This window comes from Malania oleifera, chromosome 2, assembly GCF_029873635.1.
Source record: "Malania oleifera isolate guangnan ecotype guangnan chromosome 2, ASM2987363v1, whole genome shotgun sequence".
NCBI lineage: Eukaryota > Viridiplantae > Streptophyta > Magnoliopsida > Santalales > Ximeniaceae > Malania > Malania oleifera.
In genome coordinates, this window is record NC_080418.1 from 64,434,873 (window position 1) to 64,723,230 (window position 288,358).

Here is a 288,358-nt window from a genome sequence, read left to right on the forward strand (position 1 = left end):
GATGGTGGAATCCTTGAGTGGTTTGCCCAAGGCGAGGACATAGGTGAGAGTCGTCAAATCTCATTAAAAACTTTGTGTTTGCACTCTCTCTTCCCTACTCTATTTAATTTCCGTACTTTACTTTCCACACTTGTATGCTTATGTTCAATTTGTGCTGAATGTTATAATTATTTTAAATATTTGCATACATTATTATTTGTGGGATTCATGCTTGCTTAGAAAAATCTTAGGTTGTGTTATACTGATTGTGGAAGTAAAATAAGGATAAATTGACCTAGAAAGAATTTTTAAATACCCAATTCACCCTCCTCTTGGGAATACACCATAACTCTCACACGTGTTCCTATAAAACTATCAGACACATAACTCAGTAAAAATCACATTTCAGTATTTAACACAATTTCACCGTACATATAGCATCTCCAGACTTTCAATGCCAAACCACTGCTGCTAATTCCAAATCACACGTTAGATAATTCTTCTCATTCTCCTTGTGTAACGTCCTCAAAATTCTCACCATTTTTTTTTTTTATTATAGATATAACCATATCTACGCAGCGGATATACAAGTCATACAACCATGTATACTAAATAATATCAAAATTTAGTACATTCAGATCATAGCCATATACAATAACTCCCTCCAGTATCATTTACCTCAAAAATACAAAAATCCTGTCATAAACTTACCCTACAAACAAGGTAACCAAGTCAACTCACTATTCGCGAGCTTGATCTGCTTGCCTAGCTGGCTCACCTGAAAAGTGGTAAAATAAAGGGGTGAGAAGACGCTCAGTAAGTGGAAATATGCTATTACTAGTGTGTGGCGACCAAGTCGTAAAACTATAATAATAGTATGTAAAACTGCATGATTTGGAAAATCTGTAAAACACGTGTATAGTAGCTTAAAACATCTGTACATCTGAACTTTCTATCATTCATACTGCCATATCATACAATATACAACAAAAGCTGTAAAAATGTATACATATACATATACATATACATATACATAACTGTGCTCTTTCCTTGGGACTCTATATGTCATGATTTGACCCCTCATGACAAGGTTGTGCGGCCCGTAGACGGGACTTAACTCTGGTTGGCCCTTTAGGTAAGTCATCATACTCTACACTACCTCAACCCGGCCAAACTGCATCCACTCCTAAGCTTGAGATTGACTGCTACCTCATCAAACTGGCCCCCTCAACCCAGTGAACTGGGGAGCTGCATCCTCTTTGAGCACAGTTTGACAGTATCGACACACTATCTGAGATATGTGATTGTACTTTATTCTGTATATAGCAGCAATACCGTGCTTTGTAACTGTATCTGTCTATAATCTTTCCACCAAGATCTGATACTATATACATATATATTATACTATTTTTACTGTTTTCATTATGTTTCCAAAATAACCATAACATAATTAATCTGAATTGTAAATACTATAATATCTGTAGCATCTTGATGCAATAACTGTATAATCTGTTTGCACTTTCTATCCGTGTAATCTGTCTATATACTTTGAGTGTTATAGCATTTAGGAAAACATAACATTCTATAAATACTATGTATACTGATATGAATAAATATCCATGTACATATATATATATATATTTGTGAAGCTATCTGAATAAAAACTGTATATGTACTTGTATCTCTCTGTATAATATCAGTGAATATTCGGCTATATCTGTATATTCTGTATAACTTCATATACTGAAAAAATTATATAAAATTTTACATTAAATAATATCTACTCAGGCCACACATACTTTAAAATCTCATATTCTATAAAAGCTACATAATAACTGGTATATATGCACACATGTAAAATTCTTGTTAATATAATCAAATCTCCTAATATAGCATATTTTCCTTACCTAATTTCTGAAAAGCCCTCACTGAACTCTAGCCCTACACCTGCATGGTTTTCCACTCAACACCCTGAAAATGACATCCCCCAAAACAAAACATCAGTATTTTCCTGCATACAACATTTCTTATAACTGCAAGGAAAGCATATTCTGAATAAAACACCTTACCCTGAATTTAGGATGAATTTCAAACCACTTCCACCGACGATCAGCTCCAGCAGTCTTGCAGAGAACTTCACTAGGAGCGTCGTGGTGGCCTCGAATTTTCGATCCGATGAGAAACGGGGCTGAAATCGAAGAGAGAAGGAGGGAGAGGCATTTAGAGAGAGAGAGAGAGAGAGAGAGAGAGAGAGAGAGAGGAATATTTACGCCATTTTTTCACAAATTAACCTGAATTTTTATTATTCATAGGCCCAGATTCGTTGACGAGACACGTCATCTCGTCAACGAGTTCTTAAGTGATTTCGTTGACGAACCTTACTTCCTCGTCGACGAATTTCAGACTGCCCAAAATCCCTTTCAGTATCTTCTCATCGGCGAGACATGGTTTCATCGACGAGGTCTCCTTATGCACTCATCGACGAACTCCCTATGTTCGTCGACGAGGCCCTGTGTAAATCTTCTGGTTATTACATCCAAAGTGCAACGTCATCGACGAACGCTTGGCGTTCGTCAATGAAGCCTGTTTTCTCCTTCTGTTTCTTTTTCCATTTCCCTTCCTCTTCATTATTTAAATACCATTATTCTTTGGGTCATTACATTCTCCCCTCCTTATAAAATTTCGTTCTCGAAATTTACTATTTATATAACTCATCATTCTTTGAAGGCAAAACAGTCTACTTATTTTATTACCTGTCCTCACTTATGGCGGAGGAATACCGTGGTTGCATGGGTAGTTTTGGGAGATTACAACTAGAAAAGAAAATTTTTCCAAAACTAAAATACTACCTATCCTATATATTACATTATAATTCCACTATGCTAACAAAATAAAATTACTATTACCTATCTACTTATACTTTACATGTTTACCACTAAACCTCTTGAAATAATCGTGGATATTTCCGTTTGATTTCATCCTCGAGTTCCTATGAAGCTTCTTCTACAGCATGGTTCCTCCACAAAACTTTCACTAACTGGATCTCTTTCGTGCACAGTTCCTGTGTCTTTCTATCTAAAATCTATACTAGCGTTTCTTCATAAGCTAGTGAATCTTTAAGCTTTATCTCTGCATAAATGATTATGTGGGATGGGGCAGGAACGTATTTCCTTAACATAGCAACATGAAATACGTCATGTATTCTAGACAAATTTGGCGGCAAAGTTAGCTTGTAGGCAACTGGTCCTACTTTCTCTAGTATCTCAAAAGGACCAATATACCTAGGGCTCAACTTGCCATTTTTTCCAAATCTCATGATTCCTTTCAGGGGAGCTATCCTTAAGAATACCTGATTCCCCACATCAAATTCTAGTTTCCGGCGGTGAGTATCTGCATAACTTTTATGCCAACTCTACGCTGTACTGATTCTTTCTTTAATTAGTTGGACCTTGTCGAACGCCTGTTGTATTATTTCTGGACCTAAAACTTGCCTTTCGCCTAATTCATTTTAGAAAAGAGGAGATCGACATCTCCTACCATATAGTGTTTCGTAAGGTGCCATGCCTATAGTAGCCTGATAGCTATTATTATAAGAAAATTCGACTAATGGCATAAATTGAATCCAACTGTCTCCAAAATCAAGCACACAAGCACGAAGCATATCGTCTTGTGTTTGAATTGTCCTTTCAATCTGTCCATCTTTCTGGGGATGGAAAACAATGCTGAATGCTAATTGTGTACCCATAGCCTCCTAAAAACTTGTCCAAAATCATGAAGTCAACTGAGGATCTCGGTTGGAAACTATGGATACAGGCACACCATGAATATGAACTATCTCCTGAATATATATTTCTACCAATCTATCCATGGAATAATAGACTTTAATTGGAATGAAATGAGAGGTCTTTGTCAAACTATCAACAACCACCCAAATTGCATTCAACCCTTGTCGTGCTGGTGGTAATCCCGTAACAAAATCCATCGTAACGTGATCCCATTTCCACTCAGGAATAAATAATGGCTGCAACTGCCCTTTTGGTCTCTGGTACTCAGCTTTAACCTAATGGCACGTCAAGCACTGCTGTACAAATTCAGCTATCTCTCTCTTCATTCCACTCCACCAGAAGTACTTCCACAGATCTCGATACATTTTAGACCTACCTAGATGTATGATGTATAGGGATCTGTGAGCCTCCTCTAATATAGTTCTCTTGATCTCAGTATCTACAAGAACACAGAGCCTAGTACAGAACCATAGGGCTTCATCATTTGAGATGATGAATTCCTCACCTTGACCATCTCGCACCCTAGCCATTACCTTTACCAACTTTGCATCATCACCCTGAGTTGCTTTAATCCTCTCGTATAGCGTAGGCTGAACCACCAGACTGGTAATGACTGCCTGAGGACTCTTCTCTATCAATTCTATGCTGAGCCTCTCCAAATCCATCAAAATTGAGTGCTGAATCTCTATAACTTCCAGTACGGGTCCCCCTGATTTCCTGCTCAGAGCATCTACCACTACATTTTCCTTCCCTAGATGGTAACTAATCATGCAATCATAGTCTTTAATAAGCTTTAACCACCTTCTTTGCCTCATATTCAGCTCTTTCTAGGTGAAGAAATATTTCAGGCTCTCGTGATCTGTAAAAATATCGCACTTTCCACCATATAGGTAATGCCTCCAGATCTTGAGAGCGTACACCACTGCAGCTAGTTCTAAATCATGGATAAGATAATTTTTCTCATACTCTTTAAGCTGCCTAGAAGCATATGCAATAACCCTGCCATGCTGCATCAATACACATCCTAGACCTTTCAATGATGCATCACTATATATTGCAAATTCATCCTCCCCTGATGTAATAGAAAATATCGAAGCTGAAACTAACCATCGCTTTAATTCTTAAAAACTTTACTTGCAATCAGTCCAATCAAACTTTACATTTTTTCTCGTAAGTCGTGTTAATGAACTTGATAGCTTGGAGAAACCATCTACAAAGCGCCGGTAATAGCCTGCTAATCTTAGAAAACTCTTGACTTCCTGAACATTTCCCAGCCTTTCCTAATTTAGTACTGCTTTTATTTTACTTGGATCAATTGATATACTCATCTTAGAGATCACATGACTGAGAAAGGTAACCCGTCTCAAGCAGAATTCACACTTCTTGAACTTCTCATATAACTTTATTTCTCTTAATGTTTGCAATACCAGCTGCAAATGATGCTCGTGCTCCTCAAGACTCCTCGAGTAGACCAGTATGTCATCAATAAATATAACCACAAACTGGTCCAAATACGGATGGAATACTCAATTCATTAAATCCATGAATACCGCTGGTGTGTTAGTCAACTCACATGGCATCACCAAGAACTCGTAATGCCCATATCGGGTTCGAAATGCGGTCTTCGAAATATCCTCTGCTATAACTTTCACCTGATGGTAACCTGACCGCAGGTCAATTTTAGAGTAAACCTGGGTCCACTGAAGTTGATTAAATAAATCATCAATCCTAGGGAGAGGATATTTATTCTTAACTGTTAGTTTGTTTATCTCCCTATAATCGATGCACAATCTTATGGTTCCATCTTTCTTTTTTACAAACAAAACTGGCGCTCCCCAAGGCGACACACTGGGCCTGATAAACCCTTTCTCCAGCAATTCCTGTAATTGATCTTTCAATTCTTTCAACTCTACTGGAGCCATATGGTACGGTACTTTAGAAACCAGTGCAGATCTCGACAATAGATCTACAGTAAACTCAATTTCATAGTCAGGCGGCAAACTAGGAAATTCTTCTGTAAAGACATCTAGGAATTCCCTCACTACTAGTATGTCAGCTTGTCTCAATTCTTCTTTTGAAAATTCTTTTATGTATGCAACATACCCCTGGCAACCACCCTGTAGCAATCTCCTCACCTGAATAGCCGACACCAGCTGTGGTGAGGCATGTACATGTGAACTCATGAATCTGTATTCTTACTTATTCGGGGGGTCTGAAAATCACTTCTTTCTGGTGGAAATCTATGCTAGCATAATGAGTAGCTAGCCAGTCCATGCCCAGTATCACATCAAACCCTTGCATATCTAGGACCACAAGATCGGCTGACAACACTCTCTCTTGAATACTTATTGGAAAATTCTGAAGCACTTTCTTGCATTTTACCATGGATCCCATCGGTGTACCCATAGATAATTCTACATGTAATAGTTGTGTCTCTACCCCAATTATTCTGACATGCCCCACCGATATTAAAGAGTGGGTGACACCTGTACAAACAAAACAATAATTTTATATGGTAAAGTAGTAAGGGTACCTATGACCATGTCTCCCGACGTCAACGCATAAACCCTCACCAGCGTGATATTTCTTTACTGACCTATGTGGGGTGTCTGGTATCCTCCCCGAAATAGCCTACAAGCCGGTACATAACCTGGTGGCATCTGATAGGATCGAGCTACATGACTGGGCCTCCCACAGCGACAATAGACATTCTCTCCCAACTGGCACTCACCAGGGTGTCTCCATCCACATCTAGGACATATGGCAGGAAATTGTCCACTCTGAAATCCCCCGTGCTCTACCATATGTCTATGACCTCCGCTAGATCTACCTCCTCTCCAAGGGCCTCGACTAGGACCCGCCTGAAAACTCAAGGGCGCAGTCCTCTTCTTCTGACTCTGTGTCTCAGTCTCCCTGGGTAGACTCTCCTCTGCTATAATAGCCCTGTCAACCAACTCTAAAAAATCCTGAATCCTTAGTACCGCCTCCTGCCTATAAATATCTCACCTCAAGTTTCTTTCGAACATTCTAGCCTTCTTCCCTTCATGGGGACAATATATGGGTAGAAATGTGAGAGCTCGATAAATCTCGCCGCATACTGCTGGACTGTCATTGAGCCCTAGGATAGACTCAGAAACTCCTATACTCGAGCCTATCTGATTGAGGCAGGATAGTATCTATCAAAGAACATGTCCCTGAATCAAATCTAGGTCATTAGCACTGGTATAGTCCTCTGCTTCTCCAATAGCTTGATAGCTTTCCACCATCTCTCGGCCTCCCTCACCAGTCTATATGTAGCATACAAGACCCTCTACTCATCAGTGCAGTGAAGTACTTTCAGGATCTTCCCTACCTCCTGCACCCAGTTCTCAGCAACTTTAGGGTCAGCCGCTCCAGAAAAGGCTGGCGGATTCATTTTCATAAATTTCTTTACAGTACATCCCTGAACTGGAGATGGACCTCCCTGCTCTCTAAAGCTCTGTGCTATCTCAGCCATAACTTGCTGAGCCAAACTACATAGCACAACATCTGAATCTCCACCTCTCACACTAGAAGGATCCACTCCATCATCCCCACTGGTGACAACCTCCTATGTCCATCCTGTAATTATATAGAATTTCATTTCAGAATCCTAGTTCCTATACAGACCTAACTTATTCAACTAAAACTTCAAATCTTTTATTAACCATCCCTCTTGATTCTAATCCCAAAATCCAATCCTGCAACCCAAACACACGACTCGTTGATAGTTTACTATGGCTTTCCTGAAATTGTCACTCCAGGAAAAACATAGAACCTACCACAAAATCATGTATCCAAATCATAGAACAAAACTTCAAATTCTTTTTTCTATATTTTGATATTGTTTCCCGCTGCATTCTAGAGTCTACAGAACCTAACAACTTAGGCTCTGATACCAAAATGTAACGTCCTCAAAATTCTCACCATTTTTTTTATTATATATATAACCATATCTACGCAGCGGATATACAAGTCATACAACCATATATACTAAACAATATCAGAATTCAGTACATTCAGACCATAGCCATATACAATAACTCCCTCAAGTATCATCTACCTCAAAAATATAAAAACCCTGTCACAAACTTACCCTACAACAAGGGTAACTAAGTCAACTCACTATTAAACTTTCTATCATTCATACTGCTGTATCATACTATATACGACAAAAGCTGTAAAATTGTATACATATGCATATATATATATATATATATATATATATATATATAACTGTGCTCTTTCCCTAAGACTCTGTATGTCATGATTTGACCCCTCATGACAGGGTTATGCGGCCCGTAGGCGGGACTTAACTCTAGTCGGCCCTCTAGGTAAGTCATCATACTCTACACTACCTTAGCCCGGCCAAACTGCATCCACTCCTAAGCTTGGGATTGGCTGCTACCTCGTCAAACTGGCCCCCTTAACCCAGTAAACTAGGGAGCTGCATCCTCTCCAAGCACAGTTTGATGGTACCGACACACTATCTGAGATATGTGGTTGCACTTTATTCTGTATATAGCAACGGTACCATGCTTTGTAACTGTATCTGTCTATAATATTTCCACAAGGTTTTGATACTATATACATATATACTATACTCTTTTTACTGTTTTCATTATGTTTCCAAAATAACCATAACATAATTAATCTGAGCTGTAAATACTGTAATATCTGTAGCATCTTGATGCTATAACTGTATAATATGTCTGTACTTTCTATCTGTGTAATTTGTCTATATACTTTGAGTGCTATGACATTTAGGTAAACATAACATTCTGTAAATACTATGTATACTGATTTGAATAAATATCTGTGTATATATATATATATATATATATATATATATCTATGAAGCTATCTGAATAAAAACTGCATATATACTTATATCTGTCTGTATAATATCGGTGAATATCCGGCTATATCTGTATATTTTGTATAACATCATATACTGAAAAAACTGTATAGAATTTTACATTAAATAATATCTACTCAGGCCACACATACTTTAGAATCTCATATTCTGTAAAACCTACATAATAACTGGTATACATGCACATATGTAAAATTCCTGTTAATATGATCAAATCTCCTAGCATAGCATATTTTCCTTACCTAGTTTCTGAAAAGCCTTCACTAAACTCTGTCCCTACACTCGTAGGGTTCTCCACTCAACACCCTGAAAATGACATCCCCTAGAACAAAACATCAGTATTTTCCTGCATACAACATTTCTTATAATTGTAGGGAAAGCATATTCTGAATAAAACACCTTACGCTGAATTTAAGATGAATTTCAAACCACTTCCACCAATGATCAGCTCTAGCAGTTTTGCAAAGAACTTCACCAGGAGCGTCGTGGTGGCCTCGGATTTTCGATTCAGCGAGAAACAGGGTCGAAATCTAAGAGAGAAGGAGGGAGAGCCGTTTAGAGAGAGAGAGAGAAGAAGAAGATTTACGCCATTTTTTTGCAAATTAACCTGAATTTTTGCTATTTATAGGCTCAGATTCATCGATGAGACAATTCATCTCGTTGACAAGTTCTTAAGTGATTTCATTGATGAACCTTACTTCCTCATCGACAAATTTCAAACTGCTTAAAACCCCTCTCGGTATCTTCTCGTCTACGAGACATGGTTTGTCAATGAGGTCTCCTTATGCACTCGTCAACGAACTCCCTGTGTTCATCGACGAGGCCCTGTGTAAATCTTCTAGGTTATTACATCCAAAGTGCAACATCGTCGACGAACGCTTTGCGTTCATCAACGAAGCCTGCTGCCTCCTTTTGTTTTTGTTTCTATTTTCCTCACTCTTTATTATTTAAATACCATTATTCTTTGGGTCATTACACCTTGAGTTGCTGAGAAGCATATGAAATAACTTTTTGTCATAACATTAGACCACATTCAAGCCCTTATCTAAGCTGAATCACTGATAATTACAAAACTCCTTTCTCCTAGAGGAATTGTTAGTACTAGTGCAGTGTTGAGCTACTGCTTTTAAGTTCTAGAAGATTTATTTGCATTCCTCTATCCACTCATATCTTACATTATTTTTTATCAACTTGTCAAAGGACCTAATAACCTAGAAAACCTTCCACGAATGAGCGGTAATATCTTGCCAATCCCAAGAAACTCTTGATCTCGTGGACATTCTTCAGCTTGCCCAGTTTACTACTACCTTTACCCTACTCGAGTCCACAGAAATAACATCTCTGGATATCGTGTGCCTGAGAAGTACAACTTGTTCCAACCAGAACTCACATTTCCTAAATTCAACATGCAACCTCCTTTCCCTCTATACCTAAAATATCATCCTCAAATGCTTTCATGCTTCTCAGGACTATTTGGATACACTAGATTATCATCAATGAATATTACCATAACAAAATGATCCAAATATTCATGGAATACTCTATTCATGAGGTCCATGGATGTAGCAGGAGCATTAGTCAATCCAAAAGGCATAACCAAAATTCAAAAGGGCCATACCGAGTTTGGAACGTAGTCTTCGGAACATCTCCTGCCTTGACCCTCACCTAATGGTACCCGGATCAAAGATCAATCTTAGAGAAAATCCATCTTCCCTGAAGTTGGTCAAACATATTGTCTATACAAGGAAGTGGGTACTTGTTTTTAATTGTTACTTGGTTTATTTCCTAGTAGTCAATACACATTCTCATCGACCCGTCTTTCTTTTTAACAAACAACACCAGTGCGCCCCATGTTGATACACTTAGCCTGATAAACCTTTTGTACAACAACTCCTGTAACTATTTTTTTAATTCTTTCAACTTTGATGGAGCCATTTTGTACGGACCCTTAGAAATTGGCGCTGTTGCCAAAGGTAGGTCAATAGCAAACTCCACCTCACGTTCGAGAGGTAACCCCAGCAAATCCTTCAAAAAGACATCCGAAAATTCCCTTACTATCAGAATATTCTCTAGTTTTAATTCTCCCTCGGGCGCTTCCTTCACACAAGCTAGGTACCCCTGATATCCATCCAAAAGTAGCTTTTTAACTTGAATGACTGATAGGATTGGTGGCGAAGCGCGCTAAAATTTAGGATAGCAACTAAGAGGGGGGGGGGTGAATTGGTTTATTTAGTTTAAACTTTTTATTTTTCTTTTTATTCTTACTTGTTGTAATTCAAGACTCTAAAAGTGAATTAAAAAATTTGCAATTTAAACCAAATCACACCACAAACTTAAAACATAATACAATCCAATCAAATATAAAACTCAACCAATCATTCAAGAATAATTTTTCCTTTTGATAGAAGTCCTGCGGCTGTTTTGCAAAGCCTGTTTTGAATGAATTTTTATTGCTTTATCTCTTAACCAAGATTTCCGCAAATTAACCAGTGTACTCCCCTTTTGGGTTTCTTCAAATGGTTAATAAAAACGTACTTTCTAAAATCAAGAGACTTTCTTGAATACGATGTATAAGCCCTGCAACCTGCACTTGATATAAACAGTATATAATGCAGAAAGTAAAGAGAGTAGGAGAAGAAGAACACCAAGATTTATGAGATTCGGCTTATTCCCAGCCTATGTCCTCAGCTCTGGTCAATTCCACCAAAGGATTCCACTAAGTATGCTCTTTACCAAGCTGACCAAGCCTTTACAAAAATTCCTCTTTTAGGTAGAGAAACCTCTCCGAGTGAACATTCCTCACTCAGTACAACGATCCAAACAAGCCTTGAATCGTTGATAATACAAAGAGATTTCTAAAATGATCTATGTACAAAATAGACTCTTGAAATAGAGTAGAGTTGCACAAGTTAGAGCACAATCAATACTTCAATCAAATAAACAATAAAGAAACTATGAAGCTCAAGTGTTTAGAGATCACCAAGAGTTTGTTTTGAATAATCAAACTCAGAGTATGTATCTTGGCTTTGATATTTCAGCAGAGTTTCAAAACTTTTCTCCCAGATGGAGTGTAAGCAATAGAAAGCTTTAAGAGATTAAATGCTTTAATTTCAAGAGAGCTGAGTAATTTCTTGGACAAAGATTCTTGAGTTTAAAGGAGTATTTATAGGCATTTTTGGCTTAGTTTCCTTGTTCCCCGAGTATCTTTGAGTGGTCTTCAAGTTTTTACAATGTTCATATTTTGAAAAGCCAATTTTTGAAATTTGCCCGTTGGAGTTTAAAAAAAATAAAACCCATGGAGTCAGTTGGCTGGATAGGCGACTGGGTAGTTCAAAAATCACAGGGTCAGTCAGCTGGACAGGCGACTGGCACCATTCTGTCTCCCAAAAATTATTTTAAGAAATTTTTAGTCAGCTGGCAAAACACAGTTCATTTTGAGTCAGTTGGTTGACTGTTAGTCGATTGAGAAATTTTTCCTTGGTTAAGTCAGTCGGCTGGGCAGACAAAATACTGGTTTTTCTTTTTTATTTTTCCATTTTAGCTTTACACTTATAATTTGATTTTTCATAAAATATTTTAGGGATTTAAAAATGAGTTTCCTAAGTTCATATTGGTCCTCTAAAGAGCTTCATATTTTCTAAATTGTCACTTGATACGAAGTACTTACAACAAACTTTTCTTTTAACATGATGCTTGAAGTCGTCGATAAGCCTCTTGACTTCAAGTCCCCTTTTTATCTTTAAGCTTTTAAGTACTGAGGCTTCAAGTCTTTTTTTTTTTTACAACTTTAGTTGAAGCTTTCTCTTGATATTCACAACTTGTTCTCTTGATGATGCTTTAATTCTTAGCTTCTTTCTCTTGTGTTAAGATATATATTCCTGAAATAAAAACACTCAACAAGCAAGTTATACTAGCATAATTTGTCATCATCAAAATAATATTGAAAAGCCTCGTTTGGCCAACAATCTCCCCCTTTTTTATGATGACAAATGAGAAGCAAAGATAAGGATAAAAATAAACTCCTTACTATATGCTGCCCTTTACTATATGCATATGTATCCAATATCAAAACTCATAGTTTTCATGCACATACACTTCCATAGATATACATCCACATAAGTAGAGTCATAACATTAAGTACTCATGTACTTCTATCTTTGCTTGTCACAAAAACTCTCCCTCTTTGGACATCAATCAAAAAGTAGGGGAAATAAGGAAGCAAAGCTACCATCCAAAATTATAGTAGTATCAAAATAAATAAAATTTTTCAAGGAAAATAGAACATCAATTAACATCAGCTTCATCTTCGTCTTCTTCTTCTTTTCCTGATTCATTAGCTTTACTTTCATCTTCTTCTTCTTCTTCTTCTTCTTCTTCTTCTTCTTCTTCTTCTTCTTCATTAGCTTCACCTACCTCATTTTCTTCTTCTGTGTTTGCCTCATCATCACCGTTGCCATCTTGAGAGTCCTCTTCATCACTACCATCAGTACTCGCAGGAGTTGAACTAATATCCATAGGATTTGAATGACGAGATGAACTAACAAGGTGTTTTTCAATGCGACCAACACGTTTATCAAGTGAGGAATAATTTGCTTGAAAAGCGGAGAAGTTGGTTTGAAGAGAGTGAAGTCTGGTTTGCATGTTTTGACTAAACCTAGTAAATTGTTGAAAAAATGGATTGAACCAAGCAGGAGGTCCAGCAATAGGAGGAGGAGGGAGTGCTTGACCTCCACTTCCTTTAAGAGTCCATTCATCATTGCATTTTTCATATCCCATTAGTATAAGAGTAGTGGATTTAAAAATATCATAATGGGTACGTTTGACAAAAAGATTAGAAGATGAGGAGATATGAAGTTTAGCAAAAAGCATATTTAGGGTTCCTCCATAAGGAAGAGTAACTCGTTGTGCCTCTACTCATGTGATTATCCATTGAAGCATAATACTTGGTAAATCCAGCTTCTTTCCCTTGAGCAGGCACCGAAGAATGAAGCAATCAACATAAGAAATATAAGCATGAGATCCTACTTGAGGAAGGATGTTGTATGTGATAATTTTCTGCAGAATTTTTGCCTAAAGATTTAGGTGTTTATATAAGGGAGGTCCTTCAAATGAAATAGGTGCATGGTCCAATACCAAAGGAATAAATTCTTCTGGGGTGAATTCTTGCTCACAGATCCAAGATGTGCCAAAAATAGGACACCTAAACTCACCATTAGGAATACAAAATATTTTTGCAAGAGATTCTGGAGTAAGAGATATGGACTTTCCCATGACATTTGTCGAAAAACCATTTTCTTCTCGAACAAGATTTGCATAAAATTTTTTTATAAGGTTTGGAAAGTGATCTTGGGCTTGAAATAGTATGAAGTTTTTCCATCCTAGGGTTTCGAAAAACGAGAGGATATGTGGAAAATCAGATGAAAAGAAAGATGTGTCAAGAATTTTACCAAGAAGAGGTTCCGTCTTGTTGAGTTGATTCTGGTAGAAGGTTTTGGCATGAGGAGCCACGAGCCATTGTTCAACGGCTTGGTCTTCGGTGTGCTGCTGCGAAGAGGTGGAAGCCTTCTTGTTCCCAACTGATTTGGTTCTCGGCATTGTGATATAGGAATGAAAGGGATTGACAACTTTATGGATTTGGAGGATGATCTATTATGATATTTAGAAGAAGGAGAACAGATGAGAGTTAGAGATGGAGAAAAAGTGGAGAGAAAACCCTAGGTCAGTTGACTGACTACTCAAATGACTTGTATTTTTATAACTAAAGTTAAGGTTTTTCCGTCAGTCAGTTGACTGGGTCAAGAGCTAGTCGACTGACTACATTATGTTTCAAGAATTAAAATTTAGCCAGTCGGCTGGGTTGGGAGCCAGTCGGCTGACTGCATTTTGCCTTGTTAGTTCCTTGTTTAGTCAGTTGGTTGACCCTGTAGTCAGTCGACTGACATTGATCTTGTTCTCGATTTTGTAACTTTTTACACAATTTCTCTATTGTGCAATAGACCAAGCTCTCTCCTTATGTTTACAAACCTATCTTCCGAGAGAGGTTTAGTAAAGATATCAGCCCATTGATCATGTGTATTTATAAATTCAAGAATTATATCTTCTTTCTGAACATGATCTCTTAAAAAATGATGCCTAATGTCTATATGCTTTGTCCTTGAGTGTGAAATAGGATTTTTTGATATATTAATAGCACTTGTACTATCACATTTTATAGGTATTTTTTTTGTAATCTAGATTGAAGTCTTTCAATTGTTGTTTCATATATAGTATTTGTGCACAACAACTTCCGGCTGCTACATATTCAGCTTTGGTGGTTGATAAAGCTATGGAGTTTTGTTTCTTTGAAAACCATGACACTAAGGATTGCCCTAGAAAGTGACATATGCCATTTGTACTTTTTCTATCAACTTTACATCCAGCATAATCAGCATCAGAATAACTTATCATTTTGAAATTAGTGTCTTTTGGATACCATAAACCTAGAGTGTTCCTAATAAGTGCCTTCTTTTAACTGCTGTTAGATGTGATTCTTTAGGTGCTGATTGAAATCTTGCACACATACATTCACTAAACATAATATCGGGTCTACTAGCGGTTAAATATAGTAAACTGCCAATGATTCCCCTATAGTGTTTTGTATCTACTTGTTTTCCCTTTTCATCTCTATCAAGGCTAGTTGAAGTACTCATTGGGGTTCCTGTTGGTTTACTTTGTTCCATATCAAAATTTTTAAGCATATCTTTAATGTATTTAGTTTGATTTATAAACGTTCCATTTTTTGCTTGTTTAATTTGAAGTCCTAAGAAATAATTTAACTCCAACTCCCCCATCATACTCATTTCAATTCTTTTTGTATACATGTGGCAAAGTCTTTACATAGAACTTCATTTGTAGCCACGAATATGATATCATCCACATATATTTGACAATCAACATGTCTTTATTTTTGTTTTTAATGAATAGGGTGCTATCAATCTTTCCTCTTGAGAATTCATTTTTAAGTAAGAATTTACTAAGTCTTTCATACCAAGCTCTAGGAGCTTTTCAAATCGTACAATGCTTTTGTCAATTTAAAAACATGATTTAAATTTTGTGTATCTTCAAAACCTGGAGGTTGTTTGACATATACTTCTTCATTTATATAACCATTTAAGAATGCACTTTTTACATCCATTTGATATAGTTTGAAATCTTTATGAGCTGTATAAGCTAAGAGCATCCTGATTGCTTCCATTCTAGTTACAGGAGCAAAGGTTTCATCATAATCAATTCCTTCTTCTTGATCATATCCTTGTGCTACTAGCCTAATTTTATTCCTTACTACTACCCCATTTTCATTTTTTTATTCCTGAATACCCATTTAGTTCCTATAATTGATTTATCTTTGGGTTTAGGTATAAGTTCCTATACTTGACTTCCTTCAAATTGATTTAGTTCCTCCTGCATAGCTATAATCCAAGAATAATCTTTTAAGGCTTCTTCAATGTTTTTGGGTTCATCTTGAGATAAGAAGGCATAATGGTTACAAATATTTTTCGATGAAGCTCTAGTGGTTATACCTTTTGATGTCTCACCAATAATTTGATCTTTTGGGTGACTTTTAGAATATTTCCTTTCTTTAGGTAATTTTTCTATGATATTTTCATTTGGAGCTTCATTATTGTTTTCTTCTTTTATTTCAAGTTCTTCTTCTTTTTGTGAAGTATCTTCTTTTTCATCAGCCTTGACTTTATCATTATTATTTGATTCATCAAAACTTATGTGTATTGATTCAATAATAGTAAGAGTTCTTTTATTGTAGATCCTATTAGCTTTACTATTTGTAGAATAACCTATGAAAATTCCTTCATCAGATTTTGCATCGAATTTTCCTAAATCGTCTTTGGTATTAAGAATAAAGCATTTGCATCTGAATACATGAAAGTAAGAAATATTAGGTTTCCTACCTTTGCAAAGTTCATATGGTGTCTTGTCTATTCTTGATCTTATAGATACCCTATTTACAATGTAGCATGCTGTATTAACAACTTCTACCCAAAAATATTTAGGTAGATTATTTTCATCTTCGTTTGCTAAAAATAATACCCAAGTAAATCTTGAATAGTAATCTACTATTACGAAGGCATACTACTTACCTCCTAGGCTTAAGGTTCTAGTTGGACCGAATAAGTCTAGGTGTAAAAGTTCTAGGGGTCTTTTAGTGGATATGAATTTTTTCTTTTTGAAACTTGTTTTGACTTGCTTTCCCTTTTAACATGCATCACACATCTTGTCTTTTATGAATTTGGTATTTGGTAATCCCTTTACAAGATTTTTCTTTGATAATTTAGATAGTAGGTCCATGCTAGCATGTCCCAATTTTCTATGCCATAACCAACTTATTTCAATCATTGCTGCCAAGCAAGTCACATTTTGATTCACTAGATTTTCAAGGTTTATACAATAAACATTATTTATCCTATGAGCTATAAACAAGGTTTTATTTTAGTTAGGATTTTGGATAACACATTTTTCTTTCTTAAAGATTATTTCAAACCCTTTGTCACTTAATTAGCTAATGCTCAAAAGGTTGTGTTTTAATCCGTCTACTAATAATACATTATCAATGGTAAGAGAAGGTTCTTTACCTATTTTCCCGATGCCAATAATTTTTCCTTTGGCATTGTCGCCGAAGGTGACATATCCTCCATCCTTTTGTCTTAGAGAGGAAAACTTGGTCTTATCACCAGTCATGTATCCTAAAACAAACCTACAATGGAGGATTCATTGTGTTAGTCTTTGGAACCCAAATTCTTCTAACTTTCTTTGTTTTGTTGTTAGTTCCATTATTAACTTTCCATTCTCCTTGTGCTTTAACATACTTTCTTTTTAGTGGGCAATTGAACATTACATGACCTTTAGTTTTGCACATATAGCAAGTGGTATGTTCATGTTTGTTATTTGAGGAAGTGCTAGCATAGTGCTTGGCTTCCTTGACGAAGTATCCCATGTATAATTTCTTATTCTTTTTATTTGTTTTACCATTATATCTTATTCCTTCTTGATTTTCGTGAAGCCTTTGGTGTCCAATCATTTTTTCAAAATTATCTTTACCTTTGGTAAATTTATATATAATTTTCTCCTTATCATCTACTAATTTCTTAAGTTCATTTACTTCTAAATCCTTTTTATTCAAATTTTCTTTATGAGTTTTGCCTAATTCTTGAGTTATTTATTTACTTCCTCTTCTAACTTTCAATACAAGAGTCTTTTTATTTTTCAATGATTTTGAATGATTCAAGTTGCTTTAATAGTTCTTTATTTTGATCTTTCGAAGTTATATTTCTCTTGGAAAATTTTATGAATCTCTTATGCAAAAAAAATAACTCAGCTTGCAATTCCTTATAGGAAGGCATGCTATCACATGACTCATCACACGACTCATTGTAAGATTCTATAGAGGAATAGTAGGAGTTTACCTCTTCTTTATTTGCCATGAAGCATATATTTACCGTCTCTTGTCTGCTTGATTCGTTTTCTATTTCGCTTGAGCTTGAATCATCCCAAGTAGCCTTCAAAGCTTCCTTCTTTTTCTTCTTTTCTTTCTTGAGCAACGGACAATCCGGTTTGATATGCCCTGGTTTCTTGCAATGATAGCATATTGGAGGTTCATTCTTGCTTTTATTTTCTTTCCTACTTATCTCTCCTTTTTCAGGTTTCTTTTTATTAAAATTTTTAGGAAATCTTTTATTCTTTCTATAGAACTTACCTAGTCTCTTAGTGATGAATGCTAATTCATCTTGATCTAAGTCACTTGTTTCACTTTCCTCTTCACTAGAGTTGTGGCTAGACGCTTTTAGTGCAAAGGATTATTTATGCTTTGGTTCAGGATTCCTTTCTCTTAAGGCCATTTCCTAGGTAAGAAGTGAACCTATGAGTTCATCTAAAGAGGTGGTCTTAAGGTTTCTACCTTCTGTGATAGCTATAGCTTTTGGTTCTCATATAGAGGGAAGGCCTCTTAGAATTTTTCTAATCATTTCGTGGGTAGTATAAGTTTTCCCTAAGGCACTTAATGAATTTATTATGTGGGTAAATCTGGTGTACATACTTGATATTATTTCATTAGAATTCATCTTGAATGCTTCATATTCGCTTGTCAACATGTCTATTCTATTGTCTCTAACATCAATTGTTCCTTCATATGTTACTTCTAGTTTGTCCCAAATTTCTTTGGCCGTTTTGCAGGCCATGACCCTATTAAATTTGTTAGCATCTAAAGCACAGTATAGAGCATTTATAGCACTTGAGTTGATTTGAAGCATCTTATAGTTTGAATCAGTCATATCCTTTTTCTCTTTTGGAATATATTTTCCATCTACTATCTTAGTGGGAATAAGGTCTCCATCCATAATTACTTCTCATGCTTTCCAATCCATGTGTTGGAGATAAATTTGCATTCTATTTTTCCAAAAGGTGTAATTGTGTCTATAGAAGATTGGTGGACGGATTAAGGATTGGCCCTCACCAAAGGGCGCTACTCCTATATTTGCCATTTGATCTTTTTATAGTTTCTTGTTAAGAGTTACTATAATTAGGCTCTGATACCAACTGAAATTTAGGATAACAACCAAGAGAGGGGGGGGGGGTGAATTGGTTTATTTAGTTTAAACTTATTATTTTTCTTTTTATTCTTACTTGTTGTAATTCAAGACTCTAAAAGTGAATTAATCAATTTGAAATTTAAACCAAATCACACCACAAACTTAAAAAAAAATACAATCCAATCAAATATAAAACTGAACCAATCATTCAAGAATAATTTTTCCCTTTGATAGAAGTCCTGCAGCTGTTTTGCAAAGCTTGTTTTAAATGAATTTTTATTGCTTTATCTCTTAACCAAGATTTCTACAAATTAACCAACATACTCCCTTTTTGGGTTTCCGCAAACGGTTAATAAAAACGTACTTTCTAAATCAAGAGACTTTATTGAATATGATGTATAAGCCCTGCAACCTGCACTTGATATAAACAGTATATAATGCAGAAAGTAAAGAGAGTAAGGACAAGAAGAACACCGAGATTTACGAGGTTCGGCTTATTCCCAGCCTACGTCCTCACCTTTGGTTAATTCCACCAAAGGATTCCACTAAGTATGCTCTTTACTGGGCAGAGCAAGCCTTTACACTCTTTTAGGTAGAGAAATCTCTCCAAGTGAACAATCCTCACTCGGTACAACGATCTAAACAAGCCTTGAATCGTCAATAATACAAAGAGATTGCTAGAATGATCTGTGTACAAAATAGACTCTCAAAACAGAGTAGAGTTGCATAAGTTAGAGCACAATCAATACTTCAATCAAATAAACAATAGAGAAACTATGAAGCTCAAGTGTTTAGAGATCACCAAGAGTTTTTTTGAATAATCAAACTTAGAGTATGTATCTTGGCTTCGATATTTCAGCAGAGTTTCAGAACTTTTCTCCCAGATGGAGTGTGAGCAATAGAAAGCTTTAAGAGATTGAATGCTTTAATTTCAAGAGAACTGAGTAATTGCTTGGATGATGATTCTTGACTTTAAAGGAGTATTTATAGGCATTCTTGGCTTAGTTTCCTTGTTCCCCAAGTATCTTTGAGTGGTCTTCAAGTTTTTACAACGTTCATATTTTGAAAAGCCAATTTTTGAAATTTGCCCGTTGGAGTTTAAAAAAAATAAAACCAGTGGAGTCAGTCAGTTGGACAGGCGACTGGATAGTTCAAAAATCACAGGGTCAGTCGGTTGGACAGTCGACTGGCACCATTCTGTCACCCAAAAAATATTTCAAGAAATTGTCAATCAGTTGGCAAAACACAGTTCATTTTGAGTCAATCGGCTGACTATTTGTCGACTGGGAAATTTTTCCTTGGTTAAGTCAGTCGGTTGGGCAGATAAAATACTTGTTTTTCTTTTTGATTTTTCCATTTCTGCTTTACACTTATAATTTGATTTTTCATAAAATATTTCAGGGATTTAAAAATGAGTTTCCTAAGTTCATATTGGTCCTTTAAAGAGCTTCATATTTTCTAAATTGTCACTTGATACGAAGTACTTACAACAAGCTTTTCTTTAAACATGATGCTTCAAGTCTTCAATAAGCCTCTTGACTTCAAGTCCCCTTTTTATCTTTAAGCTTTTAAGTATTGAGGCTTCAAGTCTTTTTCTTTACTGCTTTAGTTGAAGCTTTCTCTTGATATTCATAACTTGTTCTCTTGATGATGCTTTAATTCATAGCTTCTTTCTGTTGTGTTGAGATATATATTCCTGAAACAAAAATACTCAACAAGCAAGTTATACCAGCATCATTTTTTATCATCAAGATGAAATACATTATTATTAGTGTGTGGCAGATGAGTTTTATTGTATAATTTTATGTACATTTCTTATATTATCTCTGAATAAATATGACGTCGGTATAAATAAATCACATATATAAAATTCATTACACCAATATCATTGTAGTTCTTAATAAACCAATCAACGTATATTTTATAGCAAATCACAAATGATATGATGCAGTTCCTAATAAATCTACACATTACATGATCCATTCATAACTAACAACCATTAAGATTGAGGCGCCCTGTACTGCCCTCCCCCAATCCAGCCATTCATATCGGGCACTCATTGGGAGGCATCTCGTTTCACTGTCCCTCACATCAGTAAGCCCTCGGACTAAGGTCTTGATGATCGGGGCGTTTCTCCTTATTGTACCCCTTTGCCTTTCCTTACTTTTATCGGGGCGTTTTGTGTCGTCATCTCCCATTTCCTTTCTTTACGTTTAACGAGCCATTTCGTGTCACCATCCCCCGCTTCGTTTTATTTTACCATAAGTACTAAAACAAATATCAGTATTTTCACTATTTCCAATCAAGCATATGTCCATGTCAATTATCATTTCTGTAACTCGGTTTCAACCATCACTACCTTAACTTGGTATAAAAGTCACATTTCTATAGATACTTACATCACAGTACAAATTCACAATTCTGCACATATTCGTAACTCAATATACTCACATCTCACAAATCAACGCAAAGTATATCATACAATGAAACGAAATTAAACCATCATTTTCACATATTCATATCAAACTTATCATTTCATAATTTCACAGTAATCCCGATATATATCCATAAATCAGCATAGCAACATGTACTCGCAGTATAATATCGTAACAGTTCAACAAATCCATTTAAATACCTATTATTAATTTATCTTATGCCACACGCTTTATTTAATAATTATAATTTCATAAAATGCCTGCGAAACTTTCACAAACATATATCCAGTAAATTTAAATAAAAACATGGGTATGATTAATTTCACCTATTCAATTTAATTCCATTATATCCCAAAAATTCAATATAATCAAATTCTTGCAGTTTAATTTAACCCCAAAAATATTCCCAAAAACCCAATCTGATAAAATCCATGCAGTTTAATTTAATCCTAACAATATTCCCAAAATCATATACTCAAATTTAATTTTTAAAATTTTTAAAAATAAAAACCTAACATCATCTATTCCCCTTACCTTATCCCGAGAGTGGTGCCTATGACGCCCAAACCATGAGATCTCTCCAATTAAAACGTTGGTGGTTGAAATTGGAATTCAGGGATATTTTCCGTTCTTTAATCGGCGAACGTTTGCTAAAAAAATTGAAGAGAGAGAAAGAGATGGACGGAGGACAGAGAGAGAGACTAGTGAGAGAGAGAGAGAGAGAGTTCGCAGGTTAGGGGGGTTTCTTTGCAATTGCAATTCAATTTGAAGTATCCTTCAGGTAACTTATATATATAATAATAATAATAATAATAATAATAATAATAATAATAATATTATTATTATTATTATAATATTATATTAATGTATTATTATGTTATATTATATTATTTAATTAATTATTATTATTTTTGGAATCACTACATACACAAAACTTGAAAAGCTCATATCCTTTTGTTGCAATCATAGGGATTGGAAAATCAAGAAAATATCTTATAAAAGTAAGCAATATGAAATAAAAATGCTTAAAGAAGATAAATACTGCAATTATGAAGAACACATACCATGATATGTAATAATAGCACATAACTTAAATATATGTACATAACGTAATAGTAGTAATAACACGTACGTTGGCATATGTATACCTACACAAAAATATACGTACTAGGATATACAATACTAACACAGATCTAAAAATATATGTATATATATATATATATATAATGATAAAGATAATAATTATAACAATAATAATATTAATAATAATAGGCATATTTTAATAATACAATGCCTGCCTTAATATTATCATACAATTAATGATAACATGTACAATATGGAAATAATTAATGAAATTAAAGACACGAATCAATCCTACAATTAACATGTAAACTATACAATATGGAAACAAATCGATTCTAATATTAGTATGTAATTACATGATTATGAGTATGACAACAAAATAATGAAATTATGGAAACAATCAATTCTAAAATCAATATGTAGATATGCAAGGATAAATATGACAACGAATTAACTTTAACATTAATATGCAATACTATACAATGATAAATATGGGAGCAACATTAAATAATACAATAATGATTAAAAATACCCTAAATAATTATGCAAGCAAATAAAATGAGTACATTACACATTAAATAATATAATAATAATAAAAAAAACCTAAATAATTATACAAGTAAATAGAACAAATATTACATATTAAATATTACAAAATCAACAAAAAAAAATCATGAATAAATATACAAGCCAGCTAAATACGTTACACTTAAAATATTACAATATCAACACAACAAAACCATAAATAAATATTCAAGACAATAAACATGTTGCACTTCAAATATTAACAGTAAAACATAAATAAATATACTAGCCTATGAATAAATGTATTACAACATTAAAACACATAAATAATATTGCAACATAAAAAAAACATACTATAATAATAATAATAATAAATTACGTGTGTGCTTTGCATGCACAGTGTGAGGGTGACGAGTGAACAGTGATGGTAAGAAGGAGATGAGAGAGAGAGAGAGAGAGAGGCGAGAATGGAGGTTGTGCGGTCGTTCTTGGGTTGTCGCTGGTGGGGGAGGAAGCTCACGACCGTGTTCTGGTGAGAAAGAAAGAGAGAGGCTAGAGTTGGAAGCCCTAGCAGCCGTGTCCCCACGGAGTGTGCTTGCTGCTGGTTTTATAGGAGAGGAAACGAGAGAAAACCCTAAAGCAATCCTAAGTTGCCGCCCCCTCTTATTTTGAACCCACACACGCGCGTGTATGGTCCTTTACTTGCAATGGCCTATGTATTTAAATGCCCAATAGCTTAGATGCCCGGTAAATAGAAAGTGAACTTTAATTTCTTGGAAACAAACGGATATGGACTCGATTTAATAAAAAAACGACTCAATAAAATACTTAATTGAAAGAACTCAATTTTAAAATTAAAAGACTCAATTTAAAATTAAAAGAGTCATTTCAAAAATTGAAAGACTCAATCTACAAATTAAAATTAAAGATTAAAAGATTCAATTTTAAAAATTGAAAGAATCAATTTAAAAATTAAAAGGACTTTAATTAAAAATTCAATTTCCAAATTAAAAGAATCGATTTAAGAAATAAAAGGACTCTATTCTGAAAACATCCACAACTCAGTTTAAAATGTCGGGAGTCAAATTGAAAATATCGGGACTCAATTTAAAATAGTGGGACTCATTTTTTTTTTTTAAAATGGGACTCAATTTTAAAAATAAATGGGACTCAATAAATGTGACTCAATTTGAAATAAAAGGAGCTCAAATGTAATAGGGATTCAATTAAAAAAAACTAGGACTCAGTTTAAAATATTCAGCACTCAATTTTTAAAATACTAAGACTCATTTTAAAAATATCCATAACTCATTTTAAAATTATCGGGACTCATTTTTGAAAATAACATGATTCAATTTTAAAATAAAATGACTCAATTTTGAAGACTCGGGACTCTATCAAATTTTTCAAAAAGGGTTCTCCCATTTCTGGGATATAAAGTTGACTTCTTATTACGCAGGGTCTTCTCATAAAGGTCTGGTTAAAATTGGGGTATTTTCAAAAGCTTGCCTAATTGTGAAAAGAGAAGTATCGGAGCTTGAGTTGACAAAGCCAAGTGATTGAAAGTGTTCATGCAGGCGGTGGTACCAGGCCCGTGGGGCTTGTTTCAAGCCGTAGAGTTCTTTGTGCAGTCAACATACATGATTTGGAAAATTGGGGTGAACATATCCAAGAGGTTGATGCATACACCTCTTCCGATAGATTCCTATGAAGAAATGCATTTTTTATGTCAATTTGATGGATTGGCCAGCATTTGGAGATTGCAATGCTTAGAGCAAGCCAGATGGTTGTGGGCTTGACCACTTGACTAAATGTGTCGTCGAAGTCAATTCTAGGCTATTGATGGTAGCCCTTGGCAACCAGTTGTGCTTTACGATGTTCAAGAGTGTCGTTGGCTTTGTGTTGGATTTTAAAATCCATTTGGAGCCGACGATGTTCAAGTTTGATTTTGATGGCACTAGAGACCAGGTGCCATTCTTCATAAGAGCTGTGAACTCCTCATCCATTGCATTGAGCCACTTAGTGTATTTTCTTGCTTCTATATAATTCATGGGGGAGTCAGGAACACCACCTACAACAAAGAAAGACTATGGAAGTGGGTAGCAGACTGTACCATCAGTGAAGGTCTTTGGCTTCACGATGTGGTTCTGGGACCGTGTGGTCATTTGGTGGGAATGTAGTACCAGGGGTTCTACAGTAGTGGTAGGATCTAATGATGGTTGGGTGGTGAAATTCTTTGAGGGAAGAGCAGGGGAAGGTGGCGACCAACCAGAAGTAGGGGAGTCATTTGAGGTAGGAGACGACATGTGATTGGATGGATTGGAGTGGGATGATGTCCTTGCATTAAGATGTGAGGCAATGGAGGACATTTCATTGGCATAAGGATATGATTAATGGGAGGATGAGTGAGTGTCATTGATGTTGAGATGAAATGGTAGAGCAACAGTTGGGTTGTACGTGGGCTGGGTGGTAGTGGGCTTGTGTGATGTGCTGGCAAATGGGAAGATGGTCTCATTAAATATAACATGCCGAGATATGAATATTTTGCCACTTGAAATGTCTAGGAACTTGTATCCAGATGCATATTGCTGATACCAATGAAAACACATCTCTTTAAGAGAAAATCAAGTTTGTGCTGATTGAAGGGACATAGGTATAAATAAGCACACCCAAAAATTTTAAGTATTGAAAAATCAGGGGCCTGTTTATAGAGTTTTTCAAATGGTGAAATACCAAGTGGAGTTGTGGGGAGACGATTTATGAGATACGTTGCCATTAAAAAGGCATGATCCCAATAGGCATAGGGAACACTACCATGCGATAAAAGAGAGAGTCCCATTTCAACGATGTGATGGTGTTTCCTCTCAACAGACCTGTTTTGTTGTCATGCGTGAGGACAAGTTACACAATGTTGAATGCCAATTTTGTCAAAGTATTTGTGGAGTGAGCGGTATTCTCCTCCCCAATCTATTTGTATTGTTTTTATTTTGCTTTCAAATTGGCGTTCAACAAGTTTTTGGAAGGAACGAAATATTTGCATCACATATGATTTGTTGGGTATGGGAAAGGACCATGTGAATTTACTAAAATGATCAACAAATGAGACATAATATTTATTTCCATTGGTTGACATAATTTGGGATGGACCCCAAACATCGGAGAAAATTAATTCAAGAGGAGAATGTGAAATAGACTTTGAATCAGAAAATGGAAAACGATGACTCTTTCCTTGTTGACAAGCGGAACACACGCCTGCTATTTGATGAGGGTGGTAAAGAGAACTTGGAGATGAGTTGTTGAATGGTTTGATAAGATGGATGGCCCATCTGACAATTTCAGACATCAAGAGGAGCGCATTGAGAGAGGAACGATTGGTGAGATGTTGTTGGTGGGAAAGAGTAGAGGCCGTCTTTAGTTTTGTTGCGAATTAGAAGTCTCCTCGTGGTTTCGTCCTTTACCAAAAAGAAAATGGGTGAAACTCAATATAGACATTATTTTCACTCATAAATTGACTCACAGATATCAAATTCTTTTTAATCTGTGGTATATGTAATAATTGAGATAAAGTGAAAGAGTGAGTTGGAGTTGATATAATGGTAGAGCCAATATTTATTATAGGCAAACTTGCCCCATCGACGACTTGGATTTGATCACCTCCATGGTATGGCTTTGAGTGTAAGTTGAGGTTCTGTAAATCTTTTATGAGATGATTTGTGGAGCCAGTATTAGGGTACCAGTTTGTGTCCAGAGCTGATGAGGGCAAGGTCACGTATGTTGTCATGGTTGGAGGGGCACCTTGGTACGCATGATCAAAGTGATAGTAACACTGTATGGTAGTGTGACCAGTTTTGTAGAGACCCGAATAATTATGGTGTTAACTAATAAAATAAAAGAGAGAAATAGGAAAATTTTAAAGGAAATTTATAGGGTCTCGTCGATGAACATGGGGCACTCGTCGACGAGAATCCTTCTTGGGCTCGTCGATGGGGACATTCATCTCATTGATGAGAAATTACCGAAAGGGAGATTTTAGGGCTTGAATCTCATTGACGAGAAGTAGGCGTTTGTTGACGAGACTACAACTTGAACTCGTTGACGAGGTGACGTGGCTCGTCGACGAGGCCACGTGGACAACATTTTATATATAGCCTAAAATGGATTTTTGACGGGAAATTCATTTCATAATTCTTATTTTTCTCTCTCTAAAACAGTTTCTCTAACTTCTCTCTAAGATTTCAGCCCCATCTCTTCCCGGTTCGACGATCAGAAGCTACCATGATGATCTTGGGGTGATTCTCTACAACCTAGCTGGAGCGAAAATTCAATTTGAGCAGTTTGGGAACCATCCTAAATTTTGGGTAAGTGAATTTTTAGGTATTTCCAGTATTACCAGTATTATTTAGGGCCAGATTTTGTATACTATGAGAATATACTGGTGTTTTGTGGAATAAATTTTGGGTATCATATTTTCAGGAATAAGGTGTTTTGGGCCCCTATAGTCATGGTTTGATGACACCAACAAGTATCTGTTCGGGAACCCAGGTAAATTATAGTTTAAGAAATTTATGAATAGGCAATTTCAGGAATTATGGGTATATTGATTTACTAAGGAATTTGTATATGTAAATGTAGGTTTTTGGGGTTGGTACACAGAGGGTGCGAGAGTTGAGTGGAGGCCAGCCTCCTAGTCAGATAGGTAAGGGAGATATGCTATGCTAGGAATTTCTAGAAAGTTTATCTGAAAATTATATATATATATATATATATATATATATATTAGTTTATTATTCAGTTTTTCTAGAATATTATTATTATATTAGGAGATGCAAATTTTAGAGCATGATATTTAATTACTCAATTGCGTGGCATGAGTTCATTACAGTTTAGTATGATATTTATATAGTTTTACAGATATAATGTTATACAGAATATTAGAAAATATCAATATGCAGTTTTCAAAAAATATGATTTATAGTATTTTTCAGAATGCCATGACTTCAGAACCATAACACTTAGTTATTTAGTTATACAGTTGTTCAGCCAGATACTTAGATTATGCAGATCAGTTTATAAATGTTATGGTTATTTCAAAATCATGGTAAAAATAATAAGATAATTATAAATATTAGTACTAAATAGTATCGGACCCTGAGGAAACATTCAGTCAGACTCAGACAGCAGAGCACGGTACCGTTGCTATTCAGATAAGAGTGCAACCACATATCTCAGATAGTGTGTGGATTCTGCCTACCATGCCAGGAGAGATTGCAGTCTTCTCAGAGAGCTAGGTTGAGGTGGCCGGTTTGACGAGGTAAAGATTAGTATCATGCCCGAAAAGACTGTAGTGGGTCGGATTGTTGATTAGTAGAGTTTCAGATTGACTTACTTGGTAGGCCAACTAGAATTAAGTCCCGCCTATGGGCCACACAACCCTATCATAAGGGGTTAAATCATGACATTCAGTTCCCAGGGTATTATCACAATTATTTCTACATATACATTTTTACAGTACAGTAGCATATTTATTATAATACTAGAATTATGTGTAACCAGAAAACTTAGATATACTGTTGTATTCTAAACTATAATAAATGTAATTTGTATAGTATACTAGACTAACAGTTTTACAATTTCAATATTATGTCAGTATATTAAATGTGTAACTCAGTTGCCACACACTAGTGATAGCATATTTTCTCTTATTGAGTGTCGTCTCATCTTAGTGACTTAACATTTTTCAGGTGATCCAGCTAGGCGAGCAGATCAAGCTCGAAGGTAGAGAGGTTTTTGCGCTGCCCTTTTTGAAGGGTGAGTGTTTTCTGGGTTTTGGTTGTTTGGGTAGATCCCAAGGTTTTGATGGATGTCACTGGGAGTTTTGTAATGTGTATTTTGGGACTTTTTAGATTTCTGGTATTGTAAATACAGTTTACAGTTTTATGTTTACCGCCGCTTAGAAATGTAATGTGAACAGATTTTCCTCAGTGCTCCCTTGGGGTCTAAGATGTTTTTAGCAGATAATAGAGATAGAATTGCTATATATGTTTAAGTGAAAAAAAAATATGGCATGAAAAAAAAAATCAGGTTGTTACAAGTTTTGCCACAGACTTGGCAAGATGGTTTGGCGTTGGGTGGGTTACTCTGATGTCTGGCTATTATTGTCATTGTTTCTCTTGTTAGGAGCCAGGTGATAAAGGAATATTTTTGGGACCCATTAAAAAGAGCCAAAGTGTAGTTGCCAAGGGACAATGCTACACTAATGAGGTTCTAAACAGATGAAGAGGTAAATTCTCCCATAGAGGTTAAAGCCTAAAATATGGATTTCAAGAGTGAGGTTGAAGTTTAGTTATTTTTTAAGTTGAAAAATTTATGTGTTTTTTTCTAGGCTACAACCATTTAATGCAATTGATGATTTCAGAGGCTCTAGAATAGTTATAGGCGTCAATATCGGACAAGAGTTGGCGCTCCCCATATGTGTCGTTTCAGCGGCTATGGAGGTGCTAGTTGTAAAAAAGTAAGAAGGTGTCCCTATTGTCAACACTAAATGCTATCGGGGCTAACATTAGAAACTATGTTGAAAACATGAACAAGAAAAATCTTATTTGCTCCCTCTCTCCACACAATTATTCTATTTCATGGGGTTTTCATCCTTTTTTTCCATTTTAGTGGGTCTCAATTGACGAATGTGGTTAAAATGGTTTGGAATAAACCAGTAAGGTTCTAGAATTTCCATATGTAATTTGAGAAAATTCCCCAACTTTTCTTTTAGGCTTTTTCTTTTTTTAATGCTATTTTTAACCACTTTGGACTTCCCTAGAATTTTTATGTAATATATAGGGTCAAGAAAAATGTTGTTTTGGCCCTTTTCTTATTGCATTTGGTCACTGTTAGGGCTAGATTTTTGGTAGTCCCCCCCCCCCCCAATGAAAGGTGGCTAGGCTATCCCCCTTGTGTGCATGACCTTATTTACTCATTCCCTTTGGTGCCAAGATCCTTTCCCCACCTTTTCCTCTTTCTTAAACCTCCTAAAACCATGAAAGACCTTATCCATACAACCTTGCTCAAGACCATTAGTTGCCAGTAACAGCTTGTTGACTTTATTATAATCCTAAGAGGGGCGGGGGGGGGGGGGTGAATTGGATATTTAAGAAATTTCTTTCCTAGGTTGACTAACCAGCAGCAGTATTTCACAAACCTAGAGTCAATGTAGAATGTAAAAGAAGTCAATAAATACAACTGTAATTAATTTGCTCCAAATAAATTAAACAAACATGCACAGTATAGTAAAGTGAATAGAGTAAAGATGACACCAGATGTGTTATCGAGGTTCAGAAAAAAGTGCCTACATCCCGCCTCTACCTTGTAAGCCCGATGATTCCACTAAAGCTCACTTAACGGGTGGAGCGGCACCATATACAACACTAGGTCAAATTACCAAGACTGACCTCAACCTTTACAACCTCTCCTTAAAGGGGTGGAGAAGACCCATCACAGGCCATGCCTGGAATACAACATATAATGAAACACAAATTTTGTGTACAATATACGTGCTTCTCCAATAAGCAGATATGTACTAATATAACCAATGCACTTCAATATGATAGGATATTACAAGCTCAATGAAGATTATATAACTACTCTCAAGATAATGCAAATGTAGCAATCACAATGTGAGAGTGTATGCGTAGAGATCTTTGAATCAAAATAGCAATATCAATCACAATGTTCAATATCAAAGATCTGAAACACACAAGAAAAAATCTCGTAAATGTTTTTCAAAAGGTAAGCAAATGAGATATTTTGAAAACAAACTTGCCAAAAATATTTTCCTTAAAACACAAGACAAGCTCTTGAGTCTTGCAACAAGAATGCAAAGACTCACTTGCTTAAGAAAGTTTTCTCAAAATAAATTTATGGATTAAATCACAAGGGAAAACTTTTTGGTTTACTCTCACTAAAAATGAAAATCAATCCAAGTATATGAGAGTGTAAGCTTGTAGTAACAGTGTAGGTTATCTCAAGATACTCTCACCAAAGATGTTTTTGCAAAAGGAATGAGTAAAGGTGGAGTATGTAAACTTGTATATGAAAGAATGGCTCAAGTATTTTTAGAGAGTATTTTTGTTAATGAAAGTCTTAATCACTCTCTAATTTTTCCAAATGAAGGTATATATATAGCCTTTAATAAAAATATAGCTGTTGGGACACAAAGGGAATTTTTAGAAAAGTTTAATCAGTCTTTTTATCCTGGTTACCACGGTTAAATTAAGGCAACCTGAGAGTTTTGGTTGCCCAATCTTTAGGGCTGGTCGGTTGAACAGACAAACAGAGAAAAGGTTAATTTTTGAGTTCGGGTGCCCGAGGGTGAGTTTGGTTGGCTGGGCCAAGGTGATTTTCAAAACGTACGTAGTTTGGTCACCCAGTGAGTTGTTCAGTTTTCCGAACCTCACAATTTGATTGCTTGGGGAAGGTAAAAAGTGTCAGCTTTTACGTTCGGTTGACCGTGAACAATATGTTCATTTTGGACTGGTCGCCCGAGCCAAGTCAACTTATTGACTTTTTACCTATTCGGTTGACCGAGACATTTTTAACGTGCTAAGTTCAGTCAGCTGAAGCCGTTTCAAAATTAAAGGTAGGTCCTGTTTTTCATTAAATTTCACCCCTATTTGCATGGATATGACTTGTGAGTTAAAAGGGATTTTTCAAGTGATGTTAAGGGACCAAAGGTCGATCTATGGTCATTGAGCTCATATTAGCCTATCATGCATGCAATGCATTAATTATTACAAACAATGATTATCACTGACCCAAAATTAATTTAAACATTAAATACAAATGAAAACATATGCCACCATATGATGTAAGACTTTGCCATTTCATACAAGAATGAACTTGCACACAAACTTAGAGCCTAGGTAAGATAAAAAGATATTTGTCATTATCAAAACGGGATATGACCTATAAGATCAACATTCTTCCCCTTTTTGATGATGACAAATACTTCATGTAAAAGCGGGTATAGCTATGAAAGGCTCTCCTTGAGAATATGTATAAAGGAATTTTAAATCTCAAGCATTTAAGGAAAGGAAGACATACATGATTAATTATGCAATGCAATCAAATTGTTTACCCAATTTTGCCTATTTTCCCCCTTTTGGCATCAGCAAAAGTGCTAAGGTAGAAAGGATAGAAGCATATAGGCATGCAGTGGGTAATAGTCATTCAATTACAAGACATAGTTTTAAGAAAATTTTTAGAAATTTCGGTAGCATGCCATTTGAAAGTGGAGCATTTCCCAAAAAAATACCTGTATATCGAAGACCTGATTAATTTCAACAAATAGTTTACAATAATTCACATCAATTAACTCAAGAAGTCCAGTAGGGAGTAAAATAATTTATATAGTAAGTATTACTTTCAACATCTATAAGATAGTATAGTCATGCAGTACAAAATGAATAGCAAAATTAATCTCACAAAGTATAAAGTATGATAATGATTGAGTGGCTCCCCCTTAGTTTATGCACTCAATCATACTTCTAGGTGGCATATCTACTGTGCATTAGACCTAATTCATGTCTAATCTTTATAAATCTATCCTCCTAAAGAGGTTTTGTGAATATATCAGCCCACTGTTCAGTTGTGCACACAAACTCAAGTGCCACATCCCTTTTTTGCACATGATCACGAATAAAATGATGTCTAATTTCAATGTGTGTGGTTCGTGAATGTGAGATGAGATTCTCTGATATTTTGATTGCACTAGTGTTATCACATTTGATTGGAACTGTGTCATACTGCAAACCAAAATCCATAAGTTTTTGCTTCATATAAAGCATTTGAGCACAACAACTTCCAGCCGCAATATATTTAGCTTTGGGTGTGGATAAGGCAACTACGTTCTGCTTCTTGGAGAGCCAAGAAACCAGAGATTGTCCTAAGTAATGACAAGTGCCACTAGTGCTTTTTCAATGTACTTTACTATTGGCAAAGTCAGCATCTGTGTAACTAACAATCTCAAATAAAGTATGCTTAGTGTACCACAATCCTAACTTAATAGTCCCAACAAGGTACCTAAGTATCCTCTTAACTGCTAACAAGTGACACTCCTTAGGTGCAGCCTGAAATTTAGCACACACACAAACACTAAACATAGTTTCAGGCTCGCTAGCTATAAGATACAAGAGACTACCAGTCATGCCATGATAAAGTTTGACATCAACAGGGATACCTTGCTCATATTTGTCAAGTTTAGTGGAAGAGCTCATAGGAGTTCCTAGAATTTTACCATCTTCCATATTAAATTTCTTGAGCAAGTCCCTAACGTATTTTGATTGGCATATGAAAGTCCCATGTTTGGCTTGTTTAATCTAGAGTCCTAGGAAGAAGCTTAGTTCACCCATCATGCTTATTTCAAATTCATTTTGCATGCATTTGGAAAACTCATTACACAATTCATCATTTGTAGCTCCAAAGATAATATCATCAACATATGCTTGTACAAGGAGCATATGATCATATTTAGATTTGATGAAAAGTGTAGTATCAATCTTGCCTCCGGTAAATCAATTTTCTAGAAGAAAACCACTAAACCTCTTATACCAAGCTCTAGGAGCTTGTTTCAATCCATACAAGGCTTTAGACAACCGATATACATGATTAGGATATTTATGGTTTTCAAATCCTAGTGGTTGTTCTATCTAGACTTCCTCATTTATATAGTCATCCAAAAAGGTGCTTTCGACATCCATTTGATATTATTTAAAATTCTTAAAAGCGGCATATGCAAGCAACATGCGAATGGCTTCCATCCTAGCCACGGGAGCATATGTTTCCTCAAAGTCTATTCCTTCCTCCTAATTATACCCCTAGGCCACTAACCTAACTTTGTTTCTAGTCATTACACCATTTTCATCTTTTTTGTTTCTATAAACCCATTTGGTTCCAATAATAGTGTGATCATCAGGTCTAGGAAGTAGGGTCCAAACTTTACTTCTTTTAAATTGATTTAGCTTTTCCTGCATAGACATTACCTATGATTCATCCTATATGACTTTCTTAATATTTTTAGGTTCTTCCTAAGATAAGAATGCAAAAGGACTAACCTGGTTTCTTAAGGAAGAACGTGTGGCAACGCCACATGAGGGTTCACTTATGATTTGATCTAAGGGATGGTTCTTAATAAATTTCCAGTCCGTAGGAAGTTCCTGAACCTCATTTTCAACTTTATTATCTTCAATTGATTTATCATTAATCTTTGAATTTTAATCTACATTATTTTCAATGGGGAGCTTCTCTAATCCTTTTCTAATTTTAATATTATCTTCATCATCTCTTTTGGAAAAAGGATTAGACTCATCAAAGACAACATGGATGGATTCAATAATAGTTAATGTTCTTTTATCAAATACTCTGTAAGCCTCACCGTTAAGAGAATAATCTAGAAAAAATTCCTTCATTAGATTTTAAGTCAAACTTTCCAAGGTACTCATTATCCCTAAGTAAAAAGCATTTACAGCCAAAGACATGAAAATAAGAAATGTTTAGTCTATGGCCATTCCATAATTCATAGGGAGTTTTATTAAGAGAGGGCCTGATTAATACTTAGTTCATTACATAACAAGTAGTGTTCACTGCTTCGACTTAGAAATATTTGGGTAATTGATATTCATTAAGCATTGTTCTACCCATTTCTTGCAAGGACCTATTCTTTCTTTCAACAACACCATTTTGCTGTGGGGTCCTAGGTGCAGAGAAATTATGACATATACCCTCTAGGTCACAGTAATTCTTTATTGCCATCATTTTTGAATACAGTTCCCTTATCACTTCTGATATGTGTAATTTTATAGCCCTTTTCATTTTGAATTCTGCTACAAAGTCTAGTAAATTGTTCACATGATTCATCTTTATGTGAAAGAAATAGTACCTATGTTAACCTGGAATAGTCATCTACAATTAAAAATGCATATAAATTTTCTCCTAGACTCTGAACTTGATTAGGATCGAATAAGTCTAAGTGCAGTATTTCAAGTGGTCTAGTAGTGGATATGATTTTCTTTTTCTTGAAACTAGACCTCATTTTCTTACCCATTTGACATGGATCACAAATTTTATTTTTCACAAAAGGTGTTTTTGGTAAGCCTTTAACTAAGTCATTTTTCACAAGTTTTGACAGAAGATCCATACTGGCATGCCCTAGACGTCTATGCCACAACTAGCTTGCTTCATTTATAGTAGAAAAACATGTTACATGTTGTGAAGCTAAGTTATCAAAACTAGTGGTGCAAACATTTTTATGATGATCAGCAGTAAAAAGAATTTTGTTATCAGATTTATTCTCAACAATGCATTTGTCATTTTCAAAGGACACTTTATAACCTTTATCAGACAATTGACTTATACTTAGTAGGTTATGTTTTAATCCATCAACTAGTACAACATTATCAATAATGAGGGAAGGTTCCTTACCAACCTAACGTACTCCGATGATTCTGCCCTTTGCGTTGTCCCCAAATGTCACGAACCCTCCTTCCTTGGGAGCAATGGGAGTGAACTTGGCCTTACCACCAGTCATATGTCGTGAATAGCTGCTATCCATATACCACTTGTCCTTAGATGAGGACGACCTTAAGCACACCTACAAAAATATTTAAGTAACTGATGCTGGTCCGCAATGCTTGATTCACCTTTGACTCTCCATACTTTCTTAATTTTCACATTTTTATTTCTAAATGGACAACCAAATTGAATATGACCTATCTGTTTGCATTTATAACATGTCATTTGCTTGAGTGATTCTTTAGGTGGAATGTGGGATTTTGATTTACGAGTAAAATGTCCCAAATAAAGATCATTTCGTCTTACATTTTCAATTCCATTAAAGCCGAGACCTTCTTTACTAATCAAATTTATTTGGGTCCCAAGAAGTTTTCCAAAATTGTTTTGGCCCTCTATAAATTCGAAGGTAATTTTAGAGGTATCCTCCAATTTTCTTTCAAGCTCATCCATTTTCAAATTATTTTCTTCTTGCCAAGTAGAGTGAACAAATTTTCCTATTTAAAAAAGCTTTAACCAATTTTTGCATTTATTTTCTAAATCAATATTTTTCTTTTATCATTTTTTCAAGCAATTTGCAAACGCGATTATATTCCTGTTGCAGTTCTTTATATGTAGGCATGTTATCAGATTCATAATCATCATCAAAATAAAAAGAAGATAAAGAGCAGGATGATAATACCTCATCACCGTGTGCCATCAGGCACAAGTTAGCAACCTCAGAGTCAGGACAGTCCGTGTCTAAATCAATGCTATTTTGTTTGTCCCACGATGTGCCAACTTTCATTGCTTTCTTCTTTTTCTTTGATTCCTTTTTCAGTAACGGGCAGTCTGGTTTGATATGCCCAACTTTGTTACAGTTGTAGCATGTGGGAGCATTTGATTTTTCTTTTCTTTTTCTTGATTCTCCCTTTTCACATACTGAATCTCTGAACCTTCTATATGGTCTGCTTTTCTTTCTGAAGAACCTACTAAATTTTTTGGTAAGCATAGCCATGTCATCTCCTGATTCTGGTTCACTACATTTACTAAAGTTGTTAGTAGATATTTTCAAAGTAGCCACTTTCTTTATTCTATTTTGCTCAGTTTGTAAGGACTTGCTTCATTTCCATATATATATATATATATATATATATATATATATATATATATTTTCATAATAACATACATAATATCCAGCTAAAACTGTCATAGTCACGGTCAACCTGGACCCATGTGAACCAGTGATATATCTATCACAAAACTCTGATACCTAAGTAATAGGAAACATAACATCATATACATGCCATAAATACCATAAACCATACTAGAGTTCTATTAAATTTGACATATACATATATATACAGTTATCCAAAAAAGACCAAAAAGTGTTTCTAGGGTTTCAACACCAAAGTCTATCTAACCCTAACTCAATCCACTTACCCTATAGATAAGATAGTCCAATCCTCTTCTACTATTGTGGGGCTCTATCCACCCTCTTACCTGGATTTCCTGAAATGTTTGTAATGCCAGGGTGAGACACCTCTCAGTAAGGGAGACCAATTAATATTAGTGTGTGGCAACATGAGTATTTGTCATGATATACTTATAAATAGTACATAATTCGTAACTCATATAACATTTGTATCATATTTGAATATATCATGGTTTATCATAGCATAGCGTATCATACTAAATTTATGTACTGAGAAAATCATCTTATATAAAATCATATCATACTTGAATTATTACGTAGGATAGATAGTTAGTTAGTTGTCATTATGTCTTTCCCCTCACATGACAAGGTTATGTGGCCCGAAGGCGGGACTTAACAATGGCTGGCCGATCATGCTAAGTCAAACATAGGTATGTGTAAGTACGATGGGCCTGTTCCACCTGTGCCAAACTACCAGGGGAACTACAACACTCCTACAAAGCCACATTGACTGCCATCTCCCACACTCTACATAAGATGTGTGGTAGCACTAACATATTCATAATCATAAACATATAGCTATGGTACCGTGCTTCATAAAACTAAACTAAACTATATGGGTTCTGATAACATATAATACATTTTATATTAAAACATAGTAGTTTCATATTTCAGGGTAAAACATGACATGATATTATTTCTTGAATCTTGACATAACTTGCATAATCACAACATTTACGCCGTCTTATCATAACATACTTGTTCATGAAATTCTTGCATATCGTAACTTGTAAATCATGGCATTTACGTTGGCTTATCATAGCATGCTTGTACATGAAATTCTTGTATATCATAACTTGTAAATCACTACATTTACACAGATTTATCATAACATACTTGTACATGAAATTCTTGCACTATTCAACATAATATTTATAAAACCATAGCTCATGTACTATTTTTATGGTTTACCTAAAAACTGATATAACATACTTATTTGGGAAAACTCATAATGTTTCAATATTGCATAATTTCATGAAAATATTGTACTTATGCCACATAAATATATATAACCTTATAAACTCATAATTAATTCTAAAATCATATTTCAATGTAAAACATGTTTAAATAATTTTTCTATTCAATAGCAGTATTCCCAAAACATGGTTCTAAATCATACATATTTTCCTAAAAATAAATGTTATATAATAATAAATAATTTCATGAAAATACTGACTTAATTTATCCCCTTGCCCGACTTGCTAAGAAGCCCACAAAATATTCCAAAATTACACCTGTGGTGTTTCCAACTCAACACCCTAAAATTTACATTTCTCTAAATACAACTTCATTATATTCCTTCTACTGCACTTTCCTCAGTCCAAAAATACCAAATACCTTATAAAATATTAAAATAACAAACTTACACAGATTTTGAGATGGTGCCCAAGTTGGCCTAATCAACGATTTACTCTAGTAGACTTAAAGAGAATCTAAGTAAGGTGGCGGCTTCAAATTGTCGATCTGGTGAATAATGAAGCTGGAATTCTAGAGAGAAGGAGAAGGAGAAGGAGATGAAGTTAGAGAGAGAGAGAGAGAGAGAGAGAGAGAGAGAGAGAGAGAGAGAGAGAGGTTCCGCATGAAATTCTTTTACAAAAAATTGATTTTTGGCCTTACATAGAGTGCTTGTTGACGTGGCCTCATAGATGAGTCATGACACCTCGTCAACGAGTTCATGAAGAAGGTTTGTTGATGAGCACTTGACCCTTGTCAATGAATTTCAGATCCAGGAAATAGCCCTCTCGGTAAGTTCTCAAGAAGCCTGTTTGTAAACGAGAACTCTACACTCATCGACGAGACCCTATTGAATCCCTTTTTGAAATTGCTTTTTCTCTGCTTTCTCTTATTATTTAATTACCATAATCCTTTGGGTCTCTATATTCTTATCTCTTTATAAAATTTCATCCTTGAAATTTAATATCTGTATTGAATACCATCTTTTGAGGAAAATGAGCTACTTATTTTATTACTTACTCTCACTTATGGCGGAGGAATATCGTGGTTACATTTAGGGTTCTGGGAGATTACATGATATACATTAAAAAAAGTTCTCCCAAAATCAAAGCACTACCTATCCTATAACCTACAATATCACTTATACATACATTATTCTGCTTAACATAAAATAAATCAAACTTTATCTACTGAGCATAAAATTCTCCCTCTGTCTACTACTAGTCCCCACTAAAGAGATGTGGGTATTTCTATGGTACTTCTTTCTCAAGCTCCCATGAAGCTTCTTCCACTGCATAAATCCTGCACAGAACTTATACTAATGGAATTTTCTTATTACACAATTCCTGTTCTTTCTTGTCTAAGATTTGCATTGGTATCTCCTCATAAGCCAGTGATTCTCTGAGCTCAATCTCTACATAACTTACCATGTGGGAGGGATCTGGGATGTATTTCTTCAGTATAGAAACATGAAACATGTTATGTATTTTGGATAAAACTAGTGGTAAAGCTAGCTGATAGGCAACTGACCCCACTCTCTCAAGTATCTCGAAAGAGCCAATAAACCTAGGGCTTAGCTTACCCTTCCTCTCAAACCTCATAGCACCTTTTAATGGCACTATTTTCAAAAATACATGGCATCCTACCTTGAATTCTAGTTTCCGGCAGTGATTATCTGCATAGCTTTTCTACCGATTCTGAGTTGCACTAATTCTTTCTCTAATAAGTCAGACTTTGTTGTATGTATGTTGCACTATTTTTGGTCCCAAAACTTACCTCTCACCAACCTCATCCAAATATAGAAGAAAACAACATCTCCTACCATATAACGCCTCATAAGGTGCCATGCCGATACTGGTTTGATAGCTATTATAGTATGCAAACCCAAAATCCAGCACACATGCCCATAACATATCTTCTAATTTTTGAATCATCCTCTTTGACTACCCATCTATCTGAGGATGAAATGTCGTGCTGAATGGCAACTGAGACTCCAGAGCCTCCTGCAAGCTCCTCCAAAATCATGACGTGAAATATGGGTCCCAATTTGATACTATAGACATTGGCACACCATGTGATCATACTATTTCTTGAATATATATTTCTGCTAGTCTATCCATGGAGTAGTTGATTTTACTAGGAATAAAGTGAGAAGTCTTCATCAGTCTATCAATGACCACCCAAATAGCATTTTGCCCTTGTCGTATTGGCGGTAAACCCATCACAAAGTTCATAGAAATGTTATCCCATTTCCACTCCAAGATGTAAACTGGCTGTAACTAGCCCACTAGCCTCTAGTGCTCAGCTTTTACCTGTTGGCACATCAAGCACTACTGCAGAAATTCTGAAATCTCTCTCTTCATACCGCTCCACTAGAAATACTCTCGTAGATCCCTACACATTTTAGTGCTACCATATAAGGATATGTGAGCCTCTTATAGGATCGTTCTTCTAATATCCTCATCTGTAGGCACACATAGCTTGGTATGGAACCATAGAGCTCCATCATCAGATATACTAAACTCCTCCCCTTGTCCATCCTGTACTTTCTCTATTAACTCCAACAACTCTACTTCATTCTTCTGGGCTACTTTAGTCTTTTCTTGTAGTGTAGGCTGCACCACCAGGTTGGCAATAAATGTCTAGTGATCACTCTCTACTAATTCCATGCCAAGCCTCTCCAAGTCCATCTGGATTGGGCGCAAAAATACTATTGTTAATTGTGTTGTTTCCCCTAACTTTTGGCTAAAAGCATCAGCCACCACATTAGCTTTACCTGGATGGTAGCTGATAGTACAACCATAGTCCTTGATGAGTTCTAACCATATTCTCTATTGCATGTTCAACTCCTTATATGTGAAGAAGTACTTTAAATTTTTATGATCTGAAAATATTTCACATCTTTCACCATACAGATAAAGCCTCCAAATCTTCAGTGCATGAACCACTACAGCCAATTCTAGATCATGAGTAGGATAATTCCCTTCATATTCTTTCAATTGTCTAGAGGCATATGCTATTACTTTACCCTGTTGCTTTAATACACATCCAAGCCCCCTCAAAGACGCGTCATAGTAGATCACGTAACCATCACCTCCTGATGGAATAGTCAATACTGGCGCTGTGACAAGCCTCTGTTTCAATTCTTAGAAGCTCTGCTCACAAATGTCATCTTATTCAAACCTTGCATTCCTTCTGGTTAGTCGTGTCAATGACCCCGATAATGCTAAGAATCCCTCTACAAATCATCGGTAATAACTTACCAGTCCTAAGAAATTCATGACTTCTTTTACGTTCCTCAGCCTGACCCAATCCACTACTGTCTCTATTTTGCTGGGATCTACCGAAATTCCATCCCCTGATATAACATGCCCCAGAAACGCAACTTTCTCCATCCAAAATTCACATTTTCTAAACTTGGCATATAATTTGTTTTTCCTAAGCATCTGTAGAACTAGCCTTAAGAGCATCTCATGCTCCTCAAAACTCCTCGAGTAGATTAGTATGTCATAAATGAAAACTACAATAAATTGGTCTAAATATTAGTGAAAAACTCTCTTCATCAAATCCATGAATATAGCAGGAGCATTCATTAGAACAAATGGCATAACTAGAAATTCATAATGCCCATACCTGGTCCTGAAAGTTGTCTTTGAAATATCCTCAGTTTTAACTTTCACCTGGTGATAACCTGACCTAAGGTCGATCTTGGAATAGACCCGTGTACCTTGAAGCTGATCAAATAAGTCGTCTATACGGGGTAGAAGATACTTGTTCTTAATTGTTACTTTATTTATTTCCCTATAATATATGCACATCCTCATAGACTCGTCCTTTTTTTTTCACAAATAAAACTGAGGCTCCCTAGGGCGAAACATTAGGTCTGATAAACCCTTTATTCAATAAATGCTACAACTGATCCTTTAATTCTCCCAATTTTGCTGGAGCCATTCGGTAAGGAGCTTTAGAAATCATCACCGTCCCTGGAAGTAAGTCGATAGTAAAATCTATCCCATGATACGGAGGCAACCTAAGTAATTCCTCTGGAAAAACGTTTGGAAACTCCTTAACCACTAGTGTACTGACATGTTTCAATTCACTTCCTGCCACCTCTTTTACATAAGCCATAAACCCCTAACATTTGTCCTGAAGTAGTCTTCTCGGCTGCATGGTTGACACTAACTAAGGTGGGGATTGCACCCACGATCCCACAAATCTGAATTCTGGCTTTCCTAGTTATATGAAAATCACCTCTTTCAGATGACAGTTGATATTTGCATGGTGAGTAGCTAGCCAGTCCATACCCAGTATTACACCAAATCTATGTAAATCTAGCACAATTAGGTCAGCTGGTAATACTCTCTCCTAAATTTCTACTGGATAACCCCTCAGCACCCTATGACATCTCACCACTAACCCAATCGGTGTTGCAATTGAAAATTCAACGTCTAATAACTGTGTCTCAACACCAACCAATTTAACATACCCCGTAGACAAAAAAGAGTGGGTTGCACCTGTATCAAATAAAACAATAGCTTGGTATGATAAAGTAGTAAAGGTACCTATCACAACGTTGTCTGTGGCCTCCGCATCTCTCATCATCAAAGCATATACCCTCGTTGGGGCTACATTCCTTTTCTGGCCTTCATGAGGCACTTGATAACCTCCCCGCTGCGGTCTAGAAGCTGGTGCGATACCCGGTGGTGTAGGACAATCTCACACCAAATGTCTCAATCTACCACAGCGATAACAGATGCCTCTCCCTGCTCGACACTCTCCAAAGTGTCTCTTTCCATATGTCTGACATAAATCGTAGGTCTACACTCCCTAAACCTCATGGCCCCCAGTCTCCTACCTCTGTCCTCTGCCATAATTTGCTCTCCTTCACTAGCCTCGACTAGATCCCTGCTGAAAGCCCGAAGACATGGACCTCTTCTTCTGTACCTGCTCCTCTGCATCCATCCTTTCACCAGCCTTAGCCATAACTGTTATATTTACCAACTCAGAAAAGTCCTACATTTTCAACACAGCAACCTTCTTATAAATTTTTTACCTTAGACCTCTTTCAAACTATCTCGCTTTCTTTGCCTCATCGGGTATGCTGTACAGGGCGAAGCGGGACAACTTTATGAATCTCATCGCATACTGCTAGACTGTCTATTGTCCCTGCTTCAAATTCAAGAACTCCTCCACTTTGGCTTCCTTGATAGTGGCTGGAAAGTATCCATTGAAGAACAAAACTTTAAACTGCCACAAAATCATAGCTATAGGCACCGTCTTCTATTCCTCCAATAGTTTTACTGTAGTCCACCACCTTTCAGCCTTCCCTGTCAATTTATAGGTGGCAAATAAGACCCTCTGTTCCTCTATGCACTGCAGTACCGACAATACTTTCTCTATTATCTGCATCCAGTTTTCAGTGACTGCAGGATCTGCTCCTCCTAGAAATGTCGGAGGATTCATCTTGGTAAATTTCTCTAACCAAAACTCATATTATCCCTTATATCTTAACATCCTTATCTTAATTCAAGATCCAGTCCTACACTTAAAAAACACAACTTGACAATAGTTTACTATGACTTTCCTGAAATCGTCACCCCAGGGAAGATACAGAAACCACCATGGAAGTCTTGCCTTTAAATTGCAAAAGAAAACCCCAAATCCTTTCTAGTATTGTTTTTGCTGCACTCTAGAGTTTATAGAACCTAGCAACCTAGACTCTAATACCAAACTGTAACGACCTACTTCATTTCCATACATATATATATATATATATTATTTTTCTCTCATAATAACATACATAATATCCAGCTAAAACTGTCATAGTCATGGTTAACATGGACCCATGGGTACTAGGGACATATCTATCATAAAACTCTGATACCTAAGGAGCAGGAAACATCAAATCATATACATGCCATAAATACCAGAAACCATACCAGAGTTCTATTAAATTTGTCATATACATATACATACAGTCATCCAAAAAAGACCAAAAAGTGCTCCTAAGGTTTCAACCCCAAAGTCTATCTAACCCTAACTTAACCCACTTACCCTACAGATAGGGTAGTCAAATCCTCTTTTACTGTTACGGGGCTCTATCCGCCCTCCTACCTGGATTTTATGAAATATTTGTAATTCCAGGGTGAGACACCTCTCAGTAAGGGAGATAAATTAATATTAGTGTGCTGCAACATGAGTATTTTTCATGATATACTTATAAACAACACATAATTCATAACTCGTATAATATTTGTATCATATTTGAATATATCATGGTTTATCATAACATAGCGTATCATACTAAATTTTTGTACTAAGAAAATCATCTTATATAATCATATCGTACTTGAATTATTACCCAAGATAGATAGTTAGTTAGCTGTCGTCATATCTTGCCCCCCACATGACAGGGTTGTGCGGCCCAACAATGGGACCTAGCAGTGGCTGGTTGACCATCCTAAGTCAAGCATAGGTATGTGTAAATATGATGAGCCTGTTCCACCTGTGCTGGACTACCAGGGGACTACGATACTCCCATAAAGCCACATCGACTGCCATCTCCCACACTCTAAATAAGATGTGTGGTAGCACTAACATATTCATAATCATAAACATATAGCTACGGTACCGTGCTTCATAAAATTGAACTAAACAATCTGGGTTTTGATAGCATATAATATATTCCATATTAAAACATAGCAGTCTCATATTTCAAGGTAAAACATGACATGATATTATTTCTTGAATCTTGACATAACTTGCATAATTATGACATTTACGCCGACTTATCATAACATACTTGTTCATGAAATTCTTGCATGTCGTAACTTGTAAATCACGACATTTACATCGGCTTATCATAACATACTTGTACATGAAATTCTTGCACTATTCAACATAAAATTCATAAAACCATAGCTTCTGTACTGTTTTTATGGTTTACCTAAAAACTGTTATAACATACTTATCTGGGAAAACTCATAATATTTCAATATAGCATAATTTCATGAAAATATTGTACTCATGCCATAAAAATATATATAACCTTATAAACTCATAATTAATTTTGAAATCATGTTTCCATATAAAACATGCTTAAATAATTTCCCTGTTCAACAACAATATTCCCCAAACATGGTTCTAAATCATACATATTTTTTGGAAAATAAATGGTGTATAATAATAAATAATCTTATGAAAATACTAACTTAATTTATCCGCTTACCTGACTTAGTGAGAAGCCCACAAAATATTCCAAAATTACACCCATGGTGTTCCCTACTCAACACCCTGAAATTTACATTTCCCCAAATACAACTTCAGTATATTCCTTCTACTACACTTTCCTCAGTCCAAAAATACCAAATACCTTATAAAATATTAAAATAACCAACTTACCCAGATTTTGGGATGGTGCCCAAGTTGGCCTAACCAACGATTTACTTCAGCAGACTTGAAGAGAATCTTCCCAGAAGTTACGTGGCAGCTTCAGATCGTTGATCCGGCGATTAACGAAGATGGAATTCTAGAGAGAAGGAGAGGGAGACGAAGTTAGAGAGAGAGAGAGGGGTTCTACATGAAATTCTTTCACAAAAAAGTGATTTTTGGCCTTATATAGAGTGCTTGTCCATGTGGCCTCGTTGACAAGCCACGACACCTCATCGATGAATTCGTGAAGAAGGTTCATCGACGAGCACTTGATCCTTGTCGACAAATTTCAGATCCAAGAAATAGCCCTCTTGGTAAGTTCTCATGGACGAGACACGCGTCCACGTCGACGAGCCCAAGAAGCCTATTCGTCAATGAGAACTCTACACTCGTCGACGAGACCCTGTTGAATCCCTTTTCGAAATTCCTTCTTCTCTCCTTTCTCTTATTATTTAATTACCATAATCTTTTGGGTCTCTACACATTTAACCTCTCATCAATATCCAACTCGTATGTGATGAGTGACCCTATTAGTTCATCTAGGGACATTGCTTTTAAGTCTCTACCCTCAACTATAGTAGTAGCCTTTGCTTCCCAAACAGGTGGCAATTCCCTAAGAATTTTCCTGATCATTTCATATGAGGGATATGTCTTGCCTAATGCATATAGAGAGTTAATGACATAAGTGAAATGAGTGTACATGCTCTATATGGATTCACTAGTGTTCATCCTGAATACTTCATATTCACTAGTCAAGATGTCAATCCTTCTATCCTTAACATCTCTAGTGCCCGCATAAGTAACCTCTAATTCATCCCAAATTTCCTTAGCAGTTATGCATTCCATAACCCTATTGAATTCATTTACATCAAGTCCACAATATAAATTATTCATTGCAGTTGCATTTATACTTACAACTTTCATATCATCATTAGTGTATTCATCCTCAGTCTTAGGTACTCTAACTTCATCTTCGATTTTCATGGGAACATAATTTCCTTTAGAGACAACTCTCCACACCTTCCAATCAATATTTTGAAGGAAAATGCACATCCTTTGTTTCCAGAAAGTGTATTTCACATCGCCGAAAATAGGAGGACGTGTGGACGAGGGTCCCTCGGGAAAAAGGGTTATAGTATTATGAGCCATTTTGATCTTTTTTCAAAAAAATGGTTAAGTCTAAGCAACTAGACTTTGATACCAATTTTTGACTTTATTGTAATCCCAACAGGGAGAGGGGTGAATTGGATACTTAAGAAATTTCTTTCCTAGGTCGACTAACCAAAAACAGTATTTCACAAACCTAGGGTTAATCTAAAATGTATAAGAAGTAAGCCAATAAATATAGCTATAATTAATTTTCTCCAAATAGATTAAACAAACATGCATAGTATAGTAAAGAGAATAAAATAAAGATGACACCAGATGTGTTATCGAGGTTCGACAAAAGGGCCTACTTCCCCGCCTCTAGCTGGCAAGTCCAAGAATTCCACTAAAGCTCAGTTAACGGGTGGAGCGACACCGTATATAACACCAAGACAAATTAATAGGGCTGACCTCAACCTTTACAATCTCTTCTTAAAGGGGTGGAGAAGACCCATCACAGGCCACACCTGGAATACAAAAGATAATGAAACACAAATTTTGTGTACAATATACATGCTTCTCCAATATGCAAATATGTACTAGTATAACCAATGCACTTCAATATGATAGGATATTATAAGCTCAATGAAGATTATATAACTACTCTCAAGATAATGCAAATATAGCAATCACAGTGTGAGAGTGTATGTGTAGGGATATTTGATTCAAAATAACAATATCAATCACAATGTTCAATATCAAAGATATGAAACAGACAAGCAAAAATCTCGTAAATGTTTTTCAAAAGGTAAGCACACGAGATATTTTGAAAACCAGCTTGTCAAAAATATTTTCTTCAAAACACAAGACAAGCTCTTGAGTCTTGCAATAAGAATGCAAAGACTCACTAGCTTAAGAAAGTTTTCCCAAAATAAATTTATGGATTAAATCACAAGGGAAAACTTTTTGGCTAACTCTCACAAAAAAACGAAAATCAATCCAAGTAAATGAGAGCGTAACTTGTAGTAATAGTGCAGGTTATCTTAAGATACTCTCACCAAAGATGTTTTTGCAAAAGGGATGAGTAAGGGTGGAGTATGTAGACTTGTGTATGAAAGAATGGCTCAAGGAATTTTAGACAGTATTTTTGTTAATCAAAGTCTTAACCACTCTATAATTTTTCCAAATGAAGGTATATATATAGCCTTTGATAAAAATATAACCGTTAGGACACAAAAGGAATTTTTAGAAAAGTTTAATCAGCCCTTTTACCCTAATTACTGCAGTTAAATTAAGGCAACTCAAGAGTTTCGATCATCCGGTCCTTGGGGCCGGTCGCCAGAAAAGAAAGACAGAGAAAAGGTTAATTTTTTAGTTCGAGTGCCCGAGGGTGAGTCTAGTTGGCTGGGCCAAGACGATTTTCCAAACGTTCCAAGTTTGGTCATTCGGTGAGTTGTTTGGTTTGCCAAACCTCACAATTCGGTCACCCGATGTATTTTTGAACTAAAACATCGAGCGGCCGAGGAAAGTAAAAAGTGTCAGCTTTTACGTTCGGTCAATCGTGAATAGTAAGTTCGTTTTGGACCGGTTGACTGAGGCGTTTTTAATGCACTAAGTTCGGTTGGCCAAAGTCCTTTCATAATTAAAGGTAGGTCCTGTTTTTGCTTAAATTTGACCCTTATTTGCATATATATGACTTGTGAGTTAAAGGAGATTTTTCAAGTGATGTTAACATACCTAAGGTCGATCTATGGTCATTGAGCTCATATTAGCCTATCATGCAGGCAATGCATTAATTATTACAACCCATGATTATTACAAACCCAAAATTAATTTAAACATTAAATATAAATAAAAAAAAATTTGGTCTTCATTTCCCTAACTTGTATCTCCATATGCCACCATATGATGTAAGACTTTGCCATTTCATGCAAGAATGAACCTCCACACAAACTTAGGACATAGGTAAGATACAAAGATATTTATCATTATCAAAATGGAATATGACCTATAAGGTCAACGCAGCTCCTTCTGGCCTTGCCCACCTACCTTCTCTTGTTATCTCCCCCCACCAACCTATCTATGACCCTTCCTTTTCTTATTATTATTATTATTGTTATTACTATTCTCTCTATAAAACTCGAACCACTCTCTTAGGGGGTGTTGGGAAAAACAATAATATTCAAACTCCCGCTTTGTGTGAATCTGCAGGAAACCATAAAATAGAGCAATATATATATATATATATATATATATATATATATATATGGAAAATATATATCAAAACACCACAAGCACATGACACACGATTTTTATGTGGAAAACCTTATTGATGTAAGAAGGAAAATGTTGACTTTTGTGCAATCCCAAGAGGGGGGGGGTGAATTGGAGATTTAAAAATTACCTAGGTTGAATGATCAACAGTTCAGTATATCTCAACTTAGGGGCAGTCTAAACACGTATGATGTTAGAGCAAAGATAAATCAGTAATAACTCAGCACATGCAACAAAGTTCTAGTATCGCTCAACTAGTTGCAATTACATGTCAATCAGATATGCAATATATTCAGTAGAGAAATTACATCAAGCAATAAGAAGAATATAAAGCAACAAAAATAAAAGTGGCACCGAATATGTTTTTGGGGTTCGGCAAACGTGCCTACGTCAATGCCTTAGCTCACAAGCCTGAGGATTCCACTAATGCTCTCTTAATGGGTGGAGTAGCACCATTTACAACCAAGTCAATTTCATAAGGTAGACCTCAACCTTTACACACTCTCCTTGTGGGGTGGAGAAGGCCCTAACAACTGATCCTTATGTGCTAGATCAAACCCCCCCAAGTCACACCTAGAATACAATCAATGAATATGAAATTTTGTGTACAATTTAAACACTTCTACACAAGCATATATGTACCACAATACAGTCCACATAAATGCACTCACGTATGAATAGAATATATGCTCAGGTAAGATCTTGAAAAACTTAGTTCAAAATAGTGTAATCAACAAGTGAATATCCTATAATACCTCAAAGCCCTAATCAAGTATCAATTAGATAATTTATCAAATACAATCATAACAGATACTTTAGGGTTTAAGCTTGATGTAGATTTATCAAATGGTGTACGCTAGCTTCCAAGTCTTGCAATATGAATGCCAAGACTAGCAAGCTAAAATCAGGATATTTCCAATCAAATATTTATCTATTAAATACTATGGGAAAGATCAAACAAGAAAAACTCTCAAAAATAGTTTTTCAAAACATTTGAGTGTTTGAGAGTAGTTGCCAAGAGAATGATGTGAAAATATGTATACAATGACTACCCACAACTCCCTTCAATCTTGCAATTGGTGTGCAAGAGAGGGAAACAACTAATACTAGCTCTTTATATCAAAAGAATGATTTCTAGTGAATATCAAAGAGAGTATCAAAATGTATGAGCTTGGAATATGAAAGATATTGCAAAAAGGGTATGAAAAATTGAGAGAAAATTTCTTAATCACTTTTTGCTAATCATCACTTATTGAGTTAAATGAAGTGGTATATATAGGTGAGATTCAAAAAGTAACCATTGGGACACAATGAGGAATATTAAAAATGTTTAATTTGAGTTTTAACCCCAATTTCCCTTAATTACTATAGTAAAAATAAAGCAACTTGAGAGTTTCGGTCGCTCAAGCCATAGGTTTGGTTGCCCAAACACTCTCATGCAAAAAAGGTACTTTTGAGGTTCAGGTGCCTAATGAAACATTTGGTTTGCTAAGATCAGGGCAGTTTTCCAAAATTTACGAGGTTTGGTCGCCCAAACTTAAGTTTGGTCTACCGAACTTGCACATTCGGTCACCTGGGGGTATTTTGAACGTGAAGTTTGGGCGCCCGAGTTATTGGAAAAGTTAGGTTTAAATAGTCGGTCGACTGAGAACATTATGTTTTTTTTAGTTCGATCACCCAAAATCAAGTTAACACTCTGACTTTCCTATGTTCAGTCAACCGATGCATTTTACCTTGCCTGATTCGGTGACTTGAAGCCTTTACAATTTTAAGATTAAGTACTGTTTAAGATTTAAAGTTCACCCTTGATTACATAGCTGATAGTGGGGATTATTCTAAATGTTTGTGCAAGGACCTAGGGTCTATCTAAGGCCACCTGAGCTTATAAGCCTATCATGCATACTGCAGTTATTACATACCATATTATATTACAGTCTAGAATGAAGAATATATACAAATTATAATTACAAATGAACACAATATTCTTCATTCTTCCTTGGGGTCACCACATGCCATGATGAGATAGGATTCTTTTCAATTATATGTGTAAAGTGAACTTGCATACAAGCTTAGGACAAACATCAATACCAAGGTATTTGTCATTATCAAAACGGGATATGACCAATGAGGTCAACAATCTCTCCATTTTTTATGATGACAAATACTTTATGCAAAAGTGGGTACAGCTAAGAAAGGCTCCCCCTGAAAATATGCATAAAGAGATTTAAAGCTCAAACATTTGAAAAAGATTACAAAAGTACTAAATTTTGCCTAACTCTCCCCCTTTTGGAAAAAGCAAAAAGGGTCAAGATAAAAGAATTGAAGCATGTAGGCAAGCAATGAGTAATAATCATTTAGATACAAGATATAGTTTTGGAAGATTTTTAGAAAATTCTACAGCAAGTCATTTAAAAATGGACCATTTCCCCAAAAAAAAAAAAACTGTATCTAAGTTACCTATTTGAGTTCAAAAAATGATTTACAGTAATTTACATCAATCAACTCAAACAGTCCAGTATTGATCAATTCAAATAGTCAAGTCAAAGAGATAATATACTCATGCAGCACACAATGAATGCAAGATATTCTCACAAGGTATAAAGTATAGTAAGGATTAATGTGAGAGAATGTTTAAATTCACAGAGCCGTATTTTTCTAAGTGAAGTGGCTCCCTCTCAATTTATGCACTTAATCAATTCTTACACTCTGAGCACAAGTCACAAATGGGTTGAAGTTTATAACGCTGCAGCAAGAGGTAAATATTTATCATTTAAGAACATTTCTTGCATAATGGACTTTAAAAGATATCCCCCTTTGGAAATAATCAACAGGTGTTTGAGGATATTATTTGCCACAATAGATTTGACTGATCCTAAGAATATAGAATTTTAAAATAGGAGCTCCCCCTTTTTAATTTGAGAGCCAGGCCAGGTTTCAATATGATTGCAATTAACTAGAACAAACCATACTAAATATAGTCAAGATGCACACAAAGCAATGTTCTAGGAACGCAAACACATCTTTGGACTTGACGACAAAACAATGAAACAAGTCCACAACATTTAATTTTACAAACCATAGGATGTGTGCAATGAATTTTAGAAAATTTTAGCAACATTTTGTCTAAAAATGTAGCTTTTCACATGAAAACCTACTATCAAAAGCTAATTATATCATATAATTTCTTCAATGATTTTGCATCAACCAGATGCCATTTAAGTTCAAAACTTTAAATTACATGATCAGTAAGGAGTTCAAAGACATACACAAGATTCAAATATTTCAAGTTAATTCGAGCAAGGTGTACAATCATGCAAGCAATTCGGATTCAAACTAAATTATTCATGCTCATGCATCAATCTTTTAGCTAAAGATTTGATTATTTTGGGAAATGTTAGATGAAATTTTGGTAGCATGTCATTTGTAAATAGGACATTTCCCATAAAACTCTACACTAAAAGGATTCAAGCAAGCAATATAATATTCAGGTTGAGAATGCGAGAACCTAAAATCTCTACCAACATGTAATACACATCAACTGTATCCGCCATACAAGAGGCATTAATCGATCAAATAGAATATTCAGAGAAATTTAAAACATGCATGCCATCATTTGATAACTCAAGTCAACCACCACAAAAAAAAAAAAAAAAAAAAAAGCAGTAATCATCAATATGTGAGTGTGGTGTGTAAAAATGTATTGCAATAAGTATTACAGACCTAAGTATCTGATCCTCAATGTTTCCTTTAGGCCTCTCCATCATCAGGCCTGTCTTCATCATCTTCAGTCATGTCCATGTGCTCCTCCCCTTCATCATCCTCATTCATATCCCTTAGACGCTCACCAAGGACATGGAAATTTGCCTTTACAACTGACTGAAGCTCTGTGAATTCAGTGTAAAGCTCAGCGTGCCTCGCTTGAGATGTGGAAGCCAACTCCCTTATCTCGCTCTGTATAGATACCTTAAACTCATTAAAGGAGGCCGTCAGACTCATGATGACAGCCCTGATTTTTGCATTAGATGGCATGTGAGGCTGATCTTGAGGAACTTCCTATGGGCCTTCTCCTATTTTTGGTATAGTTGGCAACCACATGTTTCTTATTAGTTCACATTCCACCAGCTTCAATGTCATCGAGGAGAAAACATCCATGTTCTTTATCTTTTTAAACACAACAAATCTAGCTTCTTCCTCATAAAGAGGCACCACATAATGAACAATCCAGGTAGGATACGTGATCCCTAGACCCAGACTTCGGCAGAATATTATATGACATCAAGTGGTGCACGACCTTTGCCTCAAGTGTCAAAGACCTGTAGCTAGGAGTATGACTCAGATCAACTACAGGGTTAGTGATAACTAGATTAACAAATGTACCCACAGTAAACTCCTACTTGTTCATACATGTAGAAACAGAATATGGGCAATCAAATTCTCCTCTTTGAATATCAAAGGTCTCAGCTAGATATTCATCATCAAAGCGGATATCGGTCTCAAAGACTCGGGAGTAGTATCCCTGGTCATCTTGTCCTTGATTTGCATAAAATAGTCTAATAGGAATAGGATACATTCCTTTGGGCTGAAAACTGATAAATGCATACTACCCCTGATACTTGAACATATCTAACACATTATTGAAATGATTTGCATGAATTCGATATCAAGTACCTTACTCAAGATAGGCTCCTTAAGCTTGAAGACCTTTTCGTACTTTATCCTTCTCTCCGCTGAGATGAACCATTGCTCAAGGGTGATACTGAATTTAGCTCATCTCTGATCCCTAGACTTGTTTAGGAAACTATTTTCTGAGGTAAACAAGGGCTTAAAGTGAGAATAGGGGGCAGCAGGAAGAGAAGAATACTTGGGTGCTCTGAAGGAAGTTGAAAAAATGAAACTCTTTCTCACAGCCAAAATATATATAGATTGCGGTTTGGTCGTTTGATCAAGTTTTTGGTCGCTCGAACCATATTAAATGCACCAGAAGTTGAGTTTGTTCGGTTGGCTGAACAAGTGTTCTATTGGATGAAACTTTGATGACTTTTCAAATTCCTAACCTCGGTAGCCCGAATGTAATAGTCTAATTTGAGTTCGGTTGATCGAACACCTTTGATGACACAAACCCTAAGCTTTGGTTGCCCAAAGTTCAACTTGGTCCGCTAAACCTCAAGTTCGGTAGCCCGAACTGCTTTTTAACTGGAATGGTCGAACACCTGAATTGGTTAACATTTTGGTCAACTTGCTTGTTCGGTATACTGAATGATTTAGGCTGAAATGGGTTTAGCTGACCGAACCTAGTAAACCTTTCTCCTTTTGAATTTTTATTAGAGAAGATAAGCCATATGAACTAGATGCTTGACCTACAAATTATTGAATGCACTAATTTTAACTTTAGTTCATTTTTGGGTCAAGAAGAGGTGGATTTGGGGTTTTCCTTGACTCTCCATACTTGCTTCATTTTCACACCTTTTCATTTAAATGGACAATCAAACTTTGTGTGTCCCTTCCTTTTACATAAGATACATGTGGTGTGAGAGTAAGTACTAGTGGACATACTAGCATAATTTTTTGATGCTCTTACAAAATACCCCAAGTATAGGTTCTTTCTTTTCTTATTTCCAATCCCATTATAACCTATACCTTCCTTATCTAAGGTCATATTTTGTGAACCTAACAACTTATTAAAGTTGTATTTGCCTCTAGTAAACGTGTAGATGATCTTAGCTTGATCTTCTATTTTCTTTTCTAGATATTGAATTTTTAAGTTCTCTAGTCCTTTGCAAACATCCTGTAATTTTACAAATTCTTTAGACAATGTGTTTTCTTTACATTCAAGTTTTGAAATGAGAAGATCCATCATATTATCACTTGAAGTTTGAGATCTTAATACATTCAACTCTCCTTCCAACTTTTCATTCTTTGTTAGCTTTACTGTGATCCCAAGATGGGGGGTGAAGTGGAATTTTTAAAGTTTAACCCCTAAGTATTCCTCCTAACAGCAGCATGTTCACAACCCTATAGTCAATCTAGTGCAAGTAATATCAGAAATTAAATAAAGTAGTTTAATTAATCACATAAGCGCCAGAAAGCAGTAAAGAGGGGGTGACATGCAGATATGTTATCGAGGTTCGGCCAACTCCCTACGTCCTCACCTTGGCTAACCAGCACAAGGATTATCACAATAACTTGCTCACTTAAACGGGTGGAGCGGCACCTATACAAACCAGGTCAATTAGCACAGGGCTGACCTCAACCTTTACACCAATCCTTACTGGGCTAGATTACCGCCCCCTCAGGCCATGCCTGGAATCACTCAGATATACAATCAAATGGTACAATATAAAAGTGCTTTCACGTAAAGCTGATTTGTACTCAAATGCGTTCAATCACATACACCACAGATGATTTAAAATGTAAACTCAGTGTGGTTTAGATAGTTCAACTCTCAAAGGTATTTTCTATTAGTGTAATGCGTACGTGAGAGTGTCAACAAGCAATCTTTGTATTTCAATATGTTCTCAATCGAGATGCTCAAACAAAGATATCATGCAAGTTTCAAGTATTTCAAATAGTAGAATATGTCAATCACTCCAACTAGTGTGTATGCTTGGTTGCAAAAGCTAAACAATCTTTGTATTCAGCAAATGATATAAACTTGAATAAATATTGCCACAAAGATTAGTATATCAAACACAAATATCTTTTCAAAAAAATGTCAATATGAATACCACAAGATATTTGAGTAAATTTGAAAATATTTTTGCAAGCCAAAAAACAAATACAAACTTCCTAAGATATTGCAATGAGAATGCAACACTCGGAAGTTCAGCACAAGTCTTCTTAGGGTAGGCTTATCAGAAAAGCCTCCTAAGAATACTTAGATTGTGCTCTTGTAAAAAATAGATTCAAGCACTCACGAAATGAGAGAGCAAACCTCTAAATAAAAACACTCAATACACTTACAAATGAAACAAAGAAGTGAAGAAGGTAAGTTTGAGTGGATCTAGAAAGAGTATGAGCAATGGGAAATATTTAGCTTGAGAGAGAAATTTGGATTTTTGTTTTTGCTAATCAACACCTATTAGCTTTACTGTGATCCTAAGAGGGGGTGTGAATTGGTATTTTTAAAATTTAACCCCTAGGCATTCCTCTTAACAGCAGTATGTTCACAATCCTATGGTCAATCTAATGCGAGTAATATAAATATATCAGAAATTAAATGAAGCAGTTTAATTAATTGCACAAGCACCAGAAAGCAGTAAATAAAAGGTGACACGCAGATATGTTATCGAGGTTCGACCAACTACCTACGTCCCCGCCTTGGCTAACCAGTACAAGGATTATCACACTAACTTGCTCACTTGAACGGGTGGAGCGGCACCTATACAAACCAGGTCAAATTATCACAGGGCTGACCTCAACCTTTACACCAATCCTTACCGGGCTGGATTACCGCCCCCTCGGGCCACTCCTGGAATCTCTCAAATATACAATCAAAAGGTACAATGTATGGGTGCTTTCATGTAAAGAAAATTTGTATCACAAATGCATACAATCACAACACCATAGATGATTTAAAATGTAAGCTCAGTGTGGTCTAAGTCGTTCAACTCTCAAATATATTTTCTATCAGTGTTATATGTACGTGAGAGTGTCAACAAGCAATCTTTGTATTTCTAGATGTTCTCAATCAAGAAGTTCATACAAAGACATCATGCAATATTCAAATATCCTAAATAGTAGAATATGTCAATCACGTGAATATTGTATATGCTTGGTTTGCAAGATATATGTAATCTTTGTATTTCAATAAAGGATGTAGACTTGAATGGATATTGCCACAAAGATTAATATAACACACACAAATATCTTTTCACAAATGTATCAATATGAATACCACAGGATATTTAAGTATGTTTGAAAATATTTTTGCAAGCCAAAAACAAATACAAACTTCCTAAGATATTGCAATGAGAATGCAACACTTAGAAGTTCAGTAAAGTCTTTTTAGGATAGGCTTATGAGAAAAGCCCCCTAAGAATACTTAGGTAATGCTCTTGAGAAAAACGATTCAAACAATCAAAGAATGAGAGAGCAAAACCTCAAACCAATAACACTCAAATACACTTACAAATGATACTGAGATGAAGTAGGTAAGTTTGAGTGGATTTTGGAAGTAGTATAATCAATAGGAAGTATTTAGCTTGAGAGAGAAATTTGATTTTTTGGTTTTGGCTAATCACACTTAATTCTCCCAAATGAAACAGTATATATAGACATACCAAAATATTTGACCGTTGGGGACCTATTAAGGATTGTTAAAAAAGTTTAATGACACTTAAACCATTTTAACCCTGTTTAAAAATTATTTATCTGCGGTAAAAATTATGGCAACCCGAGAGGTCCGGTCGACCAGATCAGTTTTGGTCGACCAGGACTCATATGGTTCGGTCGACCAGGGAGTTTTTGAATTGAGGGCTCGGTCGACCGGAAGTGGGCGATTTTCCAAATTTTTGAGGTTCGGTCGACCGGGCCATTTTGAACTGCCTGGTTCGATCGACCAGACCGTTGGGAATTCTCCTGAGGACCCTCTGGTTAACCAGGTAGTTGGAGAATAAAAGTTCTCGGTTGACTGGGAGGTCAAAATGTTGACTCCCAGGTGGTTCGGTCGATCGGGGTCAAATGAACTGTAAGGTCTCGGTCGACCGGGCTGTGGTCAACATGTTGACTCGGACCAATTTCGATCGACCATGAGAAAATGACCTGTGTGGGTCGGTCGACCGAAAGTACTAGACTTGTACATTTTTATCTTTTTCAAGCATGCAATTTCCTAAGTCAAATATTCAAACATACGTATGCATAAGTGAGTGTCCTAGGGTTATTTGTGTCCAAAATTAAGACACCGAAAAAGTCTGGTGTCGGTCGACCGAAGGGTACACCCTAAGGTCATGCTAAGGTCATTTTACATTATGATTTGGTTTGAGCTTACAAGATAAATCATGCAGGTAATGTGTGTGCTTATTACAAACCGAATACCTTAATTACTATTATAGACAAATTTCACTAAAAATATTACAATTAAGAGCATGAATTTGCCTTCAAGCTTTGAGCTTTCACGTGCCATTAATGCTCTACTAATATGGACTTGCACATAAATTAGATATTTATTAAATACCGGAGTATTTGTCATTATCAAAATCGGGCGTGACCTATAAGGTTAACATTCTAATTTTCTCAAATGAAGGGGTATATATAGACATCCCATGATTTTTTTCCTTTGGGGACCTATTAGGAATTGTTAGAAAAGTTTAATGATATTTTAAACATTTTAACCCTATTTAAAAATATTAACTGCTGTAAAAATGAAGGGCAACCTGAGAGGTCCAGTCGACCAGAAAGGTTTTGGTTGACCAGATCTCATATGGTTCGGTCGACCAGGGCATTTTTGAACTAAATGGTCAGTCGACTGAAAGTGCTTTTCAAAAGGTGATTTTCCATTTTACCGAGGTTTGGTGGATCCGGCCATTTTGAACTGGCTAGTTCGGTCGAGCAGACCATTGGGATTTTTCTTGAGGACCTCGGTCGACCAGGTAGTTAGAGTACAAAATTGGCTCGATTGACCAGATGGTCAAATTATTAACCAGAGAGGGTTTCAGTCGACCAGGGGATTTGAACTACTAGGGTTCGGTCGACCAGGGCCTTGGTTAACTGTTGACCCAGGCCTATTTTGGTCGACCAAGGTAGAATAAACTACCTTAGTCGGTCGATCGAAAGTGCACAAAGTGTGCATTTCGGTCTCGTTTCAATACACATTCACCCTATTCAAGTGCCTAATACATGAAAGTGCAAAGGTAAGTGTCCTAGGGTCATTCATGTCCAAAATCAAGACACCGAAAGAATGTGGTGTTGGTCGACTGAATCCTAAGGTCATTCTAAGGCGTATTTTGGTTTGAGGTTTGTTTGAACTTATGTAATAAATCATGCGTGTGATGTGTGTGAGCTAATTACAAACCAGAGCCCTAATTACTATTACAGGACAATTTTTAAAATGAAATACATATTACAACACAAATGGGATTTTGTCTTCACTTGCTTTGTGCCCATCTCGATCTTGACAATTTTAGTTCTTGCACAAAACCTCAAACACCCATTAGTTGCAATGAGTATTTGCCATAATCAAAATCAGGCGTGACCTATAAGGTCAACATTCTTGTTACTAAATTTTTTATTTTGAAGTTATTTTCCCTTTCAAAAAGAATTTTTGACTCAAGTTCTTTTAAAGATGCCTCATACTTATTTTTTAATGCAGTATATCTTTTGTTAGTTCTGACAAGAGACTTATGAATTCTAATATATTCAACTTGCAATTCCTTATAAGTAGCCATGGTTTCACTACATCACATGATTCAATATTATGCATTATTAGAATAATTACATGAATCATTACTAGGATTATTTGATAAAGTAGAAGGAGACGAATTTACCTCTTCGTTAGTTAAAGCTATAAAGCACCATTTTTCTCCTTTAATATCCTTTGAGCTTGAGTCATAAGGAGTGCTCTCCTTTTCTTTCTTAGTTACTCCATATCTCTTTTTGAGTTCCTCCCATATCTCTTTAGCACTATGAGATGTCATAACTTCATGAAGAATGTTAGAATCTAAAGCATGCAGAAAAGTGTTCATGGCATCAAAATTTATATGTATTGAGTTCATGTCATTATCATTCAGCTAATTTTATGATTTGGAAACTTTAACACAATCAATGATGTTTATAGGCACAATATTTCGCTGGGCAATAACTTTCCTGAACCTCCAATTCAAAGCTTTAACAAATATAGTCATTCTAAATTTTCATTTGACGAAAATTTCACCGCAAAATACTAGAGGGTTCGTAGATAACCTTCCCTCACAATATGGGGATGCACCAACACGAGCCATCATGATCTTTTTATAAAATAACATTTAAGTCTAGGTAACACGGCTTTGATACCAATTGTTGAGTTTAGTGCAATCCCAAGAGGGGAGGGGGGTGAATTGGAGATTTAAAAACTTCCTAGGTTGAATGATCAACAGTTTAGTATATCTCAACCTAGGGGAAATCTAAACACATATGATGTTGCAAAAAAGATAAATCAATCAATTCTGAGCACATGCAACATAGTTCCAGTATCGCTTAACTAATTGCAATTTAGCAGATAAATTAAATCAAGCAATAAGCAGAATATAAAGTAATAAAAATAAAGGTGGCACCGACTATGTTATCGGGGTTTGGAAAACGTGCCTGCATCCACGCCTCAGCTCGCAAGCCTGAGGATTCCTCTAATGTTCACTTCACGGGTGTAGCGGCACCATTTACAACCAGGTCAAATTCACAGGGCTAACCTCAACCTTTACACACTCCCTTTGCGAGGCGGAGAAGGCCCTAACAACTGATCCTTACGGGCTAGATACCCCCCCCCCCCCCCGCGGCCACGCCTAGAATACAATCAATGAATATGAAATGTTGCGTACAATTTAAGCACTTCTACATAAGTATATATGTACCACAATATAGTCCAAATAAATGCACTCACGTATGAATAGAATATATGCTTAGGTGAGATCTTGAAAAACTTAGTTCAAGATAGTGTATTCAACAAGTGAATATCCAAGAATACCTCAAAGTCCTAATCAAGTATCAACTAGATAATTTATCAAATACAATCACAACAGATACTTTAGGGTTTAAGCTTGATGCAGATTTATATAAAAATTACAATTACAAATGAACACACTATTCTTAATTCTTCCTTAGGGTTACCACACACCATCATGAGATAGGATTCTTTTCAATTTCATGTGTAGAGTGAACCTGCATACAAGTTCAAGACAAACATCAATACCAAGACATTTGTCATTATCAAAACGGGATATGACCTGTTAGGTCAACATAAAAACCACGGGACCGTAGTCCACTCAAACAATTTCACTATCAAAAATTACGGGAATACATAAGTTTTCTATAGTCTTAACAAATGGCATACAATCAGCAACTATCTTCAAGAAATAGATTCGTTAGCATAAATCAACTTCTGCAAGAATTAAAGAAAGATCTCACCAAAACAGAGGCTACTATTTACGGGATGAAGAAAACAACAAAGAATGCTCAGAGTCCAATCTCTAGCATTCACAATGAAGATTCACGCATCATGAACATGCCTATAAATTTTCAACCCAATCAGACCACGAATGCTTATTGATTGGAGCAGTTGATCATGACTAGACAACTTTCTCTCTTTGTGGCAGCGGAAAAAATCGAGGCTACTGTTCATGGGCTGAAAAATCGACATTGAATGCTTAAAATCCAATCTCCACTATTTACAATGAATCTTCATGTGTCATGAACATCCTTGTAAATTTTGAGCTCAATCGGACAACAAATGCTCATTTGTAAGAGCAGTTGATCAAGACTGGACATCTCTCTCTCTTTGTAGTGGTCGCGACTCTCTTTCTTTTTTCTTTCTTATTTTCTGATTGTGCACCACTCTTTGTAGTAGCAAAGGATAGGGTTTAACCCTATTCTCCAAAATGGACCTCTCCACACATGGGCCTATATTGGCCAAGTTTGGGCCATCCTCACTTAGGAGGGAAACCCAACCCAACAAATCTCCTCTTTCTTGACTGGGCTGGGGGATTCGCCATCCTAATGATCGAATGACAAATATCAAGCTTCTCTCTTGCTAGATCCTTCGTTAACACATTAGAGCTATTATCATTGGTGTGAATTTTCTCAAGAGCTATCAACTTGTCATTAACAGTATCTCCGATCCCTAGCTTTGATAATGACAAACCGCAAAATACTTATGTGTGTATTCAATGCTTGAGTAGGCTTAAAATTTTAGGGCATGCATAAGGAAGAGATGGAAGCTAAAAGCACTTAAAGATCACATACTACTGGTGCATTCCAGAAAGACAGAAGAGTAAAGAGGAAAAGAAGACATATATATATATATATATAAATATATATATATATATATATATTTATATATATATTTATATATATTTCCATTTGGTCTGTAATAATGCATTGCATGCATGATGTGGATGGAAGCTCAGTAATAATCGTAGATAGACCCTAGGACCAACATCTTTCATAGAAAAGCCTTTTCTTATTAACTAATTGATTAGGATCAAAAGTTAGGGCCAAAATGAACTTTACAATGACTTGGTCGACTGACGTTGGGATTTTAGGCTTAATTAAAAAGCCTCAGCTGACCGACACTTTGCAGTTTAAATCACCCTTGTCGATTGAACTAACCCTGGGGGAAAAAATGGAATTGCAATCAATCTTAGGCGACTGGCCCCTAAAAATGTAATTGCGATCAATCTTAGGCGACCGGCCCCTAAAAATGAACTTATTGCTTGGCCGATTGACCAAACCTGCAAAGGTTGGGAATTGCATTTGGCTCAGACGATTGGCCATCGCCCACAGCTGACATAACCTGTTCAAAAATCAAATTTGTTGTGTGTTCCGTTGACCGACGCTGAAGGTCAGCCAACCGAACCTCTCAGGTTGGCTTATTTTAAATCGCTAATCATCATTAATTTTTCACTTAATCTTTTCTAAAATGAAGAGAGTATCCCCAACGGTCATAAGTTTCCCAAATTCTATATATACCCCCTCATAACTCAATTTTTAACAAGAGATTAGATCAGAACATCGTCCCTAAACAATTTTTGTTCTTTATTCATATTTACTCTCCTTTTATTATTATTATTTTTATAAATCTTTGTTAAAAGATAGCTTTTATTTTCACTCACTCTCTTCACTTGCATTTTTGTTGCTTTTGAAAATTATTGGAGGATTATTCTCTTAGGCATATATTTTCATTACTCAAAGCATTTACTCTCATATTTACACTTCATTTTTCAAATCATTTTTGAGAGTAAAATCTAGGGTTTCTCCACAATGTTTTATTGATAAAATTCTTTAGAGAAATTTTATTTACTTGACTGTGAATCTTTGCACATGCATTGCAAAGATTCAAAAGCTCACTTGTGTTTATGTGCAAAGTCATTTTGAGCACCAGTCCTAGCTTCCCTTGAACTTCATTTGAAAAATTATTTTTGGGAAAAATCTTGGATTATTGAAAAGAGCCTTGAGCATATTTCAACTATAATATCCCTTGTTTGAAAGGTATCTTCATTTTGAGAAAAAATATTTTCACACTCTCCCTCACTTTTATTGGGAAAATCATTTTTGAGAGAAAAACTTGTATATTCACATTGAGCTTTAATTCATATTATCTGTGAGTGCATTTGTGTTTCATATTGTACATCATCTTCTTGTAGTAGAAGCATCCTATTTGTACACAAATTATTTGATATCTATTGTATTCCCGATGTGTGGTCGGAGGAGGGAGACTTGCCCTGTGAAGAGTCCCAAATTGCTTAGACTCGATTAGGAGAGCACCAAATTTGCTCAAACCCAGTTAGGAGAGTATCAGATAGACTTAGATCTGGTTAAGAAAGTCCCGGACTGGTTCATACTCGGTTAGGAGAACTAGGTGCACCATACTGTAAGGTGTTGTAATTGGTGTCGCTCCACCTGTTAAGTGAGCATTTAGTGAAATCCTTGAGTTGTGGCTCAAGGCGGGGATGTAGGCAGTATTAGCCAAATCCCGATTACATATTGTCTATCTTCGCTTTATTTTTTACACTTTTAATTCTACACATGTATGTTATGATTTATCATCTTGACTGTTTTACATACATGATTTTAATGATTAAGAAATAGTGAGACTGCTATATCTGCTCAGTTGAATTGTGTTGGGTAATTGGCATTTGCTTAGAAAGACCCTAGGTTGCTGATATACTGCTTGTGAACTTGAACGTAACCTAGGAGAATTTTTAAAATCTCCAATTCACCCCCCTTTAGGGAATACACCTATTCCAACAGAAAGTGCAATACATTTTTGTAACCCCGACTACCAAGAAACAGCCCCTCCTGAGAAAGTGATCAAATAACTCGATGTAGACTTACAAGTATAGCCAACCAACATTGGTTTGCCACTCCCAAAGCTGAGACTCAACTTGGAAATGCCTCGCACATATCTCATAATCCACTTTACCGCATTCCAATGTTCTCTTCCTGGACCCAAGAGAAACCGGCTAACAACACCAACTGCATGGGTTTTGTCTAGCTTCATACAAACCATTGCACACATCAAGCTTCCTACTGCTGAGGCATATGGAATTCTCTTATCTTCATTTGTTGAAGGGTTTTGCTTTGTGCTCAACTTAAAGTGTGTAGCAAGAACTGAGCTAACCACTTTAGCCTTGTTCGCATTGAACCTCTCAAGCACTTTCTCAATGTATTGATCCTGTGATATAAACAACTTCTTGTCTTTTCTAAATCTATGAATAGGAACCCCAAGAATATGCTTTGCTGGCCCCAATTCCTTCATTGCAAATGACTGACTCAACGCTTCTTCGACCTATCAATTCTAGAAGATATCATGCCAACAATCAACATATAATCAACATAAAGCAATAGAATAATATAATCACCACCATAAAATTTCTACACAAAAAACATAAAGGTCAGAAGTAGTCTTCTTGTAGCCTTTGTTGGCTTTTTGAGCCCAATCCCTATTTTGATGCTAACAAACCACTAGTATCTTATGTGTGCATTTAGTGTGTGAACAAGTTTTCATTTTAACACAAACATAAGATACCGAAAAATGGATGCCAGCTAGAACTTAAAGCTCACACTCTCCTGGCGTTTTACATGAAGATTAAAGAGCAAAAAAAAAAAAAAGGGAAGACATTTTGTTTGTATAATGCATTTAAGTTTTTATATGTTGGCTTGTAATAACTGCATACATCCTGCATGATATGTCTTTATGCTCAAACAAAACCGTAGACAAACCTTAGAGTTGACTTCAGTCGACCGACGCCAAGTTTTTTAGGGTAATTTAAAATGCCTAGACCTTAGAGTGATCCTAGGTCCTTGCACTTGCACTTAGGAAAATCCACATTTTCACATATGCTATCAAGTGAAATTTATTTTCAAAAGTAGGACTTAATTACACAACCTTAGTGTGTTTCGGCCGACCGAACCTAAACACACATAGACCTTCGGCCGATCGAACCTCCCCAAGGTTAAAGGTTTGACCATCTGGTCGACCATCCTTAAAATGAACATCAACGCCTTGGTCGACTAAATTGGCATGTAAGAAATCCTAATGCCTTGGTCAACCTAACTTGAAGTTGAAAAATGGCCTGGTCAATCGAACATCCAAATTCGATCAACCAAACTTAGGCTGGTCGACCGAACCTTGGAGGTTCAAAAATCGCCTCAAGTTTGGTCGACTATCACCTTAGTTCAAAAACACCTTGGTCGACCAAACCAAGTAACCTGGTTGACCGAACCTTAAAACTAGTCAATCGTACCTCTCGGGTTGCTCAATTTTTACTGAGGTTAAATTGGGTTATTTTTAATTAAACTCACTTAATCTTTTTTCCAAATTACCAAGCGTGTCCCCAACGGCTATAATCTTTCTTAACTCTATTTTTACCACCTCATTTGCTTTGATTAGCAGCTTTGATTAGTCTAAATTTTCTATTAAATCCTTTGTTAATCAAAGTTCCCTTAAATCATTTTTTATTGCAAAAATCATTTCTTTGGGGGCAAATGTTTTAAACAAAACTCTCCAACTCTCTTTCCATTCACTTATTTCAAAATCATTTTGGAAGAGAGTATATTCATTTTGAGCATTTATTTTTTATATATACATGCTTACACTCTCACATATTATTCATCTTTGAAAATCATTTTCTTGAGAGTATAACTTTGGTTTCTCCCTGTTATCTCTTTGATAAACATTTTTGGAAGAAAGTTATTTATTGCACAAATAGTTTCTTGAGCTTAAACTCTAGATTCTCCAAATATTTTTCACTAGCAAATATATTTTTAAAAGAACAATAATACTCATTTTTCATACACATTTTATTTGTGCAAAATTATTTGATAGCACCCTTACTTCATAGAGCATATTTCATATCATATTAGAGTTCCTGTATTTAGAGCCTAAATGTGTACATCTTTTCTTGTATTTTCAAAAGCATATTATATGTACAAAAATATTTTTTAATGTATCGGTTGGGTTCAGCCCAAAATTGAACTGGGGAGTCTCAGTCCGGTAAATGAGACCGGTTCAGTTCAGCCCAAAATTGAACTGGGGAGTCTCTGCCCATAAGTAAGACCAGTTCGGTTCAACCCAAAAATTGAATTGGGGTTTTTTGCCCCGTAAGGAGAGGATGTAACGGCTTCTGCTCTGCCCTTTTAAGTGAGCAGGTTTAGTGTAATCCTTGGGGGGTAAGCCCAAGGCGAGGATGTAGGCTGGTTTGGCCGAACCTCGATAACAAATATTGTGTGTTTCTCTCTCTCTACCTCTTTTAAATTTCTGCACTTTAAATTCAGTTTGTGTATGCATGTTCATTCATGATTATAACTATTTTGCATGCTTACATAGTTAATTTACATGAGAGTTGCACCACTCGTGTACGTATAAATTCATTTTTAAATTGATTTTCATACATGTGTATATTTTATGATTTATAGCGAATTAGTGAAATGTTTAAATTTAGCCAAAAAGCTTTTCAAACCCAATTCCCCCCCCCCCCCCCCCCTCTTGGGATCACACCAATTCCAACAACCTTGCTAGTCCATAATAGACTCAAACTTCCTATACCACTATCTAGGTGTCTGCTTCAAACCATAAAGACTTTTCTTAAGCCAACACACATAGTCATCTTTTCCTTTCACCTTGAAACCCTTTATATGTTCCATATATATATATATCCTCCTCCAAGTCACCATGAAGAAAGGAAGTTTTCACATCCATACATTCAATCTCTAAGTCTAGGCTAGCGGCTAAACCAAGAACCACACAAATGGATGACATCTTCACAACAGGGGAAAAAATATCATCAAATTCAATACCTTTTCTCTATCTGAATCCCTTAACAAGCAGTCTAGCTTTGTACCGTGGTTGTGAAGTGTGTTCTTATTGCTTCACCTTGTAAATCCACATATTCATTAAAGCTCTGTTGCCCTTAGGCAACTTCACCAACTCAAAAGTGTGATTGTTATGCAATTATTGCATCTCATCCTGCATAGCATCAACCCACTTTGACTTATGCTCATCTTCCATGGCTTCTGCATAACACTCGGGCTCTTCCCTATCAGTTAGTAACACAAACTCATCTATAGAATACTGAGTGGAAGGATGTCGGTCTCTGGTAAACATCTTGAGTGGAACATCTGGTGGTATCTCTTGTACTGGCAACTGATCATGAGTCTCATCCTGTAAGGGAACATCAGTATCACTTGGATCTTGCGAGTCACTGTGAACATCATGTTCAACCTGTGTTGGCAACTTTGTCAAAAGAGCAGGATCCAAGTTAATCAAACCATCATTTTATTGAGACACTACTTTTTCTGTCTTCTCAATATTATGTATGATTTGATCTTCCATAAACATAACATCTCGGTTTCTCGCAAGTTTCTTCTTTATTGGATCATATAACCTGTAGCCAAACTGATCTAGGTTATAGCCTAGGAAGATACGCTATCGAGTCTTCACATCCAACTTAGACCTCTTATCTTTTGGAATATGCACAAATGCCTTACATCCAAAGACATGCAAATGATCATAAGAAACATCTTTGCTAGTCCAAACCTTGTCTAGTACATCAAACTGAAGAGGAACACATGGTGTGAGATTAAGAACATGTAATAAAGTTGCCCTTAGGCAACTTCACCAACTCAAAAGTGTGATTGTCATGCAATTATTGCATCTCATCCTGCATAACATCAACCCACTTTGACTTATGCTCATATTCCATGGTTACTACATAACACTCGGGCTCTTCCCCATCATTTAGTAACACGAACTCATCTATAGAATACTGAGTGGAAGGATGCAGGTCTCTAGTAAACATCTTGAGTGGAACATCTGGTGGTATCTATTGTATTGGCAATTGATCATGAGTCTCATCCTATAAGGGAACATCAGTATCACTTGGATCTTGTGGGTCACTGTGAACATCATGTTCAACCTGTGTTGGCAACTTTGTCAAAGGAGCAAGATCCAAGTTAATCAAACCATCATTTTATTGAGACACTACTTTTTCTGTCTTCTCAATATTATGTATGATTTGATCTTCCATAAACATAACATCTCAGCTTCTCACAAGTTTCTTCTTTATTGGATCATATAACCTGTAGCCAAAATGATCTAGGTTATAGCATAGGAAGTCGAGTCTTCACATCCAACTTAGACCTCTTATCTTTTGGAATATGCACAAATGCCTTACATGCAAAGACATGCAAATGATCATAAGAAACATCTTTGCTAGTCCAAACCTTGTCTAGTACATCAAACTGAAGAGGAACACATAGTGTGAGATTAAGAACATGTACTGATGTACTCAAAGCCTCCCCCCAAAAGGAGTTTGGAAATTTTGATTGTGAAAGCAAGCACCTTACTCTTTCAGCCAGTGTTATGTTTATCCTTTCAACTAAACCATTCAATTTAGGAGTCTTCGGAGGTGTCATTTGATTCCGAATACCCTATTGCTTGCAATATTCATCAAAAGGAACCAAATACTCTCCCCTCATTATCTTTTCTGATGCACCTCAACTTCTTCCCAATTTATCTCTCAATTGAAGCCTAAAATTGCTTAAACACATCCAAACCCGATCTTTTATTTTCAACGTATATACCCATAACTTCCTTAAATGATCATCTATGAAGGTCACAAAGTAAAGGCAGCTAGCAAGTGTTATAGTCTTCATAAGGCCATAGACATCTGAATATACAAGATCAAGTATACTTGACTTTCTTGTGGAGGGGGAACTCTTGAAAGAGACTATGTTTTGCTTCCCTACCGAACAATGTGGGCACTTTTTCAAAGGTGCACTCTTCATTTCAGATGGAAGATTCTTCTTAGCCAATATTGCCAAGCCTTTCTCACTCATGTGGGCAAGTCTCTTATGTCATAACTCTACTCAAACCTCATCATCCATTGCATTAATAATATCTTTGGAGAGTTTTTCCTGCAACATGTACTAGGTAGAAAACTTATATGCTTAAGCAACAACCATAACACCTCTAGTGAGCTTCCATGGTCCATTGGAAAAGGTGTTGCAATACCCATTATCCACAAGTTTACCTACAGAAATCAAGTTCAAACGGATGTCAGGAATTTTTTTCACATCTCTAAAAACTAACTTTACGCCATTACTCATCTCCACCATTGCCCCTCTTCACTGTCCCAAAGTTACCGGCTATATAGGATGTGAAGAAATCACATTGAGATGTAACATGAGTTGAGGCACCACTATCAATCACCCAGCTGGTCTCATAGCATGAAAAGTTAATGACATCATCATCATAAACAGCGAAGATGTCTCCGGAAGTAGTGATGGTAACTTGATCATCATTCTTGCCATTGCCATTCTTCATATCCTTCCTTTTTTCTTTGTTTTCTTTTTTCAACTATTTGCAATATTTTATTTTGTGCCCTTTCATGCCACAATGATGACACTCAACATTAGCAAACCTATTGGACTTGTTTATGCTTTTTTATCTATTCTTCGAACCTCTGCTCTTACTCCTCCGCCTTTCTTTCTGTAACCAAAACTTCTAACTGTGAAAAGGATTCATGTGATTTTCTTCTCATCTCTTCATTTAATACACTACTTTTAGCCAGATCCATATTGATTACATCATTTAAAGTTGAGCTAAATAATGAAATTCTAAATGTCTCCCAAGAGTTCGACAATGTTGATACCCATCTCGGCCAGCTGATTAATAATTCCTTGGAAAGTGTTCAAGTGATCTGTTAAGGGAGTTGCATCTTGGTATCTCAAATACATCAACTTCTTCATCAGAAACATTTTATTATTTCTAGTATTGTGAGCATACAACACCTCAAGTTTTTGTCAAAGTGTGCATCGCATGTGTCTCACTATCAATATGATTCCAAACATTATCATCTACTCGCTACCTAAGATATCCACAAACTTTTTTATGCAACAAAATCCATTCTTCATTAGATTTATTTTCTAGCTTCTCAGAAGCAAACACAGGTAAATGGAATTATTTCACATAAAGTAGGTCTTCCATTTTTCCTTTCGATATATGATAATTTGAACCATTCAAAGACACTACTCTACTTAGATTAGCCTCCATAATTTGACATAAGATATTTAACAGAATAATAACCACTTAGTGGCACTCGATCGAACCTTGCTCTGACACCACTTTATTGGGAGAAACAACAATACTCAAACTCTTTCTTTGTTTGAATCTAAAAGAAACTATAAAATAGACTAATATATATATGCAGAAAATATATATCCAAACACCATAAGCACAAGACAAACAATTTTTATGTGGAAAACCTTCTCGATGTGAGAAGGAAAAACCACGAGATCGTAGTCCACTCAAACAATTCCACTATCAACAATTATGGGAATACATGAGTCTTCTCTAGTCTCAACTAGAGGCATACAATCAACGACTATCTTCAAGAAATAGATTCCAGGGCATAAATCAACTCCCACAAGAATTAAAGAAAGATCTCACCAAAATAGAGGCTACTATTCACGAGCTGGAAAAAAACAACAAAGAATGCTCAAAATCCAATCTCCACCGTTCACACTGAATTTTCATGTGTCATGAACATCCTTGTAAATTTTCAGCTCAATTGGACCACAGATGCTCATTGATCGTAATTGATCAAGACTGGACAAATCTCTCTCTCTCTCTCTCTCTCTCTCTCTCTCTCTCTCTCTCTCTCTCTCTCTCTCTCTCTCTCTCTCTCTCTCTCTCTCGCTGTGGCGGTCACGACTCTCTCTCCTTTTTCTTTCTTATTTCCTGATTGTGCACCACTCTTTGCAGTAGCAAAGGATAGGGTTTAGCCCTATTCTCCTAAATGGGCCTCTCCACACATGGGCCCATATTGGGTAAGTGTGGGCCATCCTCACTTAGGAGGGAAACCCAACCCAACAAGGGAGGGATCAATCCCATTCAACCAAGACACCCACTCTCTCTCTCTCTCTCTCTCTCTCTCTCTCTCTCTCTCTCTCTCTCTCTCTCTCTCTCTATCTCTCTCTCTCTCTCTCTCTCTCTCTCTCCAACTCGTTCTCCTTTTCCTTTTTTCCACTTTGCATTTGGGCGTACTAGGCTTTGAGAATCGATAGTTATTGACCTAGACCCCCTACAAATCATCTCTCTCTCTCTCTCTCTCTCTCTCTCTCTCTCTCTCTCTCTCTCTCTCTCTCTCTTACTCATGACTATGAGTGTGAGGATGTGAGTTATGAATTGTAATTAGTCATTTTTTGACCAAACGTTTCATAACCTAGTTGAACAATTTTATAATTAAGCTTAAACAAAGAGGAAAATAATTGTATAGGGCAGTCGATCGACCACTTAAAGGCGATTGACCACTCCATATCTTTCCTTCATTTCTTTCTTTTGGGGGTGCATAAGCAAATTGTTTTGGCGCCAACTTTGATGGTAGTTGACCGGTCCTAAAGAGTGGTCGACTAGTTCACTTAATTTTCAAATTTTGACTCCTTTTGATTTGATTGACTGATGATTTTGAGGGCGCCAAGTGTCTTGGTCATGGCATGCGTTAAGCATTGAACTAGGTCATTATTGGATGGTAGTTGGTGGTTATGGTGGTTGGGATTTAAAATTTAAAATTTAAAACTTTGAACTCCCATTTCCCTACACCACGCATGGTCTATAAGTAGACCATGCATGGCCTATTTTGTGCACTTCCTAGTAGGGGATAAGATGGCTTTTCTATAGAGAACTTATGCTTTTGGGGTTGTTTTGTGAAAGGGTCACATTATGCATTTGATAGGTTTCCACTTCTCTCAATCTTTCATCTAATATTTGGGTTCCGTATGCGTATTCTGAGTGCATCTCATAACTAAAATTACAAACTCAAATTTAGGCCAGTCCTATCACATTCTTTTTTCTTTTTTTTTAATTTATAAGTTTGCATTGTGATTATGTATGCTTGTGTTCATGTTATTGTGTTTTCTATATGCGGTATGATATTTGAGTGTGTTTTTGTGCATTAATATTGCTTTAGTGTTTTCTCGAATGGTCTGCATGCATGTTGCAAAACCACATTTGGTTTTGATCTTATTTAGAAAATTCATCCATGAGAAAATTATTTTTCAAATTTATGTTTGCTCATTAGTTTTTTAAATTGACATGTCCTCTACGATAGTCCATACAGATCATAAAAATTGCCTTCAACAGAAGAGGATTGTGGAATCTCTTCTTTCTCTCCTTTAATAAAAAGAACTCTTCATAAACTATGAATATGCCTTAAAATCCTCACTTTATCCTCACTTGGACATGCCTTAAAGTCTCATGTTGGAGGTCTTTTTATAGACCTTTAATGGAAGGGAGGGAAAATATTTTTTGAATTTGAATTTTGAAAATTCAAATTTCAAAAAATAACTACCAATGACCACCAACCATCAACTACCAATGTCGAAAGTTGACATGTGACATCAATGGGACATGTGACAAGCCTAAAGTCTCCAACCAATTGCATGTAAACTAGTCAAAATGTCAAACTTTGGGGAGATCGGTCAGCCGCATTTAGAGGCCAATCGACTGCCTTATGGGATAGTTCAGAGGGCAGGTTGGTCGATTGCCTTAAGGGACTGGTTGATCGCCTAGTTAAAAAATTATTCATTTCCCTTTATTTTTCCTTAATTTTTTACATCTATTGGGTTAAAAGTTGTTTGGTCAAAAATTGACTATCGACATGGGCCAAAGCTCATATCACTAGAATATCATCCAACTAACCTACCCTCACATCAATTTCTTCAGTTGCTGGACAAAGAAAGGTAGTTGACCTATGACATGATCACAATTAGTAAAAATAATATTGATGGATTTAGTGGAATATTTGACCTTGAATGTAGGATTGGGAGATGTAGTTGCCATAATAAAAGTAAGAGGCCAAAAGTCAAAGGATATAAAAGATCTTGGAAGATCAAGTTTAAAGTATAAATTATTAGAAGAGGAGGAGAAGAGAAGGCTCTTTCATCAACATTTCAACTATAGACCATCTATCTATCTTTCATATATCTTTAATTTCTAATACCTTTAATTTCTAGCCCATGTTTGAGTTCCACAATCCTAAGGTCTAATTTATTAGTTTTAGATTTTCTAATACACTCCATTGTCACCTTATTTCAAGGTGAAATTATTTTTCAAATCTTTAGTTGTTTAGTTTTTGTCCCATATTTGTTTTGAACAAGGACAACATACTCAAAAAGTCCATTTTAATTCCTTTCTCACCTAAAAATCCCCAACTCCCACATTGGGAATCAACAAATGAAAGTAAGTGGAGAAAATTTTGAATACTTTACCTTTTCAATCTTTAAATTTTTATTTTTAATTTCATTTTTGTTTTTAGAAGTTTGACTCTTGAACATAACTATCATTTATTATTCTTTTAGTTAATACCAATTGAAACTATACACTTTATAGTATAAAAACTTTTTGGATGTCTTGCCAAATCTATAAATATCTCACCTTATAAATAGGAAGATGCTAAATGTCTCAGGTCACTGCCAGCAGACGCTACTTTTTCAGATAGGGATATCAACATTTGAAAATTCCTATAATTAAAAATGGATAAAATTTGTCATGTAATTATGTTTATTTTCATTTCTTTTAATTCTAAGGGGGTCTTTCAGTATCATTTATGTGTTTTTTTTTTTTTTTTTTGTTGCAAATAGTTAAAAAAAAAAAAAAAAAACATCTTTTGACAGCATGTTTGTTTAGTTTAATAGTTTTCTAATTTTGTTATCATTTTTCAAATGTCTTGATAAAAAAACTAGAAATTAGATTTTATGAAATTTCAATTATTTTGGAAACTTGTGATCGTAATATTTTGATAATATTTTTCATTGCATTATTTTATAATTTTTATTCTTTTGAATTTTGTTTATTTTAATCATATTTTTAATTTTTAATTTGAATGAGGATAAAAATGAGCACGGATTCAATGGGGTTTCAATTTATTTTAGATTTAAAAATATTAGCCAAAAAAATATTTATTTATTTATTTATTTAAGTTTCCATTTCCAATTTCGTTTCAATGGGTTTTTTTTTTTTTTTTACAATGATAACCCTACGTTTCTAATTCTGGCTAACAATTTTTTTTTTTTGGAAAAAGGTTTGTTTGGATTAAGAATTTTGGTTAAGAAAATGAAAGGAAATAAAAATAAGAAGGAAGCTCTTTTCGACTATATTTTCCCTCTATACCAAATACTACTAAAAATAAAGATTTGTTTTAAAATGATTAAAAATTAAGAAAAATCAAATGTAAATGATTCGTAAAAGGGTGATAATCATGTGAATAGGGTGACTTCAAATGAAATTAGGACTTGAATGCACAAAGTTAGTGTGTTCGATCGACCGAAACCAAACATACAGAACAACTATGGTCGACTGAACTTCCGCAAGTCAATAGTTGACTATTTGGTTGACCGAACCAAAACATACTAAGACCTTCGGTCGATCGAACCTCCCCAAGTCTACAGTTAACCATTTGGTCAACCGAACCAAAACATACTAAGACCATCGGTCGACCGAACCTCCTTAGGGTCAAAAGATTGACCATTTGGTCAACCGTTCTTAAAATGTACATCAACGCCCTGGTTGACCGAACTGGCACGTGAGAAAATTTCAACGCCCTGGTCAACCAAACTTGAAATAGAAAAATGGCTCAGTCAACCGAACATCCAAATTTGGTCAACCGAACTTACCCAGGTCGACCGAACCTTAGAGGTTCAAAATCACCTCAAGTCTGGTCGACCAACACCTCAGTTCAATAACACCCTGGTCGATCGAACTGAGTAACCTGGTTGATCGAACCTTAAAAATGGTCGACTGAACCTTTTGGGTTGGTCAATTTTTACAAAGGTTAAACTAGGTTATTTTTAATTAAACTCAATTAATCTTTTTTCAAAATACCCAGCGTGTCCCCAACGACTATATTTTCGGTCAAGTCTATAAATACAAGTTCATTTGCTCAATTAAGTGGGATTTAGGACTTTGACTAGAAAAAAACATTCTCTATATTTTTTAGAGAGCTTTTTCCAAATACCAAGCCTATATCCTCACATATTATTATTCCTTTGCTAAATCAATCCTTTTGAGAGTTCTTTGAGTGGTTATACATTGTTCTCATTTGTTCGGAAACTCTCATTGTGTTGTATGTTTAATTTTTGGATTGAGAGTTGAGCATAAGGTTTTTCCTCTAATTTTATTTAATAAATCTATGTGTGGGAAAAATCTTGTAGCTAGCGAGTTTTTGCATCATTATTGCAAGACGCATTGAGTTTGTATTTTTAGGTGTGCAAAAATATTTTCACAGGCTAATTTTTTTTTTTTAATATCTCTTGTACTTGAATATTGAGAAAATGTTTTTAGAGGTATTTTGATTACTCTTAGTAGAAATCTTTGAAACCTTAAACTGTGATTGATATTTACATCTATACATAGTTTCAAAGATTAGCTTGTTGATACACTCATTGCACTTGATTGAACATAAAAATTATATTGAGTATTGATTGCACACATATAACACTGAGCTTATAGTTCTTACATTATTGGTGTGCATTGATTATACTGTACTGAATCGGTACATAGATTGCTTAGTTGAGAAGCACTTAAATTGTACGCAAAAATTGAACTTACTAATTGTATTCCACGCGTGGCCTAAGGGGGCATTGATCTAACCCGTAAGGATCGGTAGGGCCTTCTCCACCCCGCAAGGGGAATTTGTAAAGGTTGAGGTCAGCCCTGATAATTTGACCTAATTGTAATTGGTGCCCTAGTTGTTGCCAATTCGAGACTCGCCCCATTACTCCCCTCGATGGCTAACACCTGGCCCTGACCTGGCCTTAGATCAGTTGACCTCCCCATTGATTGGTTATTCCTCAAACCAGTTTCGAACTGGTTTGTCTGATTTTGTTTATTATATTATTTAATGATTTAATAATTCAACAAAAACTCAAGAAAAATCATAAAAAAGTAGAAAACAAAAATATAGAAAATTCAGAGAAAATTCTAAAAAATATTTTAACCTAATTTCTACAAATTTTTTAATTGTCTTTTTGTTATTTCAAAATTTGAAAAAAAAAATGAAAAATAATTTTTAAAAAATTCTAAATTTTTTTTTGAGGTTTGAAATTTGTCTTTGCAAAATTTTCCATTCCAAAATGAGCTCCCAAACCTCCCAAAATAGTATTTTTCATGCTAAGAAAAAAAATCCTATAAGATTTCAAAATTTTGGGAGTATATTTTGTAAAATATTTTCTCGATTTTTATATTGCGATGATTTTGAAAAAAAGGTACGAACTTTTAAGTCTTACGTGCCTTGGTTATGAGGGAATATATATATATATATATATATATATATATATATATATTATTATAATATTTGTTTATTTGTTTGCATTTTGTAAATTCACCACGGGAGTAAACTTAAAAGACTTTTAAAATTTAACATGAGGGATACTTTTCAATTAAATAGGTATCATTCGTAGAACGGGAGTGTAGGGGGGTGCTAATACCTCCCCCTCAAGTAACTGAACTCCTAATCCCTGCTTTGGTAACGCAGACCGATTCTACCTTTAAATTGGGTAGTAATCAAGTGTTTTAACCACACTTTAAAATATTAGTGGCGATTCCATCATACCAGTTTTCCACGAAAATATTTAAAACCACCTTTCTTAGTTCGCACCATCCCGGGGCACCATTCTACTCCGCGGGAACGTCGCTACAGAATGTATAAGATAAATCGTTCCACATGCAAGTACTTGCATGCTCTAGTTGAATGTACCATCTCATGACTACTCCACTCAAGCTATCGTGTAAATATTGGGTAAGCAATTTATCATAAGTTGAATATGCAACCATTTTTTGATGATACATCTTCAAATGGGTAACTAAACACTTGGACCCATTTAAAAATTCAAAATCTATGACTCTAAACTCAAATCTCAAAGAAATTCAAAATCAATATCAGTCTTATGTTGCATATATTATGAAGTTACTCTTTTCAAATCATTTTTTAAAAGTAAGACTTTATGATGATATAATTTACTCCTTCTGTCCCAAATCACATTATTTATTGACACTGATTTGGGTGATAAAAGGAGATAATCTCATTCATTTTCAAATATCTACCATTCGGGCTGACAAGGAAGGTCTTTGGACCACCCTCTTTTGATCCAAAGCCACATTATAAGTGATGTTAGGTTTGGGCACGAAAGCGAAATATTCCATCTATGCTCACCTCTTAAAGATCCTCCTTTTATATTTAATTCCAATCTTATTTTATCACAATCTCCAAACTCAAATCTTAAAGAACTTCAAAATTAAAAGATATATTATCTTGCTGGGAATTTGAGGCCATCTTCTTTATTCAAATCATTTCTTAAAAAAAATATATTTTATGAAGATTGGAGTTGATTCTTTCATTCCAAACCACATCATTTATCGATGTTGATTTGGGTTATCAATGGAGACAAACTCATTCAATTTTGAATAACTGTCTTTTTTTAAGCCTTAAGGCTAATAGGGAAGGTCTTTAGACTATCCTCTTCCATCCTAAAGTCACATCATTTGTGATGTTAGGTTTGGGGGCACGAGGGAGATGTTCCACTTATTTACTTCCATCTTTCCTTATTTTAGAAACATAAGACAAGAATTTGAACAGCAATGACAATATTCCAAGAATGGATGTTGTAGGATGCCTAATACCTTCCTTACACATAATTAGACTCCCAAACCCGTCTCTCCATACGTAGATCATAGGAGTCTTGTTTGAAGAACACTAGGGTTTCCTCACTTTATCCCTTCATCAAAAGGTGATGTGGCGATTTCATCTTTATCCCTCCAACTCACTTTCACCAAGTCACACGTCGAATGCAATTTGGTGTTGTCAAAGTTGAAGATTTAAAGAGAAAATTTGAAAATTTTATTTGCTTTATTTGTACTTGTTTCACTTTAAAAAAATATGATGTGTTTAATCTTGTATATCTCCAAGAATTTGAAAGTTATGACACTAAGGCACTTCAACATGGAAAAATATACAAAATGAAGAAGTTGTTCTGAGCTACCCTACTAGGGGGACGGTTAGTTGACTGGTCCAAAAGGGTGGTCGATCGTCAATTGATCGCAGGTTGACTAGCTTAGGTGGAAGCTTAGAGCAATCGACTGACCTAAGGGTCGGTTGATTGGTGACTTTTCAAAGGCTTCAACGATTGATTTTTCTATCTAATGGTTTGTTCTTGGTCAACTAGCCTATGACCCAGTCAACCAATTTGTACAAAAAATTGATTCTAATGAGCAAAAAGTGGTTAGGTTTTCTATAAATTCTATATATATGCCCTCTAAAGCGCAGGGCAAATAAGAAAACACATCTGTATTGAATTTTCAAGTGCCCAAACTCTCTATTCTCTCCTAATCTCTCTTATGCCTTAAATTGCTTACTTTTAAGAGAAACATCAAATCTTTTGTGTCATAATCTTGCATATCCTTTGAGATTTACATGTTGTGTTTCAATTTATAATCATTCCCTTTGAGGAAATTTGTTTTGTAAGCATTATTATATTTGGTTGTTTTATCTTAGTAGGAAAACAAGGGGTGTAAATGGTTTCCTTGACCTCTGAAAAATAAGAGGTTAGTGAAACCTCAAGGTGATTTTCCTTCAAAAGAATATTCGTAGGCCAGTTAACAAACCACTATAAAATGAGTTTGCAATATCTCTTCCCTTCACTCCTTTGATTTTATAAATTGCTTGATATTTGTGTGTTTGCTTGGTTTGTTAAAATTTCTTTAAATTTGGTAATGAAACACTTTAATTATTATCCAACCGAATTTACCCCCCTTGGGTTGCCACTCGGGCCAATGCTACGTTCTTTTATCAAGACTCTATTTGAATGAAGGATAATTTTAACAATGTGCAAAGTTAAATTTTTATTTATTGAGTCATTGTATATTTTATTATCATTTTTAGTTTCCATGAGATCTAAGCATAAAGAAGAAATGAATCTCCTTTGTAATTTTTTTATTTCCTTTGTATATATATATTATGTCGCAAATGAGGCTTAAAGTTTATAATACTTATTAAAAGTAAAAAGGAGAGAGGGAGAGAAGAAAAAAGGGTTCCAACTCTCTTCATTTAAAAGAGCCCTACATCCCTTGAATAATCTAAATATCTTGGCATTATAAATGCAACAAAATCTTAAGTAAAGCATTTTATGCATTTATGCATAGTGGACGAGTCATAAAAGTTATTTGGTTTGGATGTCACAAACTGTGCAACATTTTACATAATCAAGATTCATATCTTTAGATTTTAAATGATTTTCAGTTGCTAATAATCATTTTATGTCAAAATTTTGAAAATAACTCAAAATATAATAATATAATTGATTATTTAAATTTTGATGCGATTGTATAGCCTAGCCTAATAATTTTTAGAAAGTTTAAATAAAAAGGGTGCTCAAAAGGATGTAGTAATTATACAATGTTTTGTATTTTATTTTCTAATTGCATTAAAATGGGTATTGACAAAAATTGCATACATTGCTATTATTATTATTATTATTATTATTATTATTATTATTATTATTATTATTATTATTTTGTTATGGGTTTGGAGATGTTGTGATGATTGTTGAATACTAATTTTATTTTTTTAAGCTATTGCAGTGATCTCTTGTCCAAATACTTTAAAATCTAGAATTCACATTGTGGATCAAACCATTGTGTACAAAACTATGTGTTTAAATATTTTTTAAAAAATTACTACATAAATTGAATATAAAATTCCAACCTAAAATTTAGAAAATTCTTAAAAGAAATAAAAAAAATTTTGAATAATTTTTTAAAAAGTATTTCCAACCTTCATATATTATTATTAAAGTAGCAAAAAATTAATTAATATAATAGTAAAAATTTAACTTTTTAATTTTTATTTTTAGCTTTTTAATTTTTTGCATAACTTTCAACAATTTATCAAACATCACTTAACATTTTTTTTATTGTTTTAATTTTTTCTATATAAATCTTATAAAGTTGAATAATCTACTTTAAGAATTCAGTGAAAAGCTAGCAAAAAAAATTTTAAAACTAATTTTGTGGAGTTCCTATATCTTTGAAATTCACCTTAAGCTTTAATTTATCTTAATTAGTTTTCTTAAGACAATATAATATTAATTTTTCCTTTAACTACCTCAAATCTAATTAGCATTATAGTTTCCACATCGGTGCCATTTACACAAATCTCCAAAAGTTCTCTACCCCTACGAAATATCGTATTGGAATGGACGTGCTTCTCTAGAAAAAATTGGATTTTACAGTCATCTTTCTTTTAATGAAAATGTTCTTTTTAGAGCATGAATAGAAACAATATATTCTTAAGCTCTATAAGGATGAATTAAGTTTTAATGAACAAAAAATGAAATTGTAGAGACTCAATTTTAATCGACCCTTAATATAACAAAATTTTATTAAATCAAAATACATCAAGATACAGGGAAATATATCAAAATATAGGCAAATACATCTGAATATAGGGAAATATAGCAAAATAAATGGAAATACATCAAAATACAGGAGAAAAATAGATATACAACGGAGCAAACAAAAAAGTAAGAAGTTGCAAAGAATATCCCAAAGATCTTCGCGGGCACCTGTACAAAAATTCAGCAAGAAATCAAGCACTCAAAGGAGAATATATGAATGATTTCATAAATTAATGAGAATTTGCAAGATTGATATGTTTCCTAATCACAATATTTAGCCAAAGACCCATATGGAAATAAAATCAGCTGATTGCACTAGGAAGGAAGGCATGCGCATGGGAAATTGAATATAAGGAAAGGGTTGAAAAAGAAAGGTTCGGTTTATTGCCTATACTGGTTAAGCCCCCATCCCTATAAAGAGGGTCCTGCGTAGTGGGTACAACACACAACATTCACACAGTAAAGGAGACAGACATAATGAGCGAGAGATTCATAGTGTGAGAGTTACAATGAGAAGTTTGTAAAGTGGAGTATTCACACAGCAAAGGAGGGGGTCACATAGTGAGAATTGCAGAAAGCTTATATGCAGGTAGTGTAGGAATTCAGATAGAGTAAGATAGATAAGGGCAATCAGAGATAGACAAGAGAAAACCATTCACAAAGCAGGCAATTCACAGAGCACTAGAGTAGCATTTAGTTCAAAAGGGATTGACGAGGACCAGTAGGCCTTGACTGTTTCCTTCGCCAAAATGATGACACGTGGATGACCTCCAAATGTCCACTTTGGTTCGTAACTCTTTTGTAGGTACAAATGGATTATGTGAAGACTTTCGGTGCATAAAGACTCGAGTTGATATGCCAAAGCAAGTTTGAGTCCAAGACCCATGTGGGCCCCACGTGGTCTTATGGGTTCCACATGGATTGGGTCTCCCTTTGACTTATGTTTTATATTTAATTTGCAATATTGCAAGACAATTAAGCTTGCTTGCATGTGTGTGAGTTTAGTAAGTTGTGTTAGTAATTCTTGTGTTTGAATTAAGTGTAGTGTCTTAATTACATTGTTTCCCCATGTTTAGTTTCTCATGCCCTGTCTCCCCATGCTTGTGTAAGAGTTAATGTCTTGTTCCCTTGCTCAATCTTTATATCTTGTATCATTGTAAGAATTCAGCAGCTAAGTTTGAATATTGAATATTCAAAGGAATTTCCTTTGCCCCAAAGCTTGAAAGCTTTGTCCAATCATCTGATTGCGTAGTGTGGGGCTACATCGTTCTCTCTGAAGATCAAGTGGTGAGAGACCACTATCTATCTAGCAGCTACATCCCCACCTATCCCTCAGAGACTCCACATGACCACTTTAATATACACACCAGTTCCCTTCTTTCATTGTGTTTAAGTCTTGTTCTAAGGATTTTTCTGGCGTTAAGCCTTATCTGGTTGTGAACTCTTGCTTGAAGCCCCGTAATCCTAGTTGGAAAAAAGATTTTGAATTCTTGCATTTTATTCAAAACTCGTGGGTGTTTAGGCAACTGAAGTCATTGGTTCAGTCGACTGAACAGTTACTGCCAATCCAGAATTTTGCTCCTAAATTCTTCTGGCGACTGACCATGAAGTCCAAGTGACTGAAGTCACCCAGAAACCTTTAGTTTTCAATATTATTTCACTTGTTCATGTCAATTGTAGGAATATTGCAATGCTAATAATAGAACTTACATTTCTTGAATTTTTGAGTAGCATCTTTTATGCATATAACTTGATTCCTTTGTGAAAGAACTCTTGGGACTTATTTTTGAATAGCATAATACACCCTTTCAAAAATCCAACAACATGTGAAATAAAACTTGATTTATGGTGTTTATGCTAGTTAATTAAATTCTTTTAGTAAAGTGTTTTGAGTGTATGTGCTTGTGTGAGGGTTATTGGTAGGACTAGGCCACCCTTACCAGTCCTACATCATCTTGGTATCAGAGCCTAGGTTAGATTAGGCAAACCCTTAGTGCTCCATTTTCCCTTGGCCGAATAGGTCTTCTGAAATTCCCTTCTTAGCCGTGAGCTCCAGTGTTTTGAGTTGTTGTAATTTGATGACAACCCGAGCCGGGAATCATTATCAAGATCGTTGGAATGATATGGACCGTGATACACTCCTAGATGACCTACACCCAAGAATTGACCAATGCACCTGCAAGAATTGAGAGGCTGAAAGCTAGTTTAGGTCCTAACCCGCCCTAATAAAATCCAGGAAAACCTTTTGAGGTTGATAATGAGCTTGCTTCCTATCATTCTAGGGAGCTAAACAACCTTACAAGAGAGAGGACACCACCCTTAGAACAACCTCCCACTCCTCCCCCACCAAAACCAAATGTTCCTAGAAGGTTTGTTGACTTTTTGAGTCCTATCTTGCTTTGATTATGACAAATACAAAGTATCTTACCTGTGCATTGAGCATTTGAATAGGATCATCATTTAGTACGCATGGATGGTAAGGTATAAATGGAAACCATGAGGAATGGAAAGATCACATCACTTGGCATATAGCATGGCAATTTGAAGAGCAAAAATTAAAGTCATTCTATTTTGTATTGTAATTTGCATTTCAGTTTGGCATGTAATTATGTGGTCTGTAATAATGCATTGCATGCATAATAGGATCTAATGCTCAAAGACCATAGACTGACCATAGAATCGAAAACCCTCCAAATTAAAAATTCCATAACTTATTCACACAGTGTTGAAAAAGTTTAAGGACGAAAACATGGCAAAATCTTTAATATTAAAGAGCCCCGTCGACTGACTCATGAATGTTCAAAATGCCTCGGTTGAATGGCTTTATTATCTGCATTTTTTTTAAAAAAGCCTCGGTCGACTGACCAAAAATGAATATATCTTCTTCGGTTACCTGACCTTTAAACACGACCCCTTTTAGCATACTCGGTTGACCGGTCTTAATGACCTAAACATACCCTGGCCAACCAAACCCATGTAAGTTAGGATTTTGCCTTTGGCTTAACAGACCGGCTCTGTACGTAGCTGATCGAGCCTTGATTAAATTTGAAAATTACTGAGAGGCCAATTGACTAGCCTTGTGCTTGATCAACCAACCCTTGTGGGTCTGCGTTAAATTTCAACAGTTCAACTGACCGACGAATCTGTGGATCGACCAAACCTCTCAAGTTCTTGAATTTTTACTACGCTAATCTGGGATAAATTTTGATTAAATAATTTTTAAAATTCCTTCTATGTACCCAATGGTCAAAATCTTGGGAATTCTATAAATAGCCCAATGGTAAGCATAATTAGCAATGGGATTAGCAAAAATTCTCTCAAAACTTCTTTGTGCTATTACTGTTTATACACTTTCAAATTCAAGTATACTCTCTCTCTCTCTCTCTCTCTCTCTCTCACACACACACACACACACACACACACATTTTTCTTGTAAAAATCATTCTGAGAGGAGAGCTTTAACTTCATACTCTTTATTTGCAAACTCATTGCAACTTCAAGAGTGTTTGATTGTCATTCTTGTGGGCTTTTCATTATATTATTCTAAAGCTAGTACTCTCTCATTCATTTGATTTTAAATATCTTTTTGAGAGTTAGCTTTGAGTTCTTCCCATTATATTTTGTTGATAAATATTTGATTGGGAAAACTCTTCATAAGTTATGAGTCTTTGTGTATTTTCATTGCATGATTCAAAGGCTCTTTTTGTGCTTATTGCTAAAAGTATTTTTGTGAGCTATATCCAACATCTCCTATACGTCATCTTGAAAATATTTTCGGAGACATTATTGTTTAAGCTTTAGATCTTTGAAAAGCTCTTAACATAAATTTCCTTTAAATCAAAGATAATTATCTTTCAAATTATTTGATAAATACTCTCTTGAGAGATATTTCACATAAACTCCATTGAGCATTAAATCTTATCATACATAAGTGCATTAAGCTTAAATTTGTACATAATTTTCTTGTTGTAGAAGTATTACATTTGTACACAAAACTATTATTATTGTTGTATTCCCAACGTGTGGTCGTACGAAGATTATACTGGCGTGTAACATGCACCGGATTGGTTCAGACCCAGTTAGAAGAATTAGGAGTACCATCCTGTAAGGTGTAGTTATAAGTTGGGCTCAACCCTATGAATGTGAGTTAGGGTATTCCTCGCCCAGTGAGGAGAGGAGGTTGTGATTGGTGATGCTCTACCCGTAAGTGAGCATTAGTGGAATCCTTCGGCTGGTTTGCTAGAGGCGGGGAAGTAGGCACGGTTGCCGAATCTTAATAGCATATTTTGTGTCTCTCTCTTTCCCTCGCACTTTACTCTTCGTACTTGCATTCTTATACTTAATTTGTTATGAATGGTATATCTGTTTTAAATATTTGCATAATTGTTTATTTTTGGGAATTGGAATCTATTTAGAAAGACCCTATGTTGCATAATATTAAATATGAACTTTATTTGACCTAGGAAGTTTTAAATTTCTAATTCACTCCCCCTCTAAGGATAACACCAATTACATCAAGGTTCCAACGTCATGACCCTTATGTTCCACACAGGAATGATGAGGGTTATGATGAAGAGGATTTTCCACCAAGGAGACTGTAGACACCCTATTTTTGCCCTAGTCAGATAGAACAAGGGGTCTATTCTTATTTTCATTATTATTATTATTACCTTATTATTATTATTATTATTTTTTTTTTATCACTATTATTTTTAGTATTTATTATTTTATTATTATTATTATTAGTATTTTTATTATATTTATTTTGTTATTACTTTCTTATAATTATTTTCATTATTTATTATTATTTATTAGTAGTAGTAGTATTATTATTATTACTTTACTATTATTATTTTGGATATATCTATTATTATTATTATTATTATTATTATTATTATTATTATTATTATTATTATTATTATTACCACTATTTTTTATCATTATTATTATTATTACTATTATTATTTTATTATTATTATTTTTAGTATTTTTATTATTATTATTGTTATTATTTTCCTATATTATTATTTATACTTTATTATTATTATTATTATTTTGCTATTATTATTATTTTATTATTAATTATTGCTTTTAATATTAGTATTATTATTTTATTTACTAATTATTATTATTATTTTTTATTATCATTATTACTGTATCTATTATTACCATAAAAGTATAAAAAGAATAAGAAGAAAAAGAAAAAGAAAAAAAGGATTTTTAGGGTTGTGTTTTTATAAATAGGAGGTGCAGCGCACAGCATGGGAGCGGGGCGCACACACAACCAAAGGGGGCGCGGAGACACGCAAGTAACCCTAAAAAAAAAAACCCCATCTTTCACTTCTCTCCCTTGGGATATTTGTTCCTCCTCACGCTTCTCTCCTTGATCCTCACGCTGTTCTCTTTTCTTCATACTAGCAACCACTGCTCACAGACAGCAGCTCCATATTCACCCATACCAGCAGCCCTTGTGGCCTGCCGCTGCTCTCTCAGTCCCCACAGCCTGCTGCTGCTCGTTCTCCCTTGACCAACTTCCAGCTAGCAGACTTGAAGGCCCCCAGTACGCACAGCACCAGGCAACGTGTTCCCACGACCCTTGCTGCAACCAACTCCAAGTCCATACGCAGACCAGCCATGGCGTTGCTGTTCTCCGGCAGATCTCCCGGATCCTCCTTCCCCACCAACATCTAGCAACCAGTCTCTCCGCTGCTAACAGTCACCGCTGCACCAGCAGCTCCGCCTTCCGACGGCCATCTCCATCCTCATCCATCCCCACTCTGCAATCACCGGAGTTCCCCTGCTACCGAGGGCCACACACCAGCCACAGGCAGCCACAATAACAGATTCCCGAGGCCTCCTTCTTCGCTGGTTGCTCCAGCTGAACACTGCAACCCAACTCCGATGAGCTTCTCTCCATGCCGGCCACATGCACACACACACACACACACACACACGTGCACTAGGAGTTTTTTTTTTTTTTTTATTCCTTTCTTTCTGTTTACTATTTTGATTATTTTCCTGTTTTGATCTAATGTTGGGTCTTCATTGTATATGCAGGTAAGATATCCAGGTTGTATTTATTATATATACATAGTATGTGTGTGTGCGTATTAATTAATTACCTTTCGTCTTATAGTTTTCTTTGTATTTATTTTAATATTTAATATTCATGCAAGTTTTTTATCGTATTTTTTATATAGCTTAATTGTTTTATTATCATTCTTGAGTGTGTTTAGGGTTTTTGGTTATTATTGCACTCATTTTATGTTTAATATTTGTATAGTTATGGTTGTGTATTAATTTTGGTGGTCATATTGAATAGGTACATATTAATTTTAGAAATTAACTTGTTTCCATAAGTTCATTACCTTCTTGCCATTTTTATTGGTTTCCATATTTTAATTATTTTTGTTTATGCATATTAAATACTAATTAATATATTCTTCTTGGTTGCAGGATTTTTGTTCATATTTAAATTTTAATTATTTTTGTTTATGCATATTAAATACTAATTAATTTATTCTTCTTGGGTGCAGGATTTTTGTTCATATTTAAATCTTTGTTATTTTTGTTTATGCATATCAAATACTAATTGATTTATTTTTCTTGGGTGCAGGATTTTTGTTCATATTAGATATTTGTTTGAGGTTTAAATATTATTATTGAATTTGTGTTATTTAAGTCATAGCTCTTTAGGGTATGTTGTAATATTGTTGTTTATTGGTATTTTTGTCATGTGTATATTTAGGTAATAGGGTGATATGTTATTTCATATTATTTTTATTATTATGGTTTATTAGGTTATAAGGTTGGCATGCCTATATAATTTAGGTATATTAGGGTTTATTATATTATTTTTATTATCATGTATATGATATAATTCATTATTTTGTATTGTACGTAATATAATGATTGACCATATAATATTGTATTATTATCATGTTAACTGTTTAGCATTGTATATCGAATTAGATTTGATTTATTACCATAAATCTAGAAGTTACCATACTCATCGTTTACATATTAGTAATAGCTTGAATAGGTTTCCATAAGTTCATTATTTGTTTGTCTTTATTTTGATTTGTTTCATCAATTAATTGCTTATATACGTATGTATTGAATCTTTAATTAGGTGTCAATATTAAGGTAAATAAAATATGTATATTATTATTACCATAAATATTGTTATGATTCCTATCATTATTTATTATTATCCTTCATCATTTATTACTTACTATTATTATCATATTTATTATTTACTATTATTATTTATTCTTTGTTATTACTATTATATTTACTATGTATATTACTATGGTATTATTATGATATTATATACTACTATTATAGTGTAGCGTCGCGATATTAATATGATATTATTAGTATAGGACTATTATTATAGTAATTTGCTTTTATTATTGTCAATATTGTCATCACTTCTAATTATTACTAATGTTAAATATTTTTAGTATTTTTGTTCCTTGGGTATATTTATATTTTGTATCACGTATTATGATATTTATTTTTATTATTTTATAGTATTATTTATTTTCGTGTATGTTTATCCCTATGATTTTAATGCTAGAGTATGAGCTTTTGGACTTTACGTACCTTTAGTTCTGAGGGAATATGTAAATATCTATATTTTACATATATTTTTATATTATTTATTTATTTATTTATTCATTCACTTTGCATGTATATTAGTAAATTCACTATAGGAGTAATTTGAAAGACTTATTAGATTAATTTAGGCATAATTCTGAATTAATTAGGTACCGTTCGTAAGAACGGGCGCGTAGGGGGTGCTCGTATCTTCCCCTCGTGTAACCGAACTCCCGACCCCAGTTCTGGTAACGTAGACCTATTCTACCCTTAACGGGGTAGTAATCATGTTTTCTAACTACACTAAAATGTTAGTGATGACTCCGACTTTCCTTATTTTTCCTTGAAAATTAAAATTGATTTTTATTTCACCACCCAGGGCACATGCGTGCCGAGACGTCGCGACAGAGACTATATTGTAGGGAAAATCATGATTCTGATATGGATGTATGATGAAAATAGTGAAAAAAGAAGCCCCTATATATAATGATCAAATGGATTCAAAAATTTTCAGGATTGGTTAGCTGAAATGGATTTATATTTTGATTGGTGTAAGATGAATAACCCACATAGAGTAAGATTTGCAAAGATGAGGTTAACTAGGCGAGCAAAGCATCATTGGATGAATGTTGAAAGACAAGAAGCCTACCTTGGTCATAGGCCCATAGAACATTAGGATTTGACGAAAGAATGGTTGACAGAAAAGTATGTCCTAATTTCTTATAGAGAACGTCTCATAGATCAACTCTATAGCCTTAGGCAAGGAAATTTGAGTGTGACTGAATACATGAGTTGTTTCCTTATCACATTGATTCACTTGAGCATGCCTTCAATTTGGTGCACGACTATGAGTAAATGAGCAAAGCTCAAATGGGAAGAAAATTCAAAAACACTTCCAATGACACTTATTAAAGAAATGCCATATCCTATGAGAAGACTAGACCCACCAACACAGGTCAAGTAACTTCCAGAGATAGCAATCCCACCGTCTAACAACCAGTGGACAAAGGAAAGACAAAAATGAATGGGTCCTCAAAATAAATTTTTGGGAATAATGTGTGCTACAAGTGTCACAAAAAGAGCCACTTTGCCAAACAATGCCCAACTAGAAATTTGGAAATTGAAAAAGAGGATGAAGAGGAAGGTTTGTGAGAAGAACAATTCTATATCCCTGAAGAAGTAGCAAGTGAGGATGAGTCAATTAAGGAAGATGAAAATGCTATTATGAATGTCATGAGATACATCATGGTGACCCCTCAAGAGCAAGAGGATTGGCGCCGCACTTCTATTTTTTATACTTACATTAAGTGTGGGAATAAAGTTGCAAAATGATCATTGATGAAGGAAGTTGTATGAATGTAATTTCAAAATCAACTTCTGAAAACTAAATTTAAAAGTTGAACCTCATCCCCATCCTTACAAAGTTGCTTGGGTAAATGCAGCAACAATGTCGTAAGCCATATTTGTTTACTCCCCATCAAAATTGTGGACTATAATGATGAAATTTGGTGTGATGTCCTTCCTATGGATGTTACCCATATTCTTTTAGGAAGACATTGGCTTTATGACCTTGTTGTCTCACATAATGGTCGTGAAAACACCTATACCTTTAGGTGTAAAGGAAAAAAGATGGTCTTGAATCCTTTTGAGCCTAAAACTAATAAAAAGGACAAGCAAGACAAGAAAAAGAAAGACTTGAAAGGAAAAGAGAAGGTTGGAAATTCCTTGCATATTTTAAGAAAAAAAGCAATTTGAGCAAGAAAGCAAGGAAACACAAGTTATTTATATTGGGGTGACTAAGGAAAATGACTCCTCTACTCCTGAACATGAGACACCACCCGAGGTGTCACCTATGCTCTTTGAATGTGAGGATGTTATTTTAGAACCTCCAAATGAATTGCCACCCATGAGAGACATTCAACATGCCATAGACCTTATTCCAGGATCATCTTTACCCAATTTTCCTCATTATAAGATGAATCCAAAAGAACATGAGGAATTGAAAAGGCAAGTTGATGAGCTGAGGAGTAAGGGTTTTATTCAAGAAAGCATGAGCCCATGTACATGCCTTGCCTTTCTCACTCCTAAGAAAGATAGAACATGGAGAATGTGCATTGACAGTAGAGCCATTAATAAGATCACCTTGAAGTATAGGTTTCCTATACCTAGACTTGATTACATGCTTGACCAAATGGTTGGTTCCAAGATCTTTTCAAAGTTTGATCTTAAGAGTGAATACCACCAAATAAGAATAAGGCTTTGAGATGAATGGAAGACTGCTTTCAAAACCAAAGATGGTTTGCATGAGTAGTTGGTGATGCCATTTGGACTTACTAATGCTTTTAGCACATTTATGAGAGTGATGACTCAAATCTTAAGAGATTTCATTGGGCATTTCCTTGTTGTCTATTTCAATGACATTCAGATTTATAGCCAAACAAGGAAAGAGCATTTCGTTCACTTGAGAAGAGTATTTGAAGTGCTAAGAGAGCAGAAATTGTATGCAAATGTGAAGAAATGTACTTTCATGACTTCTCAGGTAATCTTATTAGGATTTATTGTAACTGAAAATGGAGTTCAATTGACCCTAAAAAGGCTAAAGCCTTTAAAAATTGGCCTACGCTTAGGAATATTCACAAAGCAAGAAGCTTCCATGGGTTAGCCACATTTTATCGAAGGTTCATTAAGAACTTTAGTACCATTATGGCACCCATCACCAATTGTCTTAAGAAAGGTGAGTTCATATGGCCTAAAACTGCAACCAAAGCCTTCTAAGACATTAAAGACTTGATGATAAAAGCACATGTGCCACACCTCCCTAACTTTCTGTTAGCCTTAGTGGCTACACCATCATTATTTAATGTGTTTTGATGATATTAACCTATTGTTCCTAATATTTTCCTATCTTTGCAGATCTTATTTAGTACAAGTACAAAGTGTCGGATACATGGAAGTACCAAATCAGAAGCAAAGATCGGACCGAGTAGACATCAAATAGGAAAGATTGGAAGGATGCTGACTTGGAAGCACCAAAGCACATCTTGAAGTTTTTATTGTGTATAAATTAATTGTAATAAGGGTTGTGTGAGTGAGTTCGTATTGTAACTCTTGCGGTGTGTGTCTTGCATGATTTCTAAGTAAGAGTTAAGCCATTGAATAAGCATACTAGGACACATGAGCATATAAGATCTGCACAAAAGTAACAAACTCACAATTCATAGTTTTCTAAGCTAAAACAAGAGTTTGTCAAATGAATCCTAAAACTCAAATATGTTTTCAAAGGGACAAGTTTTTAACATCCTAGTTTTAAGAACATTTTTATACTTAGTCCCGATTATGTCTTAAAGGTTCAAAGAAAGTCAAGTATATTTATAAAAGGACATACTATGCATATAAGATATCAAAATGGATTTTCTAACGTGTTTTATTAATTAATATATCTTATATTAAAAAGGAAACTCATTTGGACAAGTTTTAATCTTCATTAGACTTAACATATTTCATATGCTTTTGTCCAAAAATGTTTTTAGTTATTAAAACGCTTTTTGATAAGGAAAAACAAAGCAATCGTCACTACCATAATGTAACCTTGAGTCTTGAATACCTTTTGGTATTTTGGGCATAACTTTTTCTAAACAAGTCCAAATGGGACAATCTTAGTGTCCCTGGAAATCTAAGACAAAATTACACAACTTTCATGTTGACTACTGTTTCTAATTCAGGGACCTCATTGATGAACACAGGGGATTTGTCGACGAGGCGCAGTGTATGGTTAGTCGACGAGTGTAGGGCCTAGTCGATGAGTTCAACGGGCAGAACCACTCCAATGGGCGGAAAATGACTAGTTTACCAAATAAAATAGTTTTTCTTCCCCTTAAAGGCTAGTTAACGGCTCCTTTGGATCTTGGGCTGTAAATACAAGTTATTAGACTTATATTAACATGGTTTTGAGCATTGTTGATCATATTTGTGAACAATATCATTTTATCCAAAACCTAAGCACTTTGCACTTTGCATTTTAGTTATTCTTCACAAGTGCTCAATCCTCTCTTGCTCACTTATCTTGTCAGATTCATTCCGTGAGAGAATAGAGTGAGCATTTGGTTGTGTTTCATATTGGCTCATTTAAGGAGTATTAAATTTTATTTCCAATCTCTTGGAAGGTTCTTTGTGAACCATTGTTGTAAGGTTCTTTGTGAACCGAAGCGAAGGCTCTTGGTGAGCATGGTAGGGGTTTGTTCCCAAGTGTAGGGATATGTTCTTAAGTTGTAAGGCTTCTCCGCTGGTGAAGGAATATCTTTAGTGGATTGTGGAATCCTTGACTTGGTGCTAAGGCGTGGACGTAAGCTTGGTGCCGAACAACGTAAAAATACCGGTGTTATTCTTTCTCTCCTTTACACTCTTTATTTTATATCTTGTGCATGATTTATATTTATATTGCGATATCATATCTTGTATCTTGCCAAGAGTTTTTATTTTGTATAAAAATACGTATTCCACGAAAAGAGTCTATTCACCCCCACTCTAGACTATATACTCCGGGTTGGGACTTCCAACACTTTCAAAAATTGTTTGAAGTAGGTTGTGATGCTTCTAGTGTTGGCATAGGAGGAGTGCTTAGTCAAGAGGGCCATCTTGTTGCCTTCTTTAGTGAAAAATTAAATGATGCCAAGTAGCGTTACTTGACCTATGATAAAGAATTCTATGTTGTGGTTCAATCTTTGAGGCACTAGAGACATTACTTGCTTTCACAAGAGTTTGTACTCTTTTCTGACCACTTGGCCCTTAGATATTTGAGTACACAAAAGAAGTTGAATCATAGGCATGTAAAATGGGTTGAGTACATTAAGCAATACACTTTTGTGCTCAAACACCGATCTGGTGTTGAAAACAAAGCTATTGATGCCTTGAGCCGAGTTGTGGCAACTTTACAAACCTTAGTGGTGAAATTCATAGGCTTTAAGAGTATTAAGAAAGAATATTGCCAATGTCCTAATTTCTATGACATCTTTTCTGATTTGTTACAAGGACTTCCTGGATCTCATCCTGATTTTGTGATTCATGATGGATTTTTGTTTCAAGGGACTAGGTTGTGCATACCTTCTACATCTCTACGTGACTAATTGATTTGGACATTGCATGTAGGAGGTGCTGCAGGCCACTTTGGTAGAGATAAGACCATTGCCATGGTATAGGATATGTTCTTTTGGCCTAACTTGAAAAAGGATGTTGCAAGAATCATATCTCGTTTTGGTACATGTCAAACTGCAAAGGGTAGGAAGCAGAACACTAGATTGTATACTCCTTTACCTAATCCTCATACCCCTTGGTAGGAAATAAGTATGGACTTCGTTTTAGGACTCCCTAGGACTGATAGAATGAATGATTCTGTGTTTTTTGTAGTGGATAGATTTTAAAAAATGTCACACTTCATCCCATGTAATAAAACACATGATGCATACAAAATAGCCACTATTATCTCTGATAGGGATGTAAAATTTGTGAGTTATTTTTAAAAATCCTTGTGGCTTATGTTAGGTACCAAAATCTAGTTTTCCAGTACTTACCATCCCCAAACTGATGGGCAAACTAAGGTAGTAAATAGGAGCTTAGGTGACCTCTTGAGATGTCTAGTGGGTGAAAACATAAGTTTGTGGGATTTGTGTCTTCCTATGGCTAAATTTGCATTTAATAGTTTAGTGAATAGAACCACAGGATTGAGTCCTTTTCAGGTTGTCACTAGTTACCAACCTAGGAAGCCTATAGATCTTGTCCCATTACCCTCACAGGCTAGAGTGAGCGAACAAGCTGCTGCTTTTGCAAAGTGTTGGAATTGGTGTATTCCCAAGAGGGGAGGGGTGAATTAGAGATTTAAAAATTTTCTACCTAGGTCATTCTAATATAGTAGCAATATATCACAACCTAGGGTCTTTACTAAATAGATCCAATTCAAATATGACAAGTTAAGCAAATATAATAATTTCAGAGCAATAAAATTTGCAAGTAAAGATAAATAAAAAAAATAAAGGAAATTGTAAAGAGCAATCACAAGTGACACTAGATATGTTATCGGGGTTCGAAAATAGTGCCTACGTCCCCGCCTCGAACTCACAAGCAAAAGGATTTCCACTACTTTGCCAACTTGCGGGTGGAGCACCACCGCTACAACCTCCTTCTCCTTACTGGGCAAGGAAAACCCTGGGTCACATTAATAGGGCTGACCCCAACCTTTACAACCTCTCCTTAACGGGGTGGAGAAGACTCACCTCAGGCCATGCCTGGATCACAACAGATAATTCAAATTTCTTATACAATACAAATGTTTCTAAACAAGCAGATATGTACCACAATTCAGCACAGTATAATCAATGCACTTTAATATGATAGGACTTATAAGCTTAATGAAGATTATATGACTTATCTCAAGATAATGCAAGTATAGCAATCAGTATGTGAGAGTGTATGTGCAGGGATCTTTGAATCAAGATATCTAAATCAATCACAAAGTGCAATATTAAAGATCTGAAACACACAAGAAAAATTCTCGAAAATGATTTTCAAAAGTCAAGCACACGAGATATTTTGAAAACAAGCTTGTCAAAAATATTTTCCTCAAATCACAAGACAAGCTCTTGAGTCTTGCAACAAGAATGCAAAGGCTCACAAGCTTAAGAAAGATTTCCTATAATAAATTTATATATTAAATCACAAGGGAAAACTTTTTGGCTTACATCGAAAATCAATCAACGTATGTGAGAGTGTAAGCTTGTAGCAGCAGTATGGTCTCAGGATACTCTAACCAAAGATGTTTTTGCAAAAGGAAAGAGTAAGGGTGGAGTATGTAAGCTTGTATGGGAAAGAATAGTTCAAGGAATTTAAGAGACTTTTTTTTTTTTTGTTGATAAAAGCCTTAATCCCTCTCTAATTTTTCCAAATGAAGGTATATATGTGGCCTTTGACAAAAATATAACCGTTGGGACACAAAGATAATTTTTAGAAAAGTTTAATCCACATTTTTTCCCTAATTACTGCGGTTAATTTATGGCAACCCAAGAGTTTTAGTCGTCCAATCCTTAGGATCGGTTGCCCGAACAGATACAGAGAGAAAAATGAATTTCTCGAGTTTGGTTGACCGTGGGAAACGATCGGTCAGCCGAGCCAGGTGATTTCCCAAACCTTTATGGTTTCAGTCACTCGGTGAATAGTTCAGTTTGCCAAACCTCACAATTTGGTCGCTCGAGGTGATTTTGAACTAAAAGTTTAGTTGCATAGGGACAGTGGAAAAGTAGCTTTTAAGCATTCGGCCGACTAGGGACAGTTAGTTCAATTTAAGTTTGGTCACTCGGGCCTCAGTCATCTTGTTGACTCTTTGCACATTCGGTCGTCAAAACCATTTTTAACACTCTAGGTTCTGTCGCTCGAAGCCTTTTCAAAATTCAAGTTATGTTCTAATTGGCTCATAAGTTTTGTCCCTATAATTGTAAGTGTGATATTTAATCTTTTAGGGATTTTTTCATTATGTGCATGGGGACCTATGGTCAGTTTACAACCTATGCTTTTTAATTTAATCTAAAAAGTTGACGTCGGTTGATTGAAGTCTTTTCTATGGTCATTGAGCTTATTCAACCTATCATGGATGCGATGCATTAATTATTACAAACCATATTACAGAACCAAATAAATTAAACAACAAATACAATTGAAAAATGTTTGGTCTTCATTTCCTTTGCTTCTCCAAATGCACAATATGATGTGACCATTAAGTTCTTCATGGCCTCCACTGTATCCTTACCCTTGCGTGCTAAGAATGGTCTTGTACACAAACTCAAGGCATGGGTAAGATACAAAAGATATTTTTCATTATCAAAATGAGATATGACCTATAAGGTCAACACAAATAATATACACGATCTACACACTGAAATAAGAATGAAGATTAATTTGAATAATGAACATTATAAATCTAGTGTTGATATGCATCCCAGGTTGCAATAATTTTCATACGGTGATATGGTTATAGTCCATATTCATCATGAGGGGATTTTTGTAGGAAAGGTAAGGAAGTTGCATGCTAAAAAGATAGGACCTCTAAAAAATTTAAAGAAAATTAGTTCTAATTCTTACATGCTTGATATTCCTATTGATTTTAGCAAAGGTAATGTATTTAAGGTTTAGGATCTAACCCCATTTCTTGAAGCATCATCTTTTGTGAAGCCTTCAAATTCTAATCATGCAGGTGATCATACTCCATTTCCTACTCCTCTCAAACATGCACTACAAAAAATAAGGTTATTAGTGATGATTTTAAACCGTCACTAATACCCACAAAATCGTCACTACTAGTATTAGTGACGGTTTTCTGAGTATTAGTAACGGTTTTTAATTAGTCGCTATACCTTTCGTTACTAATACTTATTAGTGACGAATTTTTCAAACCGTCACTAATAATAGAGTGTTAGTGACGGATTAAAACCGTCACTAAAAACCTAAACCTGTCACTATAGATTCTACACCAGATCGACCAAAAATCGTCACTAAAGTCATAGTATTAGTGACGGTTTTAAAACCGTCACTAATGCTTAATTATTAGTGACGGTTTTAAAACCGTGACTACTACTCTATTATTAGTGACGGTTGTAAAACCGTCACTAATACTCTATCATTAGTGATGGTTTTAAATTCCTCACTATTGCTTTATTATTAGTGACGATTTTAGAACTATCACTATTGCTCTGTAGAACCGTCACTAAAGTCATATTATTAGTGACGGTTTGAGAACCTTCACTAAAACTAAAAAAGGCTATTAGTGACGATTTTGAAACCGTCACTAATACTTAAATTTGACAATTAGTAGTGAAATTAATTTTTTTCCAATTATTAATTCCTGTAAAAATCTGTAATTAAATTACATTTTCTTATACATAACAATAAACCATAATTGCAATAAAATTCATAAATTATTCAAAATTCTAATTCAAATTTAAATACAAATATATTATACAAATTCAAATTCAAATACAAATATATTATACAAATTCAAATTTAAATACAAATACATTATACAAATTCAAATTCAAATACATTTCATCTGTTCAGATAACAAAAAAAGTGAAAGTTGCATCCGTAGTATATGACATCGTCCTGACGTTGTCACAGGTGCAAACCCTACAAATTAAGAAAGTTGAAAAAATTAGTATACGCTTTCGAAAAATTTTGGCAGTGTTTCTCCTGTAAATATGACATTTTCTATAGAGATATGCTCGAAACCTAGGTGTTTACAATAAACAGTTCACAATAATCCAACTAGTAATGAATTTTGCGAGTGCACAGGAGCTTCATATAATAAGCATTAAATAATGTAACATGTTCATGCATCCCATAAAACACATATATCAGAATATAGTGGATTATCCCCATAAACAACATATTTCATAGAGTAGACACAGCTGGTATGAGATTCTCTATAAAATGAAAATCCTAAGAAAGAGATGATACGTGCGTTGTGAAGAGTGGAAATCTTAAGAAGATGAAGCATCATCTACTCCAACGACTGTAACCAGACCAAGCATCCTCCCAAAATCAAACCCTATTGCCATTAGCTACTCTGAAATGAGTGAGAGAAAGGAACAAACAAGCAAAATGAGAAACAAATTTCTACAGACTTGCATGAGAAATAATGCCACTTCCTCTAGTGTTCCATCCATTCGGATGGACCCTATATTCCTTTTAATTTTTGGTTGCACATAAATTAAACTTAAACCTTCAAACATAAATAATAGACTCCAACCAAAATTGGCATAACCACCAAGCAAGCAAGGAATCAGAGAAAATTTATATCACATAGTCCAAAATTGGTCTCTTTTGAATTTTTCTTTCCTTTCCTTAAAATTTTTAACAAATTTTTGGCAGCATGCCATCTATAAATAGAACATTTCCCATACTTGCAAGTCACAAAAGCATGCAATTCACAATATTTTTGCATCATACATATGTCATTAAGATTAATACATGCAACAACCTAAAAGTATCTACCAGCAGACATTACACATCACTGCATCAGCCATGCAGGTGGCGTTCCAATCAAGCATGCAGTCCTAATGTCCACTACCAGCATGCAGTTCATAAGATAAATCAATCCAAGCATGCAGTCTAGAACTTAAATCATCTATTAAACTGTTGTTAGATATATACCTATCTCTAGCTGCAATGAGGTCATGGATGACAGAGAAGAATGACGAGGTCGTGGATGGTGGTGGCTGCATCAACAATTCTTTATCTAGTTTACCTGGATTTTCTTTTCAATTGATTTGAAATGCGATAAATCTGCCCATATAGACAAAATGAATTTTAACCTTTCATTTGATAGGTTGTCTCTTATAGTTAAGGTATGATTTAAATATTAATTTTATTTCTCTTGAATCTTGATGCCCTTCTTGTGGATGCAATGACCGCAAGAAGGGCATCAAAATTCAAGAAAAATAAAATTAATATTTAAATCATACATTAACTATAAGAGACAACCTATCAGATGAAAGACTAAAATTCATTTTGTCTACATGGGCAGGCTTATCGCATTTCAAATCAATTTTGAAAAGAAACTCCGAATAAACTAGATAAAGCCCCTCCATTCATTGTATATACACTGCAAATGATATGCCCACTATCAAAAATAGAAGTTATCAAAAGTAGACCTAAAATTATATAACAAACCCTTCTCAATGACGGAAAAATCTAAGGAAAAAACTACATAGTTATAAATGCAATGTAAAAAATAAATATACTTTTTAAACTATTTTTTAGTCATTCAAAATACTAACTTAAATTCATTAAGTAAATCAAGCCAAGATAAAGTTATAAAATTGCAAAGTTCATATTACTTTCAAGATTTATGATACAACTTCCAATTATTCCTATATTGTTTCCAAATCTCGTCCAACAATAAACCTCCACCTCAATCAAAACTCAAATCATCACTTTCTAATCCAATACATCTCCCCATTTCTCAACCTCTTTTTCTTTCCTTTCCACGTTGATGCACCCAACCTCCTTTTTAATAGGAGAATCTCATCCAACAGCAACCTCCCACCACAAGAAATTTTGTTTGTTTGTTTTTTTTGTTTTTTTGTTTTTTTGTTTTTTTGTTTTTTTGTTTTTTTTTTGTTTTTTTTTTGTTTTTTTGTTGCATTGGATGCTGATTGAGGAGCCATCTTCACAGGTGACAAAATTGTGCAGGAAAAAAAATTGGGGGGGGGGGGGGACAAGTTAATTGATGTTTATTGTGGATCACAAACCATTTGCTGTTTATTGTGGATCACAAACCATTTTTTGAGGTTTTCTCTAAGTTAAACACGTTACATTATTTAATGATTATGAAATGAAATGAAATGATTTTTATTATTTAATTATTATCAGATCAAGGAGATGAAGAATCAGCAGGTGTTCGCATCAACTAGGATGCATAAGTATTCTTCAGCAGGTGATCATAATGGCGTTTTGGCTACAATTCAGTATCAGGCAAATTCTTCTAGGCACCAGTGTGACAAAAGTTGAGTTGAGTTGAGTTGAGGCTCCTACCAACCACTCATTTATCAAAGAACTCATGTTTGTTCCTAGTGTTTTTAGGCTCAAAACCTGCATCTGCTCCTCAGGAGGATGCCTTATTCTCCTCCCTCTATAATGAAATATCTCTTTTTTTTTCTACAAAAGAAATAATGAAATATCTCTTCTTTTTCTATAAAAGAAAAAAGGAGATGCATATTTATTAAGTTTTTTATATGCAGAGTTACGAAAACATTAAGGTTTAATATGTGGTGAATTCTATGTTTGTGTCTGTATTTTATAGTTTCAAAGAAAATATTAATTCTAAACAAAAAATTTAAAATAATATTGCTTTAATTTATGAACTTAATTATGACAACATAATATCAATTTTTTTCACATATTTAAATTGTATGAACAATTACCTAAATATAGGAGTCGAGATTATACAGTTGCAATCATGTGCGACATACGTGAAATCATCATGTATATAAACATACCGTAAGAAGCTTATACAATATTGACTCCACATCTTATCCAACATAATCAGCTTGCACAAATAAAATTTCTCTTATAAACAACAACATAAATAAACAAAAGCATGTGTTTGTGTTCCAAAAAAAGCCAATAGCCATGGCAAGTTATAAAGGCAAAGTCAAAGCTATGGAAATAAAAAAAATCAATCGTTGTATAATTTATACGTAAATATTAGAGATCAAAAGTGAGAGTGGATGCTTCTCTTATAGCACTTTCTAAGTTTCCCTTTCAATCAAGACATAATTGCAGTTTTCTGTAGGTAAACAGAAAGAGGGTTAACTGACAATTTTCATTAAAAAAAAATGAAAATTCCATATAGCACACAAACCCAGCACCAAACCCCTACTAAATACTGACAATTTCAGCATTTAAATGTGGCAATCAACTAGGAACTGCTTCAGCCTTCAAAGAAATAAACCAAATAAAATAAATCCTAACCGTAACCTAATCATTTTCTAGTAAGCACACCAAAATAAATGTATGACCAAAAATGTGGTAGACATATTCTCTTCTTGCAAATAATGCACCACAGTGAGAGCAGGATTAAACAACTCTAAAACCAGCAAGTGTAGCACAGAAATGAAAAGGAATGATGTAATAATCATATTGATTTTGAAGGCAATCATGGTGGTTTTTTATTAACCATAGCATCTTTCATAAATATGGAGGTCCAAGCTACAAGAATAATTACCCTGATAATTACAAGAATATGGAGGTGCATGACATAGAACAGAAACTCAATGGTCACAAATAGACCCTTATAACATGGACTCCTATAAAAAAGGACCTCATGATTATACCAAGCAAGCAAACCACCAGAGAGCAGTGCACAAGAGACACTCAACGTGTAACAATGATGTAGTTCTTGCGCATAGTAAATTCAACCCTGTTCTTGCATTTAAAAATCATCCTACTACCTATCCTCCAGTTTGAAGGGGACCTGATGGTTGCCAATGGGCAGCATATCCTTGTCTTCTCACATCTAATGCCTATATTATATCGCATCATCTGGCCCAGTAAATCACGACTCATATCCAACATGCCATCATTGCAAAGCCCCCTAATCACAATCTCAAAGCTCATGGGATCTGGGTTTGGATCTCTTTCTCCCATCTTCATCAAAACCTGGGAACCATCCATGGTCTTACCTTTCTTAACAAACTCATCAAGCCACCTGTTGGCATAAGTTGGAATCACTCTCACACAAAATTCACTTAGATGTTAGCAACAAGACATCACAATCAATTTGCAATAATAAATTGTTTTTGCTAAGAAAAGCTATTCTATTGCCTAATAGTATTATGACACAACCAGCCTTCCAGAGAAGAATAAAAAATGCTTCAAGTTAATAGCCCCCCAAGGGTAAGATGGAAGCCATTTATGCCGGGAAGGGGAAGGGGGGAATGACAAATAAATACTGTTATCAAGATTACAACAAAATAAAACTCTAACAAAATAAAAAATCGCTGAATGCAAATGATAGAAGAGATATTTTTAAATTTTTAAAAATATCTCTTCAACCATCAATATGTCTTCTTATTTCTTGCGGTTTTCAACTCCCCTATTTTTTGGTCCATATATCGTCTTTATCTTGTTCTAATTGATGATGATGAAAACTCCGAAAATTAATCTTTAATCTCTCAACATCGTCTCATCCCACTCAAAAAAATATAAAATAGTTGTCCCCAAAAGACGAACGTGGCTCTTCGTTTAGGTCTAAACTCGCTCTAAACAATGAATTCCACCTACATCCCACATGATAAAACCCATATATAATCAGTCAGATTCACTAATTAAAACAATTTCATTGACGGACGGGCAAGCCTATTCGGTGGAGAATGTGAAATTCTTCTTCCACGTACATAGATAGTTAAGGATTGACAACATTTCTCCAAATGAAACTAAAATATCATGGTTTCATGAGAGTCGGCCAATTGTCTTAATCGTGAGATATCATTGAGAAATAAGAATTCGTATTATCAAAAGATTTCCCGTGAAAGAGTTCATAGTTAATGTTTCTATTATCTTTGACCTTAAATGAACATTACTCCCACACAATACTTTTAAAAAAACTTTTTAAATTTGTTTAGTGCACAAAAAATAAAAAATAAAATCAAATAAATATTTATAAATTTACATGTTTGATAAAATTTGGATGGTGGGAATTGGGTTGGCGTGGGGTGGAGTTGTCAGGTATTATATTCTTTTGGGTTGGCGGCCTTTTTGTAGGGTCACAAAATCCATTTTGAGGAATAACAAAATTAATGGCCTTGTATTATATGCTGTTCTTAGTCTTATCCACATTCTGCCTTCTGCATTCATTCATTGTGCATTCTTTCCTCTATTTTACTATCTTTTTTTCCTAGAGAACAAACACCTAGCAGATGCCTTAGGGTCACAAGTGACTCATTTGGGCATGCACCTCCTTTATCCATGTTTGGAGAGGTTTTGGATTTAGAGTTTTTGAATTTAAACGAGATGTAGTATAAAATTATACTGAAATTTGTGTAAATCTATTCAAATCCAAATCCAAATCTAAATCTAAGGTCCATGTGCCCAAACACTACCTTAGGGCTGTAAAAAATAATTTCTACTCTTTTTTTTCACTGATGTTAAATTCCATGAGAAACATGTTCAAGTCCCAAGAAGAAATGCAGATGTCTTGATGCCATATAGCTGCTAGGAGGAAAATATAAAAACCGAGTTCCTATTGATGTTTCCTGCAAATAATCTCATATCAATTATATCAAAAGCTTCATACATCAGTTTAATCAAAGCCAATGATTACTTTGATGAGAGAACACAATTCATCTGTTGAAAATACAATATTCCATCTATAATCTCCTAAAATATTAAGAATTAAAGATGCATCGATAAGCCAAAAAAAATAGCAACACATACATACACGCACGCTCGCACATACAGATGAACTCACTCCATCAACACTCGGCGAGAGAAATCTCTAGCAGAAAATCATTAAAACAGAAAAATTAGAAACATCGTAAATGCAAATGGTGAAACCTTAATCCACATGATGAACCACCAACAAGAGAAAACCTATGTGCCAATGTGGTTGCAGATTACGGAAAAACATGCAAATTGACCTGTAGATTTGAAGAACCCTCTGTAGATTAGCCAGCCCTCTTCTTGCAGCGTTGATGTCCTCCTCTGCCATCAATGAAGAAATTTTAGTTTAGATTTGTCGAGGCATGATAAGGAAAGCTCCATCGTGCACGTCTGTGATTGCCATGAATGCAGAGATCGAGGAGAGGCTGTGGGTGGCGCTGCGTGCGAAGGAGGGAGGAGGGAGGGGCAGAGGGAGGAGTAGAATGAATTTTGGGGAAAGAAAAGATGGTAGGAGGGAGGAGGCGGGAGTAGAAGAACGAAGAAATTAAGGCGGAGATTTCAGATTTTGAGCATCAGTGACAGTTTCAAAACCGTCACTAATACCCTAACCTAATTTTTTTTTTTAAATAAAAACACTACTAGTGACGGTTTCAAAACCGTTACTAATACCCAATTATTAGTGACGATTCTCTAAACCGTCATTAATACTCCATTATTAGTGATGGTTCTCCCAAACCGTCACTAATACCCTTAATTGATTTTTTTTTTTTTAAAAATTTTTGAAATAAAAACACTAGTAGTGACGGTTTTAAAACCGTCACTAATACCCTTAACTAGTTTTTTATTTTTTATTATTAAAATAAAAAAACTAGTAGTGACGGTTTCAAAACCGTCACTAATACCCTTAACTATTTTTTATTTTTTTTTGAAATAAAAATACTAGTAGTGACGGTTTCACAACCGTCACTAATACCCTATTAGTAGTGACGGTTCTTTCAAACCGTCGCTAATACCCTTATCTATTTTTTTTAATATTTTTTAAATAAAAAAACTAATAGTGATGGTTTTGAAACCGTCACTAATACCCAATTATTAGTGATGGTTCTCTAAACCGTCACTAATACTTATCTATTTTTTTTAAATATTTTTTAAATAAAAAAACTAGTTGTGACGGTTTTGAAATCGTCACTAATACCTTTAACTGATTTTTTTTTTTAATTTGAAATAAAAACACTAGTAGTGATGGTTTCAAAACCGTCACTAATACCCTATTATTAGTAACGGTTCTCCCAAACAGTCGCTCATACCCTTATCTATTTTTTTTAATATTTTTTAAATAAAAAAATTAGTAGTGACGGTTTTGAAACCGTCACTAATACCCTTACTGATTTTTTTAAAAAAAAAATTTTGAAATAAAAACACTAGTAGTGACGGTTTTAAAACCGTCACTAATACCCTTAACTAGTTTTTTATTTTTTATTTTTGAAATAAAAACACTAGTAGTGACGGTTTCAAAACCATCATTAATATCCTATTATTAGTGATGGTTCTCCCAAACCGTCACTAATACTCTTAACTATTTTTTTTTTTTGAAATAAAAACACTAGTAGTGACGGTTTCACAACCGTCACTAATACCCTATTAGTAGTGACGGTTCTTCCAAACCGTCGCTAATATCCTTATCTATTTTTTTAATATTTTTTAAATAAAAAAACTAGTAGTAACGGTTTTGAAACCATCACTAATACCTAATTATTAGTGATGGTTCTCCAAACCGTCACTAATACTCCTAGTGAAGGTTCTCCCAAACCATCACTAATATCCTTAACTAATTTTTTATTTTTTATTTTTGAAATAAAAACACTAGTAGTGACGGTTTCACAACCGTCATTAATACCCTATTAGTAGTGACGGTTCTTCCAAACCGTCGCTAATACCTTTATCTATTTTTTTAATATTTTTTAAATAAAAAAACTAGTAGTGACGGTTTTAAAACCGTCACTAATACCTAATTATTAGTGACGGTTCTCCAAACCGTCACTAATACTCCTAGTGAAGGTTCTCCTAAACTGTCACTAATATCCTTAACTAGTTTTTTATTTTTTATTTTTGAAATAAAAACACTAGTAGTGACGGTTTCAAAACCGTCACTAATACCCTATTATTAGTGATGGTTCTCCCAAACCATCACTAATACCCTTAATTAATTTTATTTATTTATTCATAAATATTAGTAGTGACGGTTAGTTAATCGTCACTAATAAATGACTTTTAGTGACGAATTTAAGCCATTACTAATACCCTAGAATCGTCACTAATATTTTCCTGGAAAAATTTTTGTGCGAAAATTATTTACCGCGCTATTTTTAGTGATGAAAGTATTAGTAATGGTTAGTGTCGTATTAGTGACGACTGCTAAAATCGTCACTAATGCTTATACTATTAGTGACGGTTCTTAAAAACCGTGACTAATACAACACTATTAGTGATGATTTTAAAGCCGTCACTAATACTTTCATCACTAAAAACCTATTTTTTTGTAGTGTTGAAACCCAAAAATTACCTTTGCCTCCACCTTTACCCATGAACCTGCTTGATGAGATTGAAGAGATCTTGGATGACAAGATAACGTTCACACGAGCAGGATCATACTAAAAATTCTTGGTCAAGTGGAGAGGTAAGCCACTTTCCGAGAGGAGCTAGATTCTTAAAGAATATCTCCTTCATCTCAACCCGGAGTTGTATTCCTAGTACTTCACTTATCATTCTTTGGAGAATAATTCTTTTAGGTTCGAGAGAGATGATGGGGATCAGCAGGCCTTGACTGTTTCCTTCGCTGACATGGTGACACGTGAACTACTTCCAGATGTCCATCTAGTTCGTAACTCTTTTGTAGATATCGTGACGTTCTCAGATGCAAACTTGGGACGACTGAAAATTGACGATGACGAAGTGTGTGGATTTTAAAAATGTGATTTTCGTGGAAAAAAAAAGTGTATAGAGTCACCACTAACCTTTTAAAGTGTGATTAGAACGCTTGATTACTACCCAATTAAGAATAGAATCGGTCTGCTTTACTAGAGTCGGGATCGAGAGTTCGGTTACGTGAAGGGAAGGTATTCGCACCCCTTACACTTCCGTTCTTACGAATGATACTTAATTAATCGAAAATTATCCCCAAATAAATTTGATAAGCCTTAGAAGATTAATCCTTATAAAAAAGTGTAAAGAAATACACAAAATAAAATACTATATAAGTATTCCCTCAGAGCCGGAGCATATCGCACTTCGAAGGGCTCTTGCCTCCCTTTTAAATCATCGCGATCGGAAAATCAAGAAAATACAGTATGAAATACATTACTAGGGGTTTTGAAACTTGTAGGGTTTTTTATAAGTACGAAAGTGATATTCAGGGAGGTTTCGAATTTATTAGGAGATGAGAAATTTGCAAAGATGAGCTTTCTAATTCAAAAATATATTTTTTTCTCATTTTCCATTGATTTTTCTTAATTTTTATGTGATTTTTTCAAGTATAAAAGCAATTTTAATCTTCAGAATATTATTTATGATCTTTTTTGATTTTTAATTGAAATAATGAAAAGTCAGTTAAGCAAAAACAATAAGAATCAAGTCAAAAAATATGTTTAGAATTCTCTGAATTTTTGTGATTTTTCCAAGGGTAAATAGTATTTTCCTAAACTCAAAATATTTTTTTTTTGTATTTTTTATTTTTAGTAATTTTTAATATAAAAATTATTTAAAGATGAGAAGTAGCAAAAAAAAAAAAAAAGAATTAAAAAATACCCTCAGAATTTTCCCTCATTTTTTTCAAATTTTTTTGCAATTTTTATGAAATTTATTGAATTTTCTGTGAATTAAAATGAAATATAAAAGGGGAAAAATTGGTATAACCCGGTTCAGGGGGATGGATCGGTCAAACTTTGACCGGTCTGGGGTGAACCAGGTTTAAGGTCTTGGTTCAGACCACCAAATCGTGGGTAGTGTGTGTTCGGGTGTGTGTGAGTGTGTGTAAGTTAATGTGTGTTTGTGTGTGTACTAGTGTGTGCAAATATGTGCATTATCAGTGTGTGTGTGTGTGTGAAGTGTGTATTAACAGTGTGTGTGTGGGTTATGAATCAGCGTGTGCCAACAGTGTGTGTTTTAGTGCGTGTTAGTGGTGTGTGTAGTGTTGTGTGTAGGTGTGTGAGCATGATCTAGATCCACCATGGGCAGGTTTCTCTTGACAAAAGAAAAAGATATTTTTTCACGAGATTCAGATTTGGATAATAAAACGCAACTTTGAGGCATTTGATCCAAACCCAACCATAGCAGAGTGAAATGTGCCTCGGATCACTTTTCCTTTTTGGAATCCGTCTAACGGAGACGCTCACAAGAGCATTGCCAGACAATTGTAAGGGCTAGGGAATCTTTCAGTTTCAAGGGAAATTAAAACTCAAATTTTTTTGCATTCCTCCCCAAGAGAATAGAAATGAAAGAAAATTAGTATCTGTAACTATTGGAAGAAACCAACCTGAACAAGCAATATAGCGAATCTATTAAATGCGTTTGTTCAGTTGATTAAGCAATGCAAATTCAGTACGAAGAAGATTAAACAAAATACCTGAACTTCATTCCAAAAGCTAGATTACCTTTAGAAATCATAAAACACTCCAGTGCATCACACCATTGTCAAACCAGTAGCATAAGATTTTTCAAAGATTCACAAGAAATCCCAAGCAGATTAAACAGCACCCAGGATACCCAACAGCTTCAATCGGTCGGCACTTCCGAAATTGTCCGGCAGATCGAAGGCGAATCGATTGTTAGAATATCAAACTTGGACAATTGTTTTAGATTCGCGAACTCCTAAGGAAAAGACCTGCAAAATTGATTTGAGTTAATGTGTAACGATGTTAAATTGGTAAGCAGACCCGATTTCCCTGACAAATAACAGGCCGTTTCGTCATGGTTCAGATCGATGCCCACGACGAAGTTTTTAGTCTTGCACTTTGTCGAAGGTGACAGATAATGTCAGCAACAAAACTCCGGTGTTGAGATCTGCGTGTTTTCCAGGGAAGACGTGATCGTTTGGGCAGAAACAGGTAGGGTTACTGTCTCGGATTCGGTCCATGAGACATCAGGATTGAGCTTGAACGGGATCGGGAGAGTCCCTGGACGCAGAGTTAGTAATGGAGACCGTGAGAGAGAGAGAGAGAGAGAGAGAGAGAGAGAGAGAGATGTATGAGCATGAGAATGGGAGATCGTGAGAGTGATGGTGAATCGGAGAGTGAGATGCCGAAGGTGATGGTGGCACCGTGAGGGATGACCGTGGTAATAGGGATGGCCAGAATTGAATGGAAGACGATGGCAGGAGTTGCAGGGATCCAAGGCAAAGAGGGATGGGGGCAGTGAGAGAGAAGGAGGTTTCATATGAGGTGACCGGGAAAGGGAGACGGGGAGGAGATATGGTCAGAGAGAGAGAGAGATGAGAGAAAGAGAGGCGAGAATGGTGATGGTGATGTGAACCTGCTACTGGGTTTGCATGGGGGGTTTCCGGAGTAGGGGTTGGCCATGAACAATGTTAACTGCTGTGGTTGGGGAGTGGCTGGGTTCGGCGTTGCTGGGAAGAGGATGGAGAGAATAGGAGAGGGAGCATGCAACTGTGGAGAGAGTCGTGGGTAATTGTGGTGGTACGTGGCCGAAGCTAAGGTGGTGTATGGTCGAAGCTATGGAGGTTGGTAGGTGGTGCCGTGAGGTTTGGAGGGAGGGCTGTAGCAGTGTGGTGGTCGGAGAGTGTAGGTGGTTACCGTGGTGCTGGGGGTGGTGTTGCCGAGAGAAAGGAGATGGCAAATGGTGGGAATGGAGAAAATGGAAAGTGAAGGCTAAGGGGAAGAGGGAGACCATAGTGAGATATGGGAGGTGACAGGTGAATAGTGAATGCAGACCCCCACGCGTGAACAGTGCCCTAACCCCCCATTGCGTGAAAAAATGAATTCCTTCCCCTTCCCTGTTGCATGTGTGATAGCCTTTTTATAGGCTTGCGGAGACCCTTTCCATCAATCCAATTGCCCTAAAAAACCCTTCAACAGAAGAATATTTTCCTCTATGTGCGCGTGGTTCTGTTAAAGGGGTTTGGGAGAGAATAAGTATTGCACGCGCAAGCTTTCCGAGTTTTTTCCCGTTTTATTATTAAAAAAAAATAAAATATAACATAATACTCTTATTGGAAAAAAATTTTCTAAACTGATGCTCACGTAATCTCGCAACTTGATACTGCAAGATTTAAAAATCCAACCAATGAGAAGCAGCCGCGTGGCACAGTTGCAGAGAAAATCTCGCAGCATGAACCTGCGAGATTTAAAACCTCAGACCAACAGGGTGGTAACACGTGGCACTGATCAAATCTCGCAGGTTAGTCCTGCGAGATTTACGGCTATAATAAACATTCTTTTATAAATTATAACTTTCCTTTTTTACAACTTTAAATTTAAATAATAAAAATTCTCTTTTAATAAATTTAATCATAACTTTTCCTTATAAATATAATTTAGAGTTAAATTTAAATTTAAAATTTAAAATTTAAAATATATAATTTTAAAAAAATCCTTACATAAAAGAAATTATTGATTATAAATAAGTATTTTGTCATAAAAATTTGGATAAAATCCAAAAAAATAATTTCAAAATATGATTCTCACCCTTGAATTTTCAAAAAAATACAAAAAAATTTCTTATAATTTAATTTTATTGACGGAATGAATATTTTGTTAGTTAACTATTAAGTGCATGTGGAATAATAAAATTTGTCCTTAATAAAATGATATTTTAAAATGACATTAATTTAGTAAATGAAAAATATATATATATGATTAATATAATGATTAAAGTCAAATAAGTGGATTAGAGACCGAACAAAAATTTCGAATTGACTGTTTTGATGCTTTGGGTCAACTAATTATATAAGTATGATAAAATAATTTGTATTATTTCAAAATTTTCTAAAAACATAGTTGGAAAAAATAAATTTCTCAATAAGTTATAAAAATGCCTAGTAATTATAATGCTGTAAAATGTTTATTGGATGTAATATTTAAAATTAACAATTAAACATTTTGCAAGACAAATTTAAATTTGTAAAAAGGGAAAGTTATAATTAAATTTAAATTATAACTTTAAAAAATTTAAATTTAATTAAATTTTAAATTTATAAGGGAAAGTTATATTTTAACAATTAAACAATTGTTATATTTTAAATTTAAGTTTATAAAATTTATAAACTTAAATTTTATATTTTAAATTATAATTAAATTTAAATAAAACACATTGTTAATTTTAAATATTATATCCAATAAACATTTTGCAGCATTATAATTACTAGACATTTTTATAACTTATTAAGAAATTTATTTTTCCAATTATATTTTTTAAAAATTAACAACATGTTTAATTGTTAAATTTATAAGGGAAATTTTATAAGGGAAGTTGTTAAAATTATATATTTTAAATTTTAAATTTTAAATTTAAGTTTAAATTTAAATTTAACTCTAAATTATATTTGTAAGGAAAAGTTATGATTAAATTTATTAAAAGAGAATTTTTATTATTTAAATTTAAAGTTGTAAAAAAGGAAAGTTATAATTTATAAAGGAATGTTTATTATAGTCGTAAATCTCGCAGGACTAACCTGCGAGATTTGGTCAGTGCCACGTGTCACTACCCTGTTGGTCTAAGGCTTTAAATCTCGCAGCTTCATACTGCGAGATTTTCTCTACAACTGTGCCACGCAGCTGCTTCTCATTGGTTGGACTTTTAAATCTCGCAGCATCAAGCTGCGAAATTTCGTGAGCATCAGTTTAGGAAATTTTTTCCAAATAAGAGTATTATGTTATATTTTATTTCTTTTTAATAATAAAACGGGAAAAAACTCCAAGCTTTCCCCCTTTTTTATTTTTACATATTGTATTATTCCTTTTTTATTGTCAATTTTGTACCCCCAAAAAGAGAGAGTCGGCTTAAAAATATAAAACTTGATTTTTGGAAATAACGGGACACAGACTCGATTTAAAAAAATGACTCGATAAAATGCTCAATTTAAAGAAATCAATTTTAAAATTAAACGACACAATTTTAAAAATTTGAAAGACTCAATTTAAAAATTAAGAGGCTCAAATTGAAAGACTCAAGTTTAAAAGACTCAATTTTAAAAATAAATAGGATTTATTTTGAAAATACAAGGACTTGACTAAAAAATATTGGGACTCACTTTTTTTTTTTTTGAAAACAACCGGAACTCACTCAATTTTGAAGACTCGGGACTCAAGGACTTGATTTTGAAAAGGGTCCTCCAATTTTCGGGATTCGAAGTCAAGTTTTGTTATGCAGAGTCTCCTCAGGGTTGGTTTGGTTAAAATTGGGGTGTTTACAGTAGGTACGCATGGATTACCTGAAGATTTTCGGTGCATGAAGGCCCCAGTTGATATGCTGAAGCAAGTTCAAGTCCAAGGCCCATGTAGGCCCCACACGTCTTCTGGGCCCCACACTGATCCATGGGCCCCACACAAATTGAGCCTCCCTTTGACTTATGTTTTATGTTTAATTTGTAATATTTCAAGACAATTAAACATGCTTGCATGTGTGTGAGTTTAGTAGTTGTGTTATTAATTATTGAGTTAGAATTAAGTGTAGTGTCATAATTACTTTGTTTCCCTATGTTTAGTTTCACATGCCTTGTCCGCCTATGCGTGTGTAAGAGTTAATATATTGTTCCCTTGCTAAGTCTTGATATCTTGTATCATTGTAAGAATTTAGTAGCTAAGTTTGAATATTGAATACTGAAAGGAATTTCCTTTACTAAAGCTTGAAAGCTTTGTCCAATCATCTGATTGTGTAGTGTGAGGCTACGTCTTTATTTCCAGAGATCATGTGGTGAGAGACCACTACCTATCCAGTAACTACATCCCCATCTATCTCTCAGACACTCCACACAACCACTTTTTATATACACGCAACAAAGCTTGTTCCAAGGATTTTTCTGGCGTGATATGAGTTTGTGGTGAATCATATCAAGTCATCCAACATTTTCAATCGTAAGATTGGTATTTTCCTTAAGCCTTATCTAGTTGTGAACTTTTGCTTGAAGCCCCATTATCCTTGTTGAAAACAACTCTTGAATGCCTGCATTTTATTCAAAACCTGTGGGTGTTCAGGTGACTGAAATCATTGGTTTAGTGGATTGAACCGCTACTGCAAATCTGGAATTCTACTCCTAAATTCTTCAAGTAACTAACCCTGAAGTCCAAGTGACAGAAGTCACCTAGAAACCTTTAGATTTCAATATTATTTCATTTGTTCATATCAATTGTAGGAATATTGCTATGCTAACAACAGAATTTGCATTTCTTGAATTTTTGAGTAGCATCTTTTATGCATATAATTTGATTCCTCTGTGAAAGAACTCTTGGGACTTATTTCTGGACAACATCATGCACCCTTTTAAAAATTCAACAACATGTGAAATAATGCCTGATTTATGGTGTTTATGCTAGTAAATTAAATTCTTTTAGTAAAGTGTTTTGAATGTAATCCCCATTTTGATGCTGACAAAGCATTCATATCTTATGCGTGTATTTAGTATGTGAACTGATTTATAATTCAACTCACACATAAGAAGACTGAAAATAGAAGCCAATGAAGAACTTCAATGTAATAACCAAAAAAAAAAAAAAAATGTGTAGAATAATAATAATGGTCATTTAGTTAGTATCAAAACGAAATAAGATTTTTCGTTACAATCCTTGATTCCATGTTTGATGCCTAGGAAAGATCTTGTCTAAGCGAGTGCTCAGAAACCATTGCGGCTCAGTCGCTCCCTGGAGGTCGGCCTGGTCAAAATGGATTTTCATAGGATAAAATAGGGTATACACTATTTGTATACGTAAATAAGTACATAAAATAATGTTTTAACTGATATAATTCGTACAAATATATGATAAAATAACGATAATATAGGTATCCTATGCGGCGGGGTCCACAAGATCGTGTGGGGCCCACATGAGTCTCGATGCCGTGTGGGAGTCCACATGAGTCTTAAAACTGTGTAGGGCTCATAAAACCGTATGAGAACTATTGGAGTTTCGTAGGACCCACTTGGGTCTCAAAGTTGTGTGGGGCCCACAAGACTATGTGAGGCCCACATGAGTTTTCGACATTCGAATTTAATTTTTTTTAAAAAAAAAATACTAAAGCATAGCTTAAAAATAATAACAATGATAATAATGAGGATTTAAAAAACAAAAATTAATTAAGTAAATTAGTTAAAAATTAATTAAATGGGAGTGTGACCAAGCACTCCTATTTCCCCCACATAATCCCCATCCTCATTCCATACTTAACCCATACCTAACCCATCCCATGTCCATTCTTTAATTTTAAAAAAATTATAATTTCACCCCTCTTCCCACACTTTTACAAATTCCATTTATTCCCCAAAATTTTCCTATAAATAGGAAGCTCTCAACCTTCATTTTTCAAAAAACTTTTCTAAGAAAGAGAAGGATTAGTGAGTGAAAGAATTAGTGGTGTAGGGAGAATTTTGGTTATAATTAAATTCTCACTCACCCACTCTTTCCGATCTCATTTCTTAGAGATAGTCATTATGTTTGTAACACAAAGTAAAAAGAAGAGGTAAGTAAATTTAATTATGTTAGATTTTCATTTAAAATTTATACTCGAGTTTATTTGTAAGTAAATTTCAATTATGTTACTTAGTTTCATAAAATTCCCCTGAGTTTATTTTTACGCATATTTAATTATACCAATTTTAATCTTTAATATTATTCAATTTATTTTCAGGTTAAGAAATGTTCTAAACCACTCGGGTAATTTTCAGCATTTCTTTCTATTCAAATATATATATATATATATATATTTATATATATATATATATATATATATATTAACACAAAAATTGTGTGGTATGAGTTTATTTCTACGTTGCATGTTTCATGAAAATATGAGTAAAGATGATATTTTCATGAGATTATTTTAAATTGCATAAATTATATATAAGATGGTTTCAAAACCCCATATGACAAAAGAAGTTCAAAGTTACAGATATTTGGTACCATAGCTTAAAGTTTAAATGGATCAAAGTGCACCTACACTGTTTACAGAGTAATTTTATATGTTAGTTGATTTCTCCTGAGTGCACACCTGGTTCCAGACCATGACTTAATAAGGAAAATCTCACTTAATGATTATGTACGTTGATTTAGTTTGGTCGGCTAACCAGCTATGTCCAGTTTTCGGACCGCACAACCCAGTCATGAGGGTAAGCATGTCTTACGCCTAACAGGCCTAAGGATGTTTTTTATAATATATATTTATACATATTTAATTACGTGTACTGAGTTATTGATGATTTGAAGGAAAAGTATATGTTTATATGAAAATGGGCATTATTGTGTCTAAATGATGATCTAAAGTAAACGTATAAGGAAAAGTATATATATATATATATATATATATATATATATATATATATATATATGTATATAATTAAATAGTTTTACAGTTTTAAAATTAAAAGTTTAATTTAATAGTCGTAGTATATGGTTATTAAATTTTACTGTTATATTTGGTGGTAAAAGTTTTATGCAAAAATTTTTAAATTTACATTTATTTTAGAAGTAGTTTTGAAGTTATAGTATTAAATATTGCTTTACAAAAATTTTAAAAACTCATTTTGGTCACACACTAATAATAATCTTATTTACTTACTGAGCGTCGTCTCACGCCAATTATATTTTACATTTCAGATGACTCTGAAAGGCATATCGAAAATTAGGCATAGCAAGCATACGGATGGGGATAGAAAGATAAGGATTTATTAGAAATATTAGTATGATGCCAGATGATTATCTATTGTGTAATTTTTCTTTTTTGAAAATAAATTATTGTAAAATGGTTAATTAGCGCTCTGGTTTAATAATAATTAAATTTATTTACTTCTACTATAAATTAATGATAAAAAGTAAATATCCTAGATCCTTTGGGGTTGGGGTATTACATTTGGTATCAGAGCAATAGGTTATAGGTTCTGTTAACTTTAAGAAATAATTTTACCAGAGCATAGGCATAACCATGATGTGGGTAAGATCCGGTAAATTAGGATGTTTTTCTTTTACCTATAACTTTGATTAAACTTTAAAGATAAGGTTATAATTTTAAAATAACTCTAGTCCTTTCCCTCAGAATGGACCCAAAGAGCAACAACGTAAGCGTTGAAGGAAATGAGAATAATGTGGGGACTTGCAATAGAGAAGACATCAATGCTACTATGGTGTTGTGTAATGTGGCACAAGTCATGGCAGAACTCTGCAGAACTCCAAGGAACGGAATGGTCCACTAACCCATGAAGGTTGTACGGTGAAACAGTTCAATTGAATGCACCCTCCGACTTTTGAGGTAAAGCTTATCCAATTGCTGTAGAAGATTGGATGCAATCAATGGAAGAAATACTACGACTCCTTCATTGCACGGACAAACAAAAGGTGTTATATGCTGCCTATAAAATGACTGGTGAGGCCAAACGCTAGTGGAACTCGAAAAAGTTACTCTTAGAGGAAGGACCAAATCCAACAATCCTTATGTGGGAGCATTTTAAGGAAGTCTTCTTTGAACGATTTTTACCTAAAACCACTAGAGATGCTATGACCAGGGAGTTTTTGGAGTTAAAATAGGGAAATATGAACATACAACAATATGCAGCAAAATTCATTGAATTATCCTAGTTTGCATCATATTTGGTTCCAGAAGAATCAAAGAAAGCCCAAAAATTTAAAGAAGGCTTGAACTTAAGGACTTATGAAATGGTAACAGTATTCGAGCTCGAAGACTTCTCCCAATTGGTAAACAAAGCAACGAAGATAGAAGAAAGTCTACAAAGGAGTGCGGAAATATTTGACGAGAAAAAGAGGCCGATGCCACAAGGTTTTCACTCTAGTAGAAATCAAGGACCTTGGAAAAGGAGCAACAACAACAAAAACAACAATAATGTGGGGCAAGGGCAAGCAGCGAGAAATCCAAATAATGCACAAAGTACCCCCTTGTCCAAAATGCAACAAAATGCATAGGGGTGAGTGTCGGGCCAGATTAGGGGTCTATTATCGATGAGGTAAACCTAGTCACATGCAAAGAGAATGCCTAAAAAACAACTCCTACAACCCAAATCAACAAAGAGGATGCAACCAGGCACCTCGAAATAACAATCAACAGAACACCGCTCAAGTGCGTGTCTATACCCTCACTCCAAGAGAGATGCAGAAAATACTAATGATGTGGTGATAGGTATTATTCACATATTCTCCAAGAAAGTAGTAATATTATTTGATTCTGGAGCCACACACTCATTTATATCTATAGCTTATGTTAAAATATGTGGGGTAGAGACTCAACCATTAGAAATTGAGTTATCTGTGGCTACACCAATAGGAACCTCGGTAGTATGTAGAAAAATACTTAAAGGTTACCCAATTTGTGTTGAGGAAAGAATACTACCAGCTAACTTGGTAGTATTTAGTATGCATGGATTTGACGTAATTCTTGGGATGGACTGGCTAGCTTTTAGCTATGCTAGTATAAATTGCTATAATAAGGAGGTGGTATTTAGACCTCTTAGAGAGTAAGAATACAAGTTCAATGGAACTCGTGTATGCCCTTCACCACAAATATTGTGGGCTATCCAGGCAAAGAGATTACTCTTGAATGGATGTCAAGGGTACCTAGCATGTGTGGTTGAGGCACCAAGGGAAGAATTAAAGCTTGAGGATATTCCAATAGTAAGGGAATTATTGGATGTATTCCCTGAGGATTTACCTGGGCTACCTCCTGATCGCGAAATCGAGTTTGTTATCGACCTACTACCAGGAACGACACCGATTTCCAAATCTCCATACAAAATGACATTGGTAGAATTGAAAGACATGAAGGAACAATTACAAGAGTTGTTGGACAAAGGATTCATCAGACCCAATGTGTCACCATGGGGAGCACCGGTACTATTCGTTAAAAAGAAAGACAGATCGATGAGAATGTGTATTGATTATCGGGAAATAAATAAAATAACAATTAAGAACAAGTACACAATACCTCGCATAGATGACTTGTTGATCAACTCCAATGAACACAAGTCTTCTCTAAAATTGGTCTCCGATCAAGGTACCATCAAGTGAAAATAAAATCAGAATATGTTCCAAAGACTGCATTCCGAACGAGATATGGTCACTATGAATTCTTAGTTATGCCATTTGGACTGACCAATGCTCTTACTCCATTTATGGACCTTATGAATAGGGTCTTTCGTGAATATCTAAATCAATTTGTGGTGCCCTTCAATGATGTTATTTTGATTTATTCAAAAAGCCCCCATGAACATGAGAACCATTTGAGGCTAGTACTCAAAGTACTAAGAGAAAAGAAACTCTATCTCAAACTTAAGAAATGTGAGTTTTGGCTAGAAAGAGTTGCATTCTTAGGGCACGTGATATCTAAGGATGGTATTTCTGTGGCCCCAAGTAAAATAAAGGTAGTAGTGGATTGGGCGAGACCTACAAATATTCATGAGATCAGGAGTTTCTTAGGTTTGGTAGGATATTATCGTCGATTTGTGGAAGGGTTTTCTAAAATATCTAGTCCTCTGATGAGGTTGACAAGAAAGAATGTGAAGTTTGAGTGGACTGATGAATGTGAGCAAATCTTTCAAGAATTAAAGCAACGACTCATCACTGCCCCGATGCTGACAATTCCATCGGGAGAAGATGGTTTTGTGATTTATAGTGGTGCATCTCGGAAAGGGCTTGAGTGTGTATTAATGCAATAAGGGAAGGTCATTGCATATGTTTCTTGACAACTCAAAGAGTACGAGAAGAATTATCCAACACACGATTTGGAACTAGCAGTTGTGGTATTCGTACTAAAGATCTGGAGACACTATATGTATGTGTGAGCTTTTCACAGACCATAAAAGTCTCAAGTACTTCTTCACGCAAAAGGAATTAAACATGAGACAGAGAAGATGATTAAAATTAATTAAAGATTATGATTGCACCATCAACTACCACCCGAGAAAAGCTAACGTGGTAGCAAATGCATTAAGTCGAAAGTCATTAAATGCATCAGTCTCAGCAATGGTGACCCAACATCAAATAATGATGGACCTGGAAAGATTAGGTGTGGAAATAGTGGAAGGAAATCATCAAGCTCTCATCGCTAATATGGTAATCCAACAGACCTTACTGAAAAAGATTTAAGGTTGCATAGATAGAAGATGCAGAGCTAGTGAAGATTAGGGTAAGGTACAAAGTGGACTGAAGGGATACTTTAACATCTCTGACGATGGAGTTTTGAGATTTCAAACTAGATTGTGTGTGCCCAATGACAAAGATATCAAAAGAACAATCTTGGAAGAAGCTCATCGATCTCTTTATACAATGCATCCGAGAAGTACGAAGATGTATCGGGACTTAAGAGAGTCTTTTTGGTGGAATAACATGAAAAGGGAGATTACACAATTCATGGAATAGTGTCTTACTTGTTAGCAAGTAAAGGCTGAACATCAGAGACCAGCAGGACCACTGCAATCACTCCACATTCCCAAGTGGAAATGGGAGCACATCTCTATGGATTTTGTAATTGGGCTACCCCCAGCACTCCATGGACAGAACACCATTTGGGTGGTTGTTGATCGTCTAACGAAGACCGCTCACTTTATTTTGATCAAAGTTAACTACTCTATGACCAAGCTTGTAGAGTTGTATGTTCAAGAGATAGTTAGACTACATGGCGTGCCTGTGTCTATCATATCATATCGATATCCACGATTCACATCACAATTCTGGAAGAGTTTGCAAAGAGCCTTGGGATCACGACTTACTTTCAGCACAACATTTCATCCTTAAACTGATGGAAAATCAGAGAGAACCATTCAGATATTGGAGGATATGTTGAAAGCTTATGTACTGGATTTCAAAGGAAGTTGGATTCAGTATCTTCCGTTAGTTGAGATCGCTTATAACAACAGTTATCAGTCCAATATAGAGATGGCACCGTATGAAGCGTTATATGGTCGAAAGTGTCGATCTCCATTATATTGGGATAAGGTTGGCAAACGATGACTTTTAGGTCCCGATATTATACAAAGGACCTCTGAGAAAATTAAGCTCATCGGGGACAAAATAAAAATCGCTTAAAGTCGGCAAAGGAGCTATGCGAATACCCATCGGTGTGAGTTGGAGTTTGAAGTGGGGGATAATATATTTTTAAAAGTCACTCCAATGAAAAGAATCATGAGGTTTGGGAAAAAGGGCAAACTAAGCCCTAGGTATATTGGACCATGCGAGGTATTGGAGAAGATTGGTTCAGTCGCTTACAAAATCGCCCTACCTCCTGCACTATCGAGAATTCACGATGTATTCATGTCTCAATGTTAAAGAAGTACGTTCCAAACTCTTCTCATGTGATAAGTTATGATTCGTTAAAAATTAGTGACACTCTATCATATGAGGAAGTACTAATCCAGATTTTAGAAAAGAAGGATCGGGAGTTACGCACGAAGAAGATTTCATTGGTAAAAGTGCTCTGACACAACCATGACATTGAGGAAGCATCATAGGAACTGGAAGCAGAAATACCCACAACTTTTTGACGATAGCAGGATCGGATAAAAGCACAACATTATACAAGGTACTCATTTTAGTTTTTGTAAATTTCGAGGATGAAATTTTTATAAGGAGGGGAGGATGTAATAACTAGAAAAAAAAAAGTTTACAATAATAATAATGGTCATTTAGTTAGTATAAAAACGAAAGTGTTTCTCTGTTAGGATCCTTGATTCCATGTTTGATGCCTAAGAAAGACCTTGTCTAAGCGAGTGCTCAGAGACCATTGCGGCTCAATCGCTCCCTAGAGATCGGCCTAGCCAAAATGGAATTTCTTAGGGTAAAACAGGATAGACACTGTTTGTATACGTAAATAAGTACATAAAATAATGTTTTGACTAATATAATTCTTAGAAATATATGATAAAATAATAATAATAATATAGGTATCTTATACGGAGCTCACAAGACTGTGTGAGGTCCACATGAGTCTCAAAGCCATGTGGGGGTCCATATGAGTCTTGAAGCTGTATAGGGCTCATAAAATCATATGAGAACTATTGGAGTTACATAGGACCCACTTGGCTCTCAAAATTGTGTGGGGCCCACAAGACCATATAAGGCCCACATGAGTTTTCGAAATTCGAATTTAATTCTTTTTTAAAAAAAAAAAATACTAAAACATAGCTTAAAAATAATAACAATGATAATAATGAGGATTTTTTTAAAAAAATATTAAAAAATTTTAATTAATTAATTAAGTAAATTAATTAAATGGGAGTGCCGGTAAACACTCCCATTTTCCCCCACATGATCCCCATCCTCATTCCATACTTAACCCATACCTAACCCATCACATGCCAATTCTTTAATTTTAAAAAAATTATAATTTCATCCCTCTCCCCACACTTTTACAAATTCCATTTCTTCCCCAAAATTTTCCTATTAATAGGAAGCTCTCAACCTTCATTTTTCACACAACTTTTCCAAGGAAGAGAAGAATTAGTGAGTGAAAGAATTAGTAGTAGAGAGAGAATTTTGGTTATAATTAAATTCGCACTCACCCACTCTTTCCGATTTTATTTCTTAGAGATAGTTATTGTGTTCGTGACACAAGGTAAAAGAAGAGGTATGTAAATTTGATTATGTTAGATTTTCATTTAAATTTTATACCCGATTTTATTTGTAAGTAAATTTCGATTATGTTACTTAGTTTCGTAAAATTCCCCTGAGTTTGTTTTTACACATACTTAATTATACAAATTTTAATCTTTAATATTCTTGCATTTATTTTTGGGTTAAGCAATGTTCTAAACCACTCGTACAATTTTCAGCATTTCTTTCTATTAAAAAAAAAAAATTTTTTTTTAACACAAAAATTGTATGGTATGAGTTTATTTCTACGTTGCATGTTTCATGAAAATATGAGTAAAGATGAGATTTTCACAAGATTATTTTAAATTGTATAAATTATAATAAGATGATTTTAAAACCCCTTATGGCAAAGGAAGCTCAAAGTTATAGATGCTCGGTACCGTAACTTAAAATTTAAACGGATCAGAGTGCACCCACACTATTTATAGAGTGGTTTTATATGTTAGTTGATTTGTCTCCTGAGTGCACACCTGATTTCAGACCAAGACTTAATAAGGAAAATATCACTTAATGATTATGTACGTTGATTTAGTTTGGTCGGCTAGTTAGGTAAGTCTAGTCTTCGGACCGCACAACCCAGTCATGGGGGTAAACATAACTTACGGCTAACAGGCCTAAGGGTGGTTTTTACAATATATGTTTATACATATTTAATTACATGTACAGAGTTATTGATGATTTGAAGGAAAAATATATGTTTATATGAAAATTGGCATTCTTGTGCCTAAATGATGATCTAAAGGAAACGTATAAGGAAAAATATATATATGTATATAATTAAATATTTTTACAATTTTAAAATTAAAAGTTTAATTTAACAATCGCAGTATATGGTTATTAAATTTTACTGTTATAGTTGACAGTAAAAGTTTTATGCAAATTTTTTTAAATTTACATTTATTTTAGAAGTAGTTTTGAAGTTATAGAATTAATTATTGCTTTACGAAATTTTAAAAGCTCATTTTGGCCACACACTAATAATAATCTTATTTATTTACTGAGTGTCGTCTCACACCAATTATATTTTACATTTCATATGACTCTAAAAGGCATATCAGAAATCAGGCATAACAAGCATGCGGATGGGGATAGAAAGATAAGGATTTATTAGAAATATTAGTATGATGTCAGATGATTATCTATTGTGTAATTTTTCTTGTTTGAAAATAAATTATTGTAAAATGGTTAATTAGTGCTCTGGTTTAATAATAATTGAGTTTATTTACTTCCACTGTAAATCATTGATAAAAAGTAAATATCCCAGATCTTTCGGGATTGGGGTATTACATTCAAGCTTATATGGCTTGGCATATTCCATTAAAAGTGCAAAGAAGAAGAAGACATCTCTTATTTGATTTGTAATTACATTTAGTTTTTGGTTTGTAATAATGCATGCTTTGTATGATGTGGTTAAATGCTCAGAATGACCATAGACACACCTTAGGACTAAACCTTTCAAGAAAAACCTTTTCCTAAAATGTCAAAATCATAAAAAATATTTTGAAAATGTTTTAAGGTCAAAAGTGGGCTAAAAAGAGTTTTATTAACCTCGTTCGATCGACCATTGAACATTATACATGCTCTAGTCGACCGACCTCTACATTTGGGCAAATATGTAATTTTAAAATGCCTGGTTGACCAAACCTGAATGAATGTCCGAGCCTCAGTCGACCAGCCTTTATTTTTGGTCAATTTCCTGAAAGCTCAGGCGATTGACCTATATGGGTTAAAAATGCCCAATCGGCCATCACTATTCACCCGACTAACTAACACTATTCACTCGACCAACAGTTTCTTGATCTTTTGGCAATCACCTTGGCCAGCCGATTGGAATCTCACACAGCCAACTAAACCCCTTAATAAAATTATAATTTTAACTTAGGATGGTCGACCGACGCACTCCCTAGTCGATGGGCTCTCCCAAGTTTGAATATTTTTCAGCGCTAAAAAAGTGTTTAATTTTTAATTAAAGAAATTCAATATACCCTCCATGTCCCCAAACGGTTATTTTCTTTGAAAATTTATACATACCCCTTTTATTAGCATAATTAGGAAGCAGATTAGCCCAAATACTCTCTCAAATATTTTATGCTTTGTTAGCTTTACTATAATACTAAGGGGGGGGGGGGGGGTGAATTGGTATTTTAAAATTAATTCTCTAGGTCAAACCAGTAGCAGCAATATTACACAAGCCTACGGTCAATCTAGTGTACATAAAATACATCAATATATATATTCAGAAGAAATTAAACTGTACAAGTAATCTAATTAAGCATGCAAGGGAAAGCAGTAAAGAGAGACAACACCATAAATGTTATTGAGGTTCGGTAAATTGTCTATGTCCCTGCCTTGACTTACTAACACAAGGATTACACTATGGGTTCACTTAACGGGTGGAGCGGTACCTAAATACAAACAAGTCAATTAGCACAGGGCTGACCTCAACCTTTACAACCAATCCTTCTAGGCTAGATTATCGCCCCCTTAGGTCACGTCTAGAATACAACAGTATTTCAATACAAGATGTGTACAAATATAATGCTTCTTAATTAAGCAAATTTGCACCAATAATAATCAAAATACACTGATCATGTAAGAACAAAAAGCTCAAAGGTGTATATGTGCAATCAACACTCAGAATAGTGATTATCTCAAATAAAAAACAAGAGTGTATCTACAAGAAAATCTTTGAAACTAAGTAATGATAAAATCTCAATCTCAGTTTAAGGGTCTCAAAAATAGTTTTCTCAATATCAAAGCACAAGGAGATATTCAGATCTAAGCTTGTAAAAATATTTTGCACACAAAAATAAAAGCCCTAATGAGTATTGCAATCATAATGCAAAGACCCACAAAGCCATAAGATTTTTCCCAACCAAAGATTTATTAAATAAAATCAAGGGGAAAAATCAAGCTAAACTCTCAATCAAAAAATCAAGTGAACACCACACAAATGAGGGTTTCTAGCAATATAGAATGATGAATAAAACACTCACAATGCTAGATTTCTTAAGGAAATGGAAGTTTATGAGTGTATGGACTAAGTATGAGAGAATGAGATTTGAAAATTTTCAGAGAGTTTTTTGCTAATCAATTTGCTAATTATTGTCTAATCCAAGAAAATGAACCCCTATATATAGAGAGGGTCAAAATTATGACCGTTGGGGGTATGTAGGGTATTATTAAATTTGATTTAAAAATGTTTAAAAAAATTAACCCTATTTAACCATTCTTAACCGTGGTAAAAATTAAAACAACCCAAAAGTTTCGGAGGCTTGACCCATGGTTCGGTGGCTTGAATAGACACAATAGAAAGAGTTGATTTTTGAAGTTCGGGTGCCTGAGTATGGGTTCAGTTTGCTAACCGAAAGCGATTTCTATTATGTTTGAGGTTCAATTGCCTGGTCCAGAGTTTGGTTTATCAAAAAAATGTGTTTGGTAGCCCGAGACATTTTTGAATGTGAAGTTCGGGCTACCGAGTTGGTGGGAAAAGTCAGAATTGTGGTTCGGTTGATCGGGGAAACTACGTTCCTTTTGGTTTAGTCGCCCTAAACTAAGTCAACACTTTGACTAGTCAATGGTTCAGTCACCCGAAGTGTTTTGAACACAACTATTTGGTTGCCCGAAGCCTCACTGATTTTACCCTATAAGTCCAGTTTTACTTCAATTAATTCCCTTGATAATATATGAGTTTTTGGGGACATCTTATGTGTATGTGCAAGGACCTAAGGTCTCTCTAAGGTCTTTTGAGCTTATTACATCTACATGCATGATATGCAGTGATTATGATAGACATTTTCCTATATTACTATTACAGACTCGAATGAGCATAAAATAAATTACAATAAGAATAAATCTTCTGGTTCTTTAGACTTTAAGTCTTTTCATGCCATCAAGTGATCTTACAAATATGAACCTGTACACAAACTTGGTAGACATTAAATACCTAAGTATTTGTCATAATCAAAACCGAGTATGCAACATGCAAAAGTGGGCATAACCTTGAAAGGCTTCCCCTGACAATATGCACAATTAAGAATTTTTAAAGATTTAAAAGTTCAAATATTTCTAAAAAATATACCCAATTTTAAAATATAGCCAATTTTGCCTTTTCTCCCCTTTGGGCAACAGAAAAAAGGGCTATAAGAAACATAAAGCACATAGGCATAGGCATTGAGTATGAATCATTTGAATACAAGATATGTTTGGGAGAGTTTTTAGAAATTTCGGCAGCATACCGTTTGAAAACAGAGCATCTTCCCAAAAAAAAAAAAAAACCTATATAGAAATGACCTGATTGAGTTTTAAATGAACAATTTATCCACAACTACTAACTCAAACAGTCCAGTATGATCAATACATAAATATAACTATCAACATACAAGAGATATGATAGTTATGCATTTCAAACCACAAACATATTCATAAAGTATAAATCAATGATATATTTAAAATGATACCAATTGTTAGGAAGCTTCCCCTAGGTTTGTGCACTCAATAAAAATCTAGGAGGCATCTCTACTATGCATTAGACTTAACTCATGTCTAATTTGTATGAATCTATCTTTTGGAAGTGGTTTGGTGAAAATATCAGCCCACTGCTCTTTTGTGCACACAAACTTAAGTGCCACATCCTCTAGAAATATTAATTGCACTAGTATTATCACATTTAATGGGAACCATATCGTAGTGCAATCCAAAATCCGTAAGTTGTTGTTTCATATAGAGCGTTTGAGCACAAAAATTTCCAGCTGCAATATATTCTGCTTTGGCTATGGATAAGGCAACTGAGTTCTATTTCTTGGCGAATCAAGAAACCAGAGATTGTCTTAAATAGTGACAAGTGCCTTTAGTACTCTTCCTATCAACCTTACTACCGTCAAAGTTAGAATTAGTATAACTAACTATCTCAAATGTCGTATGCTTAGGGTACCATAAGCCTAATTCTACAGTTCCAACTAGGTACCTAAGAATGCATTTGACTGCCAATAGATGAGATTCCTTAGGAGCAGCCTAAAACCTAGCACACATGCACACACTAAATATGATATCAGGTCAACTAGTTGTGAGGTATAGGAGACTACCAATCATGTCACGATATAATTTCACATCTACAGGAATTCCTTGCTCATCTTTATCAAGTTTAATGGAAGAACTCATAAGAGTGCCAAGAATTTTACCATCTTCCATATTAAATCTTTTTAGCAAGTCCTTAACATATTTAGATTGGAAAATGAAAGTCTCATATTTAGCATGTTTAATTTGCAGTTCTAAGAAGAAACTCAGTTCACCCATCATGCTCATTTCGAATTCACTTTGCATGCATTTGGCAAACTCATTACACAAATCATCATTAGTTATTCCAAAAATAATATCATCAACATAAATTTGAACAAGGAGCATATCATCATTTTTAGATTTGATGAAAAGTGTAGTGTCAATTTTGCAATAGTTAAACCCGCTTTCTAATAGAAAACCACTAAACCTCTCATACCAAGCTCTAGGAGCTTGTTTCAATCCGTACATGGCTTTGGGCAAACGGTATACATGATCAGGATATTTATGATTTTCAAAACTGGGTGATTTTTCTACGTACACTTCTTCATTAATGTAGCCATTAAGAAATGCTCTTTTAACATCCATTTGATACAATTTAAAGTTCTTAAAAGTGACATAAGCAAGCAACATACGAATGACTTCCATTCTAGCTATAGGAGCATAGGTTTCATCAAAATCTATCCCCTCTTCCTGATAATATCCCTGAGCAACTAGTTTAGCTTTATTTCTGGTTACTACCCCATTCTCATCCTTTTTATTTCTATATACCCACTTAGTTCCAATAATTGTAAGGTCATTAGGCCTAGGAACTAGGGTCTAGACTTTACTTCTTTCAAATTGGTTAAGCTCTTCCAACATAGAAATCACCCAAGACTCATCTTCTACGACTTCCTTAATATTTTTGGGCTCCTCCTGAGTTAAGAAAGCAAAATGGTTAACTAGGTTTCTTAAGGAAGACCATGTGGCTACACCACGTGAAGGTTCACCTATAATTTGATATTAAGGATGGGTCCGAATGTATTTCCAATCCCTAGGTAGTTCTTGAACATCACTTTTAACTTTATCATTTTCAATTCATTTATCATTTGCTTCTGAATTGATGTCCACATTATTTTCAATAGATAGCTTATCTAAACCTTTTATAATATCAATTGTTAGAATTGGTGTGATCCCGAGAGGGGAGGGGGGGGGGGAGGTGAATTAGGTTTTAAAACTTTTTGACTAAATTAAACAATTATGCCGATTCACCACATATCATGTCTCATTCAATGTACACGCATGTATGTAAAATAATTTTAACAGTGAAAGTAAACATATACGTGCACAGTATATCTTATTTAAATCAAATGTGTGCATGAAAATAATTATGACATTAAACAAACATTTATACATATGCTAAAATTTAAGTGCAGGAATTTAAATAAGATAGAGAGAGAATGACACAGATTTGTTAACGAGGTTCGGCCAATACTACCTACATCCCCGCCTTGGGCATACCCCCTAAGGATTCCACTAACCCTACTCACTTAAACGGGTGGAGCAGAAGTCTTTTACATCCTCTCCTTACGGGGCGAGGAAAACCTTAGTTCAATTTTTGGGCTGAATCGAACTGGTCTCACTTACGGAACCGAGACTCCCCAGTTCAATTTTCAGGCTGAACCGAACTGGTCTCATTTACGGGGCTGAGACTCCCCAGTTCAATTCCGATCTGAATCGAATTGTTTCAATAAAAACATTTTTGTACATATGATAATGCTTCTAAACTATAGAGAGAAATGTACACAATACAGCTCAAAATACATGCACTCTAATATGATATGAAATATGCTCAGTAGAGTAAGAGGAGGTGGGTTTCTAAATAATCAAATGCACAAATATATGTATGAAAATATGAGTATTATGTTTTCCTATAAATATTTTTGCAAATAAAGAACATTTGGAGAATCTAGGAATTTAAACTCAATAAAATATTTGTGCTTTAAATAATTTCTCCCAAAATATTTATCAACTAAATAATAGGGAGAAATGCAAGAAATACTCTCAAAAATTGATTTTCAAAAGATAAATAACAAATGTGAATATATGCATGTAAATAAAAATAAAATGCCCAAAATAAAATACTCTCTTTAAAAATGATTTTGAGATAAAACAAGTGAAAGATGGTTGGAGAGATTCATTTAAAATATTTTGCCCCAAAAGAATGATTTTAAAAATAAAAAAACTTTTTGGGGGAACTTTGATTAACAATGGATTAGAGAGAAGATTTGGGTTAATCAAAGTTACTCATCTAGAGTTATGAGGGGGTATTCTTAGATTTTTATGAAAATTTTGACCGTTGGGGACACACTCATTATTTTGGAAAAAATTAATTAAATTTGAATGATGTTTTAACGCTTTTGAAAAGTTCCAACCCGAGAGCTTCGATCGACCACTTTTATGGTTCGGTTGACCAAGTGACTGGGTTTGATCGACCGAGAGAAATTTGAACTACGAGGTTTGGTCAATCGGGCAGTTGGCATTTCTCACATGGAATATACATAATTGAAAGTATACACAGTAAAGTTCAAGCATATTAAGGCAGAAGACAATACAAATGATCATGCATTTAATTTTAACATTAAAGCGCATGCTCACAAAATTTTCCCTATGATTTGCCCCTAACAATTTCCCCTTTGGTCATTATTATTTTGCTAAAAAACATTCTCCTCCTTTTGGCATCAACAAAAAGGGCCAAGCTATGTGAAAAACATTTTGACATTCAAAGCAGACTTATCAAAGAGAACTCCCCCTTTTTAAAATAATTTTTAAAGAAAACTCTCCCTCTCTTTAGTATAGATTATGGGTGTAAAAATTTAAACTGTTTTAAAGATATAACCATTAAGCATACAAAACAGTTTAACTGGTTATTTAAAAGATTAGAATGACATGTAAAACATGGCTAGACCAGAAATATACACAAACCATTTTAGTTTAAGCACAATATAAGTCCCCACAAAGATTGGAATTTAAGAACATGTGGCATATAAAAAGTAGGTTTGAGCATAAGTATGATCTAACTAGTTCACATGCATTTCAGGTAAGTCAATAAACCATTTCTGTAACACCTTTTCTAAAAATAAAATAAAATAAAATAAAATTTCATGACACAAGATTTTAACACAGAAAGACACAAGTCATGAAAGCATTTAAGCACATAAGCAAGAAACAAGATGTAGTCTATATAAGTTCAATTCTTGCTTTTGAAAATGTATATATATGTATACAAATATATATATCCCTTTATGATTTTTAATAACCGTAGGGGGCTTATGCTTGCTGAAAAAGAAACTTTAATTTAAAACTCAAGCAAGCATTATTTTTCTGGTTCATCATTTAAGCACAAATCATACAGTATCAAGAAAATGCAACCATATAGATCCAAAGATATTAAATAAATTTAAAATAGGGGTCATATGGCAAAACCTAAGACACATGTGGCTAAGAAGTATATTTTAAATCAAAATTTTCAATAAAATCATTTCGTTTAAGCACAAAAATTTGGTGAGCATAACAATATATAATTTTAGCCTAAGATCCTCCCCTTATAAATTTGAGTTCGTGCTTAGATCCTTTTAGCTACTTATACTGGTATAAAAAAAAATTAAGCATTTATACAATATAAGTACTATTTTTCATTTATAAACTAATTTTACTAGTATAGGTTAAATCGTTTGGTTTCCACCAGTAAAATGTCCCTAAGCACATATGCGCTAAAAATCAAATACTAAGTCATGCATGGTGTTCATGTATACCCGGAATAATCCATATCAAAGATATTCAATAGAGACAGGATATGATGTTCAAAGTATTTAGAAAGGCTTCGGACTCAAAAAATGGAAACAATGAAAAATATGAGTCCATGGGTCAGGTGATTCAAATCCTTTTTCAAGGATGAGGCTTAAACTCCCTGGTATAGTCTCGCACACCCATGAGTGCATTTACGCTCAAGGATGAATTTCATTCAAGCACATTCATTACATGTTCATCCTTCTAAATATTACTCAACATGCAAGAGATGATAGACATTAAGTTCATTTTTCTTAATAGTTGGGCTTAAACTTTCCTGTATATTTGCGTGCATACATACTTGCATTAAGTTCAAAGATGATAGTCATTTAAGAACATTCATAAAAAATTAATCCTTTCAAAAGGATTTTCAGTATGCAGCAAATAATAAGCATTTAACACACAACATGACATATTGCATTTTAATTTAAAACGTGATAGCTAGTCAAGGCTATACTTAAAGGTAATGCAATAGGGGTTCAATATAAGAATAAGACAACTCAAAGTACACAATGAGTGTGTGTGATGAACACTCCCCCTAAGTCATGCAATTGCTCATAGTTACATGGATTTAAATATTATAATATGATGATTGACCATTTGGGTCCTTCATGAAGTTCACATCCCAAGGTTAGGATCGAATGGTGTCCATGAACCAAGTTTCTCCTAGGTGCATAAAATGTGTATATGTTTTCTGTTTAGCACAAACTGATAGGATTCTACATGTACAAATCTATTTAATTATCTAGCAACTTAGGAAATGACATGAAGATTATGCATGTTTTTCTATTAAGCATATACCATTTAAAATTTAACATGCACAAGCGGATGGTTCATCATACACCTATAACTAAGGATGAAAATTGATATTCGTTTATGATTCACTCATCCTTTCAAAAATATTTTAGCATGCACTAACTTATTATCCAAATACATGATTTTATTTTTGGGAAAAGTTCTACCGAAATTTTGGCAACATTCGGTCTATAAATAGGACAATTCGCAAAAATTTTATGCACAAAACCTGATAGGTTCATGCATACAATTCATAATAATCCAGTTTAAGCATGCGAGAACTTATTTCCACTAGCAGCATGCAATTCACATCACTACATCAGCCATGCAGGAGGCATTCAGACCAAGCATGCAGTCCAATAATATAATCAGTATAGACTATCCATTAAATAATAAATTTATCTTACAGGAAATGGATAGTGGCATTCAGTTCAAACATTTCATTTCAAGAATACAATCCATCCATTTAGTATGATCAACATTTAAGAGAAGAATGGATTGTAAGCGTTCAGTTCAGATAGGAATATAGTAGTAGCTGAAATAGTAAGATATGTCATAAATTATCCATCCACAACATAGTCATTCAGTAGAGATGGATATTTGCATTCAGCTCAACAACAAATCATCCAACAAGTATAAGCTCATTACAATAAAATACATATTGGATGAATTTTCTAAAAATTGCTGCTCCACTCTCAATTATGCAACCAAAGAGTTATATGTTCAATTAATATTATTTGGAATAACTGATGTTTTAATATGGGGATAGGCTTATGAATTTCTTAAATTTATTTTATCATTTGAAAATGATTTATCATTTTAGCTCAATGATGAGTTTGGAAAAATAAAATATATAGAATATTAATATGCTAAACCCCCAAATTAGTGTGATGGACAAATCATGTTATATTCAAGATATTTATACATCAGCATATTTATATAGCATTAAGAATCTTTTAGCAATTAAAACCTTTTTTCCATTCGAAGAGGATAGCCAATATCTTCACATGTTCACCAATCAAAATGTTATTTACATATTAAGCTAAGATTGGATATAATCACTAAAACTCAGTATTGGCTAGATTTCCTCACGGTTCTCAATATGGTAATAGTGTTTACTAAGATTTAGAATATTAAGCACAAATACTATTTAAGCATTCAAAGCATAGTAACCCCTATTTACAACAATTTCTAAAAATCTTATGAGTATTAATAAAATTTTCTTCTTAAGTGCACCTCATAAGTTGGTATGCAATTACAAATAAATTTACATGATTCAAATAATATTTTACACAATATAAGCATCATGAATCATGGTGTGAAATATACAATAAAGTAGAAGGATGATAAATATATACCTTTTCAATTTACTCCTTAAACGTTTAAGCTCGGAGTGGTGACTTTTTCTCTCACAATTTTTCAAAATCCTCATGATTCCCAAAATCCTTAGCACATAGAAAGATATAAACTTGAAAAAGGTTTAGTGACTAAGACACAGAAAAACTATGCATGACACACAGATGATATGTATTAAAACACATGTCATGTAAATTTAATTCATTTTCAAATTTTAGGGAATTATGCATTTTTAAAATAATTTTTCAATGGGTTATGATAACGTTCACAAATACTTTCCAAATCCTCCAAACAATTGATTTTACAAATTCATTTTCAAATTTCAAACCGTAAAATCTACACAGTAAAACTAGAAGAGGATTTGCAAAGACTTGGTCCTCAAAATAAGGATACACCGAAATATAAGCCTTTGCAATTTTTATGTAAATAGCGGTTAAGCTTATTGTAATTGGACTCTGATACCAATTGTTGGAATTGGTGTGATCCCAAGAGGGGGGTGAATTGGGTTTTAAAAACTTTTCTACTAAATTAAAAAATTACCCTGATTCAATGTATACGCGTGTATATAGAATAATTTTAACAGTGAAAGTAAACATACACGTGCGCAGTATATCTTATTTAAATCAAATGCGTGTATGCAAATAATTATGACATTAAACAAACATTCATACACATGCTAAAATGTAAGTGTAGGAATTTAAATAAGATAAAGAGAGAATGACACACAGATTTGTTAACGAGGTTCGGCCAATACTGCCTACGTCCCTGTCTTGGGCATACCCCCCAAGGATTCAACGAACCCTACTCACTTAAACAGGCAGAGTAGAAGCCTTTTACATCCTCTCCTTACGGGGCAAGGAAAACCCTAATTCAATTTTCTGACTGAACCGAACTGGTCTCACTTACGGAGTCGAGAGTCCCTAATTTAATTTTCTGGGCTGAACCGAATAGATCTCACTTACGGGGCTGAGACGCCCCAGTTCAATTCCGAGTTAAACCAAATTGTTTCAATAAAAACATTTTGTACATATAATAATGCTTCTAAAATACAAGTAGAAATGTACACAATACAGCTCAAAATACATGCACTCTAATATGATATGAAATATGCTCAATAGAGTAAGGGGTGCATTTCTAAATAATCAATGCACAAATATATGTATGAAAATATGAGTATCATGTTCTCTTATAAATATTTTTGCAAATAAAGAACATTTGGAGAATGTAGGAATTTAAACTTAACAAAATATTTGTGTTGTAAATAATTTCTCCCAAAATATTTATCAAATAAATAACCAGAAGAAATGTAAGCAATACTCTCAAAAATTGATTTTCAAAAGATAAATAACAAATGAGTATATGCATGTAAATACAAATAAAATGCCCCAAATAAAATACTCTCTTTAAAAATGATTTTGAGATAAAACAAGTGAAAGAGAGTTGAAGAGATTTGTTTAAAATATTTTGCCCAAAAAGAATGATTTAAACAGTAAAAAACATTTTGGGGAAACTTTGATTAACAATGGATTAGAGAGAAGATTTGGGTTAATCGAAGTTAATAATCTGGAGTTATGAGGGGGTATTTATAGATTTTATGAAAATTTTGACCATTGGGGACACGCTCGGTATTTTGAAAAGAATAATTAAATTTTAATGACGTTTTAACGCTTTTAAAAAATTCCAACCCGAGAGCTTCGGTAGACCACTTTTGTGGTTCAGTCGATCGAGTGACTGGGTTCAGTCGACCGAACATGAAGGGTTCAAGGGAAATTTTCCAAATTCGCGTGGTTCGGTTGATCGGGGCATTTTTGAGCTACGAGATTTGGTCAACCAGGTAGTTGGCATTTCCCACATGGGGGTTCGGTCCGCCAGGGCATTGCCCATATATTTCTGGTAGATCGACCGGGAGGTCAACTTGTTGACCCGAGGAGGTTCTGTCGACCAAGTCTACCTATATATATCTGGTCGGTCGACTGAGAGGTCAACCTATTGACCCGGTGGGAGTTTGGTCGACCGAGGAACTCAGTGTAACTGAGGTCGGTCAACTAAACATGCCAATTTCTACATTTTCAATTTTTTTCTTTTTAAAATGTTTTCTTTATTCTTATGATGATTAACTTAAATTTGATAGGGCATTCATTTATGCATGCATGGGGAACCTAAGGTTTGTCTAGGTCTTCTTGAGAAATAACCTTAAAAAGTTGGTGTCGGTCAATGGTGCCCTAAGATTATTTGGTTCCCTATGGTCAAATTATAGTCGATCTGAGCATTCAAAACATATCATGCAGATGCATGCATTATTAAAACCAGGATATTAAAATTAAATGCATATACAAAATAAAATGAATGTCTTCGATTTTTGCTCATCAGTGTTCATGGAATACGTCGAAAAATACGATCTTTATGTTCCTCTAGGCTTCCATGTCCTTTACATCATGTGTGTGCTGAATCAGGAAACTGTTCAAAAACACTAAATGCACACAAGAGATTTTGTGCTTTGTCAACATTAAAACAGGGATCAGACTTAAAAAGTCAACATCAATATCATCTTCATCTTCTCTTTTAGAAAATGGATTAGATCCATCAAACACAACATGAATGGATTCAATAAAAGATAGTGTTCGTTTATTGAAAACTCTATATGCTTTACTATTAAGTGAATAGCCTAGGAAAATACCTTCATCAGATTTAAAGTCAAATTTCCCTAGATGTTCATCATTTTTAACTACAAAGCATTTTCAACCAAAAACATGAAAATAGGAAATATTAGGTCTATGGTTGTTCCACAATTCATATGGAGTCTTATTAAGTGAAGGCCTGATCAACACTCTATTCATGACATAACATGCAATACTTACAGCCTCAGCCCATAAATATCTGGGTAATTTATGTTCATTTAGCGTAGTTCTAGCCATTTCTTGTAGTGACCTATTCTTTCTTTCTACAACACTGTTTTGATGTGGAGTCCTAGGTGTAGAAAAATTATGTGAAATGCCCTTTAGGTCACAATAGTTTTCTATCCCGTCATTTTTGAATTCAGTTCCCCTATCACTTCTTATGTATGTGATTTTGTAGCCTTTTTCATTCTGAATTCTTCTACATAATTTAGTGAATTGTTCACATGATTCATCTTTATGATAAATAAACAACACCCATGTGAACCTAGAAAAATCATCCACAATAACAAAGGCATACAATTTTTCACCTAGAATTTGAACTTGATTAGGACCAAATAAATTTAAGTGCAGCATTTTAAGTGGTCTAGTGGTAGATATGAATTTTTTTTTTTTTTAAAACTTGATTTGGTTTGCTTATTCATTTGACATGCATCACAAATTTTATCTTTTACAAAATGTGTTTTAGGTAAGCCTTTAACCAAATTCTTTTTCACAAGTTTTGATAACAAATCCATACTAGCATGTCCTAAACGTCTATGCCATAACCAACTAGCTTCATTTATTGCAAAAAAACATGTAACCTGTTGAGATGCTAAGTTATCAAAGCTAATTGTATACACATTTTCATGACATTCAATGGTAAAAAGTACTTTGTTGTCAGATTTACTCTCAACAATGCATTTATCATTTTCAAAAGACACTTTATACCCTTTATTACATAATTGGATAATACTCGACAAATTATGTTTCAAACCATCAACAAGCAGTACATTATCAATAACCAGGGAAGGTTCCTTACCAACCTTACCTATGCCAATGATTCGCCGCTTTGCATTGTTGTTGAATGTCACGTATCCTTGGGAGTGATGGATGCGAACTTAGCCTTGTCCCGGGTCATATGCCGTGAGCACCCGCTATCCAGGTACCACTTGTCCTTGGAGGAGGACAATCTCAAGCTCACCTTTAAGAAAAACTAGGTGACTGACATTGGTCCCCAAATTCTATTAGGTCCACAAGGGTTGGTGCCTGGATCACCTTTGACTCTCCACACCTTTTTAATTCTTACATGCTCATTCCTAAGTGGATAGTCAAACTGGATATGACCAATTTGTTTACATTTGAAGCATATCATTCGACATTGAGGATCTTTAGGTGGAATTTGGAATTTTGATTCTCGTGTAAAATGTACCAAATAAATATTAGGTTGTCTCACATTTTCAATACCATTAAATTCAAGACCTTTTTTTCTAAGAGAGTTTCTTTGGGCCCTAAGGAGTTTTTCAAAATTTCATTGTCCCTTAGTAAATTTAAAAACAATTTTGGAGCTATCCTCCAATTTTATTTCAAGCTCGACAATTTTTTAATATTTTTCTTTGAGAATCAATGCATCAAAATTCTTTGCAATTTCATACAGTTTTGATCAATTTTCACACTTCTTTTTCAAGACATCATTTTCCTTTGTTCATTTTGTTCAACAATTTAGATACACGAATATATTCATATTGCAATTCTTTAAAAGTAGGCATGCTATCAGAATCACAATCATCATTAGAATATTATGAGGATAAGGAATAAGAAGATAATACCTCATCTTCCTATGCCATCAGACACAAGTTTGCAGTCTCATAGTTGCTGCAATATGAATTTGAATCGCTATTGTTTTGTCTATCCCACAAGGTACCTACTTTCATGGCTTTCTTCTTTTTCCTAGACTCCTTTTTCAGCAACAGGAAATCATGTTTGATATGCCCGACTTTGTTGCAATTATAGCACATGGGAGCATTTATTTTTCTTTTCATCTACTAGGCTCTCCCTTATTAGATATAGAATCCCTAGACTTTCTGTATGGCCTACTGTTCTTCCTGAAGAACTTGTTGAATTTCCTAGTAAGCACAGCCATGTCATCTCTAGATTCTGGTTCACTGCACTCACTAGAAGTGTTAGTAGACATTTTTAATGCAGTCACCTTTTCCATCCTATTGTACTCATTCAGTCTCTTATTAATAGCTTACTCATAGGTGATAAGAGAACCTATCAATTCATTTAATGACATAGCCTTAAGGTCTCTACTCTTCAGAGATGGCCGTAGCCTTTGCTTCCCAAATAGGAGGCAAACCCCTAAGGACTTTTCTAATCATCTCATATGTAGGATAAGTCTTACCTAATGCATGTAGCGAATTAATGATGCATGTGAATCTAGTGTACATGCTTTGAATGGACTCACCAGTGTTCATCCTAAATGCTTCATACTCACTGGTTAACATATCAATCCTAATATGTCTTACATCTCTAGTACCCTCATATGTGATCTTTAACTTATCCCATATCTCCTTAGTAGATGAACATGCCATAACTCTATTAAATTCATTAACATCAAGACCACAGTACAGGTTATTCATGGCAGTAGCATTTAAACTAGCAGCTTTCGTATCATCATCAGTATATTCCTCTTCGATTTTAGGAACTCTAGTTGTGCCTTTAGTTTTCATAGGAACATAGTTTCCATTAGAGACAACTCTCCACACCTTCCTGTCAATATTCTGAAGATAGATGCGCATCCCCTGTTTCCAAAAGGTGTAATTGACACCACTGAAAACCAGAGGGCGTGTGGAAGAGGGTCCCTTAGGGAAAGGGGTAACAATACTATGAGCCATCTAGATATTTTGAAAAATAACTATTAAGTCTAAGCTACTAGGCTCTGATACCAATTGTTAGCTTTACTGTAATCCCAAGAGGGGGGTGAATTGGTATTTTAAAATTAATCCTCTAGGTCAAACCACAAGTAGCAGTATTACACAAGACTAAGGTCAATCTAGTGCAGATAAAATAAATCAATATATATATATATATATATATATTCAGTGGAAATTAAAATGCACAAGTAATCTAATTAAGCATGCAAGGGAAAGCAGTAAAAAGAGACAACACCAAAAATTTTATCGAGGCTCAGCAAACTATTTACGTTCCGCCTTGGCTCACTAATTCAGGGATTACACTATGGGCTCACTTAACGGCCGGGGTGGCACCTAAATACAACTAGGTCAATTAGCACAAGGCTGACCTCAACCTTCACAACCAATCCTTCCGGGCTGGATTTCCACCCCCTCAAGCCACGCCTAGAATACAACAGTATTTCAATACAAGATGCGTACAAATATAATACTTCTTAATAAAATAGATTTGCACCAATAATAATCAAAACACACCGATCATGTAAGAACAATAAGCTCAAAGGTGTATATGTGCAATCAACACTCAGAATAGTGATTATCTCAAATCAAGCACAAGAGTGTATCTATAAACAAATCTTTGAAACAAAGTAATGATAAAATATCAATCTCAGTTTAGGGTTTCAAAGATTCAAACCAATGGAAATTTAGAATATATCAAAAATAGTTTTCTTAATATCAAAGCACAAGGAGATATTCAGATTTAAGCTTGTAAAAATATTTTGCACACAAAAATACAAGCCCTAGTCTTGCAATAATAATGCAAAGACCCACAAAGCTATAAGAATTTTCCCAACCAAAGATTTATTAAATAAAATCAAGGGAAAAAATCAAGCTAAACCCTCAATCCAAAAATCAAGTGAACACTACACAAATGAGGGTTTCTAGCAGTATAGAACAATGAATAAAACACCCACAATGCTAGATTTCTCAAGAGAATGGAAGTATATGAGTGTATGAACTTAGTATGAGAGAATGAGATTTGGAAATTTTCAGAGAGTCTTTTGCTAATCAATTTTCTAATTATTGTCTAATCCAAGCAAATGAACCCCTATATATAGAGAGGGTCAAAATTATGACTGTTGGGGGTATGTAAGGTTTTATTAAATTTGTTTTGAAAATGTTTTTTTAAAAAATTAACCCTTTTTAACCCTTATTAACCACGGTAAAAATTAAAACAACTCGAGAGTTTTGGGCGCCTAACCCATGGTTTGGTCGCCCGAACAGACACAATAGAAAAGGTTGATTTTTGAAGTTCGGGTGTCTGAGTATGGGTTCGGTTTGCTGATGGAAGGCAATTTCTAATTTGTCCAAGGTTTGGTTGCTGGGTCAAGAGTTTGATTTACCAAACTTATGTGTTCGATAGCCAAAGGCATTTTTGAACGTGAAGTTCGGGCTGCCGAGTTGGTGGGAAAAGTCAAAATTGTTGTTCAGTTGATCGGGGACGCTACGCTCCTTTTGGTTTGATCAGTTGAAACCAAGTCAACACTTTGACTGATCAATGGTTCGGTAGCCTGAAGTGTTTTGAGCACAACTATTCGGTTGCTCGAAGCCTCACTGATTTACTTCAATTAATTCTCCTGATAATATATGTGTTTTTTGGGACATCTTATGTGTATGGGCAAAGACCTAAGGTCTTTTGAGCTTATTGCATCTACTTGCATGATATGCAATGATTATTATAGACCTTTTCCTATATTACTATTACAGACCCGAATGATCATAAAATAAATTGCAATAAGAGTGAATCTTCTGAGTCTTTAGACTTTAAGTCTTCTTATGCCATCAAGTGATCTTGCAAATATGAACCTGCACACAAACTTGATAGACATTAAATACCTGAGTATTTGTCATAATCAAAACCTGGTATGACCAATAAGGCCAACATGCTTAAATTGCTACTCTCTTTCCCTTTTCCTTGAAAAATCATTTGAAAGGGAGCATTGTTTACTTCTCACTTTTTTCTTTAGCAAATTCATTACTCTAGAAGATTGTTGAAGAATCATTCTAGTGGACATATTTTATAGCATTTGAAAGCATTTACTCTTATTCATACTTTATTTTGAAAATCTTTGAGGGTAAGCATATAGTTTCTCCCATATATTTTTATTGATAAATATTTTTGGGAAAACTTCATATTGCTTGTGGATCTTTGTGCACATCTATTGTAAGATCCAAAGGCTCATTTGTGTTTGTATGCAAAAATATTTTTGAGCAAAAACCCTAACTTTCCTTGAACTAAATCATTGGAAAAATTATTTTTGAGAAAGTGTTAGGGTAAGTCAAAAGAACCTGGAGTATATATCCATCTATAATATCTTTGCGAGAAAGGTCTCTTAATTTTGATAAAATTGTTTGAAAGCAAAAATCTACATTCTCCTTCTTTATTTTTGAAAAATATTTTTAGAGAAATATTTGGTTGGTTTTGAATCTTTGAAGAGCCTATTATTATTATTTAAAGATTGCAAAATCAAATTGAGGAAAATACCCAAACCCTATTGATCTTAAACTCATATCATTTGAGAGTGTATTTTAGAGCTTCATATTGTACGTCTCTAATTTTGTAGAAGCATTCACTTTGCACACAAAAATTATTATCTTTATATTCCAGGCGTGGCTTGAAGAGGAATACATCGTCATGTAAGGTTTATTGGTTTGGCTCTAGTCCGGTTAGGTGAGCTGGGGAGACTCTGCCTCATAAATAGAATTAGTTGTGGCTGTAGACACCCTATTTTTGCCCTAGCCAAATAGAACAAGGGGTCCCCTTTTATTATTTATTATTATTATTATTATTATTATTATTATTTTCCTATATTATTAGTACTTTACTATTATTTTGCTTGTATTTTTATTATCACTATTATTATTTTTTTTCATTTTTATTATTATTACTAGTACGTTTATTATCTTTATTTTATTTTTACTTTATTATAATTACTTTTATTTTTCATTTATTTTATTGTTTTCGATATATTATTTATTTATTTATTAGTATTATTATTATTATTATTATTATTATTTTTATTATTATTATTATTATTATTATTATTATTGTTTTTATTATTTTTAGTAATTTTATCATTATTATTATTATTTATTACGTTTAATATTATTATTACTTTATTTTAATTATTATTATTATTATCAATAGAATCTTCATTTTTATTTTTATTTTATTTATTTATTTATATATATATAATCATTTATTATTGTTTACTATTTAGTAGTATTACCTTATTATGATAATTACTATTATTATTGTTTCCCATTTCATTATTACCATAAGAATAAAAGAATAAAAAAAAAAGAAAAAGAAAAAAAAAAAGGAAAGTTTCTTAGGTTTTCAAAATTTTTTTTTTTATATAACAGGGGGGCGCAGGCCAAAAAAGAGAAAAAACCCTAACTCTCATCTCTCCCTCACGCATCTCACTCACTGCAACAGCAGCGGCCTCACACAGGGGGAGACACATAGAAAACACAAAAAAAAAAAACTTTCTTTTTCTTCTTCTTCTTCTTCTTCTTCTTTGTCTGCTCCAGCCTCTGCCATCACCAGTCCAGTTGCAGACTCGAGCACCGCCTTTAGCCGTGCACTCCAGTTCCGGCCGCCGCCGTCCACAGCTCTGGCCACCTCACATAGCTTCGACACCACCACGTTCTTCGTCTCTCCGGCGAAGCCAAGTCTCTGTAGCAAACCAAACCAGACCCGAGGAGCCCCGCAGACCCGAGCCTTCATCCGAGCCTTTCTCCAGCCTCCGGCAATCTCCACCAACAGCCGGACCTCAGCACAGCAGAACGGCCAGACACCAGTCGCTCATCAAACCATTCACCCGACGAACCAGCAAGACACCACGGCATCCCCTCCATTGACGGCCACTTCAACTTCTCCCATAGCCGAAGCAACATAACAGACCACAGGCCACCCAGCAATCATTCCGGCCAATCCCATCAACTCCGGCATCCCGTCGTCATCCACCGCAACCGCCTCGTCGCCCATCCCCTGGCCACTAGCCTCCTCTCCGTCAGCCCACGGTAAGTCTGCGGTAAAGCTCCCTGCACCACTCTGTTGCATACATAACTCACGCTGTGCATTCAATTACCCCCATGTCTATATACATGTTTATATATATACATATATATATATATATATATATATTTTTAAGTATGTCATATGTTAATATTTAAAAGCTTCAGTTCTTATTGAATATTATGTAAATAATAATTGATGTTGGGGCATGGTTGTTTAATCTTTTATGGGCAGGTTTCCAGGCTATTTATTATAAGGTAGTTTTCTTATCGTATATTCCTAGCTAGAGTTTTCTATTATTGTATTTGGTATGTATAAAAGTTTTCAATATTGTCCCTTAGCGTTTGGCAAATCATTTGAGACAATAGTCATTACCAAAAGGATGGCAGGCCATTATTCTAATACCCAAAACAAAGTCAAAGAAGAAAGCCCTTGAAAACCCTTTTTGAGCCTGAAAGATTCATTTCTTGATTAACCCGTCAAAGGATCACACCCTACACTGGGGCAGTTTTTAAAAGATTGGTCCCAATTGAAGTTCAAATGAAAAAGAAGTCAAGATTCCTTTATAAAAGGAAAAGTGAAAGTTGTAGTAAAAGAAGGAAAAGAAGATCAAAAGGGAAAGAAAAAAAAGAAAAGCGCAGGAGGAAGAAGAAAGAAAATAAGGGACTTGCTACATATGTGATCTTTGACCAAATTACCCCTGATAAAATCGATGATTTTTGAGCCTTATGTAACTCCTTTCTTCTTTAACCCATATCCTTAGCCTACATTACGGTCCAAATGAAAGTCCTGACCAGATTGGTATACATTTATTGTCTTAAATGATTTGTCAGACTCAATGTTGATTCTGAACTACGTAATGACCTGATCCTGAAAAGGTACGTAGGCAGCTTGTTTAAATAACAAGTTCGGTCAACATCTTGCAAAACGCCTCAACTCGAACTGGGGGCATAAGACATTATTTGGGGTGGTATTTTTGAACCTTAGTTTCCCTTTTATTCTGAAATCCTACATCCTTAAGCCTACGTTTCGTCCTGAGTCTTAAAGACCATCTTGAGATCAAAGCATGAGTTGATAAAACAGGGGCAGTTGAAGAGAAGGACAATCATCTAGGCTGGAAAATCAACGTTATACGACTCCTGAATACTAGTATGAATTTTCCCCTATGATAGCATTGAAACATGATAAAACATTTATTTTGTGCAGATGACCTTTTGATTTAGCAAGTTGATGTCATATTTGCATAATCATTCCTCGTTCCTTAAAAAAAAAAAAAAAAAAAGGAACCCTTCTTATTCTTTAGAGCATTAAAAGAGGATGGATAGTCAAAGAGTTTTAGAATCACTAGAAATTTCTATAAAGAAGATCCTTGTGGAGAAAGAGCAGTCAAACTGGGGCAAATGTTATATCAAGTTCAAAAGGAATCCAACAATAGATTCAAGATCGGTGGCAGATAAATTTAACTGGGACAAATTCCGAGTTGAGTCTCAGTAGTTCCCATTCAAGTACTTTCTTATCGGATTGGAATAGGGAATCAGAGTCAAGATCATCTGTTGGTCCATTCAACTAGGGCAGATTTTATGATTTTCATTTGAGCTAAGTCAATCACTTCCATGACTGGATGAATAAAGAAGATTAAGCTAAGATCAGTTACAAATCCATTCAAATGTGGCGAATCTCATGTAGAGACCAAAGATGAGGTCATTGGGAGAAAAGATTCATGCATATTCATGCATTACCCCAAATTTCACGCATTGTCATGCATTTCATGCATAGCCATGGATTGTCATGCATTTCATGAATTGCCTAGATTTCATATATTGCCATGCATTCCATGCATTACCATTCATCTCATGCATTGTCATGCACTTCATGCATTATCTACATTTCATGCATTGTCATCCATTGCATGCATTACCTACACTTCATGTATTACCATACATCTTATGCATTGCCTTGCATTTCCCACATTACCATACATCTTATGCATCATCATACCTACATTACCATATATCTTATGCATTGCCATGCATTTCACGTATTACCATACGTCTTATGCATCGCCATGCATTTCATGCATTACCCTATATTTCACACATTACCACACATCTCGTGCATTTCATGTAATATCATGCATTTCACGTATTATCATGCATCTCATGCATTGTCATGCATTTCATGTATTACCATGCATCTTATGCATTGTCATGCATTCTACGCATTACCATACATCTCATGCATTGCCATTGTGCTTTTCATACATTACACAAAAAATAAAAATGCATACATATAATCACAAGTTAGTGACATGCATATTAATAGCAACATATCTTTGCATTATAAGTTAGCAACATGCATACATATAGCAGCATATCGTTGCATTCTAGCATCACAAGCAGCAATAGAGCACCCTTCACACTTGTCTTGAGCTTTCAAATGATTATTTGACATCCTGGATGGAGAGATTTCAGTTGTGTTTAATTCTGAACTGGGGTAACTGACCCCAAGCGCACATTGATTTACTTGGAAAACTGGGACAAGTTGACCCTAGACACACATTGATTTATTTTGAACTAGGGCAATAGATCCCAAAGATAAGGGGATTCACTCATTGACATTCGGACTTTACCCTAAGTGTGTTCTCCAAATAGAGTAACAACTTTCAAAACTTTGCTTGCACACCTTGTTACTGGTTGAGATGGCTGGATCATCGTGTCCCTACGGCTCGGATTCTTACATTCGAAGCAAGCCATCATTGTGTCCCATGGCTGGATCATCGCGTCCCTACGGCTTGGATTCTTATATTCGAAGCAAGCCATTATTGTGTCCCATGGCTGGATCATCGTATCCCTATGGCTCGGATTCTTACATTCGAAGCAAGCCATCATTGTGTCCCATGGCTGGATCATCATGTCCCTACGGCTCGGATTCTTACATTCGAAGCAAGCCATCATTGTGTCCCATGGCTGGATCATCGTATCCCTACGGTTCGGATTCTTACATTCGAAGCAAGCCATCATTGTGTCCCATGGCTGGATCATCGTGTCCCTACGGCTCGGATTCTTACATTCGAAGCAAGCCATCATTGTGTCCCATGGCTGGATCATCGTGTCCCTACGGCTCGGATTCTTACATTCGAAGCAAGCCATCATTGTGTCCTATGGCTGGATCATCGTGTCCCTACGAATCGGATTCTTACATTCGAAGCAAGCCATCATTGTGTCCCATGGCTGGATCTTCGTGTCCCTACGACTCGGATTCTTACATTCGAAGCAAGCCATCATTGTGTCCCATGGCTGGATCATCGTGTCCCTACGGCTCGGATTCTTACATTCGAAGCAAGCCATCATTGTGTCCCATGGCTGGATCATCGTGTCCCTATGGCTCGGATTCTTACATTCGAAGCAAGCCATCATTGTGTCCCATTGCTGGATCATCACGTCCCTACGGTTCGGATTCTTACATTCGAAGCAAGCCATCATTGTGCCCCATGGCTGGATCATCGTATTCCTACAGCTCAAATTCTTACATTCGCAGCAAGCCATCCCTGTGTACCTCAACCTGGATTCTTACATTCAGTGCAGATCGTCTCTGGTTGGCAGAAATAAACAACTCTTGATTAACCTGAAAAACCATAGAGAGTTGAATGGCTTGGCTTAAATAGGTGTCTTTTATCTTTGCAGGCTTGTTGTTACAAAAACGTAAGAGAGTTCTTATCGTTACATTGAAGCAATTAAGCCTACAAAGAGGGGCAGCTGTAAACACCCTATTTTTGCCCTAGCCAAATAGAACAAGGGGTCCCCTCTTATTATTTATTATTATTATTATTATTATTATTATTATTTTCCTATATTATTAGTACTTTACTATTATTTTGCTTGTATTTTTATTATCATTATTATTATTATTTTTCATTTTTATTATTATTACTAGTACGTTTATTATCTTTATTTTATTTTTACCTTATTATAATTACTTTTATTTTTCATTTATTTTATTGTTTTCGATATATTATTTATTTATTTATTTATTATTATTATTATTATTATTATTATTATTATTATTATTTATTATTATTATTATTATTATTATTATTATTATTATTGTTTTTATTATTTTTAGTAATTTTATCATTATTATTATTATTTATTACGTTTAATATTATTATTACTTTATTTTAACTATTATTATTATTATCAATAGAATCTTCATTTTTATTTTTATTTTATTTATTTATTTATATATATATAATCATTTATTATTGTTTACTATTTAGTAGTATTACCTTATTATGATAATTACTATTATTATTGTTTCCCATTTCATTATTACCATAAGAATAAAAGAATAAAAAAAAAAGAAAAAAAAAAAAAAAAGGAAAGTTTCTTAGGTTTTCAAATTTTTTTTTTTATATAACAGGGGGGCGCAAGCCAAAAAAGAGAAAAAACCCTAACTCTCATCTCTCCCTCACGCATCTCACTCGCTGCAACAGCAGCGGCCTCACACAGGGGGAGACACATAGAAAACACAAAAAAAAAGAACTTTCTTTTTCTTCTTCTTCTTCTTCTTCTTCTTCTTCTTCTTTGTCTGCTCCAGCCTCTGCCATCACCAGTCCAGTTGCAGACTCGAGCACCGCCTTCAGCTGTGCACTCCAGTTCCGGCCGCCGCCGTCCACAGCTCTGGCCACCTCACATAGCTTCGACACCACCACGTTCTTCATCTCTCTGGCGAAGCCAAGTCTCTGTAGCAAACCAAACCAGACCCGAGGAGCCCCGCAGACCCGAGCCTTCATCCGAGCCTTTCTCCAGCCTCCGGCAATCTCCACCAACAGCCGGACCTCAGCATAGCAGAACGGCTAGACACCAGTCGCTCATCAAACCATTCACCCAACGAACCAGCAAGACACTATGGAATCCCCTCCATTGACGGCCACTTCAACTTCTCCCACAGCCGAAGCAACATAACAGACCACAGGCCACCCAGCAATCATCCCGGCCAATCCCATCAACTCCGGCATCCCGTCGTCATCCACCGCAACCGCCTCGTCGCCCATCCCCTGGCCACTAGCCTCCTCTCCGTCAGCCCACGGTAAGTCTGCGGTAAAGCTCCCTGCACCACTCTATTGCATACATAACTCACGCTGTGCATTCAATTACCCCCATGTCTATATACATGTTTATATATATACATATATATATATATATATTTTAAGTATGTCATATGTTAATATTTAAAAGCTTCAGTTTTTATTGAATATTATGTAAATAATAATTGATGTTGGGGCATGGTTGTTTAATCTTTTATGGGCAGGTTTCCAGGCTATTTATTATAAGGTAGTTTTCTTTCCGTATATTCCTAGCTAGAGTTTTCTATTATTGTATTTGGTATGTATAAAAGTTTTCAATATTGTCTATTGAACCTAACCAATATTGTGATATCATTCATTATTATTGTTTATTTTTGAGGATTATGATTATTTTATGTCTATATTCAGGTATTAGGGTTTTGGTTATTTCATATTAACATTGGTCACATGTTTTTAGGATTTTGTTTATTTCATGTTGTTATAATCTTGAATACTTCATATTACTTATTACTTTTAGGATTGTTGATTGAGTTCTATGTTATTGTTTTACATTATTTTAGGGTTTATATTTATTTTCATGTCATTATAGTATATATTGCTTATATAGGGTTCTCGATTGTATATTGCTTATAGGAAAGTTCTTGATCATTGTATATTTTAATTTGAGGTTTTATTTTTGCATGACATGTTAGAACTTGCGTACTTAGGGTTTTGATTGTCATATGCTGTATTTAAGGTTTGACTTAACGCATGTCAATAGTAGGGTTAATCGGTTCCCATATTTGTGGTTTTATGTATAAAGTTTGATTTATTTCCATCATATCATTATTGGTTTCCATATTTTAATCCTAAGACTGATTTGTTTCCTTAATTAATTGTTTATATATATGTGCATGTCCTTAACTGCGTGTTAATATTAAGGTAAGTATCATTTATCAAAATACGTATATTATCTTTGTTACTTCTATTATTTATTACCATTATTATTATCATCATTAATGTATTATCTATTATTACTATTAATATTATTATTGTATTAATTATCTCTATTATTATTGCTATCATTATTCTCACTTGAAGCATACGTATATTCAACTGATTTATTTTTAGTACTTGTATTAACTTGTAACTATTTTAGTATTATTACATTTTTGTTATTAAATATTTTTGGTTTTTACTTCCCTATGATTTAATTGCGAGGGGTATTAGCCTTTGGGCTTTACGTACCTTAAGCTCTGAGGGAATATATATATATATATATATGTATGTATTTATTTATTTATTTATTTTTTACATGTATTTATAAATTCATAAAAAGGAATAATTTAAAGAATTATTAGATTAACTTAGGGATAATTTCAAATTAATTAGGTACCGTTCGTAAGAACGGGCGCGTAGGGGGTGCTCGTACCTTCCCCTCGCGTAACCGAACTCCCGGCCCCAACTCTGGTAATGTAGACCGATTCTACCCCTAACGGGGTAGTAATCACGTGTTCTAACCACACTAAAAGGTTAGTGGCGACTCCGATACACCATATTTTTCCATGAAAATATTAAACTGATTTTAATTTTGCCGCCCGGGGCACACGCGCTCCCGGGACGCCGCGATAGTGGCTTAGCCTCATAATTGAGCTAATAAGACTCCTCCTCGTAAGGAGAACTGGATGTGGCTTAGCCTTGTAATTGAGTTAAGGTGACTCCACCTTGTAAAGAGAACTGATTGTGGCCCAATCTCGTAATTGAGTTAAGGAGACTCCGTCTCATAAGGAAAACTGGTTGTGGCTCAGCCCCGTAATTGAGCCGAGGAGACTCCGCCTCATAAGGAGTGTTGTAAACGGCGTCCCTCTGCCCTGGTTAACCAAGCTAGTAATGGAATCCTTAAGCTACGACTTGAGGCAAGGATGTAGGCAAGATTAGACAAACCTCGATAACAAATTTTGTGTCTTTCTCTTTCCCTATGCTATCTTATTTCCACACATGTATGTTTGATTATTTATTGGGATTGGTTGTTTTACATACATGCTTTAATAATTTGGGAATACGAGTTTGCATAGAAATACCCTAGGTTGTGTAATACAGTTTGTAGTATGAAATTAGGACATAATTGACCTAGGACTATTTTAAAAGTCCAATTCACCCCACCTCTTGGGAATACACCATTTACATCAATTGGTATCAGAGTCTCGTTGCAAAAAGCTTAACCACTTATGTTAAAGATCGCAATGACTCAAATCGGTGTATCCCCATTTAGTGAGGGACGATCATGTACCAGGCCTCCAATATTTTGCGGTGTTGACTACACCTTATGGAAACAAAGAATGAGCATATTTATAAAATCAATGGACTGAAGTGCCTGGCAGGTGATTGTTAAAGGAACTTGTGTGCCTCTAAATGAAAATGATATTTGTCTAATGCATGCAAATTCAAATGCCATGGACTTATTATAATATGCTTTAGATTCTAATATCCTATATGAATTATGGCATGTAAATGTGCGAGAGACATTTGGGAGGAGTTGGAAAAGTGGTATGGAGGAACTGAAAAGAAGGAGACCACCACTCGGGAAGCTTCAAGCTCAAATAGTAATGTGGTGGCAAATTGTGAAAAAATTGCTCTAGTCAATAAGGAGGTACATGTTTTACCTGATGATTCCTGTGCTGATTCTTATGTTATACCATGTGATGAATCATCCAGTACCTTTTGTAAAAATTTTGCTGAATCTAGTAGCATTACTATTAATGATGCATGCACTGATTCTTGTAATAATTTTTGTATCAATTCTTGTGTTGAACTTATGCATATGATATTGAAAGCATGACATCTTATGAGAAACCATGAAAGAAATTCATTAATACTCATAGATTTCTAGTTAGGATGTCTAGAAAGAAAACTTCCTTGAAAAATGAAAATAAAAGGTTAGCAAATCAATTAGAAGATTAAAAGTATATCATGCTATCCCTGAGAAGAAAAAGATTGAAAAAGATTTGAAAATTACCTACTTGGAGGACAAAATGGATGATTATTCTAGAGTTACATCCAAAGCCAATAATGAAAAGAATATTCATGATAAACCCTTTGGAAGTAAAAAGAAAAATCTATTCAATAAGGGTTGGAATTCATCATATAAATCCCATAATCATTTGTGTGCCTCATCAAGCAAACATTGGATTAGTAAGCATAGTCTTTCATGTATATACAAAGCCTGCTTACTTTGTAAAATGAAAGGGTATAACCGATACAACTGTCCATTTATAAGTGCCGAGGCATGGATAAAAAGATGGCATGGATTGTCAAGAAAGCAAACCCCGTAGGACCAAAGGAAGAATGGGATCTCCAATAGGAATTACATAAATGTTTAAATTATTCCTTAGATCTTAGGAGTAGGTATAAGGAGTAGTAATGACTAAAAGGCTGGGATGTGGTGTGTGCTTAAAATGAAAAATCTTAGTATATGCATTCACTATATAATACTGTTGTACTAAGAACCATTAAAAACTCAAGCCAATATGAAAATTCAAGTAATCTATCCAATCTGAACTTAATGAATGTACATCATAAAGATTGGTTAAAATATGAAATTATTGGCTATAACATGCAAGCTTTAATCTAAAAAAGGATGTGGTAATCTGTACTTGAGTAAGATGTCATTCTCCACATAATCCACATCATTCCTCTTATTGGTTCAATGAAAAGGTTAAGGCTTTAACTAGCTAATATATATATATATGGAACCTTTCATTTTGTGAGATATAAATCATAATAATTATCTTTAATAACATCTTAGAAGCATGCTCATGTAAAATCCACTTCCAAATGGACAAAGTTATGTTAACCTGATAAATATTTCATAATGCTTAATTCATGCCTAAATATGAAAATCTTAAGTTAAGTATCTCTTGTCCATAGCACAAAGTTGAGCTTTGGGGATCCATATTATACTATACATCATCTTACCCTAAACTCGTCATTGAATATTAAAGCCCAAATCAAAATTTAGTCATCACTCAAATCATAAGCATATATTAACATGATCAATCTTTTATCTACCAGTGCTTAAAAAATATTCGGTTATAGTCAAATCAGGGGCCTTTTCTCAAGGGATTCAAATTTTATTGTCAAATTAAAGCATTCCCTTTATGCTTAAAATATAAAAATTCGCTATTTTGGTTCACCATCTTCTACATAGGAACTCTTTACCGAATCACGATCATATCTGGTGAAGATTCATCCTTTCATTGGTTCGTATCCTTGCTCTAAATTATGATCATATCTAAAAAGGATACTTTTCAATCTCAAAAAAGCTATATTCAAGAAATTTGTATACTCCATAATGCTTTTTGCCAAAATAATTTAGGACATATTCTCTACTTGCTTATCCTGTACAATGTCCTGCTTAAGAGTATTTATTCAAATTCTCTCATAAGCTCTCAAAATTTAATCAAATCCTTTAGAGCATCACATCCTTATAATGAAGTTGAATCATTAAGATGATTGCTATAGATTTCAATCTAGATGATGGATCAAATTTCAAAGAAACCTTTGCATGACAATTAAAATTAAACACCATTCGAACTTGTGTCTCTATCGCATTGAAATTCAAAAGAAAAGAAACTAAATAGGCTTAGTTCTTGTAAAGAAGTATTCATTGTGACTTTTTGGTATTCTAAACCAAGACATTCAAGCCAAAGTATAAATTATTGAAAATCTTAAGGCACTTGGCTAAGAGTTTGAAGAATGAAAAGGCATTAGACGATGATAGTGCATAACTCAGGGGGAGAATTTTTTTTTTTTCTCATAGCTATATTAATTAAACGTGTTGGAATTGGTGTGTTCCCAAGAGGGGGGTGAATTGGAAATTTAAAAATTTTCTAAGTCAAATTCAAATCACAATCAGTATTTCCCAACCTAGGGTCTGCCTAATCATTAATCAATTCAGTAGAAATCAAACTGAGCAAAAAAGTAAAGCCATTGAAGCAGTCTCAGTATTTCTGAAGCATTCAAAATAATTAAAATAACAACATTCAAGTGCGTAAATTTAAGTGAGGAAATTAAAATCTACACAAGAAATGTTATCGGGGTTCGTCCAAACTTGCCTACGTCCCCGCCTCAATTCACAAGTCCAAGGATTCCACTAATGCTCACTTAACAGGTGGAGCGGCACCGTATACAACACCAGGTCAAATTACCAAAGCTGACCTCAACCTTTACAACCTCTCCTTAACGGGTCGGAGAAGACCCACCTCAGGGCATGCCTAAATTATAACAATTAAAATAAAATTGTGTACAATTCAAATGCTTCTCAAATAAGCAAATATGTACCAATACGCACAAACAATAATCGATGCACTCACAGATAATAGTATTTATGCTCAATTAAGATCTTGAAATTTAGTTGAAGATAATATATTCAACGAGTGAATATTCAAGGTTACCTCAAAACCCTAATCAAGTATCACACAAATATTTTATCAAATATAATCACAATAGATACTTAGGGTGTAAACTTGCAAAAGATGAATCAAATAAAGTATGCAAGCTCTCAAGTCTTACAATTTGAATGCAAAGACTGGAAAGCTAAAAAACAAGTTATTCCCAATCAAATATTTATATACAAAATATTATGGGAACAAACAATCAAGCAAAATTCTTAAAAATATTTTTCAAATGAGTATGAATATGTGAGAGTAATGCCAAGGAAATGATTTGAAAGATGCACACAATAATCACAATCAAGTCCCTACAAACTTGCAAGTAAGTGTAAGAGAGTATTAAAAAAATATGTTTGGAATGTAAAGTATATAGCAAAAGAGGTATAAAAATTTGAGAGGAATTTTTGTTAATCACTTTTGCTAATCCTCTTACTAATCAAGGGAAATGAGGGGGTATATATAGATTTCCCTCAAATTTTGACCGTTAGGGACCTATTCGGTATTTTGAAAATTTTAAATTAAAGTTTAACCCAGAATAACCTTAACTAACCACGGTAAAAACAAGGCAACCCGAGAGTTTCGATTGCCCATACCACAGGGACGGTTGCCTGAATAGTCACACAGAGAGAAGTAAATTTTTCAAGTTCGAGTGCTTGAGGAAAAGTTTGGGTGGCTGAGCCAAGGCGATTTTCCCAAACGTTCGAGGTTTGGTCGCCTAGGGGTCAGTTTGGTTTGCCGAACTTCACACTTTGGTCGCTTGGGGCTATTTTGAACTTAGAGTTCAGGTGCGCAGGGAAGGTAAAAAGTGACCGTTCTTATCTTCAGTCAACCGTGGACATTTAGTTCAAATTAGCTTTGGTTGCCCAGGCTATGGTCAACTGTTGACCCTTTGCACATTCAGTCGCCCGAACCACTTTTAACTTTCTCGATTCGGTAACCCAAAACCCTATTTTCGTCCTTGAACTTATTCAACCACGTGTGAATAAGTTATAGCATTTTGTGCAAAGGTTTTAGGGACTTAGTGGTTAGTCTATGGTCTCTTGAGAGTTAACCCCAAAAATTTGACGTTGGTCAACCGAAGGTGATCCCTAAGGTCAATCCGTTTGACTCTCTCTCAAATTATATCCTTTTCCACCGCCGGAGTACTATAAGAGCTAAGCAGTCATTTTATAACACACAGCTCCTCTCTCGGATGGAACCCAGCAAGATAGGTTATAGTGTCGATTCCTCACAGGCTCACTTGCACGACCTATCTCTCTTTTTTGTCATTCCCTTATCTCTCTATTTCCGGCTACCCAACACCTACACACTCATACAGACACACACTATTTTACGCACACATCACACACACATTTACTCTATGCACACATATTACACACACTAAAACACATGCACACATCACACACACACACCCACATAGTGCACACTAAAACACACACCTTTACACACACCTGCACACACACTAAAAGACACACCATTTACCCACACACACACTTCAACACACATCGCCTGCACATAACACACACACGAACCCACCCACTTATGCACGTAATACAACACGCACCAATAACACACAACCATACACACTTTCACATGCATACATACATTCATGCATGTGCACATAAAACATTATCCATGGCATTATCCATTTATGCATGTGCCTATCCATCACATACCATGCATGCGTGCATGCTCATTCTTGTCCATGCACATGTACACTCGTGCATTACATCATCAACCATGACTTCTTCCATTCATGCATGTGCCTTCCCATCACACATCATGCATGCCTGCAGGTCCATTCTTATCCATACACACACTTGTTTATGCATTATGTCATTATCTAGGTCATTATTCATTCATGCACTCCTGCATATGCATGCCCATTCACACGCCCTGCATGCACATTTATTCTTATCCATGCGTACACATAGTCATGCATTCATACTCATTACATGCATCATGCATCACGCACTCTAACATACACCTGAACACACACAACCCACACATAAGGCAACGCGTGTTGACTATGGTCTCAACCAAGACCTTAAATTGGTTTTCTCCTTGGCCAATCAACGTTTGATCGGTTCACCCCTCCAAAACTGGTTGGCACCGATTTTCTTCATTTTATTTATTTAGTATCATTTCAATGTTTGAAAAGTTCAAAAAAATCCATGAAAATGTCTGAAAAATTTAAAAAAAATTAGAAAATCCCAAAAATATTTTTAAACTTTGACTTCCATGGTTTTTGTCTTAATTTTATTTGTGCTATTTTGAAGTTCGTGAAAAATATTTAAAAACCATAAAAATCACAAAAAATATTTTCACACTTAGAAAAAATCACAAAAATATTTTTTAGGCCTAGAAAATTGTTTTCATCTCGAACAAATTCCAAAAACCTCCCGGAATATTACTTTTCACTTAGAAGATTTTAAAACCAAGAGTATATTTTTGTAAACCATTTTCTTGATTTTCCATCCCGAGGATTGCAAAGGGAGGCATTGAGCTCTTCGAAGTATGGTATGCCTCGGTTATGAGGGAATACCTATATAGTATCCATTTTGTACATTTTCTTTGATTTTTGAAAGGGAGTAATTTTGTAAGGCTTATTAAATTTATTTTGGGATGATTTTCAATTAATCTGGTATTGTTCGTAAGAACGAGAGTGTAGGGGGTGCTAATACCTTCCCCTCACATAACCGTACTCCTGAGCCCGACTCTAGTCGCACAAATCGATTCTACCCCTAACAGGGTAGCAATCAAGTGTTCTAACCGCACTCCAAAAGGTTAGTGGCGACTCCATCACACATTTTTTTCTACGAAAATCACATTTTCAAAATTCACATCCATTTTTCCCAATTTGCAGCTACACCCATTGCCAGTGGTTTAGCCGGGTCCAAGACGTCACAACAGCTTGGCAAGTCCGCTAGGGACTTTAAGAGTTGAGCCAGTAATTAGTCAAAGATTATCCCAAAATTCAAATTTGATAAGCCTTTGTGAGTACTTCCTTTCATTTTTGTACAAATTGATAATTTGATTGTACATAGGTTAACAATTGTGTATATAGAATTAACTGTAAATGCCTAGCTTACTTTTGTGTTTGAATAAGCATGTGATTATTTGGTTCCACTTGTTGTTTGAATAACCATGCATACTTGGTTTCCTTTTCTAGCATGTTGTTAATTGTAAATACTTGGTTTCCATAATTATTTGAATAAGCATTTTGAATTGTAAATATTTTCTTTCACATTTTTGAATAAGCATGTTGAATTGTGAATATCTGTTTCCATATTTTGGAATAAGCATGTTTAATTGTGAATATTGGTTTTCATACTTTTGAATAAGCATGTGAATAGATGTGTGAATATTTGTTTCCATAGATTGTTTGAATAAGCATGTGTTTAATTATGAATAAATGTGGGGATAGTGGGATTAGGCTAAGCTTGTAAATTCACACACTTTTACCAGCCTTCTACCTGGGTTCACCCTTTAGGAATAGAAATGAGCATAGTACCATTAGCCCTCATGAGACATGGTCATTGGGGGCGCGTGAACCACTCCACTCATTGCGAGCTTTGTCCGGATCTCTTTGAGGGAGGATAGAGTTTCAATTTGGGAACCAGCTGTTTATAGGGATTAGAGCCTACCCACATATGGTTGCCCAAAATCCTTTTTCTAGGGTAGAGCCTCAAAGAATTGTGTGTATATTTAGACTTACCTTGGGGTTGGGACAGGAGTCACATCCTTTTCCACATGTTGTAATCCACATCTTTTGTACATATGTTTTGAAATGTTTGGTGTTGTACATTCTGCATCCACTTAGGCATCCCTATCACTTGGCCAATATTTTAGAAAAAGCCCTATTCATTTGTGAAGAAGTCAAATTTTTTTTCCTAGAGTACCCTGTCAGGGGGAAAATTGATTATTCCCGAGATCATTAATGAATGGGGTAATTCCCAAAACTCTGGCCAAATGATTATTTAGGTTGCATTACATGCATCTATGCATAAGATTTCATCTTCAATAGGCCAGTAGTCACATTCTGATTTCCTGTAAAATTAGGCTAAACCAAAGTAAAATCTAGAATTTCAACATTGAGCCTACCTCTACCCACCCTAACACTACCAGACGAAAGGCAAAAGTTATGGACGAATAGTTGAAAGGTTGTGTAAGGGCTCTTGAACAAAGTCAAAAGGATATTCGTCGAGATGTTCAGGATTAAGAACCAAATGGATAAGTTAATGGAGATTATTGCCTCTTTGGGAAAAAAATGCGCATTCTCTAAAATCGGCTACTAGTGAGTATCCATCATCACAATTGGTAGAATCTTTGGCTGGTTTGGGCCCTAGCTTGCACGCATTTCTCCTAACAACCAAGGTTTCGGGCACCCAGCCAAAGAGAGATGTCCAAGTGCTAATAGTCATTAATGTTGATACCACAGAGGAAAAAGTAGTTGTAGAAGCAAGCAAAGGACAAGCTCCCATCCCAAGAATGAGTCATGAAAGGGGTGAAATTAGAATAGCTTTCCCAATAGGGGGGGGGGGTGAATTGGATTATTTAACAAAATTTAACCTCTTTTTAACTTGTTACTTATATTGATGCAACAACAAGAAAGTAACTTAATCAACTTATAATCACAACCAAATCACACCACAAGGTACTAAAAAATTAAACATACAATCCAACCAACCAAAGTATGAAAGTCAAACAATCATTCAAGATTTTTTATGCTTTTTGCCAGTTGCCCTACTCCCTTGTGGGTTTCCACAAATGGTTAATTAAAATGTACTTTCTAAAAGTTAAGAGTCTTCTTTAAATATGGATTTTAAGCCCTGTATCCTTCACTTAGCATACACAAGGATATATGGTGCAGAAAATAAAGAAAGTAAGGATGAGAAGAACACCGAGATTTATGAGATTCGACTTCAAAACAGCCTACGTCCTCGCCTTTGGCAAACCACTAAAGGGTTCTACTAGCTTAGTTCCGTTATAAGGTGGAACAACACCTCTACAACCACTCCTTTAAGTAGGCTAGAACTCGCTACTCCAAACGATATACCCTTGTTCGGTCCAACGATTCAACACTCGAACCGTCAATCAATCTGCTAAAGAGATTTGAAACAAGATGTGCAAGAATTGCTCCTAAAAAAGCTAATTAGTACAGTTCAAAACTATATACTTCAATGTAATTCACAATATGAAATTCAGATTGAAGTTCTAGAAGTATTTCACCATATGATTCTTTCAATGGATGAAAGAATTAGTATTTGTAGCATAATATCAATGAGTAAGAGTCAGCAAGAAATCAGTAAGATTTGTGCCAATTGAAAGCAAGAGAGAGCCTTGGGAATTTAAGAGCAGCTGAGAGAGATTTTTAATGCTGAATTGAATTCTTGGTGATTAAAATAATTTAACTTAGATGTATTTATAGATGTAGAAAATTATATAGCTTGTTCCCCAAGTTTACTTGGAGTAGGTTCCAAGATTTAAATAAGTTTGAGCCTCAAGTAATTGAATTTTTCAAAATTTGTCCGTTATGTATTTTAAATATTGTCGTGTGATAGTTGACTGTAAGGTCTCTGGCAGTCGCCTGTTAGTGTACTTTACATATAAAATACATACGTAGTAGGGTGGTAGTAGCCTGTTAATAGGGAGTCAGGCGCCTGTCACTGAATAACTAAGTTTTTAAGGATGAGCAAAAGGGTGATAGTTGACTGTCAAAACACACTCAGTCGTCTCAAATTTCACTGATAGATGCCTGTCAAGTTCTAGAAAATTGATTGTCATGTTTCTGTCTCTTCATTTAAAACATTTTAACATGGCAGTTGACTGTCCACGTGCAATCAGTCGCCTATCAAGCAATTTTTTCTTGTTTTAAAATATTTTTGTCCTCTCTCTTTTTACTTATTTAATGTTGGAATATCAATTTTTTTTTTTCATTGAAGAATAAGTTCCAAGACTTAAAACAAGGTTTCTAGGTCTCTTTTCCCAATGAGCTTCAAAATGAAAATCCATACTTGAATTATATTTGAAGTACTTATAATGTATCTCCTATTGATTCTCTAGACTTTTTATCTCTTTGTTGCTGATCCTTGATCTTTCAATCTTCTTTGAGCTTTCATTATGGATCATTAATTTGATATGAGCCTTCCATGTTACTTGATCCTTGTGAGCTTTCATAATCTTTCATTTTATGGTCTAAGCATCACTTGATCCTTGTTCTTTGACATGAGCTTTTAGAATTGTCATTTTATCATCTAAAATCCTCTTTGCCGTCATTAATTAAAATATCACCACTTTGAAGCAAATTAGATAGCCTTACTTTGTTCACATCAAAATCAAGATTCATAAGCCTAGTTATGCCAACAATCTCCCCCTTTTTGATGATGACAAATATGGAGCAAAGATACAAAAAAAATACTCCACCTTTCAATAGCATAAATCTTCAAAGTTAATGTAAAATTAGTATCACATTAAAGATACTTCATATTCATGTATTAACATATAAACACATTTCAACACATGTCAAAATATCATGTCATAATACTTTGCTCATACACACATACTCCACCTTTTGGCATCAACAAAAAGGCATTATACAATTATAAGCGGAGCAAGTGTATCATACAAACATCAAAATGTCATAGATAAAAAAAAAAACATCATAAAAGAAACTCAATCAAGCATCAGCGGTTGTATCACTATCTGCTGCAACTGCTTTGTCAAGACGCTTATCCAGTGAAGAGTACTTAGCATCAATATGTGAGATTTTGTCTTGAAGTGAAGCCAGCTCTCATGTTGGAACTAAAACTAGAATAATGATGATAGAAGAGAAGGAACTATGCAAGCATATCAGCTTCTTCAGGAGCTGGATTAGGTTCGTCTGGCTCCGGTCGTATAGGCCTATTTCCTCTATACATCCATCCTTGAGTGTATTTCTTGTAACCTATCCTTTTTAGAGTAGTGGAGGAAAATATATTATAATGGGTTTGTTTCACTATTTTGGAGGATGGAGTGAGGACTTGGAAGTGAGCAAAGACTAAAGAAAGTATGCCACCACATGGAAGACCAATTTTAGGAGATTCTAACTTCATGACCATCCACTTAAGTATGAGGCTTGCTAAATCCAGTTTCTTGCCTTTGAGTACGCACCACATGACAAAAAAATCTAAGAAGGAAATATGATCATAGGATCCTGCTCTAGGAAGAATATTATAAGCAACAATTTGGTGAAGGATTTGAGCTTGTAAGGTGAGCTGCTTATATTGTGGAGGATTTCCAAAGTAAATAGGTAGATCATTCATCACAAAAGGTAAAAATTATTATGGAGTAAATCCCTGCTCCATTGTCCATTGTTTTTCAATAGGATTACACTCAAAATCACCACTTTTTATACGAAGGATTTTTCTTAGCAATGGTGGAGTAAGGGTAATTTTTTGGCCTAACACTTCGATAGAAAAACCAATATCCTTCTTCACCAAGTTGGAGTAAAAAAACTTGATCAAGTCAGGATAATATCCTTTGACTTGGTGTTTGATAAAATTTTCCCATCCTATGTCTTTAAATAACTTAAGAATTTCAGGGAAATCGGTTTCAAAGAAGGCAACATCTAGTACCTTACCAAAAATTGGATCAATAATGGAGATGTGATTTCGGTACAAAGATTTTGCTTAAGTTGAGACCAACCATTTTTTTTGCTTCGTCATTGCTAGCTTGTAGTGAAGAAGATGCTCTGTCTTTGTGCCTAACTGTCTTAGTTCTTGGCATGTTGATGAATTGGTAACTAAACAACCCTAGGTGAGGAGGATTTAAGGTTTGATAGAATGAAGTAGGAAGAAGTTTAGAGAAGTAAGTTTTAGTGGAGAGATGGAGAGAAAATATTTTGGTGCGGTTTAGACAAGTGGACAGCGATCTGATACATAAAAAATTGTGTTTTTTCTCTTATAAGCTTGCTGAACCGCCGTGAGTTAGTCGTCTGTCTTCAATCTGACAGGCGGCTATCGATTGAATTTCCAAATAGACAGTAGTCTGTCAGGCGCTTGCCCTGGTATTTTAGTAGTCGTCTGCCATGTAGGGGATTTTTTATCTCTTTTAGTTGACTTCACGTATATGTAACATTCCCAATTCTCATTTGATAAATACAAATCAATCTTTTATGAGTGGTTTTGTAAATATATCAACTAATTGATCGCGTGTGTTAACAAATTCAAGAATTATTTCTTCCTTATCAATATTATCTCTCAAGAAGCGATATCGTATATCAATATATTTTGTTCTTGAGTGTGATACTGGATTTTTTGAAATATTTATGGCACTTGTGTTGTCACACTTTATTGGAATTGTTTGATATTGAATTTTGAAATCCCTCAATTGTTGTTTCATATATAATGTTTGAGCACAATAGCTCCCAACTACTATATATTCTGCTTGAGCTGTAGATAATGCCACGAAATTTTGTTTCTTTGAAAACCAAGAGATTAATGAGTGTCCTAGAACGTGACAAGTTCCACTAGTGCTCTTTCTATCTATTTTACACCCTGCATAATACGCATCTGAATAGCTTATCATTTCAAAATCAGTTCCGTTTGGATACCATAAACCTAGATCGAGTGTGCCTAGCAAGTATCCAACTATTCCTTTAACTGTGATTTGATGTGATTCCTTAGGTGCTGATTGAAACCTAGCACACATGCATACACAAAACATTATGTCTGGTTTACTTTCTGTTAGATATAATAGGCTTCCTCACATTCCTCGGTAATGTTTAGTGTTTACTTGTTTTCCTTTTTCATCTTTGTCAAGACTTGTTGAAGTGCTCATTGGGGTTCCTATGAGTTTGCTTTCTTCCATATCAAACTTTTTCAACATATCCTTAATATATTTAATTTGGTTTATGAATGTTCCATTTTTATATTTTTTAATTTGTAACCCTAGGAAGTAATTCAACTCTCCCATCATACTAATTTCAAATTCTTTTTGCATGCATGAAGCAAATTCATTACATAATTCTTCATGTGTTGCTCCAAATATGATATCATCAATATATATTTTTACTATCATCATATCTTTATTTTTAGTTTTTATGAATAGAGTGCTATCTATCTTTCCTCTTGAAAAGTTATTTTTGAGTAAAAACTTGCTTAGTCTTTCATACCAAGCTCTAGGAGTTTGTTTCAGTCCATACAAGGCTTTTGTTAACTTAAATACATGATTTGTATTTTTTCATGTCTTCAAAACTTGGAGGTTGTTTATTATAAACTTCTTCATTTATATATCCATTTAAGAACGCACTTTTTACATCCATTTGGTATAGTTTAAAATCCTTGTGGGCTGCATAGGCTAGAAGCATCCTTATTGCTTCCATTCTTGCTACGAGTGCAAAGGTTTCTTCATAATCAATACCTTCTTCTTGGTTACATCCTTGTGCTACTAGCCTAGCTTTATTTCTAACAATTACCCCATTTTCATCTTTCTTGTTTCTAAAGACCCATTTGGTTTCTTTGATTGAATGTTCTTTGGGTTTAGGTACTAGTTGCCATACTTGACTCCTTTCAAACTGATTTAGTTCTTCCTGTATAGCCATAATCCAAGAATCGTCTTTTAAGGCTTCTTCAATATTCTTGGGTTTATCTTGAGATAAAAACGCATAATGACTGCATATATTTTTCAATGATGCTCTAGTTGTTACTTCTTTTGATGGTTCTCCAAGAAATTGATCTTTTGCATGACTTTTAACATATCTCCACTCTTTTGGTAGTTCTTGGTTTTCTATGGAGTTTTCATTTGAAGTATCATCATTGTTTTCCTCTTTTATTTCAAGATTTCTCCTTTTTGTGAGATATCTTCTCTTTCATCATTCTTAATTTCTTTGACATAGTGATTTGATTCATCAAAAGCTATATGTATGGATTCAACAATAGTTGGTGTTCTTTTATTATAAACCCCATAGGCTTTACTATTCGTGGAATATCCCAAGAAGATACCTTCATCAGATTTTGCATCAAATTTACCTAAATCATATTTATTATTGAGAATAAAACATTTGCATCCAAATACATGGAAGTAGGATATATTGGGTCTTCTACCTTTTCATAGTTCATAAGGTGTTTTATATAGATTTAATCTAATAGATACCCTATTTATAATATAACAAGTTGTATTTACAGCTTCCACCCAAAAGTACTTAGGTAAATCATTTTTATTTATCATGGTTCTTGCCATTTCTTGGAGGGTTCCATTTTTCTTTCAACAACTCCATTTTGTTGTGGAGTCCTAGGTGCCGAAGAGTTATGGTTTATTCCATGATCATCACAAAATTTATCAACATATTTGTTTTTGAACTCTTTACCTTGATCATTCCTAAAGTTAGTTACATTATAGCCTTTTTCATTTTGTAGTTTCTTGCATAGAGTGATTAGCATATTACAAACTTCATTTTTATTTGCTAAGAACAATACCCGAGTGTATCTTGAATAGTCATCTTCAATCACAAAGGCACATTGTTTGCCTCCTAAGCTTTGGGTTCTAGTAGGACCAAATAAGTCTAGGTGCAAGAGGTCTAAAGGTCTACTAGTTGATACGTATTTTTTCTTTTTGAAACTTGTTTTGACTTGCTTTCCTTTTTGACATGCATCACAAATCTTGTCTTTTATAAATTTTGTATATGATAATCCTTTTACTAAATTTTTCTTAGATAGTTTAGATAATAGTTCCATGCTTGCATGTCCTAGTTTCCTATGCCAAAGCCAACTAGTTTCATTCATGGCAGCCAAACAAGTCACATTTTGATTCACTAAGTTATCAAGATTTATACAATATACATTATTTACGCTGTAAGCTGTGAATATGGTTTCATTATTCTTAGGTTTTTGAATGACACAATTTTCTTTATTAAAAATTATTTCAAAACCTTTGTCACTTAATTAACTAATGCTTAAAAGATTATGCTTTAATCCATCTACCAACAACACATCATCAATTGTAAGAGAGGGTTCTTTACCTATTTTGCCAATGCCAACAATTTTACTTTTGGCATTGTCACCGAAGGTCACGTATCCCCCATATTTTTGTTTTAGTGTGGTGAACTTGGTCCTATCTCCGGTCATGTGTCTTGAACACCCGTTGTCCAAGTACCACTTTTCCCTTGATGGTGTTGTCATAAAGCACGCCTACAATGAAGGATTCATGGTGTTAGCTTTTGGAACCCAAAATTTCTTTACTTTCTTTGAATTATTTCTAGTTCCATTGTTTACTTTCCATTCACCTTGAATTTTAACATATTTTCTTTTGAGTGGGCAATTAAACATCACATGTCCTTTATTTTTGCACATGTAGCAAGTAGTGTGTTCATGCATATTGTTTGAAGAAGTACTAGCATAGTGCTTTGCTTGTTTAACAAAATATCCCATGAATAACTTCTTACTTCTTTTATTTGTTTTTCCATTATATCCTATTCCTTCTCTATTTCCATGTAACCTTTGTTGTCCAATCATTTTTTCAAAATTTTCTTTTCCTTTGGTAAAGTTATACATTTTTTTTCTCTTTATCCTCTATTGATTTCTTAAGTTCAATTATTTCTAAATCCTTTTTTATTTAGATCATTTACTTGTATTTTACCTATCTCTTGAGTCATATCTTGTATTTCCTCTTATAGTTTTTCAATACGAGATTCTTTCTCATTTTCAATGGATTTAGAAGATTCAAGTTGTTTTATTAGTTTTTCATTTTGCTCTTTCAAAGTTATGTTTCTTTTGGAGACTTTGATAAATCTTTTATGCAAAGCAAATAACTCGGCTTGTAGTTCTTTATAAGAGGGCATGCTATCGCAAGATTCATCACAAGACTCATTACAAGATTTCGTTGAGTAGTAGTAAGAATTTGCCTCTTCATTATTTGCCATGAAACACATATTCGCTATCTCTTGTCCACTTGACTCATTCTCCATTTCGCTTGATCTTGAAACATTCCAAGTAGCTTTCACGGCTTCCTTCTTCTTCTTTTTGTCCTTCTTGAGTAAAGGGTAGTCTGACTTGATGTGTCCTAGTTTTTTGCAGTGACAACATATAGGAGGATCATTCTTACTTTTGTTGTCTTTCTTACTTGTTTCCCCTTTTTCAAATTTCTTTTTACTAAACTTTCTAGGAAACCTTTTGTTTCTCATATAAAACTTGCCAAGTCTTTTTGTGATGAATGCTAATTCATCTTGGTCTAGGCCACTTGATTCAGTTTCATCTTCACTTGAGCTTTTACTAGATGCTTTTAAGGCAATGGAATTTTTATGCTTAGGTTCAGGATTTCTCTCTTTTAATGTCATTCCATAGGTGAGTAGTGAACCTATAAGTTGATCTAGCAAGGTGGTCTTAAGATTCCTACCTTCTGTAATTGCAGTGGCCTTTGGTTCCCATATGGAGGGAAGGCCTCTTAGTATTTTCCTAATCATTTCATAGGTAGTCTAGGTCTTTCCTAAGGCACTTAAAGAATCTATCATGTGAATAAATCTAGTATACATACAGAGATTGTTTCATCTGAATTCATTTTGAATGCTTCATACTCACTTGTTAGCATGTCTATTTTATTGTCTCTAACATCTACCGTGCCTTCATACGTTACTTATAACTTGCCCCAAATTTCTTTGGCCGTTTTGTAGGCCATGACCCTATTGAATTCATTAGCATGTAAAGCACAATACAAGGCATTTATAGCACTTGAATTTATTTGAAGCTTTTTGTAGTCTATATTGGTCATATCCTTTTTCTCTTTAGGAATTGTTTTCCATCCACTATTTTAGTAGGAATTAGATCTCCATCCATAACTACTTCCAAAGCTTTCCAATCCATATGTTGAAGATAGATTTGCATTCGCTTTTTCCAAAAAGTATAGTTATGTCCACAAAAGATTGGTGGATGGGTTGAAGATTGGCCCTCTCTGAAGGGAGCTACTCCTATATGTGCCATTAGATCTTTTTATAGCTTCTTGTTAAGATTTACTATAATTAAGCTATAATACCAAATGAAATTAGAATAGCTTTCCCAAGAGGGGCGTGAATTGGAATATTTAACAAATTTTACCCACTTTTTAACTTGTTACTTATATTGATGCAACAACAAGAAAGTAACTTAATCAGCTTATAATCACAACCAAATCACACCACAAGGTACTGAAAAATTAAACATACAGTCCAACCAACCAAGGTATGGAAGTCAAAAATTCATTCAAGATTTTTTATACTTTTTGTCAACTGCCCTATAGTTGTTTGCAAACCTGCTCTGAATGAAATTTGCGCTTCTCTTGATCAAAATTTCCACAAATTAACCAATGTATTCCCTTGTGGGTTTCCACAAATGGTTAATTAACACGTACTTTCTAAAAATCAAGAGTGTTCTTTAAATATGGATTTTAAGCCCTACAGCCTGCACTTAGCATACACAAAGATATATGGTGCAGAAAATAAAGAAAGTAAGGATGAGAAGAACACCAAGATTTATGAGGTTCAACTTCAACGTAGCCTATGTCCTCGCCTTTGGCAAGCCACCAAAGGGTTCCACTAGCTTAGTTCCTTTACTAGACGGAACAACACCTTTACAACCACTCCTTTAAGTAGGCTAGAGCTCGCCTCTCCAAACGATATACCCTCATTCAGTCCAACGATTCAACACGCGAACCGTCAATTAATCTTCTAAAAAGATTTGAAGCAAGATGTACAAGAATTGCTCCTAAAAAAGCTAATTAGTACAGTTCAAAGCTATATACTTCAATGTAATTCACAATATGAAATTTAGATTGAAGCTCTAGAAGTATTTCACCGTATGATTCTTTCAATGGATGAAAGAATTAGTATTTGTAGCACAATATCAATAAGTAAGAGTCAGAAGAACTTAGTAAGCTTCGTGGCAATTGAAAGCAAAAAAGAGCCTTGGGAATTTGAGAGCAATTGAGAGAGATTTTTAATGTTGAATTGATATCTTGGTGATTAAAACAATTTAACTTGGGTGTATTTAAAGATGTAGAAAAGTATCTAGCTTGTTCCCCATGTTTACTTAAAGTAGGGTACATGATTTAAATAAGTTTGAGCCTTAAGTAATTGAATTTTTAAAAATATGTCCGTTATGTATTTTAAATGTTGCCACGTGACAGTTGACTGTGAGGCCTTTAGCAATCACCTGTCAGGTGTATATTACATATAAAATACACAGGTAGTAGGGTGGTAGTCGCCTGTCAACAGGAGGTCAGGCGCCTGACACTAAATAATTGAGTTTTTAAGGATGAGCAGAAGGGTGATAGTTGACTTTCAAAACACAGTCAGTTGTCTCAAATTTTATTGACTGTCGCCTGTCATGTTCTAGACAGTTGACTGTCATGTTGTTGTCTCTTCATTTAAAACTTTTTAACATGGCAATTGACTATCCACGTGCAGTTAGTCGCCTATCGAGTAGTTTTGTCTTGTTTTAAAATATTTTTGTTCTCTCTCTTCTTTGCTTATTTAATCTTGGAATATCATTTTTTTTTTCTTTGAAAAATAAGTTCCAAGACATAAAACAAGGTTTCTAGGTCTCTTTGCCTAATGAGCTTCAAAATGAAAATCCATACTTGAATTATATTTGAAGTACTTATAATGTATCTCCTATTGATTCTATTGACTTTTTATCTCTTTGTCGTTGATTCTTGATCTTTCAATCTTCTTTGAGCTTTCATTTTGGATCATTAATTTGATATAAGCCTTCCACGTTCCTTGATCCTTATGAACTTTCAAAATCTTTCATTTTAAGGTCTAAGCTTCACTTGATCCTTGATCTTTGACATGAGTTTTTCGAATTGTCATTTTATCATCTAAAATCCTCTTTTCCTTCATTAACTAAAATATCACCACTTTGAAGAATATTAGCTAGCCTTACTTTGTTATCATCAAAATCAAGAGTCATAAGCTTAGTTAGGCCAACAAGGGGAATAGAGAAAAAGCAGTTGTTAGCTTTGAAGGGAGCAAGCATTTAGGGTTCATTAGCCGCTGGTAACCCTGGATTGGTGTCGGACTCTGTTCTCCCCTTGAAGATCAACATCCTAGACTTTGAGAAGTTCAATGGGTCCGAATGCCCTTTAGCTCGCTTGGGGATGTATTTCCAGAAGATGGTGGCACATGCCGACAACGATAATTTGCTCACCTACTATTTTAAATATAGTTTGTTTGGGGAAGCTATAAGTTGGTATAGCCGAGTAAAAACTCACACAAGGAAGAATTTAACTCGCGCTTTTATCACTCATTACAACTGTAATGCAGTTTTAACATCAAAGATCATGGAGGAGAAGACAAGAAAGTGCTCTCATCAAGGGAAAGACATGACCATGCTAGCCCAGCCGATTCTACAGGCACGTGCGGGGAACGTCCCTAGAAACTTCCGAAGGGTGGATCCTTTCCCTATAGCCCATGTCGAGTTGTTTCCTCAGTTGTTGGACAAAGGAATGATATTTTCTATTACCAAGATTCCTATCACTGACCCTCCCCCATAGTGGTATGATCCAGAGGTTCGTTGTGAGTACCACGCTAACTCCCCCCGGTCACACCATCGACTGGTGTTGGGCGTTCAAGTATAAAGTTCAATCACTAAGGGATGCAGGATGGATAGTGTTTGAAGGTAAGTAGCCAGGAATTTGGGGCAGTCCCCTCCCTAATCATGAGGAAGGATGTGGTTTGCATGTTGTGAGAAGACCGGGGAATCAGGGTCAAGCAGAGTAGTGCATCAGATGTAGTTTGAATGAACCATCTTACCTTTTTGCCGCTAGATTAGAAATAAAAATTGGTAGAATTTTGACTATCTTGTCCACTTCATATAATGCTTTTGTCTTCTTTATTTTCATTTTCATTTTCTCTTTGTAATCCTGTGACATTTTCGTCTCAGAGGATTTCGTTCCTATCAGTGAAATGAAGTTATGCATTTTCGTATATCATTTGCATCGTGAGTTCAATTGCAAAATTTGTTTACTTATGTTTCATGCAAGGATAGGAAAAATAACCATATCAGTATTCATGAGCCATAAATAGATGTTAGTTATCAAAATACAAGCTAAGAGGAGAAAGTAAAGGAAGATGAAACAATTTTCCTCACCATATAAATCCCAATGCTATGAAGAAGTGTTTTGGAAATCTTGAAGGAATTTAGCAAAATACTCGTGTTATTCCATGAATCTCATGTCGGTTTGCTAATCATGTTTTGATTAAATGATAGGTGGCCATTTTTGGCTGACCAGTCCTCCTAAAATGAACCCCAAATTTGGATTTAACATTCGCTAACTTGTTTGAGCTTGAATGTAAGCCATTCTTTTCAAAAATAATTTTCCAAAAGTTTAACCGAGTCAGGGGTTCCAAAGGTTTGGAAAATCATATGAGACAACAACTAGCTACCAAAGTGATGGCAGGCCATTTTTTCGCTACCCGATCAAAATTGAAAAGAATGATAAATCCCTTACTAGCCCTCTTGAGCCAAAAAAAAAAAAAATTTCAATTCTTGATTAGCCCATCAAAGAATCAAACCCCACACTGAGGCAGTTTCGAAAGGATTAATCCTAAGTAAAGTCCCAAAGAAAATGATGCCCAAAGCTCTTCATAAAACAAAAAAAGTAAAAATGTAGCAATAGAAAGAAAAAGAAAAAGGAAAGAATAAAGAAAAGAAAGGGACATGCTTCAAATGTGATCTTTGACCAAATACTACCCTTTATAAAAAGTCAAGCCTTATTGTACCCCTTTCTTCTCCGATCTGTATACTAAGCCTACATTACGGTCCAAATGAAAGCCCTGATCCGATTGGTTTATGTTTTTGTCTCAAATGATTTTTTAGACTCAATGTTGAGTCTGAACTACATAATGACCTGATCTTGGAAAGATACATGGGCAGCTTGTTCAAGTGACAAGTTCGGTCAATGCCTTGCAAGAACCCCAAATTGGGGCAAATGTTATTAGGGGATGAGACTTTTTAGCCTTGGTTTCCCCTTACTTCTGTAAACCCGTGTTCCAAAGCCTACATTTCATTCCAAATCTTAAAGACCATCTTGAAATCAAAACATGGGTTGGACTTGGCTAAACTAGGGGCAACAGTTAAACAAGAGGTTCCCAGTGGTTTCACGGTAGAATAGGATAGAAGAAAAGAATAGTCCCTCGATAAAACTAGGGTAGTCAGTGAAAGAAGAAAATCAGCTATTTGGTTTGAAAAGTTAGCACCATCATCATATGGCTCTCGAATACCGGTATGAAGTTTTTTCGTTGAAATAGCATGTGAACACGGTTAAACATCTATTTTGCGCATATAGCCTTTTGATTTAGCAAATTTATGTCCTAAATGCATGATCATTCATCAGTCATTCATTAAAAAAAACACGCACACAAAAACAAAAAGACAAAAAAAGAGAAAAAAAAAATCCTTTTTCCATTCTTCAAAAGCTCCAAAAGAAGGACGGATAGTCAAAAAGGCTTAATCATCGACACATTTGCCAAAAGAGGATCCTTGTGAAAAGCAGGTAAAATGGTGAGGAATAGTTACAGATGCACTTAAATGAGTCAAACTCTATGTTGAGTTCCCATGAAGCCAATTCAAGTGCCTTCATGTCAAAGTCAAATTTGAAGCCAAAATCAGTGACAAACGATGGCAACTGGGGCAGATTTTGGGTTGGGTTTTGTTTGAACTAATTTTGATGCCTTCATATTAGAGCACACGATGAAAACATAGCCAAGATCATTAATCGAGGACCGAAACTAGGGGAGTTTTCAAGTTCCATTGGAGCAAATTTAGGAGCTTTCATGACAAAATAAAAAGTCAAAAATATGGCCATGACCAGTGGTAGGTAAACACGATGGTAGATTTTGAGCACCTTTTGGAATTTGAAACATGACTAGAATTAGCAGCAACTTGGAATTTGAAAACATAGCCTAGAGCAGACACAAACCAATGTAATTTGGGCAAATAATGGGTTGAATTTTTCATGAATCAAGTCAAGGACCCTCATATTGGATTGGAATTTGAAAATTGCCAAGGATAAGGATGAGATTGTCGATTACATGCGCGTTGGAGGAAGGAAAGTTCATGCATCAGCATGCATTCCATGCATTGCATAAGAAAGAAAATATGAAGGGCATCTCATGCAACGTGTATACATCTTTGCATCCATGCATCATTATACACATATACGCATAACAACATATCACTGCATTCTAGCATCTCAGGTAGCAACATGCATACATATAACAATAGAGCACCATTCATTCATACTGGCATGATTGAATAAACTTTTGAACAATCCTTTTGCATCCTTGACTAAGCCATTCTTGTCTTGACATATTTGAAAACTTAGGGCAGCTGAACCAAGGCACACAAAGTGTTACTTGGAAACTGGGGTAGTTGACCCCAAACAGTGGGACAAATTTTGAAACTGGGGTAGCTGACCCCATGCACAGATTGACATACTTTGAAACTGTGGCAGTTGACCCTAGGAATCAATTGAGGCATTGGTTGTTGAGTCTCAAAGCGGGTAATCTAAATACAGACAAAGAACCTCAAGATTTAATTCTCGATTCTTAATCCCCAGTGGAGTGACTCTGAGCCCTACACTTAAGGACATTTTCCAAAAGAATCTCGAGGTCTTGCAGTTGATTGATCACCCTCAGTAGGGTAACAATTTTCCAAAATACTGACTTTTCAAAACATCTTAGGACCTGGCACTTGCTTGATCATCCCTAGTGGAACAATTTTTCAAGACTTAGAATCCTGCAGATGAGCTTATTCCTCAAAGAGTCTTGGGATCTTGCGCCCGATTGATCATCCTTAGCGGAGCAATTCTTCAGGACATAGAACCCTACACTTAAGGACATTTTCCAAAAGATCTCGAGACCTTGTACCTGATTGATCATCCCCATACAGAGTAACCATCCCCCTGGTTCAAATTGAGTCATCTACCTTGAAATTAGGGCATCGACCCTCACATCCAAAAATGGTGTTGTTCACAACAAAACCAAGGCATTGGATAACCTCAAAGCCTTCTTGATTATCTGATTCATGTGAGTAGTTTCATCTATGTTGTTTTGATTATCTTATTCACTCTTATTGACCCTTCGTGATCTGCTCTTATTGACCCATCGTGGTCCCACCTTATTGACCCTTTGCGGTCCCACTTTTATTGACCCTTCGTGGTCTCACTCTTATTAACCATTCGTGGTCTCACTGTTATTAACCCTTCATGGTCCCATTCTTATTGATCCTTTGCGGTACCATTCCTATTAACCCTTTGCAATCCCACTCTTATTGACCCATCGCGGTCCCACCTTATTGTCCCATCGCGGTCCCGCTCTTATTGACCCTTCGCGGTCCCATTCTTATTGATCCATTGCGGTCCCACACTTATTGACCCTTCGTAGTCATATTCTTATTAATCCATCGTGGTCCCACCTTATTGACCCATTGCGGTCCCATACTTATTGACCCATCGCGGTCCCATACTTGTTGACCCTTCGCGGTCCCATTCTTATTGACCCATCACGGTCCCACCTTATTGACCCATCGCAGTCTCACTCTTATTGACCCTTCGTGGTCCCATTCTTATTGACCCATCGCGGTCCCACTATTATTGACCCATCTTGGTCCCCCTCTTATTGACCCATTGCGGTCCCCCTCTTATTGACCCATCGCGGTCCCACCTTATTGATCCTTTCTGATCCCATACTACGCATTACCCGTTAACCCCCATTAACTCCTAACCAAAAAAAAAATTTGCTAACTACTAAATTTATAGAATAAATGCAACCTTCTCATTTAACCCTGTCTTCCATCTCCCCTTCCCTGATTAACAAGAACAACACTCAATTGACCCATAGACACTAAACAGTTGTGTGGCCTGGTTAAAATTGGTGTCTTTTATCTTTGTAAGATTATTTTACAAATAATGTAGGAGAGTTCCTATTGTTACATTGAAGCAATAAAGCCTACAAAGAGGGGCAGCTGTCAACACCCCAATTTTAACCAAGCTACCCCAAGAAGACCCGGCATAATAAAAGTTGACTTCATGGCACAAAAATTGGAGGACCCTTTTAAGAAACCTAACCGAGTCTCGGTTTGTTTTCAATGAGTCCTGGTATTTTTAATTAAGTCTCGATGTTTTTGCCGAATCTTGGTTTTTTTTTAGTGAGTCCTGGCATTTTTACCGAGTCTCGATTGAAATTGGAATAGCTTTCTCAAGAGGGGTGTGAATTGGGATTTAAAAAGTGTATTCGTTTTTTTTTTAAATTCTTTTGTGTTATAAATATAATAAATGCTCAAATACAATCACAAAATTAATTCAAAGTAATCACAACCAAAGCAAAATAATCAACCACTTAATTCTTCTAACAGTAGCCCTGTATCAGTGTGTAAAACTTTGCTAAACGTGTATAAGCTCTGTGTCAAAATTCACAAATACATTTCTTCCCAATGTTCAGCTTTTAAATAAACTTTTAGTTTAATAAGTTAAGGATGATCAACCAACGTAGTCCCTTTCGGTTTCCGCAATCAATGCTGATAAAACCAAAACAAATTACCTTCCAGTCTATTTAACAACAAAACACTTAGAACGTAGAGTTTGATAAAACATCCATGCAATTTATAAATTAGGCTAAAAAGTAAAGAGTAGGGAGAGAGAGAAGAACCCAAGGTTTTTACGAGGTTTCGCTTCAACACAACCTACATCCTCGCCCTTGGCAAAACCACCAAAAGATTCACTATCATCGTTCCTTTACCAAGAGGAACAATATCGATTAGAACACTCCTTCGTTAACGCTAGAGCCCATCTTCTCAAAAAAAAATTCCATTGTTTGGCCCAATGATTCAACACTCGAATTGTCAATTAATCTGCTACAAAGATTTAAAACAAGATGTACAAGAATTGCTCCTCAAAAAGCTGATTAGTACATATCAAAAACTATATACTTCAGTAAATTCACAATAAAAAATTCAGATTGAAGCTCTAGAGATTTATGACCATAGAAATCTTTCAATAGATGAAAGAATTAGTATTTAAAGCACAATCTCAGTGAGAAAATTAGCAAGACGTCAATAACTTCGTGAATGTTGAGAGCAACAAAGAACTTTCAGAATTTCAAAATACTTAAGAGAGAGTTTGATTGCTGAATTGATTTCTTGGTATACAAGTCGATGTAACTTGAGGATATTTATAGATGAAGAAAGGTCTCTAACTTGTTTCCCAAGTTTACTTGGAGTAGGGTCCAAGTTTTATATTAATTTGGGGCTTAAGTAATTGAAATTTTAAAAATATATCCGTTGATTATTTTGAAATTTTTCGCGAGCCATACGACTGTGTGCTCTCTGGAAATCGTCTATCCATGTATTTCAAATACAATTTTCACAAATAGAAAGGTGGCAGTCGCCTGTCCTCAGGGTGGTAGTCGTCTGTCACTAAACAACTTAGTTTTTTTAAAACATACAAAAAAGTGGCAATCGACTAATAAAACCCACGCAGACGTCTCATTTTGCACTTACAATCATCTGTCAAGTGTCAGACAGTCGTCTGTCATGCTTATGTCTATTTGTTTAATATTTTTTAAAATGTCAGTCGTCTGTCCATAGACAGATAGTCGTCTGTCAACCAGATTTTCTTACTTCAAGATATTTTTTATTTCTTTCTCTTTTGTTTATTTAGAATTAGAATCTCAATTTGGTTTTGTTTGAAAAATAAATTCCAAGTCTTAAAAACTAAGGTCTCTAAGTCTCTTTACCTAATGAGCTTCAAAATGAAAATTCATACATGAATCAGCTTGAAGTACTTACAAAGCTTGTTCTAAAAATAAATTTGACATTTTCTTTAGTTTGAGCTCTTTTTGTTGCTAATCTTTGATCTTTCAGTCTTCTCTGAGATTTCATTATGGATCACCTTCATTTATGTGAGGCTTTCCTTGTTGCTTGATCCTTGTGAGCTTTTAAGATATGTCATTTGAAGTTTGAGCTTTCAGAATTTTTATTTTTATTTTTGAAATCATTTTTTCCTGAAATAGTATCACTTGGAAATAATATTAGATAACCTTACTTTGCTATCATCAAAATCAAGAGCTGTAAGGCCAGCTAAGACAAACAATCTCCCCCTTTTTGATGATGACAAAGAAATAGCAAAGATATAAAATAATAAAACTCCCCCTGTCAATAAGCATAGTCCTTAAGACATAATTTCAGATTTAACATTGAAGTATATACATAGAAACAAATACATAGAACTCATAGTACATAGAACGCGTAGTTCATCAAACTAGAAACATAGACTCATACATAGACTCATATACTTTGCACACACACATACTCCCCCTTTTGACATAAAAAAAAAAAAGGCATAATACATCCATAAACTGAGCATGTGTACCATACAAAACAGAAAAAAGTTCAAACATCATCAAAAGTCTTCAGTCAAGTATCAGAAGCTATGTCACTATCTACAGCAATTCCTTTTCCTTTAGATTGCTATGATCCTTCTTCTTCTTCTTCTTCTTCTTCTTCTTCTTCTTCTTCTGATTTTGCCTGAGAGTCTTCATCATCATTTTCATTACTTTCTTGATCTGAATCAATGTCATTTTGTGTGACATGTTGCTCTATTTTGTCAAGAAGTTTATCTAGTAAAGTGAATTTGTCATCAATATTTGCAATCTTGTCTTGAAGAGAAGCAAAACCATCCCTCATATTAGAACTGAGGCTGGGATAATGCTGATAAAAAGGATGAAACCATGTGGGCATATCGGCTTCTTCAGAAGCTGGATTAGGTTCTTCTAGTGCTGGTTTTGCAAGTCTATTTTCCCTAAACATCCATCCCTCGATGTACTTCTTGTAAGCCATTGTTTTTAAAGTAGTGGAGGAGAATATGTTGTAATGGGTTTGCTTCACTATTTTGGAAGATGGAGTTAGGACTTGAAAGTGAGCAAAAACTAAGGAAAGAATGCCACCATATGGAAGTCCAATTCTAGGAGATTCGAGCTTCATGACCATCCATTTGAGTATAAGGCTAGCTAAATCTAATTTCTTTCCTTTTAGTATGCACCACATGACAAAGCAATCAAAGAAGGAGATATGATCAAAGGATCCTGATCTAGGAATTATATTATAAGCAATGATCTTGTGAAGAATCTGTGCTTGCAAATTGAGCTATTTGTATTGTGGAGGATTTCCAAAATAGATGGGTTGATCATTCATCACAAGAGGCAGAAATTCTTGTGGGGAAAAACCCTGCTCCATTGTCCACTGCTTTTCTATTGGATTGCACCCAAAATCACCATGCTTTATACCAAGTATTTTCCTTAGTGAATGTGGAGTAAGTGTGATCTTTTGGCCAAATACTTTAGTGGCAAATCCAACATCTTTCTTTACCAAGTTTGAGTAGAAAAGGTTAAGCTGATCAGGGTAATATCGTTTAACTTGGTGAAGAACAAACTTATCCCATCCTATATTTTTGAACAACTCAAGAATCTTAGGGAAATTTTCTTCAAAGAAAGAGACATCGAGTACCATACCAAATATTAGATTGATAGTGGAGATGTGGTCTTGGTACAAATATTTTACGTGAGATGAAACCAACCATTTTTCAATGTCATTGTTGCTAACCCTAGATGTGAAGGATTTAGGGTTTTGATGGAGTGATGTTGGGAAGAAGTTTGGAGAGGAGAAGCTAAGAGGAGAGATGAAGAGTGGCTGGTTTCATGAAGGGTAAACGAGTGGACAAACATCCGGGGCTTTAAAAAGAGTGTTTTACATGTTAAATGAACGTGAACCACAGCAAGATAGTCGTCTGTCATCAAGTTGAGAGTCGGTTGTCAATTGTCTTTCCAGATATACAGTAGCTTGTCAGGCGCCTGCCTGATATCTAGCAGTCGTCTGCCCTAAAGAAAAATTATTTTCTCTCTTAGTTAACCTCTCGTATATGTAACATTCCAAATTCCCGTAAGATAAATACAAATTGATCTTCAGCTAGTGGTTATGTGAATATATCAGCTAATTGATCGTGAGTATTAACAAATTCAAGAACTATTTCTTTCTTATCTACATTATCTCTTAAAAAGTGATGACGTATATCAATATTTTTTGTTCTTGAGTGTGATACAGGATTTTTAAAAAATATCTATAGCATTTGTATTGTCACACTTTATAGGAATTGTTTGGTATTGAATTTTGAAGTCCCTTAATTGTCGTTTCATATATAACATTTGAGCACAATAGCTCCCAGCTGCTATGTATTCTGCATCAACTGTAGATAATGCTACGGAATTTTGTTTCTTTGAAAACCAAGAAACTAGTGAGTGTCCTAGAAAGTGACAAGTCTCACTAGTCCTCTTTCTATCTATTTTTTATCCCACATAATTCGCATCTAAATAACTTATCATTTCGAAATCGGTTCCCTTTGGATTCCATAAACCTAGATCGAGTGTGCCTAGCAAATATCTAAGTATTCGTTTAATTGCGATTATATGTGATTCCTTAGGAGCAGATTAAAACCTAGCACACATACGTACACTAAACATGATATCCGGTCTACTTGCTATTAGATATAGTAAGCTTCCTATCATTCCGTGGTAATGTTTGGTATCTACTTGTTTTCCTTTTTCATCCTTGTCAAAATTCGTTGAGGTGCTCATGGGGGTTCCTATGGGTTTACTTTCTTCCATATCAAACTTTTTTAACATGTCTTTAATATATTTAGTTTGATTTATGAATGTTCCATTTTTAACTTGTTTAATTTGTAACCCAAGGAAGTAATTTAACTCTCCCATCATGTTCATTTCAAATTATTTTTGCATAGATGTAGCAAATTCGTTACACAAATCTTCATGAGTTGCTCCAAATATAATGTCATCAACATAAATTTGTACTATACGCATATCATTATTTTTTGTTTTTATAAATAGAGTGCTATCTATCTTTCCTCTTGAAAAATTGTTTTGGAGTAGGAACTTGCTTAGTCTTTCATACCAAGCTCTAGGAGTTTGTTTCAATCCATATAAGGCTTTTGCTAACTTGAATACATGATTTGGGTTTTTATAGTCTTCGAATCCTGGAGGTTATTTAACATAAACTTCTTCATTTAGCTGTTTAAAAATGCACTTTTACATCCATTTGGTATAATTTAAAATCTTTATGTGTTGCATAGGCAAGAAGCATCCTTATAGCTTCCATTCTTGCCACGGAAGCAAAGGTTTCTTCATAATTGATGCCTTCTTCTTAATTATAACATTGTGATACAACCTAGCTTTGTTTCTAATAACTACCCCATTTTCATCCTTTTTATTCCTAAATAAGCATTTGGTTCCTATGATTGATTTGTCTTTGGGTTCAGGTATAAGTTCCCATACTTGACTTCTTTCAAATTTATTTAGTTCCTTCTACATAGCTAAGATCCAAGAATCATCTTTTAAGGCTTCTTCAATATTCTTGGGTTCATCTTGAGACAAAAAAGCATAATGGTTACAATTATTTTTTAATGAGGTTCTAGTGGTTATTCCTTTTGATGGTTCACCAAGAATTTGATCTTTTGGGTGACTTTTAGCATATCTCCACTCTTTAGGTAGTTCTAGATTTTCTATGATATTTTCATTTGAAGCTTCGTTATTGTTTTCTTCTTTTATTTCAAGATCTTCTTCTTTTTGTTAGATATCTTCCTTTTCATCAATCTTAACTATATTGTCATAATTATTTGATTCATCAAACATTATGTGTATTGATTCATTAATAATAAGAGTCCTTTTATTATAAACCCTATAAGCTTTACTATTTGTAGAATAACCTAAGAAGATACCTTCATCAGATTTTGCATTGAACTTACCTAAATCATCTTTAGTATTAAGAATAAAACATTTACACCCAAATACATGAAAGTAGGAAATGTCAGGTTTTCTACCTTTCCATAGTTCATACGGTATTTTATCTAAGCTTGACCTAATGGATACCCTATTTATAATATAACAAGCTGTATTTACAGCTTCCGCCCAAAAGTATTTAGGTATATTATTTTTGTTTATCATGGTTCTTGCCATTTATTGGAGAGTTCTATTTTTTCTTTCTACAACTCCATTTTGTTGTGGAGTCCTAAGTGCTGAAAAATTGTGGTTTATTCCATGTTCATTACAAAATTTATTAACATCTTTGTTTTTAAATTCCCTACCTTGATCACTTCTAAAATTAGTTATATTATAACCTTTTTCAGTTTGTAATTTCTTGCATAAGGTGATTAGCAAGTTACAAGCTTCATTTTGTTTGCTAAGAATAATACCCAAGTAAATCTTGAATAGTCATCTACAATTACAAAAGCATATTTTTTGCCTCCTAAGCTTAAGGTTCTAGTTGGACCAAATAAGTCTAGGTGCAAGAGTTCTAGGGGTCTACTAGTTGATATATACTTTTTCTTTTGGAAACTTGTTTTGACTTGTTTTCCCTTTTGGCATGCAACACAAATTTTGTCTTTTATAAATTTTTTTTTTCGTAATCCTTTTACAAGATTTTTCTTGGATAGTTTGGATAATAGATCCATACTAGCATGTCCTAGTTTTTTTATGCCAAAGCCAACTCATTTCATTCATTGCAGCTAAACAGGTTACATTTTGATTTACTAAGTTCTCGAGGTTTATACAATATACATTATTTATCCTATGAGCTATAAATAAGGTTTCATTGTTATTAGGGTTTTGTATAACACATTTTTCTTTCTTAAAAATTATTTCAAATCCTTTGTAACTTAATTGGCTAATGCTTAAAAGATTGTGTTTTAATCCTTCTACTAATAGCACATTATCAATAGTAAGAGAAGGTTCTTCACCTATTTTTCCAACACCAACAATTTTACCTTTGGCATTGTCGCAAAAGGTGACGTATCCCCCATCCTTTTGTTTTAATGTGGTGAACTTGGTTCTATCACCGGTCATGTGCCTTGAACACCCGCTGTCCAAGTACCATTTATCCGTTGATGGTGTTGTCCTAAAGCACACCTACAATGAGGGATTCATTGTGTTAGTCTTTGGAACCCATATTCTCTTAACTTTCTTTGAATTTTTTTTAGTTCCATTATTTACTTTCCATTCTCCTTGAACTTTAACATATTTTCTTTTTAGTGGGCAATTGAACATTACATGACCTTTAGTCTTGCACATGCAGCAAGTGGTGTGTTCATGTTTGTGGTTTGAAGAAGTACTAGCATAGTGTTTGGCTTCTTTGACAAAGTATCCCATGTACAATTTTTACTCCTTTTATTTGTTTTTCCATTATAACCTATCCCTTCTTTATTTCCATGTAGTCTTTGTTGTCCAATCATTTTTTCAAAAATTTTCTTTTCCTTTGGTAAAGTTATATATAATTTTCTCTTTATCCTCTACTGATTTTTAAAGTTCTATTATCTCCAACTCCTTTTTATTTAAATCATCTTCTTTAATTTTTCCTATCTCTTGAGTAATTTCTTTTATTTCATCTTCTAATTTTTCAATACAAGAATCTTTCTCCTTTTCATTGGTTTTAGATGTTTCAAGTTGCTTCATTAATTCTTTACTTTGATTTTTCAAAGTTATGTTTCTCTTGAAAATTTTTATGAATCTTTTATGTAAAGAAAACAACTAAGCTTGTAATTCCTTGTAGAAGGGCATGCTATCGCAAAACTCATCACAAGACTCATTGTAAGATTCTGTTGAGGAGTAGTAGGAATTTACCTCTTCGTCATTCGCCATGAAGCATATATTTGCCATCTTTTGTCCACTTGACTCATTTTTCATCTCGCTGGAGCTTGTATCATCCCACGTGACCTTTATAACATCCTTCTTTTTCTTCTTGTCTTTCTTGATTAATGGGAAATCTGACTTGATAAGCCCTGGTTTCTTGCAATGATAGCATATAGGGGGTTCATTTTTACTTTTATTTTCTTTTCTACTTGTCTCTTCTTTTTCAGGTTTCTTTTTATTAAACTTTATAGATAACCTTTTATTTCTCCTATTGAACTTGCCTAGTCTTTTAGTGATGAATGCTATTTCATCTTGATCTAAGTCCTTTGATTCACTTTCCTCTTCACTTGAGCTCTTACTAGAAGCTTTTAATGCAATGGACCTTTTATGCTTGGGTTCAGGATTTCTTTCCTTTAAAGTCATTTCGTAGGTAAGTAATGAACCTATGAGTTCATCTAGTGAAGTGGTATTAAGATTTCTACCTTCTGTGATAGCAGTAGCCTTGGGTTCCCATATGGAGGGAAGGCCTCTTAGAATCTTCCTAATCATTTCATGGGTAGTGTAAGTTTTTCCTAAGGCACTTAAGGAATTGATTATGTAAGTGAATCTGGTATACATACTTGAGATTGTTTCATCTGAATTCATTTTGAATGTTTCATATTCGCTTGTTAACATGTCTATCCTATTGTCTTTGACATCTATTGTTCCTTCATATGTTACTTCTATTTTGTCCCATATCTCTTTAGCTGTTCTGCAAGCCATAACCCTATTGAATTCATTGGCATCTAAAGAACAATATAAGGCATTTATAGCACTTGAATTTATTTGGAGCATCTTATAGTCTATGTCAGTCATATCCTTTTTCTCTTTAGGAATTTGTTTTCCATCTACTATCTTAGTGGGAATAAGGTCTCCATCCATAACTACTCCCAAGCTTTCCAATCCATGTGTTGGAGAAATATTCGCATTCTCTTTTTCCAAAATGTATAGTTATGTAGACAAAAGAATGGTGGATGGGTTGAGGATTGACCCTCACCAAAGGGTGCTACTCCTATATTTGTCATTTGATGTTTTTATAGTTTCTTGTTAGGAATTACTATAACTAGGCTCTGATACCAATTGAAATTGGAATAACATTCCTCAGAGGGGGGTGAATTGGTATTTAAAAATTTCATTCCTTTTTTTTTTTAATTCATTTGTGTTATAACTATAATCAATGCTCAAACACAATCACAAAATTAATTCAGAGTAATCACAACCAAAGCAAAATAATCAACCACTTAATTCTTGTAACAATAGCTCTATATCAATATGTAAAAATTTGTTGAACATGTATAAGCACTGTGTCAAAATTCATAACTACACTTCTTCCCAATGTTCAGCTTTTAAATAAGCTTTCAGTTTAATAAGTTAAGGATGATCAACCAACGTAGTCCCTTTTAGTTTCCGCAATCAATGCTAATCAAAAAAAAAAATTACCTTCCGGTCTATTTAACAACCAAACACTTAGAATTCAGAGTTTGATAAAGCATCCAAGCAATTTATAAATTTTACTGAAAAGTAAAGAGTAGGGAAGAGAGAGAAGAACACAAGGTTTTTACGAGATTCAGCTTCAACACAGCCTACGTCCTCACCCTTGGCAAAACCACCAAAGGATTCATTATCACCGTTCCTTTACTAGGTGGAACAATACCAATTACAACACTCCTTGGTTCAGGCTAGAGTCTGCCTTCTCCAAAAAATATTCCCTTGTTTGTCCAACGATTCAACACTCTAACCGTCAATCAAATTGCTACAAACATTTAAAACAAGATGTACAAGAATTGCTCCTCAAAGAGCTTATTAGTACAGATAAAAAACTATATACTTTAGTAAATTCAAATACGAAATTCATATTGAAGCTCTAGAGATTTATCACCGTAGGAATCTTTCAATAGATGAAAGAATTAGTATTTGAAGCACAATCTCAGTGAGAAAATCAGCAAGACTTCAGTAACTTCATGAATGTTGAGAGCAACAAAGAACTTTCAGAATTTCAGAATTCTTGAGAGAGAGTTTGATTGCTAAATTGATTTGTTTGTATACGAATCAATGTAACTTGAGGGTATTAATAGATGTAGAAAGGACTCTAACTTGTTCCCTAAGTTTACTTGGAGAAGGGTCCAAGTTTTATATTAATTTGGGGCTTAAGCAATTGAAAATTTTAAAATATATCCGTTCATTATTTTGCAATTTGCTACGAGCTAGACGACTGTGTGCTCTCTGGTAGTCGTCTGTCCATGTATTTCAAATACAATTTTCACAAACAGAAAGGTGGCAGTTGCCTGTCCTCAGGGTGGCAGTCGTCTGTCACTGAACAGCTCAATTTTTTTAAACATACAGAAAAGTGGTAGTCAGCTAACAAAACCCATCCAGATGTCTCATTTTGCACAAAGAGTAATCTGTCAAGTTCCTGACAGTCGTCCGTCATGGTTCTATCTCTTTATTTAATATATTTTAAAATGTTAGTTGTCTATCAATAGACAAACAGTCGTCTGTCAACCAGATTTTCTTATTTCAAGATATTTTTTATTTCTCTCTCTTTTGTTTATTTATACTTAGAATCTTAATTTGGTTTTCTTTGAAAAAAAAGTTCCAAGTCTTAAAAACTAAGGTCTCTAAGTCTGTTTGCCTAATGAGCTTCAAAATGAAAATTCATACATGAATCAGCTTGAAGTACTTACAAAGCTTGTTCTAAAAATAAATTTGACACTTTCTTTGCTTTGAGTTCTTTTTGTCACTAATCTTTGATGTTTTAGTCTTCTCTGAGCTTTCATTATGGATCACTTGCATTTATGTGAGGCTTTTCTTATTTCTTGATCCTTGTCAGCTTTTAAGATATGTAATTTGAAGTTGGAGCTTTCAGAATTTTCCTTTTTACTTCTGAAATCATTTTTTCCGAAAATAGTATCACTTGGAAACAATATTAGATAACCTTACCTTGTTATCATCAAAATCAAGAGTTGTAAGCCTAGCTAGGCCAAGATTGGTGTTTTTTAATGAGTCCCGGTATATATTCAATGAGTCGTGGTGTCTTAAGTTGAGTCTTGATATTTACCAAGCCCCAATGTTATTACCGAGTCCCGATATGTGTTAAATAAGTCTCAGTGTGTTAAATTAAGCCTCGATGTTTTAAAATTGAGTCTCGGTATTTTTAATTGAGTCTTGATGTCTTAAACCTAGTCCCGGTATTTTAAATTGAGTCCCGATATTCTTTTAAAAGGAGTCAAGTTCGGGTCCTTCCAATTTTCGGGAATCAAGTGTTATTAAATTGGGTTTCTCATATTTGAAAAATAAAATGGGGTAGAAAAAAATAACAAAACTAAATGAAAACGTGGAAGCACGTGAGAGAGATATTCTCTCAAAACCGCCTAACTGTACTACGCGGGGGAAAATATTCTCCCGTAACCAATATTTGGTGCCAAATGATTTGCAGGAAAACTCTCACTGCACACCTACAAAAAGGCTATTCACACGCAGTAGGGAAAAGGGGGCACAACAGGGGGTCTCCATCTTTTTTGCCACTCTCTAAACTCCCAAAATCCATCCCTCTCATCCTCTTTTCACTGTTCATGCATCTCTTCCCCCATACTCTCCGATCTCTCTATCTCACACCTAGGTTCTCACTCCCCCTTCGGGTTGTCACATTCTCACACACAGGTTCCTCATTCTCCCATCTCTCAAGTCCTCCTTTGCCATGGTCACCGCCACGGCCACACCCAGTGAACCTCATGACCACCCGCAAGCCTCCACGACCACCACCAGATCCATCTCCTTCACTCGAAAACTCTACCACTTTCACGAGCTACCACCATCCTCCCTTTTGGCCTCTACCTCACTATTCACCTCATGCACAGGAACTCTCTCTTCCCATCTTTCGCTTTCTCTCCTTCTTCTCACTCCACTGCCTCTCATCTGACATTCGCAGCTCTCCTCTCCCTCACTTTCTTCTGGTAACCTCATTGTAGCAAACTATCACCCTTCGTTCATCCACTAGCCTTCTCTGACCACCACAACCTCACCAGCTCTCCACCCAACATGTTGTAACAGTCGCACCTCCAACGAAAGAGAGGGTAGCTTCCTGCAACCATCACCATTGGCAGAGCTGTAGCTAGAGTCATCTTCACCCTCAGCAACACTGGTATCATGTTTGTAGCTCAGGCATATCACTGACCCCCTCCACTCATCGGTATCTCTCTCTCTCTCTCTCTCTCTCTCTCTCTCTCTCTCTCTCTCTCTCTCTCTCTCTCTCTCTCTCTCTTTTTCTGTGAGAAGTTAGGCAACATTGGTGATTAGACATTTTTTTCCTTGTTCACGTTTGAAGTTTGAAATTGTTTGCTCTATTTCTGAGTTAAAGAAGGCAAAAACTAGGAACAAAAGTTAATTAGGACTACTTGGTCTCTATTTTGAATTGTTAAGACCACATATGAATTGAAAAATAATTAAGCAGATCCCATGCTTTGGACGGAGGACTGGGTCTATTCTCTTTTCACATTTAGTAGGTATTTGGGATAAAATAGGAGGCAGAAGATTGGATCCCAGTTAGAGTATGCATGGTCGTACTCTTGGTGTTTTTTTATTTAGAGATTTGGTCAGGGGAGTAATCCTGCTTCTGTCAATAGTGGTGGAGGAGGTGAGTTCATATAATATAAGGATTTGAGTGTCTATTTAGTAAATTTTTAGCAAGATGGCATTGAGATATTTGAAATTGAGATATTTGAAGCCTAGCAAATCCTCACTATCTTCACCCTTCGATGCAATTGAGTCACCGCAAGCTACTCTTCAATTCCTACGAATGTCACCTTTGGGCACTCTGGTCACCCTCATGGCTATACACACTCACCCACGGCTTGGAGCTCTTCACGTCTGACTCACTCGAAAAATGAGCAGCTCGAAAGCTATCCCAAGTATAGGAGTTACGTCGTGTAATATTAAGCCCAAGGGCTAGATCGTCTCCTCAAGGAATGCATTTTAATTTCAAACTTCACGTTTTTCCAATTGAAAATAAAAATGGTACTGAACTCGGTTCAGATTCGAGATTTTCAAAATTGTGGAGACTCAAATTAAATACACATGCAAATTAAAGTCCTAAAACTAGCACGCACGGAATTAAATAACAATAACGGAAACCCTAGTCTACTTAAGGAAACACCGGAGCACAATAGACTAAAAATGGAAACTTTAAACATGGAATTAAAAATATGCAATGGAAACTTAATCGGATTTAACACACACACACTAAAAATTGGATCTTTAACCAAAACAAGAACTCATCCCACAATCACAATTTAAACATGAAACAAACAAAAATTTAACACATAAACGATAACAAAAACAATAATAATAAAAACATAAGAAATCAAACCAGACTTAATTAAAAACACTAAATTAAAACTCCCACTAACAATGTCCAACTTAAAATAAGATTAAAAAACTAAACTTTATTTAGTATTTAAAGACTGAACAAAAATAAATAAAAGAGTGAGAGAGAGAGAGAGAGAGAGAGAGAGAGGGAGAGAGAGAGAGAGAGAGAGAGAGAGAGAATGCAGAGAGCCATGTATGCTGCTGTTGGTGTTGCCGTAGAGTTCCTAGTATTGCTGTGGAGGCTCGGGTTGCTGCTGGAGGTCTGCTAGTCTGGAAGAACTGTGGTGGAGTGGCCGTCGGGAGAGTTGCAAAGGATGGTTGTAGGTGGTTGGTGCTCTGTTCTGCTGTGGAGGCCAAGAGGCATAGGTGGCCGAGAGCTGTGTTGTGTGTTTCTGCAAAGGAGTTCCGGCTGCTGTCGTGGCTGCTGGCAGTTCTCGGGTGATGGCTGCCGGGTGTGTAGCAAGGAAAAGGAGAGGCTGGGAGTTAAGAGAATGAAAGAGTAAGAAAGAAAGGAAGAGCAGGGGAAGAAGGAAAAGGTGAGAACAGAGACAGAAGAAAAACAGAGAGTCAAAGGAGAGAAGCTAAGGGAAAGAGAGATAGCAAAAAGAAGAAGAAGAAGAAGAAGAAGAAGAAGAGGAAGAAAAGAGAAGCCCCGCAAGAAAGCTACGCTGGAGTTATATAAAGGAGGCACTGTGCAGCCCTACCCGGATGGGGAAATCCGACCCAATTGGGTCTGACCCGGGTTGCATGGTCGGGTCACATCACATGTCCTCATATATATATTTTATTTTTTCCATTCTCTATTCATTTCCATATTTGACCCTTCTAGAGCCCATATCTCGTAAAACGCAAAACACAAAAGTTGTGGATAATCCTTTCCTCTTTCTCAAAAAGTTTGAATAGTCTCAATCAGAGCTTGAACGGAAAAGTTATGCATCAAATACAAATAGGTGTCAATTTTGGTTCCTGGGACTTTTCATGCGACAAAAAATTACCAAAAATTCATAAATTGTACAATAAAATTCAAGAATAATAAAGTCGGCACTTTGTTAAAATATTAGACATAATTGGACATTTAATTAAAAATATAAGCCATAAATACCGGATTAAAGTGCCCAATTACACAGTTTTGACGCGTAATCAACGTCCACCTCACCGTCCACACTGGTTACCACCTCACTGGCGACTCTCCCCACTTTCCATTTGTTCATTCTCTCAACCCAACGGCTCTCTCTCTAGTCCTATCTTCACCAGATCCACGGCTCGCACACTTCCTCATCTCTTCTTCCTTATCTCTCTCTCTCTCTCTCTCTCTCTCTCTCTCTCTCTCTCTCTCTCTTACTCTCTCATTGTCGTTGCAATCCACCGTCACCATCTCCACGCCATCACCATCTCAACGATTCCACCTATCCTTCCTCACGGGCTTCAAGCCAAACCAAAAGCTCAACCATCCTCATCTTCCTCTGTCTTTAGGTCTCCATTACTAAGCTTTTCACTCGTAGGCTCTCATACTCAGGGATGGACTCTCCTCTGTTCTCTCATCCGTCTGACTCACCTAGGTCCTTGCCATTCTTCCCTCGAGGATTTCACTATTCATTGTCTCTCCCTTGCAAACCAGCTTCCTTCATGGTCTCTCCCTCGCAACCCTGCTCCACCAGTCACTCTCAGATCTCCCATTCTAACTCTCACTGTCATTCTCCCATCCGTTTGACTCTCTCTTAGATTCTATCCTTTTCCATCGCCGGAGTATTGTAAGAGCTGAGTAGTCATTTTATAACACACAACCCCTCTTTTAGAAGAAACCTAGCAAGACAGGTGACGGTGCCGATTCCTCACAGGCTCACTCACACGACCTCTCTCTCTCTTTCGCCATTCCCTCATCTCTCTATTTCCAGCTACCCAACACCTACACACATATACAGACAGACATTATTTTACATACATATCACACACACATTCACCCCATGCACACACTGTTACACACACTAAAAAATATGTACATAGCACACATACACCCACACAGTGCAGACTAAAAGACACACTTGTACACACACTAAAAAATGCACCAATTACACACACTCACACACACATCGCTTGCACACAACACACACACCAACCCACCAACTCATGCACGTACTACAACATGCACCACTAACTCACAACCATACACACTTTCATATGCATACATACATTCATGCATGCGCACATAGAACATCATCCATGGCATTATCCATTCATGCATGTGCCTATCTATCACATATCATGCATGCGTGCGTGCTCATTCTTGTCCATGCGCACATACACTCATGCATTACATCATCACCCATGACTTCATCCCTTCATGCATGTTCCTTCCCATCACACATCATGCATGCATGCATGCAGGTCCATTCTTATCCATACGCACACTTGTTCATGCATTATGTCATTATGTAGGTTATTATTCATTCATGCACGCATGCGTATGCATGCCCATTCACAGGCCTTGCATACACGTTTATTCTTATCCATGCATACATATAGTCAAGCATTCATACTCAATACATGCATCATTCACGCACTCTAACATACACCTGAACATACACAACCCGTGCAGAAGGCAACACTTGTTGACTATGGTTTCAACCAAGACCTTAAACTGGTTTTCTCCCGGGCCGGTCAACGTTTAACTGGTTCATCCCTCCCGAACCGGTTGGCACCGGTTTTCTTCATTTTATTTATTTAGTATCATTTCAATGTTTGAAAAGTTCATAAAAATCCATGAAAATGTTTGAAAAATCACAAATTTTAGAAAATCCCAAAAAAAATTTCAAACTTTGACCTCCATGGTTTTTGTCTTAATTTTATTTGTGCTATTTTGAAGTTTGGAAAAAATATTGAAAAAAATCACAAAAAAAAAAAAAAAAATGTTTTCACACTTAAAAAAAATCACAAAAATATTTTTTAGGCCTAAAAAATCATTTTCATCTTGAACAAATTACAAAAACCTCTCGGAATATTACTTTTCACTTAGAAGATTCTATAAAGATTTCAAAACACCAGGAATGTATTTTTGTAACCATTTTCTCGATTTCCATCCTAAGGATTGCAAAGGGAGGCATTGAGCTCTTTGGAGTATGGTATGCCCCGGTTCCGAGAGAATACTTATATAGTATCTGTTTTGTGCATTTTCTTTAATTTTTGAAAGAGGGAAATTTTTTAGGGCTTATAAAATTTATTTTGGGATAATTTTTGATTAATTTGATACCGTTCGTAAAAGCTGGCGTGTAGGGGTGCTAATACCTTTCCGTCACGTAACTGTACTCCTGAGCCCGACTGTAGTAGTGCAGACCAATTCTACTCCTAACGGGGTAGCAATCAAGTGTTCTAAACGCACTCCAAAAGGTTAGTGGCGACTCCATCTGTAATACCCCGACCCCGAAGGGTCTGGGATATTTACTTTTTACTATTGATTTACAGCGGAAGTAAATAAACTCAATTATTATTAAACCAGAGCACTAATTATCCATACTACAATCATTTATTTGAAAAAAAAATAAAAAATTACATAAGTATAAATATCTGACATCATACTAATATTTCTAATCAATCTTTATTTTTCTATCTCCACCCGCATGCTTGCTAAGCCTGATTTCTGACATGCCCTTCAGAGTTATCTGAAATAAAAATATGATTGGAGTGAGACGACGCTCAGTAAGTAAATAAGATTATTATTAATGTGTGGCCAAAATGAGCTTTTTAAAAATTTCGTAAAACAATATTTAATACTATAACTTCAAAACTGCTTCTAAAATAAATGTAAATTTAGAAATTTCTGCATAAAACTTTTACCATCAACTATAACAGTAAAATTTAATAATCATATACTGTGACCGTTAAATTAAACTTTTAACTTTAAAACTATAAAAATATTTAATCATATACATACATATACTTCTCCTTATACGTTTCCTTTAAATCATCATTTAGGCACAAGAATGACCATTTTCATATAAACTTATACTTTTCCTGTAAATCATTAATAACTCTGTACACGTAATTAAATATGTATAAACATAAATTGTGAAAACCACACTTAGGCCTGTTTGTCGTAAGTCATGTTTACCCTCATGACTGGGTTGTGCGGTCCGAAGACTGGACTTAGCTGACTGGCCGACCAAACTAAATCAATGTACGTAAACATTAAATGAGATTTTCCTTATTAAGTCCTGGTCCGGAACTAGGTGTGCACTCAGGAGAAATCCACTAACATAAACAATCACTCTGTAAACAGTGTGGATGCACTTTGATCCGTTTAAACTTTAAGCTGCGGTACCAAGCATCTGTAACTTTGAACGTTCGTTGTCATAAAGAGTTTTAAAATCATCTTATTATAATTTATGCAATTTAAAATAATATCGTGAAAATCTCATCTTTACTCATATTTTCATAAAAATATGCAACGTATAAATAAACTCATGTCACACAATTTTTGTGTTAAAAATATATATAATTTTTTTTTCTAAATAGAAAGAAATGCTGAAAATTTACTCAAGGAGATTAGAACATTTCTTAACCCAAAAATAAATGCAAATATATTAAAGATAGAACTAGTATAATTAAATATACGTAAAAATAAACTCATGGAAATTTTGTGGAACTAACTAACATAATTGAAATTTACTTACAAAATAAACTCGGGTATGAATTTTAAATAAAAAAAAAACTAACATAATTAAATTTACTTACCTTTTCTTTTATCTTGTGCTACGAACAACAATAACTATCTCTAAGAAATGAGATTGGAAAGAGTGGGTGAGTGAAAACTTACTCAAAAATTCTCTCCACCACAAATTCTTTCACTTACTAATTCTTCTCTTCCTTGGAAAAATTGTTATGAAAAATGAAGGTTGAGAGCTTCTTATTTATAGGAAAATTTTAGGGAAGAAATAAAATATATAAAAGTGTGGAGAGATGGGTGAAATTATAATTTTTTTTAAAATTAAAGAATGGGCAAGGTATGGGCAAGGTATGGGTTGAGTATGGGATGGGGATGGAGGCCATGTGGGAGTGCTTGCCACCTTTCTCATTAAATAAATTTTTAATTAATTATTTACTTAATTAATTAATTAATTAGTTAATTAATTATTTTATTATTTTATATATATATTTTTTAATCATTACTATCATTATTATTATCATTGTTATTATTTTTAAACTATTTTTAGTATTTATTTATTTTTGAAAAAAAATTAAATTTGAATTTTGAAAACTCATGTGGACCCCACATAACTTCGAGACCCAAGTGGGTCCTACGTAACTCCAATAGTCCTTATACGATTTTATGAGCCCTACATAACTTCGAGACTCATGTGAATCCCACACGACTTTGGGACTCATGTGGGCCCTACATATGATACTTATATTATTATTATTATCTTACTATGTATTTCTACAAATTATGTCTATCAAAACACCATTTTATGTATATGTACTTATTTACATGTACAAACAGTGTCTATTCTGTTTATCCTATAAAATTTAATTTTGACCAGGCCGACCTCAAAGAGCGACTGAGCCGCAATGGTCTCTGAGCACTCGCTTAAACAAGGTCTTTCTTAAGCATCAAACATTGAATCAAGGATCCTACAAAAAAACACTTATGTATTGATATTAACTTAATGACCATTTTTATTATTTTATTATTATTGTGCTTTAATCGTATATAGATTTTTGGGTCATCACACCATCACACATTGTTTTTCCACGAAAAATCACATTTTCAAAATTCACATCTATTTTTCCTAGTTCGCAGCCACACCCATTGCCAGCGGCTTTGGCGGGTCCAGGATGTCGCGACACTCCTCAGTACAGTGCATAACAGTCAGGAGTTTCTCCTTTTCCTAAATCTAGTCTTCAGCTATGATTGGATTTGCACCTCCTTCAAAAGCCGGCAGATTTGTTTGGGTGAACTGCAAAAAAGTTCAACCCCCAACTACCAATGGCTAACTCTGCTCTCTTCGAGCTTCCTCCCTAGCATGACGTGTTATGCTACGTAGAACTACTGTAACATCAACATCATCCTCACTAGAGCAGTTCAGCCCCCAACTACCAATGGCTAACTCTGCTCTCTTCGAGCTTCCTTCCTAGCATGACGTGTTATGCTACGTAGAACTACTGTAACATCAACATCATCCTCACTAGAGGTATCCACATGTATATATCCTCCAGTATCAACGCCCTTCCCTCTAGGATCCATCCTGAAGACAAAATAGAAATAAGCTTATAATTCCTCATTGATCATATCTGAAACAAGTTTCAACACTATAATACGTAAGTTCCAATCCGCAATTCATTCATACTACCTTAATACAAAATTATAACACCAACATAATTATGAGCTCAACTGACCTATCGTTCCAACTTATGTGCCCAAATTCCAGTCTCTCAACCAAGAAACGAAACCATTAATGGATTTACCATAGCTTTCTATAAATTTTCATCCCTGGAAAAATATAGAAAACCATCAAGGGATTACTGCCTCCAAGTTTCTAGACCACTATTCTTCCTAACCTACCCACTCTTATTCCTATCCTAACTCGTACCTATACTCTTGTATTCATTATCCTTAAAGTCTGCAAGGCCGTTATGCTTTAATACCAACTGTAACGCCTTGAACCTGCCAAGTGGGGCCTAGAGGTCACGTGTTATGCTCACCTACTTCTGATACCATACTTCACAATTATGCAGTGGAATAAAAACATATAACCTCAAATTGAAATACTAGAGTCAACATATATACACACACACACATATATATATACCCCACAAACATTCGCCACCATTCATTTATATTACATATCGGTATTAAAAAAAACATTAACTTACATAAACTGTTTTTATAGACTTCCCAGATTTACCAAAAATACTACCCTGCCAGAGCCCTAAGCCCGATCTCCTGATGGACCTGAAAACATAATCATCCACTAGGGTAAGACACATCTCAGTAAGGAAGAACAAATCATAGCAGTGTGTGGAAGAGCGTTTAAATAATGCAAAATATACTATACTATTGTTTTCCAATCATCACAAACCCCTGCTGAGAAAACATATCATTAATATCAATATAAATCTCTGAGTTAAGACTACATTTAATATGCATAAATTCTTACCTCTGATTCCATACTCACTTTCATAATTATTTTTAATAATAATACCCGAGAATAGGGAAAATTACTCACCCATACAAGTAGCTTCCTTCTACTCTAGTGCCAGGATCAGGGCACTCACCTTACTCAATAAGCCTTTGAGCTATGTGTGTAGACAAAGTCTCCAAGAATAGGGAAGAATACCCGCTCATACAAGTAACTTCCCTCTACTCTAGCATCAAATTGAAAATACTAGGGCACTTGACTTTCTCAACAAGCTCTTGGTAAAAAGTTTTACCTTGTCATATGTATACATATAATTTAATTATTATATCATTCGTATTATCATATCACATTCCACATAGACATACTGTCCACACATGACTGGTTCACATAGGACAAACATCATCACATGGTCCACACAGGACAAACATCATTACATAAATACAACATGACCCACTTAGGCACCACTAACCACCAATAAAAATCCCCATGACGTACCCATAGTATATCAGTAGAACAACCTCCTCAGGCCTGCCAATGCTCTACCCCAATATATAATGACAATATACGAACTCCTCAGACCTGCCAATGTTTATCGTGATTACATGAGGGCAATATAATGAACTTCTCAGGCCTACCAACGTTATATTGTGATACACACGAATAACCACACAAAAATCCACACACATATCACATTATTTGTCACACAGCAAACTCAAGCAATAGTATTCACAACCAATCAGCACTCATCATCAATCAATATTCACAACATGCCAGAATCCACAATTAACCATTGTTCACATTCCAACATTATATTTCATCATCCTGTTCTTACAACAGCCAATTAAAGATGCAAAAAGTTGTATTCCTGCCACACAATTTCTTTTCCATATATTTATATATCAGAAGATAATATTTTCCCAAATGTTCAATTGTTCAAATAAATCATAATTAAATATATATATATTTTTATATTCTCAAAGTAACCAGCTTAAATTTTAATAAAAATCCTACTATAATAAAATTCCCCTTACCTATTTTTCTAAATTATGCTTGCGAAAACCCCGAAACGATGTCGACGGTGCTCACCTGAACCATAATTCAAAAACCTAAATTTATCAACTCAAACTTCAACAAAATACTATTTTATCACTCCCTAGGCCCTAAACATTCCATATTAACAATATAACTTAAAATATCCTACTTACCTTGATCTTGGGATGATTCACAAACTCTTCAAATCAAAATTCTGCTCTGGTTAAGTTTTTGAGAATCTCCCCAAGATCAACGTGGTAACTTGTGATCTTCGAAATGGGGCCAGAATTGTGGAGAGAAGGGAGAGAGGCCTAATTTTAGAGAGAGAAACTGAAAAGAAAAGTATTCTTTGTTGAAATTCTAATTTTTGCATATTTATAGGCAACTTGCCACGTGGCCTTGTTGACGAGACATCTAGACTCGTTGACGAGTCCAAGCACACCGTTTGTGGACGAAATCGGGAGCTCGTCGACGAAATTCAGAAATATGAGAACCTTTCTCGGTACATCCTCGTCGACGAGACATGCATACTTGGCAACGAGGCTCAGTAGATCGCTCGTCGATGAGAAAATCGAGTTCGTCGACAAGTGCCTGCTTATTATCCTTTTTAAATTCCTTTTCCTTATCTCCAATTTCCCCTTTTCTTTCATTTATTTTTATTTTATTTTTCTAAGTTCGAGTTATTACAGTTGCATTGTACGATCGACTTCCGCACAATGCGCATTGATTTGCACAATATGAACACTTGGAATGGTAGTTGTTAATTAGGTGACTCGTTGTCATTTCAAACAAAACAAGTTATTTTAGGTTTGACCCATTTCTCGACCCATACTTGTCATTGATTTGAACTGTCATCTAAGCAAAAGTAATTCCACTAATGGTGCCCCCTAGCATGTTACAACACATATATTATCTTTTTACTATAATATTTAATTTTTATTTTTGTTATGAAAAGATTAACTCAACAAATTCCAAGATTTATTATTATTTTTTTTTTCATAACTTTTTTCCTAGTGATGCCAAAAGACCCATTAAAAGTTTGGGAACTTACAGAAAATAATTTTTATTTTCTATTTAAAAAAATTGAAAAAGCCACCTTATTTTAAAATTTTCAAAATTAAGGTTGCAACAATAATGGGAAAAAAAAATCTAATTTTTATTTTATAAATTTAAAATGATTTAAAACAAAATTACCTTTTGTTCTATCTTTCCAAAATTTGCATATAAAAAGTAGGAAGCAATACATCAAATGTTTATGTAAATATCAAGAAACTAAATTAAAAATAAGAATTGAAGTTATCTTTCCCAACGAAACATGCACTAAATTGGGCTGATTAAGAATAAGCTATTAATTCATCATCGATAGTGTGTGTGTGTGTGTGTATGAAGAGTGAAAAAGTGCAGATGATCTTTTACAGTTTATGCATGGAAGGGAAGCCATGGAGAAGGTTGACCTATGCATTTTGGAGTTTGGTCTCAATTATTGGAGAAGAGGGAGAGGGATTCCTGCCGTCACCTCGGGGGTGGGGCATGGCAGGTTTGCGACCGCCCAGTGACCATTGATGGATAGAGAAAGTTATTGCATAGAGATTCCTGCTCACAATATAATCACCAGCCAAACAAAATTATGGCCATTTTCAGGACCCGTTCTGTTACATTCAGGTCATTTTCAGGGCCTCACCATCTATTGAGACATGGGTGTCCTTTTAGCAGGTGCTAACAAAACTATCTCCTAACTTGCTGTGGCTGTGTTGGCCACTGCTTCTCCCAATATGTATGGCTTCTAAACCATTTCTGGCCTCAAATTTTAATTTTAAAGTGGATTTGGAAACGCAAATATCATGCTTTAAACAAAATTTAGTATAATTTTATAACGTATGCTTTGAAATTTTTATAAACTTTGAAAATTTATTACTGCTCCAATAAATTATACTTGGAGTTCGGACGGCTTTATTCATGAATTGTTTTTGTTTTATTTTTTTCTAGGGTTCATACATAAGAGGAAACAAATATTGTTTGAACATCTAAAGAAGTGTCTACATCTTCCATAAGTGCAAACTTCATCATCGGGGATGAATCCTTCTAGATATCCAAATAACTATTTATAATGCGAAAAGTGAAAACTTTGTTAGTAAGGATAGATTTTTAGTCAATATTATATCATACTTTCATGCATGCCAAGGGCAAAAAAAGAGAAAAAAAAAATTTAAAATTTTATTTTGCTATTTGATGGTAAATGAATGATGATGGTATTAGGGTCTATGATATATATACATAAGTTTGCTCAATTTTCGAAACCTTGGAGGAGATCCACGTTTGTTGTTCAACTTTTAACAAGCATAGTTTAGTCTCTTTTGCCATAAAAAATGAAGGCAAAGCACACAGATTTCTCTCTTAACATTTGTTAGTAATACTAAATCTCCCTTATTTTGATTTTCTACTCCATTTTTCAAATTACTCTCCAGTAAAGTTTTTTTTTTTTTTCTTTTCCTAAAAAATCAATATGTTTTTCCTAATCACACAATAAGACCACATACTTGTGAATTCCAAGAAAAATCTATTCTTGATCTTCCTCTCCCAAAGTGCGAACTCAACTATTGGGCATGAATTTCTTTAAAAATATACCATAAAAAACTATTGGGGATGTGGCTTATATTTTAAGTGAAACAGATGCACCAGAAAAAGCAGCGTGAAGCGAGCAACAAGAAAGAGATGCAGGATGGCAGAATTGAGGCAAACCGTTGACGGTTTGGGTGTAACCGTTGACGGTTTCAGGTAGTGCTGCAGAGGTGTTCTTCTCAACTTCAAACCATCGATGGTTTGGCCTAAATCATCGACGGTTTCACTCATGGACATCACATATTTTCAAATCAGAGATCAGTAGACTGGGAGTTTTTGGAGGAATTTCCTCTCCCGACAGCGCTAATAGTGTTTTACACATATAATGAGGTCTTCTATAATATAACGCATTAGATATTATTTAATTTAATCAATATTATGTAACCTGATTGATTGGCTTGTAAGCTTAATTGAGATAGTGAAATAGCCATTGCTGCTGCTTCTTCCCATGGATGTAGGCAATTTGCCGAAACCACGTAATTCTTAATTCTTTGGTTAGTGCTGGTGGCTCTCCCACTTGAACTGGTTCTTTTCATTCTTCAGTATTGAGTGATTCTTTGTTTAGTATAGTCCATCATCGAACGCTTGCTTTCTTGTTCTTTTGATTGTTTCGTAAGAGTTCCTCTGAGGCCTTCTATTGTGCACACTTGGCACCAACAACTTGTATCTGGAGCACCGATGGTTGGCACAATAATTAGTATTAGAGCCATGAAGTTAAGAACAACAATTGGTATTAGAGCTATTGGTTTGGAATGGCCAATATTTATTCTAGGAGGTTCAAAGTTGATAAGTTCGATGGACCGGATCGCCCCGCGGCCCGGCCCCCTTCTCGGAGCCCGAACAACACCACAACGGGCAAGAACTGATCGCAACAGTAAAAGAAGAATAAGACAGAAAGAGGGGGTTGAAGGAGAACACCGGGAGAAGGACCTAGGCAGGCAGACAAGGACGAAAGGAATACGGAAGAAAGAGAGGACAGAACATGAGGGCTGGCAGAAGACCATAGCAAAGGGGAACTCAGTTGAAAACGGATAGGGAGGAGGGGTGAAAAGAGCGCGAGAAAAGCGCGAGGCACGGCGGAGAAATAGCATAGAGAACTGGGCCTAAGTTCTGCGCAGATTACGTAGAGGAAGTACAGACAAAAAAAAGGACCACACAAGAACAACAAATTAAGCAACCAAAACCGGGAACAAAAAAGAAAAAAAAAATACCCTACGCCTGGGGGAAAAGTCTAAGGGGAGGCACACAAGAAGAAAAAAGCTAGCATGACCAGCAAGATACCCCTAATAAAATAAAGCTGGAAGAATCAACAAAAACCACAAACCCCCCCTTCCTTTCTTAGACAGAGGCTGTGCCGGAGGATGGTGAAGGACTTGCTAGTGCAGCAAGAGATGGCGAAGGGTTGATCTCATCTATCGTCATGTTAGAGAGAGAAGTTCTCTCTTCTCTCTAGAACGCGCATGGCATGAGTGCTTTGGGTTGGGTTCTTACTGTGATTTATCTACACTTTTTGGTGGTTGTTGTTAGATTTGTAGTTTAAAATCCATTCAAAGGTCACTGGAGTGCTTATTGCTCGATTTCTAGCATTGCTCTGTGGATTGAAGTTGTTTGAGCTCGAATTTTTCATTTTCTTACTCATGTGGGTTTTTTGAAATTTGAATCTCTAGGTTTCTATGGGGCGTCGAGGATATTCTAGGGTTCCAAGTAACCCAAATTAGAGTCATAAGATGAAGAAGGAGTTTGAATATGCTCTGATGTACATTGTAGCAAAAGGTGGAGACCGAAATGTGTGGTGCAAAAAAAAGCCATGTTAAAATAATGGAGGAGTTTGGATCACTATCTCGAATGGCAATTCAGAAGTCACAGAAGGAGTCGAGTCAGTTGAAAACATCGTCTGAGCTCTTGGAGTTGCTTAGGGCTCAAAAGGACATGCAGGAAGGTCAGGGCTCTGGATCTATAAAGGAAGGTGTTGAGTCAAAATCCCTGATGGGGTTGCAAATGAAGGAAACTTCCCAGTTGGTGGATGGAAATCAGGGTATTTCAACTCCTTTGACTCTCTTAGACTTGATTCAAAAGCATTTGGATCTTGGTCCTAATGCATACAATGAATTGGGGAGGAGTGAGGCTATCAAGTAGCAACATATGGCTTCAAATAACATTCTGATGATGTTAAATAAGAAAATCATGGAAGGGTTGGGGATAATGGAAAGTAACCCTTCTTTGAAGGAAGAGGATGGTTTTGGCAATGTAGAAGAGAAAAAGCTTTAATGGAGGGATGATGAACCTTCTGTCTTTGAAACACCAGGCTCAAATAATGCAACTAAAATTGAGGAAACTAGGGTAGGAGATGCTTTGGAGAGGAACAGTCAGCAAATGCAACACATAAGAGAGATGAACCAAAAAGAAGAGAGAACAATCATTCAAGACAATAAAAAGGTTGCTTGGTATAACTCTTTGCTAATAACAGAAATCCTAAATGCTATGAATCAATTTTTGTTTTTGAGTCTGATGGAACTATAGCTCGGTTACAAAAATCTGACCCAAAAATTCTTGATAGTTCATACCTAAAATTCCTTGTAGGGTATTTTGTGGGAAAGTTTCTAGGGAAGTTAGCTTTGAAGGCTGTAGAAACTCAGAGGGGGGAAGACACAACTATGTTTAGTCACAAAAATGGAAAAAGTTTGGACTGTGTTTTAAATTTTGGAATGAGGATGACCTTGATGCTATCTTACAGAAGGGTCCTTACGTGATCTATGAAAGGACTCTAGTGTTGAAGAGGATGCCCAAAAGATTTCAGCTTGATCCTGAACAGAGGACCTCTCTACCTATTTGGGTTCAATTAAAGAACCTTCCAATTGAGATGTGGACACCTGCTGCCATTGGGAAAATTTGCTCAGAATTGGGAAGACCAATGTATGCTAATAAGCTTTCTTGTTTGGAAGCAAGAGTATCATTTGTCATAGTGCTTGTTGAAATTGATGTATCCAAAGAGGTGAAACATTGTGTAAAGGTGTGGCTACCAGATGAGGAACCAATGATTCAAGAAATTGCTTATGAAAACTTACCTAGATACTGCTCCTACTATAGATCGATTGGCCATACTGTGAGTTTTTACAGTTCAAAAATGGAGAATGAGGACAATGAAGTATATGTTATGAAAGGAACAAAGCTAGATAAAGATCCTGGAAGTTTTGAGGTTGTGGAAAAAGGTAGTCGGGATCAAAAAAATAAAGAGATTGAGGGGGTTCAAGAAGGGGTGAGTGTGGAGGATGTCCCTTAAAAACATTCCTCACAAGATGTGGTTGACACTTCTACTGGCAATGAATCTTTAGGGCCTGGTGATGGGATTTCTCTAGTTCTTGTTACTGAGATACCGGCTTAGCACCACGAAGAGGTTCAGGTACGATCAATAGCTTCTTGGTTGTAGACAATACCACAGGGGTGTGAGGACTATAGAATCCAACAGATTCCATCTGCTTCTTGAATCTAGTGAGGAATCTATTACCATACTTGGGGATTAGAGTAGTAATGTTAAGCATGCTTTAGTCCCTGTTGATGGAAAAAGGAATGAGAAGGAAATCCAATCAGAAATTAGCTTGGATAAAGGAAAAGATCAGGTTTTGGCCATTAAGGGTTCTCCTGAAGGGAAGATGAATGTAGTCTCTCCTGCTTTGGACCTGAGTCTTGGGGCAATTTGTGCATTACTAGTTGCATGTGCAAGAAAACCTGTGGTGGTTCCAAAGAGTACATTAAATATACCCCAGACAAAAACTGCACACACTCTGATGGCTTTACTTTACTACTCTAGTTGGAGTAGAAGCCTATGAATAAAGGGGGGGGGGGGGGCTAACAATCTAGTAAATATGACAAGGGGGTCTGGCCCCCCACCTGCATCATTAAGATCACCTCATGGAATATCAGGGGCTTTAACAAACCCTTGAAACAAAATGGGGTCTCAGACCTCATGAAGAAGAACAGAGTAGGTGTTCTCAACTAATAACCTGGAGAAACTAATGAGTAAAAAATTTAGATGTTGAAAGAAAGTCAATAACTTCCAGCATCATAGAGCTGGTAGGATTTTGGTACTATGAAACCCCCAAAAAGTGCAACTTCAGGTATTGGGAATGAATGCTCAAGTTATACATTGTCATGTTGTTTGCTCCATAACAACTAACATGTTTGCTTTGAGCTTTGTGTATGGTTTTAATACAATTGTAGCTAGAAGATCTTTATGGCAAGACCTTATTCAGTACAGCCAGACATCAGATGCTTGGATGGTTATGGGTGACTTTAACAGTGTTCTAACAGCTGATGAGAAACAGAATGGGGTACCAGTAACAAATTATGAGGTAAAGGATATAAATGAACGTTTTAGTGAATCTGGTCTTAGGGATTTGAACCCCTCTGGCGGCTTCCTCACACGGACAAATGGAAATGTCTGGTGCAAGATTGATAGAGCAGTGGTGAATTTTAAATCGATTCTCTCTGGATATACAACTCATACTAATTTGCAGTTTCCTGGACTGTTTTCTGATGACTCCTCATGTAATGTATCCTTTTTTGAGGAAGTGAACACTAGTAGAATGCCATTTAATTTTTTTAATATGTAGGTGAGTCACAATGATTTTCAGGAGGTTATCAGAAGGGGTTAGGATATAAGAACTCAGGGTCACTTTTAGTTCATATTTGTAAAGAAACTGCAGGCTCTAAAGCAAACTTTAAGAAATTTAAACTCTTTACATGTTTCCCATATTTCAACAAGAGCAGAAAATGATATGGAGGAAGTTATAAAGTTACAACAGATGTGTTAACGTTATAGATCATTTCCAATTTTGATAATGACAAATACTCTTTATATTGGATGAATTTCAAGTTTGTGTGCATGATCATACTAACTGTATATATTGATGGCATGCGGCGACTTGAAGAGAAGCAAAGACCCGGCATATTTATTCATTGTATTTTCTGTTTGGGTCTGTAATTTTTAATTAAAAAAAGGTCTTTAATAATCTACATATCATACATGTAAGATCTATAAGCTCAAGACCTTAGAGAGACCTTAGGGATCACCCTTCGGTCGACCGAAGGTTGACAAACATCAGGTTTTTTGGCATACTTAAAAAGACCTTAGAAAGACCCTAGGTCCCAGCACTTGCACATAAGAAAGTTCCCAACATCACTTAAAATATCATTGAAATTAATTGATGCAAAATTGGACTTAAAATGAAAATCACTGTGAGAGCTTGGGCGACCGAACCCTGGACAGGTCAACTCGTTGACTTTTTATCTAGCAGACTGAACCAATTTGAACGTATCATCCTCGGTCACCCAAACCCATGTCAGGGTGCTTTTCACCAACCCGGGCGACCAAAGTGGACCGTTTGATTAACCGAACTTAGTCTCCGGCACCCGAACCTTGAATAGAATGCTTCTAACTTTTGTTCAGCCAACTGAGCCTGACCTCGGGCACTTGAACCTTTAAAAATTATTTTTTTGACTAAGTCTATTCAAGCACCTGAACCTCAGACAAGGCACTCGAAACTCTCGAGTTGAATTAATTTTAACCGAGTTAGAATTAAGTAAACAAGTTTAATTTTCTTAATAGGTTTTAGAACAAATTTAATAATACCCTTGGTGTCCCCAAAGGTCATAATTTGGCCTCTCTCTCTATATATAGGGGCTTATTTGCTTAGATTAGTGTTGATTAGCAAATAGGATTAGCCAAAAAGTCTCTCGAATTTCCTAAACCCTATTTGTTCATTCCAATCCCATAACACTCAAATACCCTCATTACTTTGAGAAATCATGCCTTGTGAGTGTTTATTATTTGTTATATTGTGCTAGAAACCCTCATTTGTATATTACACATTTGATTTTCATGTTGAGGGTTAAGCCAGATTTTTTACCTGATTTCATTTGAAAAATCTTTGGTTGGGAAAAATCATATAGCTGAGTGAGGTTGCATTATCATTGCAATATTCATTTGGGCTTATACTTTTGTGTGCAAAAATATTTTAAAAAGCTTGATTTCAAATAACTCTTGTGCTAGATACATTTGAGAAAATATTTTTGAGTTCATTTGAATATTATTGCTAGCATCTTTGAAACACGAATCTGATATTGAGATTCAATATACTTTGCTTTCAAACACTCTGCGCATATATAAGATTATTTATCTTATTGAGTGTTGATTGCACACAAAGAGCATCGAGCTTATAGTTCATACATGTTTGGTGTGCATTGATTATATTGTGTGTAATGGTACATTTTAGCTTGTGTTAGAAGCATTTCCGTGTACAAAAAATTTTATACACATTTGTTCTATTCCATGCATGGGCCTGAAGAGGGAGACTAGCCCTGTTGAATAGTCTCGGAATGGCTTAGACCCGGTTAGAAAAAGTTAGGTGCACCATCCTGGTAAGGTGTATGTTTAGGTCAGCCCCGCTAATTGACCTGGTTGTAACTAGTGCCGCTTCACTCGTTAAGTGAGCATTAGTGGAATCCTTGGGCTTATGAGCTAGAGGTGGGGATGTAGGTAGTATTGGTTGAACCCCAATAACATATAGTGTGTCTATTTATATTTCAAAATTTTATATTTACTGCATGTGTATGTTATATTGTGAATGCTGTGCATGATTTAATTTCTGCATATCATTATTTGTTCAATTGGTGTATGATTAAAAAGACCCTAGGTTGTGTTATACGGCTATCTTGTTTAACTTCGGAAATAAATTTTAAAATTTCAATTCACCCCCCTCGTAGGAATACACCAAAGCTAACAATTGGTATCAGAGTCTCGTAGTATTAAATTAAATGTTTTTGTTAAAGATCGGGATGACTCAAATTGGTGTATCCCTATTTGGAGAGGGGAAATCACCTTCCACTCCTCCATTTATTTTTGGTGTTGATTACACTGCCTGGAAAATTAGAATGAGCATATTTATAAAATCAATGGACTGGAGGGCCTGACAGATGATTGTCAAAAGAATTTGTATGCATGTAAATGAAAATGATACTACTGTGATGCATGAAAATTCAAATGCCATGGATTTATTATACTTTGATTTAGAGACAGATATTTTTCATGAGATCATGGCTTGTGCTAGTGCTAAGGAAATCTTGGAACATCTTGAAAAGAAATATGGAGAGACCTAGAAGAAGGAAGAGACCACCACTCTTGAAGTATCAAGTTTTGATGTTCCGGATGTGGTAAATGATAGGGTGATTACATTAACAGAAAAGGAGGTATATGATTCTCACTCTAGCTCAATTGATGATTCTTATGTCAAATGTTATGTTGTATCTAATGCTGAATTATCTGTTGAATATTGTGATAGTTCTGTTATTGATGCCCTTGATGATTCTCATGTTGAATACTGGAATATATCAAACAATGAATCATCCAACTGCCCTAGTGATAATTGTGCTATTAGTTCATGCAAAAATCCATGTGATGCATGTTGTGCCAAATCCTATGATGTATTGTATGATGAATCATCTATTGGTTCTGATGATAATACTGTATGCATTGATTCATATGTATGTTATAGTGATAAATTTTGTGATGAATCATGTACTGAATCTTACAATGAAAGCATGCCCTCACATATAGCACTAGAAAATGAATCATTTAAAATGCATAAGATTCTAGTTGGGATGTCTAATAAGAAAACCTTTTTGAAAAATGAGAGTAATAGGTTGGCAAAGCAATTAGAAAAATTAAAAGAGTATCATGCTATCTTTGAAAAGAAAAAAAAAAAAAGGTTCAAAAGATATTTAAAATTATCTACCTAAATGAAGAAATAAAAAATGATAAACCCTTAGGAATTAAAGGAAATAAATCTTTTAAAAAGGGGTCATATTATAGGTCTCACTGTCATTTTCTTGCCTCATCAAGAAAAAAGAGTTTAAGTAAGCATGATTTTTCATATATATACAAAACGAGGTTACTTTGTAAAAGGAACCGGCACATCCAATCCAAATGTAAATCTAGAAGTGCCAGGGGCTTAGATAAAGAAATGGAGTGGGTTGTTATGAAAGCAAATCCCAGAGGTCTCAAGAAAAAAAAAATGGACTGGAATTAATATTACTTAATTATTTAATGTTTCCTTTGATCCTAGGCTTAGGTTTAGGGAGTTGTGATGACTGTAGGTTTAGGAAGTGGCTGGTGCTTGAAATGAAAATTTTAGCATATGCATCCACTATACACTATATTGAATACTAAGAATCTTAAATGATTAAGCCAATATGAGTATTCAAGTAATATATCCAATCTGAACTTAATACGTATATATATCACAATGGTTGGATAAAATGTGAAAATTGGCTAAAGCATGATCTAGAAAATCCACTTCCAATTGAACAAGGCATCTTTGCTAGGTATGTATTTATTTATGCTTAATCCATACTTGAATTTAAAAATCTAAAGTTAGGCATACTTTTGTCCATTACACATAATCGAGCTTTAGGGAATTCGACTTGCCATATATTATTTTACCCTAAGATCCTTAATCAAAACTGAGTCATGACTCTGGCTTAAAGCACTAATGATAATAAATGCCTACTCCACCAAATGCTTATTACAAGATATCCTTCTTAGCCAAATTAGAGGCTGCCTTGAAGGGATTCAAACTATTCATTCACAATAAAAAATAAGGCTATTAGTGAAGGATCAAAACCGTCACTAATAATCTCAAAACCGTCACTAATAATCCCAAAACCGTCACTAATAGTATTAGTGACGAATTTATAAGCATTTATGATGATTTTAAATTAGTTGTTATATCAGCCGTTACTAATAATTATTAGTGATGAATATTGAAACCGTCACCAATAATATAGTATTAGGGAAGGATTATAACCGTCACTAAAACCCTAATACCATCACTATAAATTCTACATCAAATCGACTCAAAATCTTCACTAATAGTAGAGTATTAGTGACGAATTTCAAAATCGTCATTAATAGTAGGGTATTAGTGACGAATTCCAAAATCGTCAGTAATAGTAGGGTATTAGTGACGGTTTTGAAATTCGTCACTGATGCCCTACTATTAGTGATGGTTTTGAATCCTTCAGTAATACTATGCTATTAGTGACGATTTTGGAATTCGTCACTAATACCCTACTATTAGTGACGATTTTAAATCCTTCACTAATACTTAAAAAATGGACAATTATTAGTGACGATTTTAAAACTGTCACTAATAATTTGAAAACTAATAATTTTTTAATCATTATATTCAGTAAAAATCTATAATTACATTTTCACATACATAACATTAAACCATAATTACTACAAAATTCATAAATTATTCAAAATTCTAATTCAAATACAGGTACATTATACAAATTTAATTAAATTACAAAAATTTCATCTGTTCAGATAACAAAAAAAATATTTAAAAAATAAAATTCAAATACAAATACATTTTACAAATTCAAATTCAAATACAGAAATTCCATCTGTTTAGATAACAAAAAAGAAATTATAAAAAATAATCAATAGTTGCATCTGATTGTAGTGCATGGCATTGTGCTGATGTTATGACAGCTACAAACCCTACAAATTAAGAATTATAAAAAAAAAAATTAGTATACGATTTTTTATCATATATGTATACGTACCATAAGTATCAATAATTTGATAGTAAAATAATCGGACATTCGGACACTAATGCGAAAGAAAAAACTAAGAAAAAAAAAAAACTCGAGAGAAGTATAATAATTTAAGTGCAATTATGGGAAACGTACATTGGAGGAATTCCTGATGAGTTCGCAAAAAGATTTAGTCATTCAGTGCATTATGGATAGTAATTTATAATGTTGTTCACATAAAGGATAAAGTTTTAATATTCGTTTAACTTTCACTTATCCTTTCAAAAATATTTTAACATTCATTTTATAATAATTATTTTTGTACATGATTTATTTTGAGAAACTTGAAATTAGGAATAGCTTCCCAAGGAGGGGGGGGGGTGAATTGGTTTTTAAAAAATTGTTCCTTTAGAATTAGTTCTTTTAAGTTGTAAATCTTAAAAACAATCACAATCAATCACAGTAAGATCAAACTCTTAATTTATGTAACAATATATGTGAAAATTTGCTGCACTCAGTATAAGCCCTGTATCACAATTATTCTTCTTCCTAATGTTCAATTTTTAAACAAACTTATAGATTAATAGGTCAAGGATAATCAACCAACGTAGTCCCTTTCGGTTTCCGCAATCAATGCTGATTTATCCAAAACAGATTACCTTCCGGTCTATTTAACAACCAAACATTCAGAATTGAAATTTAAAGCAACCACGCAGATTATATCCTTGAAAAATAAAGAGTAGAGCACAGAAATAAGAACATAAGGATTTTTACGAGGTTCGGCTTCAACACAATCTACCTCCTCGCCCTTGGCCAAATCGCCAAAGGATTCACTATTACCGTTCCTTTATCATCCGGAACAAAACCTGTTACAAGCACTCCTTGGGTAAGGCTAGAGTCCGCCTTCTCCAAACAATCTCCCCTTGTTTGGTCCAACAATCTAATACTCAAATTGTCAACAAACCCTGTTACAAAGATAGAAAAACAATACGTACAAGAACTTGCTCCTCAAAGAGCTGATTAGTACAAATTTAAAACACTTATGCACTTCAGTAAATTCAGAATATGAATTTCAGAATGAAGCTCTTAGAAACTTAACACCGTGGGTATCTTTCAATGAAAGAATTAGCAACTCAATGATCAAACACAGTGAGAGATTCAGCAAAAACTTCTTTTAATTTCGAGCAAGGATGAGAGCAATTTGAAGCACTTTCAGAAATTCAAAATGAGAGAGAGTATGATAGCAGAATGTGAGTTCTTAATGATCTTCATGTTTAAATCAATGTATCTTAGAGGTATTTATAGATGTAGAAAACCTTCTAGCTTGTTCCCCAAGGATACTGAGACTTGTTTCCATATATTAAACTTATTTGAGTTTCCAAATATTTGAATTTCAAAAATTATATCTGTTGGAAAATAGAAAAATGTCGTGAAGCAGACAATTGTGAAGTCCTGGCAGTCGTTTGTCTATTTAATATAACTGTAAAAATCATAGGCAGAAAGGTGACAGTTGTATGTCCATATGGTGACAGTCATTTGTCCATGTGTAATTTTAAGCCTTTCAATAACATAGAGAGTGGACAGTGGACTAGTGAAACCTTCACAGTCTTCTCACTTTTCACTAACAGTCGTCTGTCAGAGCCTTGATAGTCATCTCTCAGGCTTCTGTTTTTCAATTTTAAACCTTGTAGTCATTTGTCTATTAACAGACAGTCATCTATCCACTGAATGATTTTCTTTTCTAGTCAATTTTTGATTTCCCTCTCGTTGTTGCTTGGAATATAGATTTGATTTAACTTTGAAAACATGTTCCAAGTTATTATCTTAAAGTCTCTAAGTCTCTTTGTCTAATGAGCTTCAAAATGAAAACTTCATACTTGAATAAACTTAAAGTACTTACAAAGATTTGTCCTAAGTACTCAATAATTCTTCTTTGCTCTGAACATTCTTTGTTGCTAGTCTCTAATCTCTCAGAATAATCTGATCTTTCATCTCTTTAAACCTGCTTGATATTTCTTCATTAATTCAGACTTTGAGCTCTCATGTTGATCTTCTTTAATCATCATGCTCTTATGGTCTTTAGATTTTGATCCATACTATCAGATTTTGATTCATGCTACATAAGTACTTTCAATATGGATTCCTGAGAAAACACAACACTCAACTGAAGCATGTTAAGTCCTACTTGTTTGTTAGCGTCAAAATGGAGTATTAAACCTTGTAAGGCCAACAATCTCCCCCTTTTTTATGATGACAAACAAGAAGCAAAAATTTTGAGTGAGCCTTAAAAGGACTCCCCCTTTCAATAAGCTTTATGTTAAAAAAAATATAGCATTCATACTAAAAACATACATCATTCATGCTCACTTCAATTTCAAGCTTAAGTTCAAGCTCAATTTTTGCTAAACACTTCTCCCCCTTTGACATCAATCAAAAGATATAATTTGAGTATATAATGATCAAGGGAAAATATCAATTTGAGTATATGTGATACCAGTGTTAATGTATTAACATCAATTGATTAAGGATTATTCTCAAGTGATAACTCATAATACTCCCCCTGTCAATCAGCATACTCAAATTAGAACTTGCAAAGTTTTCAAAGTTATCATTAACATTAGAACTTATAATACATCAAACTGATAACAAAGCATTGCAAAAGTTTAGAGTTTTAGAACTAGAAACAAATACATATAAAGACTTATAGTCTTTTCTTACACATACTCCCCCTTTTTATACTAAAAACAAAATATGTTTAGAATGTGTAACATATAGAATAGCAAAAAACACCAACAAAATTCTATATGTCAGAGTGAGTGTCACTGTCTTCAGCAATTCCTTTTCCTTTCGATTTCTGTTTCTTCATTATCTCCTGCATCTTCTTCTACTTCTTTTTCTTGTTCTTCTCCTTCACCTTCTTCAATTTCAGCTTCTTCCTCATCATAATTGTTACTATCCTCATTTTCTGAATCAGTGTCATGTTTAGTGACATGATGCTCTATCTTAGCAATACAATGGTCTAATGAGGTATACTTGTCATCAATGGTTGAGAGTTTATCTTGAAGAGAAGCAAAGTTTTCTCGCATTTCAGAACTAAAGTTAGTATAATTATGATAAAATGGAACAAACCAAGGTGGCATATCAGCTTCTTCAGGAGCTGGACTCCTTTCTTCAGGTGCAGGTCTTGCCGGTCTATTGCCCTAGAACATCCAACTCTCGGTATACTTTTTGTAACTCATTCGTTTCAATGTAGTAGATGAGAAACACATGATAATGGGTTCTTTTTACTATTTTTGAAGCTAGAGATAAAACTTGAAAATGGACAAAGATTAAGGAAAGAATACCTTCGTATGGAAGCCCAATTCTAGGAGATTCAAGCTTCATCACCATCCACTTCAATATAATACTAGATAAGTCTAATTTTTTCCCTTTTAGTGAGCACCACATAACAAAACAATCAAAATATGACACATGATCAAAGGATCCAAACTTCGGAATTATATTGTATGCAATGATCTTATGCAGGATTTGTGTCTGAAAATTAAGCTGCTTATATGGTGGAGGATGTGCAAAATACACAAGTGCATCATTCATCACAAGAGGCAGAAATTCTTGTGGTGAAAATTCTTATTCCATGATCCATTGCTTCTCAACTGGTGTACACTCAAAATTTCCATGCTTGATATGAAGAATTTTTCCGTAATGAGTGTGGGGTAAGTGTAATCCTTTGACCATAAATCTCAGAAGTAATTCCATCTTCCTTCTTAACCAAGTTAGAATAAAAAATCTTATTCTGATTGGGTAATACCCTTTTACTTGATGAAGAATAAACTTGTCCCATCCTATAGCTTTGAACATTTCAATATTTTCAAGAAAATTTTCTTCAAAGAAAGTGACATCTAAAATCTTACAGAACATCGATTCAATTGCAGATATGTGATTCTGATACAATGATTTTGCATATGAAGAGACCAGCCATTTTTCTATGTCATCGTTGCTTGTAGGCTTTGAAGAAGACAAGGAGGCTTTGTCATTCTTTCCCATAGTTTTGGTACGAACCATCTTGATAAGCAGAAACCCTAGATATGTATGGACTAGGTGTGTGATGGATAATCGTTGTGTGTAGCTTGGGAGGGAAAGAACTTAAAAGAAAGAGAAGAGAAGATGTTTTAAAGGAAGGAAGATGAATGGACAGATGTCTGTTGGGTTTAAAAATCATGTTTTTAAGTGAAAAGAACAATACCTTCCACGAGACAGTCATCTGTCTCTAATTGGACAGTCGTCTGTCCACAGACAGTAGCCTGTCAGTCGACTGCTAGCTTACTAGTAGTCATTTGTCTACTGTCTTTTACACAAACAGTAGCCTGTCAGTCGACTGCTAGCTCACTAGCAGTCGTCTGTCTACTATCTTTTACACAGACAGTAGCCTGCCAGTCGTTTGTCAGCTCTCTGGTAGTTGTCTGTCCTGACCAACTGAACTTCTTCCTTTTTAGTTAAATTCTCTTATATATAACATGCTAATTCTCGTCGAATCAATACAAATTGATCCTCAGTAATGGTTTAGTAAATATATCAGCTAATTGAGCATGAGTATTGACAAATTTAAGAATTATTTCTTTCTTGTCTACATTATCTCTTAAAAAGTGATGATGTAGATCAATATGTTTAGTTCTTGAATGTGATACAGAATTCTTTGAAATATTTATATCGCTTGTATTAATTCATTTTATGGGGATTGTTTGGTATTGAATTTTGAAGTCCCTTAATTGTTGTTTCATATATAGAATTTCAGCACAATAGCTCCCAGCTGCTATGTATTCTGCTTCAGCTGTAGATAATGCTACGGAATTTTGTTTCTTTGAAAACCATGAAACTAATGAGTGTCCTAAAAATTGGCAAGCCCCACTAGTGCTTTTTCTATCTATTTTTCATCCTGCATAATCTGCATCTGAATAACTCATCATTTCGAAATCAGTTCCTTTTGGATACCATAACCCTAAATCTAGTGTGCCTAGCAAATATCTAAGGATCCGTTTTACTGCTGTTTGATGTGATTCCTTAGGAGCCAATTGGAACCTAGCACACATACACACACAGAACATTATATCTGGTCTACTTGCTGTTAAGTAAAGTAAACTTCCTATCATAGCTTAATAATGTTTGGTATCAACTTGTTTCCCTTTTTCATCCTTATCCAGACTAGTTGAAGTGCTCATAGGAGTTCCTATAGGTTTACTTTCTTCCATATCAAACTTCTTTAACATGTCTTTAATATACTTAGTTTGATTTATGAAAGTTCCATTTTTAGCTTGTTTGATTTGCAAACCTAGAAATTAATTGAATTCTCACATCATACTCATTTCAAACTCTCTCTGCATAGTTTTAGAAAATTCATTGCACAAGTCTTCCTGAGTAGCTCCAAATATAATATCATCAACATAAATTTGAACTATAAGCATATTATTATCTTTGGTTTTTATAAATAAAGTGTTGTCTATCTTTCCTCTTGAAAAATTATTTTGGAGTAGAAATTTACTTAGCCTATCATACCAAGCTCTAGGAGCTTGTTTCAATCCATATAGGGCCTTAGTTAGCTTAAATACATGATTTGGACTTTTAGAGTCTTCAAAACCTGGAGGTTGTTTAACATAGACTTCTTCATTAATATAGCCATTTAGAAATGCACTTTTTACATCCATTTGGTATAATTTGAAGTCTTTATAGGCTGCATAGGCAAGAAGCATCCTTATTGCTTCCATTCTTGCTACAGGGGCAAAGGTTTCTTCATAATCATTGTCTTCTTCTTGATTGTAACCTTGTGTTACAAACCTAACTTTATTTCTTACAACTACTCCAGGTTCATCCTTTTTATTTCTAAACACCCATTTAGTTCCTATGATTGACTTGTCTTTGGGTTTAGGTATAAGTTTCCATACTTGACTTCTTTCAAATTGATTTAATTCCTCCTGCATAACTATGATCCAAGAGTCATCTTTTAAGGCTTCTTCAGTATTCTTGGGTTCATCTTGAGATAGAAAGGCATAATGATTGCAAATATTTTTTAATGAAGCTCTAGTGGTTATTCCTTCTAATGTTTCACCAAGAATTTGTTCTTTTGGGTGATTTTTAGCATATTTCCATTCTTTAGGAAACTTCAGATTTTCTATAAGGTTTTCATTTTGAGCATCATTATTATTTTCTTCTTTTATTTCAAGATCTTCTTCTTTTTGTGGAGTATCTTCGTTTTCATCATTCTCATTTTTATTGTCATGATTGTTTGATTCATCAAATGTTATGTGTATTGATTCCATAATAGTAAAGGTTCTTTTTTTATAAACCCTATAAGCTTTACTATTTATAGAGTACCCTAGGAAGATACCTTCATTAGATTTTGTATCAAATTTTTCTAGATCATCTTTAGTATTAAGGATAAAACATTTGCATCCGAATACATGAAAGTAGGAAATATTAGGTTTTCTTCCTTTCCAAAGTTCATATGGTGTTTTGTCTATTTTTCATCTTATTGATACCCTATTTACAATGTAGCATGTTGTATTTACAGCTTTTGCTCAAAAGTATTTAGGTAGATTATTTTCATTCAACATTGTTCTCGCCATTTCTCGTACAGTTCTATTTTTTCTTTCTACAACTCCATTTTGTTGTGGAGTCCTAGGTGCGGAAAAATTATGAATTATTGCATATTCATTACAGAATTCTTCAACAGTTTTGTTTTTAAATTCCCTACCTTGATCACTCCTAAAGTTTGTTACATTATAGCCTTTTTCATTTTGTAATTTCTTACATAATGTAATAAGCATGTCATAGGCTTCATCTTTGTTTGTTAGGAATAATACCCAAGTGAATCTTGAATAATCATCCACTATTATAAAAGCATGTTGTTTACCTCCTAGGCTTAAGGTTCTAGTTGGACCAAATAAGCCTAAGTGTAGCAATTCTAGGGGTCTTTTTGTAGATACATATTTTTTCTTTTTGAAACTTGTTTTAACTTGCTTTCCCTTTTGGCATGCATCACATATCTTGTCTTTTATGAATTTTGTATTAGGTAGTCCTTTGACAAGATTTTTCATTGATAATTTAGATAATAGGTCCATGCTAGCATGTCCTAGTTTCCTATGCCATAGCCAACTTATTTCATTTATTGCTGCCAAACAAGTTACATTCTGATTTACTAAGTTCTCAAAATTTATACAATAGACATTGTTTATCTTATGAGCTATAAACAAGGTTTTATTGTTCTTAGGATTTTGAATAACACATTTTTCTTTCTTAAAGATTATTTCGAACCCTTTATAACTTAGTTGACTAATACTTTAAAGGTTATGTTTTAATCCTTCTACTAATAGCACATTATCTATAGTGAGTGAAGGTTCTTTACCAATTTTACCGATGCCAATGATTTTACCTTTGGCATTATCGCTGAAGGTAACGTATCCTGCATCCTTTTGTTTTAATGTAGTGAACTTGGTCTTGTCACCAGTCATATGCCTTAAGCACCCGCTATCCAAGTTCCATTTATCCGTTGACAATGTTGTCTAAAGCATACCTACAATGGAGGATTTTTTGTGCTAGTCTTTGGAACCAAAATTATTTTAATTTTATTTTTTTTGTTGTTAGTTCCATTATTGACTTTCCATTCCCCTGGCACTTTAACATACTTTCCTTTTAGTGGGTAGTCAAACATTACATGACCTTTAGTCTTGCACATATAACAAGTGGTGTGTTCACGCTTGTTGTTTGATGAAGTGCTAGCATAGTGCTTGGCCTCCTTGACAAAGTATCCCATGTATAATTTCTTATTTTTTTTATTTTTCTTATCATTACAACCTATTCCTTCTTTATTTCCATATAGCCTTTGCTGTCCAATTATGTTTTCAAAATTATCTTTCCCTTTAGTAAAGTTATATATAATTTTCTCTTCATCCTCTACTAATATCTTAAGTTCATTTACTTCTAAATCTTTTTTATTCAAACTATCTTTATGAGTTTTGCTTAATTCTTGAGTTACTTTATTTATTTCTTCTTCTTCTAACTTCTCAATACAAGTGCCTTTTTCTTTTTCAATGATTTTGAATGATTCAAGTTGCTTTAATAGTTCTTTATTTTGATCTTTCAAAATTATATTTCTCTTAGAAATTTTTATGAACCTCTTATGCAAAGAAAACAACTTAGATTGCAATTCCTTATAGGAAGGCATGCTATCACATGATTTATCACATGACTCATTATGAGATTCTGTAGAGGAATAGTAGGAGTTTACCTCTTCATCATTCTCCATGAAACATATGTTTGCCATCTCTTGTCCGCTTGATTCATTTTCTGTCTCTCTGGAGCTTGAATCATCCCACGTAGCTTTCACAACTTCTTTCTTTTTCTTCTTGTCTTTCTTGAGCAACAGACAGTTTGGTTTGATATACCCTGGTTTCTTGCAATGATAACATATTGGAGGTTCATTCTTACTTTTATTTTCCTTCTTACTTGTCTCTCCTTTTTCAGGTTTCTTTTTATTGAACTTCCTAGGAAATCTCTTATTTCTTCTATAGAACTTGCCTAGTCTTTTAGTGATGAATGCTAATTCATCTTGATCTAAGTCGCTTATCTCACTTTCCTCTTCACTAGAGCTGTGGCTAGACGCTTTTAGTGTAATAGATCTTTTATGCTTTGGTTCAAGATTCCTTTCTTTTAAGGCCATTTCATAGGTAAGAAGTGAACCTATGAGTTTATCTAAAGAGGTAGTCTTAAGATTTCTACCTTTAGTGATAGCTGTAGCCTTTGGTTCCCATATTGAGGGAAGACCTCTTCGGATTTTTCTGATCATTTCGTAGGTAGTATAAGTTTTCCCTAAGGCACTTAAAGAATTTATTATGTGGGTAAATCTAGTGTACATACTTGATATTGTTTCATCATAATTCATATTGAATGCTTCATATTCATTTGTTAACATGTATATCCTTTTGTCTCTAACATCAATAGTTCCTTCATATGTTACTTCTAATTTGTCCCATATTTCTTTAGCTATCTTACATGCCATGACCTTATTAGATTCGTTAGCATCTAAGGCACAGTATAAAGCATTTATAACGCTTGAATTGATTTGAAGCATTTTATATTCTGAATCGATCATATCCCTTTTTTCTTTTAGAACATGTTTTCCATCAACTATTTTAGTGGGAATAAGGTCTCCATCCATAACTACTTCCCATGCTTTCCAATCTATGTGTTGGAGATAGATTTGTATTCTCTTTTTTCAAAACATATAATTATGTCCAAAAAAAATTGGTGGATGAGTTGAGGATTAACCTTCACCGAAGGGTGCTACTCCTATATTTTCCATTTGATTTTTTTATAGTTTCTTATTAGGAATTACTATAACTAGGCTATGATACCAATTGAAATTAGGAATAGCTTCCCAATAGGGGGGGGGGGGGGATTGGTTTTTAGAAAATTATTCCTTTAGAATTAGTTCTTTTAAGTTGTAAATCTTAGAAACAATCACAATCAATCACAGCAAGATCAAACTCTCAATTTATGTAACAATATATGTGAAAATTTGTTGCACTCAGTATAAGCCTTGTATCACAATTATTCTTCTTCCCCATGTTCAGTTTTTAAATAAGCTTTCAGATTAATAGGTCAATGATAATCAACCAACGTAGTCCCTTTTGGTTTCCGCAATCAATGTTGATTTATCCAAAACAATTTACCTTCCGGTCTATTTAACAACCAAACATTCAGATTTGAAATTTAAAGCAACCACGCAGATTATATCCTTTAAAAATAAAGAGTAGAGTAGAGAAAGAAGAACACAAGGATTTTTACGAGGTTTGGCTTCAACACAGCCTACGTCCTCGCCCTTGGCCAAACTACCTAAGGATTCACTATTACCATTCCTTTATCAGGAGGAACAAAACCAGTTACAAGCACTCCTTGGGTAAGGCTAGAGCCCGCCTTCTCCAAACAATCTTCCCTTGTCTGGTCTAATGATTCAATACTCAAATCGTCAACAAAACTTGTTACAAAGATAGAAAAAAAATACGTACAAGAACTTGCTCCTCAAAGAGCCGATTAGTACAAATTTAAAACACTTATACACTTCAATAAATTCAGAATATAAATTTCAGAATGAAGCTCTCAAAAACTTATCACCGTGGGTATCTTTCAATGAAAGAATCAGCAATTCAATGATCAAACACAGTGAGAGATTCAGAAAGACTTCTTTTAATTTAGAGCAAGGATGAGAGCAATTTGAAGCACTTTCATAAATTCAAAACGAGAAAGAGTATGATAGCAGAATGTGAGTTCTTAATGATCTTAATGTTTAAATCAATGTATCTTAGGGGTATTTATTGATGTAGAAAACCTTCTAACTCTTTCCCCAAGGATACTCAGACTTTTTTCCATATATTAAACTTATTTGAGTTTCCAAATATTTGAATTTCAAAAATTATATCCAATGGAAAACAAAAAAATGTCGCGAGGTAGACGACTGTGAAGTCCTAGCAGTCGTCTGTCTATTTAATATAATGTAAAAATCATAGGCAGAAAGGCGACAGTCGTCTGTCCCTTGAGTGGCAGTTGTCTGTCATCAAAATATGAGGTGATAGTTGTCTGTCCATATGGTGACAGTCGTCTGTCCATGTGTAATTTTAAGCATTTCAATAACATAGAGAGTGGACAGTCGACTGGAGAAACCTTCACAGTATTCTCACTTTTCACTGACAGTCGTCTGTCAGGCTTCTGTGTTTCAATTTTAAACCTTTTTAATTTAGCCAGTCGTCTGTCCACTAAATGATTTTCTTTTTTAGTCAATTTTTTATTCCTCTCTCATTGTTGCTTGGAATATAGATTTCTTTTAACTTTGAAAACATGTTCCAAGTAGTTATCTTAAAGTCTCTTAGTCTCTTTGTCTAATGAGCTTCAAAATGAAGACTTCATACTTGAATAAACTTAAAGTACTTACAAAGATTTGTCCTAAGTACTCAATAATTCTTCTTTGCATTGAACTTTCTTTGTTGCTAGTCTCTAATCTCTCAGAATAACCTAATCTTTCATCTCTTTAAACTCTCTTGATATTTCTTCATTAATTCAGAATTTGAGCTCTCATGTTGATCTTCTTTAATCATCATGCTCTTATGGTCTTCAAACTTTGATCCATACTGTCAGATTTTGATCCATGCAACCTGAGTACTTTCAATATGGATTCCTGAGAAAACACAACACTCAACTGAAGCATGTTAAGTCCTACTTGTTTGTTAGCATCAAAATGGAGTATTAAACCTTGTAAGGCCAACAAAACTTTTAACAAAATTTCGGCAGCATGCCGTCTGTAAATTGGACATTTTCCCATAAAACTTATACCTGAAACCTGGTTATTTTCAACAAATAAATCATTTCAAACATGCAACAACCTAAATCAACTACCAGCATGTAATTCACAATATACTGCATTAGCCATGCAGTTGGCGTTCAACACAAGCATGTATTTATGATATATATTATTTATATTATACATTTCTATACAATAGTTTATATCTTATAGTTGAAAAATAGTATGCACTAAATATTTTTTGGATGATTAAATTTATATAAATAAAGTGTAAATGCTCAAACTAAATCAAAATCCAAGTAAAATATTTAATTTTTCTTTAAAAAATTATAATGATTTAAAAATTGGTTCAGATTGAATTATCAAACTGAACTGTTGGTTAATCAAACCATAGTGAACCAAAAGGTTTAGATCGATTTTGATTTACAAAAGCACCGAACCTAAACTTTTGGTTCATTTCAATTTTGGAAGTTTTGATTCAGGTAACAAAATCATGAACAACCCCATTAGAGACTAGTATCATAAGGTCAACAATAAAAAAAATGTAAGGATGTTCAGTAGCTAGTGAAGCTAGAGGCTAAGGTTAATACCACTCATGTCGAAATTTAGAATTCTTCTATACTTATCCCCAATTACTATGATATAGCAAAGGATAAAAACACAAAATGATTAGCTATATAGAATCACATCGTTGATGTGCACCACAATCGTTTTAGAGCAAAGATGACATTGACCAATGACGAGGACTCGCTTCAATGGCTATGAAATCTATCTACCCTTGTCAAGATACTAGGAGAATTAGAATAAGACTCTTTTTATGTTATGTTTCTCTAACTAAAGTCCCAAGAACTTCAGAAATTAAAATAAACCTAAACAAAACCTAATATTTGCTTCAAATCGTTTTCCATATTAGCCTCGATGATGTTTGTTCGTGCATTTTATTTCAGTAATTTTCTAAGAATAATTTGTTTTACCTCAAAATAATCAGCTTTAGGCCAGGCGAGATTAGTTTAAATGATACTCATCATGTGCTTCACTTGGCAATCTTCTTGTAAGCCTATAGGAAAATCCTGAAATTAGGCTATTATGACCATTAAGTGACACTCATCATTTATTAATTAGTAAGCATATTTTTTTTCCTTCTACACTTTGATTGTCAAGAATATATTACTCTTTCTAGGTCGAATAGTGATTGACTCATGAACCATACTAGTGAGTTGGTTAAATTGGAACAGCCAAAGTCTCAAAGTTTGAGACTGAGCGATGCTTCCATCAGTGACAAATTTTCTGCGAATGCTGAATGAACTTTTCATGTTGAGCTAAAGTCATATTGAGAACTTGTAATATAGAGAATTAAGTCATTTTATAACCAAGATAGATGAAGAACAATACCATAGACTGGCAGACTAGCAGACTGGTAGTCATTGACTCGAGATATCAGCTGTTGGAAGAAAAACCATGCCCGAGCTTGCTTCAGACCAACCCCTTATTTTTGCACTGAAGCACCTATCTGTCGAATATATATCCATAGCATTGAATGTGCATAAATAAAAACATACTCGTATCAATAATTTTGCCACTATCAAATAATGGCATGAGACCAATGCATTCATTGTTGACGTAAATGATTAATTGTTTTATTACTGTATCAGTTAGTGTTTCCAGTCACCATTTTTTTTGAAATACTTGATACAAAATGGCAATATAATTACCCATCAAACACTCAATGCAAACCTTGTGGCAATACAAGCTGAAACTATGATTTTAGAGTATTAAAAGAGTGGAATTACCTGTAACCACATTCGTTGTCGTACCATGAGACGAGCTTAACAAAATTGGGATTCAAAGCAATCCTAGCCTTTGCATCAAATATGCTTGACCTGAAAGAGTGAACCCAAATACCAAAATCTTGAAGAAAGCACAAAAAAGGAATTTGCGCCATGCTTGCAATGAAAATCTTGCTTCCGTTCATTTAATCTCAAAATGAAAAAAACATCTGTTGAATGAATTTCAAGAAAAAATACAAGAGGATAAATTATACTTCAAACAGATACCCATGCAACCAAAAATCCCACAACCTAATAAAATGTTGAAGAAGGAATATAAAATATAACCCAGAAGCAAAGATGGCAATCCTAACCTTTTATCACCCACAAAGTCTGTACACACCACATCATCTTCAGTGTAACCCATGATCCCCTTGAGATTGCCCTCGGCCTCCTCCCTGTGGATCAGAAAACAGTAGACAAAGAAAATTAGAAAAAAGAAATTGCAACCATTTAATTATGCCGAGCACATGAAAAGGTTTCCATCACATACTTGATAATAGCTTGGATTTGTTCATAAGTGGCAGCCTTCTCCAACCTAACAGTTAGGTCAACAACCGAAACATCGACAGTGGGAAAATGGAAAGACATTCCGGTCAATTTACCATTTAGTGCAGGCAGCACGTTTCCAACAGCCTACGTGAAAATGAAAATTAAATACTAATTATTCAAGCTGCACAATTTTGGCAGTGCGACTGGCTGACTGCAACTTGCATTAATTTTTCGAATAAAATTGAACATTAAGAAAACCCAAAATATAAAATAACTATGCTATTAGTTTTTCCATCATGTTCTACAAATTCCAAATAAGGAGAGCATTAAGCAAAGCTTTAATATCCATTCAAAGACCAATATTGCTGCGAGCGAAAAATGCATTTTAATAACTATACCTTGGCAGCCCTAGTGCTGCTAGGAATAATGTTGGAAGCAGTAGCTCTTCCACCTCTCTAGTCCTTGTTTATTGGACCATCAACAATATTTTTTGTAGATGATAAATAAATTATTGAAGATATTAGCAACTTCAACGACTCCTTGAGCCATAACTATATGTGGATCAACCAGATGCTTCTAATGAACATGTTGATCCATTTCTTCGACAAGCAGGTAATTTTATATAGGGCAACACAAACACAAGCAGATGCATAAGTCAGATAAACAAAAATAAAAATAAAATGGTAATGACAAAGAAAAAAAAATAAAAAAAATATCAAGAAAATAGATGTAATACCCCTGTCAATTCCTCGACTGAGATCACTGGGTTACCCTCCAGCTCAAAATGCTCAAAATCTGTCAATTTCTTGACTAAGTCAAGAAACATAGCGAAGCTGAACGGAGACACTGGCGGCGACATCTCGCCCACCTCGCCACTCTCCACGGCCTCCTCCCCCAAAAATTAACAAAAGTGGTGCGTCAGGTGAGGGACCTGAAGAAGCAGGCAGAGGAAGCGGCGCCGGTTGCAGCGAAGCACAACGGTGACGTCAGTGTTGGCAGCGAGGGATCTGAGACCTCCTGGTGCTTCCCCGATGATGCGGACGACGTTACGCTAAGTTATTGCGACGAAGGCGGGGAGATGACAAAGGCGACAGTGTGCTGCAAATACTGGCCTGGTCTGAACAGGGACTTAGCACACGCGATCCAGTCGATGGGGGGGAGGGCAATGAGGATGGAGATGGCGACAGTGGGCGGAAGGACAAAGAGCATGGTTGTGATGCAACGCGGCCACAACGGAGATTGGGGAAAGAAGGGAAAGGAAGAGGATGGGAGGGAAAGGAGTGAGGAAGATTGGGGGAATGCGCGGGTTTTAATTTCAATGTATGACTATTAGTGATGGTTTGGAGAGCCGTCACTAATAAGGGATTAATAGTGACGAAAATTCAAATTCGTCACTAATAATTTCAGATAATTTTTTTCTTTTTTTAAAAGAGGGAAGTATTAGTGACAATTCCCAAATCCGTCACTAATAATGGGACAATAATGACGAATTTTTATATTCGTTATTAATACTCTGAACTAAAAATGTTTAATGTTTTTAAAAAGGGAATTATTAGTGACGATTCCCAAATCCGTCACTAATAATGCGGCAATAGTGATGAATTTCTAAATTCGTCTCTAATACTCTGAACTAAAAATGTTTAATTTTTTTAAAAAATGAATTATTAGTGATGATTCCCAAATCCGTCACTAATAATGGGGCAACAGTGACAAATTTCTATATTCGTCACTAATACTCTAAACTAAAAAATTTTAATTTTTTTTAAAAAAAATGAATTATTAGTGACGATTCCCAAATCCGTCACTAATAATGGGCAATAGTGATGAATTTCTATATTCGTTACTAATACTCTGAACTAAAATTTTAATTTTTTTTTTTTTAAAAATGGGAATTATTAGTAACGGTTATCAAATCCATCACTAATATTGAGGCAATAGTAACGAATATCAATATTTGTCACTAATACTCTGAACTAAAAATTTTTAATTTTTTTTAACAAAAAGGAATTATTAGTGACGGTTTTCAAATCCGTCACTAATAACTGGGTAATAGTGACGAATATACAAATTCGTCACTAATACGCTAAACTAAAAAAATTTACTTTTTTTTAAATAATATTAGTGATGGTTATTTAATCGTCACTAATATTTTCCCGGAATGATTTTTGCACGAAAAATATTTTCGCCTGATATTTTCCAGTTTTAGTAACGAAACTATTAGTGACGGATTCAAATTCGTCACTAATAGTGTCGTATTAGTGACGGTTACTAAAACCGTCACTAATACCCTACTATTAGTAACAAATTTGAATCCTTCACTAATAATTTCGTCACTAAAAACTAGTTTTTTTGTAGTGATTGAATTATAATAAAATCCCTTTGTGCTTAATTCATTAAAACCTCTAATTTTAGCTCATCTCCTCCACAGGAAATCTTTACTAAACCATGATCACATATGGTAAAGATCCATTCTCTCATTGGTTTGTATCTTTACTACAAATCATGATCATATCTATAGGATACTTTCCATTCTCTAAAGAGCATTGTTCAAGAAAATTCATATATTCATAAATGCTCTCTTGCCTAAACTGTTGGACATATTCAATTCCACGCAAATGTCCAAAATCATGCCCACTCATGATGAATACTCTTCAAACTTAACATAAATTGTAATCCTTAAGAGTATTTATTTATCTTCCCTTCACAAGCTCTCAAATCATTAAGTCATATTCTTTAGAGCTTCATATCCTTAAAGATGAGTTAAATGGCTAAGTTGGTTGCACTAGGTCTCAATCCAGATGGATGCATGAAATTCAAGTAGACATATACCCGTGTAGTTTAAATTGAAAGCCATTCCAACTTGTGCCTCTCTCATGTATCGTAAATCATAAGAAATGAGGCAGTTATAGACTTTGTACATTGAAAGAATATTGATTGTGACTTTTTGATCCGTTAAAGCCTATGCATTCAAAGCCAAGCTTAAATCATTAAAAATTTAGATCTCTTGGCTAAATGATTTGAAAAATAAGAAAAAGACACTAAATGAGTCAAGTGCATAATCGAGGGGGAGCCTTTATCTTTCATATCTATATACACTAAAATGCTCTCAATTTTTATTTATGCTTATATGTCTGTATGCTCTTATAAGAACAACTCTGCACTAATCTCATAACTATCCATTGTTAGTTACTATTCACATCATCTGTTGGATAGTTCATTTCTTTTATGAGTTGTTGGTTGAATTACTAGGAAGTATGCTTGTATTGAAAGCCTCCTACATGGCAGATGTAGTGATGTGTATTGCATGTTGGTAATGGATATGGGTACTCGTGTGCCTTGAACTTAATTATAAATTGCTTTTTTGAACCTATCAGGTACAAGTTTTATGGAAAAATGTTCGATTTACAGACGACATGCTGCCAAAATTTCAACAGGAATTTTCCCAAACCAAAACTTTGTGTTAAAGATGATTATAATAAAATTAATGTTAAAACATTTTTTGAAAGGATGAGTGAAAACTAATTGAATATTAAACTTTATCCTCACATAATCATCCAATGATTAGGGGAGCTCAGCTCCATCCCTATAGAAAGCGCATAAATGACTTATATGCATCACTTCCCTTTTTGAAATATTGAGGCTCTTTTGAAAATTCCTGAACATTATATCCTGCACTTGATGTTCTATGATTTGATATGGAATGTTCTTGGGTCATGAACTACATAGCATGCCTTAATATATACTCTCTAATGCATCTATGGTCTATAGGGACAACTATACTAATCAAGTGACAAATGTAATTGACAAATACTCAGTATAGTTGATTTTAAAAATTTGGATTGATGACTTATACTACTAGGTATAATGAAATAATTCTCTATCTAGTATAAGCATCTAATTGTATCTATGCATGAATTCAAATCGATAAGGGGAACATCTAAAATTAAATATTCATCTTGTTATGCTCTCAAATACTTTTAGCTTAGATCTGTTTTGAATCAAGTGTGGCTTGTGCTTAAATAAAATGAATATATTGAAAATCATAAATTGAATCGTGTTGATTTGCCACTGTCATTTGATTTGCCATATGATCTTGCATGTGATTGTTAAATTTTTAGGATCATTATGGTTGTGATTTTCTAGTTATATTGTAGTATGCGCTTCATTGACAAACAAGAAAATTTATGCTTGTTTGTTTTGAATTAAAGTTTTTTTTTTTTTCAACAGGCATATGCCCCCAATATTTACTGAAAATTTTAAGGGGATATATTTTTATACATATGTATATCTATATATATTTATATATATTATATATATATACATTTACGAAAGCAAGAATTGAACTTATATAAAATATATTTTATGTCTTGCTTGTGTGCTTAAAAGCCTTCATGACTTGTGCTTTCTCTGTATTAAAATTTTATGTCATGAAACCTCTTAAGGGTGTTGCATTGCATAACTGGTTCATTGATAATACATGAAATGCATATGAACTAGTTAGATCGTTTTTATGCTCAAACCTACTATTTGGTACCATATATCGTGTGCTTTTAACTCAAATCTTTCACTAGTCTTATGATATGTTTCAATTGCAATGGTTTGTGTATATTTCTGGTCTAATCATGTTTGTTATGTCATTTGAACCTTTTAATGACCAATTATATAGTTTGTGTGTTTCATTACTATATTTCATTTTCTGTGAATTTGTTTATGGTTTGCCATGCATGACTATTATATCTCTTGCATATTGATAATTATACTCTTGTTTATTATTTTTGTAAGAACCCAAACCATGATATATGGAATAAATAAACAAGAGAAGGGTAAAATAGTAATCGAGCAAGCTTCATCGACGAAACTAGAATTTGTTGACGAAGGCCCTTCTATTACTCGACGACGAAATGTAGGTGCTCGTCAATAAGGAGAAACTGAGGGGTTTTAGGAAATCTAGAAATCTCAGGCTCATCAACGAGGCCATCGCTTCGTCGACAAACTCCCTTCTTTGACTTGTCGATGAAAATGCTGCCTAGTCGACGAGGTTGGCCGATTCAAAGGTACTACAAATATCCATTTGGGTTGCTTCTTAACTAAGTTAGCTAATTTCTCTCTCTCTCTCTCTCTCTCTCTCTCTCTCTCTCTCTCTCTCTTTTTCTTTCTCTCTCTCTCTCTAAGAACTTGAAATTCACTCTCTCATTCTATATTTCTTCACCGATCATTGGCTGAATCAACGATCCGACGTTACTACGAGGATCAGGGAAGGATTCTCTTCGAGATTTGTGAAATAGATCTTCATTTCGAGCATTTTCGGGTTTTGGCTAAAAATCGAGGTAAGGCTTGGTTTTCATTTTAGTTCTGGTAGTTTTGTAGGGAATGGAATTGTGAGTAAGTTTTGTATTGTGATTTATAGGTTTTGGGAACTCAGTTTGCTGCTTAGGAGTCATAGAGTTCGGGTTTGGATTTTTGGGGAAAGGTAATGAGATTCTGTTTATGTCATTTATTTTTGAAATCGGACTCGGTGGAATTGTGGTTCACGGTCTAGTGCGTGTTTTGGTTACTCATTTAGGGAAATCTAATGGGTAAAATTATGGGTTTTTCATGTTACAGTTTTAGGAAAAAGGGGGCATTGGGTTGCATCTCTAGTTTCGTTGGAAAACTGTGAATATATTATGATATATATATATTGTGTTATGGGGATGACCGTGCCTCGAATTTTTTAAACTGTATATTTTTGGAAAATCATGACTTTAGATTACCAAATGGGTGTGGATTGTTTGGTTATATGAGCATGCATGAGTTGTGTTTTACTACAATGAAATAAGAACTAGGTTCCAAATTGTTTCAGGTTGTACAAGAGTGTCCAGCTCTATATTCGAGGGTGTGAAATATCACCTTCCATGTTTGGCAAGAGTGTCCAGCTCTATATCCGAGGACGTGAGCTTTATTGGCTGATCACTGAAGGGTGTGGATCCACTAGTTGTACAGGTATGATGCCATAGAAGCTTGGGGCTACGCCATGTGTTGGGGACGTTGTGTAATAGGGGCTAGCTTCGGGCCGAAGGGTGTGACGACACTGGGTTACTTGATCATGTGTGTGTGAGTGATATGCACTATATTGGAACTGTTTTGTGAGAATATTGGAATTGCATTGGACTATGTATGTTTTATGTCATGATAACACTCATTTGCCACACATCGATATAACCTGGATCTGCCTTACTGAGAAGTGTCTCACCCCTATCGTGCGTACATGTTTCTTAGGTCCTTTGAGCAACCAGAACTAGCGTCCTTGTGTTGGGAGCATAGTGGTCAGTGTATTACAGAAAATACTTGTGTAAGTACTAGGACTATAACTGGGTTGTCATTTTTGCGTTGTTGGTTGAAAACTAGGTTTATGTTTTGTATTATGGAGCCTAGACTCCTTTTTGATAGACTCCAGTATTTTACAATGTATGTATAGAAAGAACAGTTTTTGCTGCCCATTTGTTATATATGTGAATGTGTATAGGGTGTACGGGAATCCTATGGGGTCGAACCCTCGTTCATTATAGTGTATCATTAATGTTTTGTATGATATAGGGACAAATTAGTTTACTTATTCACCCCTCAATCCCATTACCGGGTTCGGGGCGTGACAACTTGGTATCAAAGCTAACCAAGTTGTTAGGTCTTGTAGACTTGGTTAGGTATAGCTATGTGTACACACCAAAGCATAGGATGTACGAAATGGGTAGAATAGGTCGAGGGCTGTTTCATTGCTAGATAGAGAATCGTTGGCAGTGTTCTATGTTTTTCCTGGAATGATGATTTCAATAAAATCATGGCAAACCATTAATGATTTTCGTGTCGGTGTGATAGGATAGACTTGGAACCGTCAGGTGGTAGTTAACATGATTAGTGGTATATAATTATGTTAACTATACATGATGTGGGAGTATTAATAGATTCCTATCTTTTTTTCAGAATGGAGCCCAAGGATAACAACTTGGGAAGTGGCTCTGAGGAGACTGCGAGTGATGAGTCTCCTTTTGTGCCTCAAGCATTGACAAGGTAGGTTATGTGGGAGATCAGGTGGAGTGTTAGGAGACGCAAATGCTCTCCTACTGCTGCGGGGTGTACCATCGAGAGGTTCCCATGTATGCACCCTCCGACGTTCTCAGGAGGACATGATCTGATGATAGCAGAGGACTGGGTTGAGAAGATTGAGAGAATTCTGGAGGTCTTACACTGCTCAGATAGGCAGAGAGTCCTCTATGCTACCTTCCAATTGTCTAGGGAGGTAGGGCGATGGTGGACTGCGATGTGTCTTCTTGAGAAGTAGAGAGATGGTTCTATTGAGATGACATGGAGCCATTTCAAGGAGGTGTTCTTTGAAATATACTTCCCGACCTCCACACGTGATGCTAAAGCGAATGAGTTTTCTGCTCTGACTCAGGGAAATATGACGGTGTAGGGGTATGCTGCTTGGTATATAGAGCTATCTTGTTTTGTGTCGTGTTTAATCTCAAACGAGTACGAGAAGACTCAGAGGTTTGAGAAGGGCCTGAGGAAGGACATCCGTAGATTAGTGGGTATGTTGCAGATCCATAAGTTTTTGGTTTTAGTGGATAAGGTCGTTGTGATTGAGACTAGCATTCAAGAGGATAAGGTGGATCAGAAATTGAAAAGAGGCTAGTACCTTCTGTTCTCAGTCGACATCTCGTTAGGGATCATGGAAGAAGAGGAACAAGAGCTCGGGTTACCACCAAAATACCGAGCATCAGAGTTCTCATGTGAGTAAGTCAGGTGATCATTGTACCAGGTGCCATAGATGGCATAGTAGTGAATGCTAGCCATTTGGGGCTAATTGCTACAACTGTGGCCAGTCAGGTCACATGGCTCGAGATTGTCACGCACCAAAGAGGGGTATGCTCGCTTCGAGTTAGAATTGGGGAAGTAATCAGGTATCTCAGGGAACTTATCAGGCAAACACTGCTCCGGCAAGGGTATACTCGCTTACTCCAACGGATGCTGAGCATGTGGGGAATGTGGTGGCAGGTACTATGATGTTGCTTTTAAATAGAGGTGTGGTTTTATTTGATTTGGGTGTGACCCACTCCTTTATATTTGCTAATTTTGTAAAACTGTGTGGAGTTGAGACCCAAGTTATGAATGAATAATTGTCTACAGTTACACCATGTAAGAGTGTATCGTTCTGTAGGAGGATGTTAGAAGACTGCCCAGTGGTTGTTTAGTGAAGACTTCTACCAACGAATCTTATGGTATACGACATGTTGGGGTTCGATGTCATACTGAGAATGGATTGGTTATCCTCCAATTATGTTATGATCAACTGTCATGGAAAGGTAGTAGTGTTTAGACCTTTTGAGGAACAGGAGTACGAGTTTGTAGGATCGTGTGTGTGTTTAACGCCACAGGTCCTATCGACATTACAGGCGAGGAGGTTACTCTTGGATGGATGTTAGGGGTACCTAGCTTGCGTGAGGGAACAGCCACAGGATGAGTTGAAGTTTGAGGATATTTGAGTAGTTAACGAGTTCCCAGATGTGTTTCCCAAAGACTTATTCGGTTTACCTCTGGATCGTGAGGTGGAGTTTACGATAGAGTTGCTACCTGGCAAGGCACCGATCTCTAAAGCTCCGTACCAAATGGCTCCAGCTGAACTTCATGAGTTGAAGGAGCAGTTGCAGGAATTACTGGACAAGGGCTTTATCCGATCAAGTGTTTCGCCCTGAGGAGCTCTAGTTTTGTTTGTTAAGAAGAAGGATGGGTCGATGCGCATGTGCATTGATTACCGTGAGATCAACAAGGTGATTGTAAAGAATCGTTATCCTTTGCCTTGTATTGATGATCTCTTCGACCAGTTACAGGGGACGTAGGTCTTTTCGAAGATCAATCTACGGTTAAGGTATCATCAGGTGAGGGTTTGATCTGAAGATGTTGCGAAGACTGCTTTCCAAACTAGATATGGCCACTACGAGTTCTTAGTCATGCCTTTTGGGTTGATGAACGCTCTGGCAGTGTTCATGAATCTTATTAACAGGGTTTTCCATGAGTACCTGGATAAGTTTGTAGTGGTGTTTATCGATGATATTTTAGTATATTCGAGGAGTTCGAAAGAGCATAAAAATTATCTGAGGTTTGTGCTACAGGTTTTGCGGAAGAAGAAGACGTATGCTAAGGTAAAGAAGTGTGAGTTCTTGTTGAATTAGGTCGCACTTTTAGCCCATGTGGTGTCTAAAGGCGGTATCTCAATTGATCATAGCAAGATTGAAGCTATGGTCGATTGGGTGAGACCGACGAGTGTGCAAGAGGTTCGTAGTTTTCTAGGACTGGCGGGTTATTATCATTGGTTCATAGAGGGATTCTCTAAATTGTCCGAACCTCTGACATGATTGACCAAGAAGAGGGTGAAGTTTGATTAGATCGAGGATTGTGAGCAATGTTTCGAGGAGTTGAAAAAGCAATTGGTTACTGCTATGGTTTTGACCATTCCTTTTAGAGATGGCGGTTTTGTGATCTATAGTGACGCATCTCTGAAGGGTTTGGGATGTGTGCTCATGCAACAGGGTAAGGTAATAGCTTATGCTTCTCAGCAACTCAAGGAATATGAGAAGAATTACCCTACGCATGATCTAGAATTGACTGTTGTAGTTTATGGGTTGAAAATCTAGAAACACTACCTGTATGGTGTTTAGTGCAAGATTTTCACTGATTACAAAAGCCTCAGGTAATTTTTCACGTAAAAGGAGTTGAACATAAGGCAGTAGAGGTGTCTTGAGCTGATCAAAGACTATGATTGCACCATCAGTTATCACCTTAGGAAAGCTAACGTGGTAGCTGATGTGTTGAGTCAAAAGTCGAAGCTTGTGGCAGTGGAAACGGGAGCGTATTTCCATGGAATTTGTGATCGTATTGCCCCCAACGCTTCACGGGAAAAATGCCATTTGGTTCATCGTGGATAGGTTGACAAAATCTTCTCACTTTGTTCCGATGAAGGTTATCTACTCTTTGAGTAGGCTAGCAGACTTGTACGTGCATGATATAGTCAAGATGCATGAGGTACCAATGTCCATTATTTCAGATCAAGACCCGAGGTTTACCTATTGATTCTGGAAGAACTCATAGGAAGCACTGGGGACGAATCTTACTTTCAGTACAACGTTCCACCCTCAAACTGATGGACAGTCAGAGAGAACAATACATATCTTAGAGGATATGTTACGAGCTTGTGTGTTAGACTTTGGTGGTAGTCAGATATAGTTTATACCATTGGTGGAGTTCACTTATAACAATAGCTTCCAGGCCAGTATCGCGATGGCACCATTCAAAGCTCTGTATGGTTGGAGGTGTTGATCTCTTTTGTATTGGGATGAGGTTGGTGAACATCAAGTGTTAGGACCTGAACTTGTACAACAGGCATTTGAGAAGGTGGGTTTGATCCGAGATAGGATTAGATCGGCTTAGAGTTCGCAGAAAAGTTACGCGGATGTTTGCCGCTATGAGTTGGAATTTGAAGTGGGGGGTAAAGTATTTCTGAGGATCACTACAATGAAAAGGGTGATGAAATTCGAGAAGAAGGGCAAGCTGAGTTCGAGGTTTATTAGACCAGTCGAGGTTCTTGAGTGAGTGGGTTCAGTAGCCTACAAGATTGCACTACCCCCAGCGCTATCGAGGATCCACGATATGTTTCACATATCCATGTTGAGGAGGTACGCATTGGATCCATAGTATATTATTAGTTATGAGGACTTGGAGATTGGGGATACTTTAGTGTACGAAGAGGTACCATTCAGATTCTGGACCGTAAAGTTCAGAAGTTACGTACCAAGGACATACCACTAGTAAAGTTATTATGGCAAAATCACGAGGTTAAGGAAGCTTCTTGGGAATTGGAAGCAGAGATACGCCGGAAGTATCCACAATTATTCTGAGTATGTATGTAATACCCTACTACGGTGTTCGGATAGGTGGTTAGTCATTGGGAGTGTGTATTATTGTGAACTTCTTAGATGGTTTATGTGTGTAACCACGGTATTCCTCTAGCATAAGTGAGGGTGTTTATGTATTGTGATGGGGCTTCGATGTAAATAGCCGCTGGTTCTTTCTAGAGTTGAGTGTGTATCTGAATGTGAATGAGTTCGTGAACGAGAGATTGCAAATTTCGAGGAAGAAATTTTGGTAAGGAGGGGAGGTTATAAGAATCCGAACCAAGATATATGGAATAAATAAACAAGAGATAGGTAAAATAGTAATTGAACAGGCATTGTCGACGAAGCCAGAATTCGTCAACGAAGGCCCTTCTATTACTCAGCAACGAAATGCAGGTGCTGGTTGACGAGGAGAAACTGAGGGGTTTCAGGAAATCTAAAAATTTCAGGCTTGTCGACGAGCTTATCACTTCATCGATGAACTCATTTTGCTGACTCGTCGACGAAGACGCCGCCTTGTCGACGAGGTTGGCCTAGTCAAAGGTGTTATAAATATCCATTTGGGTTGCTTCTGAGCTAAGTTAGCTAATTTCTCTCTATCTCTCTCTCCCTCTAAGAACTAAAAATTCACTCTCTCTCTCTCTCTCTCTCTCTCTCTCTCTCTCTCTCTCTCTATTTCTTCACTGATCGTTTCTTCAATCGACAATCTGATGTTACTACGAGGATCAGGGAAGGATTCTCTTCGAGATTTGTGGTATGGATCTTCATTTCGAGCATTTTCAGGTTTCGACTAAAAATCGAGGTAAGGGGTTTTCATTTCTGTTCTGGTAGTTTTGTAGGGAATGGAATTGTGAGTATGTTTTGTACTGTGATTTATAGGTTTTGGGAACTAGGTTCGCTATTTAGGAGTCATAGTGTTCGGGTTTGGATTTTTAGGGAAAGCTAAGGGGATTCTGTGTATGTTGGTTAATTTTAAAATCGGACTCGGTAGAATTATGGTTCATGGTCCTGTGTGCGTTTTGGTTACTCGTTTGGGGAAATCGAATGGGTAAAATTATGGGTTTCTCATGTTACAATTTTGGGAAAAAAGGGGCATTGGGTTGTATCTATAGTTTCGTTGGAAAGCCGTGAATATATTGTGATATATATATTATGTTATAGGGATGGTCGTGCCTTGACTTGTTTAAATTTTATATTTTTGAAAAATCATGATTTTATATTACCAAATGGGTGTGGATTGTTTGGTTATATAAACATGCATGAGTTGTGTTTTGCTACAATGAAATAGGAACTAGGTTCCGAATTATTCCAGGTTGCGAAAGGGTGTTCGGCTTTATATCCTAGGGTTTGAAATATCACCTGCCATGTTTGGAAAAAGTGTTCGGCTCTATATCCAAGAGCATAAGCCTTACCAACTAATCACCGAAGGGTGTAGATCCACCAGTTGTACCAGTATGATGCAATGGGAGCCAAGGGCTACGCTATGTGCCGGGGATGCTGTGTAATGCGGGCCGGCTTCAAGCCGAAGGGTGTGACGACACCGGGTTAATTGATCATGTGTGTGTGAGTGATATGCACTATACTAGAACTTTTTGGTGTGAATACTGGAGTTGCGTTGGATTGCATATGTTTTATGTCATGATAACACTCATATGCCACACACCGATATAACCTAGATTTGCCTTATTGAGAAATGTCTCACCCCTATCGTACGTACATGTTTTTCAGGTCCTTCGAGTAACCAAAACTAGCGTCTTTGTGTTTGGAGAGTAGTGTTCGATGTACTACAAAAAGTACTTATGTAAGTACTAGGACTGTAACTGGATTGTCATTTTTGGGTTATTGGCTGACACCTGGGTTTGTGTTTTGTATTATGGAGCATAGACTCCTTTTGTATAGACTCTTGTATGGTACAATGTATGTATGGAAAGAACAGTTTCTGCTGCCTATTTTTTATATATATGAATGTGTATAGGGTGTACAGGAACCCCACGGGGTTGGAACCTCATTCATTATAGTGTATCATTGATGTTTTGTATGATACAGGGATAGGTTAGATTACTTATTCACCCCTGGGTCCCATTACCGGGTTCAGGGCGTGACTGTTTTAATCCATACTGGACTATTTGAGTTGAGTATTGTGGATAAGTATATATTTGAACTCAATCAGGTCATTTCCATACAAACATATTTTTGGGTAATGTTCTATTTTCAAACGCCATGTTGCCGAATTTTCTTAAAACATTCTCAAACCATATCCTGTATATGAATGATAATTATCTTTTATTTGCCAATATACTTAAATGTTTATTTAGGCCATTTTTGTTGTCGCCAAAAGGGGGAGAAGTAGACAAGTATTTGTCATCATCAAAAAGGGGAAGATTCTTGACCTTATAGGTCATTCCCAATTTTGATAATGACAAATACTCTTTGTCTTTGATGACCTTCAAGTTTGTGTGCAGGATTATACTAACTGTATCATATTGATGGCATGCGGCGACTTGAAGAGAAGAAGACCTGGTATATTTATTCATTCTATTTTCTACTTGGGTCTGTAATTTTTAATTAAGAAAATGTTCGTAATAATCTGCATATCATGCATGTAGGATCTATAAGCTCAAGACCTTAAAGAGACCTTAGGGATCACCCTTCGCTCGATCGAAGGTCGACCAATGCTAGGTTTTTTGGCATACTTAAAAATGCCTTAAAAAGACCTAAGATCCCAGCACTTGCATGTAAGAAAGTCCCCAACATCACTTAAAATATCAGGGGAATTAACAGAGGCAAAATTGGACTTAAAAAATGAAAATTACTGTGAGAGCTCAGGTGACCAAACATGTGGCTTTTAATACGCCTCAGGCGATCGAACCCTGGACAAGTCAACTTGATGAATTTTTGTTCAATAAACCAAACAAATTTGAACGTATCATCCTCAGTCACCCGAACCCATGTTAGAGTGCTTTTCACCAACCTGAGTACCCGAATGTTCGCGTTTAGAAAGGCCTCAGACCACCGAAGTGGACCGTTCGGTTAACCAAACTTTGTATCGGGCACCCGAACCTCAAACAAAATTCTTCTGACTTTTGTTCAGCCAAGCAACCCTAAATTTGGGCACCCAAACCTTAAAAAATTGATTTTTTGATTGAGTCTATTCAGGCACCTGAACTCTCAGCTTGAATTAATTTTAACCGAGTTAAAATTAAGTAAACAAGGTTAATTTTCTTAATGGATTTTAAAACAAATTTAATAATACCCTTGGTGTCCCCAATGGTCATAATTTGACCTCTCTCTATATATAGGAGTTCATTTGCTTAGAATAGTGGTGATTAGCAAATAGGATTAGCTAAAAACTCTCTCAAATTTCCTAAACCCTATTTGTTCATTCCAATCCCATAACACTCAAATACCTTCATTTCTTTGAGAAATCTTGCCTTGTGAGTGTTTATTGTTTGTTATATTGTGGTAGAAACCCTCATTTGTATATTACACATTTGATTTTCATATTGAGGGTGGAGCTAGATTTTCCCTCGATTTCATTTGATAAATCTTTGGTTGGGAAAAATCATATAGCTAAGAAAGTTTGCATTAACATTGCAATGCTCATTTGGGCTTATACTTTTGTGTGCAAAAATATTTTACAAAGCTTAATTTCAAACAACTCTTGTGCTAGATACATTTGAGAAAATATTTTTGAGTTCATTTGAATATTATTTCTAGCATCTTTGAAACACTAATCTGATATTGAGATTTGATATACTTTGCTTTTAATGATTAGCTTGTTAGAACACTCTGCACATATTTGAGATTATACATCTTATTGAATGTTGATTGCACACAAAGAGCACCGAGCTTAAAGTTCATACATGTTTGGTGTGCATTGATTATATTGTGCATAATGGTACATTTCAACTTGATTAAGAAGCATTTCCGTGCACATAAAATTTTATTTACATTTGTTGTATTCCAGGCATGGGCCTGAAGAGGTAAACTAGCCCTGTTGAATAGTGCTAGACTGGCTTAGACTCGATTAGGAAAGTTAGGTGCACCATCTTGGTAAGGTATAAGTTGAGCTCTGCCTCGTTAATTGACCTAGTTGTAACCGGTTCCACTCCATCCGTTAAGTGAGCATTAGTGGATCCTCGAGCTTGCGAGTTAGAGGCGGGGACGTAGACAGTATTGGTTGAACCCTGATAATATATCGTGTGTCTATTTATATTTCTGCACTTTATATTTACCGCACATGTACGTTATATTGTGAATGTTGTGCATGATTTAATTTATGCTGCAATTGGTGTATGATTAGAAAGACCCTAGGTTGTGTTATACAACGATCTCATTTAACCTAGGAGATATGTTTTAAAATTCCAATTCACCCACCCTATTGGAAATACACCAAAGCTAATAAGATGCTCCATGACTCTCCTGGGGATGATGAACTAAAGAGTAGACTGGCACAAAAAAAAAAAAGGAGAAGCAAACAGAACCTCAAAGGAAAGCAAACTGTTTTTTGCTCAATTAGCAAAGGCAAAGTACCTTAAAGAATCTGAAAAAGGTACAACGTTCTTTCATGCCTTAAATTGAAGGAATGTGAGTAGGAACCATATTACTGCAATGAAAACAAGTGATGGAAATCAAATGATATCTCAACAACAAGTAGTGGAGGAATTTCTAGTTTTTTATAAGGAACTGTTGAGTAAGGAGATGGCAACAGAATCTATAGATCCGAGAGTTGTGGCCAGAGGGGAAGTTCTCAATGACTGCCAGACTACTCAAATGATAATTCCTATTTCAGATAAGGAGATCAAGGCAATTGTGTTCAACATTGGGGACTTGAAATCTTCAAAACTTGATGGGTATTTAGCTTGCTTCTTCAAGAGGTCCTGGAATATAATTAGGACGGGGTTCTCTTTAGCTGTAAAGGAATTTTTTTAGACAGGAAAATTGCTGAAACAGATTAATCATACGATCATTGCCCTAATTCCAAAATCAAATCATACTAATTCGGTCCAAGAATATAGACCTATATCCTACTGTAATATGATGTACAAGGTAATTGCTAAGGTGATTGTAGGGAGAATTAACCCCTATCTTGAAGAGATTATAAACCCAGCACAGCATTTCTCAAACAACGTAGTATGGTGGAAAACATCTACCTTGTACAAGAGATTGTAAGGAAATATGCTAGAAAGTGGGTCCCACCAACATGTATGTTAAAGGTGGACCTCAAGAAAGCATATGACACTATGTATTGGAAATTTATAAAGGAAATACTGGAGTAGCTGAAGTTCTCGGGGTTATGGTGAATTTGATAATGCAATGTATCTCTTCTCCAACTTACTCACTTTTTATAAATGGAGGATACCATGATTTTTTTTTTAGGGAAGAAAATGTCTATGACAAGGGAATCCTATGTCTCCTTTGTTGTTTTTGATTAGAATGGAATATCTCTCAAGATTGCTTACTGGTTTGGAAAGACCAAATGTAGTTTAATAGGGCTTCCCGATACTCTTAATTAGGAACATTGATGGGATTGATTCCTTGTTTAATAGTTTGGAGGTTGTGGAGAAGGAGATGTGTGGCTTGAATGGAGGGGAAATTGGAGAGTAGTGCAGATGTGTGGTTGTCCATTAAGTATTGAGTGGAAGTTTTGGGTAAGAACATGATAAGAATGACTCAGTTAAAGGATGTGGATGTTCGGATATTGTAGAATATGGAAGTGCAAATTGTGAATAAAATAAATAAAACTATGCACAGTGTGAGATTGCTAAAGTCGAGACAAGGTACATTGAAACTAAATTTGGATGGGAGTGGCTTTGGAAACCCAGGATTGGCGGGTGGTGGTGGCATCCTTAGAGACGATACAGGTTCTTTTATTTTTTACTTTTCAAAATATTTTGGTTCTTGTTCAAATGATGAAACTGAATTGAGAGTTGTGGTGGAAGGAATAAAGATTTGCAAACATTTGGGACATACCAGTATTGATATCGAATGTGACTCGAATATTGTAGTAAATTGGATAAGATCCAGTAAGTGCTCCTTGTGGTATTTTTGAGATTTTTGGGAGCAGCTTATTGATTTATTGGAGGGGGTATACTTTTCTATAAATCATTTGTACAGAAAAGGGAATAAAGTAGCAGATGCATTGGCTCGACATGGTGCTGTGGGGAGGAATAGTTTGTTTATAAATAATAGCCAACTTCTTAGAGTTATCAATGGTTTGTATAAACTAGATAAGATGGGTAGGACTTATATGAGATATGTTTAGCTGGTTTCTTTTGACATATGTTTGTTTTTTTTTTTTTTTTCTTATGTTTGGTTTGATGTGTGGGATGTTTTATTGGTTAGTAGGTCCTTGTTTTGATTTGTTTGGATTTGTAGTCCTGTTTTGATTGCATGTTGGTATTGTTTTTAGGAGGCTTTAAAGTTTTTTCTATATGTTATCTCCCATTACTTGTCTTGTAACCACGATATTCCTCTGCCAAAAGTGAGGGTATATTAATAAATAAATGGAGGTTCTGCCCTTCTTTAAAAAAAAAAAAAGGATTGAAGTAAATAGGAAAGCATGCTTAGAAGAAAATCATGAGTGCAATTTAAAGAAAAAATGAAGCTAAGGATTTTGTACTAAAAGAAATAATATTGTTTATTTCAATGAATGACTATGTGAACACCTAGGCTATACAAGGGGTGGTATTTAAATTAGAGTAACATGATAAGGTTGTAAATAAAAAGATATTATGAGTCACATATTAGATCTCAAGATATTCAAAATAAGAGGATCCTCAACTAAATTGGCTAAGTCAAAACCGTTGATGGTTTGATGAAACCATCAACGGTTTCAGTCAAAACCGTCGATTGTTTGATGAAATTATCGACGATTTCCTTCTGATTGAACTTCTGTCTGAAACTGGCAATGTAACCATCGACGATTTGATTGACAGTTTCCTTCTAAATTAGCCTCTGTCTAAAACTAGCGATGTATCTGTCGACGATTTTGTGTCAAGATATCGATAGGTCTTTCTATTGATTTGAATATTCCTTTTTTGGATTGATTTAATTGCCCTTAAAGCATTCTTTGTACTGATTTGAATCTTCTTCTTTGGTGAGAATTTAAATTTATTACCATATTGATTTGAATTTTCCTTATTTGTAGGAGCTGTTGAATCATCATTGCGGTTTTAATTTATTGATGTGAGAGCTCCAGTATCCCTCAACATCTCTCCACTAATTTGGGCTAATTGATTCCTTCATTGATTGTCTCACTTGTATTGAGAGTACCTATGAGAGTATCAAGTTGTGACAAGCTGCAAATACAATTCATCGACTTTCCATTCGTGTAGACGATATTATATTGGTAGATTTTAGTAGGTCTCCTTTTGAAATACCCTTCCAAATACAAAATAGGTAAAATCGTGAGTTTTCAAAATTCATTGGCATTTGGCCACCAAGTAGGCAATTTTCATGAATTTTAGTAGTGTTGAGGTACACTGAAATAATTTAAGGAATAAAAAATGCTAACTCAATGCACAAATGCGGCACTCCTAATTTTGAATTCTCAATGGCTAGAATCACATATTTATAGATATATCATTTATGAAAGTCCAATACACTTAATGAGTCTCTATTTCGTACTAAATCTTAACAAGACAGAACAAAAGCATAAAAGAAATGTATACAAAAGGTTGGGACATATTTTTTTATAAAGATGTATACCATGATGTTTTTTTTTTTTTTGTTGTTTTTTTTAAAAAAAAAAATAAAACAATACAGAAAATAACACAACTCATTTCCTTTCTTAATGAAAGATGTTCAAGGCAGAATCTAGAAAAAAAAAAAAAAAAAACCACACACACACACAAAATAACCAATAGAGAAAAAAAATTAGCAACAAGTTGCATACTTCTTTTTTTCTTTTATAGTCATCCACTAGCTAAAAACGTTTCAACCTCTTTTAAGCACAAGTTGTTGGGCAACTACAATGTTGTGATATATGACTCATATACTGAATGAAATACATGTACAAGGAGAGAACATGGCAAAAAATCAAAGTGTTGAGAAGCAACAAGGAAACCATTGACAATTTGACTATGATTGTCAATGGTTTGACACCTGAATTTAAAAAATTTACATTCTGTCTGAAATTGATGACAATTTGGCCTAATCCATCGATGGTTTGACTCGGGAACCTAGCGCATAAATTTTATACTTTATTCCACGTGAGTCTAAAAATTATAATAATATTTCATATAAAACTAGATTCGTCATTCTCTCCAAAAAAAATTTTATGCAAATGTTTTGGAGCTATATATGTAGGATTAATAATTAAAACAATATGGTCATTTTGCGCTGTCTAAAGTCTAATTCCTATTTTGATGCTGACAAAGCACAAGTTACTTATGTGTGTATTCAGTATATGACCAGGCTTTTAATCCAGAACACACATAAGGGAATGGATAATGGAAGTCAAGACGAAACTTAAAGCTATACAATCGGGTGTATTCTATGGAAGACTATAGAGTAAAGAAGAATGAAAACATTTAATTAATTCATTTGTAATTTCATTTTTAGTTTTGGTGTGTAATAATGCGTATCATGCATGGTGTGGGTAAATGCTCAAATAGAGACCATAGATTGACCTTAAGGAACCAAAGTTTTCATAAAAAATCATTTTAACAAATTATAAGGACAAAACAAGACTTAAATTGTGATTTCATCTTAGCACAGTTGACCGACCCAAAAGTGACTTATTTAACTCAGTCGACCGATCGAATTTTTACTAAACCTTCCTCAGTTGACCGAAAACCAAGAAAATTTGAAATTACTTTATGGTTAGTCGACTAGCACTTTGCTCAGTCGACCAGCGAAGTGAGTGTAAAATGCTCAGTCGACCGACCTTTGGTGCTTAGCCGACGGTCCTAATGCAACAGCCGACCATGTATCAAATGTTTTGAAATCGCCCTTACTCAGTTCACCAGCAGCATGCTTAGTCGACCGAAGCTCTCATGATTAGCCTGCTTTTCCATTGCTAAACATCATTATTTTTCAATTAAATATTTCTAAAAATGACGAGCGCATCCCTAACGGTACAGATTTTTGGAACTTTATATATAACCCATTCCAAACCACAATTAGATACTCTTGATTAGCTTGAAATACTCTCAAAATTTATTGTGCTATCGTTGCTTACACTCACACATACACAAGCATACACTTATACTCTTTCATTTATGCCTTTGCAAAATCATCTTAGAAAGAGCTCTTAAATTCATTCTCTTCAGTTTGCATATTTATTACAACTTGTAGATTGAGTGAATACATTCTTGTGGGCATACTATATTCACTTTAAAGCTGATTCTCTCTCATACTCGTTCATATTTTGAAAATCATTTTTAGAGAGTAAGCTTGAGTCTTTCCAATATTATTTCTTTGATAAATATTACTTGGGAAAACTATCTACAACTTGGGAATCTTTGCATCCTCTTTGCAAGATTCAAAAGCTTGTTTTTGTGCTTATTGTAAAAATAAATTTGTGAAGCTAATCTTCATTATCTCTTATAGTTTATTGTTGAAAATTATTTTTGTGGAGATAATATTCTTTGAGGTTTAGATCTTTGAAGAGGACTTACTGATTTTTATATATTTGAATCAAAGATCATTTTTATCATCGTCTCTCACATTTCTTGATAACCTATTTTTTAGAGATAAAATCCATATACTCTACTAAGCATTAACTCTTATCATACAAGAGTTCATTTGAGTTGCATTTTGTATATCATCTACTTTTGTAGAAGCACTTTATTTGTATAAAAAATATTATCTGTTGTACTCTAGGCGTGGCTTGAAGAGGAAGTCTCGCACTGTGAAAAGTCCCGATTTGGCTCAAACCTAGATAGGTGAGCTAGGATTGGCACCATCATGTAAAGTGTTCACAGTTTGGCTTAGCCTGGTAATTGAGATGAGGTGTCTCCGCCTCATAAGTTGAATTGGTTGTGGCCCAGCCCCATAATTTGAGTTAGGGAGTCTCCGCCCCATAAAGAGAGTGTAAGTGGCATCACTCCACCTAGTTAAAGTGAGAACTTAGTGAATCCTTGAGCAACTAGCTTAAGACGGGGACATAGGCAGGATTGCCGATCCCCAATAACAAATATTGTGTCTCTTCTTTACTTTCCTCACTTTGATTTCCGCACATGTATGTTTAATTATTTATTTTCTTAATCATTTTACAGACATGCTTTGTATATCAATGGAATTTGTATCTGCTTAGAAAGACCCTATTAGAATTGGTGTATTCCCAAGAGGGGGGGGGTGAATTGGAATTTTAAACTTTTCTCCTAGGTTGAACTAGATGTTAGCTGAGTATAACAACCTAGGGTCTTTCTATTCAGTTCCAAATAGACTGATAAATATAATATGCAGAAATTTAAATCAAACGCATCATTCACATAATAACATACACGTGAGGTAAATATAAAGTGCGACGATATACACAAACACATGATATGTTATCGGGGTTCGGCCAACTATGCCTACGTCCCCGCCTCTAGCTCGCAAGCTAAAGAATTCCACTAATAGATCACTTAAGGGTGGAGCGATACCGATTACATCCAGGTCAAATTAACACAGGGCTAACCTCAACCTTAACTAGGTCAGTTAGCGAGACGGACCTCAACCTACACGCCTTAACAGGACGATGCACCTAGCTTTCCTAACCAGGTCTAATCCAATCCGGGACTATTCCAAGGCTAGCCTCCCTCTTCAGGCCCGTGCTTGGAAATACAAAAAATGTGTATGTAATCAAATGGTACAGTGATTGTGCTTTCGTATAAAGCAGATATGTACCCAAATGAGCGCAATAACATACGCCACAATATGATTCAATATATAAGCTCAGTGTGGTCTAGATAGTTCAACTCTCAAAGATATTTTCTATCAGTGTAATGCGTACGTGAGAGTGTCAAACAAGCAATCTTTGTTTCACAATATATTCAACTAATAAGTTCACACACAAAGATGTCAAGTCTCAAGTATTTCAATCAGCAGGATGTCTTAAGCATGCAAGTATCAAATGATGTATATGCTTGGTTTGCAAAAGATGTGTAATCTTTTTATTCAGCAAAATATATTAGTGAGTGAATGTTGCAACAAAGATTAGTATCAGACGAACAAATATTTCTTCAAATATATTTTTCAGTATAAAACACAATAGATATTTGAAAGTGATTATGAAAGGATTTTGCAATCAAAATACTATATGATCTTCTCAAGATATTACAATGAATGTACAACCTCAGAAGATCAAATGAAAGTCTTCTTAGGAGAGACTTATTAACGAAGCCCCCTAACAGTACTTAGGTTTTGCTCTCAATAAAATCGTATCAACCAAACAAGACAAGGAGAGCAAACCTATGGAAACAAACACTTAATCCACTTACAAATTATGTAGGCACTAATAGTAGTAAGCATGAGTGAATAAGGCTCAGAAATGAGTAGTATAGGCTTTTAGATTTTCAAAGAATTCTCCCCTAATCAAAGTAGCTAATCTCACACTAATTTTCACAAATGATCTCATATATATAGACATGGGAGAAAATATGACCGTTAGGGACCTATTAGGTATTATAGGAAAAGTTTAATAACATTTAAAACATTTTAACCATGTTTAAAAAGTGTTTAACTTCAGTAAAAATCAAGGCAACCTGAGAGGTTCGGTCGACCAGGTCTCATATGGTTCGATCGACCAGGGGAATTTTGAACTAAAGGGCTCGGTCGACCAGGAGAGGGCGATTTCTCAATTTTGTCGAGGTTTGGTCGATCGGGCCATTTTGAACTGGCTGGTTCGATCAACTAGACCGCTGGGAATTTTCCCGATGACCCTTGGTTGACCAGGTGGTTGGAGTACAAAGCTGGTTTGGTCGACCAGATGGTCAAAATGTTGACTAGAGAGGGTTTCGGTCGACCGGGCCTTTTTGAACTACCTAGTTCGGTCGACTAGGGCCTTGGTCAACTATTGACCCAGGCCTGGTTCAGTCGACTAGGACAGAATGAACTGTCTGGTTCGGTCAACCGAAAGTGCACAAAGTGTGCATTTCGGTCCCATTTTAACACACACAAATCCTAATGAAGTGCCTAACAAACATGGGTGCAAATGTGTGTGTCATTGGGTCATTTATGATTATGAATACACTAAAAAAGTTCGGTGTCGGTCGACCGGAGCCCTAAGGTCATTCTACGGTCACTTTTCATTTACGGTTTGTTTGAACTTACGTAATAAATCATACATGTGATGTGTGTGAGCTTATTACAAACTAGAGCCCTACTTACTATTATAGACCAATTTCACCACTTAAATAATATTACAATTGAAAAACATGGATTGGTCTTCGGGCTTTGCCTGCTTTGTGCACATATTTATCTTAACAATCTTAGTTCCTGCACAAAACCTCAAACACCCATTAGATACAATGAGTATTTGTCATAATCAAAATCGGGCGTGACCGATAAGGTCAACAATCTTCCCTTTTTTGATGATGACAAATACAACACTCAAAAATATAGGGATAAACCAAAGAAGGCTCCCCCTCCCAATATGCATCTAATGTATTTAAACAAGTTCATTATTTTTGCCTTTTTTCATCTCCCCCTTTTAGCAACAGCAAAAAGGGTCATTTGAATTAAAATCCTAGGCAATGGGTGAATATTACATTTTATGCATGATGAATTTTGGAAATATTTTTGAGAAATTTCGGTAGAGTGCCGTTTGTAAATCGAACTTTCCAAAAGACATCATGTATAAACGTAACCTGTTTGAGTTTAAATTTCTTAGCAATTTATCCATAACTACTCAAATAGTTCAATATGGTCCAATACTCAAGTATATACGTTCAAGATAATCATGTAATGGACAAATGAAGTGGCCATCACAAGTCATAATCAATACGCATTAAGTCCAATATGATCATGCTATAGATATAAGAAATGTGCACACAAGCTATAATCAATATGCTCAAAGTCTCAAACAAGAAGACATATCAACAGTAGTATTAGTTGCTAAGACTTGTAAACTTTTTACTAGAGAGCTCCCCCTAAATGTATGCAAACTATGAAACATCTAAGAAGCCTCTTTACTATGCATTTAGACCTGTTAGCTACTTATACTGGCATAAATTACAAGAGTTCATTAGGTTTTTAACACAGTATAAGTAATGGAACAAATCAGACTCACAAAGTAGAACCAGTTAATAGTATGAGCCCAATAAGCTTGGTGAGTTATAGTTCTCTTAAGTGCATTTCTTATATACTCATCCTATCAAATAAATTCAGCATGCAAAAAATGTTAATCATTCAGCACATATGCACGACATATTGCATTTCATTTTAAAAGCATGATAGTCAATTAAGACTATACTCAAAGTTATGCAATTATGAAATACATGTATGTATATAATAATAATGAGGCAAGAGGTAAAAGATTTTATTTTGAAATTTGATCTTGCCAAAAGTTAATGTAGATAAATATATATACGTATATAAATATATATCCCTCTATATGATGTTTGCTTAAAAGGTACTGGGGGTGCTTGCCAAAAACAAATTCAAAGATCATGCAAGCAAGCAACAAATTTTTTGGTATGTCCATTAAGCACATACTAAAGTATAACCAGAGAACCAAAGCCGTAATGATCCTAAAAGTTCAACAATCACATGCAAGATCATATGGCTAATACAAACAGTTGTGGCAATATAAACATGCTTCAGATTATGATTTTTAATAAAATCTTTTCATTCAAGTACATGCCACAATGAATTCATTTAATATTTAAGCTAAACATATGGGTAAGCAAAATATGGTAGTAATTTAATTTTAAATGCTCCCCCTATCAATTTGAGTATGTGCTTAGATTCTTTAGCTACTTATACTAACCAAAGATTAGTTTCATTATGCTCAATAGTATAAGCCATCAATCCACATCTTTAAAATCAACAATACTGAGTATTTGTCAGTTACAGATTATCACTTAATTAGTATAGTTGTCCCTATAGACCATGGATGCATCAACAGATGTATATTAAGGCATGTAATAATATTCATGACCCAAGAACATTCCATATCAAAACATGAGCCTTTAAGCGCAGGATATAATGTTTATGGATAATAGAAAAGCCTCAATATTTTAATAGACGAAAGTGACACATATAAGTTATTTATGTGCTTCCTATAGGGATGGAGCTGAGCTCCCCTAAGTATGTGATGATTATGCAAGGATGAAAATGTGATATTTCTATTTAATTTTTCACTCATCCTTTCAAAAATATTTTAACATTTTTATTATCATAATCATCCTTAACACAAGGTTTTGGTTTGGGAAAAATCCTGTCGAAATTTCGGCAGCGTGCCGTTTGTAAATCGGTCATTTCCCAAATTTTCAAGTACCAAAACCTGATAGATTCATGCAATCAATTCAAAATATTTCATTTTAAGCATGCAAGAACCTATATATGCTACTAGCATGTAATACACAACATACTGCATCAGCCATGCAGTTGGCGTTCCATACAAGCATGCAAGTAAATAAGTTTCTGCAACAGCCTTACAGATGGTGTTCCATGCAATCCAGTATTATCAAACAACATATTCAATAACAGCTCACAATACTAGATAATCACAAATCACTATCCATCAAAATATAACATGAGCAATAAATAACAATCGGTAGTTATGAGTTTAGTGTTGTAACTCATTAAGGCATATAAGCTATGATCATAAGAACATTTAATATAAATAGTCATAAAAGAGAAATGCTCCCCTTGAGTTATGTACTTATTCATTTTATGTCTTTTCTTAATTTCTAATTACTTAGCCAAGTGTTTTAAGATTTTTGATGATATATACTTGGCTTTGGATGAATAGGCTTAGCGGGCCAAAAAGTCACAATAAATATTTCTTTAAGTGAGCTAAGCCAATATTACCTCTATTGATATGAATTTCAATACGTGTGAGAGGCACAAGTAAGAATGACTTTCAATTTAAAAGTACACATGCATAGGTCAACTTAAATTTTATGCATTCATCCAGATTGAGACCTAGGCAATCATATTAGTCATTCAACTCATCTCTAAGCACACAAAGCTCTAAAGGATATGTCTTAGTGATTTGAGAGCTCATGAAGGGATGATAAATAAATATTCTTGGTAAATTTAAATCACTAATGGGTACAAAAGAGTATTTAGGATAGACAAGACATTTTCCAAAATATTTCTGTGAAGGTAATCATGTCCATGCTTGGGCAAAGAGCATATAGGATATGTGAATGTTGTGAACAATGCTCTTTGGTGATCAGAAAGTATCCTCTCGATATTATCACAATTTAGAATAAGGATACAAACCAAGGAAATGATGAATCTATACCTGATATGATCGTGGTTTGGTAAAGATTTCCTATGGAGCGATTAAACCAAAATTAAAGGTCTTGCAATTTAAACTCAAAGGGACCAAATCCCTAGTGGATACCTTTAATTTGGTTATAGTTATGAGAAGCACTTAATATATATATATTAGCCATTTAAGATCAGTAGTGCTTTAAGCCCAAAGTGATGACTTGATTTTGATTTAGGCTTTTCACATTCAAAAGTGAGTTTAGGGTATAGTGATATAAGATATGAGATGGTATCCTAAAACTCAATTTTGTGCAATGGACAACTACAGCTTAACTTTATGATTTTCATGTCGTAATGGGTTAAGCATTTTGAATTAAGTGCTAGGCAAAGATGCCATGTCCATCTGGAAGTGGATAAACCTCTTAGTATAATAAGATGGCTTAGTGAGTGTGTATACTAAGAATTTCATTTTAAGCATCAATCACTCCCCAATCCTACAGTTGTCACAACCCCTAAACCTAGGAACAAAGGAAGGATAACAGGAGTGCATCTTCAATTTGAATTTGTTTATCCTTGAGTTCTACGGGGTTTGCTTCACTGATTATCCATTTCATTTCCTTTTCTGGCCCTCTGGAACCTCTAATTAAGCAATTAAACCATGTATGCCACACAACTTTGCAAAATAAGCAAGTGTAGAATATACGTAGGGGGTTGTGCTTATTTATTCCATTTTTCTTCAGTAAGGCTAGACTTTTGGTTCTATGTAAGCAACCTGAACCTTTTTGAGACAAATGTTTCTTTCAGGTTCAAAGGTTTTATAATGATTATTCTTGTCATTTTTAGCTTTGAGTGTAAGTCTAGGATAATCATCTATTTCTTCATCTAAGTATGCAATTTTCAATATTTTCTCAACCTTTTTCATTTCAATAACAACATGAAAATTTTTTAAATCCTTTAATTGTTTTGCTATTCTTTTGTTCTCATTCTCCAAAGATATCTTATGCTTAGAGATTCTAACTAGAAATTTGTGCATTTTCATTAACGCCTTTTCTAGTTTTTCGTGCGACAATATGCTTTCAATATTCAAATTTGCATATGATTCACCAAAAGAATTAACACAATAGTTTTCATATGTATCATTGCATGCATGTTCAACAGAACTATCACAAGGTGCAAGGGATGATTCATTCCATAATATACAGCAGCATTCAATATATGAATCATTACATACATTATTATTGGAATTGTTATGATATTCAGCAGATGATCCAGTATTTGACACATCACATGAGCAAACAGACGATTCATCACAGGATTTTTCATAGTAAACATCGTATGAACCATTCATAGTATTATCAACAAATGATTCAGTATATAACCCAACACAGCATTCATCACATAAACCATCAAATGAGCTAGAGTGAGAATCACATACCTCGTCGTTGATTTCTAGCTCATGAATTACCTCCTCTTGATCATTTAAACTTGGAGCATTCAGAGGAGTTACAATCCCCATTTCCTGGGATTTTTCATATTTCTTTTCTAGTTCATCTCAGATTTCCTGTGCAGTCTGACATGCCACAAACTGAACAAAGATATTAGAATCTAACGCAAGATATAACATGCCCATGGCATTAGAACTAATCATATTATGATCATTCTCATTTATTTGTGCACATCTTCCTTTGGAAGTCACAAGCCAGACCCTCCAGTCCATAGATTTCAAGAATATGGTCATTCTAACTTTCCACATGGTGTAGTCGACACCACAAAATACTGGAGGACTAGAAAGTGACTGTCCCTCAACAAATGGGGATACACCAATGTGATCCATTGCGATCTTTTTGCAAAAACGTTTAGGTCAAGTGCAACGAGGCTCTGATACCAATTATTAGAATTGGTGTATTCCCAAGAGGGGAGTGAATTGGAATTTTAAACTTTTCTTCTAGGTTGAACTAGATGTTAGCTGAGTATAACAACCTAGGGTCTTTCTATTCAATTCCAAATACGCTGATAAATATAATATGCGGAAATTTAAATCAAGCGCATCATTCACATAATAACATACACGTAAGGTAAATATAAAGTGCGACAATATACACAAACACATGATATGTTATCGGGGTTCGGCCAACTATGCCTACTTCGCCGCCTCTAGCTCGCAAGCTAGAGGATTCCACTAATAGCTCACTTAAGGGTGGAGCGACACCTACATCCAGGTCAAATTAACACAGGGCTAACCTCAACCTTAATCAAGTCAATTAGCGAGGCTGACCTCAACCTACACGCCTTAACAGGATGACGCACCTAGCTTTCCTAACCGGGTATAAGCCAATCCAGGACTATTCCAGGGCTAGTCTCCCTCTTCAAGCCTATGCTTGGAAATACAAAAAATGTTCATATAATCAAATGGTGCAGTGATTGTGCTTTCGTATAAAGTAGATATGTACCAAAATGAGCGCAATAACATACATCACAATATGATTCAATATGTAAGCTCAGTGTGGTCTAGATAGTTCAACTCTCAAAGATATTTTCTATCAATGTAATGCGTATGTGAGAGTGTCAAACAAACAATCTTTGTTTCACAATATATTCAACTAATAAGTTCACACAAAAAGATGTAAAGTCTCAAGTATTTCAATCAGCAGGATGTCTCAAGCATGCAAGTATCAAATGATGTATATGCTTGGTTTGCAAAAGATGTGTAATCTTTGTAATCAACAAAATATATGAGTGAGTGAACGTTGCAACAAAGATCACTATCAGAAGAACAAATATCTCTTCAAATATATTTTTCAGTATAAAACACAATAGATATTTGAAAGTGATTATGAAAGGATTTTGCAATCAAAATACTATACGATCTTCTCAAGATATTGCAATGAATGTACAACCTCAGAAGATCAAATGAAAGTCTTCTTAGGAGAGACTTATTAACGAAGCCCCCTAACAATACTTAGGTTTTGCTCTCAATAAAATCGTATCAACCAAGAAAGACAGGGAGAGCAAACCTATGGAAACAAACACTCAATCCACTTACAAATCATGTAGGCACTAATAGATGGTAAGCATGAGTGAATGAGGCTCAGAAATGAGTAGTATAGGCTTTTAGATTTTTAGAGAATTCTCCCCTAATCAAAGTAGCTAATCTCACACTAATTTTCATAAATGATCTCATATATATAGATGTGGGAGAAAACATGACCGTTAGGGACCTATTGGGTATTATACGAAAAGTTTAATGACATTTAAAACATTTTAACCTTGTTTAAAAAATGTTTAACTTCGATAAAAATCAAGGCAACCCGAGAGGTCTGGTCGACGAGGTCTCATATGGTTCGGTCGACCAGGGGAAGTTTGAACTAAAGGGCTCCGTCGACCAGGAGAGGGCGATTTCTCAATTTTTTAAGGTTCGGTCGACCAGGCCATTTTGAACTGGCTGGTTTGGTCGACCAGACTGTTGGGTATTTTCCTGAGGACCCTCGGTTGACCAGGTAGTTGGAGTACAAAACTAGCTTGGTCGACTAGATGGTCAAAATGTTGACCAGAGAGGGTTTCGGTTGACCAAACCTTTTTGAACTACCTAGTTCGGTTGACCAGGGCCTTCGTCAACTGTTGACCCAAGCCTAGTTCGGTCGACCACGGCAGAATGAACTGCCTGGTTTGGTCGACCGAAAGCGCACAAAGTGTGCATTTTGGTCCCATTTTAACATACACAAATCCTAATGAACTGCCTAACAAACATGGGTGCAAATGTGTGTGTCGTAGGGTCATTTATGATTATGAATACACCAAAAAAGTTCGGTGTTGATCGACCAGAGCCCTAAGGTCATTCTATGGTCACTTTTCATTTATGGTTTGTTTGAGCTTACGTAATAAATCATACATGTGATGTGTGTGAGCTTATTACAAACTAGAGCCCTACTTACTATTACAGACCTATTTCACCACTTAAAATATATTACAATTGAAAAACATGGATTGATCTTTAGGCTTTGCATGCTTTGTGCACATCTTTATCTTAACAATCTTAGTTCCTGCACAAAACCTCAAACATCCATTAGATACAATGAGTATTTGTCATAATCAAAACCGGGCGTGACCGATAAGGTCAACAGACCCTAAGTTGCAAAATATTGTATGTGATTTAAATTTAACATAGGAAGTTTAAAATATTCCAATTCATCCCCCTATTGGGAATACACCATTCTTATCGATTGGTATCAGAGTCTCGTTGCAAAAAACTTAGCTGTTTGTGTCAAAGAACGCAATGGCTCTTGTTGGTGTATCCTCGCTTATTAGGCCTCCAGTATTTTGTGTTGTGGATTACACGACCTGGAAACAATGAATGAGCACATTTATAAAATCAATCGATTGGAGGGCCTAGCAAATAACTGTTAAAGGAAATTGTATGCAAATAAGTTAAAATGATATTAGGATAATGCATGTAAATTCAATTTCCATGGAATTATTATATTGTGCTTCAAATTCTCATATCTTTCATGAAATTATGGCATGTAAATGTGCAAGGGAAATTTGGGAGGAGTTACATAGGAGATATAGAGAATTCAAATAGAAGGAGATCAGTACTCCATTTGGTTCGACTACAAATAATCAAGAGAAAGCAACTTGTTGCTTAACTTCATTAGTCAATAAGGAGGTAAATGTATCTTAGTCTCCTTCATTGTATGCTTCATGTGATGACTCCTCTGTTGATTCCTACAATATATTATATGATGAATCATCTGTTGAATTTAGTGATAATACTATTAATAATTCATGCAATGATTTTTTGTAATAATTTAAATGATAAATCTTATGTTGAATCTTGTAATGAATTTATTGATGGAAGCATGCCACCACACAAAGAACTCGAAAATGCTTTTTTTAATATGCATAAGTTTCTGGTTAGGATGTCTAAGAAGAAAATATTTTTTGAAAAATGAGAATAAAAGGATAGCTAAACAATTAAAAGAATTAAGGGAATATCATGCTATCCTTGAAAAAAAAGAGATTAAGAAGGTCATGAAAAATGTCCGCTATGATAGAAAAATTGAAGATTATTCTGAAAGGATTTTCAGACCTACCAGTGAAAAAGATAAACCAAATAAATTATTAACAATTAAAAGAAATGAATCTTCCAAAAAGGATTTAGGTTCACATTTTAAATCTCATTGTCATAAAAAATTTTATGACTCATTGAGCAAAAATAGAAGAATTAGGCATAATCCTTCACATTTATATATAAAACATGCTTATTCTGTAAAAAGAAATGGCACATTTGGCTTACTTGTTTATTTAGAAGTGCCAGTGGGGTAGATAAAGAGATGATGTGGATAATCAGGAAAGTAAACCCCATAGGATCTAAGGAAAAATGGATTCAAATTGAAATCACCTAATTATTTAATTATTCCTTAAATCTTAGGATTAGGTTTAGGGGTAGTTGTAATGCCATAGAAAATTATATTCATAGAAGTGTGAAAAAAATAATAATATCAATTATTAATTATTAATTAATTAAATATTGTTAAACTGGGTTAATTAATTAAAATTTAATAAATTGAATTTATTAAATAATTAAAATGATATACATACATACATACATACATATATATATATATTATGGATTAAGGTAACATAAATGTATTTAAGAGTATATAATATAATTAACATTATAATATTATCTTAAAATAAAAAACATAAGGAATGTCTCAGGAAGGATCCTAAGACATCTTCCTGAGATTTGTGTACGTTTCTTCTTTCTCTAGGTGCCTCCCCACTCTCCGTCTCTCTCCTCATTCTCTCTCTCACTCTCCTTGATTTTTCCAATCAAGCGGACACCGATCGAAAATCAGAAAATACCGCTGGGCTCCATTCTCTACCACCGTCATTTCTACTGGAGCGGATTTGTCATAGGAGTGACGTAAGTATATCTCCTGGGGTAAACTCAATTACCACTTTTACCTCAATTTCTTATAAATCTTAAGCCCAATAGATGATCAAACATTACTATGAGAATGTAGGGATGATTCTCTACAAGTCTAACAGAGCGGATTTCTCGTAGGGTCATCGTAGGTATATCCCCAAAATTAGGCTAAGGGGGTTATTAAGGGGCTAATTATTATTTAATTATTGTAGGTTTGAAAATATTAAATATTGGGTATTATGAGGTTGAATTATGATCATTGAATTCAAGGCTTGGATAGCGTCATGGGTGTAGTTTCAAGACCCTGCGAGCATAGTTTAGGAAAACCAAGGTAATTTGATTAATTTGGGAGTTTAACAATTTATTTAGGTTATTAGGAGCTTAGTAAATATTTTATGGAATTATGTTGGAATTTCGTTGAATGTTCTAGTGAAATGGAAATTATAAGTTTTGTGCTGGAAATGCCACGGGCTCAGGATTGAACTATGTGGGCATCTCAGTAAGTCAGGTAAGGGGATAAACTAAATCAGTCTTTTTATGAAAATATATTTATTATTTTACAATATTTAATTTCAGGTAAATATGTATATCGTAGAATTATGTTTGGGAAATACCGCTGTGAACAGGGATGTGATTTAAATATGTTTTATCAAAAAATATGATTTTAGAATAAATTTTACACCATAATTTTATCCATCTTGTGTGACATGAGTGTTATTTACCATGAAAATTATGCTTATGAAATATTATGTTATTTCATAATAAACTTGTATTTCTAGTTTTTATGAAAATTATAAAATAGTATACAAACTATGATTTCATGAATATTATGTAAACAGTGGAAGAAATTCATATCGGTATATTACGATTTGCTAGCGCAGACGCCGAGATTACGTGCTATGTTTTACCGGCGCAGATGTCGTGATTCGTGTTAGCGCAGATGCCATATTCATGTATGTTATGATAGAATTCATGAAATATTATCATGTCAAATATTATTATGAAATATGAAATAGTTATGTTCAGTATACGAATTGTATTATATGATATTAGAACCTGGATGGTATTGTTTAATTCAGTTTTTAGGAGCACGGTACTGTAACTCTACGTTCAAAATTATGATAGTGCTACCACACAACCAGTAGTGTGGGGGATGGCAGTCGATGTGGCTTTAATGTAGAGTGGAGTTTTTCCCCTGGCAGTCCGAGACCAAGTGGGATAGGCTCATCGTACTTACAGACTTATGATTGATAGCATGGTCGGCCAACCATTGCTAGGTCCCGCCTTCGGGCTGAACAACCTAGTCAAGTGGGGGTAAGACATGACATCAGCTAGCTATCCATCCTGGGTGTTATTTCAGTATAGTACAGTTATATAAGATGTTTTCCATGTACAGTATGCAGTATATTATATTATGAATTGAAAAATCATGTTTTACTCAGTTTAGCACAGGAAGATTTTTCCAATTATGTTTTATGTATTATTTATATGTACAACACGGAAATACTCATGTTTCCATACACTGATACTAGTTTATTTCCCTTATTAAGAGGTGTCTCACCCCAACATTAAACCATTTCAAGAAATCCAAGTAGAGAAGTAGATAGTGCTCCGTGACAATAGAGTTGGACTGTGCTACCCTGTCAGAAGGGTAAGTGGTTATGCTAGGGTTAGATTTATTTTGGGAATTGACCCTATGATACTTTTAGTCTTTTGGTGGATGATTGTATATATATAATTACCCGGTTTAATAGAACTCTGGTATTGTGATTTATTGGATGATTGTATGTAAATTATGTTTCCTGCTGCTTAGGTGTTGAAGTTGTTTGGTAGGTATGTCCCTGGTACCCACGGGTTTGGGTGGTCCATGTTTATATCAATATAATAGGAAAACAAGGTAATTAAGAATGATGTTATATTTTTATGTGAATAAAAAATATGGTAAAATAGGCAGGTCATTACAGCAATGATGACTAAAAGGATTGGAAAGTGGTTTAGGCCTAAAATGTAAAATCTTAGTATATGCACCCATTATACAAAATTTTGCATACTAAGATTCTTAGAAGAAATTTTGGCTAATATGAAAATTCAAACTATATATCGAATCTGAACTTAATGCATATATATCATTTTGATTGGTTAAAATATGAAATTATTGGGTATAGCATGCAAACATCTTTATGACATGGAAAACATAAATTCCTCGTAAAATATCTCAGAGGCATGCTTAAGTTAAATTCAATTCCAAATGGGCAAGACATCTTTGCTTGGTAAATAATTCTTAATGCTTAATCCATGCTTGAATATAAAAATCTTAAGTTAAGCATATTTTGTCCATTGCACATGTGTTAGGCCTTAGGGAATTCAATTGTATATTATTTAACCCTAAGCCTATTCTTGAACATAAAAGCCTCATTAAATATTAGTCATCACTCTAGGTATAACAACTTATTATAATAAATTCCTAATATATTATGTAGAGACCCAAAGAATTATAGTAATTAAATAATAAAAGAAGGAGAGAAAAAGAATTTTCTTAAAATAAATCTAGCAGAGTCTCGTCGACGAGAGAAGAAGTGCTCGTCGATAAGTAGGATTCTTAGGCTTGTCGATGGGGACTTGCATCCCCTCGACGAGAAGTTACCGAGAGGACTATTTAGACTCTGAAACTCATCGACGAGGAGAAGGTGTTCATTGACGAGCTCCCTTCATTGACTTGTCGATGAGGAAATGTGACTCTTCAACAAGGCCACGTGGACAACTTTTCTATATAAGTTCAAAAACCCATTTTTGCTGTGAGAAGTTTACAAAATCTCTCTCTCTCTCTCTCTCTCTCTCTCTCTCTCTCTCTCTTTCTCTCTTTCTCTCTCTCTCCCTCTCTCTTGCTCTCGTTCTCTTTCTCTACTACAACTCTCTCCTCCTTCTCTCTAAAAATCTAACCCCGTTCTTCGCCAATTCGACGATCGGAAGCTGCCATGTCACTCCTGGGAAGATTTTATACAAATATGCTGGAGTTATTTGTCAGTTAGGCTAACTTGGGAACCATTCCAAAATTTGGGTAAGTTGATTACTTTAATATTTATTAAGGTATTTGTTATTTTTGGGTTGAGGAAGGTATTAGATGGGTTTATACTGAAGTTTTGTTGGGGAAAATGCTAATTTCAGGGTGTTGAGTTGGGAACACACGAGTGTGATTTTGGAGTAATTTTTGGGTTTTTTCATAAGTCAAGTAAGGAGATAAATTAAGTTAGTATTTCCATGAAATTATTTACTAATATTCAACTTTTATTTTCAAGGAAATTACGTATTTTATAGAACTAAGTCTGGAAATGCTATCGTTAACAAGGAAAATGATTTTAACATAGTCTAGCAGGGATTATGATTTTGTGTAAACTTTATGAATGAGACAATATTCACTTTTGTGTGGCATGAGTATGAAATTCTATGATTTTATGTAATATCAGAATATTATGTTTTCAGAATAAGCATGTTATTACTGTTTTTAGGAAGATATTAAAAATGGTATAGGGATTTCAAACTATGAGGTTTTATATGATATGTCGGCATAAGGGCCAGGGTTTTACATGATATTCCAGCATAAGGGCAGAGGTTTTATATGACATACCGGAATAAGGGCCATGATTTTTATATGATATGTTATGTTGGCGTAAGGGCTGTGGATTTCATGTTTTACTATGCCAGCGTATGGGCCGTGATTTATAAGATATAAATTGTCGGTGTAAGGGTCGTGGTTTATATGTTATGATATGCACAAATTCATGAAAATATTATCTTGATTGATATTATTATGAAACAGCTATGTATCATTATTGATATTTACTATATGTTATCAGAACCAGGATGACTAGGTTTAGGCTTTCACGAAGCACGGTACTGTAGCTATATGATCACGATCATGTATATGTTAGTGCTACCACTTGTCATAAGGGGCAGTAGGACATCGGAAATTGATGTGATTTTATGGTAGTGCAAACATCCCTCTAGTGTCCGAACTAGGAGGGGTTGATCCATCGTACTTACAGACTTATGTTGATCTAGCATGGTTGGCTAGCCATTGCTATATATATGATTACATGTATAGAAACTCAGTATATTATATCATGTCATGATAAATTATTCTTTAAATATATACAAAATAGACGATTTGATTAGATATGATTTATGTACTATTATATATGTATAACACGAAATACTCATGTTACCACACATTGATGTTAGTTTATTTCCCTTATTGATAGGTGTCTCACCTCAGCTATATAAAAATTTTAGGAGCCCCAGATAGAAGAGTGGATAGAGCTCCGTAGCGCTAGAGTTTGACTGTTCTACCCTGTCTGAAGGGTAAGTCATTTTGCTAGGGTCTGATAGATTTTTGAGTGATGACCCTAGGCCACTTTTGGATATTTTGGGATGTGTGTATATATATGACAATCGTAGTAAAACTATGGTATTATGTTGGTTCAATAATTTGGTATGTATGTGATTTTACATTTCCTGCTGCTTAGGTATCTAAGTTGTATTTTAAAGTATATCCTTGGTACCCATGGGTCCAAGTTGATTATGTTATTCAACTATACAAGGTTATTATATTATATGTTATTATGGAAAAAGATTTATGGTAAAATAGGAAGGTCGTTATAGTATTGTATCAGGGCCTAGGTTGTTAGGTTCTGTAGACTCTAGAGTGCAGTGGAAACAATACCAGAGTTTGAAGAAAGGATTTGAGATTTCATCTTGCAGTTTAGAGGCAAAACTTCCATGGTGGTCTCTATGTTTTTCCTGGAGTGACGATTTCAGAAATGTCATAGTAAACTATTGTCGGGTTGTGTTTCTAAAGTGTAGGATTGAATCTTGAAATAAAATAAGAATTCAAGATAAGGGATTTTTGTTAGATGTGTAAATTATAAGAATAAGGTCCCTAAGCCATGTTTATTGTCTTTTCAAGATGGACCCTGGAAGAGGTAGTGCCCATGTGAGTGGTAGTGAGGGTGCAGGGCCCTTGAATACTGGCAGGACTGATTCTGATGCGGTACTATGTAGCATAACTCAACAGGTTATAACTGAGATCGCTAGGAGCTCCAGAGACCACGGAGGATCATCTGTAGGCCATGGGTGCACGATAAAGAAATTTACCAAGATGAATCCTCTGGCATTTTTAGGAGGAGTTGATCCTACAACAACCAAGAATTGGATGCAAGAGATTAGGAAAGTTTTGATAGTATTATAGTGTACGGAGGAGCAAAAGGTTCTCTTCGCCATCTATAAACTGACAGGGGAGGCTGAGAGGTGGTGGACTACTGTGAGACTTTTGGAGCAGTAAAGGATGACGCCGATAGCTATGACATGGGACCGATTTAAAAAACTATTCTTTGAAAGGTATTTCCCAGCCACTGTCAGGGAAGCTAAAGTGGAAGAGTTCTTGAATTTGAAGTAGGGACAACAGTTGGTCTTGCAATATGCGGTACGGTTTATAGAGCTATCCCGCTTCGCCCCGTATATTGTTCCTAATGAAGTAAAGAAGGAGAGACAATTTGAAAGGGAATTGAGGTGAGGAACATATAAGCAGGGGGTAGTACTAAAGATATAAGATTTTGCTGAGTTAGTTGAAAGAGCAGCTTTAGTCGAGGCTAGTGAGCGCATGGATGCAGAGGATCAGGGACAGAAGAAGAGATCTACGCCTTTAGGCTTCATGTAGGGAGCTAGGCAAGGTCAGTTGAGGAGAGGAAACTATGGCAGAGGACAGAGGCAGGAGACTAGAGGTCGTGAGTTGCAGACGGTGCAAAATTTTCCTATCTTTCAGACATGTAGAATGAGACACTTGGGAGAGTGTTAAGTGGGGAGAGCTATCTACTATCGTTGTGGTAGGCAGGTACATCTGGTGCAAGATTGCCCTACACCACCTGGTACCACTGCTGCTCCCAGACCGTATTGGGGAGGCTATCAGGAGCCTTGTGGAAACCAGCACAGGAATGTAGCTCTAGCGAGGGTCTATACTTTGATGCCTGGAGATGCTGAGACATCCGGCGATGTGGTGATAGGTATAATTAACATACTTTCATTTAATGTTATTGTATTGTTTGATTCAGGAGCCACACACTCGTTCATGCCTATGGGGTGTATTAGATTATGTGCGGTAGAAACACAGTTGTTAAACACCGAACTATTAGTAACTACACTGACAGGGTTAGTAGTGAGGTGTAGTAGAGTGCTTTGAGACTATCCAGTTGATATTTAGAGGAAAATTTTCCCAACTAACTTGGTGGTATTGGACATGCATGAGTTCGATATAATTTTTGGAATGGACTAGTTGGCAGCCAATTATGCCAGTATAGACTGTCGTTTGAAAGAAGTAATATTCAGACCTCCGAGAAGACAAAAATTAAGGTTTATAGGGTCGCGTGTGCAATCTTCACCTCAGTTAGTATCAGTTATACAAGTGATAAGATTACTCTTGGATAGTTGTCAGGGGTTTGTGGTCTGTTTAAAGGAGGTGTCAAAAAATGAATTGAAGCTGGGCAATAAACCAGTGGTTAAGGAGTTTCCAAACATTTTTCCAGCAGATCTACTTGGGTTACCTCCCGACCGCGAGTTAGAGTTTGCTATTGATCTACTTCCCGAGATGGCACGGATCTTTAAAGCTTATTACAGAATGGCTCCAGCAGAGTTGGGAGAGTTAAAAGATCAGTTGCAAGACTTACTGGATAAGGGTTTTATTCGGCCCAGTGTATCACCGTGGGGAGCTCTCGTGTTATTTATAAAAAAGAAGGATGGGTCTATGAGGATGTGCATAGACTATAAGGAAATTAAAAAGGTGGCAATCAAAAACAGGTATCCTCTACCTCGTATAAAAGATTTATTTGATTAGCCTCAGGGTACGCGGGTCTATTCCAAGATTGATCTTAGATCAGGCTACCACCAAGTGAAAGTAAAAGCAAAAGGCATCTCGGAGACATCCTTTAGGACCAGATATGGGCATTATGAATTCCTCATTATGCCGTTTGGTCTAATGAATGCTCCTATTGTATTCATGGACTTGATGAATAGAGTCTTTCACCAGTATTTGGACCAGTTCATTGTAGTTTTCATTAATGATATACTGGTCTATTCAAAGAGTTTTAGGGAGCACGAGACGCATTTACGACTGGTACTTCAGATGCTGAGGGAAAAGAAGTTGTATGCCAAGTTTAGTAGATGTGAATTTTAGCTAGAGAATGTGTTGTTTCTAGGGCATGTTATTTCAGGGGATTGTATTTTAGTGGATCCTAGCAAGATTGAGATAGTGTTGAATTGGTAAAGGCCAAAGAACGTTCAGGAAATTAGAAGTTTCTTAGAATTGACGGGTTATTACCATCGGTTTGTAGAGGAGTTTTCAGCTTTATCAAGACCTCTCACTTGTCTGACCAGGAAAAATGTCAGGTTTGAATGGGATGAGGATTGCGAGCAGAGCTTTTAGCAATTAAAACAGAGGTTTGTCACTACACCAGTACTGATCATTCCGTCAGAGGTTGATGGTTATGTCATTTATAGTGACACATTTTTAAAAGGGCTCGGTTGTGTATTGATGCAACATGGTAGGGTTGTAGCTTATGCATCTTGACAGTTGAAAGAGTATAAAAAGAACTACCCTGCCCACGATCTAGAATTGGCTGTAGTGGTGCATGCGTTAAAGTTTTGGAGGCATTACTTGTACAGTGAAAGATGTGATATATTCTCTAATCACAAAAGTTTGAAGTATTTTTTCACTAAAAAGGAGCTGAACATGAGATAGAGGAGGTGGTTGGAACTTATTAAAGACTATGAATGCACTATTAGTTACCACCTATGGAAAGCAAATGTGGTAGTTGATGCTCTGAGCAGAAAATCAGTAGGACCAGCACTGGCAGCTATGGAGGTTCAACATCCGATTCATATGGATCTAGAGAAACTCGGTGTAGAGTTGGTAGAGAGTGATCCTCAGGCATTTATCGCTAGCCTGGTAGTGTAGCCTACTCTATAGGAAAAATTAAGATAGCTCAGAGAGATAATGCAAAATTAGTAGAGTTGATAGCTAAGGCGCAGGATAGACAAGGAAATGAATTCAGTATTTCTGATGATGGGGCATTGAGGTTCTGTTCTAGGTTGTGCATTCCTGTGGATACGGATATTGGAAGGATGATTTTAAAGGAGGCTCACAAGTCCTTATACATGGTTCATCCAAGTAGTACTAAAATTTATAAAGATCAGCGAGAGTCTTACTGGGGGAGTGGCATGAAGAGGGAAATTGTCGAGTTCGTACAGCAGTGTCTGACGTGCCAGCAAATAAAGGCTGAGCACTAGAGGCCGGCGAGCCAGTTGCAGCCACTTTACATTACAGAGTAGAAGTGGGATCATGTATCTATGGACTTTGTGATGGGTTTGCCACTAGCACCACATGGTCGGAATGCTATTTGGGTGGTCGTTGATAGATTGACGAAGACTGCTCACTTTATTCCTATTAAAGTGAACTACTTTATGGACAGACTGACAAAGATTTATGTTCAAGAGATAGTCCATTCTCGTGGTGTGTCAGTGTCTATAGTGTCAGACTAAGACCCACGTTTCAAGTCACGGATTTGGAGGAGCTTCCAAAAGGCTCTGGGGCTTCAATTATCCTTCAGCACGACGTTTCATCCTCAGAAGGACGGCTAGACTGAGAGGGTGATTCAAATATTAGAAGATATGTTGTGGGCGTACGTGTTAGATTTTGGGGCTAGTTGGACTCAGTATATGCCGTTGGTAGAATTTGCATACAATAACATCTATAAGGCCAGCATCAGCATGACACCTTATGAGGCACTCAATGGTAGGAGATGTCATTCTCCTCTATACTGAGATGAGATAGGTGAGCGGCAAATTGTGGGGCTAGAGCTAGTGTAGTAGGCATATGATAAAATTTGGCTCATCAAAGATAGGATCAATGTAGGTCAAAGCCGATAAAAGAGTTACGATGATACTCACCGCATAAAAATGGAGTTTGATGTTGGAGATCACGTGTTTTTGAAAATTACTCCATTAAATGGAATTATGAGATTTGGAAGGAAGGGTAAGCTTAGCCCTAAGTTTATTGGCCCCTCTGAGATCCTTGAGAGAGTGGGGTCAATTTTCATACAGCCTAGCCTTACCACTTGTTTTGTACAGAATACACGAGGTATTCCATGTCTCCATGTTGAGGAAATATGTCCTAGACCCCTCCCATGTGATTAGTTATAGTGAGATAGAGCTCAGGGATACTTTGGCATATGAGGAGGTACTAGTGTGGATTCTGGATAGGAAAGAATAGGAATTGTGCAATAAGAAGATTCTTTTAGTAAAAATCTTGTGGAGAAATCATACGATGGAGGAGGCTTCATTGGAACTTGAGGAACAAATACGACAGAAGTACCCGTATTTTTTCTGCAAGAATCAGTAATAATCAGGAAAAGTTACTAGTGAATATGTAAAATTTCTTTTGTGCAGGTTAGTTAAATGTAATAATATTTTGGTAGTAGATAGTATTTTGGTTGTGGGAGAATTTTTTTTATGTATATTTGTAATCTCCCAAAATCTTGAAAGTAACCATGGCATTCCTTTGCCATAAGTGAGGGTGAGTAATAAAATAAGTAACTCATTTTCTTTAAGGGATGGTGAATCGCTCAAATAGTAAATTTCGAGTACGAAATTTTTATAAGGAGGGGAGAATGTAGAGACCCAAAGATTTATAGTAATTAAATAACAAAAGAAGGAGAGAAAAAGGAATTTTCTTAAAATAAATTCAATATGGTCTCGTCGACGAGAGAAGAAGTGCTCGTTGATGAGCAAGATTCTTGAGCTCATTGACGGGGACTTGCGTCACGTCGATGAAAAGTTACCTAGAGGACTATTTTAGACTCTGAAACTCGTCGACGAGGGGAAGGTGTTCATCGACGAGCTCCCTTTATTAACTTATCGATGAGGAAATGTGACTCTTCGACAAATTTTTGCTGCAAGAAATTTATAGAACCTCTCCCACTCTCTATCTCTCTCCTCTCTCACTCTCTCTTTCTTTTTTCTCTCTCCCCTCTCTCACTCACTATCCTTCTCTCTCACTCTCTCTATCTCTCTCTCTCTCTCTCTCTCTCTCTCTCTCTCTCTCTCTCCCCTCCCTCTCACCCCTCTCATCCCCCTCTCTCTCTCTCTCTCTCTCTCTCCCCTCCCCCCCCCCCGCCCCTATTACTCTCTCCCACTTCTCTCTAGAAATTTGGCCCCGTTCTTCACTAGTTCAATGATCGGAAGCCACCACGTCCCTCTTGGGAAGATTCTCTACAAATCTGCTAAAGTGATTTGTCGATTAGGCTAACTTGGGAACTATCCCAAAATTTTGGGTAAGTTGATTATTTTAATATTTACTAAGGTATTGGGTATTTCTGGGTTGAGAAAGATATTAGATGGATTTATACTAAAATTTTTTTGGGTAAAATGCAAATTTCAGGGTGTTGAGTTGGGGAACACACGAGTGTGATTTTGGAGTAATTTGTGGGCTTTTTCATAAGTCAGGTAAGGGGATAAACTAAGTCAGTATTTCCATGCAATTATTTATTAATATTCAACTTTTATTTTCAAGGAAATTATGTATGTTATAGAACTGAGTTTGGAAATGTTGTCGTTAACAAGAAAATGATTTTAACACAGTCCAACAAGGATTATGATTTAACAAGAAAACAATTTTAACACAATCCAACAGGGATTATGATTTTGTGTAAATTTTATGAATGAGACAATATTCACTTTTGTGTGGCATAAGTATGAAATTCTACGATTTTATGTAGTTTCAAAATATTATGTTTTCAGAATAAGCATGTTATTACTATTTTCAGGAAGATATTAAAAATGGTTCAGGGATTTCAAACTATGAGGTTTTATATGATATGGCGGCGTAGGGCCGAGGTTTTATATGACATACCAGCATAAGGGCCGTGATTTTTATATGATATGCTATGCTGGCGTAAAGGCCATTGATTTCATGTTTTACTATATCGGCGTATAGGCCGTGATTTATAAGATACAAATTACCAGCGTAAAGGCCGTGGTTTGTATGTTATGATATGCAAAAATTCATAAAAAATATTATCTTGGCTGATATTATTATAAAACAACTATTTATCATTATTAAGATTTACTATATGTTATCAGAATTCGAATGGCTTGGTTTAGGCTTTCACGAAGCACGATACCGTAGCTATATGATCACGATCATGTATATGTTAGTGCTACCACTTGTCGTAAGGGGCAGTGGGAGATCAGCAGTCGATGTGGTTTTATTGTAGTGTAGCCGCCCTTATAGTGTCTGAACCAGGAGTGGCAGGCCCATCGTACTTACAAACTTATGTTGATATAGCGTGGTCGACTAGCCATTGCTAGGTCTCGCCTTCGAGCCACACAACCTAGTCATTTGGGGGTAAGACATGATACCAGCCATCTATCCATCCATGGTGTTATTTCATGTACAAATATACATATATGATGATTTCATGTATAGAAACTCAGTATATTATATCATGTGATGATAAATTATGCTTTAAGCAAATATGAAACAGACCGTTTGACTAGATATGATTTATGTACTGTTATATATGTATAATACAAAAATACTCATGTTGTCATGCATTGATGTTAGTTTATTTCCCTTACTGAGAGGTGTCTCACCCCAGCTATATAATATTTCAAGAGCCCCAGATAGAAGAGCGTATAGAGCTCCCCAATGTTAGAGTTCAACTGTTCTATCCTGTCTAAAGGGTAAGGGTAAGTAATTTTTCTAGGGTCTGACGGATTTTTGGGTGGTGACCCTAGGCCACTTTTGGATATTTTGGGATGTGTGTATGTATATGATAGTTGTAGTAAAACTCTGGGATTGTGTTGGTTGAATGATTTGGTATGTATGTGATTTTATGTTCCCTACTACTTAGGTATTTGAGTTGTATTTTAAGGCATATCCCTAGTACCCATGGGTCCAAGTTGATTATGTTATTCAGCTATACAAGATTATTATATTATATATTATTATGGGAAAAAAAGTTTTGTGGTAAAATAGGCATCTCGTTACATATTAAGTGCTTGTTTAGAAGACATCCTTTTCATAATCAAAATTAAAGGCGTTCACTATGAAATTCAAATTTTATTGTTAAATCAAAATATTCCCTTTGAACTTTTAAATGTAAAAACTCTCTAATTTTGATTTACCATCTCTTTCATGAAAAATCTTTACCATACCACGATCAAATTTGGTAAAGTTTCTTCCATACCTTGGTTCGTATCCTTGTTGTTCTTTAAGATCATACCTAAATGATACCCTCCAACTGTAGTAGATCTGAAATCACCAAAGTGCTTTGTTAAAAAATATTCATATACTCATAAATGCTCTTCACCTACAAGTTTGGACGTATTCGCTAGCACGAAAATATTTTGAATATTGTCCACTTGTGTGAAGTGACTTTCGGAATAGCCTTAAGATCTAGTTGTAGAGCATAGAGATAACCAAAAAAATAATCTGATCATGCAAACCCTAATTACGTTATTAGGATTATACCTATGAGATCTGTCTGGTTTGATCTCGAATCTGCAAGTATGAAAACGAGCTCTTGAAGATGACCAGGAATCTTCTACTATATTCCTTGAACACGCCTTCCTCCTCAGAGAGTAAGCTCGTAAGCGGCTATTAGGGTTTTCTTCTCTCACGAAAATGTCTGCCTCTATGAGAATTCGCTTGTCTCTCCCTAGCTGCTGAATGAAGCACGTATATATAGGCTATTGTAGGGACCTCTAGACAAATATGACTAGGGCTTCCCACGTAATTAAGAGTTCCTAATCTAACTCGAATTCATCTTTAATTTCGTAAATTATAATTCATACCACTAAAGAATTATAATTGCACACCCTGTCATATTCGAAATTAAATTTCGAGCTCCTATTATTAAATGCTTATTTATCTCCCCATGTAAATATTATAAATACCCTTCTATTAAATTAAATTACTGACAATTTAATTAATTGACATATTAATTCTCTGAGACCTTCCACTTAACTTATTTGATGTGTTGGATTCAAAATCCACCTGCAGGGTTTGACACAATCAAAACTTATAAGCTTCCTCGAGGGGGTATCATCAATCCTGATACCAAGACGTGGATCCATCAATAATTAATGTTTACCATACATATAATGTCATCACCCAACTTACTGAGTTTTTTGACCCATAAAGAATCTCACTCTTCTATGAATCAAAGTAATAAATACTATATGCACGTATCCAATAATCATATCGGGATTAAAAGCATAAGCACTCATAATAACCATGAGGTATTTTATATAGTAAGTATCAAAACAATTACCCCAAGACGATCCTATTCAATACACATAAAGTGTACTAGCACAAGGAATTGGAACTGTACCATTCCCAATAGTCAAGACAGACCTATTAAAACCTTGTGCTATAGTCCTACCAATGGTGTGTCCAATTTCATTTAAGACTGTGAACAATAAACTTATATTCTATAAAAACAGATGATCTAGTCTTCTGTGTATAAGTTGACTCTACACACTATATGACCTATTATATAGAATAAAAGACACACATTCATAATCATTAAATAAATAATGTCAGGCATACATTGCTCACAAATATTCTCATTAAAATGGAATAATTAAAGTTATTAATAAATACTAAAACCCATTACATAAAGCACGTCTTTCAGTATGAATCCCTAACATTGTGCTCAGTTCTGAATACTCTTCTGAACTTAATAGAAATTTAATCTTTGAGTATTTATTCAAATTGTTTCATAAGCTCTAAAATTTTAATCAAAAACATTAGAACTTCACATCCTTATAATAAAGTTGAATGGTTAAGATGGTTGCTGTAGGTTTCAATCTAGATGATGGAACAAAATTCAAAGAAACCTATGCACATACAATTAAAATTAAACGCCATTTGAACTTGAGCTTCTCATGAATTTAGACTCATAAGAAAATAGGCTAAATAGGCTTTATTCATTGAAGGAATATTGATTGTGACTTTTTGGTCTGTTAAAGCCTATGCATCTAGAGCCAAGTTTAATTCACTAAAAATCTAGAGCACTTTGCGAAGATATTGAAGAATGAATAAAAGAAAAAGGCATAAGTAGAGTGCACAACTCAGGGGGAGCATCTCACATCTATGATTATAAGATCTAAATGCCCTCCTAATCTTATTTTATGCCCATATGCCTTTGTGTAAAAAAGCACTGCACTGAACTCATAACTATCTATTGTTATTTATTGATTCATATTATCTTAATGGATGGTTTATTTTTATATGAACTAATGATTGTTTACTGAAATGCATGCTTGTATTGAATGTCACCTGCATGGCTGATGCAGTGATGAGAATTGCATGCTAGTAGATATTCTAGGTTGTTGCATGGTTGAACTAAACTATTTGCTGAAAACAACCAGATATTGGGTATAGGTTTTATAGGAAAATGTCCAATTTACAAATGGCATGGTGCCGAAATTTTATTAAAATTTTTCCAAAATAAAACCATGTACTAAGATGATTATGATAAAATAAATGTTAAATATTTTTTTTTAAATGATGAGTGAAAGTTAAATGAATATTAAATTTCATCATTACATAATCATCACATATTCAAGGGAGCTGAGCTCTATTCCTAGAAGTGCAAGGATAAAGGACTCATATGCGTCACTTCGATTTTTGAATATTGAGACTCTTCTGAAAATCCCTAAACATTATATCCTATTCTTAATGGTCTAAAAATAGATATGGATTGTTCTTGGTTATGAACATTATTGTATGCCTTAATATGTATTTTCTGATGCATTTGTGGCCTATGGGGACAACTGTACTGATCATAATATAGTTGATAAATAATGAGTATGGTTGGTTTAAAAGATTTAAAATGATGGCTTATACTACTAAGCATAATGAAATTAGTGTTTAACTAGTATAAGCAATTTGTTTCATCTAAGCTTTGATTCAAATCAATAGGAAGAGCATCCAAAATTAAATTTCTATTATATCATGCTCACAAATATTTTTAGCTTAGATCTAGTTTGAACTCTCTGTGCCATGTGTCTGATTATGATGATTTTATTGAAAATTTTAAATTATATATATATATATATACTTTGCCATAGGCTTCTTGGTTTAACCATATGATTCCTATTTTAAAATCTTCTGATGTTTTCAGGATCCATATGGTTGCTTGTTCTGGCTAAATTAGGAATGTGCTTAAACGTTAAACCAGAGTAATCATTGATTGCTTGAGCATCATGTTAAAGCTTCTTCTTCAGTAAGCTTATTCCCCAATACATTGTTATAATATCAAAGGGGAATTTTATTTTTTTGTTTTTTGTTTTATGGCAAGATATATTTTCAAAACTAAAATTCATTATCTCTTGCCTTATTATTTATATATTTTTATGCAATACTAGTTCATTGATTATATATCAAAATGCATACGAACTAGTTAGACTATATGTATGCTCAAACCTACATAAAGCTATCATATGTCGTATGTTTTTAAACTCCATTTTTTTTACAGGTCTTATTGAAAGGTTAAGGATAATGCTGTTTTGACTATGTTTAACATGTCATTTTAAATTTATATGACCAGTTATACTATTTTATATGCTTAATGGCTATATTTTTCAAACAACTATAAATTTTTTATGCCCAAGTTTTATATTAAAAGGAGGGAGTTCTCCTTACCTATGTTTTTACATGATCAAAATTTTTTTTACACTTAGCCTAGCCCTTTTGCTAATGCCAAAAGGGGGAGAGAGTTATAAGCAAAATGCTAAAGTCTTTTTTTTTTTTTGGTAAATATATGAGGGGGAAACATATGAGGTGCATGCATCTGTGTTTTAAAGTCAAAACTAAATGCCTAATTAAATTATAATGTCTTCTTTCTTGATATGCCCAAGCTATATTGTTTATCTTCAAGATATGTATATTCTTAAGGGGAGCCTTTTCACACTTAACCCATTTTGCTCTTATGTGTTTGTCATCATTTAAAAGGGGGAGATTGTTGACTTTTTTTAGTCTAATCCCTACTTTGATGCTAACAAAGAACAAGTTAGTGTTGACCTAACATGGCTTACTAATCTTGGTTTGATAATAACAAATCAAATATCATTTAACATGTTTTGTTGTAAGTGATGATACTTCAGGAATCAGGTTTTCAAGCTCAAGCTCAAGTATATACAAAGCTCATTGCAAGACTACATTAAAAGGAATATGAAAGCTTAATAAACATGAGAGCATGAATACCAAAGAGAACTTGATGAAAGTTTAGAGAATTGAAGCTAAGAGACAAGATTGACTTAGAGACCATGTTTTGAAAAACCCCGAAAAATACTTTTCAAAAGTCTTAAATTATTTTAGGGAAAGAAAAAGAGCAAAATGAATTTAGAAATAAATTGAAAAATCAATTTTTGGTCTGTCCAGGCGATTGATAAGAACTACCCAGGTGATTGACAAATAAATTAATTGTTTTTGAAACAACCCAAGAGGACCAAGGCGACTGACTCGTGATTTCCTAGTCAACTGACTCCGTCTGTCTTTGAAAATCTCTGTGTTTTAATGGACCCAATCAACTGACTCTTTGTACCCAGTCGATTGACTCTTCGAAATTCAGATTTTTAAAAGTACGGGAAGTTTCCAAAATTGAGTTTTTTGAATTCTAAATGTTATGAAAACTTGGGAAACACTCCAAGTCACTTGGGGAGGACAAAATAAACTTTCTAAACGCCCCAAGACAAAGGATTCAATACACCAAGAATTAAAATCAACAATCAAGCCTTATTGCTTACAATCTTCAAAAGCTCTCTTACTCACATACTTGCTGAAATTTCTACTAAGTCTTGCTAAGAATTTTTCACCGATGTTTGCGCACAAAATCTAAATCTTTCAATCTAAGAAAGAACCCAGTGATATTTATCTTGAGCTTCATCTTTCTATATTGTTATTTGAATGAAGTATATTATTTTTAATTGTACTAACTTGCTCTTGAAGATAGTGTCTTTGTACACTAAATTTGTTTCTTGTTTTCCTTGACAATTCAGGATTGTTAAATCGTTATACCGAGCGTGGGGCATCGCTTGGAGAGGGGGCTCCACCCTAGTTGAAGGAGGGATTGTAAAAGGTTGCTCCTACCCGCAAAGGAGTGTGTAAGGTTTGCTCCACCCATAAAGGAGTGGTATAGTGGAATCCTTAGGTGTGTTGCCTAAGGCGAGGACATAGGTAGGGATAGCCGAACCTCGTAAAATATTGGTGTTGCTCTTTTTTATCCTAAATCTCTTTAATTTCCTGCACATATATAAATTGCGTGGATGAATGTTTAATTTTTGAAAATTTATTTATGATTAGGAATTGTAACAGGAGTACGTTGATTGATCTTTTACAGAAACCTCAAAGGGAGTACGTTGATTAATTTTTTACGGAAACCTTGATTAAAAGAAGTGTGTTGATTACTAAGTATCAAAGCTCATTAACTTACTAATTTGTTTCATACTTAAAGTCAAGATACTTATTTGATATCAAAGTTTGAATTTCGAAAGGCTGTTGAATTACTAAGGTTGATTCTTTATTAGCATATTAATTTGTTTATTGGATTGAAATATTCAAAAGCAAAACTAAAATCTGATATTGATTGTGTATTCACATCAAGGTTTGAACTTGAAATTGATATATTGAAGTGTTGAATGTTTAAAGCTGAAACTTATTTATTTGATATTTTGAAACTCAATTTGAACATTATCTCATTCATTAATTAAAGAAATCTATTTTTTACTCAGCGGGTCCTTTACATAAAGATTGATTGGATTGAATTTTCAGATAAAGCCTTGAAAGTTGAAATTGTTTAATGCACAGCTGACATGAATCTTGTGAAATAAATTATTTTATTAAAAAAAAATTAGAAGATACTCAAGATAACTTTCAGATATCAATATTATCTTTGAAGTATATTGAAAATAAAATCTTATTCAATTCATCTATTGAAATTATGAAAGTTGAATTAGCAATATTATATCCTGTTGATAAGAATTGAGTGAAGAGTGTGATCAATGAATATATATATATATATATATATATATATATATATATATATTTGTTGAATCAAAACTAAAATTGAAGAAGGGTTATACTTAACTAAAAGTTTACAAAGAAAATTTCAAAACCCAATTTACCCCCCTCTTAGGAGTACATCTTACTTTTCCATTACTTATGTGTGTTTTCAGTATATGAACAAATTTTTAATCCAAAATTCAAATAAGGGAACGGATAATGGAAGTCAGGATAGAACTCAATGCTATACAATTTGGCGTATTCCATGGAAGATTGAAGAGCAAAGTAGAATGAAGACATTTGATTATTTCATTTGTAATTGCATTTTTAGTTTTGGGGTGTAATAATGCATATCATGCATAGTGTGGGTAAATACTCAAATAGAGACCATAGATTGACCTTAAGGAACCAAATTTTTCATAGAAAATATGTTTGACAAATTATAAGGACAAAACAAAACTTAAATTGTGATTTCATCAAAGCTCAATCGACCGATCGGTTTTTTACGAAACCTTCCTTAGTCAACCGACGGCCAAGAAAAATTGAAATTACTTTAAGGCCAGTCAAACAACACTTTGCGCAGTTGACCTAAGTTCTTTAATCTAGCCATACTTTAGTGCTCAATTGATCGGCGAAGTGAGTATAAAATGGGCTCTGTCGACCAACATTTGGTGCTCAGCCGACCGTCCTAATGTGATGGCCGACTGAGTATCGAACATTTTGAAATTGCCCTTGCTCAGTTGATGGACAGCTTGCTCAATCGACCGAAGCTCTCCGAATTAGCCTATTTTTCCATCGCTAAACGTCATTATTTTTCAATTAAACATTTCTAAAAATGACGACTATGTCCCTAATGGTCATATTTTGTGGGAAATTTAAATATAGCCCATTCCATACAACAATTAGCTACTCTTGATTAGCAAGAAATACTCTCTAAATTTATTGTGCTCTTGTTGCTTATACTCACACATACACAAGCATACACTTATACTCTTTCACTTATTCCTTTTCAAAATCATCTTACAAAGAGTTCATAAATTCATTCTCTTTAGTTTGCATATTTATTGCAACTTGAAGATTGAGTGAATACATTCTTGTGGGTATACTAGATTCACTTCAAAGCTGATTCTCTCTCATACTCATTCATATTTTGATAATCGCTTTTAGAGAGTAAGCTTGAGTCATTCCAAGATTATTTCTTTGATAAATACTACTTGGGAAAACTATCTACAACTTGTGAATCCTTGCATTCTCTTCGCAAAATTCAAAAGCTTGTTTTTGTTCTTATTGTAAAAATACATTTGTGAAGCAAATCTTCATGATCTCTTATAGTTTATTTCTGAAAATTATTTTTGTTGAGATAATATTCTTTGAGGTTTAGATATTTGAAAAGGACTTACAGATTTTTATATATTTGAATCAAACATCATTTTTATCATCATCTGTCACATTTCTTGATGAACATATTTTTGAGAGATAAAATCCATATACTCTACTGAGCATTAACTCTCATCATACAAGAGTGCATTTGAGCTTCATTTTGCACATCATCTGCTTTTGTAGAAGCACTTTATTTGTATGAAAAATATTATCTGTTATATTCCAGGCATGGCCTGAAGAGGAAGACTCACATTGTGAAGAGTCCCGGTTTGGCTCGAACCTGGATAGGTGAGCTAGGATTTGCACCATCCTATAAAGTGTGCATAGTTTGGCTCAGCTTGGTAATTGAGATGAGGTGTCTCCACCTCATAAGGAGAATTGGTTGTGGCTCAGCCCCATAATTTGAGTTAGGGAGTCTCCACCCCGTAAGGAGAGTCTAAGTGGTGTCACTCCGCTCGGTTAAAGTGAGAACTTGATGAATCCTTGAGCTTCTAGCTTAAGGCGGGTTCACGACAAAAAAATATTATGTCTCCTCTTTACTTTCCGCACTTTAATTTCTGCAGATGTATTTTTAATTATTTGTTGTCTTGATCGTTTTACATACATGCTTTGTTTATCTGTGGAATTGGTATCTACTTAGAAAGACCCTAGGTTACGAAATATTGTATCTGATTTAAATTTAACATCGAAATTTTGAAATATTCCAATTCACCCTCCCCCCCCCCCTCTTGGGAATACACCATTTCTATTAGAAATAAGTATGATGTAGTAAATTATACATATCTTTTTGTAGTATCTTTGAAAATATTCCTTTCCTGTTTTTTAATATCAAAGTAGACATTATTGCGATTCAAAAACGATATGACACACTTAATTTGAATAAATATTTGATTTGCTATGAATTGTACAAATCAACCAATAGATTTTGTTTTTTATCACAAAAGCAGCTCTACATGTCTATAGTATTTGATATTTTTCTCTTAAACAGCTACTCCAATTGGTTTGATTCTTTTTTCTTTGGAAACAAGACTCTTTGGTAAGTCAATATGAATTTTTATATGATTTTATTTGATATTTACATGACCGTTTTTTATTTTATAAAAGATATCATCTCACCTAAAAATCATATTTCTTATCATATCATTGATTATTTAGTTCCAACCCTAATCACATGGAGTCAAAATCTCATCAATGTCTAGGGGACAATTTTGACTATAAAAGGGGTCCAATTTCAATGAAGAAGGATAAGAGAAATCAACATCAAAGTTGTCTTGTATTCTCCTCTATATTTCTAAGTGATAGAGTGTTTTGTTCTTACTTAATAGAGTAATTTCTTATAAAAGTTCTTTTCATTAGTTTTAACTCTCTTCAAGCTCCAAATCTCATTTCTTTGAAATAGTTTAAGGTATAAGCTTGAGTTGTGGCATCAATCTATTTAGAGATACTAAGTCAAATATCATTTGTAATTTCTTATCATTGTAAGTGTTATTTGAGTCCCAGCAAAAGCCTCATTTTGTATTCTAACTGCAACACCCCAAACTAGGTGGGGCCCGGAGTGCTATTCTCTATACATACATCTCTTATACCATCATTATAACAACCCAAACCTGAAGGGGGTCCTAAGTACACCTGTCCATAACTCAATTTAAGACATGCAGGGGAAATACATCAAACCCCAAAAACTATACCAGAGTTCTAAACCTTCTTAATTACATAAAGATCTCCCCAAAAACCATAATACAGCCCAAGATATACGACACATATCTACATACATGTACATATCATTATCTCTCAAGAACTTACTTCAACCCAAAACTATCTACTCCTGCCCTGGAGCCCCCTAAGCTCGACTCCCTGGATTTCATGAAACGTTAAATTTATTGGGGTGAGACATTTCTTAGTAAAATGGAATATATTATTATTAGTGTGTGGCAAATGGGTTTTATATAAGCAGAATATAACCATTAATTTCACTTTAAATGAAATAACATTTGAAACTTATACTCACACCTATATAATTGAAAATATTCATTTTCTTCTTAAAACATGCTTCATCTCAATAAATTTCTCTCTTCACATAAATCTACATATATTTATAAAAATAAAAGAACCTTCCTACCTAGACAAACATGTAACATCATGTATTAACCCCACATGATCAGGTTGTGCAGTCTGAAGATCGGACTTAGCATTGGTGGGCCTACGAAGCTAAGTCAACATACTCGTCTATAAGTCTGATTTTCCTACACAACCTGGTCCAGACTCTAGGAGGGTATCCTGCTCTTCCCAAGACAAATCGACTATCCAACTACCAACACTCGCTAAATAGTGTGGTTGCACTAACTTATCATTAGCTACGATATCGTGCTCTTAACATAATTGGTCCATTAGGATTCTTATACCATATAATACAATCTATATAATAAAAAAATAGTAACATGATCTCCTTTTCTCAACTTGGTATCAAACCGTCATTTCATAATCATCATTTCACATATTGGTATAAAATCGTCTTTTCATAAATCACATTATTCTCAACATTTTCTGAGGTCGGTATAAAACCATAACTTTTACCATACCATACCATAAAAATCAACAGGTTTAGTTATGCAATAATAATAATCTTCGTACCACACGATTTGAGTGATAATTCATAATATAATAAGCTGCCCGAGAAAAATATACTTTGCTGAAAATAGGGGTATGATCATCTCCATAATTTTACTTAACTCATAATCTATGTTTTATGGGAAAAAAGAGGTGATTACCCTTACTCACTTTAGTTTTCCTAAATACACACACACACACACGGATATATATATATATATATATATATATATATATAATAAACCTAAAATCATCATTTTCATATGCCTAATTGTTCAGAAAATCATATGTAAGATTTTTGTAATCACATTCTTCATTTTAATTCGTTAACTCCAAAAATAACTAACATAATCTATACCCCTTACCTTATCCCTAGAGTAGTGTATATGATGCCTAAACGACGAATGGACTCCAATTAAAAGGTAGAGGATTGGGGCTAGGACCCAAAAACAATGCTTGTTTTCCAATTTGGCTAAGAATTGGAGAAAAATTGAAGAGAGAGAGAGAGAGAGAGAGAGAGAGAGAGAGAGAGAGAGAGAGAGAGAGAGAGAGAGAGAAATTTTCCAAAAGAAATGAGCTGAAGTTCTATTTATAGGCTGCTGCCCCAGACAAAATCGTCAAAAGTTTTCCTGAAACCGTCGATGGTTTGGTCTTTAACCAAACCATTTTTATCGCATTTTTATTTAACGCCCCTCGGTAATTCGAAATCATCGACGGTTTTCCTAAACTCCACCAAACCGTTAACATTTGGTCTGCACCAAGCTAAATTTCCCCTTTATTATTATTGTTATTATTATTATTATTATTATTATTATTATTATTATTATCATTATTATTATTATTTTTCGAGTCTCTACATCCTCCCCTCTTTATAAAAATTTTTTCTTTGAAATTTGCTAACCAATATTCAACCCAACTATGGAATTCCTTTAAATGGTAACCTCGCACTATAGAAAAGTCGGTAGTCACCCACATAGCGGCCCTATCCCAAATTTATTAATTGCCCTCACTTTTGGCGGAGGAATAACATGATTACAACAAAGGTTTATGGAAGATTTCAAGTAGTTAATATAAAAACTCTCCTAAAACCACTCATAACTAAAAACAAAAACAGAAAAATTATAACTAAAATATTAACTATGTAGAGACCCAGAAAATTTAATTTTAGTAATGATAAAGGAAAAGAGTAAGGGAAAGAGAAGGATAAGGAAAGAAGAAGGAAAGAAATTCTAAAATGGAATCTTCAGGGCTTTGTTGACAAGAGCCATGTGCTCGTCGACTATTTGCCTTCTTAAACTCGTCGACAACGATATGTGTCTCGTCGACGAAAAGATACCAAAAGGGTGATTTCAGGGCTTGAAGTTTGCCGACGAAGGATATTAGTTCGTCAACAAACTACCTTCTTGGGCTCGTCGACAAGGTGACGTGTCTCGTCGATGAGGTCACGTGGACAACACTCTATATATAGGCCAAAATCAGGATTCGGCGAGGAAAGTTAAATTTTTCAACATTTTCTTTCTCTAGCTCGGTTTCTCTGCCTTCTATCTAGATTTATAGCCCCAATCTTCCCCGGTTCGATGATCAGAAGCCACCACATTGATCCTGGGGAGATTCTCTACAAGTCTGCCAGAGTAGATTGCTGATTAGACCAACTTGGGCACCATCCCAAAATCAGGATGAGTAGGTTATTTTGGTATTTTTAGAATTACCAAACTTTTTTGAACTAAGATTTTGTGTTAAATGGGTATATACTGGTGTTTTGTTGGGAAAAATATAAATTTCAGGGTGTTGAGCTGGGTACAACACATGCGTAGGTTTGGATTAAATTGTGAGCATCTCACTAAACCAAGTAAGGGGAATAAATTATAATAGTATATTTATGGAAATTATGGGTTGAGAAATATGTGAAAATGGTGTATGATATTTACCTAAAATTTATTTATGATGTAAATATCAAATGAAATTTGTGTGGCATATGAGTTATATTGATAAATGTTTAAAATGCGTTAAATGAATTACCCTATGAAATATGTGATATCAAAATGTGTTATGATATGAGAATTGAACTGTGGGAAAATGATGAAAGTAAAATATGTAGGGAATGTATTTTCTGGGAAAATAAGGAAAGGTGAAATATGAAAATGTGTTTTAAGAAATATTGTGTAATTGTGAAATGAGAAATGTATATGATAGTATGAGATAAGATGAATTATGAATTGAGAAAATATTATTGAAATGATAAAAATATTGTAGTGTTAATTCTGCAATATGAAAGTGAGAAAATGTGAATATGAGAATATGATCATGAAAAATGTGAATATGTGAAATGTAAGTATTGCAATGGAAAATTCTTCAATATTGATATTGAAATATGAATATGAGAAATGTGAATATGTGACATATGATTATGGAAAATGTGAATATGTGAAATGAAAGTATTGCAATATTAATTTTGCAATATGAGAATGTGAAATATGATTATAGGAAATGCTACTATGTGAAATGTGAATATTGCACCGTTTATTCATAAATTGTGAGAAATGAAATGTGAAATTCCGAAAGGGGAATACAAATATGTGATTGATGAAATGCCAATACCACATATGATTGCGAAAACCCTGATGGATGGATAAGGAAACTCTAATGAAGGGTTGTGATATTGAGAGCACGATACCATTGCTAGTGGAGTTAGTGCAACCACACGGGCTCGTGGAGCGTGTAGCATAACGGTAGACTGAACCGTATAGTAGAGTTGTCGTGCCCCCTGAGTCTGGATCAAGGCTTTGACTAGCCAATCGTACTACAGACATGAGATATATGATGACATTTGATCTAACCAAGTTGGCCAACTGTGGTTAGGTCCAGCCTTCGAGCCGCACAACCCTATTCATAGGGGGAAGCATGACGTGGAGCAAGCTCCTCAGGGCAGCCATGAGTATAGACACATATATATATATATATATATATATATATATATCAGTATGGTGACACTCATAAGCTAGATATGGAAATGGAAATGAAATGAGAATTGAAATGAAAATGGAAATGGAAATGGAATTAGAATGGAAATGAAAATGAAAATGGAAACGACAATAAAAATGAGAAATGAGTATCGAAATTAATAAACAATTAAAGCGAGGTAAATCACACCGCCTGAAAGCTTATTAAGTAAGGTGAGTTCTCTAATAAGTATCAGTTGTAGTTGAACCCGAGTTAAACGGGATAGGTAGTAAACGATATCAAGGTAGAGGGAAGCTGCTTGTATGGGCAGATAAGCTTCCCTATTCTCAAGAACTTTGCTAGTAAATTTGGGTTACAATGAATTGTTTTGAAAATGAAAGTAAAAGCTTTTGAAAGCTATATTGTATATATATATATGATAGTAAATGTGAAATGGTATATTTTCTCAGAAGTTACTGATATTATGCTTATATGCTATGTTATAATGAATCTCATATTGCCACATACTATAGATAATTTATTCCATCTTACTAAGATGTGCCTCACCCAATCATTTAAATATTTCAAGAAACTGAGATAGACCCGGTGATAAAGCTCCAAGATAGAAGGGAGTAGATACCCTGAGTAGTCAGGATGAGTATTTTGAGTTAGGGAGGTTTGATTACCCTAGAGTTTCTATGTATGACTTGTATATATGGGTGGTAGCACTCTGGTATGTGTATTCACTGTGGTATATATGTTTATATGTTTGAAATGACTTCCGCTATTAGGGTTGTGAATGGATATGATTGTATACCTAGTACCCACTTGCGGGTCGGGTTATGTATTATGGTATCAATGTTGACATGGTCAATATGTGGTTTTATGTGTTGTTTATATGAAGAAAAAAAAATGGTATGAAAATCGGGGTGTCACAATTTTGTATTAGAGCCTAGTTTTGCTAGGTTTTGCAGACTTTAGTAAACAGCAGAATACAATACCAGAGTATAGGAATGGATAATAATGAGATATAGGTCAGTTGTTGTTAGAGAATGAGATTAGAATTTTGGGTTATGTCTTGCGACTTGGAAGCATGAGTTTCGTAGTTGTTTCCATGTTCTTCTTGAGGTGATGACTTCTGGAAAACCATAGATACTATCACTCGAATCGTGTTTCTGAGTGGTAGGATTGAATCTTAAATGGGAATAGCGAAATGTGTATAGCGAAATATTTTGTGGATTTTAGTATGTTGGGTGTGATAGTGAGTTATGATGATAGAGTTCTAAAATGGTTTTATATCCTTTGCAGGATGGATCTAGGGAGTAGTAGTGCACAGGCTAGAGGTGATGATGCAGGGCCTTCTAGTATGGGCGGAGGAGACTCAGATGCTATAATACATAGTGTCACCCAACAGGTAATGGCCGAGATGGCTAGAGGGTCAGAGGAGTGGAGCTGCACAATTAAGTAGTTCACGTGGATGAGACCCCTGTCATTTTTTGGAGGAGTTGATTACCCACTTGTGGCTAAGAACTGGGTCCAGGACATAGAGGATATGCTGGTAGTTTTTCCATGTACGGATGAGTAGAGAGTATATTTTGCGACATTTAAGCTGACAGAGGAGGCAATGCACTTGTGGAGATTAGCAATGTTATTGGAGGAACAGAGACCAGACCATGTAGTAGTGATGTGGATCCGCTTCAGGGAGATGTTTTTCGAGAGGTACTTTCCCGGTACTATCAAGAGTGCAAAGGCGGCAGAGTTTCTGCATCTGACGCAGGGACTAATGATAGTACAAAATTATGTGGTGAGATTTATTAAGATGTCTCGGTTTGCTCCGTATTTAGAACCTAATGAGGAGAGGAAGGCGAGGAAATTTGAGGAGGGTCTGAGGTAGAGTCTATTTGAGTAGGTTATAGGCTTTCGACTCAGACATTTGTAAAAGTAATAGACAGAGCTACCGTGATTGAGGGTTGCCTTCAAAGAGGCACTGTAGCACAGAGTTAGGGGAAAAGGCTTGCGTCTTCAGATGTATACGCAGGGTCCAGTTGAGGGCCATGGAGGAGGCAAGACAGTAGAGGTGGATGGAGACAGATAGTGAGAGATCAAGTTGTACAGGGTTGTTAGATGCCCCCTCCTTGTCATTTATGTTCTAGAAGACACCCAGGGGAATGTCAAGTTAGGGAGGTGATATGTTATTAGTGTCGTCAGCCTGGGCATATGGCGAAGGATTGTCGTGCACCACCAATTGTCGCGCTTGTTCCTAGACCATACTGAGGACGTCATTAGGCACCTCCAGGTGGACAACAGAGGAATATTGCCTCAACTCGAGTCTACATGCTAACATCGAGGGATGCAAAGGCAGCAGGAGATGTGGTGACAGGAACAGTTTCAATTCTATCATTTAGAGCTACTGCTTCATTTGATTCAGGGGCGATGCATTCTTTTATTACTCGGGAATATGTTTAATTTTATAGGTTAGAAACACAACAGTTGGGTGTCAGTTTTTTAGTGGCTAAACTGACAGGGGTTGTGGGGATATGTGATAAAGTTCTTAGCAATTGTCCAGTGTGCATTCAGCGAAGGATTTTATTAGCTAATCTGGTTGTTTTGGATATGCATGGGTTCGAGGTGATATTGGGTATGCACTGGCTTGTTGCTCATTATGACAATATAGATTGTCATCAAAAGAAGGTAGTGTTCAGACCTCCAGGGGGACTGGAGTACAGGTTTGTGGGGTCTTGCATGCATACCCCACCACAGTTGTTATTCGTCATTCAGGCAAGGCGGTTGCTGCTAGATGGTTGTCTGGGATTTGTGGCCTTTGTAAAGGCGATATCAGAAGGTGAGTTAAGGATGGAGGATATTCCAATGGTAAGGGATTTTCCTGATGTTTTTCCCTAAGATTTATCAATACTACCTCTTGATCGTGAGGTAGATATTTTTATTGATCTAATACCGGGGACAACACCGATTTTGAAAGCGCCATACACAATGGCATTAGCAGAATTAAACAAATTGAAGGATCAGTTGTAGGAACTATTAGACAGGGGAATTATTTGGCCCAACATGTCACCCTGGAGAGCGTCGATATTATTTGTGAAAAAGAAAGATGGGTCGATGAGAATGTGCATCAACTACCATGAAATTAACAAAATGACTATCAGGAATAAATACCCGCTTCCCCGCATCGATGATTTGTTTGATCAACTAGAGGGAACACATGTTTTCTCAAAGATAGATTTACGATTTGGATATCATCAGGTAAAATTCGGAGTAGAGGATGTTTCAAAGACGACATTCAGGACTCGGTATAACCACTACAAATTCTTGGTTATGCCGTTTAGACTGACAAATGCTCCTACAATGTTTATGGATTTAATTAATCGGGTATTCCACCAGTATTTAGATCAGTTTGTGGTGGTATTCATTAATGATATGCTAGTGTATTCGAAGATACCAAAAGAACACAAGGAACATTTGAGGATAGTACTTCAGGTATTGAGGGAAAGGAAATTGTTTGCGAAATTCAAAAAGTGCGAGTTCTGGCTGGAGCAGGTTACCTTCCTTGGATATGTGATATCCAGGGGTGGTATATCAGTGGATTCGAGTAATATTGAGGTGGTAGTAGATTGGGTGCGACCAAAGAATGTGTAGGAAATCAAAAGTTTTCTAGGATTGGCTAGATACTATTGCAGGTTTCTTGATAGTTTTTCTAAATTGTCGAGTCTGTTGACTAGATTGACTAGGAAAGGGGTTAAATTTGAGTGGTCTGATGAATGTGAGGAGAATTTCCAAGAGCTGAAGCAGCAACTCATCACTACGCCAGTGTTGATGATTCCTTTAGGTGAAGAGGGTTTCGTAATTTACATTGATGCATCACATAATGCACTCGGTTGTGTTTTGAAGTGGTAGGGGAAAGTGATAGTGTATATCTCACGATAGTTGAAAGAATATGAGAAGAATTACCATACCCATGATCTGGATCTAGTGGCAGTAGTATACGCACTAAAAATTTGGAGACATTATCTTTATGGGGGTAGGTGTGAGATTTTTACTGACCACAAGAGTTTGGAATATTTTTTCACACAAAAAGAATTAAACATAAGGTAGAGGAGGTGGTTGGAGCTCATAAAAGATTATTACTACACCATCAGTTACCAACCAGGAAAGGCTAATGTGGTGGTTAATGCCTTGAGCCTAAAATCAGTGGGTGCCTCAGTATCTGTAGTGAAGAGCCAATATTCGATTCATATGGATCTGGAGAGACTAGGGATAGAATTTGTAAACAGTGATCATTAGGCATTTATTGCCAATCTAGTGTTGCAACCGACTCTACAGGAAATAATTAAAGCGGCACAAAAGAGTGATGCAGAGCTGGTAGAGCTGATAAAGAAAGTACAGGATGGTCTGGAGGAAGATTTCAATATCTCAGATGATGGGGCCTTTAGGTTCTGTACCAGGTTATGTGTACATGCCAATCCTGAGATTAAGAAAGTGATTTTGGAGGAAGCGCACCGATCCTTATATACGGTACATCATGGTAGCACTAAAATGTACAAGGATCTTTAGGATTCATTTTGGGGGAGTGGAATGAAAAGAGTAGTTTCCAAGTTTGTAGCACAGTGTTTGATATATCGGTAGGTGAAACCTGAGCATCAGAGACCAACAGGGTCATTGTAGCCATTGTATATTCTTAAGTGGAAGTGGGAGCATATAGCAATGGATTTTGTCATAGGATTGCCGCCGGCATTACATGGACAGGACACCATTTCAGTAGTGGTGGATCAACTTATTTAACTCCTTAAATCGATTGGCAGAGTTATATATTCAAGAGATAGTGAGAATGCATGGCATGCCTGTATCCATAGTTTCGGATCGAGACCCACGATTCACATCCCGTTTCTAGAGGAGTTTGTAAGAGGCCATGGGTTCTCAGTTGTCATTCAACTCTACATTTCATCCTCAGACAGATGGACAAATGGAGAGGATGATACAGATATTGGAGGATATGCTACGTGCATATGTGTTGGACTTTGGATGAAATTGGTTACGATTTATACCATTATTCGAGTTTGTGTATAATAATAGCTATCGGTCTAGCATTAGGATGGTACCATTTAAGGCATCGTATGGTAGGAAATTTCGATCCCCATTTTACTGGGATGATATTGGAGAGAGATAGATATTGGGGCCAGAGCTGATACAGCAGACTAAGGATAAAGTTAGACTCATTATAGATAGGACTAGTGTAGTGTAGAGCTAGCAGAAGATTTGTGCTGATACTCACTGGAGAGAGTTAGAATTTGACACAGGGGATCATGTGTTCCTAAAAGTGGTACCGTTGAAAGGTGTTATGAGATTCGAGAGGAAGGTTAAGCTAAGCCCTAGGTACATTGGGCCATTTGAGATTCTGGAGAGAGTGGGTCCAGTTCCTTACAAGTTGGCTCTGCCACCTACTTTGTCTAGAATCCATGATGTATTTCACATTTTGATGTTGAGGAAATACATCCCGAACCCCTCCTATGTGATCAGATATGAGGTACTAGAGCTTAGTGATACCTCGTCTTATGAAGAAGCCCTAGTGCAGGTTTTAGATTGGAAAGAATAGGAACTGCGTACGAAAGTATACCATTGGTAAAATTTTTGTGGCGCAACCACATAGTAGAGGAAACTTAGTGGGAATTAGAGGAGCAGATGCTCCAGAGATACCCGCACCTATTCGGTGGGAACTAGGGTTAAGGTATGCAATTGAATTTGTATAGTATAGGTAGTATTTTGATTTTAATGGTTCTAGGGAGAATTTTATTTCAATGGTTGTAATCTCTAAGGACATTTTTGTAACCACGGTATTCCTCTGCCATAAGTGAGGGTAAGTAATAAAATAAGTTTCGAATTTTTCTCAAAGGATAGTGTATAGTATGGATAGCAAATTTCAAGGACGAAATTTTTATAAGGAGGAGAGAATATAGAGACCCAGAAAATTATTTTTTTATAATGATAAAGGAAAAGAGGAAGGGAAAGAGAAGCATAAGAAAATAAGAAGAAAAGAAATTCTAAAAGGGAATCTTCAGGGCTTCGTCGACGAGAGCCCTGTGCTCATTGACAAATTGCCTTTTTAAACTCGTTGACAATGACATGTGTCTCGTCGACAAAAAGATACCGAGAGGGCAATTTCAGAGCCTAAAGTTAGTCAAAGAAGGTTATGAGTTCGTCGATGAACTCCCTTCTTGGGCTCGTCGACAAGGTGATGTTCCTCATCGACAAGGCCACGTGGACATCACTCTATATATAGGCCAAAATCGGGATTCAATGAGGAAAGTAAATTTTTTCCACATTTTCTCTCTTTAACTCGGTTCCTCTGGCTTCTCTCTAGATTTTCGGCCCCAATCTTCCCTGGTTCGACTATCAGAAGCCGCTACGTTGATTCTGGGGAGATTCTCTACAAGTCTGCTGGAGTAGATTGTTGATTAGGCCAACTTGGGCACCATCCCAAAATCCAAGTGAGTAGATTATTTTGGTATATTCAGAATTACCAGACTTTTCTTAAGTAAGTTTTTGTGTTAAATGGGTATATACTAGTGTTATGTTGGTAAAAATGTAAATTTCAGGGTGTTGAGCTGGGAACAATACATACGTAGGTTTGGATTAAATTGTGAGCATCTCAGTAAGCTAGGTAAGGGGAATAAATTATAGCAGTATTTTTATGAATACTATGGGTTGAGAAATATGTGAAAATGGTGAATGATATTTTACCTAAAATTTATTTATGATATAAATATGAGATGAAATTTGTGTGGCATATGAATTATATTGAGAAAATTTTAAACTGGGTTAAATGAATTACCCTATGAAATATGTGATATCAAAATGTGTTATGATATGAGAATTGAACTGTGGGAAAATGAGGAAAGTGAAATATGCAGTGAATGTATTTTTTGAGAAAATGAGGAAAGGTAAATATGAAAATGTGTCTTGAGAAATATGGTGTAATTGTGGAGTGAGGTATGTATATGATAGTATGAGATGAGATGAATTATGAATTGAGAAAATATCGTTGAAATGATGAAAATACTGCAGTGCTAATTCTGCAATCTGAAAATGAGAAAATGTGAATATGAGAAATATGATCATGAGAAATATGAATATGTGAAATGTAAGTATTACAATGGAAAATTCTGCAATACTGATATTGAAATATGAATATGAGAAATGTGAATATGTTGAATATGATTATAGGAAATGTGAATATGTGAAATGAAAATATTGTAATGTTAATTCTTCAATATGAAAATGTGAAATATGATTATGGGAAATGCGACTATGTGAAATGTATTGCACCCTTAATTCTTCAATATGAATACTAAATTGTGAGAAATGAAATGTGAAATTTCGAAAGAGGAATACAGACATATGATTGATGAAACGCCAATGCCACATAATGATTATTGGTACATGGCAATAAAAACCCTGTTGGATGGATAAGGGAACCCTAATCAATGGTTGTGATATTGAGAGCATGATACCGTTGCTAATGGAGTTAGTGCAACCACATGAGCTCATGGAGTATATGGCGTGGCAATAGACTGGGCTATATAGTAGAGTTGTTGTGCCCCCTGATTCTATATCAGGGCTCTAATCAGCCAGTCGTACTATAAACATGAGATATATGATGGTATTTAACATAACCGGGTCGGCCAACTACGGTTAGGTCCAGTCTTTTAGCCGCACCATCCTATTCATGGAGGGAAGGATGACGTAGAGCGAGTTCCTCAGAGCAGCCATGAGTAGAGACATAGATATATATATATCAGTATGGTGACACTCATGAGCTAGATATGGAAATGGAAATGAAATGAGAATGGAAATGAAAATGGAAATGGAAATGGAATTAGAATGGAAATGAAAATGAAAATGGAAATGAGAATAAAAACGAGAAATGGGTAGCGTGAGTTAATAAATAATTAAAGTGAGGTAAAACACACCATCTGAGGGCTTACTAAGTAAGGTAAGTGCTCTGATAAGTATCAGTTGTAGCTGAACCCAAGTTAAATAGGCTAAGTCGCAAATGATATCAAGGCAGAGGGAAGCTGCTTGAATGGGCGAATAAGCTTCCCTATTCTCAGGAACTTCACTTGTAAATTTGGGTTACAGTGAATGGTTTTGAAAATGAAAGTAAAAGCTTTTGAAAGCTTATATTGTATATCTATATGATAGTAAATGTGAAATGGTATATTTTCTCATAAGATACTTGTAACGACCCTCAATTTCTTAATATAAAATGTAATATAATAAATGGAAAAGTCTACCCGAACCTGTAGGTAATAGGGACACCTGTCATTCACAGTGGAAACCTAAGCAGCATCAAGCATAAAATCTAAATCATCAATCCATAAAGTATAACACTAGAGTTTACTACAATATCATGTAATTATATTTATATACATCCTCATAAAACATCAAAATAACTCTAGGATCAAACACAAAATAATTTTGACCCTAGTACAAAATCTTACCATCCTAACAGGGTAATATCCCTAACTCAACGGCGGCCACGACCTGCCGGTCACTCAGGGTTTCCTGAAAAATTAATTAATGTTAGGGGTAAGACATATCTCAGTAAGGGAAAATAAATTAAATACAGTTGTGTGGAAACATGAACATTTAATGCAATTATACATATACACTACATGTCATATTTTCGTAAACGTTCATTCTATCATACTGAGTCATCACATGCTTTCATATTTTCTAATAAGTCATATCGTACATAAAACATTATAACTAATAATACTGAAAACATACCCAGGATGAATAGCTAGCTAATGTCATGTATTACCCCCTATGACAGGTTGTGCAACCCGAAGGCGGGACCCGATAATGGCTAGTCGACCACTGCCGAGTCAAATATGTCTGTAAGTATGATGGACTCGTTGCACCCTGGTCCGAACTATCAGGTGGACGTCTACAACTCTACACTGAAAGCCACATCGACTATCCATCTCCCACCCTCTCGTGGGGTGGTTAGCACAAGTCTAAACATAGATATCTAATCTATATAGCTACGGTACCGAGCTCCTGAAACTGAACTAAACTAACATTCGGGTTCTGATAACATATAGTACATGACAATATAGCATCTTTCATAATTACAGCCTTGTGCCAAACATTTCGTATATACGACCTTGCACCGAAATCATACATACATATGGCCTTACGCCGATACGGCCTTGTGCCGAAATCATATATATATACGGCCTTGCGCCGATACGGCCTTGCACTGAAATCATACTTAAATACATGCGTCATTCTGAAAATAATCATTTAATCATATATTTTTCAAAATCATAATGTATTGTATACTTTCATAATTTCTCAAATCATACTGCATTCATATCATCATCATATCATAATATTTTCCCACGTAAAATAATATTCATGCCACATATTTGTTGTATAAAACCATACATTGCATTTTAAAATCATACTTTCTAGCATCTCATACATATATATACACATTTCAACATATAGCAGAATTTTATCAAACGTACATTTTCCTTCGTAATCTGTAGCTATAATACATACTTTCCCGAAAATAACTTTTCTCATAAATAATAATAATTTGTATGAAAATGACTGCTTTAGTTTATTCCCTTACCTGGCTACTGAGAAATCCCCTAAAATATCCTGGTCTAACCCCCGTAGGATTTCCTGATCAATACCCTGAAACTAAAAACTCCCAGTATTAAACTTCAGTATTTCTACGTGTATATCATTTCCTATAACTGTCGTAAGACCAAATTTGGCTTAAAAACCCTTATCTCAACTCAGGGATGATTTCCTACTTGCTTTCACCAATTATCCGCTCTAGCAGATTTGGAAAGAACTTCCCCAAGAGCGTCATAGTGACTTCAGAATGTTGAACCAGCGTGAATCCGGCCCAAAATCGAAGAGAGAGAGAGAGAGAGAGAGAGAGAGTGCCGAAGGGGAGAGAGAGAGAAGAGAGTTTACTTAGTTATGAAATTAAAAATCTGGATTTTTCTATTTATAGAACTAGATTCGTCGATGAGCCACGTCATTCGTCGACAAATCCTTCATTAATTTCGTAAACGAAATTCAGTCCTCATCGACGAAATTCAGTCGGCTCAAAATGCCTCCCGGTATTTCTTCGTCGATGAAATTCAGTCTTCATCGACGAAGTTGACTTCCTCCTTCTGTTACTAGTTTCATTTCCCTTCCTATTTATTATCTAAATTCCATTTTTATTTAGGTTGTCACAATACTGATACTGATATGCTTATATGCTATGATATAATGAATCTCATGTTACCACACACTGTAAATAATTTATTCCATCTTTCTAAGATGTGTCTCACCCAAACATTTAAATATTTCAGGAAACCGAGATAGACCCAGTGATAGAGCTCCGAGATAGAGGGGAGCAAATACCCTGAGTAGTTAAGGTGAGTATTTTGAGTTAGGGAGGTTTGATTCCCCTAGAGTTTCTATGTATAACTTGCATATATGGATGTTAGTACTCTGGTATGTGTATTCACTATGGTATGTATGTTTATATGTTTGAAATGACTTCCGTTGTTAGGGTTATGAATGGATATGACTGTATATCGGGTACCCACTTTTGGGTCGGGTTATGTATTATGGTATCAGTGTTGTCATGGTCGATATGTGGTTATATGTGTTATTTATATGAAAAAAAAATGGTATGAAAATCGGGGCATCACAAACTATACAACCATACACTAACCAAATCAATAACCAAAACAATTAAGTATTTATCTGAACCATCACATTTATCTGACTAATGCTGGGCCTGGTTGAATAAGTTTGAGTACTTTTGAAATATTTCCTCCTCTAATTCCCATGAAACTTCCTCAATTGTGTGATTACACCCAAGTACCTCCACCAATGGAATTTTCTTGGTACGTAGTTCTGCTCTTTCCGGTCTAGAATCTGAACTTGAACTTCTTCATATGATAAGATGTTTTTAAGGTCTAGCAACTCATAACTTATCACATGCGACAGATATGGGACATACTTTTTCAACATAGACACATGAAACATGTCATGGATTTTGGACAATGTCGGGGGTAACGCTATCCTATAGACAACTAGACCAACCGTCCTCAATATCTCGAATGAATCAATATACCTAGGGCTTAGCTTACCCTTGTTTCCAAATCTCATAACTCCCTTCATTAGTGCAATTCTGAAAAATACATTATCCTTTACACTAGAATCTAGCTCTCATCGGTGGGTATCAACATAACTCTTCCGTTGACTTTTTTAATTCTTTCCCAGATGAGTCTGATTTTCTCTTAAGTTTGTTGCATAATTTATGGCCTCAAAATTTGTCTTTCACCCATTTCATCCCAATACACTGGAGATCGGCACCTCCGAACATATAATGCCTCATACGGTGCCATTTTGATATTGGCCTGATAGCTATTGTTGTAATAAAATTCAACTAGTGGCAAATATTGAATCCATCTACCTCCAAAATCCATCCAGCACACAAGCTCGCAACATATCCTTTAATATCTGAATTGTCCTCTTGGACTGTCCATTAGTTTGGGGGTGAAACGTCATACTAAAGGTCAGCTGAGATCCCAAGGCTCTTTGTAGACTCTTTCAGAACTGGGATGTGAACCATGGGTCCTAATCTGATATGATGGACACTAGCACACCATGAAGTCTAACAATCTCCTA

The 288,358-nt window shown here is 35.1% G+C and overlaps 1 pseudogene; it reads right to left on the bottom strand.

Moving 5' to 3' along the window:
- Positions 1 to 218,831: 218,831 nt before the first annotated feature.
- LOC131148222 (glyceraldehyde-3-phosphate dehydrogenase, cytosolic-like) lies at positions 218,832 to 220,222 on the bottom strand (annotated as a pseudogene).
- Between the last annotated feature and the right edge of the window lie 68,136 nt (positions 220,223 to 288,358).